Genomic DNA, 247,372 nt, shown 5'->3' with positions numbered 1-247,372 from the left:
TTCACCAGTCAGGGGCCCGCATGGTAAAAATCATAATTAAAAAATTATTAACAAACATTCCTTAGATGATGTCATGTCTCCCAGATGTTCCCTGTCCCATTGAAATGGAAGCTGATTCTCACACACTGCCCTGGCTGCATGAGTTGGGGCTTCAAGGAAAACAACAAAGTGTGTGAGACCAGTAATAATTCACCAGTTTTGAGAACAATTACCTCCCTGACCCATTTAATAAAATCCCCACCCCTCCTACACATCTTGCAGCGGTTAAATGAGGGGCCTATAGTGGGCAAAGGAATCCATATGTTAAGTGTGTTTTGATTAGAAACCTAGAGTCTAACCACTCCCTGCTGTGGTTTTACAAAACCAAAAGCTGACCAACAAAATCATGCAAAACTAAAACAGAAGCTCCATCAAAGATGCCGTGTGCGATAGGGAGGAGGGGTGGCACATGAGATCAGATGCCCCCAGGATTTCTGTCAGGGTTTATATGCCCTGCCCTAACCCCACTGAATATCACCAGAATCTTTAAATTCTTCCCCCCGCCCAATCAACAGTGCATGTCCTTCCTGCCCTTCATCCTGGTTCTCCCCATCTCTAGTGCTTTTCATAGGAGAGTCCCATCCAACTCCATCTCTTGACCAGCTGGAAAGCCTTCCACAGTCCACATGGCCCAGAAAGCTGTTGGGGGGCAGGGAGAAAGAGAGAGCGAGATTGGTTTCAAAATAATATTTGAAGCAGAATTTTATTTTTTACAAAAGTTTTCACACACATTTGTTTCAATATTTTAACATTTATTTTCAAACATTTTCATTTTGCATTGTTCATTTCTGAAATGGAAATTTTTAAAAAGGATTTATTTTAAATTTTGAAACTTTTTTTCAAATCCCACCATGTGATTAAGATGACATAAAAATTACACGGATGCTGATAAAAAAAATTTTTTTCTCTGTTTTTCATTTTTGCTTATTTTCCCCTTTACCCTCTGTATAATATTTAATTGGTCATTTTAGTCACATAGCAAGATTTTTTAAAATACATTTAAAAATGAAAATTTGTTTTGGAAAATTTGCTATTTTAACATAGTAAAAAAATATTTTTAATAATAAATATTGATTAAAAGTTATGCATAAATTGGTCTTTTAAAGATAAATACAGGTTCTGAATAAGATTTGTTAATACTTGTATGGAAAGATAATGAAGGCTAATACAACAGTTTTATAAAAATAGCAAAAATAGATTTTTTAAAAAAATATCTATGTAAAAAGAGCATTTTTAATTTAAAAAATTTGGTTAAAAAATTGTAACACACTCTAATGACCATCATTTCAAATCCCCCTAAACTGCAGTAGAAACGCCAGTAGACTCCATTAGAATTTTTCAATAGTCTCGGTTTTTACTGCTCACTGTTGGTTTCTTCTGTCCTCTTCATTTTTTTTTTTTATCAGTGGCCCAGGATCCAGCCAACCAACAGATTGATTCTGTTTTTCCAAACCCTAGCTGCCAACCGTAATTTCCACTAGGAGAGAAACCCAATGGGGGAGAACGTGCCCTACATCTGCCACAACCATCCTGAAGAATAACTTCGGTTGGCACCTCCATCCACCTTCTATCTACAAAACTACCCCCCTTTGCCTATATATTGACTCAGTGCCTGCAGTTCTTACCCTAACTAGTGTTACAGCTTCCCCAGTGTTGCAAGACCCTACGGAGGACAACATGTCCTACATCTGGCATAAACAGCATTTTAGGTATCCTAAACTGGTACCAAACAGAGAAAGTGACCCCTCTCAGCTGGCATGCCTCTTGCTATTACAATGGCAAGTGTTAGAGAGACCTCAGGCTGGAATCTGTATTAGCTGGGTGCCTGCAAACTTGCCATAGTCAGTGTTGGCAAGACTATAAATTCTTTCCTCTTTAATGGGTGGGCTGTTTTTCCCCTTAGTGCAGGCTTCTGAACTGTATCCAGTTATGAGTTATTGCATTCTGTTTTATATCCAAATTTACTTCTGTTCCCCTCATATTATCTCACTGTTTATTACTGTCACTTTTTATTTGATGTATTTATTATTTCATTTTATATAAACACCCTGGGGCAAAAAGCTTGAGGCACATGTAAATTTACAAGAAGAGCACATTTAATAAGTAAATATAAATAGAGAGACTATCAGCCGATTAAAAATCTTGATGCTGGAAATGCTGAATCATGAATCTAAGATTACAGAAAATGTTATTTACATTCAAGAAATTAAAATCAATATTGCCTTAGACTTCCTATGCCGATAGTGTGGCCATGTATCTCATTTCTGAGTTTATCACAGAATCAGAAGCCTAGTATCACAAATGTACTATCAGCCTTTCACCACTGAGAACAAGAAAAGCATCTGGTATGAGCGCTATTTTCTGCAAAGCTGCTGCAGCTTTAGGGGAAACACAATTACACTTCAACTTATAGCCATCATGCTTAAGAGCGTCCTAAATTTGCCTTAAATTACCTTGGTTTTTCCCATAGGGAAGACTGGGAAGACTGCAAATATTGAGGTAATATTAGTTCTATATCTATGGCTATTAGCCAGGATGGGTAAGGAATGGTGTCCCTAGCCTCTGTTTGTCAGAGGGTGGGGATGGATGGCAGGAGAGAGATCACTTGATCATTGCCTGTTAGGTTCACTCCCTCTGGGGCACCTGGCATTGGCCACTGTCGGTAGACAGGATACTGGGCTAGATGGACCTTTGGTCTGCCCCGATACGGCCATTCTTATGTATGTTCTTATGTTCTATATCTAAGGCAATTAGTACATTTTAAGCATGACAAACGTATGTAAAATTGTCCCAAGATGCCTTTTTGAACACTGCAAAAATATAACCATTAAAGGAGAACGGTGCTAATTCAAACTAGTGCTTAGAAATGACTGAATTTAGGGCCAGATTTCAGAAGACTTCAGCTCCCACGTGGCTGCATTTTCAAACGATCTTAGCTGAGCGTTTTGAAAATCTGGCCACAGATCTGGTCACAATGGTGGCTGAGAAGTACTGAGCACATTTGAAAAGTCTGGTCCTAATTTAGGTGCATAAATGGGAACTAAGTTCTATTGAAAACCTGGTTGCAGCTGTGGGTGCCAGAAAATCTGGCCCTACATGAATAAGAGTCCTTACTGAATCAACACAATACAAAAGCAAGGCTAATACATTCAAGATACTTTTTTGCTGCCTTTTTGACAATTATAGATCACTTTTTAATTATTTATGATAATGCTTCACATTGGACTTGTAAATGTTCTGAATTATTTGTAAAATAATTGTTAGTAATATGGTAACTCACTACAGCACCCAGAAAGCACGCTAGATACTCTACAGAACAAATAGAAATGAGCCCTGTTGCAAACAGCGTACACTATAGTTTTTAACTAAACAAATGAGCTTAACAAACCGTAGGGAAGGGATGGAGTGTGAAACTATCAACTATGTAGTTTTTCAGTTTGGGCTCATGCATATCTTGATGACTCAGTTAAGGTCTTTTAAAATATTTACGACTGATTCACTTCTTGTGAGCATTGTGGAAAAAGTTAATCTTAAGGAGAAACTGCTGTTAAATGGTTAATGATGAGAGATGTGGAGAGAGCCCTGCATACATTTATGAGCGTCCCCTGAATCTAGTTCTAAATGCACATATGTATTTGCTAGTGTGCTGGAATTACTGTGGAGCTAATTTTAATTTAGCATATTTCCTGATACAGTGACTGAAGGGAAAGGAATGCCCATACCATCTCATCTGGGTATACAATTTTGCAAGTGATTTTTGAAGGAAAAAGTCCCTTTGAATAGAAATGAATGAAATTGGCCCAGTTCTCAACTCACTATTAGAGCTGGTCGAAAACTTCTGAATGTAAACATTTTAAAAAGAAATACGGGGACAAAGTTTTGCGAAAATTATTCTTATTTTTCAGTCATCTCTAATCACTGTGCCATAGAATCACAGAAATAAGAGATGGGAAAGATCTTTTATCTTGTTCAGTCCAAGGGGTCTCAGACCTTTCTGTTCTATGATCACTTCATAACAGGGATCTTTTCACAGAAGATCCAAAAAAACACCAAACACCAAACCAGTTGGTTCTCAACATCTTTCATTCAGTGGACCAATGGGAAAGTTCCCAGGATCGCTGATGATTCATAAATCTAGTCTATCCTTGTGCCTGGGAAGGACAGGCACTACACTGTAACTATACTTTGTGGAGTTTGTGCACTATAATTTTAAATGTTCTAAGCTATGAAGCTTAGCCTATTTCTCTTGAAAGACAATTTCAGAATCCATGGGGCTGCTGCAGGTTTGAGGATGCTGCTCATCAGGCCTGAGGTGCATTGGCAGAGTTGAGTGGTGGAGCAGGGCTGGAAAAGCTGTGGAGTTTGCAGATCTAAAGCTGCAGGGCTGAGTGGAGGAGAATGTTGGAAGAAGACAGGGGAGAGCGGCTGGAAATCAGAACTGAGATTTATTAGCTGGAAAGGGTGAAGACCAGTTATAGAATAATCAGATGTGTTGCTGTTTAGGAATATTGGCATTGGCAAAGCTGTACTGGAATCAAGGACTTTAAAACAGAGATTTTAAAATCCAGACTAAGCAATGCTGACAGGGCTGTACATGGGATAGCTTGGAATTGGAATAGCAGCAGATGTTGCAGATCAGAGATTAAATGAATTAGCAAAGCTTTCAGTACAACAGCAGGAGAGAATATCATAGGAGCTACATACCAGAACTGCATGGAATTTGTAGTGCCAAGGGGAGGCAAGACTGGAATAAACAGGCATTTTGGAGGTCAAGAGTGAGGTAGTTAGGCAGAGCTGGCGATGGGGAAGGAAGAGCAATTTTAGACTTGAAATTGCAGCAGAAAATGGAAACAAGGACCCTTTCTGACTCTTAGCCACACAGAGAGTAATCCAGAAATGGAATAGTAGGTAGTGCTGCAAGTCAAGGCTGATATGCATCGGCAAGCCTCTGTGTGCAGATCCAAGGACTGGAATCAGGGGCGGCTCTAGAAATCGGGCTGCCCCAAGCAGCGCGGAGCGCTGCGCCGCCCTTCCCCGGTCCCGCGGCGGGGTCCTCTCTCTCGGCTCGGTGAGCTCTGCCCGGCATGCCTGCGCCGCACGGGGTCGGGACGGGGGGAGGCGCGCCGCGCAGCGGCGCCTCCCCCGCGAGCTCCGCGGGGAGCGGACGGCGGGCGGATGCCCGCGCATGCGTCCGGCAGGTCCCCCGCTCCCCCCGCTACGCCCGCTGCCGGGGGCGCGGCCGCAGCGGAGGAGCCAAATGCCAAATGCCGCGCGGCCCCGCCCGCCGCTGCGCCTGCTGCTAGCGCTGCTGCCGCCCCTGACTGGAATAGCAGGATTTGCTGCTACAGGTTAGAATGGAGAAGGCAGGATTTTAAACTGCTTTTCCTTAGTCACATTTATATAGGTTATAGTCACTGTAACCAGAAAATCAGTTGACAAAATAAGCCAAGGTATAAACCTCCAAGTCTTAGAAAAATATATAAACAGTTTAACAACAATTTAGTCAAGAGATAGAGAAAAAAAAGAGCATAATGCTGCATTAACCACTTCCTGGTTTCTCTCCATCACCTCAAACCTTCTCATCTATAATAATATCCCACTTAAAGAGAAAGAAGGAAAAAAAACCTTACCCAAACAGTTCAAAACCTTAAAAAAAAAAAAAAAACCTTAAAAGCCATCATGGTCAAATGCAAAATGCAGTTAAAAATCACTTAGATAAAAAAATCCAACTCAACCCAATCAACTCCTACAGAACATCTGACTTGAGTGGGTTTGACTAATCAGACCCTCCTTTTGCTTGTCTTTATATGATTGGCTGAGAGGGATGCAGAATTGTGAATATCAAAGTGTGTCGGGGTGTGGTTTTTTTAAAAAGACGTTTCTTAAGATCTTTCGAAAAAAAGAAGAAAGATCAGCCCTGCTATCTCTGATGATAATAGTAAGGGCGGTGTCAGCTCGTCCAGAAACGGAGTTTGATCATTTTTTTTTGTTAAGATGTCTGAGACAATTTCCCCCTATAATGATAGCTATGAATATTCCTTTCCCACTGAGAATCCTGAAGAGTACTGCCAAGCTCTGGACATGCCATATATGGGCATTTTCCTTCCTATTCTGTATGCCACTGTGTTCCTGGTGGGAATCGTCGGCAATTCCATCCTGATGGGAGCCCTGGTCTTCAAACTTGGAATCCGCAGGCTGATTGACATCTTTATCCTCAACTTAGCTGCCTCTGACTTTGTTTTCCTCCTCACATTGCCACTCTGGGTACACAAGGAGATCTGGCATGGGGTCTGGAGGTCAGGCTCCTTTCTCTGCAAGGGCAGTTCCTACATCATCTCAGTCAACATGTATTGCAGTATCTTCCTCCTCACTTGCATGAGTGCTGACCGGTACCTGGCCATCATGTACCCCTCTGTAGCCAGGAAAGTCAGAACAAGATTCTACACTAATGGACTTTGCATCTGTGTCTGGCTTCTCTCCTGCCTCCTAGGGCTTCCCACCCTTCTGTCCAGAGAACTCAGGCAATATAACGACCAGGCTTACTGCACAGATGTGGAGCTCACACCCACTAAACGGATTGTGTCACTGGTAACGTTAATTCTGGCCTTCTTTTTCCCCTTGCTGAGCATCTTGACCTTCTACTGCTCCATCACCAAGAAGCTCTGCATGCATTACCAGAAATCTGGGAAACATGACAAAAAGCTGAGGAAATCTATCAAGATTGTCTTCGTTGTAGTGGCTGCCTTTGTTTTTTCCTGGATTCCCTACAATGTTTTCAAGCTTCTGGCTATCATCTCTGGGCTCCAGGACCTGAAGCCACCTTTCTGCCTTCCTTACGTCCTTGCCCAGGCGGGCATGGAAGTGAGCAGCCCCTTTGCATTTGCCAACAGCTGTGCCAACCCTTTCATCTACTACTGCTTTGATGGCTATATCCGCAGGAACATCTCGCAGTGCCTGTGTCCATGGGTGAAGGGCCAGAGCACTGGCAGCAGTTCTGACACCTTGGACACTCGCAGCATCAGCTACTCCTTGTCCACTTTTATTCATGGGGAGGATGCCATTAGGAAACGGAGGCGCTCTCTGTCATTCTGAGAGGAGCGGGGACTTTGGAAGGAGACATTTCTTCCAATGGCGAGATGATGGGGGAAGAAAGGTCCACAGAAAAAAACATGAAGGCAAAAAAAGAAAAAGAGCGTGAGAGTGAAAGGGGTAGAGAGAATGAGTGCAAGAGTGTAATATGGTAGCACTTCTAGTTACAGAGGAAAATATCATGTTAATTTCCTTTAATTATATAAAAAGAACAGGAGTACTTGTGGCACCTTAGAGACTAACAAATTTATTTGAGCATAAGCTTTCGTGGGCTACAGCCCCACTTCATCGGATAAGGATGCATTATCAGATGAAGTGAGCTGTAGCTCACAAAAGCTTATGCTGAAATAAGTTTGTTAGTCTCTAAGGTGCCACAAGTACTCCTGTTATTTTTAATTATATAGTTATAATTGGAAAATAACACTGTAACTATAGGGTAACTACAGGGTTCTGCAGATTACTATGTAATTACATTGAGCAGATCTAAAACTAGCCTACAGAGAAATACACACAAATGCTTAAAATCAAAATCCCAATGCTCTGCACAAATAACTACAAACTGTAGAGCAACTCACCAGATTCAGAACTAGCTTGTCACACTCAGGAAGCCTGTGAGCAGAAATGAGTAAGTTCTCATTAGAGTGAAGCAAATAATTCAGAAAGAATAATGTGTTTATTGAGTTTACCTTCTTTTTTGTTGGTGGAAAATCCATCAAGCAGTCATGATTTTCTCAACATGTATTTGTTATTCAAAATTTGTTGAGGTTTTTGATTTTGTGCATTTTGTTTATTCATTCTAGTGTTGTCAGCTCTCACAGTTTTATCATGATTCTCACAATATTTGATGTTTTTCTTAAACCCTCAGCTTTTGGAAGCATGGAATTATGGGAGAATCCTAAATTTCATTTAAAATAAGTTTCTAGCCCTCACAGTTGCAGAGAAAAGCTAAGTGCCAAATAAAAAGAACCCAACATTTAGTATTTTCATAAAATATTGATTGTTAAGACAACCATGATATTTTGGGGCTTGACTCATGATTTTTGAATGCTTGAGTTGTCAATGCTGTATTGTTCAAAATCCAAAATTCAGCTTGTGTTGCTTACCGCAGTTAATAATTTCAGTCACCTGGTATTGTTACAGTTCCCACATCGAAGGAGTGCAGCTGCTGCAGTCAGGTTTCTGGTGCAGATGTTTGTGGAAAGCAAAATTAAAATGTGTGTCCCCCCAAGTATTTGAATGCTTGAGTTTGGAATTTGTTTTCTGTGAGCATTCATGCTAGCAAGATTCAGTCACATGAATGTTCATAGAAGGGAACACAAAAGGGGGAAAGTATTAGTTTGTTAAAAAGGTGAGAGAATATTCACACAAAACAGGTTTGCAGCAATTGCAGGGTTCTCATTTTTGCTGGTGGTTAAACCACCAGTGATCTTTTAGAAATGCCTATGCCATAGAACTGTACATTTGATATGTTGTAGCAAACACACCCATTGTCCAAATAGTGCCAGCTCTGACGGCAAATGGGATGGTTTTTATCACCATGGGCAAAACTGGAGGAGCATGTAAATTCCACAGATTGGGACTATAAATTCTGTAAAGCCAACTCATGTTTTTTTCATTTTCTCCCCCTTTTTCAATTTTAAAAGCCCAGTCATGTAAATACTCACCCCTAAAAGCAACCCAATGTTAGGTTTATACAGTTAAAACGCTGAGAACTAAGGTTCTACCAGAAATGTTAACTCAGTTGTGTTGCAACATGTCCCATACTCCTGTTTTACTTGTTAAATATGTAGCTTAATCTACTATTGCTTGTCATAAAAATAATAAATCTATACCATAAAGCATCCAGGATTTGCAATGTTTAGAGATTGCCATTTGAAAGATTAGAAACTTCCTTTTTGAATTTCCTGAGTTTTTACAATTTTATCTTTCTTTATTCCTGTTTTTTTTCTTTTGCATTTAGCCTTTCTAGATCCAAAACTAGTTATTGCAAAAACCACAATAGGGTTTAGAGGGCAGAAAACATTTGATAATCATCACCATATGATAAAATGAACATGTTGCAATTCATGATTTTCAATATAGGTAAAGAGATCTTACAGATATTTGTAACTATTTAAGGTGAAGCGATGCAGCTCTGCTACGAGAGGAAATCACCCTGCACATGACATGTTTTAAAACAACAAAAGTTTCTATGCTATTCCTCTGCTATGCTGCAAGCGGTTGTAATTAATGGGGTAGCAGTCATTCAGTTATTTTTGGGGTTTTTTTTTAAAACAGTTTTCTCATCCCTAAAAGGGGAAATTTATGCTAGGTACTGGGATGGAAAAGCATGCCAAAAATTAAGCCAGTACAAAAGTGTGCTCTAGTTGCCTGGGGGATTAAGCCATATATCTTCTATTAATTTTAATAGAAGGATGTGTGGCTAAAACCCCTAGACAGCTTTGAAAAATATCAACAACTGAATTAACTTATTTTTCTATTAAAATCTGTCTCTCTCTTCTTCCCCTCTTTCTGACCTCCCTACCACATACATTCTCCCTTTCTCTGTGTCCTTCCCCTCCCCACAATTGCTTCATTTTGCATCCTATTCTTTGCATTTGATTTTTTTCCCCCTTCCTCCCTTTTTCAGACTCACACAGAACGAGTATGAACCCTATTATTCTCTATTTTCAAACCTACAACGGTTGAAATCAGGCAAAGCTTCCCTTCATATTCTAATCCTGGCACATCAGAAATTCCTTGAGAGCACCATATCTCTTATCTAAACAAGTCTTCTACCTCACTGCATGACCCTCCCAAGACAAGTAACAAATGTAGAAACATGAAAACATCAGACCAGTCCAGATTTCTCAACAATACCCCTGCTTTTATCAACTCATTAAATGATGTAATTTGTTATTTTAAAAAAGAGGGATGAAATCTCTAGACCAGGAAGTCTATTCATTATTTATATTCCACAAGAAGTGTGGGTGATGTTTTAAAGGAGGATTGCCTTAAAAAATCAATACAGGTAATTCTTTATCTCAGATTCCTACAATACCAATTATTTCCCTTAGCCTCTTTACCCACATGAAGCATAGCAATCTCTCTGGAATAAAATTAGACTAAGAACGACTCTAATAGTTTTAATCTTTAGGTTACTATTTTTTTTCCTCTTGAAAGCTTTAAAAAAATGTCTACCTACAAAATCTTACCATGGCTGTCTCCCCAGTGAAAGCAGCATTTGTCTCTGACACAACCGAATGAGCTCCCAAAACATTACAAAAGTTGAGCAGGGTCTTTCGCAAAAGCCACAGGGAAAGCTTAGTTGTGGAATATAAAAGGGAAAAAAACTAGTCCAACAAAACAAACCACTTTACATTTGTATTTTTATTGGGCACAAGCCATCATGTTATAACAATACATTTTGAGCATGCTTATTTCACTCAGACAGTGTGTGAAGTTGATTATATGTTTTTTCCATTTAAACAATATTTACCTTAAGTCATGTCAATGGCAATTTTGCTTATACATTATTTCTAATCATGAGTGTAAGGACCTGTAGGTAGGGAGCTGTCGATTTCTTATTAGTTTTCATAGAGCCAAGTAAACCTATAGTGATGTATAAATGATAGTGATTTCAAATGTCATTTAGCCAGCTATGATGAGTAATGTATTTGATCTTTGTTATGAGAGAGAAGTGATTACAGGGTGGTTTGGAAATGATGTAATTGCGATGTGAGCCCCAGCCACACCTTTTAAAAGTAATTTGTAATGTTTGTTTTTCATTTGTATAATTTTGAAATAAAGAAAAAGGAAACCATGCAAGCGGACCTGGTAAGACTGGGAATTTTTTTTAAACCTAACTTTTTCTTCTTTTTAATTAAAACTAAACAAAACAAATGGGAAGTATTTTCAGTTACATGGCCAAAGATCTTGTACGACTACCGTTTCATTTTAGGGCAACTTAATTTTGGAAAATATGCAGCAACTGAATAGTAATTAAGTTTCCAGCCGATTATAGCACTGGTTGAAAAATACGAATGATGACTGAAGATTGTTTTCAGAAGTAGAAGTGGGGAGGTTAGTTTGCTACTATTTGAGTAAAGGAAGGAAGATCTGGTGGTTAAGATACTGGCTGGCACTCATGAGACTGGAGGTGAAATACTGACTCCACTGAAGTCTACAGCAAAACTTCTGTTGGCTTTAATAGGGTCAGGATCTCACCCCACGCTTCTAGTCCCATTCTGTAACAAACTCACTGGGCAGCAAGCCACTCCGTGTGTCTGTGCAGCCATGAGGTTTTTTTATAGCAATGTAGACATATCAGTAGGCTCTATCACAGAGGTGAGAAAACTGTGGCCTGGGGGCCGCATCCAGCCTTCCAGAAGTTTTAATCCAGCCCTCAAGCTCCTACCGGGGAGTGGAGTCCAGAGCTTGCCCTGCTCCGGCGCTCCAGTCAGGGAGCAGGGTCTGGGGCTTGCCCCGCTCTACACGGCTCCTGGAAGCAGCGGCATGTCCTCCCCTCAGGCTCCTATGCATAGGGGCAGCCAGGGAGCTCCGCACGCTGTCCCCCCCCAAGTGCCACCCCCGCAGCTCCCATTGGCCGGGAACCATGGCCAATGGGAGCTGCAGGGGCAGCGCCTGAAGACAGGGTACCGCGTAGAGCCACCTGGCTGTGCCTCTGCGTAGGAGCTGTAGTAGAGACATGCCACTGCTTCTAGGAGCTGCTTGAGGCAAGCGCCACTGAGAGCCTGCACCCATGACCTCCTCCTGCGCCCCAACCCCCTGCCCTAGCCCTGATCCCCCTCCCGCCATCTGAACCCCTCGGTCCTAGCCCAGAGAACCCTCCTGTACCCCAACCCCTCATCCCCAGCCCTACCCCAGAGCCCGCACCCCAGCCGGAGCCCTCACCCCCCCGCACCCCAGTCCCCAATTTTGTGATCATTCATGGCTCACCATACAATTTCCATACCCAGATGTGGCCCGTGGGCCAAAAAGTTTGCCCACCCCTGCTCCATCATAATACAAATAATAAATAATAATTTGTAGGATCGTGTTATTCATGAGTATTCAGAAGCCCAGCAGATATCCATTGAAATGTTTGCAAATCTTGAAAGTTAATCAGGAATTTAAGCACAAATTATTACACATTCAAAAATTCCTATAGGAAAATGAGTTTGTTACTCTCCTATGCAAAATGTTTCTGTCATCCAGCAGGGAACAACTCCATATGACATTGCAAATATCGCAGAGCAAATAGTCCAAATAAACAGCTTGCCTACAATGTGAAATTCATTCACATAAACTATTTACTGAATACCTAGGAGTAACACAGCCATTCAAAGAAACTGGGATTGGTTTGTGAACAGAAAAAAGGGCTAAATTCACAATGCATATTAAACACAATTAAAATCTCTGCCAACTCTTGAAATTTCCCTTAGTGGATCCAAAAGTAATTACCATGTTATCTGGAATCTAACTTGAAAAAAAACCAGGATCTATCCTTTATTATCCCCAGTAATAATATAATCATTACCATACAAGTCTCCAGGTACTGCATCATAATTGCCATTTAAGGTTCAACAGCAACTAACTGTCCAATTTTCAAATGTGGGCACCTCAACAGGACAGCCATAATCCAGTGCTAGATGCTCAGATCAGCATGCACACCGCAATTTTCAGACAGCCCTAAGGGAACTAGCTGTCCAGCTCCCAGTGAAAGTCAATGGGATTTGGGCACCAAACTCAGGCGCCTTTGAAAATCCCAGGTATAGAGTAGGGATTTACAATAAAGAGGAACAAGAAATAAGATTGTAGAAGGGCACAAAAAAGCAAGGGGTGTGAGAAACCCAGAGCTTCAAGAAGTATTGATTGCTAGAGGAAATTACCTAAAAGAGGATCCACTTCTCCTGTGATGCGTACAAGAAACTGCCAGCTAGCAATGGCCAGGCAGAGAGCCAGTGGGGAGAGCTGATATTTATTTTTAAAATATTGACTGTAGATTTTATCCTTCTCCCTCACCTTTCACATGCCACTTGTCTTTGATTGCAAGTGCTCTGGGGGCAGTGACTGCACCTCCTTATATATTTAAAGAGCACACAGCTTATTGTAGGCCCTACAGTAACATAACAGCGCAGAACAATTATACCCTCAACTTCTTCAAATTCCAAAAACTTTCTCTCTGACTTACAGAAAAGAATCTGAATCAACAGCTCCCATCACTACTCCTGATAGTACAAGTTATTAGACAAGGTTTTTTATTGTTAACACATTTCCTAAAGCATGTGGGATTGTGTGACAGGCAAGCCAACAACTAGTGGAGAACGTTTCTCTCATTTAAAACTGGAATTGCTGCTTTTATATGCGGGGTCCTAAGCTAAGATTTTCAAAAATGACTAGTGATTTGGGATGCCTCAATTTCTGAGTGCCCAACTTGTGATGCCTTAGGGTACGTCTACACTACCCACCAGATCGGCAGGTAGCGATCGATCTATCGGGGATCGATTTATTGCATGTAGTGTAGATGCGATAAATCAATCCCCGATCGCTGTCCCGTTGATTGCTGAACTCCAGCTCGGGGAAAGGTGGAAACAAAGTTGATGGGGGAGCTGCGGCGCGCCGCGAGGACGTGAAGTAATTTTAGTTCGATCTAAGATACATTGACTTCAGCTACACTACTCTTGACCCCCCACCCCAGTGTAGCCAAGGCCTCAGAGAGGACTGATTTTAAGAAAGTGCTGAGCAACCACTACGTTTGAAAATGGAAGGCTTTTGTTGCTGAATCTTTGAAACCTGGTAGCTAGTTTGTTCATATTAACAATATAAGATCTGAGATTACATGAGGCATGGCCTTTCTTTTACCCACTATCTGAGGCAGAGGAAAACCAAACTGTGAACCCGTGTGGCACATCTGTGAGTTAGAGAATGAAACTCGGTCAGTGGTTTCAAACTCAATTCAAACCTTGAGTTTGCCCCCAAACTAGATCATTTGGTCTGGAAAGCGGGTCTTGAAAAGCAAGAGCAATATTTCTAATGAGGACACTGTCTACAAATACACACAACGCACATTTGCCCTATATATTAGCATACACACCTGCTTGACCCTCTCACACACATCTCCCCCCCCCCCCGCGGCACTGCCTAAACAGCTGCACAACAACCACAAGCTCATCGATCAACACCTACTTCCTCTCACCCACACCAGCCCTCCCTGACAGAACTACACAAACATCTACCCACACCCTTACAAACAAAGAAAAAATCTCAAATAATGGGGAAAATATATATGTGTACTCTGGGCAATATGGTCTGACAACTTTGCAGGTAGAAGTAAGGACAAAAATAATGTGTGTGAGAAAAAAGAGGGTTGGAGACAAGAGCACAGAGGACTGAGAGTCCTAGCATAAACATATTTGTCTAACCTTTCTTCATAATTATAACCAATTATAGAAAATGGGATATTAAGGACAGACCTCACTTAAGGGTGACACATTAAGCATGCTCGACACTTCCCATTATCAGACCCTGTTTTCAATTGCTTAGACCTTAGCAAAACTTTGACCTCTGGGATTGAAATTTTCCCTGCCAGGTGTCTGCCTCAGACTGATATTTTTTAAAAAAGAAAATTTCAGCCAAAATGGTGCAGCCATTTCTGAGAATGAACCTAAGGAAAAAGATATTGTTTTGCCCATGTTACAAAATTCTGAGAACCTTTTCTTTGATATGCTCTCGCACCCCCATGCTTTGGGGCAGGGACTTCAAATATGGCCAGGGGTTGGCCTTTGTGTCAGTGATTTGCCTTTTGCCATCCCTGTAAAAATCCACCCAAATTTGACCAGCTCTAATTTTTTGGGAAAAAAAAATCACATTTTGCACATAACAATAGAGAGTTGCTAGAATTTAGCAGCCAACATCTCTGAAGATTCCATCCTCCCTGAGCCAGCTCCAAAGCCTCCATCACATCACAGCTCCTACATGTGACAGGACTATGCAAGTGCCTTCCCCACACAGCCACCAAGCATGCTGCAGCCCAGGGGGGCTCAGAGGGACTTTCCTTGTAAAGGCTGGTCCGGACTGGGGTGGACACTGGACTGGAGAGCAGGCAGCTTGTGCTGCCAGTGGACCCCCTCCCCCCCCGCCAGCCCGTGCTTGGCTGTGTGGAGCAGGAACCCATCTTATCTGAATGCAGAGGGGACAAAAGCTGGACCAGGAGGAAGGGAAAGGAGTAGACGGGAATAAGGAGCCTGGTGAGATTGGGACTGGGTGGGAGCGGATAGAAACTATTATTAGGAGTTGGAAAGAGGAGACTGGGACTTGGAGCTGTGGGAGAGGGAAGACTGGGACTGGTTGAGCAGGAGACTAGGAGCCAGTGAGGGAAACTGGGGTGGGGATTGGGTGTCACTTGGCTTGTGGGGAGGGGGGGAAATACTGAAATAGGATGAGAAGGTGAGAGGCTGGAGAAGACTAGGACTGGCTACACAAGGGGAGATAGAGAGACTGGGACTTGGGCCGTGAGCCCAGATGTGGATGTGAAGACTGACTGGCCAAGCACAGCAATTGGCACAAGTAACCTTAACTCTGGCACTTCCTAGATTGAGTGCTTGATTTTGAAACCTGAATAATGGTTAACATAGTTGTTTGTGCATAATATTATTCATCTTAGCGCATGGCCTCATTATGCTAGGTACTGTACACATGCAGCATAAGATACAGTTCCTGCCCCAAAGAGTTCACAGAAAGAAAGACAAAGGGAGAGGGGAGAAACAAAGGCACAGAGAGGTGAAATGATTTGCCCAAGGTCACATAGCAAGCCAGTGGCAAAGCCAAGAACAAAACCCAAATTTCCTGGACTCCCAGTCCACTGGCCAACACTGCTTCTCACTACCTCTAGAATCTAAGAGCTAAATAATTTGGTATCCCTAGGGAACATCATGACAGAAGACCTGAGAAGCAAAAACGTTCAATAAGTAAACGAGCCAACAAAACAAGGAGGGAGTTTTGGAGATGCAGCTTTTTCATGCAGACAGTGGAACAGGTTTTGAAAGACAGACTCAGAATATTAACATATAACATCTAACAGTGAATTCAACTGGCACTGCGGGGGTGCGTGTGAACTGTAACAGGGCACAGCCACTGAGAAGAGAGATGGACAGGCCTAACCTGGATCTTTCTGACACCAGTGCGGGATGAGCAGTGTCCTAGATCAGGGAAAAAGGCAGCACGCGGGCTGATTTTTAGCGGCACGCTGCTGCCAGCCAGGGTCCCAGCCGCCAGCCCTGCTCAGCCCACTGCTGGCCTGGATTACGGAGCCCCAGACCAGCAGCGGGATGAGCCGCTCATCCCGCTGCCGGTCTGGGGTTCCAGCCACCGGCCCGGGGTTCCAGCCACTGGCCCCTTGCCAGCTGGGGTCCTGGCCGCCGGCCCCACTCAGCCCGCTGCCCGCCTGGATGGACGGAACTCAGGCCAGCAGCAGGCTGAGCAGGGTCTGGCGGATGGAACCCCAGACTGGCAGCGGGATGAGTGGCTCAACCCACTGCTGGTCTGGGGTTCCATCTGCCGCCCGCGCTGCTGGTCTGGCACGCGAAACCTTTTGCTGGCACATGAAACCTTCAATTAATGAAGACTTGGCACACCACTTCTCAAAGGTTGCCAACCCCTGTCCTAGACAAACCTTTCTCTCACCATAAAATACCTTCTAATGCCCAGTTTTGTGAGAGTAATTACCAAGCACAGGGTGGCTGCCTCATTTGCTGAGTCACTACGCAGTCCATATCCATTTTGTTCCTGCGTGACTCCTCTAGCATACCTGGATGCATACAAAAGAAGCTGTAGAAAGCCACCATGCTGCTCATGCTGCTATACTCATATAATTAGGGTAAGAATGATAAATTACACTCTCATCTCCTTATCCCTGTTTTTGCTTCGGCAAACACCAATTGAAGTCAACAGGCAAAATCCTGGTCCCAATGAAATCAATGGAAGTTTTATACTATTAATTTTAACAGGATTAATGGCAGTTGGGCTGAAGTAAGGACGGAAAATCTAAGCCCCAGATCATTCACCCTCTGGTAGAGAAACCTATAGGTCAGGCATGAAAAGATCGAAAAGTCCATGGAGCCCCCATGCAGAGCTTCCTACTAACCATTCCTCTCAATGAGGAGGGAATTGGGGCTTCGTGAAATTTGCACACCTGCATGCCCCCCCCCCCCTTATCTGTAAAGACAGGAGCCATTCACATGGACTGCTGACTGCTCCTGGCTCCACTGCATCAGGATCCTTGCTGGCAATGGCAACTGTAAGGCAGGAGTCAGGGGACTTCACGGTGCTCAGTGAGCATTGACTCCCACATCCATGGGATTAGTGGGAATGGAGCATGACAGCTCCTCCCTCAGTCTCCAGTTTTTTTGCAGAGCCCTTCCTGCATGCAGCACTCATGAGAAGGGGGTAAGGTGCCTTCTGATGATTGCTAGGAAGGTGAGATAGTGTCATGGGGTGCCTTCAGCACCAGCAAGGGGAAATCCACATTAGGAGGGCCCCCTTAATATGTGGATCCCAGCCTACACTCCAGACCTGAGGATTTGGCTCCCACAGTTTACTTGGCTGTTGTTAGCTAGCTGAATGCTGCCTTCACATAAAAGAGGGGCACGGGAAACACACACAACACCTTGTGTAATGACTGAAAGTTACTGACGTTCTCTCTTGGTACCTTCCTGCTTTGGAAGTCCCTTTCATCCTCACTGAGGAGCGCTCAGAGAGCTTTGGCCTCTTCTGACAAGTGCTGAATCGGGTCCCTGATTTGTTCTTTTTTTGGTGACTTGTGGTTGCTTGGTTCATAGTCTCTTTTCTCTCTACTAAGATATTGCCGTGGTAAAGGAATGACTCACCAACACATTCGAACATCACACCATAGATACTGTACTCAAAGTATCGAAAACATCTATGAGAAATCAATTTTCAGGATCTGAGGGAACCACGAACCAGGACACTCAGCATTACGCTGAAAATTCCAGCAGAGATTGTTGCTGCAGATTGCAGCAGGAGGGGAAATATAGCAACAACCTTACTCTAACATTTGGGTATTGCCCTTAATTCAAAAAGATCCCCAAAATGCATAACGGACAGAATCTGGATCACTTCCCCTATCACTGAAATGCAACCACCAGGACCGGTGCAACCATTTAGGCGACCTAGGCAGTTGCCTAGGGCACTAGGATTTGGGGGGTGCCATTATCTTTGGCAGCGACCGTGGTGGCTGCATCTTTGGCAGACGCGGTCGCCGCCGGCATTTAGGCGGAGGAAGCTGGGGCAGGGGAGCACGGGGAGGGCCGCATGCAGCAAGTAAGGGGTGGGGCACGCAGGGGAGCTCCCCGCCCCAGCTCACCCCTGCCCCGCCTCCTCCCTGAGCACGCCATCACTGCTTCACTTCTCCCGCCTCCCAGGCTTGCGGCACCTAAACTGATTGACTCTGAAAGCCTGGGAGGCGGGAGAAGTGAAGCAGCGACAGCATGCTCGGGGAGGAGGTGGGGCAGGGGTGAGCTGGGGTGGGGGGGGTTGCCTCAGGCTGGGGGGTGGGGAGCTGCCACAGGGGGGCACCTCAGGGCAGAAGGGGGGAGCTGCCGCTGGGGGGCACCTCAGGGCGGGGGCTCGGGACGGGGGAGGGCGCAAGGTGGAAGTTTCGCCTAGGGTGCGAAACATCCTTGCACCAGCCCTGCAACCACCTCTGGCATGGCATGCCCTGCAGCACTATAACTTTTCCTCTTGAGAAGAGCATGCTCAATCGGGGAAAGGGGAGATTTAATGGGTCTATTAATATTCCCTCCCACCATTACTTTAAAAAACAAATACAAGAATTGGTCAGTAAGGCAGCCCATGATACCACAGTATTCTCCTTGAAGCTGATATGCTCAAAGAACAGGGCCTTCCTCATGGCAAAACAGTCTTGTGAATCACAGGAATTCCACAGGTTTGGAAGGTCAGAGCCCTTACCAATTATGGGGAACAGGGATCAACCCTCCCTTCCTCTGCCTCACAGAACAATCAGGCAGAAACTGTCTGTGGGGACAACCTATTTGTTCCTGTTGATGTAGCTGAAAGAGACAAATTTTGCTCAGACTTTCAAAAATAAAAACCCATCTTTGGGCTGAGAGCCTGGCCTGAAAATCTCAGACCCAAATCAAGTTCTCTGATTAGGTTCCGAGACACTGAAAAGGGGAGATTAGAATGGAAACAGGATCTCCTCTACAGAGCACACGCAAGAGTCGATGCTTTCCGTCTTATTGCTAAACTAAAAGCGGATGTCATTTGTAGTGAGCTGGACTCAAACATAGCAGGAAGTGGCCATGCTGCTATGGTTAAGAGCACTACAACAAGGATTCTCTCGCAAGGTTAATATAGTATCGGTTATTGTGTGAAATGCGGAAAGGGTGGAGGAGAAAAATAAGAGGGTGATGCACTTCGCTGAATGCACCTGGTAAACACGCTGGTGGTACGGTGTGCTGCTTGAAGCTAAAGGTACTGGAAGTCACCAGTGTTGACAGAACCTTATCCAAGGTAAAAGGAGACAAAGTATGACATTTATTATGTTTTTCCGTTACATCTTATTACATCAAGACTAGAGTGTTTGTTCTTGTTTAACTCACAGATTGTCGGGCCAATCATTCAAAAATAGTGCCAGCCACAAAATAATCATGAGATTAAAAAAAAGGTGGGGAGGTCTTTTTATTTGCTTTCTGGCCTTTGAGCCATTAAGTTATGATTGGGTCACATTTTTAAGCTTTGCTCTGCAACCATGAAGGCTAGAAACTTTAATAATAATAATAATAATAATAATAAAGTAAAATGAGATTCTCCTGCAATCACTTGCCTCCAGGAGCTGGGCTTTAAGGAAAACACCAAATACTGGGAGAATAACAATAAAATCATGATAATTGGCAACACATGGTCAATTAACTCAAATTAGCTGAGGTTTCTAAAAGCTGGGCTAGAGCCAGGACATACAACCACCAAACCACAAATCTGTATGTCCTGTAATAAGTGTTTGTGGAGTGTTAGCTAACTTGAGTTAACCAACGGCCAATTAACTTGCATTAGTAGATACCAATATCAATAAACAAGTTAAAACAGGAGAAAAGCCCCCTCTAGTCTAAACTTACTCTTAAGCAATAATAAATGATTAACTGAAAGTGCTAAAGGAGTTGAGGGCTGAAGTAGAGATTTTAAATCTGCCCACTTACCATAAATCATGAAAAGAAAAACATAGAATTTAAGCAGGAAAAAGAAGATCTTTTTATGAATAAAGAATCACAGACTCGTAGGACTGGAAGGGACCTCAAGAGGTCGTCTACTCCAGTCCCCTGCACTCAAGGCAGGACTAAGTATTACCTAGACCAGGGATTGGCAACCTTTTGCACACGGCCCATCAGGGAAAGCTACTGGTGGGCCAGGCCAGTTTGTTTATCTGCAGCGTCCGCAGGTTCAGCCGATTGCAGCTCCCACTGGCCGTGGTTCACCGCTCCAGGCCAATGGGGGCTGCAGTAAGTGGCATGGGCTGAGGGATGTGCTGGCCGCTGCTTCCCGCAGCCCCCATTGGCCTGGGATGGCGATTGGCTGAACCTGCGGACGCTGCAGGAAAACAAATCGTCCTGGCCTGCCAGTGGCTTTCCCTAAAAGGCCGCGCGCCAAAGGTTGCTGATCCCTGATCTAGACCATCTCTGACAGGTGTTTGTCTAACCAGCTCTTAAAAATCCCCAATGATGGAGATTTCACAACCTCCCTAGGCAATTTATTCCAGTGCTTAACCATGCTGATGTTCAAAACCACCCTAAAGTTTTACCTAATGTCCAACCTAAATTGGCTTTTCTGCAATTTAAGCCCTATCCTCAGAGGTTAAAGAGAACATTTTTTTTCTCCCTCCTCCTTGTAACAACCTTTATGTACTTGAAAACTGTTATCATGTCTCCCCTTAGACTTCTCTTCTCCAAACTAAACAAACCCAGTTTTTTCAATCTTCCCTCACAGATCATGTTTTATAGTCTTTTAATTATTTTTGTTCTTCTTCTCTGGACTATCTCCAATTTGTCCACATCTTTCCTGAAATATGGTGCCCAGAACTGGACACAATACTCCAGTTGAGGCCTAATCAGCATGGAGTAGAGCAGAAGAATTACTTCTCGTGTCTTGCTTACAACACTCCTGCTAACAGAGTCCAGAAAGATGATTGCTTTTTTTTTTTTCTGGCAATAGTGTTACACTGTTGACTCCTATTTAGCTTGTGATCCACTGTGACCCCCAGATCCCTTCCCACAGTTAGAAGCTGACCTTTTATATTCTCTTTACAACACTGGCTTTTTCCTAGCAGAAAATCTGGCACAGTAGCTAATACAGTAAAACAAAACCCCATTAAGGAAAACAATTTATATTGGTTAAAAAAAATAACGAAACAGCTTTGCCCATATAGTTGCATCTATAGTAGAGGCTTCTGCTGACACAGCTATGTCTGTCAGAGATCGCAACTCTTCACACTTGTAACTGACACAGTTGTGCCAGCAAAAGTCTGTAGTGTAGACCTGTCCTAAGAAAGATAATGTACTCAGTGACTCCAGTGGCAGTTTGCCTGACAAAAGAATGAGTACAATTGAGAAGGAACCTCAGGATTTGGTTCAATATTATTAAAAGGATTTTTGTTTTTTAAGACTATACTTCAGAGTCAGGGCTGGTGTTAGACTCGCTGGGGCCGAAATGAAGGAATGGGCCCACCCCACCACCCGAGGCTGAAGCCTGAGCTGCCTGCTGCCGCTGCTTACTCCCCCAAATGTTTCTCCAGACCCCCTGGGGGGCACACCCCAGTTTGAAAACCTCTGCTTTAGTATGATTTATTTCCACTTTTAGAGATTAAATTACTATAATACTCACATTACATTTACCACAGAGACTCTGTAGATATGATGTAACAGCTTTGTGGGGCTCCCTGGCAACTACCCTGCTTGCTACCCCCAGCACCAGCCCTCTTCAGAGTTATGCTGAATACAGAACAGATTATTCCTAGCTCTAGGTAGAGCAGATAGATGACTGTTCTTATGCTCTGTGGGCTTGTCTACACTACAGGACTATTTTTTGTGTATCCATACTAAATACACAAATTCGAACTTCTGATCCACATTCACCCATTGGAATTGTGGGATTTCACCCCAATGCATGCTCCTCTCTTCCTTGAAAGCGCCGGGCGGAAATCTGCCGCCGCTCTTCTCTGGTTACAGCGCCGCCGCCACAGCAGCAGCAGGATGGCATGGAGCCCGCCGCTGCGCTGCACTTATGGCACCTCTTCCACAGTCAGATGCTGAGAAACGAGATCATGGTGGCAATGGGTCAAGTTCATGGTGTGGAACGGCGATTCTGGGCGAAACAAGCACAGACTGGTGGGACCGCATAGTGCTGCAGGTCTGGGATGACACAGAGGACACTTTCCTTGAACTGTGTGACTTGCTGTCCCCTGCCCTGAAGCGCCAGGACACAAGGATGCGAGCAGCCCTGACTGTGCAGAAGCGAGTGGGAAACTTGCCACGCCAGACAGCTAGGGATTGCTGTCATTCAAGTAGCCCACGCAATCGTGAGCAACTGCTCTCAAAGGTAGTGACTGTCGGAAATGTCCAGGCCATCATAGATGGCGGACTCACATCCCTATCCTGGCACCAGCCCACCAGGCCAGCGTTACCAACATCAACGCCGGGTGGGCGGGCAAGGTTCATGGTTCAGGAACTCTGGTCTGTTTACAGGCAGGCACTTTCTTCCCGGACCACAAAATAACGGTTGGGGATGTGCAGATGCCTACAGTGATCCTCGGGACCATGCCCTGGCTCATGAAGCCCTATACAGGCGCCTTGGACACTGAAAAGGAACTCTTCAACTACCGGCTGAGCAAGTGCAGAATGGTGGTGGAGTGTGCTTTCGACGTCTCAAGGGAGATGGCGGAGACATCAGCGAAAAGAATATGAGGTTGAGGCAAATCGCCTGGCTGCTGTTTACGATCAGCCAGACACCCGTGCTGAGAGAATATCCCAGCGGAAGCGATATGCATCAGGAGGCTTTGGGTAACCTGTGACTGTCCACTTGATTTTAAGAGAGCCTGATCATAAACCAAGTTTTACGTTTTAAAACTAAGGACATGTTTTAGTAATTAATAATAAATCTTTCGTTGACTTTTCATTTCTGTTTATTCGTTGAAACATGGAAGCATTCTGTGCTGGTTAAGGTGTGCACTGATGGGTGGGTTTGCAGGAAGGGAAGGGTGAGTATCTGCCCTGGATGAGGTCTAGGAGGATCGTGACTACGGTCCAAATGCATGTGAAGGGAAGCCTGCCTTTACATTCGGGATGTCAGGCACCAGGACCCTGCACAAGCATACACCTCAAGGAAAGACCCAGACTGTCCCTGGTGCCTAGTGACTGCAGTCTGTGTGTGCCCTGCAGTTGACCCTGCAGCCAAGTCTGTAGCATGGCACTGTGGGCTATGCAGTGACATTACAATTACCCCACAGAACACCAGAAAGTCTTCTGACACCAGAAACGTGACGGAAACAGTCAGTAACACCAAACCGCTTTTAATAATGTAATACACAGTGGGGGGTTTGAACTTGGAGTTGGGACTGGTTGATGCTGTAAAGAAAGAGCTTGTACAAATTTATGTCACTTTGGGTGAGGGGGACAGGACTGCAGATGCACTGCAGGGGGCTCTCTCCTCCTGACTGCGGTCTTGCAGAACATCTACAAGGCGCTCATTAGACCAAGCAGCGTTTGAGTCGCCTGCTGGTCTTCCTGCCGCCACCTATCCTCCCGTTCCAGGTGTGTGCGATGCTGCTGACACAGGCTCTCCTCGACTGTCTCTGCTCTGCCGCCTCCGCTCTGGAGCTGGCCATCAGTTCCTGGAACATGTCGTCCCTTGTCTTTTTCTTTCTGCTGTGTGATGTGAAAAAGTAGGTGATTTCCTTGAACACATACATGTTTGCCAACAGTAAACACAGTCTAGTCAGTTTCAGTGAACAAGACCAAAGAGGGAACCAAGTCTCAGGAGATCTCAGAACTAGTCCGAGATTTCGAATACGCCTCATTGGCGGCGCCATTGCACTGGAGAGACAGCTGCATCCCTCTTGCACAAAGTCCTGGTAAGCCTTACAGTACAGAGTGCTTATCAGTTAGTGCTTAGCTGTGCTCTCCTGCTGGAGGCAATGTGCAAAGCAGAAAAGATGAGCGTATGCGGCATCTCCCGCCAGTGAACGGAAAGACCCTGTATGCTTTTCCTCTGAGGCCTGCCACAAGTGGCTGTTGTCATTCTTATGCAAAGTAAAACTCTGTTGTAACAGTACACTAATTCCACTAATTAGATGCAGCACTTCCACAACGACATCACCCTGAGGCGTGTCAGGCGACACAGAGAGAGCGGATGTTAATAGAAGCCCTGCACAGACCAGGACCCTACGCTGCCATGCTCGTAGAGCGATCCCCTCTACCTGAGGATGGCATGGCGCGGAAGAGTGTGCTTCAACGGAGCACCCAATAAAGCACCCTCCCAAGAAACCTCTTGCTGAGGCTTTTCCAGCTGCTCTCTGAGAGCTTTTTGAAATATCCCCAGAGGACTATTGCTCCATTGCTGTTTGTGTAGACCTGCTGTTTGTTTAGTTTCATATTTAAAAATGTTTATATAGTATTTCTATTTTTATATAAATCCCTGTTTCTTAAAAAATAAATGTTTCCCTGTTTGTAGCACTTACCGCTGATCCTTCCCCTGATTCCGGATCTCTGTGAGGGTGATGAAGAGATCCTGGCTGTCAAAGACCCTTCCTCATCTTAGACCCACCTAGAATGGCATGCAGTGCCTCGTAGCGGCATGTCTCTGACTTTTTGATACCCTTGTCTTAGGTCCTTCACTTTCACGCGGCACTGCATCGCATCGGCTGTATCCTTTGTCTTTCATGGCTTTAGAGACCTTCCACAGCGATCAGATCCTGGACTTCCCGGTCAGTCCATGCTGGGGACCTCTTTCTAGTCTGGGATTGCTCTGCTGGAGAGCTCTGCACAGAACAGATTCAAACCGCCCAGACAGGAAAATGAATTCAGTGGCTGGCCAGAGAATCCAAGCTCGGACTGCTGTCCAGAGCGTCAACAGAGTGGTGCACTGTGCATCCACACCAAGAATTAAAGTCCTAGTGTAGACCAGGCCTGTGTTAAGTATACCACAGCATTTGGCATCATCAGAAGGCCTTAAATTTCAAAAGAGAAGGAACAACACTCAAAATTTTGAATTCTTGTCCCTGTGGTCTGGGTTGTTTGGGAAGATCTAGTTCATGCAATACTAAAATAGGGAACATATGTCATCATTAGTAGGAAATTGATTAATTCTCACATTGCACAAGTGCCAGGGATGACCTAGCCTTGAATTTTTTCTTGTTTTGTTTTGATTTAAATATGATCATTTCTTTTCTCTCCTCTCCAGGCATTTGTTTCAAAAGTTTTCTTAACATCCATGTCTTACACATTTTCTTTTCAACCAACCGCTCTCTTTAGGTGCAGCTCTGTGAATGAAGCAGTTAACTATTAATCTAATTTAGGGCTTCCCAAACTTCATTGCACACAACACCAAAAATTACTACAGGAACCCAGGAGGGGGGACCGAAGCCTGAGCCCGCCTAAGCCCCGCTATCCCGGGGTGGGGGGTGGGGGGCGCAAAGCCAAAGCCCCACTGCCCCAGGCCTAGGGGCCAAAGCCCAAGGGCTTCAGCCCCAGGCCGGGGGCCTGTAACCTGAGTCCTGCAGCTTGGGCTTTGGCCTTAGGCCCCAGCAAGTCTAAGACAGCCCTGGCAACTCCATTAAAACAGGGTCTCAACCCACTTTTTTCTCCGCCTTTTTAGGTGACCTATATATGTCAGCACACTTTAGGGTAACCAGATGTCCTGATTTTATAGGGATGGTCCCAGTTTATGGGGCTTTTTCTTATATAGCCACCTATTACCCACCATCCCCATCCCAATTTTTCACACTTGCTATCTGGTTCCCATAGCACACTTGCATTGCGCCTTTGCATCGTTAAAATCTTTAGTAGATGGTGTAAGTACAGTTTGCTGGGTACTTCTGGTATAAACGATTTGCATAGACACTCTTTGCCTGGGATGCCCAGATTATTGCTTTCTACTACTAGATGCTATGCATAGATAACTAATGTCATGGGAAACATTGCATACTAGGTCATCTGGGAAATAGCATGTGATCACATAATTAAAGACTGTATAAGGCATACCTTCATGGGGATGGGTTTAAATTTGCACGTGCAACCTTAAACTTCAGCATTCCCTCACTTTTGGAAGCTTACAGTGATGAAAGCTTAATATCCTACTGAGGTAACTTTTTCTAATGGAATTTCCTAGGAGTCTTCCCTCCCCCCAAAAGAATGGAGAAAGAAGAATTCCATACCCTGGGGCCACTCAGCCTGACATCCCTGGAATGCCCTGTTCATTGCAATGTGCATCTTCACTCAGTTCTGTAGAGCACCGCCATATTCACTATGCACCTAAATTATAGGATACCCTTCATCATTCAAGCCATACCTTAGCAACTATGCAGCTAGGTTAGACACCTACATCCGTGCAAAGCAACCTTTTCTTGCTTATGCTACCAATAAACTTCAGTCCCAAGGACTTTACTGCACCAGTTCTGATTTTCAAACTATTATAACTCAGTCAAATCCAAAAGCAATTTCCCCCAGAGCCTGGAAAGGGACATCTCCCTGGAGTAGACTATTACAACTGTAATTTACCTATTCTGCTACAAACAAATTCTGTGTACACTGTATGGGGTCAATTGTATTCCTTCCTAGGGTTTGCCTTTATTAACAAACTAATAAGAACATATCTACCTCCTGCCCAACCTTTCTTTGCTGGAGTGGCTGGTGCAAATGTTTGGATTGAAGTAGGGTGTGAATTTAATGAATAACTATTCCTAAATCACTCCATGTGAAGATGCTTCTGATTCTGTAAGGAGTGCCTTGTTCCTATTTAGCTTAATCCATGTACAAAGTGGATTAAGCTAAACAGGAACAAGATACTCCTCTTTCAGAATAAAAGTGTCCACACATGGAGTTATTTTTTTGGAGTAACTTTACTTCTGATCCTTCTCTGCACCAGATCTTAAATTCCTCTACCCAGAGAGCCACTTCTACTTTCCCTTTCCATGTTCCTTATAGCCAGGTTGGAATTAACAAACCACACTTGAGTCAGCTGGCACCCCCTAGGCCTCCCAGCAGAATTTCAATATCTGCTAGCAGAGTGGGTTCAGTAGAAAGACTCTTCTGCTCTGGTACTATCTACAGCTGTTTTGGTGCTGGAGGTGTGTAAATAAAAATTCACCGTTTTTTTTTTTAATAAGATGGAAAAGTTGCTACTCCTGTCTCTCCCACCTCCATTTATTCAAACTTTCCAGAACACAACACCAAGCAAAGGCCAGGCCTGGAGAATTTCAGCCCCACAGGTGAAAGCTTCAGAAAATGGATGAATTGAAAATAGCAACCAAAATCATAGAGGGTGCTGTGCTTCCCCCACGCATCTTGGACCCAAGAGATGAATAGAGGAATTGAACTGGAGGTTGTTTTTTAAAGTGTTACAACTTGCATCCGCACCTGTAAAATGCAACCACCTGGAGAGAAGCAATCAAGGAAAGGTGCCTGTGAAAACCAACCAACACCTCAGCCCCCCATTGCAAAAACTCTGGCTAGTCTCAAATCCTACCTGAAGGGTGAAGGTACAGAACAGCCATCTCCTGCAGTGCTTAATGACACAATGAAATAGTCTATGGTTAGGCAGAGATTAAGGGGTGGGGGGAGAAGAGAGAAATTGCGTGCTTAGGACACACAAAAGGAAAGATTGGTGGGTTTCCCCAGTGGCTCGCTGCTCAATGGGTTAGCATCGCGTGCAAACTTTGAAGAGCCCTAAGGCCTGTCGTGCTGGAGGTGAGTCAATTCTCACCCACTGAGAGAGAATCGGTGAAATCGGAGCCGAAAGGGGCGATGCTGACTGATCTCTCTCCTCGCGCCTTTGCACGCAAAGGTTCTGTGCGCAAGGAAGAAACCAAGGAGAGTCTCTCTCCGTTTCAGTTCAGATTCCTAGGCGGCCAGGTAGGCTGCAGCAGAGCAGTTGGGAAGTGAGAGCAGCAAGGCAAAGAAAGAGAAATGCAAATATGAAAGCCAGCTAACCGCTGCAGCGAGATCGCGAGAGAGATGAAGGAAAAGCGTGCAAGGAGGGGAGTGGGGGAAGCAATGCACACGGGGAGGCCGGGGCGAGGCAGGGAGATAAAAAATAAAACGATAAAGCAACGTGACGGCAAAAAGAAAAAGAGAGAGAGAGAGTTAAAAGCTGCAAGACAAGAATCAGATCGAGTGGGAATGAGCATTGATATTTGATCTCTAGCTTTGAAGTAAATCTAAACACCAGCAGCATTTCCCCTCTCAACAACCGGCCCTGTGAGCCAGGTACCGCGAATCCACAACTCCCGCCGGGTCGGTGTTTGTTTGAGGGGCAGCAGGAATCCAGTGAGAGCTGACTGCAGGCATCTCAGTGCAGCCGATAGAGAGGACAGTGGCGCTGAAACATTTTGTACAGTGGGAGTGCTGAACACCAGAGGGCCCCACCCCAAACTTTTTACCGCCCCCACCCCCCCAGTTGGGCCCAGGAGTGGGGCCCAGACGTCTCCTAGAAATCAGTCTGCAGGGCACTTACAGCTAGCCGAAGAATAAAAACAGCTGCATGCCATGGTTCTAAATAGATCTGCTTGACATTTTTCATATGAAAAGCTTTGATTGCAAGTGGCCTTGTTTTCAAAAACATTTTTAATTTTCCTGCGATTATTTTGGTAAACGTTTTTAATTAAAAATGGTATTGAACTCATTATAGACCATTTTCATTTACCAGAAACTGGGTTTTCAGTAAGTGAAAACTTTTGATAATGATTTTAACACAAATGTTAATATTTTCTATTAAAAATGTCACCCAAAACTCAGCCAAATAGGTCTGCTTCTAACACAATGAACCAAAAATAACTTCAGAATGTTGCAATTTTTCACAATAGTGTTTTTCCATAATTTGGACATCTCTTTTTTGCAAATAAATTACTTTCAATTTGCTGGTATTCACGGTGTCAGCCATTATCTGTGAACATGCATAGCTACCATTAGTCACAAAAACGCTCAGCAACCCCAACTCATGCAGACTGGAAATTAATTCATTATTAGTCAGTCAATCTTCATCCTCTCCAAGATTTCAGTTATACAATCAGAGCCCAAGAAGTATACTCTGTGAACAAGCATATGCCATAATAGTCCAAATTCAGCAGCTCATGAACAGTTCACGAACAAATTATTCTGAAAATTATTCATCATTATTTTGGGTGGATACTTTGAAATAAAAGGTGTATTGGCAGAAATCAGGAACAATTCATCCATCCAACCCACCACTCCCTTTCCCCCATGCAAATGTGTTGAAATTTGAGTTTCACGAACACTGTTGAACCAACTCTACCTCAAACTTTCCCAAAGCTGCTAAATGAGAGGTAATAATGCCTTGTTTTTACAGCACTTTCTATCCAAGGATCTCAAAGAACTTCATGAATTTTAATGGAAATTAGTAGTTGAGTCAGGAAAGTGTTTTCATCTCCATTTTACAGACAGAAACTGAGTCACAAAGACATCAAGTGACTTGCTCAGAGTTGTGTGATGAGTTGGTGGAAATAAAATATAGGATTGCGGTTTGGTGTTTTTACTAATAGAGCATGAATTACTGTTTCAGCTTGGGAGCAGAATTTTCTCCTTCCCCTCTCCCTGACTGACTGCTCTCTTATCCATCTCTTCAGCTTTTTAACTGTATCAACAGATGATCTGAGCAAGTGGGGCTGGCCAGAAGCATGGAGGCAAGAGGCATCCACAGCCTTGCTTCTTGCAGACCATTCAAGATTAGCAGGCTAATGGAGCTGCAAGCCACTGCTTTTTACACACACACACGTGCACACAAATGAAAGAATGACCAAGTAACTCAAATACAAACACACAGATCTTTGAGCTTATTCAGATTTACCCATATACTAGAATCAGTTAAATAGCAGAAATAGCTGATGAACATTTACTCACTTCGGGCAGGTCTATGCTGTCGCTTATGTTGATATAACTTACGTCATTCAGGGGTGTGAAAAAGCAACCTCCCGAGCGGTGCAAGTTACAGCGACCTAAGCGCTGTCTACTCTGGTGCTATGTCTGCGGGAAATGCTCTCCCGCCAACATAGCTTCTTCTGGTCATTGTGGGTGGTTTAACAGAATGGCTACACAGGAGACCTTACAGCAGCGCAGCTGCAGCGGTACAGCTGTAAGATCTCTAGTGTAGACATGGCCTAGCCATAAGATTTCTGTGTATGTGTGTGGGCAGGGGGCACTTATTACTTGAGAGGAATTGGAGGGCTGCCACTAAGGATGTTTGTGAAACTTCACAGATTATTCACCTGAAAATACATACTGGAAGCATGTGATTTGCCTGCTTCAGTCATCCAGCGTTTCTTCACACAATGCACAGTCAACCTGTGGAACTCCTTGCCAGAGGATGTTGTGAAGGCCAAGATTATAACAGGGTTCAAAAAAGATCTAGATAAGTTCATGGAGGATAGATCCATCAATGGCTATTAGCCAGGATGGGCAGGAATGGTGTCCCTAGCCTCTGTTTGCCAGAAGTTGGGAATGGGGACAGGGGATGGATCACTTGATGATTATCTGTTCTGTTCATTCCCTCTGGGGCAGCTGGCACTGGCCACTGTCGGAAGGCAGGATACTGGGCTAGATGGACCTTTGGTCTGACCCAGTATGGCCATTCTTATGTTCTTATCCAGTGAAAGAGAGTAAAAATAATACTACGATGTGTAGGTATCTTAAATCTCATGACACAACAAATAGTGTCTAGCTGAAATGGATGAATAACTTTTAGTCCAAAAACTGTTTGTCTACCCATTTGTCAAATATGCAAAAATATATTCAGAAGAAATCAGGATTCATTCCTGAACAATTTGCTAAACAAAACAAGATACATATTTGAAACATAGTTCAGCCAGCATTGCTGGACACGGAGCAGTACTGGTGGATTCAGGCTCTTTCCTGCAGACCCTGGATTCCTAGCCCTAGAAGAAAGAGCTACTTCCTCTTTTATGCAGGACAACAGGTAAGCACAACCCAGAGAAAAATCCCCTGGTCCTTTAAAGACCCAGTGGGCCAGGAATGGTTTTAGACTACTGAATAAAAACTAGTGAAAGTGGAGCGAGGGAGAAGGATTAAAAACAGGGTGAGGTGTCACACAAAAGTAGGGTGTGTGTTTTCATAATGAAAGTAGATGAAGTTTCTGACTTTTTCATGTGGTAAACGCCAACAAAAACTGAACCCTGTGGTAAAAACTGAACACTGTTACATCTTCCCGTATGTACCAGCATATTTTCATATACGTACGTGTTTGTGCACATTCCTGCTTGTCCAAGCAAGCCTCAATCTAAATGACAGCCACAAAGAAATCCACAAAACAGGTCTTCAAAAGAGCAGCAGTGAAATCAGAACTAAGGCAGCGAAGTGCACAGCACAGTTTATGGCTGTGCTGTAGAAAGAATGGATCCAGAGGTACTGTTTAAGGATCTGCAAAATTGGTTCCAAGCCGCTGTCCATAACCTTTATCAGCCTGCTGTAATCTGGGGAAGGTGGAGTGAGTTTTATTACCCCAGACAAATGATCAGCTGAATAAGGGGCTAGTTTTGGTAGGCTGTCCTTTTGCTACTTCAAAAATTACAGTTCTGAATGGACTGGGGGTGTTATTTCCCCAGACAGCACCCACAATACCCTCTGCAACCCTCCAAGTTGCTCTGTGAGAACAAAGCCGCTAGAGGGAGCCCATTTTCAGGGGCAGAGATCTTGTGAGAGGCCACTGAGGGAGGGTTGGAAGTATCAGACACTGTTTCAGGGAAGCCCCTCTGGCCTGTGGTGCTTAAACACAACATTGAGAAAGGGAAGAAGAAGAAAGAGGAGAAAAGAATCACAGACTCTTTCAGGCTCCTGGATACACAGAGGAATATCAAGAGTTAGTACCATTCTGTTAGAGCAGGACACTTTTTTTTTTTAATGCTTCTAAGGTGATAGAGATACCACAGATCAAGGGTGTCAAACTCATTCTGTTGAGAGGGCCAAATACCATTATTAATTATTGTCTATGGGTCAGGCTACAAGTTTTAGGACTATATAGAGTAACTCCTCACAAAGTCATCCCGGTTAATGTTGGTTCATTGTTGATCTATTAGAGAACATGGTCGTTTAAAGATGCGCAATGCTCCCTTATAATGTTGTTTGGCAGCAGCCAGCTTTGTCCACTGCTTGCAGGAAGAGCAGCCCATTGGAGCTAGCTGGTAGGGGCATGGAACCAGGGTGGACTGGCAGCCCCCCTGTCAGCTCCCCTAAGTTACCTGTGTGGGAGCTGCCCAGCAGGCTATCAGTTGCCGGGCAGTTCAGCTGTCCCTCCTCTCACTGCCACGTGCTGCTCCTGCCCTCTGCCTCGGAGCTGCTCCTGGGAGCTGTACAAGGGGGGGGGGGGGCAAGAGGGATGCTAATGTCAGGGTGTCCCCTTCCTCCCCACTCCTTTACTTCATCTCCACAGAATGGGGGTGGGGAGGCACACAAGGCTCAGGACAGAGGGAGCTTGCTGGCAGCAGCTGCTAACTCAACTTGCTGATTTACTTAAAAAGGCAGTGTACTTAGAGTGCGGTCAGCAACCTTAAAAGGGCAATGCACATCTCTCACACAAGGTGTGTGTCTGTCTCTCTCTGCCATGCTGTCTCCCCTCCCTCCATTTGTGCTGCCTTGTAGAGTGTGCGGCTACATTAACAATGTGTTAACCCTTGAGGGCTCAGCCGAGTGCTAGTTCATTATTTAGCAGTAAAGCATTCCCTGGGAAATATCCCACCCTCTTACTTCACCACCCCAACCAAGCTTCACAATCATCATTGCTGTGTACAGTATTAAATTGTTTGTCTAAAACTTTGTGTGTATATCTATATCTAGATATAGTCTTGTCTGGTGAAAAAAAAATCCCTGGAACCTAACCTTCCCTCTTTACATTAATTGGATTCACTTAACATCGTTTTGCTTAAAGTAGTAATGTTCCTGAAAAATGCAACATTAAGCAAGGAGTTATTGTACTACCATTGATCCACAGCACTTCTCATGCTGACATGAATCAGAGGTTTGCACGGATATCAAGGGTAGAATATGTCCTTTGGTAGGTAGCTAAACTTGTTTGTCATTTGTTCATTATCACTGTTAGCATCACTCAAAAGGGAAACCACTCAACTTGTAGGACCACTGTATTTTTTGCCCTTTGCTTCTCTTCCTTCTCCATTCTCTTTTCTGTTTCTCCCCATTTTCCATCTCCTTTTTTCCTTCCCTTTTCATTCCATTCCATGTAGCAACTCCCAATTCCTCCCCGTAGGCTTCCATCCCCTTCCCCATTCCATCTGCTAAAATGATCAACAATGACATAGTTAATACTGACATTAAAGTAACATTGGGCTTTACATTTAACACCCCAATGAAGTGAATGCCCCGGTCCCCAATAACACATCCCAGAATCAGTGCTGCAAACGGACTTGGGAAGACATCATTCCATTGATTTACACCTGCTTCATATTTGGAAGGTTAACATATCATTTTTAATAAAAGCTTTTTGTCTGTCTTAGTAAGGAGTTCCTAATCACTAGGCCATCCTGCCTGCCTGCTGGAATGATAAGAGAATTAAAAACCAGACTACCTGTGTTCTATTCCAATTTCTGTCACAAAATGCCTTGGACAAGTCACTTACCCTCTCTGACATCAGTTTACCGACCTGTAAATTGGAGATATGTTTCCCCACCCACATGAGGGCGTGTGTTGAGGCTGAGATAAATTACTGTTTTCAAAGTGATTTGGTATTTGTAGATAGAAGGTACTTTAGTGTGCTAAACTGTAGTATTTATCCATTGATGTGTGTGCGAGTAGTTTCTGGTGCTGGAACCTATCTGACAGGGTTTGAAGCACTACAGGACTGTCTTTGGACTGTTACAGCTGGCTTGCTACCAAGTGCCCCCAAAAGACTACACTACAGGTCAGGTGACCCCCTACGAGGAAGGTGGTGAGGGGAAGTGTCTGATTTTGGTTACACTTGTCTGGATGATGCTTAGTATCACTTCCCTTACATCATATCAGCTCTCACAGCAGCAGAACAAGATGTTATAAAACCACTATCCACTTAAACATTTAATGCAAAGGAGGAAACAACTGAACTATAAACACATCCAAAACTTTATTGGGGTGAGGTGGAAGGTCAACAAATTGTTGAAGGCGAAATTAGGTTTCAAGATTCAACTACAGAATCGGTCTTCCTTCTATTCCCTTTCCCACATCCAGCAGCTACTTTGATAGTGCATCCCTCCCCACCCCTGGAGACAGGTTCTCTGCTCTTTGAAGCTGGTATTCTCACCCCTTCTAGTGACATCATCAGGGACAACAATTCTATGGTAGTAGCTGATCTCACTTCATGAGGATAAGGGACGCTGCACATTCTAATTACTCATGTCAAGTGGCCTTATCTCAGTTCTACTGCTGGGCTGAGGCTTCCTCTTTCTTCTTCCACAGACCTGTTAATTTTTCCATCAGCTGTTCTGCCAGCACACTGATTTTAGAGGTCTCCTTCATCAGGAAGTTCCTGTAGGAGACAGTAACACATCAGTAAAGTACATGTGTGGGTGGGGTACCCGCTGTTTCTATATTCAGAAGGCTGCCACTCTCTCATATTTGCCGGTGGGACAAATTAGTCCTGGCAAATTAGTCCATTAATATGGCTGTGGGACTCTTGAACTGCCCTGTAGGGATTCAGGAAGCAAAATAGGTGTGTGGCTGTGAGTAGCAATATGGAACTGTGTATCCCCCAGGTGGGCACACTTCTTGTTTCTGCCTGCCATCATCTGTTACCTGGGGAATAGATATTTACCTCCTGAAACACACCTGCTTTCCTTGAAATTTTTTTTTTTTATTTTTTCATTTGAAAACTGAAAAATTCTGCCCAACCCCCCCAATTCTTCTAATTTTGACAGGAGAGATAACATGGTCCAAGCAGCTCTATTGATAAGGTTAGTTCTAGAGCAGGGGCAGGCAAACTTTTTGGCCTGAGGGCTGCATTGGGTTTTGGAAATTGTATGGAGGGCTGGTTAGGGGAGGGGGTCGTTGCCCAGCTCCCACCTCCTATCTGCCCCTCCAGGACTCCTGCCCCATCCAGCACCTGTTCCCTGATTGCTCCCCCAGACCCCTGCCCCATCCACACCCCCCCACTCCCTGTCCCCTGACTGCCCCCAGACCCCTGCCCGATCCAACCCGTTCTGTCATTCCTGCCCCTGCCCCTGGGACCCTTGTCCCATCCAACCATCCCTTCTCTCTGTCCCATGACTACCCCCGAAACCCCTGCCCCCTGACCACCACCCTGAATTCCCCTGCCCTCTATCCAACCTCCCCTGATCCCTGCCCCCTTACCGCACTGCCTGGAGCACTGGTGGCTGGCGGCGCTACAGCCACGTCGCCCAGCTCGAGATGGGCCACGCTGCCGCCGCCACCACCACGCAGCTCAGAGCACTGGGTCAGGCTCGGCTCTGCAGCTGCGCTGCCCCAGGAGCTCACAGCCCTGCTGCCCAGAGCACTGCGCCGGCGGCGGAGCAAGCGAGCTGAAGCTGCGGGGCAAGGGGGACAGCAGGGGAGGGGCCGGAGGCTAGCCTCCCGGGCAGGGGCGGCTCTAGGCACCAGCAAAACAAGCTGGTGCCTAGGGCGGCCAAATCTAGGGGGCGGCAGGCTGGGCCGGCGGACCTGCCGCAGTCATGACTGCGGCAGCTCAAGCGGAGCCGCCGGACCCGCGAGCCGTCCGCAACCGCGGGGGTCCAGCCGAGCCATGCGGGACCAGCGGTCCCTCTGCAGTCATGCCCGCGGGAGGTCCGCTCCTCCCGCGGCTCCGGGGCGCCTCCCGCGCATGACTGCTTGGGGCGGCCAAAACGCTAGAGCCGCCCCTGCTCCCGGGCTAGGAGCTCAGGGGCCGGGGGGAAGGAGAGAACATGGTCCAAGCAGCTCTAAGGTTAGTTCTACAGTCACTCTTAGAACAGAGATTTTCTGATCCCCATTCTTCTGCTTTAGACCAAGAAATGTAATCAAGTGCTTAAGTAGGAAGGACAGATCACAGATACAAATGGCTAGAAGTTCTCATTTATTTTAATTATACATTTGACAATCACTCAAAAAACAAAACCATACGAACATCAGTTACCATCTGGCTTTTCATTGTACAGCTGGCACAGTGGAATGACATTGTAGAAAAATAGTACAAGGCACATTGTAGAGATTAAATAAGATGCAGAACTACAAAAGGGCTTGTCTTCATAGCAGCATTAGCTCAAGATAATTTGAATGTTGCCCCTAACTTGACTCCCACACATGTGCAAAAATCTCTAGCCTGATTTACACTCTGGGATTTCCTTCCAGCATCACAGTTCTCAGACCATCATAAATAGACAGTACAAGGTCATCTGCATCCAGACATATCCAATGAAGCTGATCAATCAACAAACATATGTATGCAACAGGGTGAGGGGGGAGTGGAGGATGAGGAGAAATATGCTTTGGTATACGGGTTTCATAATGTTTACTCTATGATGAATGGTTCTTTTTGTTGTCCCAAAGATCTCTCTGTATGGAAATGTAGTTAATCCTCCCCATTCCCTCACAAGCCACCTCAGGAATAGAGGAAACCTTTTCATACCTGATCTCAAGGATTACTGGAGTCTGAACAGCATCTGCCAAGAACTGACCAGCTTTCGGGGACACTTTGTTCACAGATTCATACATGTAAAATGCAATTGAATCCGGTATGATCAGCCAGTCACGACGAACGTGTCTCTTTGAGATTGCCTTAGCACCCACTTCTGGGGAGGAGGAAGAGAATATTAACCATCTTTAACGACCATTTTCCATGCTAGCACTGAGCTCTCCCAAGAAGTGCAGTGGAAGAGATCAGCTGGAAGACTGTAGTAGGATTCAAAGTCTCCCCAGAATTCAAAGGCCAGTGTCCAAGTGTAGGATCCACACACTAGAACAGAGGTACACAAACTACGCCCTGCCCGGCCCCTGAGCTCTTGGTCCAGGAGGCTAGCCCCTGGCCCCTCCTCCGCTGTTCCCCCTCCCCTGCAGCCTCAACTTGCTGGTTCTGCCGCCGGCGCAGTGCTCTGGGCAGCAGGGCTGTGAGCTCCTGGGGCAGCGCAGCTGCAGAGCCCAGCCTGACCCAGTGCTCTGAGATGCGTGGTGGCGGCGTGGCCCATGCCCAGCTGGGTGGCGTGGCGGTAGTGCCACCAGCCACCGGTGCTCCAGACAGCACGGTAAGGGGGCACAGAGCAAGGTGGGTTGGATAGAGATCAGGGGAGTTCAGGGTGGTGGGCAGGGGTGTGAATAGGGGTTGGGGGGAACAGGAGGCTGAATGGGGCAGGGGACCCGGGGGGCAGTCAGGAAGGAGGGGGGGTTGGATGGGATGGCAGGGGGCAGTCAGGGGCAGGGGTTCCGAGGGCGGTCAGGGGACAGGGAGAAGGGGTGGTTGGATGGGGCAGGGGTCCCCGAGGGGCCATCAGGGAATGGCGGGGGGGTTGGATGGGACAGGAGTCCCGAGGGGGGCAGATAGGAGGTGGAGGCTTGGCCAGGACCCCCTCCCCTAACCAGCCCTCCATACAATTTCTGAAACCTGATGCAGCCCTCAGGCCAAAAAGTTTGCCCGCGCCTGCTCTAGAACACTGGTTCTAGGCTACAAACCTTCATTCTCTACATGTAGCAGAAACTTGAGCAGCACAGCCAGCGTTCTCATACCTGTGCATGCAGTGGGAATTAGACAGCAGAACACAGTGCTAAGATACTCCCCGCTAAGCCATGTGTGTGGGAGGATGCACTAGTAACTGGCTTCACACTCCCAGTCACAATGAAAATTCATGCCCTCTACCCTCTACCACCAGGCGTTAATCCTAGTTCATGGCTGGGATAGACTTGTGCAAAGCAGCTTAAGTGCATATCAAGCTGAGGAATATCCCCACCAGCCTGAAGGGTTTTAAGACTTACCAGAGAGACTGGTGCTGAGGAGCAGAATCAGAGTCACCGCCAAAGCCTTGGACAGAAGCATGGTTTGCAGCACAAGCTCAAGGCAGTACCCTCAGAAACCAGCTGGAGGCACAATTAAACCCTTTGATACTGAATAGAGAAAAACAGTATACCCCGAATTAACAACAGGCAACAAGTCAAAGAGAGACATCAAGATCATTCTTGCATTATATCCTTTACCTCCTTAAAAGATGAGGACATTCACTGCAAAAAGCTAATAGTGTTATTTCCCCTATCTGGTACCATGAATATGCATAATTAGCAAGAACATCCAAGCATACATTAGATATGTTAAAGCAAAAATGGTTTATCCTAAATAAGAGTTACATTTACATGCTTCACGATAAAGCCAACCACTAACCCAGGGGTCAGCAACCTCTGGCACACGGCTCGCCAGGGTAAGCACCCTGGTGGGCCGGGCCAGTTTGTTTACCTGCTGCGTTTGCAGGTTCGGCCGATTGCGGCTCCCACTGGCTGCGGTTCACCGCTCCAGGCCAACGGGGGCTGCGGGAAGCAGCGTGGGCCGAGGGATGTGCTGGCCGTGGCTTCCCGCTGCCCCCATTGGCCTGGAGTGGCGAACCACGGCCAGTGGGAGCCATGATTGGCCAAACCTGCAGACGCAGCAGGTAAACAAGCTGGCCTGGCCCGCCAGGGTGCTTACCCTGGCGAGCTGCGTGCCAGAGGTTGCCGACCCTTGCACTAACCTAACACAGGGGTCAGAAAGACACTTCCCCCAGGGGCAGGTAGTTTCTTAAATTGTATACTATATTGTTGCACCTTCCTCTAAAACTACTGTCAGCCATAGGATACTGAATCAGATGGCCTGAACTGATCTCTTGTTTGTATTTCTATGGTTGAGAAATGACCTGCCTGGGAGTCCAAAAGAGTTTCTCTTGGCATGTTCATGCTGGGGATAATTAAGAGCAAAAACATTGTTTATGCAGTTAACACTCTAAGCACAAATCCTGCTTTGTTCTCATCCAAGCTTCTCTCTCTGGACATTATTTTCTGCTTGGTCAAGTGAAAAGCTAATACGAGGCCAAGCCATGGGGGTAAAATTAAATACGCTTTTAAAACACAGTGGATTTCAAAGGGCACATGCTGGAAGATAATTTAAATCGAAGCACGTTAACTTTCGAGTTAAGTTACAATACCTCTAGTCAAATCAAATCATTTCAGTGCTAAGACTCCCCATGGCATGCTGGGCTGCCAAGTCTGAGGGTTTTGCTAAACTAACACCAGGTGGCTACCAGGGGATTCTCACCGTTAGCCTGCATACTTAAGGCTGCTTCTCTCCACAGCACCTTCCTAGTCCATATTAGAAGCTATGCTGCAGATGGCAACCAGACAGCTGCTGGTTACTAGCTGTCAAAGTGACAGCTATTGCTTAGGTAGCTTCCTCTCTGTTAGTCCTGGAGCCACATTCACCTCTATGGACCGAAGGTATAACATGCATCCATGTGGTCATGAAGGGGTAGGGAATCTCTCCTCTTTAAAGCCTGGAGCTCTGCTGGTGGAGGCTGCTTGGGAAAAAGCACTGGATCAGCACACCTCTTCCTGCACTGGCCCTACCCTGCTTTTGGAAATGCGCCAGCTGACTCCAGGTCCCTAGTGGGAGCAGGGATTGCAGATAGTTTTTGCCCATGCACCCCCATTCCAGGGAGCATTAGTGCCTTGGGGTGGTGGGCTACCAACCTGGGTGAATCCAGCCCTCAGTCTGTAAGAAGAAATTAGGTAGAAACAGCCTCCCCGTTCTACTCCCTCCTGCACACATTCTGTATAGACACCCATCAGTTACAAGGTTCGCACAGCTGGAAACGGCAGATGGAATGTTGCTCTTACCTCGCTCTCTCCCTCTGGCAGAGGCAGGGGTAGACGTGTGCCAGAAACACAAGCACTTACACAAAGTTAATATAGAGACAGCAAGCGGGTCAGAGGTCATGCTTGGCTCCACATTGGCTCTTTCACAACAAGGGTCAGATGAGTGGGATGGGCAGGAGGTACAGAGTCCCAAGTCCTGCGCGGAGCAGGATTGGGTAATGGCGGGTCAGTCTAGCTGAGACTAGATCCTGAGCCTTTAGCTAGTGTTTGCTTCGTACCCTACCCCCCATTCCCACTGAGCACCTATGCAAACAGCAGCTATATTCTCCTCTTCTTACACTATGTATTTCTAATGAAGTCAGTCAGTCATTTAGTATGTTCTCTCACATATGGAAAAAGCAAAGAGTTCATTTTAAAACAAGACCCAATTAATAAGCACATCATAGTACTATTTACCTCTGTTGTCACTTATAAGCTCAAAGCAGTTTACAACCACAGGATAAGTATCATCTCATTTGACAGACAGTGAGGGAAACTGAGACAGAGGGATTTGTAAAGTGACTTGATTAAGGTCTTGTAATTCTCTGTCAAAATTATTTCTTGATGGAGACTGCATTTTAAACAAAAGCAAGGCTCATGTCCTCAAAAGTATTGATTTCATTGGGAATTTGGCACCTCAATACGAGTAATGGGGAAATATTTGGGGATCTGGGTCTCAGTGTCTGCTTTCCTTGAAAAATTTCAATTTTTCCATTTGAAAACTGAAAAATTCTGACCAACCCCGATTTTTCTCATTCTGACAAAAAGTCAAAATTTTCCGGGGGAAGGAGAGAACATGGTCCAAGCAGCTCTAAGGTTTGTTCTAAGAGTGACTCTAGAACTGAGATTTTCTGATCCCCATTCTTTTGCTTTAAGCACTTGATTACATTTCTTGGTCTAAGTAGGAAGGACAGATCACAGATACAGATGGCTAGAAGTTCTCATTTCTTTTAATTATACATTTGACAGTCACTCAAAAACCAAAACATACAAACATCAGTTACCATCTGGCTTTTCATTGTACAGCTGGCACAGTGGAATGACATTGTAGAAAAATGGTACAAGGCACATTATAGAGATTAAACAAGATGCAGAACTACAAAAGGTGATGTCTACAAAAGGTGCAGTGATGTCTTCACTGCAGCATTAGCTCAAGATAATTTGAATGTTGCCCCTAACTTGACTCCCACGCATGTGCAAAAAATCTCTAGCTCAGGTTAACTGGTGCTTTAAACTCAAGTTAGCTGGCCCATGGGGGGTGTGGGTAGAAGCTCAAAGTGCTGCTGGGTCTAATAATGCAATGGAGATATAGCTACACTGTGCTGCTAAAACAAACACTCTGTGCTGTTTAAGGGTTATTTTGCTATGTGGCCCTCTCACTGGAGCTGAGTGAGCTCTGCAGTGAAGACGAGCTCTAAGATTGTTCCTGGGCCTTTTTGCACTCTCAGTTATGGGCTGCGCAATTGCCAATAGTCTATGTGATTGTTTACTTTGCTTGAACAACTCTGCGGTTACACAAAAAGAAGCCTCTCGGCCTCCAGTCCTGGAATGGTACCTACCTACTGCAGTGATAGGAGCTCTGCAAATACATAAGATAGCCAGGCACATGGGTCCATTCTTGTTCAGTGAGAATGGAAGATTTTATACCACTCATGGCTCTATCGCAATGAGTGGAAAGCAGTTGCAAGGATCAATATCTGCCTGCCCTGCAGGCCAGGAGAGCTTGCAGTGGGATGTTCACACATACTCACTACCCACAACAAAGGGTCTAGTTATAGCAGAATCACTTTGCATCCACTTCATCTCTATCGATATAGGAATTTTCTTGTATGCCAGGGATATTCCTTTGACTGTGCAACAGGATCCACAAAGACTAGAATCTTAGTTGATTAGTTGAATCCGCAACTGGAAATGCATTTATACAGTTCACCACCTATACACAAGCTCATTGACTTATGAATTTATTTGCTCTTTGTAATTATTGGAAACTTGTGCAAACAAACAGCAGTCTGTGAATTTGACTCCATTTTGTGCAAGTATGAGTATTTATTATTTGAGCTGCATGTTTTGTTATCTAAACCACAAAGTATTGTTTCCAGTCCCCGACTGGATAATCTAAACTACTAGTGTCCATCATTTAGTCACAAAATTAAATGTTTCAGCTACAGGTTTGAAATTAGTTTTCCCAAAAACATTCATAGAAGCAGAACTTAGCTCATGTGAATGTTGTCAAAAATAGGGGCCCAAACATGGTCAAAACCAGAATTAATGAATTATTCACAAATAATTTCTTCAGCTCTACTACAGAACTGGTGGGGAATGGGCAGAAGAGAGTTCACTTCCTCTGTGTTAGGCCAAAAGCCCTAAGTGTGTCATTAATACAATCGTACCGTTCTGACAGTCATCACCAAAGAGCACTGTTACATGTAACCTTCATGTTCTTTTTCCACAGACTATGCCTACACTTAAAAATGCTACTGCAACACAGCTGCATGACTGTAGTCAGCAGCGGCTCCAGGCTCTAGCACTCCAAGCACGTGCCTGGGGCAGCAAGCTGCGGGGGGCACCCTGCCGGTCGCTGTGAGGGCGGCAGTCAGCCTGCCCTTGGTGGCTTGCCTGCGGGAGGTCCGCTGGTCCTGCAGATTTGGTGGTGGGTACGCCGAAGCTGCAGAACCGGGGACCTCCTGCAGGCGCGCCGCTGAAGGCAGCCTGACTGCCGTGCTTGGGGCAGCAAGAGAGCTAGAGCCACCCCTGACTAGTGCTTCAGTGTGGACACTTACTACAACAATAGAAGGGGTTCTCCCATTGCTCAAGTCTAGGTAAGCTACTCCCTCTCTGGGAGAGGTAGGTAGGAGTGTGAAAAATCCACACTCCTGAGAGACACAGTTAAGATGACCTAAACCTTGCTGTAGACAGCTAGGTCAACAAAATTCTTCTGTTGACCTAGCTGTCTACAGCAAGGTTTAGGTCATCTTAACTATGTCTCTCAGGAGTGTGGCTTTTTACACTCCTGAGAGATGTAGTTATGCTGATGCAACTTTTCTGTTTAACACAGCCCTTAGCATGCAAACAAGTTTTGCCTCTTGGGAAGACATGATGTGTTAGGTTGGAGTTATGGAAGATTTTGTGTAGAGGCGGCTTTGGGGGAAAGAAGAAGCTGTGCAAAAAGCAGTTTACTATCTGCCTTGGGCTCTTATTAGAATCAGTTCATGGGGTGAAGTTGCTCCTTGGGAGCTGGGCACTGCTCTGGGCTGAGATAGTAGGAAGAAGAGAAGGGAGTGTGCTGCATGCTGTTTGATCATCTCAGTTCAGAACTAGGGTGCATGTAGATAAAGCGAGTTACACTGAATATATCCAGAATCCATATTATTGATTTTTCCTCCCTGGGAAGTCAACTTGCTCAGCCCGACATCTGCTTCTGCTCAGCAGAGAGCCAATGCTGAGTGCCAGGACTGGTCTATATGGGGAACTTACAAAGGCATAGCTACAGCTTTCAGGGGTGTGAAAAATCCATACCCCTGAGAGAGAGAGAGAGAGAGAGAGAGAGAGAGAGAGAGAGCGAGCGGTGCTGACTACCCCCAGGTTGACAAAAGACTTCTTGGGGAAGTGGATTACCTATGCCAACGAGAGAACCCTCCTGACACAGTGTAGACAGCAGCAACGCTGCAGTGTTCCAGCTGGGCCACTGTAGTGGTTTAAGTGTAGACATACCCTCAGAATGGGATACTGATGTGGGAAGAAGGGGCAACAATGCTGTTCTTTAATATCAATTCAGTTGTCCACCAACTCTTCATAACTAATAAAAAATCATTAGCCAACCACACAGAAAAAATGTATTAAAACCATCAGAATTACAACACTACCACCAACATATCATTAAAATCTCATCTATAAACAACAATTTTCACAGATTCATCCAAGATAGCCAGATTCCACAGAGCAATTGTCTTTTTTCGATGGGGAATGGAGCCCTCATCCTTACATTCTGGTTGCTGCCATGTTAGGGCTAGCTCACAATGGAAATACAGAAAAGTCTTCTCTAACATAAAATTAGGCAGTCCCTGCTGTGTCCATCACAGCTCCATCACATCTTGATTACACAGATGTGCAGCCGTGGAACAGACCCAGAAGCAACACTAGACCTGGGAGCATCATCCTCAAGTTCTGTTGTTGTTATTATTATTATGGAGCCAGCTATTCCATGTGAGGGGCATGTGTGACTTAGTAGTCCATGCAAGTTATACATCCCCCAGTCCAGAGAAGAGGTGAGTTTGTTAGTCTCCTGCAGTACAGCCTGGATCTTGATCTCAAGCTTTTAGCTCCAATGGTCCCTGTTTCAATCCCTGCTGTGCTGGCCAAGATGGTGATCATTATGTAAGATGTCCCATCAGCTGTTGGCCTTGGTCTCCAACTCTTTCAGGATAATCCAGAAAAAACCCTCTTATAGGACAATAAGAGGGAGCTGGATGTTCATCCTTCACCCTCAGTTTGAGAGAAGAGCTAAGAAATGTCACTAGTTCCCAGGGAATTGTGGGAATTTGACTCCTTTCACAGTGGCCCTAGGTTACCAGACGGTCTTTCAGAATCCACTCGCAGCCACTACTTCAGGCAGCAGTGCTGGGAACTGTGAGACAGTATACCCAGAGAAAGCACTGCTACCATGTTGCAGTTCTGCCCAAGTGTGAGCAAAGGGAAAAACCACAAACACAAAGCACACACTTAGTGTGGTAACACCACTCCATTGAAACTTGCACTAGTGCTATCCATGAGTTCATTTATTTGGTGTACACACAGCCCGAGGAGGGAGAAAAAGCACTTTATATGAATTCCAGAGGGAGGTTCCCCACAAGAGTGCAAAAAAAAAAAAAAGGGTCATTTTCAAAATCACTCCTGTAAGCTAGTTTCCCAAAGGAAGTGGCAGGCACTCTACTGATAGTTTTAGTTTTAAAGTGTCTTGTAGAGAGCAATCCTGTGCCAGCTGGGAAATGGACTGGATGAAGTAAGAATAGGTCTTGACCAACCTTTAGGTGTTGCGAATTACAAAATAATATACAAGCCATTCCCAAAGCTCCACACAAAGAGCTGAACCCTACCGTCAGCAGTTCACAAAGTGCCTTTAGAAAGCAGCTTTACCATGGTGATCAGAAGCCTCTTATCTCAACATCCAGAGAAAAGGATTCTTTTGTCTCGCCTTTTGAAACTCAACCAAGAAGAAAAAAAACAAAAAAAACCCCACCACAGACTGACCTGCTATTCTGCCTGTTGCAATTGGTTTCCAAAGGACATTCTCTCTTTGCTTTTAGTTACAGGGTAATTTATAGGCAGGCACCTTAATCCAATAGTAACCCAACCACAGTTCTGTTGAGCAACAGGTTTAGGAAAAATGCAATGTTCAGGGTAAAGATCAGCTCCCTAATAGCATGCTAGAAAGGCAATAGCAAAACAGGGGACAAGACTTGTCTTCTAGAGCCCATTTTCCCCATACGCACCTCAGGAGGACAGAGGCCAAGAAGGAAAGCAGAGCACGTGAGATGCTCAGGAAAGGGTGGACTCCTCCAAAAAAATACCCACAGAGGTCATCATTTTTAGAGGTGACAGGGTATCACCTAGCTTCCATTGACTTAAAACAAGCATGAGCTTGGTAACTTTGAAAATCAGGCCACTGTTGCCAGGATGGCAGTTACCCATAGCTCAGCCCCCGAAAATAGCATCAGTCTATGATAACAGAACCTTGTAGATTAGTACTTTGAACTCATGAATACACTAGAGTCTGGGTCAAATGGCCAGGCAGAGCCTCTCCATGTCCTTATTAAGGTATGTGTCAATATAAACTGGAAGCATTGGCAATTTTCAGGCATTTTTCCAAGCACAGAAGTTGCTGTGCGCTCTTGTAGAGAGTGCACTTAGATCCGCATGTGCGCATGGCATTCTGACGCTTCCTTTACCGCACAGTAAATTGTTTGCTTGGCAGTTTCATCAAGGGCTGTACCACAGAAACTCACTGAGGCAAAAAGAAACAACCACCTGTTAGTCACAGCGAACATTCTAATGTTTGGTGCTGAATCTCAGGGCCACATGCACAACATTTGGTGATATTTGAAGTCAGAGAGGGAGGACATGCTATTTGTTCAGTGCCACCAGAAGCTCTACTCTCAAAGGGACCATGTTCCACAACCAGGGTCTGTTTGAAACCAAAGTCTCTAGAGTAAGGAAGGAATAAGGTGGTTTTCAGATGTTATAAAGCCACTGAACTCCTGGCACCCTTCACACAGATTCCTCCTTGGTCTCCACTACATTTTATTTTATCCAGTTGTTTCAGGTCTCCTTTTCAGTCAGAAGTAGCCATCCCAAATTACACACTGGGAGGGCAAAAGGGAGCCCCAAAGCAGAACCATTGGGAGTTTCAGTCCTTCCACCATGGTGTTAAATGACCATGCTTTTCCCACTGCGGGAACTTCCTTTTTCCTGCAGGAGAAAATAAAAAGAGAATCACAAGTGTGGGGATAACATAGAAAGCATGTCTCCCTACCCCACTCTGTAGCAAAGCAGCAAGGACCTTCGTACCAGCACAGAGTTAGAACTGGATCTAGGTTTCTTTAAGGGAAACCTATCTTTGTAGTTCTGACAGGAGAGGGGAGAGAGGAGGGGGAATACCACATTGCTGTGGGGCATGACCCCTTTGACAAAGAGCCCTCTGTTTTAAGATCCTACATCTGAGGGACTTGGAGGTCACTTGTTTCCCCACACCTCCTAAAAATTGGGATGTATTAAAAAAAAAGTCAGGGGATGTAGGGAGTGGGCTGGATAACTCAGAGGTTGGGAATTGGATATGAAGCTTTTTGCCCCTGCATTGCCAGTTCAAATATTGCCCCAGGTTGATAGCTCCCAAAAATTGTTCTCAGCTAATCCCTGTTCTGTGTGAAGTAAGTTCAGTTCTCAGTCCAGGTATCTGCAGTAGAATTGGCACTAACTGCTCAATACCTCTGAAAATCAGGCCACTAGTTTAGGAACCTAAATATGGACTTAAGTGCCTAACTTTAGGTGCTCAAGTCTGAATGTTTTGGCCATATTAGATACAAGTATTTATAAAGGTATATTTTGCTCCTTACAAAATTATTAATGTTAATTTTCTTAAATAGCAGAGACTTATAGAAGTAACACACCAATTGAAGTATTTAAAAAAATGGAACTAATCAAAGTTTAACAAAAACCCCACCCCCTGTGCCTTGGGATGACAGATACCCCTTCCCAAGGCTGTGCATCAGGGGAACAATTTGGTACCCCTCCTACCCTGACACACCGTAACTACACGGTGTGTGCACGCAATGGGGAAGAATTCAGCACCTCCTTCAACCAAGCTGTGTGGGACATTTTGCACCTAACCCCAACCTTGACATACATCAGACTCCAGCACACATTTGACACCCATTCTCCCACACACAGAGAGGCTAACCATTCTCAACAGAGAGCGGTCAGGGACTCTGACTCACCGACTGCTGTCCCACGCTGCTTCTGTGTCTGCTGTCCTTGGCTGGGATGATTTCCAGTGAGCGGTAACTGGGTGGCTTGTCTTCTGGCCAACCTGGGGAGCGACGGTGGCGTTGCCTATTGTTCCCCTGGAAGTGCTTGTGCTCTTCTGCTGAGCTCCACGACTCTCGCCGCACTGGAGGAGAGTAGCTGCGATGCTGGCGCCCCCGCTGCTCTGAACTGCTGCCCTTTCTGTTGGAGTGTTGATACTTTTGCCTCTCCAAAGGCTGCTGCCTGGAGTCAAAGCGGCGGCCCGAGCGCTCCCTGGCCTCCTCAGGGTAGAAGATGCCACCATACCTACCACGGTCTGGTCGGCGCATGGGTGAAACATCCTGCCTCGAACTCCGGTGCCTGCCCTCATAGCTGCCCTCCCCCTGCCTCTGAGGCGGCTGGTCTCGTCCCTTGTCCCAGGATTCCCGATCGAAGCTGGAGTGAGAATCTCCATCCAAGGGCTGGCGTCTTCTCCAGTCCTCCCTCTCATCCTCTATTGTGGAGCCCCAGGGTCCTGCAGCATGGCCAGCTCGCTGCAGGTGTGACAAGTTACTGCTCCTCTGCGAGGATGGGATGAGCTCAGTGATGGGAGGCAGCTGGATTACCCTGCGTTCCACAACCTCCGAGCTCAGGGAGGAGAGCACGCTGGGATGCTGGTTGGCCCCAAAGTGGTGGGAGGGTAGCAGGGGCTGGGATAGGTTGAGGTTTTGGATCTCAGACTCCAGATAGTCCAGGATGTTGTTTTTGGGGGGCAGCTGGCTCTGTGAATGCACCAGTGGGAGGCTGCTCTGCAGAGAGACATCTAAGGATAGGGGACAAGGGAGAGCAGCAGTCAGGGGGAGGCAATAAGGAGACACCCCCCTCCCTGCTAATGAGCAAATTGGCTCTCCTGAGTCAAAAAGGAGCCCAACTAAGCTATCGGATACTTTCTCCCCTCTCTGTCTGTTAGGCAAAGACGCCCCTGCAAAGGCATCTAGTTCCCACACCACATGCAGCAAGGACCAAAGCCAAGCTAGTAGTGGGGCTGGAGTGTTCTGGGGAACTTAGAGGTGATAAGTCACAGGGTCATCCAGCAAACCAGGAATGTCAGTTCAGGAGGCATTCTTCTAATTTAGCTGCTTGAAAAAGAACAAATTGTTCTGTATGGCGGGGACACCCAGTTCATTTCCCTGCCAACTTCGTCAAAAGCTAAAATGTAAATTCACATGCAAAACTTTGTGAAGCTGGAGTTGATTCATATTTGTGACTGTAATACTATGAAGAAAACTAAGTACTATGAAGATTAGCATAAAGAGTAGCAAACTAATGAACTGTAATGAACACAGACTTATGGTATTCCAAACAATCTTAACTCTGCCCTTGTCCTCCGCCAGCATGAACTCTCCTAACAGACATGTGTTATAGATAAGTGTCAGAGTACCACATCTTAAACCATGCCAGCCTTGGTGGCTCAGTCTCAAATTCATTTAGTTATACTCATTCTATGTGTAAGGCCTTGTCTACACTTACTGGGGGATTGACGTGCGGTGATTGATGCATCAGTGGTTGATTTAGGAGGTCTAGTGAAGACCTGCCAAATTGACGGCAGATCGCTCTCCCATCGACTCCTATACTCTACCTGAAGAAGTGCAAGGGGAGTTGACGGGAAAGCATCTCCAGTCGACATCGCGAAGTGTGTACCCCATGGCAAGTAGATCTAAGTACGTCAACTTCAGCTACGTTAGTCACATAGCTGAAGTTGTGTAACTTAGATCGATCTCCCCCAGTCGTGTAGATAAGGCCAAGATGTACAGTTGGGCCAGGAAAATAGGGCTTAAGAGATGAGCAGCTATAGGAGCTAACTGGTGGGCTGTACAAAAACAACATGCACAGAAGCATGGTGGACAATATCAGTTAGTTGTAAGAGATCACTGATTAGGAGGTCTTCCAGCAATAAGCATATAAGCAGTTTATAATATGTCCCGAAATCGCAAGAGCTAAATCTGAAGATGCACGCTGTGCAGCTGTATGGCTGTCAGGACAGTATTACAAAACTTGTTTCAAGTTGATGGTGAACAAGGGCAAAGTTAAAGTTGTTTGGGAAAACAGCATGCTGCATTTCCTTATTTTCCAGTGTTTGCTTTTTAAAAGTTTTTCTAGAAGAAATCCTATTCTGATTTGCTAATCTTCATCTCTGTACAACAGTCTTTTAACCTTTTCCTTAAAGTATTGATACTCATTTACAACTTTGACTACTTTTTTTTTCCGGGGGGGGGGGGGGGGGCTGAAAATGTACAAAAGGAACCAATAACAGGCAAGAATTAAGCTCAATGTGAATCCTCCCTTGTTTCTTTGTTAGATGTAATAGAGGTATTGAGGACCATTTGTCCTCTGTCATTTATACAGACTGGTAGCAGCATAAATGAATTGCCTTCTACTCATTGTGTGTCAGTTTTGGCTATAAGGAGTTGACTATGAACAGCATAACCCCTGTAGCTCCCTCTCCAGGGCAGAGAGACTGGATCCCCTCTTACCCCATGGTACAATATAACCAGTGATGAGCTGCCAAAATCTTAACAACCGGTTCCCTATAAAATGTTCTGATTGGGGGGGGGGGAAGCAGGGGAGGGGCCGGGGGAGACATACCTCGAGGGGCCCTGCAGGGCCTGGGGCAAATTGCCCCACCTGCACCCCCCCCACAGCCCTGGAGCTCGCAGCCCCCCCTTCCCTTGCCGGCAGCTCAAAGCAGCAGGACAACTCAGGAGCTCAGCTGAGCTGCCCAGCTGCTGGGGACGCTGCAGCTCTGCGAGGGAAGGGGGGGCTGTGGGAAGACATCCTCATGGGGCCGGGGGCCCAGGGCAAATTGCCCCATTTCCCCCCCCCCCAGTAGCCCCCCTCACCTTGCCAGCAGCTCAGAGCTCAACTGAGCTGCCCAGCTGCTTGCCATGCTGCGGCTCTGCGGGGTGGGGGAAGCAGGGGAGGGCCCAGGGGAGACATCCTTGTGGGGTCAGGGGCCCCTACAGGGCCCAGGCCAATTGCCCCACTTGCCCCCTCCCCTCCAGCCAGCCCTGGAGCTTGCAGCAGCCCCCCGCCTTGCTGCCGCTTTTTGAGCAGCCCAGCAAGGACGCCTCCGGAGCTCAGCTGAGCTGCCAAGCTGGTGCCCACGGCTGGCCACCTGCAGCTGGGGGAAAGCGGGGGAGGGGCCGGGGGAGCCTCAGTCTCCCCAGCTGGGAATCCTGGGAGCAACAGGGTGGTCTGGCCCGCGGACCGGAGTTCTTTGCCCACCCCTTGGCCCTTTTACAACCGGTTCTCCACGGAGGTCTAATTTTAGCAACTGGTTCTTCTGAACCGGTGGGAACCGGCTCCAGCTCACCACTGAATATAACTGAGTCATGGTAGAAACATACCACCACCACTGTGGCTGAGGAAGCACAGCCAAGTTACTAGACCCCAAGGAGTTACCAGACTCAAGTGCCAGCCTCACTCTCTCTCTGCATGGATACCCAAGGGCTCACCTTTTTGCAGCAATGGGTTCAGTTGGTAAGAAGAGAGTTGGGAGTTCCTGTCAGCTCCCACGTAGAACGGGTGGTGTGTCATCCATGGCATGAGTGTCCGAGTCTGCTTCATGAACCGATGTCGTTCCAGGGCTAAGTGAGAAGAGACACAGTTACAGCGTTTCTGCTCAGGGACACTGCCTGCCCAGCGCTCTTGATACAAACTTTGCTTGGCATATGGCAGCATGTGGGTGTGAGCAATAGAGAATTACTGGAGATCAACCACATGAAGGGCTCTCTTTGGCTTGCTGCAAAGTTGAAACAGAGGCAGGGAGGATCCAGCCTAACGAGCATGACCCAGGAAAGAAGAGAAGATGTAGAGTAGTTGCTAGAAATGGAAACAGAGGAATTCTGCTGGGGTGCAAAACTATCTAAGGCACCTGGGAAAGAGTTCCCTTGTGAGGAATGGTTCTGTTATGTACTGCAACTTTTAATGTAAAAGGTCCATCTGCTTTTTCACTAGGGGGAGGGCTGTGAAGCAGTTCAAGACGGAGATTTACACATAGTGAGAGAGGCACTTTACACTTCCTTCTTCCTCTTAATCCCTCCATTCCCCCATCATTGCTGACAACACTTCCAACCTTCTTTTTGCCCAGAATTACAGCTGGTTTGATGATGGAGGAGTCACAGTAAACTCCTTGCTCTCTTTTGCCCCATCCATGCAGACTGTCCAAATCCTTCCTTTTCGTCTTCCACAATGTATCTCCAACGCCATCCCTTCCTCTGTCCTCAGAGCTAAGGCACTCTGTCATGCTCTGTCCAGCTCCTGTCTGGATTACGCCAACCTCTTTCTCTCTGGCTGATCCAACACCTGTACAGTATTGTACCCTTCCAATCGATGCACAGTATCGCTGCTAAAATTATCTTTCTTGCTCACCAGTTTGACCATGTCATCCCCAACTTTGAATTTCTCCCCTTCCAAGTTTAAACTTCTTGTTCTAACCGTGAAAGTGCTACAAACTTGGCTCTGGTCTACTCCACTGATCTTTCCTCTCATTGTATTCCCCCTGCCACTCCAACTCCTGTGCGCCACCAAAGATGCCAGTCTCAAAATCCTTTTCACCTTCTCCCATTCCATACTGCCTCCGATATGTGGAATGCTCCTCCCCATATCTGTTTGCCAACCACCACACACTCCCCATGCAAGTCCCTCCTGAAGACTCACTTCTTCTATGGACACCCATAAGAAGTGAGTCCACACACAACAACAAATTGTGTCTTTTCTGTCCTCACCAGCGTAGGGCAGAGTAAGCTCTCTGGGGCAGGGAATTTCTTCATTTTGCCTTAATCTAACAAGCTACCTAGAGTGAAAACACCTGTTTGTTCTTATGTGGTTTGGGGATCCCCCAATACACATCTCACACAACCCTCATCTCACCCATCCACCCACCCCAGCTCAGACCAGTGTCATGTGGTCTGAGCAACAGGCTAGGAAGTCAATAACTACAGTGCTCTAATCCTGATTGGTTTCTTTTCAGAGCAGTGCAGCCTAATAGAGCACTGCCTTGGGAACTCAGAGACCTAGATTCTTTTCCCTGCTCTGCTAACGACCTGCTGGGTGAACTCGGGGAAGTCATTTCTCTCATGAGCTTATGCTGTACAGTTCTCTGTGCAGCGCAAGACAATACCATTTTGGGTTTGCACCCCAGAGGGGTTGTGCACTTGAGTGCTGGGTAGTCCCCAAGTTGAGCTTTCCCATACAGAGCTGATCTCAGCATGTGTGTGTGTTCCTGCAGGTGGGTGTGGCCCTGCCTGTATGTGTGCTGGAAGGGAGCTTGAGAGCTGTCACACCAGCAGAGTGTAAGGGAACCCAGGCTGGTGGGTCTGGGAAGCTCAGTGGTACCCCAGTGCATCCAGTGGCACCCCCGAGAAGTGTGGGGAGGGGCAACCTGTCACAGTGGTAAAATAGCCTAACTCTTAGGCTGATTACACTTTTCTGCACACCTGCTGAATGTCTATTTTACAGACCAATTGGCGTGGCAGGGGCTTGTAGTAGGAAAAGCTGCTGATAGAAGGGAGTCACACACAGTTTCCCCCAGTCTAGACCAATGAGTTTATCCAAGAACTTTCCACTGGACTGACACCTGCTTACGTTAGGGATGAATTTGGTGCACTGAGCATTGTGTTTATATACATAATGCAAACCCCAATCCAAGATAAACCCACCTGTTTTGTTATCAAAATCAGTGTCAGTAAGGGCATGTCTGCACTACACACTCCTTATGGAGATGTGTAGAGTACGTATGATGCATGCCCCCCTAACACGGGTATAAATAGCAGTGTAATTTGTGAGGTACTGCTTAGGTGAGTAGAGTAAGACATGCCTGAATCCTGTGACTATGCACCCTATATGACTCTCTACATGCCCAAGCAGTACCTCCCATGTCTACACTGGGACTTTTAGCAATGTAGCGTCAAGATGCAGGAGCCTTTTCTCACCACAGGGAAAGGCTGCGGCCGTGAGGCGTCAGCGGGAAAAAGCTCTGGCAGCTCCCCTCTGCCATAGCCTTTCACTGACACACCACAGTGTGGATGCAACCTGTTTACACTGTGGTATGCAGCTACAGGTACCCCACACGCCACTGGTGTGCATTTTAGACATACCCTAAGAGATTCAAAAAACCAGGTCCTTAACCTTTACCTGGACATCATCATCAGCTTTTCTTGCTTCAGATGGTGTGGGCCGCCCTCTAGTGGCCCAAGCAAACAAAGATACTGTATGTGTGGGGATGTATGTCTAAAGAGCTGTGTTCTTCTGGCTGTACTGGGACATACCCAGTTTTTCCATACAACGTTCTGCTATCCCAGGAACTTATTTTGAGATGCCTCTAGCATCCCATTCTTTGTTTACTTTGGAAGGAGACAAGTAACTTTCTGGATGCTCAATAAATAATAATAATGATAATAATAATAAAGACCAAAAGGAATTGGGTCATAGAGCAATGGAGCAGAGCAACAGCTATAAGGACCTCTGAAAAGAGGCAGAAAAGGAAGAATTGCTTGGAGGGTTTCTACACGCATAAGTCCCAGCATGCAGTCAAGGGAAAAAAAGTGCAAAAGAACGGAGAGGACTGGAGAAGAGCACAAATTACAGTCAAGGAACCAGAGGAAGAAGGAGGAGGAGCAAACAAAAAAGTTGACCTCTGCCCCTGGCCACCCTCTGCAGCCCAACCTGGACCAAACCTATGTGGTGCTGCAACCCCCTGTGCCAGGTTGCAATGCCCACAGCAGGGATCCAGGACCTGCCCTGTGGGACAGGAGCCACTGCTTCAGGTGGTGGGTTTGACCTCCCACACTACAACATGAGGGCTTGCTCTCCAAACACACAACCCCTCCCGCCCCAGGGCCTCCCCTCCACACTCAAGCAGAAGTGGCTGTTTGTCTGAAGGCCCAGAGATGGGGGTAATCTGGCCTTAGTTGTAAACTATAGCAGTTTAGAGCTAGCCATAGTGACACAAAAATTCAGCTTTTATAAAGCTACTTTTTGGAGCAGAACTGCACTTAGGATTGTAGCTCTGTCAATGAACCTAAGGGCAGGGTCTCTACCATGATTCCTGGGACAAGGCAGTCCCTGCCTACCTCAGCTGCTGGGGTAGAAGAACTGCAGTGGGATAGGGAAGAAATGACACTGAGCTAGCCATGTGAGGAAAATGGTGGAAGGGGGGAGGAGAGAGAGAGAGAGAGAGAGAGAGATGAGGTGGGGGTTGCTTCCTTTGGACATGGGACAAAGAGGGAGGAAAGGGATGGGGACTATGTTGTCTAGACTACAATCTCTCATTTTAGAAATGTTGTTCTGAGGGTAACATTAGCCAGAGAAATGTCACAGGGTAGCTTTCCCCATACATTGAGGGATACGAGACATGTTCTGTATCTGTGGGTGCCGTAGTACGTGGGATATACATGCCAATTTTTGTCTCACCTTCCTCATTGCAGCAGCACCGGGTTGGACAGCAGGCACAGCGGACATGGCAGCAGCAGTGTTGGGGGCAGCACTGGCACCAGCACACCCCGATCAGTATGAGGAGGAGGAGAGCACCAAGAACGATGAAGATCACCGTAAGCCAATCTGAGGAGGAGGAGAAGAGGAATTAAGTTGCTGCAGGTAAATACTGAGCACCTCCCAGAGACTTTGAGGTGAGAGAGAGAAAAGAGAATGGCAGGTGAGATTTACAGATGGGTGGAAAAACAGAGTGCTGGCACTTACGCAGAACAACAAGCTTAACCTCTTTGTCTGGGTCGCCTGCAGTGTCTCCTGGAGACTCAACAGCACAGTAGTAGACTCCATGGTCCCACCACATCACCTCATTGATTACAAGGTCTGCCCCTAGGGAAGAAAAACCACACAGTGAGCAGAGGGCACTTTAGGGTCTGAGAGCAGTGCCAGTCCCAGTGTAACAAAATTCCTGTGCTACTGATTACAGAGAGGTGCTGCACCACCATCCCTTTATTGGGAAGCTAGAACCCTGTTTCTTCATCAGCAAATTATACAGGACTGCCTCTTGAGCTAACCAAGAGCTCCCTCTGTCAGTTGCAGCAGCAGGTCCCTTATCCCTTTTGTGGACTCAGCCACTGGAGGGTAGCCTTACTTATGAATAGTACACTACATCACCCTGTTCTCTGCAAAATACAATGAAACATTTACACTGTACACACCCCTCTATCTTTCACTTTTCTCTCCTAATAAGGAGTCATCCTATTATTTTTCCAGAGCATGAATCAGTCAGCCACATCAAAGCATGTTATTGCACAATAAGAAAAATATCCCTAGGGTTTATCATATCAGATTGAATCCAATATCACACCTCCTGTCCACATCAGGTCACATCACTGATGCATTAAGTCTGGTATCCCACCTCCTGATCACACCATATCATTCCATCAAGTCTAGTAACCCAAGTCTGGCTGTAGCGACTACCTTGCTTCAGAGGAAAGTGAACTCCATATAATGCACCTGGTCACTTGCCACATATGGTGCAGAATTCCTTCCTAACCCCTGTGGCGCTCAGCTTATGAGAGAGCATGAAATCCAAGTGCCCTTATCTCAGTTTTAGCTTGTGGAACTGCAAACATCCTCCAGTGGTGACATTCAACAGGAACCTGGCTGCAGGCCTTGCTTATAGTGTCTGTAAGTCACAGATAGAGTTGACCAGATTCTGCCCACCATCACTTCACAAAACATGAATGTTGGGTTGTTACTGGATTCATGTCCTTTTTCCTCCCCAGTGGTCACTTACGATTCTGGATGGTGATCTTGCGCTGTCTGTACTCTATGCCTAGCACAGGCTCGCTCTGTCCACGTCTCTGAATGACGATGCGCACCGACCGCTGGTTGTCATTACAGTCATTGGATGGGTCCTGGCCAAGAGCTAACCCAGCCTGGTAGGCTACAAATAAGCCATTAAACAAAACTTAGATGACAACAAGGATTTGAGTCAAGCCCTGATCTGAAACCCCAAATGCTATCACCTCAGAAAGAGCAGGGAGTCCCTTATATTGTGTGTATTTGTGTCATATCCCTTGTATCTGGGTGTGAGTGAATATGTGATTATACAAGGTAAAGTGTGTTGAGTCTTTAATGCAAAGCATACTGCAAAACAGGGAGGACAAAATCTTTTACGGAGTTAGAAAGTGAATGGAGATGGAAAGTCAGTGATGTGGAGAGACTTTAAGAATGCAGAAGCTGTAGAGGAGAAGGTTCTTGCTCCTACAGTGATTATGATAGCAGAGAGAAGCAGAAAGGAGGCCAGTTCTCAATGTGTAGAGGGAACCACGAGGTGACCAGAGATATGCAGCAGAGAGATGGGACAAGTGGAACAAATCTCAACCATTTCAAAACAATATTAGTTTCTTAAATAGAGTTTTGAGGTGAACAGAGTTGTATGGATTGTCTCCCTTTTCCCCCCAACTTTTTCATGTTGCTTTTCTTGAGAATGGGGAAAGGACTGTGTCTTTCTGTGTATGTGGACAGAGTCTAGCATGTTATAGGCACTTATGGAATATAGAATCCGGAGATGGACAGTGGATCCAGTGGAATTATTAGAGGATGAGAGGGAATAGGATTTATTCCCGAGAGCAAGCTAGCAGCATAATCCTCAATTTCCAGGTGTCTGGTGAGCTGAAACTTGGGGAGGCATATGGAAGGGAGATAAATCATATATGTACATACAATCACCAACCTTAACCCTCTTTAAGCCCCGACAGGTATTCCCTTGTAATCACATCGAGGGGAGGAGAAGGAGAGTGGATGTTAAAGGTTCACTGTTCTGCACTTCCGTAAAGTGTGTGATCCTTTGGACTGACACTTAATCAAGAGAGGCCATCACTGGCACTAGTATGCTATGGCTCATGCCCCCGAAGAGTAGGCATTTGCTCCATTTCCTCCAGTCCCCTTAAATTATAATGCCTGGTCCCTGCTGGCCAGCTGTGACCATGTGGACCTTCATTCCTGACCCCATGGAGGCAGGAGATCTCAGCTATAAAAGTCTGTTTGCTGCCCATTGTCACTGCCCGCAGGGCCTTCGTTTCTGACCACACAAAGGCAGAGCTCTGGGTCCACGCACACCAGTGATGATGCGATGAGGAGGATGGGCTGCTATTGGCCAGAACTTCTACAGAGGTGGAATCTTAAAGCCTTCACTCCCCTCAGTGACAATCCCTGCCACAAGTTCCCTCAGCCCAGAGCCTGCAGGAAATGCCACCATACTGTTTGGTTTGTGGGCAGAGGGTCAAAGGCTTGCCCCCCACTGTAATGAGTCTCCCTCCTTCCTCCCCATTGTAGAGGCATCCCAGGGAGGAGGAGTAGAGCACTCACAGGCAGAGTAGTAGTCAAAGATGGGATCCTTGCAGAAGGATTTGAAGCGCCATGTCACCACTACATCCTGCAGTTGTGCTGAAGTGCTGTAGTCACACTTGAGGATCACAGAAGCAAATAAAGTGGTGTATCGCTCAATATCCTGCACTATCACAAGCAGGGAGAGGCAGCCTGCAGGAGAGAACACAAGAGGCACCAGCCAATGGGAATAGACGTTGCATAAGAGCTGCCATTCAGCAATAGCAGCACTGCCACCTTGCCCTTCTATAGCAACTTTCACTCCTAGCCTTTCACAAGTGCTACACTAAGGGAAGGCTCAAAACCCTTCACGTGAAGTATCATCATAGCCATTTTACAGATAAGGAAACTTGCCCAGGGTCACACAGGGAGTCAGTAGCAAAGCCAGGTTAAGAACTCAGAGGTTCCAATTCCCAGTCCCCATCTCTGACCCATAACATACACATTAGTCCATCTAGTCTGGTTTTCTGTCAGACAATGGCCAGGACCAATTGCTACAAAGAATGCAATATGCATCCTATAAAAAGTATTTCTATGCATCATTATCCCATGGGAAGAAAATGTCATCCTGAGCCAGCATGGTAGCCACAGAATCATAGACGTATAGGAGTAGAAGGGACCTCAGAAGTCATCTAGTCCTGTCTCCATACGGTGACCTGAAGCACAAGTAGGAGCTCTTAGGCCTGGTCTACACTATAGTTAAGCTACCTTGCATCAACCTATGTTGACCTAACACTGAAATCTACACTGAAATCTGGCTCCTGCCAACATAACTGCCCCCACTATGCCAACTTAATAACTCCATGTCCACGAGAGGCGTAGAGTCAAGGTCAACGTAGTTAGGTCAATGCAATGTCAGTGTAGAGTCTGCATTTTACTGGCTTTCAGAAGCTGTCCCACAATGCCCCACGCTGACAGTATAATCGATGCAAGTGCTCCTGGTGAGGACATGCACCACCGACACAAGGAGCAAAGTGTAGATAGGCACAAGCAATGTAATTACCGTGGTTGCTATCTGCAGATGTAAATTAGCATGGCCTTAGACTTGTTAGCCTAATGAGCATAGCATCTGTGGTTCAACACATTCATATAAACATCAATTTTTAAAATCATTCTAAGCTATTTGCCACAATAATATCTGGCACTAACTGTGATATAAAAGGATGATACTGCCATACTTCACTGCAACAGGAAAGTTAAGTGGGCTGCCTTTATTATCAGTTCAGAACAATTCAAATCACTTCTTTTTAATAGGGTATAATTTTGACTCTCTTCACCTAATTCATTTAATCCATATAGCTAGTCTGTGGCATTTTACATCCCAAACAACTACATTTACTGAGTAAATTTTTAAAGGTTTCAATAAACAGTACATTAGCTCAGTCACACCCCAGCATTCCCTTATCAAGGGTAAATAAGATAACACAAAAGGGTGTGCTTTTAATTAATAATAACAAAGATATCACCAGCACCCTTAGATAACCCAATACGAACACTGCTGAAGGGGAGAGTAGCCCACACAGGACAGGATATGGCAAGGGTGGGATGAAATGGGTTTAGGGAGAGATTTTCAAAGGCAAAGGGTACCTAATTGCCCTAACTCCAGCAGAAAGTCATTGTGAGCTAGCCATCTAACTTCCATTGCATCTCTGAAGAGCTCCTCCATAATCCCATACTGCTGGTGTTCTCACTGTAAACCCACATCCCCAGTCTTTTTGGCAGCAAAGACATTGCTACACCTGGCAAAATCTTGAGCTGATTAGACCCTTAGAAGCTCAGGGGCGTATCTCCTTTAAGGTTCAAATCAAAGCAACACACCATCCCATTCCCATAAACTATTTCTAACCGTGTCTCTCAGGCAGGAATAAAATAGTACCTAGAATTAATATAGTGCATTTTATCTGTGGACCTCAAAGCTCTTTACAAAGATAGGTCAATGTCATTACCTCCATTTTACAGAGGGGGATACTGAAGCACAAAGGTAAGTAGCCTAGTTTTCAAAGATGCAAGAAGTTCCCATGGAAATAAATAGGACTTGCAGCTGCTCTGCACTTCTGAAACATTGAGCTAACTGACTCACTGAAGGTTACACAGTCAGTTGCAGAGCTAGATAAAGAATCCTTTGACTTTATAGGCCAGTGAATAGGGTACTGGAGTTGCTGTCTCTCCCCACCTGGAAGAGAGCATCAGACTGAACACTTGCTAGATTTTTAGTTACTGAAGCCTCAGATTTCATATTCATTGGACAAATGGCATTGCCCTTGATGACTGGTGAAATCAAATGAAGACCACTTGGTCCTACTTCTGACCAAGTTAATCAGCATCTGCCTCCAAGAGGGGAAACTGTTACCCTAAAACACCTGATAGTTTAGGTCAGGGGTTGGCAACCTTTCAGAAGTGGTGTGCCAAGTCTTCATTTATTCACTCTAATTTGAGGTTGTGTGCGCCAGTAATTCATTTTAATGTTTTTAGAGGGTCTCTTTCTATAAGTCTATAATATATAACTAAACTATTGTTGTATGTAAAGTAAATAAGGTTTTTTAAATGTTTAAGAAGCTTCATTTAAAATTAAATTAAAATGCAGAGCCCCCTGGACCGGTGGCCAGGACCTGGGCAGTGTGAGTGCCACTGGAAAAAAAATCAGCTCGCATGCCACCTTCGGCACCCGTGCCATAGGTTGCCTATCCCTGGGTTTAGGTCATTCTCAAGAAGCCATTATGAACTTGCAGACTAACTCCCTGTCTGTAAGTTTTCATCCTAGCTAAAGTTACTGGAAAGTTATTGCCACATCTCTTCCAGCAGCATCTGACCTCTATGAAAATTCTATATCAGCCCCAGTCAGGCTTCAGAGCTGTATATGGCAGGGAGACAGCAATGATTGCACTGGTTATTCCATCTCCTTACAGCCATATACCCAGGCCAAACGTCCATGCTGATACTGATAGAAGTACCTGCTGATTTCAACAGAGTTAGCCACAGGATACTACTAGTTCACCCATAAGAACTACCAGGGGTTGATGGACTAGTCTACACTAGAATTGCTACAGCAGTACTGCTAGCGTAGATGCTCTATGCCAACGGGAGATAGCTCTCCCATCAGGATAATTACTCCACCTCCCCGAGTGGTACCTATGTTGGCAAGAACTTCTCCCACTGACATTGCGCAGTCCACACTGATGCTTAAGTCAGCGTAACTTACATTGCTTTGGGGAGGGGGGGTGTCTTTTCCACACCCCTGAGCAACTTAAGTTGTATCAAAGTAAGTGCTAGTGTGTACAAGCCCTAAGAAGGCTTCATTCACTCCTTTCAAATAGGTTGGAGATTGTCACAATGAACACCCTTTCTTCCCAAAGGCCTGATCTCATCTCTTCTTCTGTTGTCTTTTGGTAACCACTCTGACTTTTTGCCTGTGACTTAAAATCTATCTTCACAGTAATAAATCTGTTTATTGTACCTGAAGCAGTGCATTTGGTTTGAAGCATGTCAGAGGCTCCCCTTGGGATAACAAGCCTGGTACATATTCATTTCTTTGTTAAATTGACAAACTCATATAAGCTTGCAGCATCCAGCGGGCATAACTGGACACTACAAGACGAAGGTTCCTAGGGTTGAGTCTGGGGCCGGAGACATTGGCTAGTGTCATTCGGTTGCACAATCCAAGGAGCAGATCACTGGTCCAGATAACACCGGGGGACCTCACAATCATATAGCAGTGTCGCTCTCAGACAAGACAATCAATGAGTACACACAACTCCGTAGTTTGCTCTGTACACTGGCTCCCTCTGAATACAGGATCTTGTTAAGATCATGAGGCCATCTTTGAATCACCCAGTGACTGTCCAGCAACCCACCAGGAATGCTACAGTCAATACATCCAGCCAGCAGGGAACGGGTCAAGGCTGGGAGCAGTGATTTCCTCAAGAGAGGAGCCCTGTCTGTTGAAGCCTCTTTTTCCTGGATGTCTGGCCATCTTTACAGCACTGTCACCCTTTGTGAAACCACAAGGGAGGCTGCAAAGCAGCCCAGCCCCATTCACCCCTTCTCCCGGGGAACTCACCCCGCTCCCACCACAGGGGTTTTTAGGGACAAGGCAAAGCACTCAGGCTAGCCACTGAGCCCCAGCATCTTCCCCTCTCCCCCATGTGGTTGCCCAGCTCACCTGGGGAAGAGCCCAGCTGTCCCTTCTCCAGGGATGCATGAACCCCAGCCCGGAGGGGAGCAGGGCCCCCAGGGAGGAGATCCCCCCGCCCCAGAACTGCTCCCCTCCGGGTTGGGGGAGCAAGAGTCCAAGTACTTGGGGGGAGGGGAGGGAAGGGGAGAAATCACAGACCCCGCGGCCGGGGAGGGCTCCGCTGACGAGCCGCCACCCCCCTCCTGGGGCCCTTTTTGGGCATGGCGCAGCCCCTTTCTAAGGGGCCCAGAGGACTGGGGCGGGCCCCTGCGTGGCCGCGGCTCCCGCTGAGCCAGACCCGGCTGCAGCCCGCTCCCCCCACTCACCTATGGGGAGCCAGGTGAGGACCAGCCCCTGCAGCCACCGCCAGCTCCGGGCCATGGCGCCGCCGCCCTCTGCCTGGAGCCTTCCCCCGAGGGTCACCCCAGCGCTCCGCCTCGCTCCCCCACTCCCACCTGTGCCTCCTTCCTCCTCCGCCCTACTGCCCTCTGCGGTTCCCTCCCCCAGGGAACTGACCGCCCTTCCCCCACTGCCTTCCTCCTCCTCCACCTGCTGCTCCGGTTCCTTTCCCTTCCTCTAACCGCTGCCATCCACTAGCCCTACAGGTGCCAGTCCCTCCCCGCTCACTGCTCAAACCCCTCCTCTTCTCCCTCTCTCATTGCCACCTGCCTTCCCTCACAAACAAACCAGAGTCACTCCCCCTGCCTGACAGCCAGGGGAGACTCCTCCCTCAGCCCCCCTCACCGTTCCCTTAAAAAGTCCAGCAGGCAGATGCTGCCCATCCAGTCTCCTCGCAGGGCTGAGTTACAATACAGAGGGGCGCAGGAGCTACTGGAAATAAACCCCAGTCTCTTGGCATGTGCTCCTGTGTCACAGCCTTTTGACACTGACAACCCAGCCTCTGTTAAAGTTAGAACAATCATCTCAAATCCCAGCACAAAAACAGCTGCTCACAATAGTGCTTGGGATTTTTTTTTAAAAAGGTGCTAATCTTAACTAGGGGCTCCCTCCAAATTTCCCCCTTTTAAGGTGATGAACCCCACTTCCCCTGGCTTCATTTACTTAGAAACAGCTGAGGGAATCTTGAACCATGAATTTGTCTTCCCATGTTTTCTCAAAACTATGAACAAGGAGGGAGGCAACATCACACAGCAGACAAATGTAGACACTTTTGTGGGGGTGGGGGCTGAACATCTCTCTTAGCTATCTGTGTACTTGCATGTTCTTTACCACCATAGTATCTGAGTGCATCATAAATATTATTGTGTCTCCTCACAACAACTCTATGATGTAAGGAAATATTACTATTCCCATTTCACAGGACTCAGGCATAGAGAAATGTCCTCTGTAGAGGACCTGTTTGCAAAATTTCAGTAGTAGGGTGGCAACTGGCAAAGCAGTACTGCATCTACTAGATCTAAAGCGATTGTTTCTCCTTCCTCTGTGAAACTTCCTCCTCTCTCCCTAACTATGCCTGACAGCCAAACCTTAGAGTTGTTCCTCCCCTGCCTGGCTCATCTTTCGCTATAGCTGCCTTCTCCAATTCCAACTCAACAACAAACAAATCCTAGAGCTAGTGCAGTTCCCTCCCCATGAAAAGTAAGGTCCTTGTGCTTGCATTCCTTCCTTCTGGAGACAAATCACTTTGCTTTCTCTGATGCATGGAGGAAAAGAGAACAAGCAGGGGAAAAAATCCTCCATATACTTCTTACTCCAAGATGCAGAGTCCTTTTTCTACAACTCCAGCAACTTTTTTCTATAATTGCAAACTACTGGCATATACTACCCTACATTCCTGCTCTCATAAACACAATACACTGTGTGTTGAACAACAAGAAGAAAAGCTCTGTGGAAGATCAAAAGCTTGTCTTTTTTCCACCAATAGAAGTTGCTCCAATAAAATATATTACCTCACCTAACTTGTCTCTTGCACAAAAAGAAAGTCATTACCCTCCCTGCATAGGAACCAAATTGACTGACTTCAAAGGGTACCTTTACAGGCATAGCAGCCTGCCTGCAAGATCAGGATTTAGCTGAACACCTGTGGATTTAATGAAGGAATTTAAAGTACATTTTCAGTGTACAGTTTTCAAATGCTCATATACCATTGGTAAATCTAAGCTAAGCAAAGACTCTCTAGTCTTTAGTTAAAAAAATATACCCAGTTCAATTCAAAGCTCAACCATTCCTGGTATAGTCCTGTTCAAAACAGCGTGGTTATAATTTGTTTATAGTGAGAAAAATGTTTGTCCACAGTAGTTAGCTAAATTAGGAGTGTTGTGGGTTGTTCCAGTTAGGAAGAGAAATTGATTAGATAGTAAGAGGTTTTTTTTATTGCAATCTTGTTTATCCATAGACATTATACTTAAAGTCCTGTTTCCCTGAACATAGTAAAAATCAAACAGTGGGAGATGGTTGAAAGGTTTGGACCGATGAGTAAAGAAACTAATACTCCTACCCAAAACCTCACTCATTCCATGCAGTGCCTGGACCTTTTTGCTCCTTCTGTTTGTGTGTCGCCTGTCTCTCCCTGTTGCCAGCAAAAAAATACCCAATACTAATCAAAGCCCTGCACTCACACACTAATTCTTGGGCAGACTCACATATGTTTTAAATGTCTCTTACTGCTGCCTTAAGTGAGGGGTGGTGGTCACACCCAACAGTTTAAAAGAGGTTTAACCCAAACCACAATAATATTTTTTCCAGGAACCCATAATATAAAAGTGATTGGAGCGATTTTGCTCAAACCTTCCACAATAATTCACCAGTAGAGACCAAGCATGGAAAATTTCAGTCCCAAAGATGAATATTCTGGAAAGTTATGACCATATGAAGACAGCAAGATATTATAGAAAACTATTTTATCATTTTAGCTATTATGGTAATCTGACTGGACCACAAGAATGATTTTTGAGCCTGCAATGGATATTGCACATTCTAGTGTCAGATTTGCTCGGGGCTGACCTGTAGTTTCAGGAGCTGCACATCATGGGAACTTCTAGCAATATAATGCTGCTCATGCCCCAGAGTAGAGGGTAGATAATACAAAATGCTTCATGCTGACATTGCTCTGTGATAACTTGAGAGCATATAGAGTTGTTGAATGTCTTCCCTTTTAACATTAAAGCAGAGATGGATGTAACATTACCCAAGGTACAATCTGGACTGATGAACAGCTGTATCCCCTCAGTTCTCCAACCTGGGGTGCCTTTTACACTGCTTTGCTGTGAGGGCTACCACTTCTGGTCTGCTCAGATACAGACTCCAGCATGTAAGTCACTCCCAGTAATAGTATATGAATGCTATAGCTAGCCATTCTTAAATTACACCATAGAGCAACACTAGCAAATTCCCAGTCCAGACTTTCCCCACGAATAAACATCTTGTACAGCCCAGCTCTCTCCTGGAGAATACAAGCTCATATAAAGGCTGTCATTTTATCAATAGAAAATGATATGCATAAATCCTGTTATCCCAAATGGAGTACCTCAGACTTAAATCCAAACACTAGTTTAGATAAAACAAAACAAATGTATTAACTACAGAAAAATAGAATTTAAGTGACTAAAAATAATGAGGCATAAAAGTCAGAATTAGTTACAAGAAAATAAAGGTAAAATGCAACTAATGCCTAACATAACAAGCTATGTGAATTCAAATCTCTTACCACTTTTCAGCAGTTTTACTGGCTAAATTTCTTTCAGTCGGGTTACCTCCCCCCATCCAATGCTGTTTCTCTGTTCTTCAGGTGTTGCTGATACCATGAGTAGAGAGAAAATGAGAGATAATTTGGGGCATCTGCTTTCTCTTCTTATAGTTCTTTCCCTTCTTTGAGAATCATCTCCAGCTGAGATTCAGGAAGCAGAAAGTCTGTGTGGATGGGAACATCAATCTGTTTCTTTGTCAAGATGTAGATTTTTTTGCTCACACCCTTTTTCCTGCCAAAGAATGGCTACTTAACCAGGTGATGGCCTGTTTGATGGCTGAGGCACCGGCTAGCCTTTTGTCTTTTGGGAACTGGTTTATGACTGCTCTCCGGACTTGGAACATGTCATAGGCTATGTCTACACTGCACTTTCATCAGTAAAACCTTTGTCGCTCAGAGGTGCCAAAAAACACACACCTGACCGACAAAAGTGCTGCCATTGCTTGTGTTTTGTCAGCGGGAGATGTTCTCCCGCTGACAAAGCTACCGCCCCTCATTGGAGATGATTTTATTTTGTCAGCAAGAGCGCTACACTGCCTAACTTACACCTGTGCCGCTGTAAACTGGGCACTGTAGACATAGCCTTAGTAGTATCATACAGTAGAATCTTATTACTTTAGATATGTTGCAACATGTTTTACCAGGACAATAATGATCAGCAAATTATGAATTTTCAAATGATGTCTCACATTGTACTTTGTACAAAATGTATCATACTCTTGTAAAAAGGGCAAACATAGGAGTGCACACTGTCTGAACCCACATCTAAATCTACATTTTGCAGTTTCAGTCCAACTCCAGTTTAAAGGGAATAGTTAAGATTATACCCCTATCTACTAGTGGGGCTGTAGGACAGTAATTATTTCATTACTACCTAGGATCATAGAAGCTAAAGACAGGGAAGAAGTGTTATCACCCCACTTTGTTTACCAATAATAATAAAAATAACCCAGATAAGCACAAATATTTATTTTAAATGTAAAAAAGAAATTGAAAGTAAAAAAAGTAAAAAAAAAAAAACAATCGAGGGGCTGAAATGTTACAATCCTTTAAACAGCTTTTTGTTAGTTTAAAAACAACCCCCCCCCCAAACGTGACCAATCAAGTCTCCCCCCAGAAAATCCTCAAAGAAGCGGTGTGTCGTTCAGCGCCTGTGTAAATAGCAACCACTATGACGGTTTATGGCACAAATCTGGCCCCGTACAGAATCAAGACGCCTCCGGCCCCCACCCCATGCACACTACGGCACATTCTTCTGGGCTGCTCTGCGCGTGCGCCTACTTGCCCGCTCAAGTCCACCTTGCCGGGGGCTCGTTCGGAGCATGAGCCCCAGCCCGCGGCGCGGCCGTTCGAACTACAATTCCCAGGAGGCGCCGGGCCCCGGAAGCGGCTGCCTAGCAACCAGGTAAACCAGCGATGGAGGCGGAGGGGCCGCGGGACGCGCCAGGTACCGAGCGCGGGGCGAGTTCCCTTTTTAACGAACAATTGTAGGGAAGTGACTGAGCAGCTGCCGTGTCGGGGGGTGGGGGGCCTGTTCTGCGCTTTCTCTGAGCGCTGGGCCCAGCACGACCCTTTACTGATAGAAGCCGCGTCGAATGGAAGTAAACGCGTAGCTGGCGTGAGACCGGATTAGCGCGTCTGGGCCGTGCGGAGGCTGGACAGTGCTAGACACAGATGTCAGACGTTTGAGTCAGTGACAGGTCTGGTTAAAATGCAAATATCTTGTAGGTATGTAAACCCCTCCCCCCCACCGCCTGGGTGCGGTGCTCTGTCCCATCCAGTGGCACTGAGACCACTTCCAGAGAGTCTGCTGCTCTACAGCCTTAGCTAAGAGCCACTTGGCTTTTAGCTCATGGGGTGGAGGCTCATGCACTAAACTCCAAAGGCCCCATATCAACAAGGTTCAAAGGCAGCACCTTACTGGTGAATCCAGACCACCTATTTTCTCCTCTCAAGGACTTTAAAGCCAGAAGGGATCATCATGATTATCTAGTCTGACCTCCTGCACTCTGCAGGCCACAGAACCTCCCCCACCCGCTCCTGTAATAGACCCCGACCTCTGGCTGAAACCCTGAAGTCATGCTGGGAAGGGAGAGGGTGCTGAGCTTAGGGCAATCCCCAGTGGGGCACAGGGTAGAAGTGACGGATTCGTCTCTTCTGGGACTGACCGCACCAGCCAATCACACCGGCCTGTGGGGCCCGGAGCAGGGGGGGCCCAGGGCGGAAGTGATGGTTTCCTCTTTTCCGGGACTGACTGCACTAGCCAATCGCGCCAGCCTGCATGGGTCCCCCGTAGTGCAGGGTCTGGAATGGTTGCCCCAATTCACCCTACCCAAGAGACAGCTCTGGTTGTGCCTGGACCCTGTTTGATAGCCCTACCTTTTGAATAGCAGTCTCTGACTAAGCTTCACCCCAACCTGCTGGAGGCAGAGTGTTTTCTCTCTCTTCTCCCACTAGAACCATATAACTACTCTAAGAAAGAGGGTCTCAGAATCCTGGCTGTTGCTGGGGAGAGAAAGAAGAGAGGAAGGAGTTCTCTGCTACTATACCTCTCCCTTGGAGTCCATAACTTGGGTTCTCTTCCCCTGTGAATAGCTCCAGTGCCCATCGCTGTTACTAATAATTTTCCATTGCACCAGCAACATCAGCAGGACACGAACAGCTTCACAACTAATCTGCAATTCAAATAAATACATAATAATACTTCTAAAGTTTGAACAACAATGAGTCATGTTAATTTCACATTGCTGCAGCTTGGCAAAACAATGAGCAACAGAAGACTATTAGAACAAAAGGCAACATTCCTTGAGTTACACTTAATTCACATTGGGAATATTTTCTTTGTAATAATCATAAATACAAGAAGATTTACTTTTAAAAAATTAAATTCTGCAGAACTGCTGTTGTCCCCCTCATGAGAACTGAGAGCTAGTATCATGTAGTTCTATGATAAAAGAGGCAGGCTAACAGAAACACGGAGTTTTGTCTCAATGCTATGTTCTTGTTCATAAAGAAAAGCAAGAGGAAGACTCAGATGAGTCAAGACAGCAGGATTTAGAAGATGGAGAGAAGTCTGACATTTCCAAAGATCCTGAAACAGAGAAGCCAAATGAGTTCTCAACAGAAGGCGAGTGGAGGTTTTCTCCAAGTCTGATGAGAGTTTAATATTTCAGTCATTGTGTAAGATCCTCATTAACTCAGTAGTCTAAAAAGACAGTGGTGGGCAGAATATGATGTAGTGATGTTCTTACTGCTCATAGTTACTCTGCTGGACAGGAATGGAGAAGGAATCAAGAAAGGAGAGGAAAGTTGTGGAAAGGAATAAGTTCTCCCAAGTGGAAAGAAGTCAAACACTGTAAAGGGAAACAAGATATAAGGCAGCTGACCCTGGAGAAAAGAATGAGTGGGGTGAAACTCACTTTCCAGCAAAGTGCCTTTAAATTAAAAATCAAAGTTGTAGAAAAGTGTAATAATTGGCAGGAGGTTCAGAACTGAAAGGTAACTAGAGCTGGGTGTGACATGCCGTTTTCAATGGGGAACTCAAAACATAACCAGCAATATTTCATTTAGCTTCATGCATTGGATAAGGGACAGGGAAGAGAGTGTTCAACAATCCCGTTGTCATATAATCAGATCAATTGTTAATGCACTGGTACAGAGAAATCTGGATTGCTCGGTGAGCTGGGTGCAAGCAAACAATATTTGTTTTCATATAGCCAAATGTAAAGTTATACATCTAGGCACAAAGAATGCAAGCCATAATTACAGGATGGGAGACTATCCTGGGAAGCAGTGACTCAGAAAGACTTGTGGTTCCTGGTGGGTAATCAGCTGAACATGTGTTCTGAGTCTGATGCTAAGACCAAAAGGCTAATGCAGTTCTTGGATGTATAAACAGATGAATATGGATTAGGGAGGTTAATATTACCTCTGTATTTGGCACTGGTGCAACAGCTACTGGAATAATGTGTCCAATGCTGGTGCTCACAGTTCTAGAAGGATGTCGGTAAACTGGGGAGGGTTCAGAACAGAGGCACGAGAGTGACTAAAGGGTTGGAAAACACCTTGTAGTGATAGACTCAAGGAGCTCAATCTATTTAGCTCAACAAGAGAAATTGAAGGGATGACTTGATTTGATAATGTGCTCTACAATGTAGCAGAGAAAGGTATAACAAATCCAGTGGTATGAGGTTGAAGCTAAACAAATTCAGACTGGAAATAAAGGTGTAAATTTTTAACAGTAAAGGTAATTAACCAGTGCAACAGTTTCCCCAGGGTTGTAGAGGATTTTCCGTCACAGGCAATTTTTAAATCCAGCGTGGATGTTTTTCAAAAACATATGCTCTAATTCAAGCGCAGTTAATTTAGGGAAGTCCTGTGGCTTGTGTTATCTGGATAATAGGGGTCCCTTCTGGCCTTACATTCTATACATCTATAAACTTTGTTATGAAAACACAAAATTCAGCCTCAAATGCTCCACAGTTTTGCTGAAAGGCTTGTGGGGTCAAAATTTTTCCTACAAATGTTGGCTGATTGTGAGTATGAACATAAAATGAAATCAGCCAAGTTTGACATGGCTTAGGGTTTCATAGCTCATCATTAGTCATTACAGTATAATTACATTTTGCATTTATAGCTCCTTTTTCCTTGGTAGTATTATTCCCATTTTACAGATGTAGAAACGGAGGCACAACAAGACAAAATATGTTATCCAAAGAATCTGTGGCAGGGCCAGGACTAGAACAAAGATCTTCTGACACTCAGTCACCTACCTTAACCACTAAATATGCTCCTTCCCAAGATTTCCAAATATAACAATAGAATGTATTCCTGCCATTATTTAGTTTCTTGACTTTTATACATTTAAAATATCAGCCACAGCACTGCATTTATGTAATGTTACACAATTTTTTTTGTTTTTTTCTAAAGAAAAGAGGAAGAGACAGTAGAACAAAATACAAAAAACTTCCAGTATCTCTGATTATTATTTATGCTTTGTCAAATAGCAGCAGCAGGAGGAAATCAACAACTTCATAACTAAATTGTGATAGAAATAGTAAATAATAAAGCCATCCCCAGGATTCTGAATAGCAGTGATGAAATTGACCAATCATGTTAATTTTACCCTGATGCAGCTTGGCAAAGCTGTGAGCAACCGCAGAGGTACTAGAACTGTAGACAGTGCTGCATTGAGTTATATTTGATTCACATTTGTAAGATTCTTTGTCATCATAATGACAAGAAGATTGGTTTTTTTAAAAAGAAAATTTTAATTCTGAACTGTTGTTGCATATGCTTGCACCTGCTGTCCCTCTCGAGAGTATTTTAAGCAAGTTTTGCAATAGTATTATGATAAAAGATGTAGGCTAAGAGAAACAGATTTGTCTCAATGGCATATTCTTGTTTATAAAGGAAAGGAAGAATCGGAGAAAGAGAGTACTGAGGGGACTATACTTGGTGACAACTTAAGTCAGCCAGACTTGGCAGATGGAGAGAAGTTTGACATTTCCAAAGATCCTGAAACAGAGCTGGACACAGAGAAGCCAAATGTGTCCGCAACAGAAGGTGAGTAGAGGTTTTATCAGACTTTAATGGTAGTCTAATGTTTCAATCATCATGTAAGGTCTCCATTAACTCAGTCTAAAAAGTCAGGGGTGGGCAGAATATGATATGGTTATGTGCTTATTGTTCATGGTTACTGTGTTAGATAGAAATGGAGAAGGAATCAAGAAAAGATAGGACAGTTGTGGAAAAGAGCAAATAGGATATAAGGCAGTTGATCTTGGAGAAGAGAACGAGTGAGGTGAAACTCACTTTTCCAGAGAAGTGCCTTTAAATTCAAAACCAAAGCTGTAGAAAAGTGCAGTAATTGGCAGGAAGTTCTAAACTGAAAGGTTTTAACTAGAGCTGAGTGTGACTTGCCATTTTCAAAGGGGAACTCAGAACAATACCAGCAATATTTCATTTAGCCTCACGCATGGAATAAGGGACAGGGAAGAGGGTGTTCAAGGCTCCAGTTGTCATATAATCAGACCAATGTTACAAACTTTTGTTATCAAAGCACAAAATTCAGCCTCAAACACCTCACACCTATCCAGAGATAGCACAAGTTTCAATTTTGCTGAAAGGCGTATGGGGCCTAAAAGTTTCCTACAAAAGTTGGCTGATTTTGTGTGTGTAAATGTGGAAATGAAATCAGCCAGTTGGGCATGATTTAGAGTTTTGTTGCTCTTCCCCACCTCTAGCTCATCACCAGTTATTACAATAGAATTACATTTTGCAGCGATTGCTTCTTTTTTTCCTGACTCTCTCACGGTGCTGAACAAAACTTGGTATTGTTGTATAGATGTGGAAGCACAGGCACAAAAAGTTGAAGTGTGTCATCCAAGGTCACAAAGGGAGTCTGTGGCGAAGCCAGGAATAGAACTCAGTTCTCCTGACTCCCAGTCTCCTGCCTAACAATTAGATATGCCCCTTTCTAAGGTTTCCAATATATAAAACAGTGAAATATTTTCCAGTCATCATTTAATTTTGTGACATTTATACATTTAAAATATCAACCACCGCACTGCATTTATGTAGCCTTGTGCATTGAAATACCATTTTGTTTTGATAAAGAAAAGGGGAAGGACTGGAGGACAAATTGCAAACAACATAGAAAGATGCTATCTCAGCATTGGGTTATTCATTGTCACACTTCTGAATGTATGGTTTATCTATCCCATATTCAAATAAAGGCATAATTTGATCCTGATGGCAGCTCTGTATGTTGTTTTATATTTAGGTAATCCACTAGTCTTAACAATAACTCGTTGCTAGTAATTTAACAGCAGTATTTGTTGGATACATAATTAACATATATACAGAGCATCTGATCTCAGGTCAGTCCATCAGTCTAACCTAATACCAAACTGCCTCCTCTAGCTGTCAGCTCCCACACCCTGGAGATTCTATTCATTCTCCTAAAGCCACACCACCACTCTCTGCATCTTCAAAGCTCTCTGTGTTCTTACAACTTTACTGACAACTTGTGGGATTCCTTTGTGCCAGCAAAATTGCTGATTAACAACTTATTTTTTATAAGACTGAGAGGCATGACTGCACCATTTCCCTCTCTTGAGACCTGTTGTGGCTTATGAGCAGCATGGCCAGGAAGAAGGCAGCCTAAAGCACTGGTGGCTGAAAGTGAAAGAAAACTTGGTTTTAATCCTGGATGTGTGCCAATAAAGCAATGCTGAGGGACCAGTATAGGCCTGATGTAGTTTTATAGACCGATAACTTGTGAACCAGTACTGAAAGGAACAGCATTAGTTTCCAGCTTTGGCAAATTGTGAAACATTGGATCTAAAAATAATGTTCTGGTTAACATTTTGCCCTTTTTCCATTTGAATTCTGACATAATTTTAGTGGTCACTATGTCCAGAAGTAATAGGAAGTAAACTCCTTGCATTATATCATCTGAAAGCTTGAGACCTTAGTTTTCAAATACAGTAATAATATGTACTCCTTAATTCTAGCAGTTTAGGAAATGCTGTTAAAAATTCATGAGAGAAACAACTGTTGCAAAGACACCTAGGTAGTGAACCAGTACAAATGCTTCCTGGACTAGTCAATATGAAAGCCTGGTAATGGGATCAAAGACACAAATTCTGATCTCTGAACTTCCTCAGCACTTTCAATCTCTGTGGCATAGTACACAAACACCTCCTGTATTACAAACATTGAGCACTGCAACAACATGCTGCCACTAGACCCTTGATGGCTCTCAGAATGAAATCTTCATACTCATCTTTCAGCCTGAAGCATTTTTCAGAGCTGAGTAGATTTATAATGACACATCCTTAAGTTTAATAATAAATGACTGATTAATAATTAATTACAATAATTTGAACTTTCATAAGACTTTTTGCCATAGATATCAAAACACTTTACTAAGATGGATAAGAGTTGTTATTTTCATTTAACACATGGGATAAGTGCGGCATAGAGAGGTTGAGCGGCTGGCACAAATTTACATGAGGTGACAATGGCAGATTTGGGATTGGAAGAACTCTGGTCTCTGGACACCCTACCATGTATTCATTCAACTTGCCTGCCTGCAGCTATATCTGTGACTAACTATAGTGCTGATAGAAGAACCTCTGTTCAAGTATTACCAGCCCCAAGTCTACTGTGGTTCTTTGCAAGTGTACAAAATCAAGAGTCAGGAATCTAAAATCACGATGAGTTGTTGTTAAAAAAAAAATTGGGTTCTTTTCATCTTCTGGGTTTTGAGCCTTCAGAATTTATGTTTTTAAGCTTTTTTTCAGCAATCATGAGGGCTAGAAATGTATTTTTTATTTTAAATGAAAGCTGAGATTCATGACTCCAGGAACTGGCACGTTAAGAGAGACAACAGATATCACAGAACTGGCAATATAATTCCCAGAGTCGGCAACACTGCTGTTATAATGGAACTAGGAGGCCCCCTGAAAAGTATAGGTGGACAGACTAATAGATTTAATTAATTGTTTATCATGAGGAATGTAACCAAACAATACATAAATGTAGACAGATTCTTATTACTGGTCTATAAGACATGCTCTTGTTTATAAAGGAGAAATGGAAGTCCCAGAGAATGAGAGTTCTGATGAGAACAAACCTAGGAAAGGTTCGGATCAGGAGGATCAGGCAGATGTGGAAAAGTTTGACTCTTCAAAGGATTATGCAGGAGAGCAGGATGCTGAGAAGATCCTTGAATCATCAGGAGAAGGTGGATGGATTTTTTCCAGTGTTTGTAGGTCGAATACATTCCAATCATACAATAACTTCTCCATCCTCCAGTATCCCATGATACAATGTTTGTCAGCACTCTGCATTTCATTGGATATTTCCACTCTCCTGAAACTGGAACCCCCGAAGTGATCTAACCTAGCATAGATTCTTAACCAATGTGAAACTAGGAATGTATTCCATAGGGACTTTTTATTTCTTGGTTTGAAAGCTCTGGTTCCAGAAAACAAAGGAGATCCAGTTAGACGTTAACTGTGCATTTCCATGCTTTCAAATATTCAAGTTTCTTTTAAGTTCAACCTTAACTCTGGATTTCTAATACTTTTTTTTTATTAAACTACAATATTCTTGAAAGTTGTTTTTAATCTTTAAATTGCTCATATATACTTTCAATCTTAACTCCATTTTAAAGTGTCTTGTTTGGGAATAGATGCTTACGTGAAATAAAAAAAAGCAAGAGACAGAGCAAGTTAAGATTGAGACTAAGGTAAAGGTAACTTGCGAAGGAGATGAAGGGGGAAAAAGGCTTTATGCTTATTTAATTATTTATTTACATCTTTGTGAGGTAGTTAGGAGGTCAAGAAACTTTTTAAATTAAAAGACAAACATTTCTGCTTGTTTTTTACGTTAGAAATTCAGGTCTTGTCTCCCCTGGAAAGACTGTGGCAACTGGAGAACTAGTGCAATTATGACAACATGAGAAGCAAAAGATTGAAAGCTGAAGAACAGTTAGGGGAAGGATAGAGAGTCAGGCTGTTTAAAATCCTTTTTTGTTGTTCATTTTTATTATACCTACTTAACTGCAATGCCTGTTGAACACTTTGATTTGTTGTCCTTAAGTTATTGTGTGAGATCTCATAATGCACATCTCCTGAGACTCTCAAAAAGTCCTGCAGCAAGAGAAGGGAAGACCAGTTTGACATACCTCATATTTCTAAGGTAAAAAACAAAACCATTCCCCTGCCTCCTTTTTAAAAAAAACAACAACTAAAAAGCTATCATAAAGAAGCAATAAAGGGCGCAAATCAAATTCCTTTGCAGGTCAAGTTATGTTTAAAAGAAAGTCGTTGAGATTGTTGTCTAGAAATGTGTGTAAAGTCCATCTGAATATTCAACCTGACCTGCAGAAAGGAAGTGTCTTTTGCTTTTATTTTTTGAAGGAATGAAGTGTATTATTCAATGGATTTCATTTTGCACAGTAGAAAATCCCTTGCAGGATAGGAAGAACTTCAATGTTGCATTATTCTGATATGTAGCATACAAACCAGTAACACAGGTACACCCTTTGGGACTCCAAATGTACTTAAGAGGGTATTGAGAAGAAGTGAACATTATCCCTGTTTTCTTTTGCAGAGGAAGTCAAAAGTAGTGCCCATAAAGAACCACCTGGCGAACTAGTATCACCCACTCCAGAGGAAGGTGTAGAGAAGGCAGTGGAAAGTGCAGAGCCAGATACCAGTAGTGTCCGTGAGTATTACCTGCCATTATACAGAGATTTCAGTACTGACCCTAGGATAGTCTTAAGTCTGCATACTGGGCAGTTCCCTGGTTGGTTTTTTTTTTTGGGGTGGGGTGGAGTAAAGGGATGGCTGGGGAGGAGGAAGGGGTCTATGGTTCCAGTTCACACCAGTGTTTGTTGTGGACATCCCGGGGCTAGGGTTGATTTCATGATGAACCAAGGTAAGCTGTCAGCCTTTGATTGATGTGTACTGTACAACTCAAAGATGTCCATGGTGGACCAGTGCATCTGCTTCTTGTGTGTTGATGAGAAGCCGGCCCAAAGAGTGTTCTGTGTATTCTGGGTTCACTGATCAGGATTGAAAAGACAGGAAGTAATATTTTCTAAAAATACTAGGCCTGATTCTCTATTGCTCGACACCTTGTTTAGAAATTTACATTATTGCATAATTCTGATCTGGTAGCATTTTACACCTACTTTGCATTAGTCTGATTACACAAGGTAGAGGAATCAGGCGTAATATATACACATTGGACTCAATCTTAGGCCCCATGCTCCCAAAATGACATGGGGTAGAACTCTTCTAGCTCTGAAGATTTTGACCCTTTTAGGCAAAGTAGTGGTGGGCAGTATGCGAGATACCCATCTTAGTGGTTAATGTGAATCTCCTCAAACTTTCCAGCCAGTTCCTTCTTGACCATGGTTGGTGATGGTTCTTCCTGAAGAAGCTATGTGCTGTCCTCAGTGGTTGTTGCTCTAATTCTCTCCTGACCCACTGTCTGGCCTTCGACAATCCATGCTTGTTAGACCAGCTTCTTCAGTCAGAACTGTAATAAATTCCTTTAGTTTTTTGCCTCTGGTGCCTTTCTTGTTTCTCTGGATTACTTAGTCCTGAGAATGTCAACTCATTCAACCCGTTTCAGTCATTGCATAGATTGCTACTTTCATTATGATAGGCTTGTTCTCTGGATGTTTTGGGTCCAGCTTCGATTTTAGTGCTGGAGTATGTTATAACAGAATATTGGCACCCACCATTCAGGGCACGGTGTCTATTGTGGTTCTTTGCAGGATATTTTGTTGGAACTTTGGCATGCTGTGTCTTGGCCCTTCAATTCATTCTCTCTGTTAATGCACTTCTCCTTTCCAGGAGGTGCTCCTCTCCTTCTCTTATGTCCTAAATCAGTTTTAAACAATGCAATCCACTCTGCATGGTCAGGAAATCCATTGTAGGATAGAAGGAATTGTAATGCTCCAAGACTGTGGATGCTGCATTATCCAAATATGGAGTGTGAGAGCAAAACACAGAAATATACTCTGTTTGGAATGCTGAAGAAGTGAAAATTATCCCAATTTTCCTTTGCAGAGGAAAGCAAAAGTAGTCCCTCAAAGAAACCATCAGGTGAAGGAGAGTTACCACCAATTCCAGAGGGACAGACAGAAAGAGTAGAAAAGCCGGTGGAAGGTGCTGAGTCAGATATTAGCAGTGACGGTGAGTATTGCCCTCTCCCTAAGAGTCATAGACATCAACTTAAAAATCCCACTGCATCCTGAAATTGCTTTTGTTTGCCTACTGTTACAAGTAACATAAGGCCCCTGTAACTGACAAAGATTAGATAAACAATTATTTTTTTCTACTTTTTCAGCTTGTTCACTTTGTGCACTTCACAGCACTTAATAAGCAGTCCATTTTGCTTTCCCATCGACAGTTTCTGCCCCCTTGGTTGTTTGTATTGGTGCATCACATGATAATAGGGAGAGACAAACATGTTAACGAAAAAGATAATCTGACTGTAAAACAATAAGAATTGACAGAAATGACTCAGATTGAGGAATAGAACCTGAAACTCATGTTTATAGCTGACTACAATTCCTGCTGACAATATCCGTTCAATGCATCGAGCTCCAGTGAGGAACTATCTAGAGCAGCACACTAGTAGAAAGCCTTTGTTAGCACAATGTCTCCATGGCAACCTGCTTTATGTGAAGGAGGGAAGTGCTACACGTTTGTACTGATTAGTCAGCATAAAATTATGCATTCAATATCTACTGAAGAAAGAAGCCTCAAACTTGGCTTGTTTTCCTAAATCTAATTGAGACCTAAACATCAAACAAAGTTTGAATAAAACTCTCCCAGTAGTTTTAAGGTCCCAAGGTTTAAAGTCAGTAAAGATGACATATCTTACAAATATTGACAGAAGTTGTCTGCTATGTGTATGGGGCAGTGAATTTTCAAAACATTCTTACCTTGGTTATTAAGAACCCAGATTTTTCTAATCTTAGAAAAAACACATGCTATTCATTCGAGGCTATTCACAAGATAGGTTTCATAGTACAAAGATAGCAGATCTATTTTTAGACACTAGAGTGCATATCATTTCTTTGGAGGAAGGAAAGAATTAATGAATAATCCACTTTGGCAGTTAGGATATTGACATTTATACCTATCTGACTAAAGCTCTTTTTTGTGTCACTATTTCTGAAACACAGAGGAAGATGAGGAGGAGGAGGACGAGGATACTGAGAAATCCCCAGAGCCAGAAAAAAAGCCTGAGAAGCTAGAAAGGAAAATCTCAGAGACCTTCTTCTATAACTATGAAGATTTGTGCTCGCAACCCTTTGTGACGTCAGACTCTGGGATACCAATTAACCTCCTCACTCTCATGTATCCTCATGCTGTATTGTATAGACTTAGATCTAGGGTTTTCTTATCTAAAAGCTGCAGTATATTATTTCCTTCAGGTGTAAGGGAGGAATAGGGAAGAATGTGTGATCTTTCAGATGCGCAGGTGGTTTTCCATTGGGATGCTGAAGTTGCTGTGAGGAAACCCCTCTTTGTCTCTTTTCTGCATCAGGGCAAGTGTATACTACAAAATTAAGTTGACCTAAATTACGTTGATGTACAGCCACTGCAGTAATTGAACTGGTTTTGCTCATCCCACTATGCTCCTTGTGTTGGCAGTGCACATCCTCACCAGGAGTGCTTGCACTGATTTAACTGCCAATGTGGGGCATTGGGGGGTGGTTTCTGAAAGGCAGCAACAGTCGATGTAAGCAACACAGTGTCTATACTGACACTACATCGACCTAACAATATCGACTTAAGCACTACGCCTCTCGAAGAGGTAGAGTTATTAAGTCGGTGTAGTGGGCAAGTTACATTGGTGGGAGCTACATTTTAGTGTAGACAGTTACAGAGTTAGGGCCAGGCCTCAGACTGGCAGAGGGAGAGAGCTTGAGGGCTTGTCTACATGGAGCACTAATGTGTACTGCTGGGAGTCTGATTTCTAAAGCCCACTAATGTGTTGCACATTAATTGGTTGTGTAGACCCTGCTGGTGCGCACCAAATGTTCCCTAGTGCACTTAACATAGACCATGCTGGTGTGCACTATATTAAGGTGCATGAGAGAACTTTTGGTGTACACCAGCAGGGTCTACATGACCCATTAATGTGAAACACACTAGTGCACTTTAGAAATCACCCCTCCTTCCACAGTACACATTACTTCTCCGTGTAGACAAGCCCTGAGACATTGCTTTGGTTCTGTCTCTTGACAGTGCGCTTTGTAATCTGATCTCTTTTCAAATAAAATATAAAAGAAATTGAACATTAAGACAATAGATATGAATTCTTAGGAGAGCTCCAGAGATCAGGATAGGACATGAAAAATGGAGTCTGACATGAGTTGGAGGGATGGTACATAAATCTTTTAAATATTTCATTTATATTTTCCCCAATTATTTGTAATACCTTGATGGGTTGAGTTTTAGCTTCATCATGGCACCAGTCATAAAACAAACCAAAGCCAGACCAACAGAGTAACAACCACCCAACTCAGTGTTCCCACCTGGGTTTGTTCTAGTTTTTAGTATTAATAACTCTATTGCTATTACTTGGAAAAAATAAACCTCAAGGTCTAAGGTCAATGCTTTTCCTTAGTGAGCTGTTCGCAGACACTCTTTTGGTTATGACTGCACCAAAAGTGCAAACCTGCAATTGCTGGATAATCAAACACTCCTCTATGTAGCAGGCAACCAGCTGGTGCTCTTGGACCTGAAAACTAAATATCAGACTTATCTCCGGAGCAGCAGTGGTGGCGGAATTGGTGTTATCACGGTATGGCTTTTATTTGCCTCTTTAGGAAGAAGATCCCTTTCTAGAGTTTAAAACTTATAGTAGTGAAACAGTCTGGGTGTCTCAGTTGTTTCACGGAAGATTACCACAGTTGCCTGCATATTTGGGCTTGGATGAAAGAGCAGCATTGATTAAAGAGTGGAAAAGAAAAGTCAGTAATCTCAGATGTGTTGACCAGTAGCAATCCATCAAGGTGTACTACATGGACCTAGTTGATTAATAGTCAGAGAACAAACAGCTGCATATCTTAAATAGGTCCAGGTTCCAGGCCATATTAATAAGGTACTTACAAGAATTGACAAGAGTCAACTGGGTTTCACTTTTTGTTGTTTTAAAAAAATTAAAATGCTTTGGATACAGTTTAACTGTTTTTGTTCAAAACATCATCTATCCTGATTACAGTTAATATTGGCTAAATGTTCACCTGTCCTGAAATTTGGAATTTCAAGTACATAGGTAAATGAAGTGAAATGCTGTCCAATTTCACTGTAGCAAGCGCCTCTCTGTGGGCCAGATTATGAAACACTTACTCTGGTTTATCACCATCTTATTCCATGAATAGTCCTGTTGGATAATTGATACTATTCCAAGAAAGTAAAGCTATCAAAATCTGGCACTATGCTGTTTTGTTATATTGTAAGCAACACTTCTTGGAGAATCACGTCCTCACATCTCCAGCACAGAGCTGGGTGATGTTTTTTTTACAGGCAAATTAATTATTTGACCTACAATGCATTTTTCTATCAAGCAAAACTATTTGCAAATATGGGTCAAATTTGGCATATAATTTTGGCTGAATAAAATAATGGAAAAATAAAAGAGTTAACAGTTTTGACATTTTTAAAATGAAATATGTAGACTTTGTTTCAAAATTACAGTTTGCTTTGAAGTTTAGCTAAATTTGTTTAAAAAAAAACTTTAAAAGGGTATAATCACCCAAAAAGTAATAAAATATAAAAATATTTTGGGTCAAATGAAACGTTTTGTTCAATCCCAAACAATTTTTTCCTGGTTTTTTTTGGCCACATAAGTGGAAAAAAAATCAATTATTTTCTCAACTCCACTACTGTAGAACAGCCCCTGAATGTGCCGTCGCTAAGTTTGCTCCAATAGTAGAAGGATAGAGCAGTGCCCTAAATGCTCTCCAGGGGGAGATGGATTGGTGGGCTGAATGCAGGTGAGATGATCAAAGATGCAGGATAAATACAAATTATTGCATAGTTCCACAATGTGTATGGTGGTGTACAACTTGATATTTAGTTGAGGACAGCCAAACGGGATATCAGAGTATGTAACTCAGTCTTTGCTTTTTCTAGGTACATCCTAGTAAACAGTATTTTGCAGTAGGAGAAAAAGGATGGAAGCCAAATATCATCATCTATGAGTATCCTTCACTAAAGCCATACAGAATACTCCGAGGTAGGTTAAATAGGACTATTTTGGTATTACATGGATACAGCAAAGTTTATAGACTCTAGCAAGTGGAATAACGTTACGTTTTAGATTTTTTACTAATTATATAATCTTTTGAAAATCAGATACAGAAAACTGATTGTAAGTGGTTGTCCTTGCACTCTTGGGTGTGTGGAAAATAGCCAACTGTTGGCTGACTCTGCTTCAGCACTAGCCAAATAATGAGAACTGAGCTCTTTTTAAGCAACCTTTCTTTGTGGACATCTGTCCTTCAGGTGGGACTGAGGAAGCCTATGCATTTGCTGATTTTAACCATTATGGAACACTACTGGCCAGTGTTGGGAGCAGCCCTGATTACATGTTGACAATCTGGGACTGGAAGCAGGAAAAGATTGTGCTGAGGTCAAAGGCGTTTTCACAGGATGTTTATAAGGTCACATTCTCTCCTGAAAATGAAGAGCAACTCACCACTTCTGGAGCAGGACACATTAAGTAGGTTGGTTCACTAACATCAATTGATGGGAAGTAACTAAAAAATCATGAAACTTACAAGGTGATTGACTAATATGATTGTTAACAGGTGCACAACAATGGGGAATAGTGTTCTGCTTAGCAATACAAATGTTGAAACCTCTGCTTTCCAAAAGAGATAATAGAAATGATAGAAACGTAGGTTTGGAAGGGATCTCGATAGGTCATTTAGTCCAGTCCTCTGCCCCAAGGCAGGACTAAGTATTATCTAAACCATCCCTGACCTGTGTTTTTCTAACCCGTTCTTTAAAACCTCCAGTGATGGAGATTCCACAACCTCCCTAGGCAATTTGTTCCAGTGCTTGACTACCCTGATAGTGAAGAATTTTTTGTTGTTTGGTAATGGTTTACTGGAATGCCCAATAAACTGCTCCACTGTTGATCTTCAAAAGTGCACTGGGAGTGGGGAGAACTATTTAAAAGATATATTTCTATCAACCTCTGTTCTAGCTGTTGGGTCAGCACATGGTTCTTCTCTGCATTCTGGGATTCTTACCTGTTGGTGTCTCTTTGGCTTTGTGAAATGGGCTGACACATGCTGTTCTTTCAGTTTTAAGAACTAATAACAAAGCATGGCCAAAACAGGCTATGAGAGCACCAAAAAGGAAGATACAGTCTGTTTTATAGGTAAATTTTGGTTCCTATTGTAATTAAAAATGGACGAAAGCATTATGCTTTTTGGGGGCAGGGACCATCTTTTTGTCCTATTTGTACAGTGCCAAGCACAATGGGATCCTGATAGATGATGGGGGTGGTACTTCAATACAAATAATAAATACTAACAATGATGAATCCAAATACCTGTGCATTTTACAGAGGAATCAAATAAAAATCCCTACATACTTGCAATTTGATTCCAATTTGGATCTAAACCGAGAAGGGGTTTATTTTCAAGGTCTAAACTGATGAGAATTTATTGATAGTTGAAATCTCACAAAATAAGATGTCTGGTGAGATTTTTTTCCATTTTGAGCTCAAGTGTCATTAAAAACAGCTTGAAATATTTCAGTGCCATAAAATCCACACTTGATCCCTAACCCTGATTTGGTCTCAATTATAGCATGGTCCCAAGACAGCCTAAATACAATCTGGATCCTGATCCACATACCATGAACTTGGACTATCTCTAATTGAAATAGGAGATGAGAGTTTGTCTACAATGAATTCATTCTCTTGTACTTCTATATCTGTGTAACATTTCTGCATACTTTGTTAGAAGTAACTTTGGAGATACAGGCCCAAATTCTGGCTCATTTAAATTAATGCAACTCCACTGAAGTCCACGGGGTTACACAGAATGGAATTCAGTGGAGAAGTTATCCATAGGATTTCAATAGCTGAGCATCCTACATTGGAGAACAACTAGAGAGAAGAGTAGGCTTCTTCAAGTAAATATGGGAAGTATTGCAAGATGGATATATAAATTGATTTAGCACCTATTTAAATATTAGTCTCTCTATTTTCCCCTGCCCATGTTTTTCTAGGTTTTTCATGGAAGTAGGTGAAGGGAAAGTTTTTTTTGTTTTTTTTTTTTTAAGGTAGGCGAGTGGCCGTGGTGTGTAATAAACGCCTGACTGGGATGAGGGTGGGTTTGGTGACCTACTCATCTTGTGGGTACCCAGGTGTGTGGGGCATTTCAGTCCCACTCAGTAACAACGAAAACAAAAAAACAACAACAACCCTGGATAGCCTCATTCAGCACATATAAAGTTTTATCTAATTTTAAAAAAAACTACAAACCCTCATATTTAAAAATAATTGAGTAGTCCACACATTGGAGATACTTATGATATGATGACATCAGAGCCTGAGATACAATCTCAAGTGTAACCCCAAAGACTGTTTTCTGTGCTCAGGTTCTGGAAGATGGCCCATACATTCACTGGACTCAAGCTACAAGGAGCATTGGGCAGGTTTGGTAAAACAGCTGTGACTGACATTGTAGGGTATGTGGAGCTGCCTGATGGGAAGGTGAGTAGAGTACAATTGTTTTCTTTCTCCTTCTCAGGTCCATTGAAGTCAAAGGGAGTCTTCCCATTCACTTCAGAATGCTTTGGATTAGGCCTTCAATGCACAATCAAATATACAGCTGTGAATCTAATATTGACATTAACTGGCAATAAACTGGCTTATTTTTTAACAGTTTAAAAGTATTCATTATTATTGTGATTCTCAGACAAATGAGCTTTCTTAATTTAAAGTAAAGGCTATAGTGAACTAAGATATTCACCAGTCTCTCACCAATATCTGCACATTGATATGTTATAACGCTCATGTATTATTCTTCACTTGCATGAAAGGTTATCTCTGGATCTGAATGGGGCAACTTGCTGCTTTGGGAAGGGGGCCTCATCAAAGTAGAGCTCTGTCGAACTGGACATAAACCCTGTCACAATGGCCCTGTTAATCAGTTAATTCTGGATGAGGGAGAGTTGGTCACTGTTGGAGGAGATGGCTACATTAGGGTGCGTATTTTTTCCTCTAATAGTCTGGACACATATTTGGTATACAGAGTCTTGTTAATAGTGGGAAAGGGAAGTAACTTAGCCTATATATTGTATTGGGAGTAGCCTATTGACGGAGTTTCTTTCTGTAATCACTATCTAAGAATGAATTTTGACAAGGAACTGGATAGGAGCAGATCTCTTTCCACAGTGTAGATGTTTGGATCAGATCACATTTAAATAACGTTGTGCCTACTAATGCTAGAGAAATCCCTTCTGTGCACTAATAAATCAGAATCAATTTCAATGATGTCTTTAACAAGTTTTATTTTTTAGTTTTGTCTTTATCAACTTTGGGGATGTTTTGTGTGTGTGTGTGTAGCTTAGGTTTATGTTAGTCATTTTCAGGCCTTGTTAACATGTCACATGCTATTCAAAGGATAATCACAGTGGTGTTTGAAATTAATTTCTGATCATGTGAACACTCAAGGCATTTGTGTAAATAGCTAGTACCTCTGTCATTTTATTTCAAAGATGTATCCATTTCAACTGAGCAACAAACCCCTGTTAAAGAAAAAATAAATAATGGGATATCCTCAACTTAAGATCAAACCAATTTTTAAAAATGAGTTAAAAGTAGTCTCAAGTTCTTCATCTGCTTCTGATTCTACTTGCCAATTTGTGGGTTTTATAGTCATATTGTCCTGTTTTGTGTTTGTTTGTTTAGTTTAGTTTCCTCCCCTATTGCTGCATGAAAGGCCCAAACAATGGAAAACTGAGTGTTCAGGGAAAGAGGGAAACTGACAGTAGACAAATTACTGTTAAATGCTCAAAATAAAGTGGAAAAAAGTGTGTCTTTTCCCATCTAATCTTTTAGTTGTAGTAATTAGAGGCAGTGGTTACAGCTGTAGGGAAAAAGTTTCAGATAAGGATTTTGGTTTGATTTTTTGTTTTTTTTACATTGATGGTATTCTTTATGTAAATGTCGTCCTGGCGAAAGGGTGCTGGACTGGCAGATCTGGAAACCGAAATCTGCTCTTTATCCACAGAGCAGGCAGTGGAGGTGCAAGCTTTCTCACTCTGTCCTTCCATACTGCCTCACTAGGGACAACCTCTAGGAGGCAGTTTTACTCTCCATAGTTGTGACACCGCCAACATGGGTACTAAGTAGTGCCAATTGTAGTTAATGATTTTTGGGATATGGGTAATAATCCAATTCCTAGAGGACAGAGACCTATAAACACATTTTACATGGGTCACTGAACAGATATTAGATGGTAACAGCCTCTGATTGGCTTGAACATGAACTGGAGCAGTCACGGTGATGTGGACACGACAGGCTCCCTATTCTATATCCTGAGCCACCCATTCCCTTGGATTCTTATCGTTTGATTTTATATTGCCATTGTGCGTGTTAATGTGAGATGTGTTGGCATTTGGATTAATGAATGTTGTGCTGTTCACTTCCAACTGCTTGAAGGTGTGGGACTTTGAGACAATAGATGCAGCTGATTCTGTGGATGACACAGGTCTACTAGAAATGGAGCATATGAATGAACTTCTTGTTGGCAAGAATGTCAACTTGAGCTCCATCATGAAAATTCATGATCTTGGACAGCCCATGTGGTATGCTCAGGTAAGACATATTTGCATTCTTATCAGCTCTGTGGAGCAATATTGGAGAGGCATGTGATGATGCATTGCTAGAGGAGGCAATCTGTTTTTTCTTGTAGAACTAGTACTCTGTCTTCTCCTGGATTATTTTTAGAATAGAATAACATTTGAGTCTCTCTTCTGGCTTTGGGTATGGGAGAATTTGGAAGTGTCATTCCCAGGCTTCATTGCCCTGTTCTACTGCTCAGCACCAGGTGAAATTGACATCAGACTATGGGGTCTAAATCCTGTTTCTTCCAGATGATTTTGAGATTCTTACCTACAGTATTTGTAAGGAATTACAAGGACTGATGCTATTTTCAAGCTTAATTTGAAAGAACATTCAGGTGTTAAATGTTTATTTCTTTAGGATTCCAGTGGAGCCATCTGGAAGCTTGATCTGAGTTTTTCAAATGTTGTAAGTTTTATTCCCACCTCTCCACCCACCTTGTTATTTAAGATAAATGAAGCTGCAGTACAATTATGGCAAAAAGCTTTGTAGAAAGTGTATAATAAATACAGGAGTATATATGGAAACCTATTTTTCAACTTGGGTTGGAAAAAGACTTCCAGTGAAATATAAAGCCCTTGGCTTAAGGTCATTTTCTCAGCCTTCAAAGCAATAGTTTTCTATTATAAATTTGATCTCCAGGCATTGTACCTCCCAATATAATATGTTATTCACTTTTATTTTTACATATCTGATGCCATATTTTAAATCCAGGTGCTTAATATGCCTGTAAAAATTTGCTCATGCACCTGTTGTACAAGCAAAATGGGCATTTGCAGGTACAAAAAGGGAACTGTACTTGTGGGTATCTTGTTGCACGTACAAACACCACACTTTTGCATGCAATAGATGTAGGGTAGATTTTGCACGTTTATTTTAGGTGTCCATTTTATGTTGATGAGGCATTGCAAGCCATGTTTTCAGTCTCTGAATGTAGGAGAACTCTGTTCTGATTTCTCTGTAGACCCATGATCCAGAGTGCCTGTTTACCTTTCACTCGGGAAAGATTGAAGCCATGGGTGTCTCTCCTGTCACATATCTCATGGCCACTACTGCACTTGACCGTAAGTACAACTCTTCCCTAAGCGGTTAACTTGTAAGAGCAGGGTTGCAGCTGTCGGGCTCATTGTGGAATTATTCTGTTTTAAACTAATGTGTTTAGTTCACAGTTGTAGTGGAAGTGTGTCTTTACTTTGTAAAGATACCTACCAGCTGGTCATTATTCCTGGGGACAGTTTTTTTTTAAATAATTAGAACAGATCATTAATGGGTTGAAGCCACAAAGTGCAAGGAGTGTCTGATCTCAAGAACTAGGTTTTCAATTAAAGAGTCTCACTGTGAAGCTTTATAAACTGTTCACTGTGAAAGAACAGAAAAGGGGAGAATTGTTTAAATAGCTTTCATATGCCAGACTCAGTGGATCAATAACTGTTTTATTCTGCACTACATTTATGGCACTGTATAAACAATTCTGAGTATTAATAATTGTGCCTTTCTTGGCAGCTGCAACTGCTATCATGTCCTCATTATGGACATTTAATTTATGAAGGTGTGCCTGAGTAAGCCTTAGCACTTCATTTTAGCACTTGTTAGAGAGGGAAGGAATATTGGCCAGTTCATTGACATTATCCTTCATGCTTTTCAGAAAGTGCCACAGAGTCTTAAATTGATCTTGTCAGCTATTAATTATATATGGTGTACTACTAGAATCCATGCATTGTGGCCTGAAGGCAAAATTCCTACCAATTGAGCCAAACTGACACCTATGAGGGTTGCTGGTTGTTATTGAACTGTATGCACTAACAGGGGTTTCCACATCCCATTAATTCCAGCTAAAGTGAAACTGGCTCTTATCTGGATTCTTCTCCATTTTAACCTATTTAATCACTTTCCTCAAAGGCAAATCCAAGTATCATTATATACTTTTTTCCTTATGCTGTCAGCACAGGACTTCCTGTAGTACATGTCAGTGTTGCACCTGTGACTACTCGATAATGACCCCAGCTGGCCAATGAGGCTCATTCCTCCTTGTTCAGAGCTGAATGTTCTGCAACAGTCTCAGCCCCTATTGCCCTTGGATGTGAGTGTTTAGGTCAATTAATAAAGCTAGCGTTTCCTTCGTGATAGTACAGAAAGCTACAGTACTACCTAACCATCAGCAAGGTACTTGCAGATGTGAGTTTTGATGTGAAATGAAAGATTACTAACTTTCCATTCAACCTTTCATTAAGATGCATCAGAAATTTGTCCTGAAATCTTAATAAGTAGTTTTTCAAGAAAAAATTGTCTGCAATAACCTGTCTCCTTTCCACTCCCATCTGTCTTACACAGACTCAGTGCGTATCTATGATTTCATTGGCAATTGTCAGTTGACTGAGATTAAGTTTAAACAGGGAGGAACGGCACTGACTTGGGCACCCCGAGTGGTAAGTTTACCCTACAGCAGTGCATTAACATGGATTCACAATGTGGCTATTTCATTGCAATCACACATGTTCATGACACAGGGTTTTAATGAAATTATTGGCCAGCTTGGCCTTTATGAATCACCGTTGGTGAGGTTATTTCACAGTGGTAAGATAAAGGTCTGGGAAATTTTTTCTTCCTTCACTGGAATATGTGATATGAGCAAGCTTTTTGCATTATAGAGGATTATCCCAGAGCACTAGAGCTTGGATTTATTGTATGGGTGTTTCCCCATTTGTCTTGGCTTGCTAGGCATTCTACATGGCCTGTTGTACAGATTTGTAAAGGTGAGCAATGTGGACACTCCCAGATAATACTCTGAGTCTATGTCTAGACTAGAGTCTTTGCTCTAACTCAAGCTTATTAATTGCTGAAATGGGGTGGCACTCACCTCTTGCAAGCGCCCCTGTGACCAGGGCCCTAGAGAGGCCACGCTGAGATTGCTCAATTAGGGCAAACTGCAAAGAATGGGGCAGATAATCCCCAAAATTGGTGGTTATTCTAATACTTAGATTCACCAAGGGAGCAACAACACAGCTTCCACAATACCTTACCGGTTACCCAGAAGGTAGAAATACAGTTCCCTTAAAGCAACCCAGCCGTGAGCTTCCAGTCAGACAGCCAAGTCAAATATGATGAGGATTACTGAAAATCTTGTTCACCATATAAAAGGTTCTACCAATCCCAAAGGATCAGACACATTACCCACCAGGTTAATGAATCTCTCAGATCTTACCCAAATACACACAGCCAATTCTTTTAAACTAAACTAAGATTTATTAAAAAAAAAAAGAGTATTGGTTAAAAGATCTTTATACACACAGATATGAATAAAGTTCTTAGGTCAGTTTCATAGTAGAGATGATGAGCTTTAGAGCTGCAAAAAGTCCTTTCAGAATTAGTCCAGAGGTTACAGTCCGATGTCCAATATCAGGGTGATCCAGATGGGACTGATACCTCAATCTTGTGACTCAAACGTTCCCTGATGAAGCCTAAGCAGATCTGAGGTAAAAGGATCAGCACCCAAGCTTTCTTTATATAGATCACTGTCAAGCTATGATAGCCTCTTGACAGCAGGTATTCCTTGGGTGAAGGATAGCTGCTTTGTAGTAAAACTACCTATTTCCTATGTATACACAAGTAACTAGTTGCATTCATCAGCATAAGGTAATTATCCATTAATCAGTTCATAGACAGTTTACTACAAACTTCAAAGAGAAAGATAGACTGACATTACACCCAAGTTTCATCTAAATGTTAATATTCCCTTTAGATCTCAGAATTAATGGGTATAGAAATAGACAGGAACTGTCTGTTTACATCTAACAAGATATAAGTAAACACAGTTAGTATTACCTCTAGTTCTCCAATAATACAGGTTTGCATTTCAAAGCTCTAGTCTATTGAGCATGAAATGGTCCTAATTACCATTTATGTACTTTTCTAACAGGTCTCAAAGGGTTGAATTTGGGTCATTTAGCCAGCTGGGTTGCTTAACCCTTTCTGGCCCTGTGTCACAGCCCCCTTGGCAGAGAGTGTGTGCCTGCACTTTCTCTCTGCCTTGCAATGAGTCTTCAGCAACTCAGCCCTCTGGCTGAGTCACACACAGTCTGTATGTGAAACAGATAGATAAACCCCTTTCGTGGTATAAGTCCAACAGGGGGCCTATCCCAGTACTCCTTGGTTGGTCAGTGTCCTTCTGTAGCCATCTGTGGGCTCAGGTCCTTATTTAGTCCAGCAGTCTTTAAATAGTCTTGGCCCAGAATATCAAGCCATACTCCCCAGGGCTCCCTCCATGGAGGCAACATCTTTGCCTTCTCTGAGCCTTTCTGGCCCCAGCTTTCCAGCTGAGCCACTATACAGTTCAGTTCCTCTTTTTGGAGTGTATCAAAGTCCAGCCACTTCCCCAGTGGCTAATGGGTGTGTGTGAGGGGGAATCTGGGCCTGCCCACTACTCTGGGTCACAACCCAGGGATCCTACAAATAGCAGCCATCCACCACATCCCTTTTCACTAAATTGTGTTGCTGCTACAATTCCCTGGGCCACCTCCCCATGGCCCCAGCACATTATTCACCCTTACCTCAGGGCCTTCTCCTGATTGAGTCCCAGCAGCCAGCCAGGAGCCCATCTTTGCTCCCTGGTCCCTGCCAGCAACTGCTTTGTCCAAGGTCCTTCAGCAAGCCAGGAGCACCATATTCCCTTCTCTGGCTCCAAGCAGCAACTGAACTCATGCTGGCCCTCCAGCTCTTTTATACTAGCCTACTGGGCCCTGATTGGGTGCTCCCTGCAGCCTCTTTCCTGATTGGCTGTGTCCCGTGCAGCCTCTCTAGGCAGCTTGGAGGACTCTCTCCACTGCTCTTTTCTGGGGCGGGGTGTGGCAGAGATGCGAGGCCTCCAACAGGGGGGTCTCAGGGCCTAGTCCACCCCATCACAATTTCCAATTAACTTGAGTTAGCTAACAGGTTTAGACACTCCACAAATGGTTGTGACCAGGACTGAACATTTGTGGAGTGTCTATACTATCTTTTAAAAACATATTAGCTAACTTGAGTTAATTGGCAATCAATTCACTTGAGATAAACTGTTTTGTAGACATGTTTTTGAGCAAACATTTATAGTAAGTCTGCAGAGGTCACTTATACAGGCAGGCAGAGAGGGAAATACTGTACCTTGATTTTTAAAGGGTAGGGTGGCTTTATGACTATGCTTTCAAGAGCATTTGTGCTATGCAATCTTATGACTATATTATAGGTGACCAACTGTGTGCTTATGAAGTAAGCTGATTGGGCCCTACAAATATACAGCACTATACTCAGGGCCAGATTTACAAGGGTAAACAGATACTTTTAAAGATGCAGCTAGGTACCTAACTCTCATTGAAAGTCAGTGGGAAGTAGGTACCTTACTTGCTTATGCTTTTGTAAATCCCACTAGATGCCTCTCTGCATCTTTAAGTGCTAAAATGCCTTTGTAAATCTGGCCCATAATGCATCCTAGAACATTTTCATTCAGTTTCCTTTGAAGTATTGGTATCTGAACACTGCCTGAGGGAGAATACTTGGCCAGATGGATAAAAGGACTGAGCCCAGTATATAAGTTCCTACTGCAAGTAGATAGTCAATGAAAGTAAGTCAATTTATATCATAGGCTATGAGCCATTTATTTGTCTAGGATCATTTAAATATCTCTTCCCTAAAAAGAATATTAGAAGCTGCTGTTGGTTCAGATAGTGTCCCTAGCCTCTGTTTGCCAGAAGCTGGGAATGGGTGGCAGGCGATGGATCACTCGATGATTGCCCTGTTCTGTTCATTCCCTCTGGGGCACCTGGCATTGGCTACTGTCAGAAGACAGGATACTCAGCTAGATGGACCTTTGGTCTGACCCAGTATGGCCATTCTTATGTTCTTACACCACTGTCCTGTGAGTTACAAGCATGTGAATCCCATCTGGCATGACATCAAAATCAAAGCTCATTTTCCATGGTGGTATGTAGCATTGCTAAAGACTACTAGGCTTTTAAAATTAAACCATGTTCCCTGCATGTGACTCTTTCCTTCATGTATGTGAACAATAGAAACTCCATATAGAATGATTTATGAGATGGGGTATATGTTCACTCTAGAGCTGTGTGTTATAAAGTTTCTCAATATCAGCCTGATGTTGATCCCTGGTAAAGTAATGGAGTAGCTGATGTGGAACTTGATTAAATTAAATTATCCTGTAATACTTTATTAAGGCCAATCAGCATAGATTTATGGAAAATTGACCCTGTCAAACTAACTTAATTTTTTTAATGAAAATGCATATTTGGTTGATAAAGGAATTTGATGTAGCACTGAACTATGTTTTGATTTAAAAATTAGAACAATACAAAATGAACAGGGGACACATTAAATGGATTAACAGTGGACTGACAGGTCTCATAATGTAATTATATTTGGGGACTCATCATTGAGCAGGTGCGTTTCTAGTGGGGCCCCACAGTGATTAGTTTTTGCCCTATGCTATTTATTATTATTAATGACCTGGAAGGAAACACAATCATCACTGAGAAAGTTTGCAGATGACACACCGATTAGGAGAGAGGTAAATAATGAAGAATGCAAGTCACTGATTCAGAGTGATCTGGATCGCTTGGTAGAATTGGAAGTCAAATCCTACTGAGGAAGATAGAAAGAAGCATAAATTCTGGCAAGTCAAGGGTAAAAGTATAATTAGGCAGGCCAAAAAAGAATTTGAAGAGCAACTAACAAAAGACAAAATATAACCGCAATTTTTTTAAAAGTATGTCAGAAGCAGGAAAAGCAGGAAGCCTGCCATATAATCAATGGGGCCACTGGATGATCAGGGTGCTAAAGGAACTCTCAAAGAAGACAAAGCTGTTGCAGAAAAACTAAATGAAGCCTTTGCATTGGTCTTCACTGCAGAGGATGTGAGGGAGATTCCTATACTGGAGCCATTCTTTCTGGTGGCAGATCTGAAGAGCTGTCCCAGGTTGAGGTGTCAGTAGAGAAGGTTTTGGAACAAACTGATAAATTCAATGGTAGTAAGTCATCAGAACCAGATGGTATTCACCTAAGAGTTCTGAAGGAACTCAATTATGAAATTGCAGAACTACTAACGGTGGTATATGTAACCTGTTGCTTAAGGCAACCTTTGTTCAGATGACTGGAGGAAAGATAATCTAACACTGATTTTTAAGAATCGCCAAAGGTGATACTGGTAATTACAGGCCAGTAAGCTTAACTTCCATACCAGGAAATTGGTTGAAGCTTTAGCGAAGAACAGAAATATCAGACCTGTAGATGAACATGATATGTTGGGGAAGAGTCAACACAGCTTTTGTAAAGGGAAATCATGCCTCAATCTATTAAAATTCTTTGAGGTGGTCAACAAATATGTGGATAAAGGTGATCCAGTGGATACAGTGTACTTGGATTTTCAGAAAGCCTTCAACAAGGTCCGTACCCGAAGGCTCTTAAGCAAAGTAAGTAGTTATGTCATAAGAGGAAAGGTCCGCTCATGGAGCACTAAATGGTTACAACTCAGGAAATAAAGGGTAGGAATAAATGGTGAGTTTTCGAAATGGAGTGTACTGGGACCAATGCTGTTTAACATGTTCATAAATGATGTGGAAAAAGGGGTAAACAATGAGGTTGCAAAATTCGCAGACAATACAAAATGATTCAAAATAGTTAAGTCTAAAGCGGACTGCAAAGAATTATGAAGGAATCTCACAAAACTGAGTGACTGCATAACAAATTGGCAGATGAAATTCATTGTTTATAAATGAAAAGTAATACACTTTGGAAAACATAATCCCAACTTTACATATAAAATACTGGGGTCTAAATTAGCTGTTGCCACTCAAGAAAGGGATTTTGGTGTCATTGTGGACAGTTTTCTCTGAAAACATGTGCTCAATCTGCAGTGGCTATCAAAAACACTAGCAATGTTAGGAACCATTAGGAAAGGAACAGGTAAGACAGGAAATATTATAATGCCACTATATAAATTCATGGTGCACCCACACCTGGAATACTACCTCCACTTTTAGTTGCCCCATCTCAAAAAAGGTATATAAGAATTGGAAAAGATACAAGAAGGGCAACAAAAGTTATCAGGGGTATGGAACAGCTTCCATATGAAGAAAGATTAAAAAGATTTTGTATTATTCATCTTAGAAAGGAGATGGCTGAGGTGGGATATGATAGAGATCTATAAAATCATGAATGGTGAGGAGAAAATGAATAGGGAGGTGTTACCTCTTCACATAACACAAGAACCCAGGGTCACCCAATGAAATTAATAGGCATCAGGTTAAAAACTAACATAAGGAACTAAACAAGCAACCTGTGGAACTTGTTGCCATGGGATGTTAAGGCCAAAACCATAACTAGGTTAAAAAAAGAATTGGGTAAGTCCATGGAAGATAGATCCATCAATGGCTATTAGCCAACATGGTCAGGGATGCAACTTCATGCTCTGGATGGCCTAAAACCTCTGACTGCCAGAAGCTGGGAGTGGAGGACAGGCAGGTAGATGGATCCCTCAATAATTGCCCTGTTCTCTTTATTACCTGTGAAGCATCTGACATTGGCCACTGTTGTAAGACAGTATACTGGGCTAGATGGATCATTGGTCTGACTCTGTATGGCTGTTCTTACGTTGTTCGCTTCAACCAGTTTACCATTAGAACAATGTGTTTTAATATGGCCAATGTAAGGTTATACATCTAGGAACAAAGAATTTAGGCCGTACTTAGAGGATGAGGCACTCTATCCTGAGAAGCAGTGATTCTGAAAAAGATGTGTGGGGTCAGGGTGTATACTCAGCTGAACCTGAGCTCACAGTGTGATGATGTGATAACAAGAGCTAACGCAGTCCCTGGATACATAAATAGGAATAGTGAGTAGGAGCGCAGAGGTTATATTACTTCTGTATTTGGCACTGGTGCAACTGCTACAGGAATATTTGATAGTGGGCTCTTCAATCTAGCAGACAAAGATATAACAAGATTCAATGGCTGGAGGTCGAAGCTAGACAAATTCAGAGTGGAAATAAGGTCTACATTTTTAACCATGAGAGTAATTAACCATTGGAACAACTTACCAAAGTTTGTGGTGGCTAAAATCAAGGTTGGATGTTTTTCTAAAAGATATGCTTTAGTTCAAACAAGAATTATTGTGAGGAAGATATGGTCTGTGTTATGTATGTTAAACTAGGTGATCACAGTGGTCTCTCCTGGCTTTGGAGTCTACAAATTTTATCTTTTGCCTGAAGATGCAAGTGTTTTTAATTTCATTATGCACAGGTAAATCCCAAAGGAGGTCTAGTTGCTGTTGGGTTTGAAGATGGCGTTGTTCGCATTATTGAAGTTTATGATCCCAGGGGGCTCGCCGTTGTTGCAGGACGGACCAATGTAGGGAATGCAGAGATGCGTCTGAAACAAGCTTTTAAACCCCACACTGCTGCAGTTACAGCCTTGGCATACGAACGAAATGGGGAAGTACTTGCCACAGGGGTATGTCTGACTTATTCACTGAATTGTTTTTATTAAGCAAAAAATATAAAACTATTTTAAAGTGACATAATTGTGCTTATTTATTGATTTATTGAATGATACCTGCCTCAAGGAGGCTTTTCTTGTGATCTCCTCTTAGCCATTGCAGGAAATAGCATCTGCTGTCACATGGACCATAGAGATTAAGGGTTGTATGGACTACAGGGTAAGACCCCTGCAAAATCAGGAGAGGCTCAGGGAGAAAAGATCCCAAAGCATTTGGGGGAGGATAACTTAGTGCCTAGAATTACCTGATTTTCTGTATCTGTGATGGGTCTAAGTAGATTATCTATCCAGTTAGTAGGGAGTTGTATTGGCTGACAAATATTGGGAATGCACAGCACTGAGGTGAGGGGTGTATGCGGCCCTTATTTGAAGTATGTGAAATGGTTAGAGAGCCTTGAAATGCATGCTTTTCGTTATCTTCCTTCTTTTCTTTCTCAGAGTAAAGACAAAACAGTCTTCTTCTTTGCTGTTGAAGACAAATATGAGCCAATTGGATACATTTGTGTCCCTGGGCCTGTGCAGGCATTACAGTGGTCTCCACCTTCTCACGTGAGTAGTGAATGTTTTTCCTGGCACTTGAATCTTATTTTTAAAAGAAGCTGTTTCAACACTGATGTTATATCCTACATTGTTATCTTAAGGATGAAGACTCCTCATCTAAGCAATGTATTACAGACACTTTTCTGCCATACTCTTTATGCCCTTTCAGGATGAGAGCTGTTACTAAACAGAATTGTCCTTCAGTGCAATCACTTAAGAGTTTTGGACCTGAGCAACAGAGTGCAGGATCACCTGGAAGCCATTAGAAACTTGGCCAACCACCTTCACTTGCTCCTGTGTGAGAAACAAACCTTTGCATCCACTAGTGAAACTTTTAAGGCTTAGTTTTCATTTAAAAAGCACGGATTTGAACATGGACTGTGCCTGTTGCCCATATTCAAATAGGCATATGCAATTGTAAACAAAGCTTTCAAAGCATCAAAAGCAAACCCTTGGGTGTTTGTCTGAACTCAAGCTCCAGTGCCTTTGATGTTTGTCCATGACTAATTCAAATAGAATTTTATTATTAAAAACCAAGATTTCAAAAGTTTAATAAGGCCAGGTCCACCCTAGAAACTTCTGCCAGGGTAATAATGTTGGTTGGGGGTGTATGATTCTTTATGACATTTATAAACTAGCGAAAAGCCCTAGCGTAGATTGTCATGCTGTCTGGAGTGACTCACAACTGTGAGAGCCAATCTCAGGTCAGACTGTCAGAAAATAGGGCAGACATCCAAAACTGGTGGTATATTCTATAATTAGATTTCACCAAGCCAGTAATAGATGTGCACTCCTGGATCATTATACCAGTATTACCATGGAGTCACAGGGAGTCTCCTTATGCTCTCCAGACCATATTGCCATCCAGACAAACTGGAGTTTCTGATAAAAGTTTATATAAACCCAAAATCACATTGGGTTACTCCCAGTCCCAAAGGATCAGTCACTTCTTACCCCAAATCAATTGGAACTCTGGACCTTACCCCAAAAATCACACTGGTAGCCAAATCTCTGGTAAACTAACTAAAGATTTATAAGCTAAGAAAAGAAATGAGCGTTATTGAGAGGTTAAAGCAGGTAAAATACATTAACAGGTGAGTCAGAGTTTGTAAATCCAAATGTAGTAATCTGCTATCTTTCCAAAAGTCTCTCAGGGTCACCCAGAATAACAATGGGGATCTCTGCCTTGCATCTGGAATGCTTCCCTGTAAGTGTCCAAACTGTTCAGAAATACAAGATCTTTCCATGAAATCCATTTTTAATCTTCTCCAGAAAATAACCTGAACAGTGTCTTCACCCACGTGGGTTTTGATGAGTAAGAAATACGGACTGAGTTTGTGATTTTCCATTGTTGAACACAATGCCCTTGCTTTGAAGTTAGTACTCTTCTTTGTTTGCATTTCCCCAAGGCTTCATCTGCATTTAAGGGGTTATTTAGTTACAAGAATATACATAAAGGTAATTGCCTGCCATCACGTTATAATAGAAATAGATAAGCGAAAACTATACAAGTAACATTCCATTAGTTTTTATGACGTTTTAACATGTGACTACCATCTCACATTAACATAACTTTAATCTAGGGTTATTTAATTACAGGGTATCATAATGTAGAAGTAATGTCATAGCAAACTACAGGAGATAGGCAGATGAAAACAATATAATCAACATCTCCTTTGATCTCTGTTAGCATAAGCGTAGATGCAGTTATACCGGCCAAAAAAGTCCTTTAGCCAATATGGCTTGTTTTGTTTGGGAAACTGATATAAGCTATATAGGCAAAAGGATTTTTTTGCCGGTATAAGTTGTGTCTCTGCCAGGGGGTTTGCCACTATAGTTGTACATACTAGTATAGCTGTACTGGCAAACCCTATCTAGACTAGACCTGGCCTAAGTAACCATGGGAATTAGATCATAGCTGCTATCTTGGATTTATTCTATGATGGCAACCTGCTACCTGCTTACCTGACAAGCACCAGTATGTCTTCTCCCTCTGGCTTGTCAGGCTCTTCTGATTGTCCTCCTGCCCACCAGTGACAAGTATCTATCCCAACCTTTCTGATAGGTGCAGAAACCCTCCTAACATAATGTATTTATTTGCATGTATAATTTTTAGGTTATACATTCATATAACTGTCAAATGTATCTTAATTTTTCTTACTTTAATATAAGCAAAGAAGAAGATTAAAAGATAAACATTTAATTAATGGTGTAGATTTTACGTTTACAAAAGCAATGTAATTTGTTCCGAATCCTACAGCAACTGCAACTAGCTCCCTTTGCACACATTAGGGCTGGGTGAATTACTTCAGAAAAAATAAAGAGCCCTGCTCCATGCCCGAGGCCTCCTTTGGGGAAAAAACACCTATATGCAAACTTGACTTTTATTGCAATTTAAAAAGTTTGGATAATTCTTCCTCCTACCTCAGTTATTCCTCTGACATTGGCATTTCAGGGATCTAGCAGGGACCAGAAATCCTGTAAGATAGCTGAGGGGGTTTCCCCAAGATTTCCAGGCCAGTCTTAAAGACATAAGAGATATGGATAGTACAGATAAAGCATCTAAACTTTCAGCTGCTTATTCAGACAAAACCTCTGACCCAAGCGTTTGGTTCAGACCCATCTGTGACTGGAGTCCTGAGGTCACTCAGTTAGGGTGAACTGCAAAGAATGGGGCAGACAATCCCCAGAGCTGGTGGATATTCCAATATGTAGATTTACCAAGCCAGCAGAAAACAGCTTCTTTATTACCTCACCGGTTGCCCAGAAACCAACAACACAGTTCCCTTAAAGTAACCCAGCCTCAGGCCTCCACCTAGACACCTAAGTCAGATATGAAGAGGATTAACGAAAATCTTATTCATCATGTAAAAAAGTTCTACCAATCCCAAAGGATCGGACACATTACCTCCCAGGTTAATGAATATTCCAGATCTTACCCAAATACACACTACAGCCAATTCTTATTAACTAAATGAAAATTTGTTAAAGGAAAAGAGAGAGAGTATGGTTAAAAGATACAGACATGAGTTCAATTCTTGAGGTTCAGATTCATAGCAAAGATGGTGAGCTTTGTAGTTGCAAAGAGTTCTTTTAGAATTTAGTCCATAGATTATAGTCCAATGTCCAATATATATTTAGAGTGTTCCAGTTTAGGACTAGGATGTCAATTTTGTGACTCAAACTTTCCCTGGTGAAGCTTAAGGAGACCTGAGATAAAAAGGATTAGGACCCAAACATCTTTTATACATTTCATGCCTTCTTTGACAGGTTGGAGTCCCTCAGCGACCAATAGACCCTCATTTCCTAAGCATCGCCTGGTAATTATTCACACAGATTAACATAAGGCAATTGTCTGTTTTTCCACCATTTGCAGATGATTTGCTATACGTTTCAAAGAGAGATGAATATCACAACATCCTATGTTTACAGTTCATTTAAACATTAAGATGTTCTTTTGATCTCTGAATTAACAGAATACAGCATAGACAGGGACTGTTTGATTACATTGTTGACCACTACCAATATATATGTAAATACACAAACATTATCTCTCCATATGTCTTTAAGAGGGTTGAATTTTAGTCATTTATCCTGTAGGATGCTTAACCCTTTCTGGTCATGTGTCACATCTTCTTTCAAAGAAGCCAGGTTCACAAGGTGTAAATGATTCCCCATCTTCCCTGAGCACCTCCTTGCAGCAGGGCACCCTAACACCTGGTTTACAGTCCCACTTCCTCTCTCAGGCTCCTAGGAACTCCCCCCGCCAACAGTCTCTCTTGCCTCAGTAATACCCATCCTTGGGGCTGGTTTATTACAAAAACATAGTGCAAATAATCCATAACAGAAGTCCCAAAACATAGTCCATTTATCAACCCCAGTGCATGTAATCCTTATAACCCCACAACAGCTAGTCCATCAGCATAGCACATACCATACTCTGGCATCCTCCACCCCTTTGGGGTCTACGTCTGTCCTCTCCTGGTTTTCTGCCAGGACAGCCAGCCAAGCCCTTACAGGTCAAGTGCATCTCCACTCTTCCTAGCAGAATTACACCCTCATCCCCCAAACCTTTTGCTGGGAGTTCATCCTCACCAGTGGAGTATCCATTGCTTCCCCTGTTCTGTTAACCTCTCATCTCAGACAGGCAAGCAGGTAGGTACTTCCACTATTCCCAACTTCAGCCCTTTCTGGTCCTCAGCTCCAGCTCTCTGGCTTGGAAGTCAGCATGCAATGCCCTCTGCTGCTCTTCTGCCTTTAACTTTCTGGTTCTGCGTCTCGGCCTTTGGGAGGTCAGCTAGTAAACCCTCCTCTAGCTGTCCCTACAAGCCTCCTCTCTCTCTAATTCTCCCTGATCCTTTATAGCACCAGGTGTTTCTCTGCCTTTTTAATTGGCCAACTGGGACACCTGTACTTGCACAGAGGAACTGGACCTGCTTCATTTAAAGGGGCGAATCACCTTGTGACACTAAACATCATCATGCTGCTCTCAGTCTAAGATGATATTCTCTGATTTCTGGTGGTGATTCGTCCATTTAAATAATCACATAAAATGAATGTTGACTGGCGTGCCTTTGACTTTGTGGCTTGACAACTTCTAACCTTTAGCTTTACTCTTCCTCTTTCCCACTTCCGTATGTCTGTCTAATGCTTGTGTTTTATGTGCTATTCTACAGGCAGAGAGCATGCTGCTTGTGCTCTGTGAGAATGGCTTTGCCCTTCAGGTTCCTGCACCCATCCTTGGAGAACAGGACACAGTATCCACCTATGAGATCAAAGACCTGCCTACACAGTATTTCCATTTCGGCAGCATTAAATCCCGGATCAAGGTAAAGAACTGTCCTGTGGGGAATTAAATTCTCAGCCCTCAGTTACCAGTATCCCTAGAGTGCAAAACTACTCCACTCAAGTTGCTAGTCTGTGAGGTGCTGAACGCAGGATTCCAGCTGAGCCATTCATAAGGAAGGACCAGGCACAGACCACTCCTGGCTTTGCTTCATCTATTGGAAAATATATGTTGTCAACACTAATTCATGGAAATAAAAAGTGGAATTGAGGAATAACATATAGCTTATAATGCATGTATATTATAGGATTACACTAGTGGTAGCAGAGATAAAGTTAATATGGCACTTCCATTCTAAAATATATTTTTAGTTTTTAATTTTCAGAAAAATTATTCTTACAGCTGTAATTTCTCATGCTCGATCCCAGCCTCAAAGGAAATTCTTTTGAACGGTTTCATAAACATGGATTTGGCCACTTTTGAGTTAATCAAACATGAAAAATGATTTTGCCAGTAAAATTTTTCTGATACTTTTTGAGTACTGTGATAACTGTAAAAGGACTCTTATACAAAAAAAAAAAGTCAGTGTGACATTGCACTCTGTATAATTTTATGAAAGTATGCTGATGAGTGTGAAAATAATGTAACTAAAATATGCTTCATGCAAAAGGTCTCTTGTAAGGTATCATTACAAATCTTATAATCTATTGAGTATGGTCATCCTATTTGTATAAATGTATCACTCTTGTATCAGAAACTAGAAATATTAACTATAACTCTGAGGGCCTATTTGAATTATACAAAGTGTGGGCCATTAATGATGGTTTGGAATCTTGATGGCGCCTATTAACCAGGACAATTGACTGTAGATGGCTCTGTTTTACTTGTAAGTCTTCCTGTATAGGTGTGTGCTGGAAAGTGGGCAATGAAGTCTTGCAGTGACATGTGATCATGTCACCTGAACTGGAATCCATCTTAAACCTGGTGCATTTCCATTGAGAAGGAGGGGGTGGGAACCCAGAGAGGGACAACGGATTCCCACTTTATGCAAAAGATATATAAGCGGGTGGAAGAGAACAAAGGATGGGGCCATCATGAGAAATCCCCTAGCTACTACCTGAGCTGGAACAAGGGCTGTGCCAGGGGAAAGGATTGTGCCCAGACTAGGGAGGTGTCCAGTCTGTGAAAGAAACTTATTGAAACATCTCTGAGTGTGAGATTTTATCCGTATTCAGTTTTATTACTGTATTAGGCTTAGATTTGCGTATTTTATTTTATTTTACTTGGTAATTCACTTTGTTCTGTCTGCTATTGGAACCTCTTAAATCCTACTTTCTGTATTTAATAAAATCACTTTTTACTTATTAATTAACCCAGACTATGTATTAATACCTGGGTGCAAGGGCGGGGGGAACAGCTGTGCATATCGCTCTATCAGTGTTATAGAGGGCAAACAATTTATGAGTTTACCCTGTATAAGCTTTATACAGGGTAAAATGGATTTATTTGGGGTTTAGATCCCATTAGGAGTTGGGCATCTGAGTGTTAAAGACAGGAACACCTCTGTTAGCTGCTTTCAGTTAAGTCTGCAGCTTTGGGGCACATAGTTCAGACCCTGGGTCTGTGTTGGAGCAGACTGGCATGTCTGGCTCAACAGGACAGAGGGTGCTGGAGTCCCAGACTGGCAGATAAAGCAAGGGCAGAAGTAGTCTTGGCACAGCAGTTGGCAGTTCCCAGGGGGGGTTCTGTGATCCAACCTGTCACAGTCAGGATTACATTTATGCATTCCTCAATGAGGACTTGCTCCTTTGAAGACATGTGAGGCCAAATTCACTGCTGGTATAAACATGGGCAACACCTTAGATAGCACTGGAGTTACACTCTCTTTCACCAGTGGGTATTTTAGGAAACTGAAAAAGCAGCAGGGTGAGGATTAGAACACTGATTACCTGACTCTCAGCGTCAGTACTCAATCTACCACATCACAGCTGCCTCTCTTGAGTGATGGCACTTCCACTTTCAACCATCTTTTCAAAGATTTATAAGTACTATTTTGATGTTTTGTTAAAGATCTGGCAAAGCCCCAGCATCCACAGTGACTAGGAGGAATTCAGTACTCAGGAAGAAGAGATGTCTTTGGCTACCTTACAAAGCTAATATTTCCCTGGGAAAAGATAGCGTGATATTTGACACTTATTTATGCTAAGATACGTTTTAATAAAATGAAGATTTTAAAGACTGTATAAATTGACCATGAACATTACTCTTCAATTCAGTGTTCAGAAGGAAGGTCATTACAAACATTTTGTTTTTCACTTTAAACTTATGTTTGAGCACAAACAATGCCACATGGGAATCTGAATTCAGGTCTCCAGCATGGTCCCTTTTACTTTTGGGCAAGTAAAGGACAGAGTTCGGGAACATTGCAGAAGTAGTGCATCCAGTCCATGAGTTGATAGAGAACCTCCCATTGCAGTCAAGCAAACTGTCTGGCTAACATAAGGCTTGATTGGCTTGGGGAAAGCTGCATTTAGCATGTCTCTGGTGGAGGGTGCTTGCTGTTTCATTAGACCTTGGAGGCAGAATATAAGAGGAGGCGGGAATGAGAGGCTTCCCACTGCAGCTTCAAATGAGGTATGATGGGGCTTGTCTACGCAGGCCCTGCAGTGCGGACTACAGGAGTCTGAATTGCTGAGTGCATCGAAGTGTTGTGCTGTAACTACTCCATGTAGTCCCTGCTAGATTGAACTAAAAGGTACCTAGTTTGTGTTAATGCAGTCCCATTTCCAATAGAACTCTGTTAACTAGAAACATGTACCTTTTAGTTTCTGCTAGCAGGGCATATATGAGCAATTGTAGCACAACATTTTAGTGTGTGCTGCATTTCGCACACCTATAGTCTGCACTGTAGGGTTGTGTAGACAGGCCTGACCTCTGTTTAATTGCGAGGAATACTTCCCTAATTTCTAGCATTTTTTATCATGAGAGCCTTTCAGTCAATGGTGCATTGGTTTCATGACTCATTTTTCACTGCTTTCTGTAACAGAGGGAAGAGGAGATTGAGCGCAGAGAGAAAAAGAAACAGGAGGAGGAGAAGGCAAGGTTGGAGTGGATAAAGAAACAGCAGGATATGGGACTTGAGATAGAAGAAGAGCCAGAGGCAGAGCCTAAGAAAGAGGAGCCACTGCCACCCATCTACGTCCCACAGGAGCCCAGCCCCATCGTCTGCGGGTTTTATTCAGCACCAGGGAAATTCTGGCTCTCTTTGGTAAATTAAATATTCTTTCATTTTTAATTTGAGAAAAGGATTGTTAAATGTAGAGACAATAAGATTCATGGACTTGGGGATTAGGTGGCGTAGAGAACTGGTATTTGGAATAAAAACCTTTTGCCTCTAGGACACAAGCTCATATGTGCCCCATGCTTGAAGATATCCAAATTCTCAGAGAAGACCAAGTGCTTGATGTGAATGCTAAGTGGTCTTTGTGAAATGGTTTTACAGTGTCATTCCAGTTCACAACAAATGGCACTCTTTTTGGTGGTCTCCCCAGAGAGGCCAAGGTAGTCCTTTCCCCACTAGTAGATGGTGGTCCCTTGTGGTCATGAGTGAGGCACATTGGTGGGACAGAGAGGGATGGCAAATGCTTGTAACTCCTCTGATAATGGTGGACTTATTCTGCGGATAAACAGCATTTCCAGGGGTTTTTAGTCTGGCTTCTTTCACTTGCAATGAATTCATTTTTAAAAAGAAATTTAAGAAAAGAGCAATTGTTCATGAAACTGTATTTTCCTGGGCACCTGCATCAGCATCCTTTCCTCATGTCTTCTTTGTGGCCCTTCTCTTCTTTAGAGTGGCTATGATTCTGGGTACCTCTACCACTGTGCATTCTCCCCCATTCAGCACCAAATATCCCCTGAAAGCAGGCAAGATGAGCCCTTTGAGGTGATTCCTATGGAGAACACAGATGACAACCCAATCCAAAGGATCTCTTTCTGGTAAAAGAGCTTATGCACTATGACTTACTAAACTGATGAACTGGAATCAGGAGATATCATGGTATATTCCTCTGTTTCTTTCCTTGTGTGGATGAATATCCATGTGCAAGAGTTCAAGAAGAGTTCTGCTCTATTCCCTGGTACCTAGAGTTAGTTGGTTACCAGCTTTAGGATTCCTGATTGGTAGGATTTGTCAGTACAGCTGTGTAAAATACATTATTTTTTCTTTTAAAAAATGTTCATGTTGAAAATGCCTACTTTTTTGAGCACTCAAAGCTCAATTGTGCCTTTAAGACACAACCATGGATTGGGAAGTTCTCCTCAGCGGAAGCCCTGGGATGCTGCTACTTCCTTCGGGGGGGGGGGGGGGAGGTGTGTGCAGTCAACTACCTGGTGCTTGCTTGGCCAGTGGGTAGGGGGATGGAGTCATGGCCTTACCTCCTTCCATCCCTCACCCTCTTTAGGGTGCTCTTTGCTCCCCAGGAGAATATGGAGGGAGCAATCCCCACACTTTCATTGTGCCAAGTCAGCAGCTTGAACTGGACATTATGTGGACTGCACAGGTGGAGTGGAGAACTCCTTGTGTCTCCCCAACCCATGAGACCAGGCCTGATATGACCCCAAGGAAGCCATTTTAGGTTACAAAAACTGTAATTTACACCTGTCTTCTTCTCTCCTTCTATTGGGTGGAGTATGGGGAGGTGAAAGTCACCTCCCAATCCCGAACCAGGCTGTGTGGCAGCCGTGCAACCCCTCTTTAGCTGCTAATCCAGTCTGTGGGTCACAGCCAATCTGCACCTGTTGTGCCGGTTGTTGGAGCCCATTGGAGCCATGCAAATCCAGATCCAAAACCCTCCACAGCCCATACCTTGTCCACTCCATGTTGATTTTTTCTGCTACCCCATGACAATTCTGAAGCCAGTTCCATGATGTATAGGAGGTGCATGGATACCCTTGTACAGTCACTTAGTTTGCCAACAGCCTTCATTTCTTGTGCAGGGCATAAGTGGTATGGGTGAGAGAACCTTGCTCCAGCCCTTCATACTTGGGTGAATTTCACCCATTGTGTTAATTTAGCTTTTGTTCACAAGTGTCACTGGCACTTTGCTGTTGCAACATTAACTGTTCTAGATCAGTACCTGGAATTGTTTAGCTTTTGTTCACTTTACAGCACCAGCAAGCTGTTGATGTTCTGTGGGATGAAGGATGGAGCAGTGCGAGTTTATCCTCTCCAGGACAAAGACCTGTCAGCAGACATGATGAACGGATACTGGTCCTTCAACATGCATGACAACGATTATGGCCAAATCCAGGCGATATACTCTAGTTATGATGACCGATTCCTGGTTACCTGTGGAGCAGATAGCAACATCTTTACCTTCAATATCCTATCTCCAGAGGACATTCAAAGAGAGCTAAAAGCCAAAGTGCCCTCTCCAAGAGTGAGTTACTGAATGAACACATTCCCTAATTCTTCTGTATTGTGTTCTGGTGCATAGGTAAAAGCATTACAGTTCATTCTCCGGGACATGTCCAAATCTATGAATACCAGAGTACCCTCTAGTGCTAAGCAATGCGGGCCTGTTACTACTACTGTGCAAAAAACACTCAGTCCTTTTGCATTGTGGGTCATTCGTGGCAAAAACTGAGGATTTTCAAAGCAATTTGTGAATATGAGCCCATGCAAAATGTCTGCTAATGTAATAATAGTCTTTATGTCTGTAATTCTCCTTCTCTTTCTCCTCTCAGTGCTTTTTTTCTTCCCTCTAAAAGTGTAAGGTCTGTTTATTCTGTTGATGTACATGGCCTCCCTTAGCTAATCATCACTTCATGTGTTTGTATGTTGAGAACAACAAAGATCTGGCAGGTTTTCTCTCTATTCTGTGCTTCTTTTTATTAAAGTGCAGTTCTACTCTGAATAGAGACTTAAAATATGGCAGCATAAAGGCACTATGTTTATTTTTTATCAGTGGCTTCTGTCCCACAGTTGCTCAACTTGTAAGTAAAGAAGGATTTTTTTTTAAATTTACCTAACCTGCAAACATCCCATGAGAACTGAGAGTTAAGCTGGGCTCTTTCGTTCTCATACATCAACACCAGTATTAAAGATTCTGCAAGCCAAATTAGGGACTCTAAAACCCCCGTGCTGCCCCATTACCTTTATTGAGTTTTCACAGATTAAACTGATGGGAATTTAGGAAACAATTCTATTGATGATGCACTAGAAGGAATACACTTCTGCTAACACTCTTAACTGTATTGGTTTTACAGGGGTAACAGGAGTAAAACTCAGTAAAAGCTTAATGAGTCACTGAAGTAACCAGATCTGACTCCAAAAGAAAGAGAGGTCTGTTCAATAAAAAAGTGCTATCTTGACAGAATCATTTTTTTGAGTAGATTGCACTTTAAAATATTTTCGTAAAAATCTGATGATCTCTAGAGCCCTGTGCAGATACACATTTGTGTATCTTCATCCGATCCGCTATCTGCAAAAATTATCTTCTGATAGCTGCAGATGTCTGTGGATTTGTAGGGCTCTACACTGGGGGCCAGGCTGAGGTTCTGAGGCATCCCACTCCTGGAGCCCTGTCAGGAGAGCCGCGTGGGCAGCTGTGGGGAGCCCGCACAGAGTCGCAGACCCTCACCTGCCCTCGGCCCACTGCTGCACCATGGCATCCAGGGCAGCCTCCCACCCAGTGTTCCAGTACCCTGCCCAGGGAAGATGGAGGGACCCAGGTTCCCCACAGCTGCCAGTGTGGCTCTCCCTGAGCCGACTCTAGGCAAGGGGGCGGCTTGGAGCCGCAGGCCGGCCATGATAAGAGCCAGGTGGGCAGCAGTGCTGAGCTGTGGCAGACCATCCACCTGCCCTGGGCGGGGAGTCCGAGCAAACCCTGGCTCGTGTCCCTGCCCTCCAGCCCCCCTGCCAAATATCCCAGCCTCTCTGCTCAGTGTCCCTGCCCTCCAGTTTCTCCTGCCCAGTGTCCCTGCCCCCAAGTCCCTCAGCCTAGGCAGGTGGAGGGACCTAGGTGCCCCACAGCTGCCAACACGGCTCTCCCCAGCCCAGCTTGGAGCCGCAGCCTGGCCATGATAAGAGCCGGGCGGGCATCTGTGGGGAGCCGTGGCGGATCCTCCACCTGCCCTGCACATCCAGTGTCCCTTCCCCCAAGACCTTCCCGCCCAGGGCAGGTGGAGGATCCATGCTGTGGTTCCTCACAGCTGCCTGCCTGGCTCTTACCGCCAGATCCCTGCGCAGATACAAAATTTGTATCCGCATCCGCACAGCTGTCCGCAGAAATGGTCCACGGATATAAAGCAGATACCCGTGGATTTGCAGGGCTCTAATGATCTTTATAACATCATTTCCATAGCCTAGGTTGACAGCATTGCTTTATGTCCATCTTAAAAGTGCTATTTCTTATCAAAGTAACTCTTCAGGGAGTGTCTATTCTAGTTTTAGTCCCATGGAAGAGTTTTCAAATTATGTCGCTAACTTTAAACATAAATGGGATTCATAGTGGGCCAAACTCAAATCCACTGAAGTTAATTGAGTTACATCATGGATCAGTTTGGCCCCTGTATTCATTGGTAAGTATTGCATTTGCCTCTTTTTTGCCCGGGGGAACCATTAGAACCTGATATTTAGTGACCCTGTGGTGTCATTCATCATGAAGGTTTTATCTGGCTTTACAAACATCACTTGACTTGTGAGGAGCAGTGTGAGGTTCTTCCTTAACTTGTGGAACAACCTCATGAGCCGTTGAGTGTCATTCCTTGTTTATGCAAAAGCTATGTTTTTGCTTCACAGAGAGATCTTGAAAAGGAAAAAACTGCAGAAGATATTGAGGATCCCAGTGCCTACAGGTAAGGCGTGCTTGATGAAAGCGAGAACGGCTGCGCTTGCTGGGAGCCCTGCCTCCAGTTCATGTGGCCCAGCTGTTTTGCCTTCTAAAAGAAGGCAGTAGCTTACTCCAAAGTTGGGCCATTGTCTCAAGACACATGGGGCCTTCGATGCCTGTGCAGCCTTTATGCAAACATCCATCTCATCCACCTGTTTTTGTAACATGATGTTCTGACATTATTATTTAACATATATGTTCTGATAGTCCATAGAGGCCTACTAAACCAGAGATCCCTGCTGCTAGGCACTGTACAAACATGTAATAAATGATAATCCCTTCACCCAAAAGCTTACAGTCTGTTTCATTCTACTTTTCTTCAGCCCCATTGATTCCAGGGGAGCAGGGCTGGCTCCAGACCCCAGCGTGCCAAGCGTGCGCGTGGGGTGGCATTTTGCTGGGAGGGCGGCAGGCGGCTCCGGTGGACCTTCCGCAGTCATGCCTGCGGGAGGTCCACCGGAGCCCCAGGACCAGCGGACCTCCCGCAGGCATGACTGCGGAGGGTCCGGTGGTCCCGCGGCTCGGGTGGACCTCCCGCGGGACCAGCGGACCCTCCGCAGGCACGTCTGCAAGAGGTCCCCCGGAGCCGTGGGACCGGTGCCCGGCAGTGCGCCCCCCGTGGCATGCCGCTGTGCTTGGGGCGGCCAAAATCCTAGAGCCGCCCCTGCAGGGGAGCTGCACAAGTGTCAGTGAGGGCAGAATTTTGACCCGTGTTTGTTCCTGGCTAGAAGGCTACACTATTGTCTCCTCTCTCTCTACCCCTCCACCATCCAGATAATGCTGCTTCCTTTTTCTTGCATTTCCAGTATTGAGAATGCCAAGCAAAAAAAGGAATATGACCAGATAATGAAGGAAGCAGAGGACAAAAAAAACAAAAAGAGGCAAGAGCTGATCATCCTTAGGCATGAGTTTCATCACCTGCTTCAAAGGAACATGGAGCTGCCAAAGCACATGCAGCTACACAGAGAGGTACATCAAATTGGTGTATAAGTCCTTTATCCTTGGATTAGGCTGCCACTTTAAAACAAGCTGTGTCCAGTGAGTTAGAATCAAAATATGACCAACCCATTTCCCCCTTCTTCCCACTCCAGCTCCTTAAATAAACTGCTTCCCCATGGCACAGGCATTTCTGAGTGTGCTGCAGAAGTTAGTGCCTCAGAAGTACCTGTAAGACCTATAGACCAAGCAGCAATGCTGCTGATTTCCAGTCACTCTTTAAAGGCTACAGTGAAGGGAATGGAAATATGATCGAGAAGCACACTGAAGTGAGTGAAAGTGGTAAAGCTAGCAAGGGGCGGAAGTACTGATTTGCCTTGGTTCGCCCTTGCCCACTGTATTTCATTCCTGCTATGGAGAGGCGTTGGAGTTCATTGATTTTCAATTTTAGATGGATTGGAAGAAGGGGTGTGTGTGTGTATATATTTTAATATGCCAGGAGCTCCAACCCACACCTAGTGCTGGGTGACACTAGAGAAGAGTTTTGGAAGAATGTGGCTCTTTCAACCGCGGTGAACAGCTGCTGGAGTGAGCAGTTGGGTCAATGCACATCAATTCCTATGTCTGAACAAAAATATGTCTTAAACCTAACCACTGCTACTATCATAGCCTAGCATTCAGCATGCTATGACACAGTTTCCCATCTATCTGCAGGAATTCGAGATGGACCACAGAATCCGTGAGGAGATGGATAGGCAGACAGCACAGAGAATCCAACTAGTGCAGAAGGAGTTGGCTTGGGATCAGGAGAAGCACCGCATTGGGCTGCAGAAATTGCAGAGTCGGTGAGGACTAGCTTTCTTTCACCCTCCTCCATCTTGAGATGTTTCATTAACTAAGATCCATCTGCTTTAAGGAACATTTTCTTCATAGAACTAAAGTGTATATATGTCCTGTTTGTGACTATATTCTTGTTTGGTCTGAACCATACACAAATTAGGCAAGCACTGATATGCAAATCAGGCTATTACTGAATCAACACTGTGCTATCCACCTCCATGGTATCAGAGCCAGGCTTCGGGGGAACAGCTCTGCTTGAGTTTCAGCCAGTGACATTTGCTGGGGTTCTAGAAGTGCTGGTGGAACTCTGAGGAATAAGCTGTGCAGTGAACCCATGTCCTTCATGTGTGGTGAAGTGCAGCTGGGGACAAACTGAGCTTGCTATGGAAGAGATGGTCCTTGTTTCACTTTGGGAAGGCAGTGTACCAGCATTCCTTAAGAACAGATGGTTTATTGAGTAGTGGTCAAACCATCTCCTGATGTGGAGAATCTCACCAATTAAAACCCTATTGGGAATCTCCCTTTATAATAAAATATGGAGATATACCTCTCTCATAGAGCTGGAAGGGACCTTGAAAGGCCATTGAGTCCAGTCCCCTGCCTTCACTAGCAGGACCAAATACTGTCCCCTGACAGTTTTTTTTTGTTTCCCTCCCCCAGATCCCTAAATGGCCCCCTCAAGGATTGAGCTTACAACCCTCGGTTTAGCAGGCCAACGCTCAAACCACCGAACTATCCCTTCCCTCACCTCCCCTTTGTGGGGAAGAATGCTGTAGTGATGCAGTTCTGTTGATTCCTGGACTCCTCAGATCTCCTTGACCCTGTCAAGTCCAGTTTTAGGCCTGAGTTTGATATAGATTGCTCTGCTAGGTGATTTTTCTGGTGGTAGACAAAGATCAACTATCTATGCTAGTTCACCTAGATCTGTCAGATGCCTTAGACACCATTTTGGTTGATGAGGTATTGTTGACATGCCCACGCTTGAGTGGCTCCATTTCTAGACTTCATGAGGTCAGTGGAAGGTACTTCTATCATGGCACTGATACCTGTTGTTTTATGTTTGCAAATACTATGGTTATATAATATGTTTAATTAGTATAATACATTGTTTAAGCCTTTTGGGGCAGCAATATGGGCTAGAAGGAAAATACGTCATAGACTGCTACTGCAGAAATCAGACAATAATGAATGTTATCTCTATTTTATTTCCTTAGGTTTCGGGACACACTGGAATTTGACACAGTGGTCGTTCATGCTATAGGAAGCAATCATCAAATCTCCACATATAGGCTCCTGGCAATCTCTGAGAAGTACTACAAAGCCAGAAAACTAAGTCAAACAGGAAAAAGGAGGACAAGCAAATTAGGAAAAGAAGCAGAGCAAAGGCGAGAGAGCCAGAAAGAGACAAGTAAGACATATGTAAAGGCCTAAATGCTGCCATTCTGTTTACCATAATGTGCTTTCCATTCTTTCTCACCTTGTTTATTTTCCTGAGCTTGAGTGGAAGAGACTGCAGTACATCACATCACCTTTAAGCAAAGAAACTTGGCAACAGAAGGTGGTCACAGAGTTATCTTCATGTTCTGTTTCAGTCACCACTCTGCATTCTCAGTCAACAGTTCCCCTGTGCCATTTAGAACCAGATGTTTTCCACATTCTAGTCAATGTTGGCAAAAACCCATCAACCCACAGTGGAGACAAAATTGCACAGCATTATAGTTTTTTTTCCACAGATTGATAATGTGGCATGAGCAAAGGACCATTGATTGCAGCTATGCTGATTTATAGCAGCTGAGGAGCTGTCCCAGTATGGCTTACAGTAGCTGTGACTTGCTTTTAGGTCATATCATAATACCTAATACTTACACATCCACTTCATTCTTTTTAGGTCAGGCTGCTCGGGTTAGTGAAGAGGAGATGGAAGTTGACAAGCTGAAAAAAAGGCCCCAGCTGCAAGGTGCTATAGGACGTTTTGGTGGAAACCGACTTGAACAAATTAGAAAAATTATGGAGAAAGCTGACCGGGCCAAAGCTAAGATTATGCAAAGAAGGAAGGAGTGGGATGAACTGTAAGTCCTGAATCACAAACTGCATCTTTCCATTGGCCTGCCTTTGTCTGTGGTCAAATAATTGTACTTAGCTCTTATATCAGAGGGGTAGCCGTGTTAGTCTGGTTCTGTAGAAGCAGCAAAGACTCCTGTGGCACCTTATAGACTAACAGATGTTTTGCAGCATGAGCTTTCGTGGGTGAATACCCACTTCTTCGGATGCAAGCAGTGGAAATTTCCAGGGGCAGGTGTGTATATATAAGCAAGCAAGAAGCAGGCTAGAGATAACGAGGTTAGATCAATCAGGGAGGATGGGGCCCTGTTCCAGCAGCTGAGGTGTGAAAACCAAGGGAGGAGAAACTGGTTCTGTAATTGGCAAGCCATTCACAGTCTTTGTTTAGTCCTAAACTGATGGTGTTAAATTTGCAAATGAATTGGAGCTCAGCAGTTTCTCTCTGGAGTCTGGTCCTAAAGTTTTTTTGCTGGAGGATGGCCACCTATCTCGGGGACTCTCTTTCTGCCCTGCCACCCCCACCAACATGATACAGTTCTGCGGCGATCTGGAAGCCTACTTTCGCCGTCTCCGACTCAAAGAATACTTCCAGGACAACACTGAACAGCGCACTGATACACAGTTACCCTCCCACCAACAGCACAAGAAGAAGAACTCCACATGGACTCCTCCTGAGGGTCGAAATGACAGTTTGGACCTATACATTGAATGCTTCCGCCGACGTGCACAGGCAGAAATTGTGGAAAAACAACATCGCTTGCCTCACAACCTAAGTCGTGCAGAACGCAATGCCATCCACAGCCTCAGAAACCATCCTGACATTATAATCAAAGAGGCTGATAAAGGAGGTGCTGTTGTCATCATGAACAGGTCTGACTACCAAAAGGAGGCCATCAGACAACTCTCCAATACCAAATTTTACAAGCTACTTCCCTCAGATCCCACTGAGGAATACACTAAGAAACTGCACCATCTACTCAGGACACTCCCTACACTAACACCGGAACAAATCAACATACCCTTAGAACCTCGACCAGGGTTATTCTATCTACTACCCAAGATCCACAAACCTGGTAATCCTGGACGCCCCATCATCTCTGGCATTGGAACTCTCACTGAAGGACTGTCTGGATATGTGGACTCCCTACTCAGACCCTATGTTACCAGCACTCCCAGCTATCTCCGTGACACCACTGATTTCCTGAGGAAACTACAATGCATTGGTGACCTTCCAGAGAACACCATCCTAGCCACCATGGATGTAGAGGCTCTCTACACAAACATCCCACACACTGATGGAATACAAGCTGTCAGGAACAGTATCCCTGATGATGCCACAGCACAACTGGTTGCTGAGCTCTGTGCCTTTATCCTCACACACAACTATTTCAAATTTAATGACAATATATATCTCCAGATCAGTGGCACCGCTATGGGCACCCGCATGGCCCCACAATATGCCAATATTTTTATGGCTGACCTGGAACAACGCTTCCTCAGCTCCTGTCCACTCACACCCCTTCTCTACCTACGCTACATTGATGACATCTTCATCATCTGGACCCATGGGAAGGAGACTCTAGAAAAATTCCACCAGGATTTCAACAGCTTCCACCCCTCCATCAACCTCAGCCTGGACCTATCTACACGGGAGGTCCACTTCCTAGACACCACCGTGCAAATAAGTGGTGGTCACATTAACACCACCCTATACCGAAAACCTACCGACCGCTATGCCTACCTTCATGCCTCCAGCTTCCATCCCGGGCACACCACAAGATCCATTGTCTACAGCCAAGCACTGAGGTACAACCGTATCTGCTCTAACCCCGCAGACAGAGACCAACACTTAGAAAATCTCCACCAAGCATTCTCAAGACTACAGTACCCACATGAGGAAATAAGGAAACAGATCAACAGAGCCAGATGTGTACCCAGAAGCCTCCTACTGCAAGACAAGCCCAAGAAAGAAACCAACAGGACTCCACTGGCCATCACATACAGTCCCCAGCTCAAACCCCTCCACCGCATCATCAGGGATCTACAACCCATCCTGGACAATGATCCCACACTTTCACAGGCCTTGGGTGGCAGGCCAGTCCTCGCCCACAGACAACCTGCCAACCTGAAGCATATTCTCACCAGCAACTGCACACCGCACCATAGTAACTCTAGCTCAGGAACCAACCCATGCAACAAACCTCGATGCCAACTCTGCCCACATATCTACACCAGCAACACCATCACAGGACCTAACCAGATCAGCCACACCATCACCAGTTCATTCACCTGCACGTCCACCAATGTAATATATGCAATCATATGCCAGCAATGCCCCTCTGCTATGTACATCGGCCAAACTGGACAGTCTCTAAGGAAAAGGATAAATGGACACAAATCAGACATTAGGAATGGCAATATACAAAAACCTGTAGGAGAACACTTCAACCTCCCTGGCCACACAATAGCAGATTTTAAGGTGGCCATCCTCCAGCAAAAAAACTTTAGGACCAGACTCCAGAGAGAAACTGCTGAGCTCCAATTCATTTGCAAATTTAACACCATCAGTTTAGGACTAAACAAAGACTGTGAATGGCTTGCCAATTACAGAACCAGTTTCTCCTCCCTTGGTTTTCACACCTCAGCTGCTGGAACAGGGCCCCATCCTCCCTGATTGATCTAACCTCGTTATCTCTAGCCTGCTTCTTGCTTGCTTATATATACACACCTGCCCCTGGAAATTTCCACTGCTTGCATCCGAAGAAGTGGGTATTCACCCACGAAAGCTCATGCTGCAAAACATCTGTTAGTCTATAAGGTGCCACAGGAGTCTTTGCTGCTTCTAGCTCTTATATGCCACTGTTACGTTTTTGTATAATTCCCTATTATTCTAAGGGGGCAATTTAAAAACGAATTAGCTCCAAATGTCAGTTATGAACAGCAGATGCCCTTGAATCTCAGGTGAACCTTAGAATTTTTTGTGCTGGCTGCCACGGCTCCTCTTTTAAAGCAATGCCAATGTGGAGGCTAAATGACACAATCAGTAACCAGATAGGTTGCTCAATCAGGTGGGGAGGTGAGGGAAAAGGAAGAAGGGAGTACTTGTTGGAGGTGTCTAATTCCATCTTGGCTTGGGGCCACCGAGACTTCTAGGGTCTGCCCTTGATTAACCCCTTGAGCAGCGATAGTGCGGGTGAGCCACTTGCACTAACATCATAAACATTATGTTAGCATGTGTGTACGTACCTGTCACACTGTCCCTTCCCTTTCCCTGCTGGCTCCACTCTTAAAATGGAAAATGCCAAGAAAGTCTCTCAAAATGCATGGAAAACAGGAATCTCTTCAAACTTAATGTATAGCTTACTGATATGAATGAAGCCAGAAAAGAAGGCAGAAAGATAGTGCAGTGAGTTGCAAATTCTTGAAGTCAATGAGAATTTGACTGGATAAGAACTGTACGATTAGGCCCTGTACTCTATGCTGTAGCCAAACAGAACTTTGCCAACCATCTCTCTGGGAAAGTCAGCAGCATGTGCTATGCACATTAGTTGAATTAGTCATGTAACTCCTATCCCTTCTCCTGCCCCTGCCCTTTCCTTGGGTCTTAACATGGCTTGAGGTATTGAATCAGGGGAGGCGCTACAGATGGTTGGTGCCATCTCCTCTTTGTTGGGTGTTTTGTCAGCTGAAATCAGCTTTATAGCATGCTATCTGCTGCTCACTGCTGTACAAGGGTCTTTTCTGATCCCAGAGCCTCATTCAAGGGTCTTATCCAGATCTGTCCTTAATGGCAGAGCTACATCATGTATTTGTTTTGTTTTTAAAAATCACATCTTCTGATGCATGTTTATTTTTCTCTTCAAAACTGAAGGAGACATTCATCCCCAGATATGGATCACTTTCTGACATTCCTGCTACACTCATAGATAAACTCTTCCAAGTTTAGAAACTGATATTTCCTTCTAAGTAGTGCTTAGTCTTCCACTGACACCTACCTCTCCTACCAAGCCTTCTTGCACAAAGCAGGAGTTATCAACATGTAAGGTAAGCACAGAGGTGGGAGATTTGGGCAGTCTTAGAATTTCAGCTTGGTTTTGGTGCTTGGCAGATACAAGAGCAAACCCAGTGACAACTATGAGAACCCCAAGGATGTTCAGGACATCAAAGAGGCTCAGGAAAACATGGGGGATTTCAAACTGAAGACAGCCACAAACTACAAGATCCCAGAGCACATGCGTATGAACGCAGAGAAGAAGAAGGTGCAGCTTAGGTCATTAGAGGTGGCGGTATGTAAATGCATTCACTGACAGTGGGGCTGCTCCTTTTTTGGAAAATGAGCCATTGCAAAATGTTTTGGAAGTGACATGGTGGAGGGCTGCTAAGGACAGACCATGTGTGGTCAGTTTTAACTGCACATTGGTGTTCATTTTGCCAAGCTTTTGTATTTCACCTAGCCCAAGGTTACATCAATCCATACCTATTATAATAATCCTCAGATGGCCCTCCTTGACCAAGCAGATATATTAAGCAGGGGAATTGATTTTTTTCCCATCCTTTAATAGAAACATCAATCTTTTGCATACTTCCAAAAACACTACCATGCAGAGGTTAATAAACTTTCTCCAGAAACTCAGTGACCTAACCCCTCCCCCGCACCATGTTGCACCATTATAAAAACAGAGACTTAACAGGTCTTCTTTATGTGGCATCTACATATTGACATTTGTGGGATTAGTGCCTCCTGGCGTGGAGCTGTGGAATCTTTCTAGTAAGCACTGTCCATTAGGGCTGTTCACCCCTCCCATCCACGTGGAAAATTCTGAGGGTATAAAAGGGGGAGTGGCCCCACCTGCCCTTCAGTTCCTTTTAACTGCTGAAGGTGCAGCGAGCATGGAGCACATACAGTATCCACTTGACGATGTAGTCCGGTGCCCACTGTACACGGCCTTTATGTTCTGCCATCTGGGTCATCTGAGTCTGGTGCTAAGATCTCAGCCTGTTAGCTGGTGTACCGCATGCCTGAAGTGGTCAAGCACCAGTATAAAAGGTGTTAGATCTCTGGATCCTTCTGGGTTGACCAGGTCTAGTGCTGAGGATACAGCACAATTGACACTGGTGAGCCACTTGCTTTAAGTGGCTTGGTGTACAATGTACTTGGCGTGTTGAAGTGATTTTGTACCCAACTCAAATGGCTTAGGATACATGGATCCAACTGAGTCAATATAGTTTGGTGGCAAGGATTGAGCACCATTTCCTGGGGTAAGCCACTTGTCAAAGTAGATTAGTACCCAGGTCAGCAATACACAGATCTCCAGGATAATCAGCTGAGGCGCTGGCATTCTTTGTGTGGGAATTCCTCCAGACAAAATCAGTAGAACAGTCCATGTTTCCAGGCTGGGGTTCCTAGTAGGGCCTCAAACTCCCTTTATTGGGTCCTGACCCCTTCTTCTGGGTTCCCTAACAGAGATGTCCTAGACAAACCTTGGAAATGCCTTCCCCAGCCCAGACTGAGATAGCTCTAGTACCTACTGAGTCTCATTTAGTGCTACACCACTATTGTCTCTGAAAATAACTAAGACTTCTAATTTGGTGTTGATGCTCTGACTTTGAAAATGTCCAAGGCTGTTATTGCCTCAGCTGCACATGAACATCCTCCAAGCTTCAGGGAAGCAATACAGATAGAGAGAGAGAGAGAGAGAGAGAGAAATTTTGGCAGCCAGTCCTGGGATCACCCTGCCTTGGCACCAAAGATCTTGGTTATAATCAGATTGGGCCCTTTGGTGCCTCTTGTAGTCCTATGTTTTAGTCCTGGAACCTATTATGCTTCAGTGTTAGGAAGATTTTGGATTTTCATCCTCTGTTGGATGTAGCAGGCAACTTTGTTTCAGGCACAGATGCCTAAAATTGTTCTAAATGTACCTGAACCTGAGTGCTCATGTAGTGAGGATGTCCGTGGGAAAACTTAATTTGTTAATCTCACTGATCTTTGATGAGTGGGAATATACAGAGACCTCTCAAAGAAGAAAGGAGGTTGCTTACCTGTAACTTTGTTCTTTGAGAGTGTTGCCTCTGTATGTTTCCATTCCCTGTCCACCTAACCCTCTTCTCAGATCAAGAACTCTGAAATTAGGGAAGAAACCAAGAGCAGCAGAACCAGGACAGTGGTGTGGGCTAGTTCCCCTGCAATAGAAATATTGTGGGAGCTGATCTATGTTTCTGCCTCTGCATTTCGTAAACTGCATCTGCTCAGGCTGGGTGGGGCTCTGCAACTGCTGGGGGCAGAGGTGAGACCAGGACCAAGAGAGACTGGAACAGCTGTTGTGGCACCTGGGATCAGGCCTGGAAGCAGGTAGAAATGGGGTGATAGGACCAGGCCCAGGAGCAGTTATTCCTTGTGAGAGAGAGACCCCAATTTCCTCATTCTGTTTTGCTGCCCCCACACTTTGCCCACATCTCCCTCCCATTCAAAGTGAACTTCTGCCACCTCTGGAAGGAACTGAAGTGTGGTTGGGGCCCCACTCCTCCTTTGATACCTATGGAATCTTCTGCAAGGGAAAGAGAGTGTAAGTGGCCCCAGCAGATCCTGTTCACTAGAAAGATTCCACAGCTCAATGCCAGGAGGTACTAATCCCATAAGTGTGACTATGCAGAGGTGACACACTTGAAGAACAACAGTTACTGATAAGTAACCTCTCTATCTGTTGTGTTAAGCGTTTAAACCCTTCAGGATTGTTTAAGTTAGACAAACCACTGATCAATGTCCTGTGTCAGAGAAGATTTTATGCTGTAGAAGTGTCCTTGGCAAGTCACACTAAAATTCCTCCTCTTTGCAGGTCCATGAAAAGAAATTGACCATGAACAAATGGATCATCTCACTTAGGGACCTCAAGGTGGCTATTATTGAAGAGATCGTCTGCCTCGTCCAAGAACTGAAATCCATACAATCAGCCTTGGATGCATCTGAACAACTCCCTATTCCCTCGATCCCTCAGTTACACCCGGAGGAGACTCCAGAAAAAAAATTCCAGTATGACAATAATATTCTTTTGAAGTTCAAACAAGAGCAGGAGAACAAGCAAAGGCTCTCTGAGCAGGTGGAAGATAATGCATCATTTGCAGTCTTTGGGGGAAAGTTCCTTCATGCACCTTCTCTAAAAGAAATAGATTCCACATCAAGAGCCTCAAGTGTGAGATCAATGAGAATGGTATCCTCAGTCACCCCAGTGCAACCAAAGGTTTTTGAGATTGAAAAGGCAGAGCCAACAGAGATGGAACTGGAAATTTTAAAACGGGAGAAGATCAGAAACATTTACCTTCAGGAGACCTTGATCAAGAGGGTAGGAAAATAAAAGGGAACTTTTCAAGGGTGATTGCTCCTACGATGCCAAAAACAAAACCAATTCACAGAGCTCTCTTTAAATTTGTCCCACTAATGCTGTGGCAGCTTTTGGCTTTTGCATTGCCTTCTGGAAGTCCAGGAGAGTCCACTAGAACAAACTGTGGAGTTGATGTATTAAACTTCAGAGAGCGCACTAGAACACCATTGTGGGTATTACCTTGTCTCTGAAACAAAACCCGTGGTTAACCTAGTTTTGGCAGATGCTGGTGCTGAAACTGTTGTATCTGCCTAAGGAAGAAGTTGGCAGATATTCTGCAAGAGGGTGGATGAGGTGGAGGTCAGTAGCATTGGTCTACCGCTGCAGCAGGCAGGAGATTACATGAAAGTGCAGGCCAGCATAGAAAAGTCAGGTAGTTCTTTGGAGATTAATTGGGGATGATGTGAGGCATTGAAACATCTGTGGAATTTCTGGTGATTCTTATATTTGCACCATGGATATCAAAAACATTCCCAGGGATTAATGTTGTTATCTTGAATACCAAAGTAGCTCATAATAAATGTTGCTGGCAAATTGTTGGTTTAACAGGCAGGAAAATTTTCTTTTTTGCTCCTGTCTCTTGCCTTGCATATTTAGACTCATTTCTTGATTCCCCCCCCCCCCTCCACTTCTCCCCCTTCCCACATTCCAGATCAATGAACTGGTGGTCACCTTTGATGCTGAACTCCACCTCCTGCGGCACCAGAAGCTGAAGCTGGACACGCAGATGAAGTGTGCTGACCTACGTCACATCACGTGGTTTGAGGAGCTGCTTCTCCTTAAGCACTTTGAGAAACATGAGGACACTCTCCAGGAGCGTGTCAACAACCTCAGCAATGAGGTGGAAGAGATGCAAGTATGTAGGCTACGCTATCTGATTTGTTACTACTGCAACTGGTAGGCCTGGAAACAAACATCCCAAAAAGAGGCGGGAATGTCCCTCTGCTGCCCTTATGCGCCAGCCAATTCCTTTGTGCTGAATTCTAAGAAACAAGAAACATTCAGTGATAATAAAAGGGCAGTCCTTTTAAACTTAAATATGGGGTCTTCTTTCCCTTCATGCTTGTATTTTTCTAAACCATTGGAAGTGTGAAATTAAAATCTATATCCTATCTTAAAATACGCAGTTCTCCTTTGGAAGGTGACTGTAAAAATAGCATCATGAGGCTCCAGTGGTTTGAGCATTGGCCTGGTCAAACCCAGGGTGGTGAGTTCAATCCTTGAGGGGGCCATTTAGTGATCTGGGGCAAAAATCTGGGGATTAGTCCTGCTTTGAGCAGGGGGTTGGACTAGATGACCTTCTAAGGTCCCTTCCAACCCCGATATTCTATGATTCATCTCAGTGTTGTCAGATCAGATTTGCTTTCTTTACAAATATAAAGGTGAATTTTCAAACTCCAAGGCCTACTAACTCATCCTGAGATCTGAGATTCAAGCTGGGATCTTTCTGGCGCATGCATCTTCAGTAGCAGACTCTTCCAGCCAAATTCTGCCCAGGGTGACATCTGTGTCACCCTTTCCTTTTTCAAATGGGTAACACAAGTGTAACTTAAGAGAGAATTTGCCTCTGCAATTGGAACTTGGTTAACAGTGAAGAACTGAAGTCAGTGGAACCATGTTCTTTAAGTTAAACAGACGCTTATGTGCTTTGCTAGATTGGGGCCCATATTAGGGAAGAAGGAAAAAAAAAGTGAATCAAATTTCAAGCCTACCAATTTCGACAAGTCTGCCTGTCTCTCTCTAGATGGATAAATTGCTCTTAATTCAACAACTGAAATGTATAAATTATAATAATTAGCATTTATTTAATGGATTTCATCTGAGGATCTCAAAGCACTTTGCAAAAGTGGGTCAGTATCATTATCCTAATTTTACTGATGGTGAAACTGAAGCACAGAGAACGGAAGTGACTTGTCCAGCATCACACAGCAAGTGATTGGCAGAGAACTGTGACTAGAAAGCAGAGAGCCCGACCTCCAATCCCTTGCTCAGAACTAGGAATTGCTGCCTTTACATGTATTCTAAAAAGATCGAACAGGTGCTGACAACAGCCTAAAAGACTAATGCTTCAACAGCTCTCTATCAGTTTAATGTACTGAGTTGTTTTACATTGTGTGTGGGGGGGTGTTTTTGTTTTTTTAGTGGAAATTAGACAACTACCTCTCTCAGATGGAGGATAAAAAATATGAGATTGCAAAGCTTCAGGAACGCGAGAAGGCACTTTATGCCACTTTCCAAGCATCCCTTGGAGAGAACAACAAATTTGTCAGCTTCCTCACTAAGGTCTTGAAGAAGAAGATCAAGCGTGTTAAGAAGAAAGATGTGGAAGGAGACAGAGGTTGGATACGTTGTTTCTCTAGTTTTATGTATTCATTTACACAATTCAGCCTTGTCATGTAGCGATGGCACTGAACTGTGTCCCAAAACTTGGCTGAAATCCTGGACAGATACGAAGCTTTAACCTGGTTCTAGGTCATAAACAAAACATATGATTAGGTCCAATCTATACTATAAGACCAAACTGTTTTGTAACCCTCATGAGCGATAATAGTGTTGTAATCACATCCCTTGCACAATTAGTGTCAAAAGACCTTAAAATCAGTGTTGAGGCATGTAGGTGTTGAGTGGAAAAAGGGAGCAAAGTTTTACACAGCTGCCGCCTATGCTGTACCTGATCTGTGGACAGCTGTCAGTCTGGCGTCTGTGTACACTATATTTCCCTTTCAATCTATCCATTGACTAAGGACTAATCATTAGGGTTACCAATTCTAGTTGGACGTATTCCTGGAGGTTTCATCACATGACATAATCTTTAATTAAAGATTAATCTTTAATTCCTTGAGAGAGTTGGCAACCCTAGTAATCATAGACCCAATCTATAATCATCCATTAGCCAATTAATAGATCAATTCAAAGAACTCAATCTATTGGATTTTCCTCAGCAGATAGGTTCTGAACTGTTTAATACTAGACAGTACTATTGATCTGAAATATTTCTTCTTTATCTTTGATTTGGCATTTGGTTTCTAGGAGGTGATTGTGTACAGTATGAACTGGCAGCAAATGTAGGCAATAATACACAGCTCACCTTTTTAGTTAGTTAATTTCCTCAGCCGAATGGTAACACACAAGATTTCAATTCAGAATAACTACAGTACACTAAAAAGGATATATACATTAAGAAATGCAAAAAAGAAAGAAAGAAGGTACCTTTTATTTAACTGTGCATGTACCAATATCTGTTAATCCCTTTCCCCACTTCTTTGTCATGTGGATTCATTGAATTAGTGGAAGGGACTGAAGGTGGTTGGGCCTACATGTCTCTTTGCTAACCTCTTTCAGAACATTTGAATTGTTGGGGAACGTGTTCACTCAGACTCAGTGGGCACTGTTCTCCCATCTCATAAGTAGGGATCTGCAAAAATAACATACCAGGAGAACACCTATTGCTGTAAGTGACCTTTCCATGCCAGGTAGGAACTTTTAAAAATAAAACTATTTGAGTCACTGATCCGAGTGCAAAGAAATCAAACTGACATTTCTTATAACAGAATATATTTTTCTGTCTGTCTTCTGGTAGCTCAGAAATGGCCAGCCAAATGACATTTTACCAGTTTCCCCAAAAATTCACCCATGGGTTGTGTACAAGTATCAGAAAATTCAGTCCAAAGAGTCATTTTACAAAAGTTTTTAAGCAGCCTTAAATAGTTTATAAGAATGAAGACCCATCTTCATCTATAATTCTAGGGTCTCTGCTGTAATCCTATAATACAAGATACTGTCACCTTTTCCCTTGCCTGATACCTGCTGTGTGTAAATGCCAGCATGAATTAACTTCTGCTGAGTCCTTTCAGCTCAGTATACATTTTTTTAACAGGACAACTTTTTGTACAGGTAAGATACTGTATATAAGTGAGAGGTATTGTACCAGTTTGGGCTTATGCTAGTGGGAGCAGTGTATCTAACAGGGAAACTAGAATCCTTGAGCAGGAGCCAGTCACCATTTTGTCTTGTTCAAAATATATAATCACCACCTTTCTGGGAAACTAGCTCTTTCCAGTTACTCTAAAGGGTTAATTTGCTGTGTCATTCTTAGACTGCAAACTCTTCTAGGCCTGGAATAGATCTGAAGCCCTGATCCTGAAACTGACAGTGTCTGGGTGGACTGCTGAGCCTTTGTGACTTCAACAGGACTTTTGTGCAGGTGCAGCAGTTTGGCTACATGCTGTCAGTTGCAGGACTGTGGTCTCAGTAGTTTGTAAAGCACTGTTTCCCTCGGTGGTGCTCTTTAAATTATTTAATTGGCTTTTGAAAGCCAGTAGTATGGTATTGCTCATTGGGGCATGTAACGGGTCGGACTCACCCCTGCAGCGCCTCCTGCTGGTGACTCCGGGGAATTAGCTCGGTTTCCAGCCTGGAGCGCCCTCTGCAGGCCAGTGATCCACCTGTTCCCTGGCCCCGAGTCCCTCCCTGGACCCCGGTGCCCTTTTACATGGTGTTCTGCCCCCTGGCAGTAACCCCTTTTCTCTCAGGGTCTCCCCTCCCCAGGGAACCCCCATCCTCTATCCCCACCTTGCCTCAGTGTATGGCTACTGCCAGTCATTGTCTAGCCCCACGTCCTCGGCAGACTGCAGTATCAGCCTATTCATCACTGGCAAGGAAGATTTGGACCTGCTGCTTTGGCCTACCCCTGGGCTGCCTCTGCAACTCCCAGTACCTGTTAGCCCAATGCTAGGTGGCAGCCTGGGGCTTTCCAGGCTGGAGCTCCCCAGCTCCTCTGCCTTTCCCCAGCCCTGCTCCACTCAGGTACCTAGTCTAGCTCCCTGCAGCCAGGCCCATCTCCCTCTGAACAGAGAGAGATTGTCTGCTTGGGCTTCTGGCTCACAGCCTCTTATAGGGGCCAGCTGGGCCTGATTGGAGCATGGCCACAGCTGAGCCTACTTTCCCCAATCAGCCCAGGATTCTTGCCCCAGCCTAAAGGCTGCTTTCTCCAGCCACAGCCCCTTTCCAGGGCTGTTTTAACCCCTTCAGGGCAGGAGTAGAGGTCCATCCTGCTACAGGGCTCCACTGGTGTGCTGTACAGCCAGCCAGCCTGTCACAGATTAGAACCAGGGTTTTCTGAGTGCTAACAATACTGCTTTCCTCTCCCAGATGAAGAGGAGGATAGTGATGAAGAGAGTGACGAGGAGTCTAGCTTGGAGAGTGATGAAGAAGATTCAGGATCTGATGATGAAGTCTTTGATGACTCTGTTTGCCCAAAGAGTAAGTGAGCCATTACTTTCCGGTGCTCTCTGCTTGTTTAGCTTTATGGGTAACACTGTGAATTTAAATTCAAAATCAGGATTTTTTTCTTTAATAATATTAATTATGGCCCAGACTCTTCCCCTCCCATGTTGAGTAGCGCCTTGCTCCTTAAGTAATCTCAGTGATGCAGATGGGACCACTGTGGAGAAGAGTACTACTCAGTCTGAGTAAGGATGAAAGAATCTGGCCTGTGTGTTAAATAGCAGTTGGTTATTTGTAAAGAGGAGTAGCAACCATTTGCAATAGATAAACATAGATAAATGTTTCAGTATTCCCTTGCTTCATCAACCTATAATAACTGCAATGCAATGACATACAGCCTGGGGGACCTCAATTACCATCTCTGGGGAGAAGGTAAGTGAAGGAAAAATCTAATTCTTAAGAATCAAAAAGGGAACTAACTTTTACCGAGTTCTGGTGTGAGCCAGTGCGGCTGCTTTGGGATTTGCTTCCAACTTTTTATTTGTGAAAAAAGGAACAAAAAACCCAATAGGTTTCTTTTTCAAAACATTACATACCTGTAGCCAACCCCGAAATACTTATGGACGGGGGACAAATTACCAGGAGGTCCGGGTTCTCTTCCCATCTCTGCCACCGATTCAGTCAGAGACCCTAGGCAGTAGACAGTAAGTGTGAGAGTCTTTTCCCCTCTGTAAAATGGAAGTAGTATAATACTTATTGCACAGGAGTGTGGGGATCATCATCACTCACAAGTCAGGTAAATGTACAACAGAAAGTGCAGTGAATTAATTGTTATGAGTGAAGGACTGTTTCCCATTTCCTGACTGTTTTCTCTCTGAGGGGTGGAATTGGAGCCTATAATATATGCTCTTACCATGGAAACATGAAGAATAAACTATTTTTGCTAAGATTGTTTTCCTTCATCCCATGGAAATCCTGAATGGTCCCTAATTTGGAGTATCAGGGGGTAGCCGTGTTAGTCTGTAGCCACAAAAAACAACAAGGAGTCCAGTGGCACCTTAGAGACTAACAGATTTATTTGGGCATAAGCTTTCGTGCGTAAAAAAAACCCACTTCTTCGGATGTATGATGGGTTTTTTACCCACAAAAGCTTCTGCCCAAATAAATCTGTTAGTCTTTAAGGTATCACCGGACTTCTTGTTGTTCTAATTTGGAGTGTAAATTAAGTTCTTTGTTGCCATCTAGTGGACATAGGCCATAATTGCTCATTGGCAGGCATATTTTCTTTGATTTACCAGTAAAGACTAAAGGTTTTATTTATTTCTAAACTTGTCTGTTCAGCACCTTTGTAAAATCCTACCCAGTCAGCAAGGGCAAGTAACTTATTTTGTTGAGTGAGTAAAACCATTAGTTTAGTAAATGTTTGAGGTTGGCCTGGTGTATTTTTATGACCATTTAACAAGGCTGCTTTAATTCTGATTTATTAGAATTGATTAGCAAATTGCCTTGCCATATTTTTATAACCGATTTTTTGTCAGTTTGCTAATGGTATTGTTATCCATATTCTTTCCTTTTACACTGTGGTGGGAGGAGAATCCTGATAAACAGTTAAAATCTTCTGCAAAGTACAAATTATTGATGCAAGGAGAAGGCAGAGAATTGAATTTGTGTTTTTATCTTTACATGCTTGTGTTCTTAATGGGGTTTGTCTTGTTCATTTACCTGACTTGCGAGTGATGTCTGCTGTCTTTCACACATACTTAGTGTTTTAATTGACACACTGAGCTGACAGTATGGGCTCCCTATCCCACAGTCCCCTCTCTCAGTCCCAGTCTCCTTTCCCAGCCATTCCCTGTACCATCCCCCCAACAGTCATCTCTTTGTCCCAGTTTTCTTGCCCAGCCAGTTCCAGTTCCCAACCTCTTGGCTCCCCTTCTGATTTGTCTCTCTCCCTGATCCATCCATATTCCCCATTCCCACTGATTCCAGGTCCCAATCTCCCTTCCTGTGTTCTTTGTCCAATGTTGGGTGATCCCCAGGGGTGAAAGTAATTTACAGGATTTACTGGTACTGCTGGAGTACTGAGGGGGGCGTGGCCTCATCTGGAAAAGGCATGGCCTCTCAAGATTTAAAGGCCCTGGGGCACCAGCTGTGGCTGGGAGCCCCAGGGCCTTTAAATCAACCAGGGGCTCCCAGCTGAAGAGGTGGCTCAGGGGCAAATTAAAGGGCCTGGGGCTCTGGCCGCCGGGGGCAACCCCGAGCTTTGTGGGGCTGAAGCAGGGATTTAAAGGGCCCAGAGCTCCTGCCACTGAGGGGAGCCCTGAGCCCTTTAAATCCTGGCCCCAGCCTGGCCGCCAGAGCCGCGACCAGGATTCAAAGGGCTCTGGGCTGCCTGCAGCAGCGGGGAGCTTTGAGCCCTTTAAATCCTGGCCCCAGCCCGGCCACCGGAGCTACGGCCGGGATTCAAAGGGCTCTGGGCTGCCCGCAGCGGCAGGCAGCCCAGAGCCCTTTCAATCCCTGCCATGGGAGCCGGTGCGGTCCAGCATGGCGTACTGGCTCTTGCCGGTACGCCAGACCAGACTGGACTGGCTTACTTTCACCTCTGGTGATCCCCCTCTTCCCATCAATTCCTTGTCCACATCTCTTTGCCCAGCCAATCCCAGTTCTCCCTATGCCCCCTGGCACCTTGTCAGATATCTTTTCCCTCCCACCCTCCCTTCTCCACCCCACTGGTTCTCTGTTCTAGTCTCCTTGCCCATCCAGTACCAATATCCCCCCCCCATCATTTAATCTTAGTCCCCACTCCACTTCCCTCCTGGCTCCAAGATCCATCTCTTAGCCCAGCCAGTCCGTTTCCCCCTCCCAGGTTGCTTGTCCCAATGTACCCCCCATCCCTCCCTGCAGATCCAGCTCTTGTCCCCTCTGTTCAAATTAGACAGCTTCCTCCCTCATGCTGCCTCAACCTGGTGCAGGAGATCATTGAAAACACAAGAGAGACAGGCTTCTTGCTCTTAGTTCTGGTGCTTAGACCTGGAATGGCTCACAGCAGCCCAGAGATGCAATTGCAGGGAAGGCCCTGCTTTTAGCCCAGGGCTGCTGCATGCTCAGTACAAATGGAATCTTTGGGGAATTTAGATCCCTGACACAAAGGTCACCCCATACCAAATTCCACATTCTTGCTCAACACAAGAGGGTGCTAGATAATCTAAAAAAAAAGACTTCCAGAATTTAACATGGCAAAACAAGGTTTTTTCCCTAGTCTTGTTCATGGAAACGACTGAAGCATTGCATCTGAACTTTTCCAAAACGAGTCAGCCTGAGGCAGGCTCCTGGGATGGAAAATTTCAGCCCAAGAGAGTTAAAGTTTGGCAATGTTATAAGCAACTGAAAACAGGGGCTCGTAATGGGAAATGTCAGGCAATCTTAGGTGGGGCTACCAGTCCCATCTATAAATATAGTAAAGTCAAAACTAACCCAAAGCTGCTACCCCTCTAGTTTAATTCCAACCTACCTTCCTTCTCAGACTGTGATGAGGCACTCTTCGAAAACACTCTTCAGCTCCGGGAGAAGCGGCTAGACATTGAGGAAGCCTTAGTGGAGGAGAAGAAAGTTATTGATAATCTCAAAAAGGAATATGATGCTTTGGCTAAAAAGGTACAATAGGCTGTCAACTTCCCAGTAAGCCTCATTTGTTCTGTATGGATGGGAATGGCGTGGTACTCGAGTTGTCATCTTTTCATTGAGACTTAAAACCAAGGGCCTAACCTCTCAAAGTCATTGAGGATCCATTTGCAATTTTGGCAGGATTTGTGGGCAAAGACTTGGCAAAATTGCAGTGAGGGTGATCACATTCTGCCCACATAAATTCCCCTTTTAATAGCAATTTGATACACTGATCTTCACATCCTGTCCTAAAGTGGTATGCAGTGTTGCTGTGCTACACAGCTGTGGTATTCCACTGCTTTAGTGGTGGGTGAAGTGACATGTAATGCACTTGAGGCTGCAAAGAATCACTGTTGAGAAATGAAAGTTCCTGAAGCAGTTATTTGCTGTCTTTATTTTATAGCTTGACTGCATGATACATCTGAAACTATGTAATTTTATGCATCTTCCCTTAGTGTTTGGTCCTAATGTAAAGATACCAGGCCAGATTCTCAGAGTGTAAAAATCAGCAAAGCTCTATTGAAGTCAGTAGAGCTACACTGATTTATAGCAGCTGAGGATCTGAATCATTTTGCTCCATCATTCACCTCATGTTACGGCCATGTCACAAACAGGATTTTGCTAGAATGAGAGAAAGAGAGAGAGTGTGAGTGAGTGAGAGAGAGAGAGCTCTTGTCTTAACACAAATGTCTGAAATAATAGCAAATAAAGTTAAATTTTTTTCCCTATCTTGGGTATTTCTAAAACACCCATCACAATAATAACTAACAAATAAACCTCAGCTTTGTTGAAATATTATTATTTTAAAAAACCCACACCCTTAAATTTATTTAAGTGTAATCTGCAATCTTTTTATGTAATCTTTTAACATTAAGTTATTGAGCTCTTGGGCTCTTTTTTTTTCATCTGGAAGTTTAATTTTTTACTAACTCAAAAACATTTTTTTTTAATTTAAAGTGAGATTCTGTTTTGAAAAACTACTCTGCAAAAACAAACAAACAAACACAAAAAAAACCCAAAAACAAAACCAGCATTGTGTAAGGGTCCATTTTTACTGTCCCGCAAGGATACCCAATCCAATGTGCCCAGTTTACAAGTTTGTATGTTTGTTTGATAAAGATTTTTCTAATCTCAATACCACACATTCACCCTGGGATCTGAGAGTCAAGCTGGGTTCTTTTCTTCTCACACTGCATCAACCTCCTTCAAGCAGAAATTACTAAAACAATGCTGTTGATGATGCATGAGCCAGAATAGAATCCAGCCCCCCTTTCCACAGCTTGTGGACTCTGCAGGGCTAATTAAAGTAAAAGCTTATTATTTTAGTCACTAAATTGGGTAGATGGTCCTAAGGAACTCAAATGTGAAATTACAAAACTACTAACAGTAGGTCTGTAACCTGTCATTTAAATCAGCTTCTGTACACAATGACTGGAGGATGGCTAATGTGACGCCAATTTTTAAAAAGGGCTCTAGAGTTAACCCTGGCAATTACAGGCAGGTAAGCCTGATTTCAATACTGGGCAAACTGGTTGAAACTATACTAAAGAACAAAATTGTCAGACACATAGGTGAACATAATTTGTTGGGGAAGAGTCAATATGGTTTTTGTAAAGCCTCAGCTGCTTTGTAAAGGGAAATCATGCCTCACCAATCTGCTAGAATTCTTTGAGGGGCTCCACAAGCATGTGGACCGGGGGATCCAGTGGATATAGTGTACTTAGATTTTCAGAAAGCCTTTGACAAGGTCCCTCACCAAAGGCTCTTAAGCAAAGTAAGCTGTCATGGGATAGGAGGGAAGGTTCTCTCATGGATTGGTAACTGGTTAAAAGATAGGAGAAAAAGAGTAGGAATAAATGGTCAGTTTTCAGAATAGAGAGAGATAAATAGTGGTGTCCCCCAAGGGTCTCTACTGGGCCCAGTCCTATTCAACATATTCATAAATGATCTGGAAAAAGGGGTAATCAGTGAGGTGGCAAAATTTGCAGATGATACAAAACTACTCAAGATAGTTAAGTCTCAGGCAGACTGCGAAGAGCTACAAAAGGATCTCTCAAAACTCGGTGACTGGGCAACAAAATGGCAGATGAAATTCAGTGTTGATAAGTGCAAAGTAATGCACATTGGAAAACATAATCCCAACTCTACATATAAAATGATGGGGTCTAAATTAGCTGTTACCATTCAAGAAAGAGATCTTGGAGTCGTTGTGGATAGCTTCCTAAAAACATCCATTCAGTGCGCAGTGGCAGTCAAAAAAGTAAACAGAATGTTGGGAATCATTAAGAAAGGGATAGATAATAAGACAGAAAATCTCATATTGCCTCTATATAACTCCATGGTATACCCACATCTTGAATACTGCATGCAGATTTGGTCGCCCCATCTCAAAAAAGATGTATTGGAATTGAAAAAGGTTCAGAAAAGGGTAACAAAGATGATTAGGTGTATGGAACGGCTGCCATATGAAGAGAGAATAATAAAACTGGGACTTTTCAGCTTGGAAAAGAGACGACTAAGGGGGGATATGATTGAGGTCTATAAAATAACACAAGAACTAGGAGTCACCAAATGAAATTAATAGGCAGCATGTTCAAAACAAACAAAAGTATTTTTTCACACAACACACAGTCAACCTGAAGAACTCCAGGCCAGAGGATGGTGTGAAGACCAAGACTATAACAAGGTTCAAAAAAGAACTAGATAAATTCATGGAGTCTAGGTCCATCAATGGCTCTTAGCCAGGATGGGCAGGCATGGTGTCCCTAGCCTCTGTTTGCAAAAGGCTGGGAATGGGCGACAAGGAATCGATCACTTGAGGATTACTTGTTCTGTTCATTCCCTCTGGGGCACCTGGCACTGGCCACTATTGGAAGACAGGATACTGGGCTAGATGGACCTTTGGTCTGACCCAGTATGGCCATTCTTATGTCATTCTGATATGCACAGTGAGGGGGGGTTTACTGAGTAAGGAGGACACTTTTGCACCAATACAGTCAGCATAGAACCTCACTTTAGAAAGGAGATGATCCTATTATTGGGCAGGGAAGGTCACTACCAGGGGCGGCTCCAGGCACCAGTGCACCAAGTGTGTGCCTGGGGCGGCAAGCCCCGGGGGGCGGCCTGCTGGTCGCCGTGAGGGCGTCAGTCAGGCTGCCTTAGGCAGCATGGCTGCGGGAGGTCCGCCGGTCCAGCGGTTTCTGTGGCAATTCGAAACCCGCATGACTGCCATGCTTGGGGTGGCAAAATACATAGAGCTGCCCCCTGGTCACTACAGATAACAAGACAGAAGAAAATAGTGTGGCCCTTCCATATCACATTCCCTTTAAATTAGACAAAAGTTGCCTTAACTTTAACATAGAACCCAACAGTACAAATCTGATGGATGGGGACCCTACTTCTAAGCCAGTCCCAGAGCAGCCCTCAGTCACCATTGCCATGATGGCTGTTTAGGGCCAAATTATGAAGGCCTCACATCAGTACATGGCTTGCATCTCTGCAGGTGAAAGTGGTGGAAGCCAGCTTGGACACAGCTGAGGGGGAGCTGGAGGCCTTTCAACGGGAGAAGCAGCAGAGACTGAATGAGCTCCATGTAGTAGTGCCTTTGAAGCTACATCAGGTGATGCGAGAGTGTGTGTGCGCTGCCTCTGGTTTAGCAGCAGCAAGACGATGCCAAGCAGATGGAAAATAGGCCAGGTTGTGACAGTAGCAGTAGTGTTCTCATGGGCCCACAGTTCATTGCTTGCAGTTTTTCTTCTCCGTGTTACGGGACCCTGGACTGACTTGGAATATTTTTCCTCTGGGTTCAGTGCTTTTTTGCTGTTACTTTATTTTGTGTCATGCTTGGAGGTTTATGCAGAGGCCACTGAAAAAATAGGACCTGTCTAGCTCAGCTGCCTCTGGGGCAGGCCCTGTTCCTCCTGCCTGCTTTCTCTTCCTTTGTTGAAATAGATCTTTGGTCAGAAATTAAGGACAGAAACGTGTCAGAACTGGCCTTATAGCTCTGCAGAGCCCAGGCTGCTGGAGTGCGCAGGCAGTTGGGTAAAGAATTGCCTCCCCACTCCATTCCAATTGCCAAAGGTGGAAACCTGAGCCAGCATCTGCGTTGGAGTCCATGCAGGGCTATAAGCAGGCTCTGATCATGCTGGGGTCTGCTTTGTTGGGAATGGACTTTCCCTAGGCTGTACTCTGCCAATCGTGTTTAAAACACCATGCTGTCCTCACACAATGGCTGGGCCAGAATCACTTGTCCGCCAACCAGACCACCGACTTGAGTTCCCAATGCCAGTAACATGCAGTCATCAGCCTTGTCTGTGACTATTTCTGGCAGGTGGAGTACGTGGTAAATGGGGAGTTACCCGCCGACCTGTCCCAAACATTGGTATTTACCAACCAGTCCTTGGAGTATCTGCAGCAAAGGATCATGGTCCTGCAGCATGAGAAGTTGGATCAGAGGGAGCTCTACAAGCAGGCCCGGCAGCAGCATAAGCAGCTCATCCGGGACAGGAGGGAGATAGAGATAAGGATCGAGCGTGAGTTCCTAAGCACAGTTTGGTTTTCTCTGCTATGTATATGGCATTCTAGGTCTCTTTCCACATTATAGGGATAGGCATCTCGCATGCATCTGTGCTTAATGTATACGCATTGCTGGGTGAGAATTAATTCACTAGCTGCCTCTATCACCTCTGCTCTCTGCACTGACACAGATATCCCAGTGGGCTACTGTGGAGATGGTGCTGATGTCATTATGACCACACAGGAGAAATAAGCAGGAGCACAGCAGTAGAACTGTTTCTCATAGGCATCAGTGGCTTTTCAATGATATACATTGATAATGAATGATACAAAGAAGTGCTGCTTAGAGCATTAGGACTCCTGGCTACTATTCCAGCCTCTCACTCTGAATCCTGGGGCCCTCAGGAAAGCACTTTAACCTCTTTATGCTAGTTTCCTCCTCTGTTTAAAAAAAAAAAAAACTTATCATTTAGGGTTTTTTTTTGAGGCTTTACATGAATTAATATATTTAAAATACTTTGAGGTCCTCAGATGAAAAGCACCATACTAATAATATCTAGCTCTTATATAGCGCTTTTCATCAGTAGATCTCAAAGCGCTTTACAAAGGAAAGGAATCTGTATCTGTATCATTGATGTGACTTGCTCAAGATCATCTACCTCGCAAAGCTGGGAACTGAACCCAGGTCTCCTGAGTTCCAGTCCACTCTGGCTCTAGCCACTAGGCAACTGTATCCCCATAGCTATGCTAGCCATTATTCACCTATGAAAAATGTTTCCAAATACACATCTTAAATGTGATGCCTGTTCTGCTAGGACTGGAAGAGAACTGTAATCAGCTGATGTTGATGAAGTTTGGCCGGGTGGTGGACTTGGAAGCCCTGCAGACACTCTCTGTTAACACAAACCTGGAAGAGCTAAAGATGAAAATGATGGAGAAAGAGCACATACAAGCCCAGGAACTCAAAAAGTGGGAGGTAAGGAGCAGGGACAGAGGCCCCTAGGCCAGTGATACAGCTGCAATTACAAGGAATTCACTTGCCTAGAAACCGAATAGCTGCATAAAAATTTCTTCAGTGGGAGTTCTCAACTTCTTTTCACCCACCATTCTTGAACCACACCCTTTTTCCTCCCATATCCCCAAATTCTTTCTGCTTCAGCCCCAAACTGCTGTTACACTTGCAGTTTTGTACTGGAGAATCAGGACATAGTCACTATTTTCCTGAGTTCAGTTCCTGTCTTTCTAAGGTATTTCTAGGGTGTTCTTCCCATTGCTTTCAACTGATGTTCAGCACCCAAAACCCTAAATTTCCTTTGAAAATCTCAGCTGTAATATTGAATTTAGCTCGTAAGTGCTTTAGGGTAGGTACAGTCTTTGTGTTCTGGTGTACGCCTGGGGTTCCTGAGTGCCACAGGAATACAAATAATTAAACAAATACTTCCTGATAACTCCACAACCATCTCCTAGGCTAATAGTACTAAGTAGGCTGAGGAGTTTAAGAGCTTGCTCTCTAGACCTAAGTACTTATTCAGCCCGAGACCCAGCTAGTACTTTGTAAACTGGAACTGTCTTCCAGTTATTGTTAGAATACCCAGGCGTTATTTATGTCATTTTAAAAATATGAAAACCATAGGGAACATATGCAACAAATTTAAGAGTGATTGCAACAGTCAAGAGACATGGAAAACCTCCCATATAAACATACACTCTTGCCTGCTTTTAATTTTAAGGCATTTGACCAAAATGTTGTTTCTCCCAGAAGTGTACAATAAAACATCCAAGCCTACATAGATATTTTTGATACATTGTACCTTCTTTTCACCTCCTTCTCAAGAAATCAATTGCAAAACTGTCTTTGGGCAAGATTTTGGGCCCAGGTCTGCTGGGGGTAATTCACTACACTTCAGTGGAGTTTCTTTGAGTTTACATTGGTGTAACTCAGATCTGGATCTGGCCCACGGAGTTTTGCCATTGACTTCATTGGGAGCAGGAGCAGGTTCATTATGAAACATCTACTCCCTGCAATATTATGGTATTTGCCACTTAAAGAAAAGAAAGTTTCCTTCAACTTTCCTCCATCCTAGGAGAAGATTTTTGAGCTGCGGCAACGGCTGATGATGCTGATGAAAGAAAACACCAGCAAGTTGCAGCAGCTGAACAGCTTCTGTATTGAAAAGCAGGGACTCGAAATGAAGCTGGACGCACTGCAGAATAACCTGGTAAACTTTCCTGCTGCCCTGCCTAACACTTTATTGTGACAGTTTAGTCTGTTCCCACTAGGACACCTTTATAATTCCTTGTACTGCCATCAGCATTTAGTGATCTGAGTTAATGATGCTCATGCTAAAAGTGAGCAGCAACTCCTGAAATTGGAACGGGCAATGCCCAGATTTCCCTTTGTTAAGGCCTTGCTTTCCTTTTACCACTGCAATGCAACCTTCATATTTCTGACCAAAGGAGACTGGATGGGACTTCCCTCGCAGCAAGTCCACACCACTCCATTGTCCAGAGTGATCTGAGTGAAATGACGTGTGTTCTTTCCCCCGTGCTATCCGTGGTGCCTACTCTGAGGCCCAGCATTGAATTAACTATCACTTACCGAGTGGGCATCAGATGCGAGTGAAGAAGGTGTCAACTTGTCCTGTGCCTGGGTTGGTGAGGGAAAGGCTCAGCTGAAATTAAGCCATGCCTTCCCTGGTGCTTAAAGGGAGCTCTGTTTCCTTCCTCCTACAGGGAGCAGAATTCCAAGGCCCCCGGAAAGCTGAGATCCAGGAGAGAAAGAGGCTGATTACACTGGTCCAACTCCAGGCCCAGGAGGCAGAAGTACTCAAGGAGGAAATTACTCTCTTAAGCAGAAAAGATGGGCGCATCTTCCCACCACCTCAGCCTCCACCCGATACCAAGATACTAAACTAAAGTTCTCTTTGTCACTAGCCTTATTGATTAGACATTTCCCTGGTGACGGGCATATGTCAGTGAGAGGCCCTGTCTGCAACCAGCACCGGTTCCAATAACACACGGTGTCAAAGTTTGGGCCAAAGGTTTTGTCCTGTTTGCAATCTCCCCCTGGAGTTTCATATTGCCAGTCATCCATAGGGCATCTTTAATACAGAGGGGCTGTGAACACTACAGATGCCAGTCTGCAATGCTCCCTTTTGAACTTCCATTCAGAGCCAGCTAGAGCATTGCAGGCTGGAATCTGGGTTCACAGGCTGCATTGGGGTGAGCTGCAGCAAATGGCTTGGCTTGGTTTACTGCTGATTAGGTGCAGTCTTTATGGACCCTTTAAGCAAAGTCTGCACTCCTGCAGTAAGGGCTCATCCTATGCTCCCATGGCTTTTACAAGCTATTCTTCATGGCAGTCAGACCTGCCTTGGGATACACTTGTGAACAGCTCATTTGCCCCAGACTAGTCCAAGGCCCAGTATCTGTCTGTCACCTATTCACTTCCTTGTCTTCCAGCCAGCAGGGTAGATCTTCCCTTCAATGCCTCTTGAAACATGATCCATTTTGTGTCTTCTTCTGCTGAGTGTCATGGCTAATTAATACAATTAAGAATTACCCAACACACCCTTACAGGATAATATGCATAAAGAATGGGAAGGGATTGCATGGATTTTAAATATGTAAAGTCAGTTTTGAAGCTGGCATCCTACTGTAGATAATAAAAGTTTGTAAGCAGATTGGAGTGTTTTGAGGCTAGTATACACTTTGATTTTTAAGGCCAAAAGGGATCATTATGATTATGCGGGGTAAAATGTTCAAAAGTGACTTAGGTGTCTAAGTGCTTAAGTCACTAAGGTGGTTTTGAAATTGTTACTGTTAGTCTGACCTCCTGCATAACACAGGCCATAAAATGTCACCCGCTGATCCTTGCATCAGACTCAAGCACTTGTGGGTGAACTGACACACAGCATTTAGAAAGCCATCCAATCTGGAGTTAAAGTGATGGAGAATTCTCCTGACGTCAGCTGTCAGCCATTGGATCTTGTTAGGCCTTAGCATGGTAGACTATCCTATATTAGTATCCTGGCTTACAAACCAAGGCTAAAATGATTTCCTTAAAGTTTTGTTTTGATAGTCCTAGCTGTCAGAGCACACACTAATTACAAAGGGTAACACTCGTAAATCTGCAAAGAAATACATTAAGAATGCACTGGAGGCTGGTGAGCTTGGACAGTCAGACCACTCGTGGGTAGGTGCAAATTTTAACTAGTAATACATACAGGTAAGAGGGTAAGAAAGAGGGATAAAAATGGAGTCCCAATGCACATTCACTCATCTTGTTTTAAACCTTTATCATAGTCTTGGCTAGACAATAAACGAGGCTAGGTCAGTGGTTCTCAAACTTTTGTACTAGTGACCCCTTTCACACACCAAGCCTCTGAGTGTAAACCCCCCCATATAAATTAAAAATACTTTTTTATATATTTTACACAATTATAAATGCTGGAGGCAAAGCAGGGTGTGGGGTGGAGATTGACAGCTCGCAACCCCCTATGTAATAACCTCGTGATCCCTTGAGGGGGTCCTGGCCCCCAGTTTGAGAACCCCTCGGCTAGGTAGTGCTCTGGAGACCATCACAGAACAGTTAGTGATGTGCTACAGTGATTTGCATTGGACGAATGCTGGATGTGCTCTTAGCCCTTGTTCAAGAGGGAGTAATTTTTGATGTGAGATCTACCCACTGGAAATTGCACTCCTCAGCTCTAGCTTTGCTATTTAGGTGCCTAAAGTGTAGTTAATGGGTTTCTTAAGGTTGCATCTTGTGATGTAGCATGTCCTGACAAAGAACAACTGGGCACGTATTCCAAGAGAAGCATATTCCACCAGCTGTCCGCTGAAGAACAGGCTAGCCCAATACCACAGATGCTCTCTGCCCACTCCACTGGGGTGGGAGGGGGGAGGAGAGGGAGGAACAAGTTGTTTGGAGGAGCCCAAGACAAGTATGATGTACGCTGTGGATGAACTTCTTCAGGGTCTGAAGGGTTAAACTTTGCCCAAAGAAGACTTTGCTGCTTGCCTCAGCTCAGTAGAAATAAGACACTGCAATGAATTGGGGTATTGAAGTCAGTGTTAGGGAAAAGTGCGCCCGGTGTGTTTGTAGCAGTGGTGGGCCTCAGTCTGTTCTTACACTGGTTTGACGTTTGGGTAACTATGGAGTTGGCCAACTTGTTAGACGAGAATTAGGCTGGATATTTCATTGTTTTCATCTTCCTTTCCCTTCTCCTGGAATCTGGTGGTTCTTTAACTGTGGTCTACAGCACTGCTGCTGTCTCACTGCCTCAGTCATCAAGTGGTGAGATTTCATTCTAAGGCAGGCGTCCTAGACGTTAATGGTCCAGAGACCTTTTTGAACCAATCAACCAACCCTCCCGGGCTCTCTGCCCCTTTTCAGGTTATTCTTTGTGAGGTGTTTTGTGTAAATTGAACCAGGATCAAATGTGTGAACTGCTCTCAGATTGGAGGGGAAGCAAAGCAACAGCAGGACAGAACAGAGCGTGGGAAACTTCCTCATCCAGGGAAGATTCAATCCTAAATAACAAAGCAGTCGGAGCCAGCAAGCGGAAATGAAGAACAGCGGAGATCCCAACTAGGCAGATGCAATGCAGTTGCACCCATCACAATACAGCTAGTGTTTCTTGTACTGTCTGCTTGTGGCCTATAAGCACCCTCAGCTACCATTCAAAGGGGCACCTTTACCTACAGACACAGATGCTAAAGGCTTCTGGAATAAGGAAAATGAAAAAGAAAACCATGAGAGTCTACACAAGAGACATTTTTTCTGTGCAGCTCTGTTCACAAAGATGGAGGTAGAACCCTCCCCCATCTCCAGTTAGTTCAAAGGTCCGACCTTGTTCCCCCAATGGGCATTCAGTCTGGACTTCACCTGGAGCCAGACTGAGCCTCACCTTGTCTGTTGACTCCTAGAGTTAGAGGAACCAGCTGGGGGCCCTGTGTAAAGCAGTAACTCATGGAAAACATCCCCCCACCCCTGCTTTTGCCAGGGAAGGAGACTGGGCTCAGCATAGGAGTATTCAGCAAACAGCAGACCACAGAGAAGACAAAAGCCTTTATTTTAGCTGTTCAAGCAGGGGTTTGTCTTTGCAGATATGCTACTACAGACAGCGTGTATGTGAAGGGTTGTTAATGCCAATATGTATTGTACATGATTTCATTCCATGCTGAGGGGCATGTTGCCAGGAGATCCCTTCCAGCTGAGAGAGGAAAAGGGACCCTCCTTTCTGCACTTTCATCTTTCACGTAGTCCCTGCTGCAAACAAATACCTTAGACCAGTCTCCTCTTCGCAGCTGTGCTTCGCCCAATGTCCAACGATGGCTCTTGTGCTTGTGCCGAGCAGAAGGCTGTCGTTCCCGGGCTGTGTTGTGATAAACAGCCCAATGCCATCGCTGGCAGATGCCGCAGTTTCTTGTCTCCTCCTGTCACCTTGCACAGGCTCCTCTCTGTCTCAATAGCATTATAAAAAGCACATGTACATCTATTTACAAGTGCATAAATATATAAATAGGGATGTTATACAAAAATAAATACCCAGTCTCTCTCTTTAGAATAATAGTCTTTTGCAAAGGCAGCTTTGTCCCTAACTGGTAGGAGGAGGAGTCTCAAAGGGCATGTGCCGTGGAGGGCTTCTGCTCAGATGCCTCGTTGGGTCCTGCCCCAAACAGGTGATGGCTGGGTTCTGGGGACACCGTTCTCCTCTGAGCTCGCAACAATCTAGCCTCTCTACTTCTTCGACTGGCACCAGGCCAAGGCAGCAAGGGGTACCTGAGAAGGAAGGGGAGCAAGAACCAATTATAACCAAAAAAACCAAAGCTGTGACCAGTGCATGAACATGCCAGGTAGAACTACCTCCAAACCACCTTCTAACAATGGATCCTTTGGCAAAGAGAAAGTGATGTGGTGCTTGGTTCTCAACACGGCTGCTATGCGGGTAGCTGTGTCCTACAGAGACATGGCAGCAGGTACCAAAGTAACAGTGTCCTAGGGTATGCAACGCTGACTGACCTGTTTTCCCCACCAGGAAGAATTGTTTTGGTGGATCAGGCCCCTGCTGAATGGATCACTCTAACCTTTCATGAACTGTGAACTTAAGTGTGTCTTCCCATGCACTTGTTTGACTGGAAAGTGCAAGCACTGGAAGGGTTAAGGTACTGCAGCGGCTGAGTACATGTCTCAGGTACATCTCCAGCCAGGTTAGGTACCTGCCATGGTGCAGACCAGTTAGTTCTGGGTGTAAGGTCTCAGAGCAATGAGAATCAGCATGTGCTAGGAACCCCTCTTCTGCCAAATAAATGCCCCATCCTCCAATATGCTGGGCCAGTTTTGTGGACTCCACCTACTATTCTGGCCCCCTCATGTTGCTGTGTGATCCTGGAAATTACAGGCCAGTAATCCTAACTTCAGTACTAGGCAAATTGGTTGAAACTATAGTAAAGAACAGAGTTATCAGACACATAGATGAACATGATTTGTTGGGGAAAGAGTCAACACGGCTCACGAATTTGCCTCACCAATCTACTAGAATTCTCTGAGAGGGTCGACAAACATGTGGACGAGGGTGATCCAGTTGTTACAGTGTATCTGGATTTTCAGAAAGCCTTTGACAAAGTCCCTCACTAAAGGCTTTTAAGCAAAAGTAAGTTGTCATGGGATAAGAGGAAAGGTCCTCTCATGGACCAGTAACTGGTTAAAAGATAGGAAACAAAGGGTAGGAATAAATGGTCAGTTTTCAGAATGGTGAGCAGTAAATAGTGATGCCTCCCAGGAGTCTGTACTGGGACTAGTGCTGTTCAACATATTCATAAATTATCTGGAAAAAGGGGTAACCAGTGAGGTGGCAAAATTTGCAGATGATACAAAACTACTCAAGATAGTTAAGTCCAAAGTAGACTTGCAAATAGTTACAGAGGGATCTCACAAAATTGGGTCACCCAATGAAATTAATAGGCATCAGGTTAAAAAACAAACAAAAGGGGGTACTTCGTCACACAATGCACAGTCAACCTGTGGAACTTGTTGCCAGTGGATGCTGAGAAGGCCAAAACCATAAATGAGTTAAAAAAAGAATTAGATAAGTTTGTGAAGGTTATGTCCATCAGTGGGTGTCCCTACGCTTCTGGCTGCCAGAACCTGGGAGTGGATGACAGGATGGATGACTCGATAATTGCCTTGTTCTGTTCATTCCCTCCGAAGCACCTGGCATTGGCCACTGTCGTAAGACATGGTCCTGGGCTAGATGGACCACTGGCCTGACTCACTATGGCCATTCTTATGCCCTTTGTGATATTCAAATATGACAGCTTGCCTTCAACCCTGCCCTCCAAGAGCCTTGGAAAAGTCTTCCCAGACTGATACTTTCCTTTCAAGATCAACCTAAACAAGTATAGTAGCAGCAAGCACTGAGCTCTCACGTCCACTGACCTCTGTGGAACATGGGATCTCGCAGGGCTTCCAGGCTAGGGCCTCCCATCTTGCATCCTGTCACTGGGTGATGTAGGCCAACGAGTTGTTCTTGAAGATGACAGCAGTCATCATGTGGCTGGAGCAGCTGGTTGGTGGAGTCATCTGGGAGGCTATAGAGGAAGGAACTGTCTTCTGGTCTAGCATCAGAGAGCCTGATAGAAAGACAGATAAGGGTTGGTACTGTCTGTACCCATCTCTAAATACTCCTTCCCAGAAGTCTGCTAGAGGGACATGGTGATTGTTGCATTCCAGCCAACTGAAGGAGCTACAAGAGGATTCCCTTTGGGTGGACAACGGACCTGTATTGGATATCACCTTCCATGGTGCTGTGTTCAAATACAATATCGGCCTCATACAACAACAAAGTGAGTACTCCCAAATGGGGGAAGAATGTGTGTGTGTGTGTGTGTGTGTGTTGGGGAGCGGGAATTGAGATGTCCATGGAACATCAGGAAGACTGGACATAGATACACACCCTTATCTGATAAACCAACATCTGGCTAAAGACACAACACAAAACAGAGTGAGCTCAAGGGCTGGCAGGCCCCAGGTCTGGTTTCAGATACGTTAAGTGCAGTCTGTCCTTCTACTTCAGGGAGCGTTTGGGCGGGTGGGGGGAGATGGGTTTAATTAGAGTTGGATGGAAAAACTGAATTTCCCTCCCACAAAAAAAATCAAATTTTTGAAAAATATTTCATCACAAATTGAGACAAAAAAATTCTAATTCAAAATCAAAATTTTCCAGAAACAAGGGGAAATTTTTTATTTTTACAGACATGGAATTTTCCAGCAGAAAATCATTCCCAACCAGCTCTAGCTTTAATGTAAAACCTGGAGTCTTCAAAGCTGCTCTGGTCACAGCCTGGTCAACAAGAGCGTAGAGAGGAGATGGCAGGAACAGGGAGCGTCACGGATGATAGAAACCATGATCTGAAATCTGAGCAGTGAATCGCATTGCTACAGCAAGCCTAGAACTGGACCGAAGGCATCTTTTGAGGGATTTCATCAACACGGTGGATGTGAGCATTAATCCTGTTAACCTGTCTGAGTCTCCATCCCTATTCAGGACATAAAAAAGGGGGAGAAATGGATCTTGGCCATCTCTAAAATGAGGCCCGGCCAACTCCACCCTGACATTCTAGGAGGGATGAGATAGAGTTCAGAGAGAGAAAACATTTAGACTGGAAAAAATCCTAGGCAGTGAGATGTTTTCGAGTGTGGACTAGTCTCCCAAGGGAAGAGTTGGGGGAGAAGGGTGGGACTTTAAAACTAGACTGGAGAGATTCCTGGAGGACAGGCTGTGGCAACGATCCTGCATGTCAGAGAACATGACCTAACTAGCTCTTTTCCATTGCTAAGACATTCCATGCCTGTGTATCCTGTCTGCACAACCCTCATCAGAGTCCCATGGCCCAGGGCTTACCGGGAGGTTGGATAGTGTTCTTGGACAGTCCCATTTTGCAGCACCCTCCCCTGCAGTAAGGTGTTGGTCTCACCCTGTGGTTGAAAGGAGAAAGAGGAAAAAGAGCATCTTAGAAGAGCAAGAATCCAAGCCAGATTTAAGAGGTCCATCAGATGAGAACAACGTTTCTGTAAGAGAACTGGTGAGCTGAGTTCTCCTATGTCTTAGCCCCTGTACAATCCCAGCATGCCCTGCCAAGGTTTGGGCCAGCTCTTATTGATAGGAAGTCAGGATCTCTTGCTAACTTCTCCAGCCGGCCTCTCAAGGGACCCCTTTGTCTAATCACTGGAACTATGAAGATCTTCCCTATACCCCTTCTGCCCATGACTCAGGATCCACGGCACAGGGGCCTAGTGTTTCCATCCAAAGTTAACTAGAACTGGGCTTCCCTTCCCAACCTGCCCATGTTGCCTCCTTTAACTGGGCACTGTGCCTGGCAAGCTGCTCCCGCCACCTGACCCCAGCTCTGGAGTGGGAGTGACTGGAGACAAAAATCTCAGAGCGAGTTCTAACTCAAGTAGCCAATGGGTCAGACCCGGCTTGACTGAAACACCCACCTCATCCAGCCCCCAACATGCTGGTTGTTAACACAGGGGGAGAAGGTACCTGGTGAACTTCATCCGGACTGTAGTCTCGGGACTTTGTGCTCGGGTAGCCTGTCCCACCTGAGGGGCAGCCGCCATTCAGGTGCACACCGTTGGCATAGGGCTGCCCATTGGCTCGAGGAGTGGGGACCCCTCGCAGGGGCACCATGGTGTACTGGCAGGAGGACACCAGCAGCCCCGTTCCAGAGAAGCCTAGGTCTATGGTTTGTTCTGAAGAGGGAGAAGAAGAAGGCAGCTGAGAGAGAAGATGAAACACCGCTGGTTGTTTGCAAGGATCCTGCGGGCACACTGGGCTGTACCACATGCTAACACGCCTGCCAGGTGGGACAATGATCCACCGCCCCCTACTGGATGGGGGACTCTGCCTGATGGAGACAGGAGAGGGGAAAAAGGTCCCTTCTTTCTTCCTTTCCAAAATTCAGGACTCTTTATTGGCTTGAGAAACTGGACAGGGGAGAAAGCTTGGGCCTCTGTCTGCATAAGCTTTCACTGGGACTTTGCTCCCCAATATAGCCAGGATCTTCCCACCCAACTATTCTAACTGGCACACCAGCCCCTAACAAGCACCCTCCCTCCTCTTCAGAGCGAAGCCACTTACTCTGCTTGGACCAGGCTCTCCACAGACAGACGGGGATGAAGGCCACAATGATGAGGACGATAGAGCCCAGCACTACCCCTACGATCAGGTAGGGGAGATCACTGGAGCGGGCCACCATGGCACCAGTCCCCAGCCCGCCGTGCCCACCACTGAGTGGTGGATGCTGCTGCGGGGGCACCGTTGAGGGCGGAAGGCGCCCAGGCAGCCCAAGAGACTTCCGAGCTGCAACAGGAAGACAGGGAGTTAGAAGCAGACATGTCACTCAAGACAACAGCTAAAAGGGGTCTGCGCACACTGTATGGTTCACAGAACTGCCGGCTCTCTAGGTTCATGTGGCTTGGTGGGTAGAGCCCTTCCTTGCTGATTGTTATAATAATCATATTACATGGGAATGTAGCCGCCGCTGGGCTAGAACAGGGCAGCCATTTCCTATCACCCCAAAACGCGACCCAGCAGCTCAGGACAGGAAGCGAAGGGGACTCCTGTGTCCAGTAAGAGCTGCAGGGGAATTTTAAGGGAGGCAGAGATAATTATCACTCTCCTGCTCTACAGAAGGGTCCCACGGGGCTTGGTCGTTGGTCTTCTCTTCTCCCGCTACACCCTTTCCCTCAGCAACATAATCCGCTTACACGGCTTCAACTGCTAAGTGTGCAGGTGAGTCACACATCTACCTTTTCACTCCTGAGCTGCTTCCCTCCATCCAATCCTGCTTCTTCTGACAATTCCTCCTGGATGTCTCACCAACAACTCAAAGCTAACATAGCCAACCATTAAGCTGGACTTTCCCCCTGAAGCCTCTCCACTCCCCATGTTCTGTGTCACTCACACCACCACCAGCCTCCCTGCACTCGGCTCCACAATCGGGGCGTTATCTTTGGCTCCTCCCTTCTCACATCCAAGCTGTGTTCAAATCTGGCCATTTTCTGCACACCAACCCTTCAAAAGGCCAGCCCCTTTCCTCTAACCTGACAGCAAAATCTCTTCCAGGCCTTGATCACCTCCTGGCTTCATCACTGCAGCCTCCTCCCTGGCACCCACATTGCCCCTCCCCGTCCCCTCCAAAACGAGCCCACTAAATTGTCTCCTCAACACGGCACACAAGAGTCACCTCTTGGACTGTCTCCATTGGCCCTGCCTTCTCCAATGCACCCGGGTGCAACCCGCTTGTCCTCACATTGCACACCCGACACAACTCCTCTGTTTGGCCAGGCTTTCCTCTCACCGTGTGCCAGCCCCAGCCCTGACACCAGCCTGGCTCCCTGACTGATCAGCTCTCTCAAAAGGGTCTCTGTGCATGCTTCCCCCTCTCGCTACTCTGCTCTCTTGAGCCTCTACCCTCCCCTCAGTGAAAATCCTGAAAGCTGCAGGCATCCTCCTCAGGGCCCATGCCGAGTGAGTGAGTTTGCTCTGATTGGAAGCCATGCTGTTATTCTCCTGACCGCTTCCTAGACCCCCTACACCCCTGCTTGTTTGTTTCATTCACCTCTAATATCTCGCCTTTAACCCAGAGTAGGGGTGGGGACTGTCTCTTCCCGGCACGTGTGTACAGTGCCCAGCCCAATGGGGCTGCACCCACTGAGCTGTGCACAGATCTAATATCAGCGCGGCAGCATCACTGCAAACCCTGCCCGCCCTCAGCTCTAATCCAGACTGTTAGCTCCTCCGGGCCAGGCCCCGAATCACCCCCATGCGTTGGGAAAGCAGAAAGGGGGCGGCTGCCGACCCGCCCAGAGGAGCCGGATACCTTTGGTTTCGCAGATCATCACGTTGCTGAACTCGCTCTCGCCGCCCTCGTTGAAGCACTGCATCTTGATGTCGTAGGAGGTCTCTGGCTGCAGGTGGCTGATGGAGTGCCAGTACCGGTCCCCTGAGGGGTGGGGGAACCAACACACGGCTCCGTTAGCTCCCTGCCCCGGCACGCAGGCCAAGCCTCACTGCCTTTGCCCAAAGGCCACCGGCAAATGCGGACTCGCTAATCCTGTCTCTGCACCCCAGCGAGGGCAACGGGTGCCCCGGAGACAGGCTTCCCATCGCCACCTCGCCTTGTCGTGTTGGACAGAGCCTCAGCGGGGCTGTGCCTGGGCAGACATGGCCCCTAGGCATCGCCATAGCCTGGTGCCCCCCAAGAGCCGCTCCTTCTTGCCAACAGACGTCCTCAATGGAGAAACCACCCAGCACGCGGCAGCTGGAGCCAGTCGCGCTGCGCCTCTTACCTTCCACCACGTCCTTCTTGTAGTCGCTGTCGTTGTCGCTGTCGGTGGGGCGGTAGTAGATGTAAAAGCCATGGATGGGGGTATTGTTGTTACTGGATGGGACATACTGCAGAGACGAGGGGGAAGGCAACGTTTAGAGGTGTCCATGCTGGTCAAACCGCCTCTCCCCAGGGAGGAGCCGCAGGGATGTTCCCCTCTCCCCATGCTGCCCTTGGACCTGCGAGAGCTCACTATCCTATCCCAACCTCCTGCCCTTCCGTGGGGACCCGGGTAACAGCTGGGATGCCATCAGATTTGCCATGAACAGCAGGCCCCCGGTCCCAACAGTGATGCACCTGGCCATGCATGAGATCTGATGACCTTTTGTTTCTACGTTACTAAGGCTCAGGTGTCCTGTACAAGCCGCATCGTGTAATGATCCAGTGGTCACATGCCACATACAGGAGAGAGAGACAGACGGACCGACCTCTCCCCCTCACCCCACTGGCTGACAGCACAGCCACTAGCCATCAGCTCCTTCGGGCTTCCCCCAAGATATTTCGGGTGAGACCTCACCTTCCTTGCCCTCCCCCAGCCCCCTTCAGATACGATCTCTGTGTTTAAAGGAAAAGCAGCCAACAGTGGACACTCTGCCATGAAGCCCCCATGGGGATTTGTGGCCAGAAGATGCGGGCTGGGAAAGCAGGTAAAGCAACTCTATGGCTCACCCTGGGCTAGTGGAAACCCTTAGGGCAGGTAGGAAAGGAGCCTGCCACCCTTGATCCTTGTTAATTCATGTGTATCGATTACTAAATAACGGCCCTTTCGACAGCCTCCGTGAGCCTGAAGGATCCCACCCACAACTGAAAAGAAGCCACCTCTGGGGCGGAGCGTAGAGGCTGTTTAGCAGCACCCAGCAACACCGCCCAACAGATGAGCACAGGAAGTGACGCTGAACACTGTATCCCATTGAAACTGCAGGGAAATGTAAGGAGTCACTAATTAATCAAACAGGAATTAGGCTAGGGCAGCAAACTTACCAACCCCCCGTTTCGTGAATCTTTGTTGAGCAAAATGGTCACAGCCCCCCGGAAGACCGCATGTCCAGCTGCACATCCCCCAGCACCATGCAGGTCACTGAGTCAATACTGACACCGAGGAAGGGGAGTACCTAATGCATCGACAGCAGGACTTCCTAGATAATTGGAGTTTCCCCACCCAAGTACTGAGGAAGCCTAGCCTGCTGTAGCTGATGAGATCTGATAGCCACCAGAGATGTTATCTTCTAAGTCACCCAACCAGTGCCCATCCCTCCCTCCTGCAGACACGGATTCCCTCCCTCACCATCCACTTCAGCATGATGGTGGTCTCATTGATGGCATCGGTGAAGGTGATGTAAGGTCCGGCGACGGGGCGCTCGTACACTCGGTTACTGTATCCCGACACAACGTACGGCTTAGACGCGGCGCTGGGGTCACTCTCCCCCAGTATGTTCAGCGCCCGGACGCGGAACTTATAGGAAGTGCCTAGGTGGAAGGAATGGGTTGGAAACAATGGCATTAAGAGAGAGTTGGTGCCTCCTGCAAGCCCAATAGCCAGCATGACACCTAAAAGAGAGGGTGTGTGTGCGCGTGCATGTGTGTGTGCGCGCGTGCGCGCTCAGCCACACCCCACCCTACTGGATGGCACAGAGAGATGTTGCAAAGAAGGGCATCCCAGCCCTTGACATCAAAGAAACTAATGGCCTGAGTTCAGTTGTGTCCCAGACCAAGACCACTTTTTCTCCCTGAAAGGCTGTCTGGATGGTCCATAGGCTACAGTTGTGAAATTCCACCATCCTGACAGGAAACAGCTGGGAGAAGACCAACCCTCCTCCAGCTTACTGAAGATGCTCAAACGCCACAGCATTGAGCATGGCATAATAGAAGGGAACCACCATACAGAAGCAGGACTATTTGTCACGTCCCCAAGAAAGACGGGGGGGAGGAGCACATCTCCTACCTTTCTCCAGGCCTGTGATTTCCACTGAGAGCCGAGAGGGGGGGATGTCACTGGTGGCCAGCACCCAGTCTCCTAACTTCTTCAGTTTCTTGTACTCCACTCGGAAAGATTGGATGGGGAACCCTCCATTCCCGCGGGGGATCCAGGTCACAAAGACAGATGTCTCCGATGCTGTGGAGATGGTAGGGCGGTCTGGTGCCTCGGGAGCTGTGAGGAGCAGGGTAGAACATGAAACACCTCTATCTCTGCATCTCCTTCTCTAAAGCAAATTTAGGGTGGATCAGAGGTACCAATTTGATTGACCCCCCCTCACTCTCCCTCATCCTTGTGCCACCAATCCCTCCCACTTCTCTTTACTGCCCCTGCTGCTCCCTGAAAACTCAGCTCCTTCTACCTTCTTTTTGCAACTTCCTCATATCCCGCTCCACCACTTCCAGCAAACCCCTTGCTGAGAGGGGCCCAGCTGGCTCTGAGCACGCTCAACCTGGGGACGCACCTAAGAACTCCCCTCTTTCATGTCAGGAAAGAGCACCTTTCAGCCCATGGCTCTCACCCAGGAGAAGGACCATCTCAGCCTCAAGCAAATGTGTGCAGGCCAGGTGTCCTGTACATGTGTGTGTCTGGAGAGGGAAAAGGGCTGTGTGTCGGGGAGAAGGATGTGTGCATGTGGCAGGATCGAGGTAGAGAAGAGAGTTTGATTGATGGGGTATGCAGAGGCAGTGAATGATAAGAAAGATGGTAGAGACTGATACAGCAGCTGAGAGAGAGAGAGAGAGTGTGTGAAATGAGACAATAGAGAAACTATACATGATGGGAAAAAAAGTTTGAGGGAAAACCATCAAAATAGTGGGAGGAAAAGATATGCAGGAGTGAAAGAAGGGGAATGAGAAGGAAGAATGAATACAAAGGGGAAACAGACAATTAAGAGAGAACTTCATAGGAAGGGTAATGGCCCCAGTAAACAATACCCATGGGATGGGACATGACGAACAGGACAAGCTGGGCTGGGTTCATACTGACGTTCCCCATCTGCAACGAAATGCCAAGGCCCAGCCCTGCACAAAACCATCCCTAGAGTTAGCACTAAACATGCCCCTGCTAGCAGGCTCAGTTGAGAGGCCAAGAACCTCACGGGCTACAAAGCCGGGACTCCCCGCTCGTCCTTGGAAGGGGTCCCTCCAGAGCAGCATGGGGTGTGAGAAATGTATATGGTCCCTTCGCCATGTTGCACTGGTTCTGTGGCTTGCAGTCTCCCTGGCTGGGAATACTGCACCCTTCACCAGCATAAAATTCAATTAAAGAGCAGGGTAGATGTCCGATGGTCTTCTTGGGGATGGAGAAAGGAAGCAGGTGTGCTGTTCTGCAGGTGACACAAATGCTCTGTGCTCGACTAGTCATGAGCAAAAAACCCCCATAAACTAGGCTTAATGTTACACAGGGACTGACTCTGATCCCGACACAGCCTGGCTTTGGATCCCCACAACACACACGGCATTTCGCCCCTCCCCACTCAGGCAAGGCCTTACGGGAGAGGCGGCTGTTGTCCAGCTGGTTGCTGCTCTGAGTGCTAGTGCCTGGGTCGTCCCTTTGGATCTGCTGCTCTTTACTGGCGACAATGTCGGGTTTTGGTCGTCGGCCTGGCCAAGAGAGAAATGACATCAGAGAAGATGAGGCGTGATGGACAGTTATCCACTGGTGTTTATTTCCCATTGGAAATTCGCAGCCACTACATGGGAATAGTAGCACTTTGCACTTACAGAACCCGAGGATTTCACAGCATTGATAAGGTCCTACTTGTATTGCAGGATGATTGTCAAATAATTGCAGCTGAGTTGCAGGCAAGGTGTGGAAAATCGCAGAAAAGTGATAATGGACCTTTATTAATTGCGGTAACTTGGAAAAGCTAGAAAAGACCTATTTGTTTAAGATAAATTTGCTGGAACAATATAAACACTCAAGTATTATGTTATACCTGCTAATTTTTTTTCTATAACTAGACATTTTGCTGCAACTATATTACAGACATTAATGCGTCTGGCTGAGAGCCCGAGCTCCAGCCACTATCAGCTCGAATAAATGTTCTACTGTACTAACGGGGAAACAAGTGTGTGTTGCAAACCTCAAAATGTATGCAAAATTGTGGACTGGGCAAAGTAAGCTAATTACAATCAAAATTGCAGTGGAAGCCTAATATTGTGGGACCCGCAATTTCCGCAATATCGCAAATGAAGTAGGGCCTTCAGCAATGATGAACAGCTTCTAGGCTCAGAGGTGAAGATCAAGTGACTCTTTAGAAACGTTCAGCTACATTTTTTGCCATTTAAAAACATTTCTAAATTCTTCCTGAAAAATCCATCACCATTTCTCCCACTAGCTGAACCTGAGAAGTTGATAACTATTGGTAGAGAGACCTCTACTTGGGCCACAGAGAGGGGAACGGACTTGGCTGAGGTCACCTAGCCAGTGATTGGCAGCAGCAGGCATGGAACCCAGGAATCCTGATTCCCCACATCCAGTGCTGTCAACACACTGCCTACCACCCTGCTCATTTTCTCCTGTAATGGGCGGCGACACTGAATGTGGGGGCAGCTGCCTTTCCACCTGATAGGCACTGAACCAAAACACAGTACGTGGCTAAAAGTCATCGGCAGGGTACAAGGTGGAGAGGCTAACTCCAGAATGGTGCCTGCTATCAAGGGCTGGGAGATGGGACCTCAGGGAGTTAAACCAAAGCATCTAGGGAAAGATTTGACCTTTACCAGTCCTGAAGGTCACCATGGCCGTCTGTCCCTCCCCTGCACAGTTATAAGCTGCCATCTCCACCTCATACAAGCTCCCAGGATCCAGTCTGGTCAGGGTCAGGTGGTGCTGAGTTGCAGGGATGTCCCTGACCGTCCAGTTGGCTGAAGAGTTCATAATCTGCTGAAGAACAAGTAACAAGCACAAGAATCACTGGCCTGGCCAGGGGAAAGGGGGGCTGGCTTTCATTTACTTTTAGGTTGAACTTGAACTTTTGCCTAAAACTTGAAATAAAGCCTGGAAAGTTTGAAAAAGTTTGTCTCACTTGTCTCTCCCAGCCATTGGCTTTCTGCAAAGGAGTGCGATTTTCCATCCCAGTTTTGCAAAGCTCACCGGTCAGATATGTCTAGGATAAGCCTCCAAGTGTTGGGAATGCTCTTCTGACCTTAGTACAGCTTATCCACCCTCAAGTCCAGTGGCTCTCAACCTTTCCAGACTGCTGTACCCCTTTCAGGAGTCTGATTTGTCTTGTGTACCGCCAACCTTCACCTCACTCAAAAACTACTTGCTTAAAAGTGTCACAACACTGTTACTGAGAAATTGCTTACTTCCTCATTTTGTCCGTATGAAATTTTAGTTTGTACTGACTTCTCTAGTGCTTTTTAGGTAGCCTGTTGTAAAACTAGGCATACATCTAGATGAGTTGATGTATACCTGGAAGACCTCTGCATACGCCCAGGGGTACACATCCCTCTGGTTGAGAGCCACTGCTCTAGTCTCACCCCACCTTAATAGATACTGCAGGGTATTTAGCTGTATAATGGTAATGCATATTTAAATCTCCAAGGACTCTTCTGTCTACCATTTTGTGTTCAATTCAGCAGACTGTCAGACTGCGCCTGCGTGCACGCACACACAGTGTGCTCTCTCATGGTGACTTCACTTTTGTTCTTTCTCCTTTTGATGTTTCACCTATGATAAAACAACGGTCATTCTGACTTAAAGTGTCTGGTTGCTCTGTGTGTCTGGACAAACGTAACCCGTGCCATTTATATTTGCTGTGGGAAGGCTCCCACCGAAACACAAAGGGTACAATTTCCAAAAGTGCCTAAGTGACTTAGGAGCCTAGGTCCCATTTACTTTGTGAGATTTAGGCTCATCTATTTCCTGTTGTGCGAGTTGCCTAGATTTTTTTTTTTTTAGCTGATCACCCCCTGCATGCTAGAGCGCATAGTTACCTGCTTGCAGGTCACAATCCATTCTGTTTAGTGTTGACAAGCCATTACCCCATGGCCATCAGCCTTCAGATACCAAATATCAGGGTGTAGCTCTTTACATCTGTTATTCAGTCATCAAGAAATTCAGGGGAAATCAAATACCATGCATAATTTCCCCTTATAGTGTGTGAGATGCTGAGCACCCCCTGCTGGCTCGGTACATAACGAGTAACAATTACATTCCTTGGACCCCTAAAATCACTTGTCCTGCTAGTGCGGGAAGGGAGTGCCCATTAACAAGTTTCAGAGTAGCAGTGTTATTCAATGCAATACCCCCAGCAGGGGGGATTTTAAATCCACCTCCCAATGCCGCATACACTCTAGATGAGGGCCTCACTGATGCACCAACAAGGAAGAGAACATCAGAGAGCGGGGTCAGCTCCAGTGATACAAAACAAAACTGTCTGCACAAGGGGATTTTAAGGCTGGGCTTTGTCAAATGAAATTCAATGGGAATTGGGTGCCTAACTCCCTTAGGCTTCTTGGAAAGACCCAGCCAATGGCTGAGGAGAGATGTTCTCATGCTGCCTAGAACGGGGCAAAGAGAGTCGGTGCTATTTAAAGCTATATTACATTATATGAGTTTATGTGACCCTCTAGTTCAGGGGTCGGCACCATGCCATAGGTTGCCTAAGGCGGCACGCGAGCTGATTTTCAGCGGCACTCACACTGCCCGGGTCCTGGCCACCGGTCCGGGGGGCTCTGCATTTTAATTTAATTTTAAATGAAGCTTCTTACACATTTTAAAAACCTTATTTACTTTACATACAACAATAGTTTAGTTATATATTATAGAAAGAGACCTTCTAAAAACGTTAACATGTATTACTGGCACGCGAAACCTTAAATTAGAGGGAATAAATGAAGACTCGGCACATCACTTCTGAAAGGTTGCCGACCCCTGCTCTAGTTTAACACTGAACGGAGACGCGTAGGAACAAAGGGGCAGAGTTAAGCTTGTGACCTGATGTCTGGTATTTCCTGACTTTTGAGAACTTCACCATGCAACCTTAGTGTTCGTTCAACATAGCTTTCTTCATGGAATATGCAGCATATGGCCATGGCCTCCAAAGGGTTTTTTAACACAGCCTTATCTTTCAGTGTAATTGAACAGGTATGGGGCCTTTCTCTTTTTCTTCCTCCCAACCAAAAGAGGGGAACCTGCAACTGCAAGGATAATATTGTGCAGGCAAGCAGGCAGGACACCTCAATGACCCTGCATGGAGAGGAGCAGTGGCAGTGCAGGCAATGTGATGAAACGGAAATGCCAAGCCTCTGCAATGTAATTTATCTTCTCTGAGTGTTTGACACTGACGGATTAATGTCTACCCTGTTTTATGTTTATTACAGAGTCTGTGGGATTGCGAGGCCAGGGAGAGGTCCCTCAGGACTGTTACATTCAAGAAAGCAGGAGCTGGGGTGTGTGTAAAGAAGAATATTAAAAACAGAGATAATGGCTGGGTAGGAACTGACTTCCCTTAGGCTGTAGAACAGTAGAGTAGTTGCTCCCGTGTCTATAGAGTGGGTAAATGTGGGTGGATATAAATTTGTAAAAGTCTCTAAATCATTAATAGCTGCTGAAGTTAGCACAACAGAAAGAATCTTTACAATCTTATTTGCTTTTCACTATTTGTGCTGTTTATTTACCTTTTTGCACTTCCTTCCGCTGACTGGTCAGTTTCACTCTCATACCCTAAGGGGCCTGATTTCAAAGGCACTCAGCACACACAATGCCAGCTGAAGTCAATAGGAACCGCAGGTATTCAGCATGGCTGAGAATCAGATCCTAGGTTAGCACTGCTCTGACATATATGGATTTCCAACAGAGCAGATCTTGTGTGCGCGCTCGCTCTCTCTCTCTCACACATACATTTTTAAAATTGAAATAACTCCTCTCCCCCCACCATATACACACAAATATTTCTATTCATATTAGTTTTCATTAAATCTGGATCTTTATAAAACCTAATTCTAAACATCCCTTGGGTTGGCAGTCACAGAAAGGACAGCAAATTAAGGGTTAATGGGGCTAAACCCCATATGTAGGGACCTAAGAGGCACAAGGAAGAGTCTCCAACTGAGAATTTGGACTACACTGAAAATGTGTTAGTGCAGACAGTAGTGACCCTTGGCAACCTTCTCTGCCCTAAGGACCTTCCAGGTGAAGCACTGAAAAAACAAACAAAACAAGAACAAACTGCAGCCCATAAGCTAAGATCACCCGCAGAATTGGTTTCATTCCAATGCTATTCGGGGGCTGCATCTTGTCCTTACAGATGGAAAGACTCAATGAGCCAATGGTTTTATCCCCTTTCTCTGTTACATCTTGTGTTGACATCTCACATCTTTATTGTAAATGGCTGTTTAAAGAGACATGGTTAGTTTATGCCCCAGATTTCAGTTTTATTTAGGGGGAAAAAAACCAAGGATGTTTTCAAGGGTTATAAAGCCTGAAACTAGAAATGGTTTCATGAACTTAATCATTTCTGAGAAAATCGGCACATTTTTCATATATATGTAATTGAAATTTGAAATCCTCCAAATACAACAGAATTGGAGTGTGTGAGAACTGGATATCTATATCGGTTTTCTGTCCGTGATGAAGGAAATGCAACAAGTAAATGAACAGCAGCAGTAAATTACAAAAAAATACCCCCAACATTCTAACTTATTAAAACTAGGAAGGAATTTTTTAATTAAAAAAAATAGAATTTTTATCTTGACAGTGTCTCAACATTTTCAAGTGGCGGCCGGATTTTGGGCACTGTAGTTTTTGACACCTCCCCCCCAAAATGAAGCACCTTAGCCCAGCGGCCCCTATCAAAATTTATGGCCCAGAGTTGAACTTGCACAAACATAAGGAACGTGTATATTTGCATTTCGAACAGGAGTTGTGTTTCAGGATGAAAATTTGAGGTTCATCATTCTGAATGTTAATTAACACTTATAACCTGGTGTGTTAAAATAACATTCCAGGGTGCAAGTGGTGGAAATTTTAATCTGGCCTATCAGTCTGAAAGTCCCAGCAATGATTCACACCAGGAGGAGCAGCATCATGAGTGATTAGGTTGGTCAAAGACATTTTATGATGTTACAAGGGGTTAATCCCTGAAACAAGGCAAGGATAGTTACCAGAGCAATAACAGTTCACTCCACACCACCAGGTAGGTTGTGTGCTCACCATCTTGTCATGTATTGGCTTCCAGGAGAAAGCCTAGAAAAAACAGGTAGTTTGGGACATTCCCTGAAGATTTAGGATTATTCGGACAGCTACCATACCTGTCAGCATAGCAATCCTGCACATCATGTCCCAGCCTTGCTATTTGTTGGACAGCACCATTTAGTTAGTGGGGGAGTGGGGTGGATGCATTTCACATTGTTGGGTTTTCCAAACTGTAATTTTGTTGCCTGCATCTGTACCTTTAAATTATTATTTAATGTTTATATTACGGTAGCACCAAGGAGCTGCAGAGGAGTGTTCTCTGGCTTTGGGTGTTGTCATTGGGTGATTTGGCTCAGACACAGAATGTTACAGAGCGAGTCAATGTGCGCTCTTCCCTAGAGACTTAGTTTCAGAAATTTAGGACATCCCAGCAACAAACGCAGGAGGAAACCAAATGTCACAGGTAAGGCGCATCTGATTGCAAGGGTGAGTGACTGCCCCCATGAGGTGAGTGGCTGCACTTGGAATGCACTGTTAGATAACTGCTTAGCCCAGTCACAAATTCACCTACAGAGCATCAGTGATGGAAACATGGAAGCAGCATGGTGGTACCTTGCGATGCTTCACAGTGTAGTAAAGGATGGGGGCCCTGCCATCATGTCGCGGTCTCCACACCAGCTCGTAGTAGTCCGTCTTGGACGTCCTGGGGGAGCTGAGGATGATGGGCGCCTCGGCCGGAGACACCTGCCCTCTGTTAGTCATGCACTGGAGAGATGCTTCCAGCACAGTAGGCTTAGGCCTTTGCAACATGGCTTTTTCCTTCAGAGCCTTGTCGCTGAACAGTGGCGTGGGGGACTGAGCTGAGCCCGACCTGGAGTCTCGCCATGGCTTCATAGTTGTTCCTGAAATACAAGTTGGGGGTGAAGGGAGAGGGGGCAGACAGAACAAATGCCATTTTAAATCACTCATAAACGCAGAGATAGTAGGAAGCAACCTCAATTCTCCTGCTAGCCCTGCTACCATGAACCTTAGAGGAACCATAGCCAAGCTTCTCAAGAGGCTGCTGCATCCATTTCACTCTGAACGACGTTCTCCATCACATATAACTATAACTCACCCCTCCATCTCTCCCACAATAACTATGGGGCACATGGACACTGGGGCTGACTGCAGAGAGGGCAGCTTCCAATCGCCCTGTAGCACCTCTTACCACAGACAGGCCCAGTGGGGCCACACCCCTTCCTGTCATGATAAAACTTGAAGGAGACAAGTGGCACTTGTTGTAACATAGCCAGCTCCTACCAGGAGACATGGAGATCCTAGTGTGAGGGGCCAGCTGGGGGTGCCCTAGCAATTTGGAGTTAAGCTGCTAGAAGAGCAGGACAGCTGAAACACAAGCAGGACAGAAAGGAGGTATCAGCCCTTTCGTACTCCAGTGACTTATTTGTACATTAGCCCCTTGAATTAAAGCACCGATGTCTGCAGGAAGGTAACTTGTGAACTCTACTGAAGACTCACCAGGCTGGGCGGTCCTAAGGTGCACCATGGCTTGTGCACTGCCAACTTCATTCTCTGCTACGCACTGATAGATCCCGTCATCCTCAGGCCCCACACTCAGCACCCGCAGAGCCTTACGAGACAGCCGAAACCGGGGGTTGGAGGAGAGAGGCACGGCATTGCGCAGCCACATGACCGAGGGCTGGGGGTTCCCTCGCACCTTGCAGGTGAACTTTGCACTCTGACCCCAGGGGATGATCTGCTGGGACAGCTCCATGGTGACCTCGGGAGGTTCTGTAGGGCAAAAGCCATGAAACAACAACTTGCTTTAGCTCTAGCAAAGTGCACAGCACTACCATGATTGGTCATTCACTTCTAGCGGAGAGAGGGGTTGGAAAAACTGAGCCTCAACCAAGAAAAGTCCTCCTCCTTGATGGGGTCACCCAGGGATCCACCCTGTCACCCCTCCTGTTTCCACAGGAGACCACTCAGCAAGGTGGTGAGATGCCACACGTCCAGTGTCCACAGTATGTCAATGACACACAGCTGTGTATCCCATTTTTCCCCAGTGCCACTACAAGGGTGTCCCGATGCCTACAGGAGACCAGCGCCTGGATGAAATACAGCTGGCTCAAACCAAATCCATTCAAGTCCCAGCTAATGCCTGTCGGAAGGGGGAAATGCTCTGCAGAATTATCTGGGACTTATCTTCCTAAACATTCTTGCCTCAAATTCTGGAAAAAGGAGGCTCAGACTCTGAAGTCCGCTATGGTCCCTTCCCATGCAGATTTCAATGTACCTGGAAAGCGCTAGATACTACGCTAATGGGTGCTATAGAGTACCCAAAGCAGAAATATAAATAATGGGAGATGGGATTCCCCAAGGGGAGTCCCCCATCTTAGACTCACAGTGGAACCTGTGGGTGAACGGGGCAGGTGATGGGGTCCGCAGGGGCAATTCCATCACCTCATACTAAAACTGGTGCTAAAGATGCCAGCAAGGAGGGTAGGTTCACTTCACATTATAATGGAGGTGGGGTGGATATTTGTCCCTGAAACAGGTGCTAGGAGAAAGCCTGGGCTCTGTCTGGGGAGACGGGAGGAAAGCTGCAGTACTACTCACCAAACACCTGAACGTTATAGAATATGAACACAGCTCCAGCCTCGCCCACCCCATTGTCAGCCATGCAGCTGTATGTGCCGGAGTCTTCCTCGCTGGTGGCGTCGATTAGCAGGTTGCTGAGCAGGAAGCGGGTCTTGTTGTAGCCAGAAATACTGGAGCCGTTCTTGGCCCAGGTGACCCGGGGAGGCGGGATCCCGCTAGCCACACATTCCAGGATGAGGCTTTGACCTTTGATGACGATGATGGTCTGAGCCTCCGGGGGATAGATTATCCGCGCCGCCTCTGCTGTGGAGCCTGGTGATGTGGGAGAAGAAAAAGAATAAGACACTGCAGCTCCTACAAATAGGCTGGGGCAGCGGCACCCCAAGAACGCTTGCTTCCTCTGGACAATAGGACAGACGGATGCACCATGCAGGCTGAGAAACTTGGTAGTTCTTATGCGACCAATGTGCAGAGGACCAGTCAAGCAGTGGAGTTCAGACCCTTGCTCCCAGGTCTAAATGCTTCTCAGAGGGTATAACAATTCCGCGGGGTAGCCGCACGCGCATGCAGCGCAGAGAACAGACCTCTCGACCTTCTACTGTGAAAACTACAGCCCTCCACCATCTGCTGCAAAGGAAGTTTTCCAGGAGCAAATACATGAAGTCCATACATAAAGCTACAATAATAGAACACGGAGGCTGCCCAAGTAAACACTCAACAGTCAAGAGATGCCAAAGATAATGTCGCACACGCAAAGAGGGATGGGTTGGAGGCCAGGAACCCAAAATGTTTAAAGGGAGGCATCTTACGTCGCACGCGGAGTCTGTCACTGGAGACGGAGGTTTTCACTTCCTGGGTCACGGGGTTGTAGGCAGCACATTTGTACGTTCCTTCATCCTCCTGGCTGGCATTGACTATCTGAAGGTTCCCAGACGGCATGATCAGGTAGTTGTCTGTAAGGGAAAAGAAGAGAGGACCTTTCTCTATGAGGAGCTATTCTACCAGCCAGATAACATCTCAGCAGTAGGTTCCAAACATGCCTGGGCAAAGGAAAGGGAGAAGGTGGGAAAAGAGGAGGGAAAGAGAACTGAATAAATCAACATCACAAGAACGGTTCTCCTGGAAATAAGCTGATTCAGTCTCAGAATCGGGATAAGGAGAGAACTGATTTGGGGAGGAGGGAGATGAACGAACCTTCTGGTGAAGTTGAAGAGCCCATCTGTACTTGTGACACAAGTGGCAACATTCAGATCTGGATTTTAAAACTTCCCAAGGGTTCATAGGGGTTCAGAGCTGGGGCTTTGGTTCTGACCCATCTCTAGTCACGTGGGTGAATAATTCATTTTAACAAAATTAAACTTAGGATTTATTCAACTCAGGCCCCCTCTTTTTTCTGTTTGCAAATTGTTGTTGAGCATGGCCCCCTCAGGCACGGCTGCCTGGGGACAACACAGAGGCCAGGCAGCGGCTCAGAAAGGAGCAGCTGTGGGGGAGACGTACATCAGGCAGTGGGCAGAGAGGACTTATTCTCTGCAAGACTGGAGAGCTAGAGGGAAAGGTAAAGGCAGAGCCAGCGGATATGGAGACGTGACAGAGGTCGCTGGGACAGAAGCACGGGGTAGCAAAGAGAGTAGAGGGACCCTCCCCTCCCTGAATGCAGCTCACCTCTGGAAGCCTCCAGCCACTCCTGTTTCACACTGTAGCGCACCTGGGCTTTGGGGTGGCTTTCGGGCAGGTCACATGCAATCACAGCTGTGTTCCCTTCATCCACTTCAATCACATGCTGGCCATCAAATTTGAAGTCTTTGATCTCTGTTAAGAGAACAGTAACAGTAGGGGTATGTCTACACTACCAGATTAGTTCGATTTAACTTAATTCGAATTTGTGGAATCGACCTTACAAAGTCGAATTTGTGTGTCCACACTAAGGACACTAATTCGACTTTGTGAGTCCACACTAACGGGGCAGGCGTCGACTTTGGAAGCGGTGCACTGTGGGAAGCTATCTCACAGTTCCCGCAGTCCCCGCTGCCCATTTGAATTCTGGGATTTCCCCACAATGCATGCTGGGGGGAAAAATGTGTCGAGGGTGGTCTTGGGTAACTGTCATCATTCAACGTGCTTTCGGACGTCTCAAGGGGAGATGGAGGAGCTTACTGACTCGCTGGGATCTCAGCGAAACCAATATCCCCATTGTTATTGCAGCTTGCTGTGTGCTCCACAATCTCTGTGAGAGCAAGGGGGAGACCTTTATGGCGGGATGGGAGGTTGAGGCAAATCGCCTGGCTGCTGATTACGCTCAGCCAGACAGCTGTGCAATTAGAAGAGCCCAGCAGGAAGCGCTGTGCATCCGGGAGGCTTTGAAAGATAGGTTCCTCAGGGAGCAGGGTAACCTGTGACTGTTCAGTTTCTTTACAGAGAAGCTGAACCTGCCCCTGCTTCAGTTACTGTTGACTTTCTTCTGCGGTTACATACCCCGTTCACCATGTTTCCCCCCTCCCAACACACGTTTAAAAATAAAGTTAATGGAACATTGTTAGTTAACAACGTTTTCTTTATTAATGAATTCGCATTGAAGGGTTGAAACAGGGATGCAGACTGTGGTGGGTAGGGTGTGCAGTGATGTTAACACCGCTTCTACACTCGAGGAATGACAGGCTCCTGCTCCTAGAGCAGTCTGCAGTGCCGGACTGGTTGTTTCAACGGAGCCTGCCATCCCTCCTTTTCAGGACTCTGTGTGCGGGGGCTACGTGACCTTGTGGCGGGGGAGGACGGTTACAGATTCCCCTGCTGCGTGGCTCTGTGGTCCGGGACAAGGACCACTGCATAAGTTCTGTAACCGCCCTCCCATGCCACAAAGTCACGTACCCCCCACCCACACAGAACATGGAAAACACCTCCCAGACCGACCAGGGTGCCTACTGACTGCACTGTGTGTGTGACCTGCTGTTGATCCTGCCCCCGTGTCTGTACCCTGGTAAAGGTGACTGTCCTATGCAATTAACAACCCCCTTCCCCCCCCTTCACAGACAGTCTTCTGTAGAAAAACTTGACGGAAATAGTAATTAACAGCAAACTACTTTTAATAATCAACTACACAGTTAGGGGATGAAACTGGGATTGGGGCTTTGGTGAGCCAGGAAGGGAAGGACTTCTCAACATTTAGGGAATGAGAGCCTTCTTGTATTTGTGCACTCTGCAGGGGTGCAGTGACAGTTTTCACGGCCCCTGTCGCCCCTCCTTCTTGTTACTTTGGGTGAGGGGGGTTTGGGACTTTGTGGCGGGGGAGGGCGGTTGCAGATACAGTGCAGGGGTGCTCTGTCCTCCTGCCTGCGGTCCTGCAGAACATCCACAAGGCGCCGGAGCGTGTCAAATTTTCCCTGGGCATTTCCTGTGTGGCTGGTCAGAACATCCAAGCTCGGACTGCTGTCCAGAGTGTCAATAGAGTGGTGCACTGTGGGATAGCTCCCGGAGCTACTAAGGTCGATTTCCGTCCACACATAGCCATGTCCAATTTAGCGCTACTCCCCTCATCGGGGAGGAGTACAGAATTCGAACTAAAGAGCCCTCTAGGTCGAACTAATTAGCTTCCTGGTGTGGACAGGTGCACGGTTAAGTCGAATTAACCCTGCTAAATTCGACATAAACTCCTAGTGTAGACCAGGCCTAAGTCTTAGCACTGGGGTGGGAAATTCAGGAGTTAATGGAAAGGAGTAAAAAAAAACAAAAAAAACACCCCAACAACCTGAGGTATATTCAGTACGTAAACTTGTAATTCAGCTAGATTCCAAAGCCGGACTAAAGCACACAATGGGGAACAAGACAATGCATATAGTTAACACTGGGCCCTTCTATCCTAGGACTTCAAAGAGCTTTACAAATATTGATTTGGCTTCCTGAAACCCCCTGGAACAGGTCTTCCGTGTCCATACAAATTAGGCTGGCTCAGTGCACAAAGCTAGTCACACTCTGGATCTTGGTTTTGGTGCAAAGAGTATCCTCTTCCTGTTGTCTGACCTTTACCACCTCAGGTTTGGAGTCAGGACCCAGTTTAGTGCCTCTTGGCAACGGATGGTACTGAAGGGGTGCCCTCAGCGATGAGTGGGACTGGGCTGCTGTCAGAACGCTGCTCCTTTCCCTCACCTAATAGCTCCAAAAAGGGCTCATCAAGAAACTTTGCGAATAAACTGCTCCTGGGATGTGTATGAACATGAGAAATCCCAGCCCTAAAAGGTAACTTACTGAGCAACTGAAAATTGAGATTCGAAAGGTAAGTGCCATTTCAAACATAACTGTAGCCGGGCTGCCTAGAAGCTACCACAAACATTGTGAACTGAGCCTGTGTAGAGAGGGTTCAAAGGCTGGGTAATACAGAAGAGAGGATTACATCATGATCCTTTGACTTCGCCTGAACACCTGAAATATGGTTAGAAAATGACATCCCCTTCTGATAAGTGGGGAGGATGGTCTTGAACTAGAAAATGTGGGGGCAGAGAGGATTAATTCATAGAATCATAGAATATCAGGGTTGGAAGGGATCTCAGGAGATTATCTAGTCCAACCCCCTGCTCAAAGCAGGACCAATCCCCATTCATTAATGTCTGTGAGGTGTTCTGAGATCCTTGGATGGAAGGTGCTGGAAATGGATAAAAATATTTGCTGCCCAGATCTTCCTCCTGTGGATTCAGTTCTACCCCTAATTATGCATTCACTGCTCCTACTGACTTCACTAGGAACTTGCTGGAGTGCATCTGAGGGAAGAATTGTACAACTGTGAAAGACTCAAACTGGGTTCTGGGTTCTCTCTCACTTCACATGTCCTCAGTGCCATCTCCGGACAGCTGGTGTACGAGTGGGGCAGAGGTTGCTTAGCTGATACCAGGGAAAGACAAAGAGCAGGATCAAGTGTGAAGGCTACTATGGACAATGCTTTCTGGATCTAAACTAACTGTTCAGCCCCTGGATAATATGGTGATGAATGCTATGCATCCTCCCATGCTATACTTCCCAAACAGATGGATTAGACCAGCGGCTCTCAACTTTTCCAGATTACTGTGTCCCTTTCAGGAGTCTAATTTGACTTGCGTGCCCCCAAGCTTCACCTCACTTAAAAACTACTTGCTTACAAAATCAGACATAAAAATACAAAAGCATCACAGCGCACTGATACTGAGAAATTGCTTATGTTCTCACTTTTACCATATAGTTATAAATCAATTGAAATATAAATACTGTACTCACATTTCAGTGTCTAGTATATAGAACAGTATAAACAAATCATTGTCTGTATGAAATTTTAGTTTATACTGACTTTGCTAGAGCTTTTTATGTAGCTTATCATAAAACTAGGCAAATATCTGGATGAGTTGATGTACCCCCTGAAAGACCTGATTGAGAACCACTGGTTTAGACAGATGAGAGCATAGGAGTAGATAGATTCAAGAGATTTAGAAGGCAAACTTTGGGCATAGAAGAAAAAAAAAAAGATCACACTTCAACTCGCAGACTTGAAGGATTTGATCTGGAAGCAAATGGAGAATTAATAAATATGGAACAGGAAGTAAAAAGTCATTTTCAGAGTCCACTTTTGTGACCACAACCACCACTTCAAACTCTTCCATTGCCTGAATTCTAAGCATCTCCGTACAGGGAATTCTTGCTCGAGTCAAACACTCGACAGCCACAGGCTGGTTTACCACTAGATTGTTATTGTGTCCTAAGGTTCCCCCACCCCTAGTTTGTTTGGGGAGATGTTGGAGGGAATGGGGGGGGGTCACAGAAAAAACAGAAGGGAATTATTGGTCTCTACATGCAACTATGCAAATAAAAATTAAAATGAGTTTGAAAGATACCAGAGATGGAGAAAGGCTCTAATGACTGGCTACGAACCAAACTTTGGCCAAGTTCCTTTGTCCGCTGACCCAGTTACCCACACCATGCCCTGAACACACACCACGTTCCTGGGGGCTAAAAAAACCCAACAGAGGGTGCCTTTGAGAGAGAATGAGAGTACCAGACAAAGAGGAACAGATCAGGTTTCATAAGGGAAGGCATTTGACGTGACACCTGCCTGCTGGTACATTTGAGAAATCCATTAGGAGAGAATGTTTTGACAGAGCTGTTCATCGCCCCCACCCCCACCCGCCAGCCCAGTCCTCCACCTTCCTTCTCCCCTGCTGTCTACATTCTTCCAGCTGCACTTCTCAACCAACTCCACATGAGGCAAAGAGTTAGAGGCCATAATGGAAACATTGCAAGGACTCTCTGCTAGTCTTTATGAGCTGACTGACCCCTTCTCATCAGAACCTGCTCCTCCACCACCCTGCACAGCTGACCCTTCCTGCAAAAGTTCAGTGACCTCAGAGACACACCAGCTGGGCCATTGCCTCACCATGGAAATGTCTCTGTAATGAGACTTTAGGACTCAGATGAACTCAGTATGAACCCCCTACACTTTCCTGCTCTCCATCCCCCCCCAATGGAAGCAAAGTATCTCTCTATATTTTTTAATACTACTCAGAAGACTTGGAGCAGATACCAAGGTGAAATGGCCTGAGTCAGGTAGCGCTTCGGGTCTATGCCAGCCACTCAGAAGCTGAGAGCAGAAATGCTGCTGAGTTTAAGACCATTCCAGTCCCAGACTGGTAGTGGCAGGATTGCCAAACCCACATCATCAAAGACAAGAAGATAAACCAAAATAAACCCAGGAGACCTATTTCCAAACCCATTCCTGGTGAAGATGCTCCTGTAGCCTATATGTGCACTATAACATAGTAGCATTGGGAGCCGGTTCATCTCAACTCATTTATAGGACAGGGAGATGCATCTACTATAGCCCTTAAACCAAGTTCGGAAACCAACCTGTTTGAAAGTGCTTTAAACAAAGTTCTAGCTAGCCTGGTTCCTGGTGACAGTTTGACCAGCCAGTGTGGATGAAGTCAACCCATGTTTAGAAAGCATGCTCCGACCAACTGCAAGTAAACTAGAACGTGGCTCTTCTAGCAAATGTTTGCAAGTGTTTCCTGAGTCCTGCAAGCCCAGCTCACAGGAATGTTAAAGAGATGAACATTTATTTCAGGAATTTGGTTGCAGCACCTGCTATGGGGTGATGCTATGTCTTTGCATTGGCACACTAGGTCAAGCAGGTAATGGCGCTGTGTTTTGAGGACCCTGCATCTTCAGCACCTTGCAGCAATATGCTATGACATTGCAACAATACTTAAAGTTGCATCTTTCATAGCATGACCTAGCATTGACACACTTCTTCAGGGTGGCATGACCCTGCATTGAAACGAGACCATATTGCCTCTTCAAAGCATAATGTAACAGCAACGCAGTATGACCTACACCACCACGACTTTGCGCAGGAGTGTGCCATTATCACAAACACAACTATTTTGTTCCTTGGAACCAATACAAATCCAAGGCCCGCACAGCCTCAGGCAGCTCAGAGAGCAGGGATCAGAAGAGCTCGTGGATCGCAGACTACACATGACCTTCCCTTGGCAGACCGGGAGAGTGGAAAAATGTGTTTTCATTCTCTGGGATTTATACCAGCTCTCCAACAGCAAAGACAACTCTGGCTCCAAGGTTCTCCCACCCACAGTCCTGGAAAAGTGACATGAAATGTCTCAAAACAGACTTTCTGATTAAAGCAAGATTCTTTTTAATTTTAAATAAAAACCAGCTCCCTTGGCAATGTGCTGAAAAACCTTTCCAAATGTAAAACGTATTAGTTGTCAGGCACATTGTTTGGAGATGGTTCTAGTGCCCTGATTCGAGAAGCAGGGCGTGGGGAGGGAGAAAGGAGGGAGACAGTTGAAAAGAGAAGGAGAGGTTTAGCAATGTCATAAAAAAATGATTTGCAGCGAACGTGTTCAAGACTTCAAGAATTTCCTGTCTTCATTCAATTAAAAATAATAATAAAAAAAAGCAGGAATAAGAGTGAACTTCAGAAATGTGATTAATCCTTTAAGACAAGCAGAGAAGGGGAGCCATGTTTCCACTGAGTATTAAAGCCAGATGAAGGTTAACTCTTAACATGCAACACATTCTGTTACCCTTGGGGAGGGGAAGGGTGCTGGGTGTTTTCTCCTCTGACATTTGATCAAGGGATTAAACAGGAAGAGACACAAACAGAAGGGGGCGGAGAAAAGGAGAGAAGCAGAAGTCTGCCTGCCCATATCACACATACTTCCCTGATCATCAAAATATAAACGAGCATCAGGAAAATTAATGTGCACCCTGGTGGTCTGAATTAATCACAGCCAAATTATGATCTCAGAGCCAAGGCCCAGGCTCCAGCAGTGCTGGCAGGGGTTTATATGAACACAGAGGGACCCAGAAGAGGAGAGAGGCCTAGGAGCCAGTGAGCTTGGAGAAAGAACAGACCAACACCTCAAATGCAGAGCAGCTCACCAGTGAACGTAGTTCTTTAGGACATGGAAAATAACGACGAGATTTCTGCAATTAGAGACAGTGTTTCAGACACTGGGTGTATAGAGGGGAAGGATCGTCCTTAGGTTAACACATAGATCTCAGAGTCAGGGCTCCTGGGGTTTATGGTTGCTTGTGCCACCCACTCGGTGTGCGGCCTTCAATGAATCGCTTTGCTTTTCTGTGCTTCATTTGCCCTCATCTTAAAGCGGGGATAATATCTCATGTGAGGTATCATTGGAAAAGTTATGAGTTGAGTTATGAGATATGATATGATATGCATGTTGTATGTATTTTTCATGTATCATCTAAATATGATTTGTATTGTCTGTATTTCAATTGTGCTTACTCTGCTTGACACCTACAACTAGCCTTACTAGTACAAAGATGAAGAAGCCAAGAAGCCAGCAAGTGCTGATGGCCAAAGAGGAGACACCTTCCTGAAAACTGAACACACACAACCTACATGCACACACGTAGACAGCAATAGCTGCTGCTATGACACATGCAAGGGCATGGCATGTGATCAGGCCACTTGTCTCCATCTTCCATTTTTCCACTTGGGACATTTTGGGACAAAAAAAAAAGAACCTTCACAAGTTTAATGCCAGATTGTTCCCGTAAATGTCCATCCCCCACAAATAATGTTTAGTTGTATTTGTAAATGGCTTCTACCCAGGCCTCTGCCTCCCCTGGGGCGTGTGTTTGCCCGTTCGCACTCACAACCTACATACAAACAGGTCTGGCAAACAGAGGGGCAGTGTGGTCACATCTGGGCTGAGGTGCTGCTGCAAAGATAGTGCCAGTACTACTGCACGTACCTGGCCTGGCCCAGTGGGGGTGTCACGTGAGCCAGAGGGACCCCACAGACTCCTTTCTGCAGGCAGGTGAGATGGGGAATTTTGAGACCAGCAGAAGCTGCGGGTGACAGCTTCTCCTCAACACTCACTGACTGTATTTGGCTCTGCTCCCCACATTCGGCCAGCTCCTACCTGCCTTGCCAGCTTTCCTATCCCCAAATCCCATGCTAGACCCTACCACTGCTCTATTCCCCTACTCACTGTCGTTGCCCATTAAAACTCACTGGGGAGCTGTGATAGCCCAATTCATCACTGTCCGTGAAGTGCTTTGAGACCATCGGATGGAGGGCACTGGGGATGGCTGAGCTCCAACTGTGCTGAAGCCACCGTTTTAAGAAAAATGGGGGCAGCTCTTGTTCTCTTTAGGATGGGCTGTGGACAGAGAGAGAAAGCCAGCCTCTGTCTGTGCGTGTGTGCTCATGCCCCTGCCGGCACGGCGATGGGCAGGGTGAAGAATCATCCTAGGACTAGTAGGAAAGCCCTGGTTTGGAGGAACTAAGGCCCTCGGGTACTACAGCTAGGGGGCCAGGTAAGTAATGGACTAGACAGATAAGATTGGATCAGACACAAGTGGGAGACCATGTGGAACTAAAAAGGACAGGCTCCAAGGGCTTGAGCCTTCCCTATAGGGGTGGAGAAGGGCCTCTGAGAACAGGAAATGGCAAGGACTGAGGCTCCTCCAGCACAAAGCGGGGGGGGGGGGGGAGGGAAGAGTTATTCCTCACTAATCCCCATTTTGGCTGCCAGAGCCCCATGGGGTTAGAGCTCTCCTCTTGCCTAAGCAATGTCTCAGTTGTCGGCCTCCTCCCCATGAGGAGTAACGGACGCAGCCCTCTCTGAGTGCCACGGCAAGACGCGGACAATCCCATTCTCCCACCTCCTTCATGCATTTCTGTCCTCTCAGAGTCACCCCCTGCCCCCCAGCAGCAGTGGTCAGATCCCCTCCAAACAGCTCCTCATGCGCGCACCCCTCATATGCTAGCATCCCATCACATCCCCCCCCAGCCCCCACACCACATCCCAAGCTTGGTTCCATGCCACATCACGATCAACGTGCCATGTCTCCGCAGCAGACATCCCTCCCCTCTGGTAACTGACTCAGGAAGCGCCACCTGTGTTTTCATTTCCTCCCCACCCCTCACGCCACCCCAGGCCTTGTAGCCAGAGGCCTTTGGTGGAGGCGAGTCAAGCAAGCAAATGCTTTTTCAAGATGGAGATGAAGTTCCCCCTCCATTGCGTCAGGGGAGTCATCAGCGGAGAGGCCCAGGCAGAAGGAAAATGAATGGGTTTTTCTTTAGAAGACAGCTGCAAATTCCTAAGGGACCCCGAACATGCCCCAGAGCAGGGGTCACTGCCCACTGGCACTTTGCAACAACACCAGGCTTGCTCCCATGTGCTTAGCCAACGCTGAGGGCTGCTCTGCTACTTTTGTTTCTAGAAGCTAAAAGGGCATGAAGGAATGACCCTCTCTGGCCCTAGAGTGTTTCCAATATGAATGTCCATCCCCCCATTCTCTCCCCCGCCCCCAAAAAAAAGCACTCCTCTATCTCCTCTTCCATTGCAACCAAGAATTTGACAAGGAGAAAACCCAGTTTAGTATATTCCTCACTTCCCACAAGGGCTTGTCCCGGGGTGGGGCGGGGGGAGATCCTAAGATGTAAGAAAAGGGATGTAAGTAGCAAAGTAGCTCAGCATGCACTAAGTGGGCATTCAACAGGCACGTAATTGCCACTTGCCTCCATTTGGTATTCAGTGGGATCAAATTCAGCCCTGGCATGAATAGGTGCAACTCCAGTTGAAGTCCCCACGAGCTGCTCCAGCTTACATCAGTACTGTCTTTGATCTTTGTGTTAGTGGCTTTTCCTGCTACATCCCTCTCATCAGTCTTTTTGTGTAAGCTGCGCTCATTTTGTGTGACTAGTGCACGGTCCATTACTTTGCCACTTCCATCCACTCACTCTCATCCAGCAAAGCACGTTTCAGTTAAAGCGTGCAAGCAATCCCATTGGCTTCCACAGGGCTACTTGCTTGCTTAAAATTCAACCTGTGCTTACAGTCTTTTGCTGGATAGGGGCCCTGATGACTAATCTTCAGCAACATGTGACTTTTACCACTGTTGTCGTCCCTCCCAAAGCGTTCCAGGGGAGTCACACCCACTTAGTGCAGAGCGCACTTCACTCTTAGGAGACTACAAGAAAAAGGGGCTTGGAAGGGGAGCTGGGTGTGATGGCAAAGGGAAGCATCAGACTATATTCCTATGCCCAGCGCTGGGCTATATATTTTAAAGTCAGGCAGCCTTACAGAGTCTCATTCCATCCTTCAGGACCCGTGACCATGCACCGCCCCATTTAGGCTACCCTGGATTCCAATCACTCTCAACGTAAGGGCTAGGACCTGGAACATCCCAAGCGACTGGGAATCAGATATGGAGCCTCTCTAGATGTCCTGTTCCAATGCAGCTTAGGCTGGTAGTGATCAATGTCATTACCATCTGTTCTATGCACTGGGCTGGTGTTTGCAAGGTGGGGAGAGAGAGAGAAGGGGGCGGGGGTCACTCCAGTTCCAATAAGTTACCTTCTAGTACCCCAGTCACATACACCCAGAAAGCATCTGTACCATGTCTGAAGACTTGAACTGAACACTGGCAAAGTGATCCTTGTTCTGTTGCTTTAAGAACTCCACCTCCATCCCCTTCACAAATCTCTCCCTTCCCGGGGGCTATAAAACTATAGCCAGGTTTACCTCTACTGCCAGAATTAACTGCTAGTCTCAGTCAGTCTTCTGAGTTAGCCTGATCAGAGATTGGCTCAGGCATGCCAATCAGCCACATACCCCAAAAAGTTCTGCTCCTTGCTTGTCTCTCTCATGTCCCACCCTCAGTTCCATCTTCTCCCCCTTCCATCCGGGCTCTTCCCAAGGTGGGATCTGTTCCAGGGCTCCCCACTTCTCTCTACTCCCCAGTGGGATTCACTCTGTCCACTCTCATGGCTCCCTCTGCCCAAAGACAGCAGGGATCATGGTGGGAGCGGCCCACTTAGCCATGTGCCAAGATGATAGGAACATAAGAACGGCCGTACTGGGCCAGACCAAAGGTCCACGTAGCCCAGTATCCTGCCTTCCGACAGTGGCCAATGCCAGGTGCCCCAGAGAATGATCCAGTGAGACCCAGCAGCTTCCCTGCACGGCGCTGAAACTCAATGGTGTAGGAAGAAGACACAAGTTCTCAGGGGACAAGCCATGTAGCACAGATGGCTCCACAATGGGTTACTGTCTCTCACTTATTTAACCCACCTTCTCCATCAGTTCACAAGACCTATTCAGTGGCATTAATAGCCATCCCCCTATTGGTGGGAACAAAGCCCATTAAGCCCTCACTCTCCTTCTGCAACCCATCTGATCCTCCTAGCTCCTCTCAGTGGCAATACACTTGTGGTGATGGGGAGGTCTCACTCATCTTCCCCCTTCCCTGATTCCAGCTCAATGGCTCAGGCCAAGGGCCACTTATCTACCTGATCTCTACACCTTGTGTCAGGCCTTGTAAATGCTGCTGTTAAAATTCAGTTCTCTTTGGCTTGGTGGGGGTGAGGGCGGGGATGGAGTATACATAGGCCTGAATCAACACCAGACCAACTTCTGGGGCCTCACTACAGCACTGGACGTGATTATAGCTGGAGTCTGTCTCAGGGAGGATGGTGGGGACTTCCTGCACACTAGCAGCTTGATCACAGCCTCTGCAAAGGATGCCTGTCTCCCCTCAGTCACCAGAGCCAGAGGGGGAAGGCAGCACCCAGGTAAACGGAACAACCACGGCCTTGTCCAAGCAACGACATTTAAGAGAGGCCTGAAAGCAAACAACCGTACTAAGGAGCGTGCGTGCACTGGTCTCCTTATCCTTCCTAAATGCAAACCATGCCCTTGGTAATCCCATCCACTTCTCCGCTCCCTTCCTGGGCCAGCCCACCGGCAAAACACAGCCCCCATTCTGCTCTGGAATGCACTCTCCGAAACTTAATCTAAGTGCAAAGCCCAGACCAAATCCCCCGATGGCTTCAACCCAATGACAGCCCCCTCCCACCCAGCCTCCAAGAGCAAGAGCTGCTGTTCCACTCCACTCTCCCGCTCCTTCTCCTCCTACCCAGCCCGGCCTAAACATTTCACTTCTGATTAATGTCTTGATGACAAGCCAATAGTTCTTGGCTTTAACACAAAGCCGGCCCCCGTTTTGCACAAACATCTTCTCTCCTTCAATTTCTTAGACATACCCCCTTCCCCAGCAACCTCCCTGCCTCCTCCCAGGACCAACTGAGGGAGTTTACGAAGGATCTCTGTCCATTGGGTATTACGGATAGACCTGCCCTGTCACAAGTGTTAACTCTGAACGCCCCTCCCTCCAGCATCAGCATCTCGGGAAGACCATGACCCCACCTCAGTTAGGGTTGCCAACTTTCTAATCGCACAAAGCCAAACACCCTAGCCCCACACCTTGCTCACTACATTACCCCTTCGTCAGTGGCTTGCTCTCCCCTTCCTTCACTCACTTTCACTGGGCTGGGGCAGGGAACTGGGGTGTGGGAGGGGGCTCCAGGGTAGGGGGTGGGGTTGAGGGATTTGGAGAGCAGGAGGGGGCTGCAGGTTGAGGCAGGGGGTTGAGGTGTGGGAGCGGGTGAGGGCTCTGAAGTGGGGTCAGGGATGAGGGGGTTGGGGTGCAGGAAAGGGCTCCAGGCTGGGGCGTGGGGCCGAGGGATTTGGAGTGTGGGAGGGGGCTGCGGGTTGAGGCACAGGGTTGGGGTTCAGGAGGGGGTACGGGCTCTGGGCTGGGGGTTCAGGCGTTTGGGATGCAGTAGGGGGCTCCGGGCTGGGGACGAGGGATTCGGCGTGCAGGACGGGGCTGCAGGTTGAGGCAAGTGGTTGGTGTTCAGGAGGGGATACGGGCTCTGGGCTGGGGCCAGGGATGAGTGGTTTAAGATGCAGGAGGGGGCTCCGGGTTTGGGGCGCAGGCTTACCTTGGGTAGCTGCCAGTCAGTGCCACGGGGAGGGGGCTAAGACAGGCTCGCTACCTGTCCTGGCACCACACTGTGCCCCGGAAACGGCCAGCAGGTCCGGCTCCTAGGCTGTGGGGGGGGGGGGGGGAAAGAGGGGGAGGAGGCTCTGCGAGCCACGCTGAGCCACATGGCTCCCCCGCCTAGAAGCCGGATCTGCTGGCCGCTTCCAGGGCACATTGCAGTGCCAGGACAGGTAGGAACTAGCCTGCTTTAGCCTTGCAGCGCCACCAACTGGACTTTTAACAGCCCAGTCGGCAGTGCTGACCAGAAGCGCCAGGGTCACTTTTCAACTGGGCGTTCCGGTCGAAAACCGGACACCTGGCAACCCTAGCCTCAATACAAGGTGCACTCGGGGGTAGGGGTGGCTTCAAGATATGGCTTCAATATGAGTGCCTCCCCTGCCAAGGATGTACCCCAAACTGAGTGTGCTGCCCCAGTTGAGACGAACCCCTAACTCAACACACTGTCTGACCTGAGCGTAGATCCCAGCCTGAAACAAGAACGCCCGTCGGAGATGTGTCCGCCATCACATTTACCAGGGTTTGTTTTGGGGATTTTCCATTACTGACCAATTTTGAAATCAAGCTTCAAAGATCCACTGTGGGAATTATGTGGGGGAAGTTCTCTAACCTGTGTTATGCAGGAGGTTGAACTAAATGATCACAATGGTCCTTTCTGGCCTTGGAGTCTATGAATCTTCTTCCTACAAGACACACTCAAATATGACGGTAGCCCCCGGAGAGGAGACATACCCTGAGGTACTAGCGCAGCCCCACAGCGTGTCACATGGACCAAAATTAACGTGGCTCCTTGATCTCAGGTCTCCCCAACCCAAGCATCCCTGATACAAGACCCGACCCTCCATACAAATAACGCAGCAATGTGAGTCAGAAATGCCCCCTGGAAAGGAAAGCACACCCCAACATAATATTAGACACTCTGGTGTGAACAAGGGCACCTCGAAGCCTCCCTTAGAGAGGCAAGCCTTGATACAAAATGCATCCGAGTATGATCATGTCCCCCCCGACCCCCACACACACCCAATAAATGAATCTACTTCCCCCACAACATGAGTGGAGCTCAAAGAAGAGCCCAGACCCCCACCCCTGCTGGCTGTACGCAAGCATCACCTCTCAAACAATACAATAGCAACCCTCTGAGACCTTCCTCTCCCCAGCCTGGAATAGCAGAGCTTCCTTTTAATCTGAAGGAGGCAATCCCAAGGCCTCTCTTCAGTTCTCCTGAGCATTTGTTGGGGTTGTATTGGTTATTTACCTCACCCCTTCCTTGCTCTCCTCCTTTACCCTTCCTTCTGTGGGTGATCTTAACTCTTCCATAGGACACCAGAAGGGACAACTTTTCAGAGCTTCATACTAGGAGGGCTTAAGAGAAACCTTCCATGTGACCAGCCAAAGCACTGATCTGTGGTGCAGCTCGGAATACGCTAGGAATTGAACCGGGAACCTCCTGTTGGAAAAGCAGGGCTGCCGCAGCTTGAGCGAAAGAGCACAGCTCCTTAGGTGAGAACTTTAACAGACTCCTCCTCTGTGGATCAGGTACAGGTGGGGACAGGTAACACATAGTGACCAGTAAGTTACAGAGTCCAGGAGGTGATGTGGCTTGCAGTGTCCTATAACACATCCCATAGCTAAACTCACCCTGCGACTACAGGGTGGAGAGAGAGATTCCAGTAGACTCCAGGAGTTTTTTTGTTGAAGTCAGATGTCAGGATGATACCTAGGTGCCTTAGAAAAGGCAAAGAGTCATACCGTGAGACACAGAAAGAGAACCAGGCAGATGGAGAAATATAAATCACTTGATCTATCTCAAATGCAGACATAGGTAGAGGTAAATATTACGTTATTCATTGGTTTATGTAGTTACCCTTAGACGGTGGTATGATACGAGCTTGCAGTCTATCACGTACAAGGATTGCTTTGCCTATTGCTAAGGTAGAACATGGCAGGCCTGTGTGTCAAAGATGCTACAAAACAGCCCAGGCCAAGGGACTACTCCAGAAGCTTGGGACCAGACTGGGGATTCCATCATGAGCAGGGGTGCCTGGTGGCACCATGGGATCAGCCTGCCCCACTGTGTCTCAGAGGCAGCCAGTCCCCCAAATGGAGGCCCAACCAACGAGAGGGATCAAATGCAGAGTAAGGGACAGGAGAAGACAAAAGCTACTCACTGGCTAAAGTCACTGTGGCTGGGACGCTGGCAACAACTCCCTCCGGCATGCGGGCGATGCACTGGTACCGGCCCACGGTGTGGTTGTTGAGAGCCATGATGATGAGCTTCCCCAGCTCAATGCGGATTCCCAGCGCCTCATCCGACCCCACCAGCTCCTTCCCATTCAGCCTCCAGGTAACGTTGACTTTCGGGGGCTCTACCACACACCCCAGGCTCACCAAGCCACCATACTTTTGGACGGTGGAAGCAGGTTGGACGGTGACCTGAAGAGATTCACCTGCATGGTGGGGGCGAGGACAAGATATCCACATGAGCATCAGCGCAGAGGGAGATCTCCTTCACTGTCACACTACACACCCTGTGCCACTCTCCTCACGCAGAGCAAGTCTTGGAACTCTACACTGACTAGGTCTCAAGTAGAGAGAGGTCCAAGCTGGAAAGTCCAGCTCTGGATTTTGAACACCCCAAAGCTTAAGTGTGTGCTTGGATCCAGGGGTTGGGTTTGGTTTGGTCCATCATAAAGCTGGGGACATAATTCTGCTCTCAAAGCCTCTGGGTTATTCAGAGTTCTGGTTCAGACCCCCATCTCTAGTCACTACTGAGGCTGCTGCAGTGGCTAAGAATGAGACGGAGAAGCTCTTCTGCTTAGGGATAACAGACCACCTGAAAAACCTGAGCTCCTAGAGAGCTGCTTAGCTTCCAGGAGAAGGACACAGAGGAACTGGGTGTTCAAAGCGTGCAGGAGGCAGGCTAGGCTTGTCCAGGCATTGGAGCAAAGGTAGATTAAAGACTACACTGGGGCCAGAGACACCAAAATTTTGCCTGCTCACAAAACATGCTGTCCCCTGTGGACAGCCACTCACCCTGGCTCAGCTACAGACATGCAACTCCTGATCCCTCTCCTGGGCTCATTTTGATGTGGCTTGAGCTGTGGGCAGTACACTGAACCGCATGGTTTAACCTCCTTTTTGCTGGATCCTATGCTGGCAGTAAGTGGTCAGGCAGCAGGAATCTGCTGTGCACTGCGCATTCAGCAAGTGCTGAACAGGAGCCCGCTGATCTCAAGGGTCCTTTCTGAACCCTCCCCTGCACTGGGGCAGGTTTCCAGAAGGAAAGGCAGCCTGGAGCTCTCACTTGTCACACAAACTTCTTGAGTGCTGGAGACCCTCCCCAGCCCCTGTGACATGCTTCTCCACTGCCAATGACCATCAAGAAATGGCAAGAAGGAGCAAGTTGTGTGGGAGTGGCTCTCTAGATTGTGGATACTACAATCACCCCAAAAGGGGGATGGATTGTTGGACCAGGTGAGCAGAAAGGGGATCCCCTTCAGGGGTGGGCATTGTCCTTCGGGTTAATGAAGCAGTGGGGTCAATAATGCCTCTTGCAGCCTGTGTGTGGGGTGGGGTGGGGGGGAGAATTTCCCATTAGGACAGGGTGGGGCTGATCCCTTTGAGATGGAAGCAGGGTCCATTCCTTGGAGACCTTAAGGGCCTGCGGTTATTTCAAGGCAGAGTATAAAAATGGGTAAGGAGTAAAACTCACCCAAATTAGCAAAGCAGCCAGCAGCTGCTAGGATCAGGCAGACGACGGCAGCCACCGGTCTCTTCCTTCCCGGGGTCATTGTCATCCCATGCAGCGCAGCCTGGGGCAGAAGGACCTAGGCGGGGCTCCCATAAGCCGCCTCAGGGCCTGTGGCTTCCTGGGGATGACAGGAGGGAGATGATCAAACACGATTCTCAGATGCTTTTTCCTCAACCAGCCCTCCCCAGTCTCTATAGAGAGGCGCCCACAAGCCCCAGTGATGGCTGAGACTGAAGGCCCGAGAGGGTGGACAGAGGTAGGTATATGTGTGGTGCCTCCTTCTCCAACTCGCCACCCTGGGAAGTGGAGGATACTGTAGGCACCTCTGGTTTCACTGCCTCCCTACAGGGACTCTTTACAGGATGAAGGGTGCAAGCCAATGCCCTGCGCTGCTCCAGTACCACCTAACCTCCTTACGGGAGCAGTAGTGGCATAAGGGGCATATGAACAACCATACTTCTCTAGCACTTTCCACCAGAGGAGTCACTCAAAGCGCTATACAAACGTTAATGAAGCTTCACAAAAGCCCTGGGTATTATCACCCTCGTTTCCTAGAGAGAGAGAGACACACACACACACTCCGGCACAGGGAGGTTAAGGGTATAATTTTCAGGGGTATACTAATCAGCAGCTCCCATTGACTTCAGCTGCAATACTGCATGTTCAGCACTTCCATAAACCTGACCCTAAGTGACCGGTCCAAAGTCACACAGCTGGTCAGCCATTGCATCAAGTCTCGGGTATATACAAAATCTCTCAAAGGAGGACACATCCTCAGCTCCCTGTATAAGTCTACACACTACATACACCCCAGGTCAAATTACACTCACTGAGCCTAGCACAGTGTTATCAGTGGACAAGCTACCTCTTTCAGGAGCAAAGCAAACATTGCCAGCTAAGTGCCGCTTAAGTAGTTTGTTTGCCAAATGCTGTTGCCCTCCCTCCGTGGCTGTGGTTATAAGACGGCATTTTGGTTTAAATGCTGGGAAAATCAGCGAAGGGGCCCACACACACTCTTTGGAAAAGGCATTTATCACAGGCTACGTGGAGAAATGGTTGTGTCATCCCTGGATCTGTGTCTCCAGCTCCAATTCATAGAGATTTCCCCACTTGATGCACATTTCAGGTTTGAAGGAATCCAACGCTGAAAAGGAGAAAAGTTGGGCCAAACAGCTCGGAGTGCCACCTAGGTTTGCATCCCAGCAAACTTCACGCGATTTGCAAGCAATGCTGTGATGTTCTGAATCCAAGAGTCACAAATTTCAGACACCCTTGTGATGAACCTAATCTGAATTTGGAATGAGCCCCCAACAAACAAGCAGTGTAGGGTGGCTCCAGGGTTTTGTTGCCAACAGCATTCCACCCAGCTCTGCTCAGGGAAACCTTGCATGTCAAATCAGGATCACCTGCAACCAAAGGCAAAGGATTTAAGGAAAGGAGATATTCCTCCTGTATTATGTGGGGATATGTGCAAGGGGTTTGAGTACTAATTGTAGCACTTCTTAGCACAGGAAATTGCCAGCTGGACTGCGCTGCTTAGAAGCGTTAATTACTGGCACTAGCGGGCTGGTTGGTCCCCTTGTTTGTAGTGTCAGAGGAGAAGCCAAAGACAGACAAGAACATGGAGACAAACAAGGGAGACGATTACTACCAAAGAAATCCACACTTTTTTGCCATCGGAAAAGCCGCATTATCAGCTGGCGAATTGCTACTGGCATTCTCCTGGGGTCTGGATTCTGCAAAGCTGTGCTACCTCCCTAGGCTTTTACACCACAGTCATCATTCCTGCAGCCTATGCTGAGCTTAGCACACACATGCGGCATAGTCCCTATCCATGTCCATTCAATTAAAGGGAAAAGAAAAGAAAATTATACCACGAATGCTTGAGGCCTGACAACATCAGATCTCTAACTGAGGAGGTTCCTGAGCTAGGACCGGGGATTTCACACTCCAGGGTGGTTACAGACCAAGAAGTGCTGGTTATGTATTTGTGTATGCCATGCTTTGGTGGGAGGGGGTTGAGAAGTGGGTAAGGGCTGAGGTAGAAGGTATCCTTCAGGGAATTCAAAAGAAAGAGCTTTTCTGCAGATCTTGCCATTGATGAATTCAACCTCTACAAGCCAATCCAGGCTTCCTCCTTCCAGTTCACACATCATAAATAAATACATAGCAAATGGAATATATGGATGCCTTCCAACTGGATGAGTTCCATGGGTAGATGACATTCTTTTTCAATTCCTATCTTAAACTATTGTGCAGTGTTGAGGTGTGTTGTTAAACAGCTGCCACAATCCACCTCAGAGTTGCCGCTTTTCCAAAGTGGGTGTAGTGATAGTGTTATGGGATCACTCTGAGTTAATTTGGTGTATAAATATATCAGGACAGATTCTCATTTTTGCTACGGTTCCTTTTTGTCACTCCCGCAATATAAAGAGTCCTCAAAGTAGATGTAAATATAATACATTTCTATTGAAAATAATTTACACCCACTTTCAGGTTTGTTTAAACTACCAGATTTGTGTGAAGAAGGCATAGCATAAATTAGAATCAGCCCCCTTACTTATCAGTATCTATATAATAACATGCTCACTTTGTCTGTCCCACAATGTCCTCTACAGCAGTGTTTCTCAACGACCTGTCTGTGGTCCAGCACCAGTTCCTCAGATCTCCCTGACACACTTTAGGAAGGCAGCAAACCAGTCCCTGGTATCAAAAAGGTTGAGAAGCACTGCTGTACCCAGGACACACTGCCAGCCCAGCCCAAGTGGGTGTGTTCACATTGCCCTCAAGTTGCTCATGGCAGATTTAAGCCCTTCAACTATTACACAAAATTCCCCACTCGCTTTTATTTTATCAAAGGGCTTCATTATCTGAAACCTCAGGAATATGCCAGCTACAGTTCTGAGATCTATTGAACATGTGTGATCACCCGCAGATTGCAGTGGTGGGGAGGATATGCCAGGCCGGTCAGGAGATTGTGCCCTTCTCTGTCCAACAAGGACCATACCGCTGTGATCCAGGCCTTTGTTACCTCCAGGAAAGACAACTACATCTTTCTTTACCCGGGTGTGAGCATGAGCGTCACGCAGAAGCTACCACCCATTTAGCACGGTCATTATGAGCACTTCACTTCAGTGCTCCACTCGCTCTGCTGGCACTTCCAGGTTGAACTGAAAGCCTTGGTCCTAATCTACAAAGCCATACATGAGCTAGGGCCTGCCTCAGGGACTACCTCACTATAGCTGTGACTCTCCAAGAAAGCTGCACTCCACGGGACAATGCAGGAAAAGAGGCCAGGTTCAGTCCCTAGCAGTATGGGGATTCTCCATGGGCTATGGATTCTCCATGCCAGCTGTGCAGCCCCTTCCCAGAGGAGTGCAGACAGAGACAAGCCGGACCGTATTTACACCAAGATGTAAATCCCATTTCTATACCATGGTCAGTGTACAATGAAGCTGAGAAAGGAAGGATGATACAGTAGCAAGGGCATCCAGTAGCTAGTAGCTCACAGGTTCAGTTCCCTGTTCTGTCACAGATTTCCTGAGTGACCTTGGGCAAGTCACTTTTAGTTTCTCTCAGCCCCATTTCACCATCTGTACAATGGAAGTAATGGCACTCCCTACCTCAGAGGGGTGTTGTGAAGATAAACGCAATACAGACTGTGAGATGTTCAGCTACTACAGCAGTGAGGGCCATATAAGAACCTACACAGAATAAGTCATTGAGGCAGATGAAAATGGCAAGAGGGAAGAGGAATGAGAGAAGGTAGGGAAAAAGCAAAAGCCAGCCTCAGATTGGGGAGAGACACCAAAAGGATCTAATTAAGACCTCCATAATAAATTGATATGTACAATATGATACCACAGTGATAGGTGCTTTGCAGATACCACAGAGAGATGAGGTAAAGTCACTCTTTAGTGACTGCATCATTCAGAGGATAGAAGACCTAATACCATTACATATGGGAAGCTCCATAGGATACTGGTTATAAAATGATACTGACTTTATTTCCCATCCTCCTTATCCTCCCATGCCCCCACAGCCAAGGAGTAACAACTCGCCCAGTGACTCCTCCTGCCAAGAGGATCACCTACTCACCCACGCAACTGTTGCACTGTAAACCTTTAATTATTGCCTTAAGGTGTGTCTACACTAGCAAAATTAATATCCTTATGTCAATAAATGCAAACAACATTGCTGCTGTACTGACACCAAACCCCTAGTGTAGACAGGACTAAGGGGGTGCTATCTCCAAACCTGCTCAGAGCACAGCAATAAAGATGCCTGAGCTCCTTCTAGGCAAGTGCTTATGCCTCTGTCACCAATGATGCAGCTGTGCTATTGCTGGCAGTTGCTAAAGTACAGGTCCTAATTATACTAGTGTAGACAAGATCTGTCAGGTAGCTTAGGCCTAAAACGCGGGTTGTTGTTTTATAAACTCTAACAAGAACAGAAATGTTTTCAGGAAATTAAAGCAAAACAATCAATACAATTTTGGGGGGGGGGGTCAGATTTACGTTTTCCCCCGCAGTGCTGGAAGCCTACAGCAAGTGAAACGGACTAGCTCAGTTTCACTGTCCATGTGGACGGCTTTGGCAGAGAGAGGAACGAATACTGGAAGGAAAACAGGGGTGCTTCTTGGAGTATGTGCTGGGGGGGGGGGGGAGGACCTCCCTGCAGGCCTCCATAAACCCCTTGCCAGAGGCTCTGCACTGAGGCAACAAGCAGAGATGTGCAATGCACCTTTCCCAGCTAGGACCATCCATGTGCACACAATTACAAAAACCTGTAATTACAAAACTGATTGCCAACATTGGCAGAAAGGTGAAGGGCAACAGATGGCAGAAAATGGAGACTGATCCATTCATTTGGCACTTGATCAATTAAACGGTGCTGTAGGTGGAATGAGAAGAGCAGGACATTTAACACAGTAAGGCTGTGGTACTTCCCCAAGCCCCCAGCCAGAGTCCTGGCACTACATAATGACCTTTCCTTTCATAGCTGGGAGCCAAGTGCAGAAAGTAAACAGCCAGCATAAATGGGGGAAAATGAAAGAAATAATTAAAATGGAAAGAACAGCTGATATCCAGTGCCAGACTTTCATATGTTCAGTCGCACCCACAGTCAGAGCCAGATTGTCGAAAGCGCTCAGCTCCCAACATATCAAATGAAAATTCTGGTCCTAAGGTGGCGGCAGTAACGCAGGCAAGAATTTTAAGTAAGTAGACTGATTTCTGTCTCAATAGCATTCCTGTAACCAACCTAGCTCAATCCCCGATTTGTGAAATGTCCATGTCTCCCAGCTAGATTTCGGTTGCATGCCCAGTACATGCTTCCCCCGGCATTAGGCGCTGGTAGGACTGCAGTCCCATGAGAACAATTTCCATCCTTCTACCCAAATGTGCAGTGGGACCGTACTCAAAATGTCCCTAACTTCCTCTTCTTCTCCCCTGAAGGCAGCTACACCGAGAAGCACCCCTTTTCCTTGCATCAAGAAGTGGGCCCTACACTATCAAAACCTCACCCCCGCCAACTGTTCTGGGAAAGAAAGGGTTAAAGTCATGGGGGGGGGCCCTTTGACAGAAAAAAAAAAAAACCAAAAAAGACTATTTTCTTTCTTTCTTTTTTAATTATTTCCTGTCAGGTTAAAATAACAATTTCCTGTCAGTGCAGTGAAGGTACCAAGTCACTTTCAGACAGCCCAGTAAATCAAAGAACTGGGCCATTAGCATAGTGAGATTAACAAGGGCTGCATCAGATGTGTGGGGTGAAAAAGCTGTCAGCCTAGTTCCCTGCCACACACACTGCACTAGGGGGTGGAGTGGATGGAGGCAGGGGGGCAAGAGAGAATGAGGTCGAGAGGGGAGGGAAGAGAGTAGGAGACAGAAGAGAGATGTGAGGAGGAGATGGAGCGAGAGCAAGGACGCTTTGCATTAAACGCAGGCAGCAACAGAAGTGTTTGCTGATTAGAAGCTGAAGGTTTTACTGAGGAAATGCTGCCCACAGACCTAGGCCCCCTCCTGCTTAACGAGGGCCAGCCAAACAATTCCTGTTACTACCACACTGCCTGTAATTTATGAGGGTCCCAAATGGAAAACAGCCCCTTTCTACCCTTGGGCATCAACATGCCCTTTACAGCCCCAGGGGAGTGGGAATGGCCTGTGAGAAAGGAAAAATGAAAAGCCAGAACAGACCGGGAGGAAGAATGCTGAAGCCCAGGAGAGCGTACCCTGTCTCTGGACAACCCTCTTTCCCCCACATCTCTTGGGCTATGGACTGGATTAGCATGGGCTGGCCTTTTGATTCAGTGACTAGAGCATAGGACTGGGAGTGAAGATGCTTTGGTTCTGTTCCCCTGCCATTGCCTCATTCAGTGACCTTAGTCAAGGGACTGTGCCTGTCTGTGCCTCAGTTTCCACATCTATAAAATAGGGATACCACCACCTTCTTAAAGTGCTTTTAGTTCTGAGGAGAAGAAGTGCAACAGCAGTGCCAAGTATTACTGTTGTTTTTTAAATTATTTCCTGCTCTCCCTATATCCCCCAGCACAACCTGAGCTGAGAACAGGACTAGCACAATGCTAAGCCATCTCCCATTGGCCTGCAGTGGTATGAGCACCAGATATACTAAAACTGAGGGAGATATGGGCAGGCCAAGGAAAGAGTATTAAGGGGCCTTCTCTAAGGACAATCTGGATCTCAGGGCAGCTGTCAAATAAGAAAACATGGATGTCCCACTGTGATTGGTAGCCAAATTGAAGCATCTTTAAAAAAAAAAAAACGTGTGTGTGTGTGAGAGTGTGTGTGTGTGTGTGTGTGTGTGTGTGTGTGTAAGATCCCAGTTGTCTCCCCTTGGTGACAAGCTGCTGAGCCGAGCTGCCTTTAAAAATCCTAGCTGCACTGACTGCCCAGCACATCAGAGCTGAAGCTGAATATGAAAACCAGGACTCCTGCCCCAGTATCCTCATATCCGCCACCTCAGAACAGCTGTGCCCCAGACCACACTTTAGCAGGGACGCACCCATAAATTAGCCATGTGCTCTTGTCCCAGATAGTAGGGGCCACCACTGACTGAGAAAAGCCAGAGGAGTTAACAACACTCACAGTCCGAGAGAGTAAACCATCCATCTCTTCTGTTATTTGGTGACATTTACAAGGAAGTTGAGGCAGGAGGCCAGTTTGCATTGTCAGCATCAGGTCAGACGCACCAGTCTGTGCACACTGGATTTCTGAGAGACCATCCCTACTGAATACCCAGGCTTCAAACAGCGGGGACATTTGGCTCTAGATCCAGATACAAACTTAGGGCTTGTCTACACTTAAAATGCGACAGCGGCACAGCTGCTATGCTAAGGACTACATTTTCGGTTGTTCCAGTCTGCTAGATGGGGGGTTCCTGCTTGGATGCAGGGGAGGGGAAAAATAAGTATATCTGGAAGAGAAGGATTGTTTTGTGGCTAAGGCACTGAACTAGGCACCTCCAGAGATCTGGTTCAATTACAGGCATTCCCACAGAAACCTTCTGGGCCTTGGGCAAGTCACTGAATCTCTCTCTGCCTCTGTTCCCCATCTATAAAATAGGGATAATATTTTCTCTCTCATCTTTTGTCTATTTAGAATGTAAACTCTATCAGGCAGGGATTGTCTCTTACGTTGTACAGTGCCTAACACAGTTGGGACCCCACTAGTCACTACTATTACACATGTAATAAACAAACATGTAGCACTTACATAGTACTTTTCTTCTGTAGATCTCAAACCACTCTATACTAAGCCATGCTAGTTTGAAACTGAAATATTAAGTGGCATTAGAAGGCAAGTTACCACTCGCCCCCACAGCAGAGAGTCTAAACAGGATTAATTTTAGAGCTTGACATTGTTGGGAAAGTCACAATGTTCATTATACTCACTCTCCTGGAGAAGTTTCAAGCGTGGGATAGCTGTAGTGGTGAGAAAAGATTTAACAGTAGCTGCACACTCAGTGGACTATTTAGAGAGAACCTGGGTCAGGAGGGAAAACTGACTGGTGTATCTAAAGTTGTAGACAAATATTTGTGATATCTGTATTACAGTCCTTACTAATTCTCAAATACTGCATCACAATGTATATGCATATAGAGAAAGAATTAAGATTGCCAAAGTTAAGAAGAAAGCACATTCTCTGACTTTGGAATGCTTAACTCCATGACCTTCAATTAATGCCATTTTTTGTACTGAATATTGAAGTTTTGTTTTGTTTTTTCTTTCTCCTAAAAAATTTTAAATGATTTTTTTGGAGGGAGGGCAGGAAGGAAAAAATGAAAAGAGGGACACTCAGTCTCTAAAACTTTATGGCTCTTGCTGGCTGTTCCTGAGATCAGAATCTGGCCCAGCAGCAATGCCCCTCTGCCATGTACATTGGCCAAACCGGACAGTCTCTACGCAAAAGAATAAATGGACACAAATCTGACATCAGGAATCATAACGTTCAAAAACCAGTGGGGGAACACTTCAGCCTCTCTGGTCACTCAGTAACAGACTTAAAGGTGGCAATTTTGCAACAGAAAAGCTTCAAAAACAGACTCCAACGAGAAACTGCTGGGCTTGAATTAATATGCAAACTAGATACCATTAACTTGGGTTTGAATAGAGACTGGGAATGGCTGTGTCATTACACCTATTGAATCTATTTCCCCATGTTAAGTATCCTCACACCTTCTTGTCAACTGTCTAAAATTCTCTCTAAATAGTCCACTTGAAACCTGTCTAAAATGAGTCATCTTGATTATCAATACAAAGTTTTTTTTCTCCTGCTGATAATATCTCATCTTAATTAATTAGCTTCTTACAGTTGGTATGGCAACTCCCACCTTTTCATGTTCTCTGTCTGTATATATATTTCTTACTATACGTTCCATTCTATGCATCTGATGAAATGGGCTGTAGCCCACAAAAGCTTATGCTCGAATAAATTTGTTAGTCTCTAAGGTGCCACAAGTACTCCTGTTCTTTTTGCAGATACAGACTAACACGGCCACTACTCTGAAACCTGTCAGAAATATCAGACTAAACTCATCCTTGGTGTTGAGATGGTTAAAGCATCCTGAACATAATTTGGGGTGAGCACAGCATCACTGTTTTGCAAAGCAGCAAGTCTGCCTTGTAAGTGGCAGATCATACTTGGGAGGGGGTGTATCACAGAACTTTGCAGGGACGGATCAGAAATTTGCTTAAAGTGGCTTTGAGTATAGAGGCAGAAGTACCCACCAGAAATAATTAAGTAGGCCCACAATGGAAAATAACCCACACACTTGGAGCAGAACTGTTCACGCAAACAGAACCAAACCAAATACATAACCATGGTTATAAGCCATTTCATCATCCTCTAATATGAGGCTATTGCTCCTCAAAACTCTATTCTACTAGAGCCCATGGTGCCACTAGAGAGAGATTGGACGGCTCAAGGATAGGAATGGGATAGAGAGCATTCCATTGCTAGTTTGGCTCAGGTCACTAGTGAGAGAATATCAGTCATATCTGACAGCTCTTTGGTGGCCTATGAGTATTGTTTTCTAGTGAGCAGCTGTCAGCAATGCCAGTAAGCCCCCTCATAGGCAGTTTCAGCAGCAGAGCAAGGGCTGAATTGGCTATGGAATCTGGACTCCCCTCTCAACTGAGAAGTGGTCCTTCTGAGTTGGGATGGATGGATAGGGGACACTATGTGAGGTACACTGTGGTGTACCTGTCCTGTGCACAGAGGACTTTGGTTCCCTGTGCAGCCAAAACCCAACACCTTTAACCAGTCCTAAATTCATTACAAATATACAAGGCAAGCAAAAGGGATGTCTGCATTTTTCTGTCACATCCCAGACTTGTGCCTCGTTCTGTAACCTTCCTTATTCTATCGCCCTTCCCTAAAAAGGAGTCTTGCACGAAACAGTAATCATCAGAGTTTCTCTACCCTCTACCCACCCTGACAATGGCTTCAGCCCTTTAAAGGATAAAACCTCCTTGCCAAAAAGTGTAAAGAAAAGAGAGAAAACACATCTTTTCTTCGATAACTCACCCCTCTCCCCGCATCCCACACACTTAATTTTCCCCCCAACTCCCCCTTCCATTCTGTATAAATTCAATTTGACAACCCTGCTAATTGGATAAACGCCGCTCCCTACGCTCCTTTAAGGCCGTGCGCTTTTCTTTTCTTGTTTTTGGAGGGCGACTGTGGCTGTTCTTTAACACGAATTCCATCTGCTTTATTTCGCCTCTCCCCATTCAACATCCCTCCTGAATATTTATGAGGCCTTCCTTCTCCCCCCACCCACCTTCTCGCTTTCCTAACCCGTTTCTACTACACCTCATCTCCTCGCCCCCCCTCCCATCTCTTTCTCCATCCCTGTCTGCCTCAGCTCTTCTCCTCTCCTATCTCTCATTGCCCAGGACAATAACCTTCCAAATGCCCCTTTCCCCTTCCCCCCCACCTCCGCCACCCCTTTTGCTTTAGATAAACACAGGCAGTGTCAAGTGTGAGGAGAAGCGGGGAGGGGGTTCAACTGCCAGTCAAGCCTCAGGCCTTCAATGAGGCCTAGAGGCCTACCCTAATCTGCTGCATGCTTGCCATATGGGAGCTGTGTTGCCCTGGGAAACACTAACAGGCAGAACGGAGCTTAATAGAGTCCACATTCATTGTAATGCAGTGAGATGGCTCGAGGGACTATTGCCCCTTGGGTCAGTTTTCATTCTTCTGTTCCCCCTCTTTCTTCCTTCCCCCCCTCCCTTTTTTCCTTTCTTTCTTCCTTTCAAAAGGCCGAAGTCCCTGGAGAGCTCTAATCTGGAGAGGCTGGGGGCTCGGAGAAGGGCTGGAATTTTGGGTTGGGGCGGGGGAGAAAAGAGATGATTGAAGACGAAGAAGGAAGCAACGAATAAGCATGCAGTGGGCCAGCTGTCAAGTTGTTCCCAAGCCTGCTCTTCAGGCAAACGTCCAGCCCAAGTTGACGTGGAGGTGGCTTTGGGGTTCTTCTGGTGGAGCCATCTTTCCCCAAGTGACTCAGCCCTTGTCTGTTGAGCGCAGCCTTGATTGCTGAAAAGGCCCAGGCAGACTGTGCTATGAAACCTCTTCAGAAATAAAATGCCCCAAGAAAGCGGAAGCTGTGCCGTGGTCAAGCTCAGAGCTGCTGCCCTCTTCCTGCTCCTTCTCTGAGCCACATAGGCAGGGGTGGATACACCTAACCAAACAACCCCCCTAAATTCAACTCCCACCAGGGAAAGCGGCCAACAGGCTTTAGATGACTTCTCTTACCATCTTCTCTACCCCTTTCCTCCTTGATCTAGCTGCAGAAATTCCAGCCTTTTGGCTAACAGCCACTCTAGTGTCACTTTAATACCTGACAGTCCCCAGAGAGACAGGACATCTCCAGCAGTTGCATAAGGGAAAGTCTCAATGAGCCAATGAACCTTTCACACCTCTTAATAGTATCATCCTGTGAGATTCCAAGCAGCAGTCCACAGCTTTGCAACTCAACCTGCCCTGCACCCCAAACAAGCTTTTGGAGAACAGGGAAGGATCAGCCTGTAAAACCAACAGCAATGTCACTGCTCTCCTCATGGGAGGTTTGCTACCTATGTGACAGACCACCGGATATCCTCTTCCCCCCAAACCTCTTTTTTGTGAGTTTGTCCCATGCAAACTCAGCTCACTGAACAGTTACATGGTTCAACTTATTTTGGGCTCTGCAACAAAACGTTGCATCTGCACAGAGTATTGAGATGTGAGAAATGCAGGGGACAGGGTCTCACATGGACAACAGTGTGATGTGGAGATGCAAAAAAAAAACAGTGTCCGAATACCATGGATTAATACCACATTGATTTTAGAAGCAAGGGATTTACTGGATTGGATCAGACCATTTGCCCATCTAGGAGTCATATACAAAATGGAAACTAGGACAAATTACAAAGGATGAATATAGGCAAAGAACACAGGAATGCGGGGGCAAGATTAGAAAGGCAAAGGCACAAAATGAGCTCAAACTAGCTACAGGAATAAAGGGAAACAAGATGACTTTTTATCAATACATTAGAAGCAAGAGGAAGACCAAAGACAGTGTAGGCCCACTGCTCAGTGAGGAGGGAGAAACAGTAACAGGAAACTTGGAAATGGCAGAGATGCTTAATGACTTCTTTCTTTCAGTCTTCACCGAGAAGTCTGAAGGAATGCCTAACATAGTGAATGCTAATGGGAAGGGGATAGGTTTAGAAGATAAAATAAAAAAAGAACAAGTTAAAAATCACTCAGAAAAATTAGATGCCTGCAAGTCATCAGGGCCTGATGAAATGCATCCTAGAATACTCAAGGAGCTAATAGAAGAGGTATCTGAGCCTCTAGCTATTATCTTTGGAAAATCATGGGAGACAGGAGAGATTCCAGAAGACTGGAAAAGGGCAAATATAGTGCCCATCTATAAAAAGGGAAATAAAAACAACCCAGGAAACTACAGACCAATTAGTTTAACTTCTGTGCCAGGGAAGATAATGGAGCAAGTAATTAAGGAAATCATCTGCAAACACTTGGAAGGTGGTAAGGTGATAGGGAATAGCCAGCATGGATTTGTAAAGAACAAATCATGTTAAACCAATTTGATAGCTTTCTTTGATAGGATAACGAGTCTTGTGGATAAGAGAGAAGCGGTGGATGCAGGGGCGGCTCTAGGAATTTCGCCGCCCCAAGCACGGCAGCACGCCGCGGGGGGCGCTCTGGCGGTCGCCGGTCCCGCAGCTCCGGTGGACCTCCTGCAGACGTGCCTGCGGAGGGTCCGCTGGTCCCGCGGCTCCAGTGGACCCTCCGCAGGCACGCCTGCGGGAGGTCCATCGGAGCCGCCTGCCGCCCTCCCGACGACAGGCAGAGCGCCCCCCGCGGCATGCCGCCCCAAGCACGCGCTTGGCGCGCTGGGATCTGGAGCCGGCCCTGGGTGGATGTGGTATACTTAGATTTTAGTCAGGCATTTGATACGGTCTCGCATGATATTCTTATCGATAAACTAGGCAAATACAACTTAAATGGGGCTACTATAAGGTGGGTGCATAACTGGCTGGATAACCATACTCAGAGAGTAGTTATTAATGGTTCCCAATCCTGCTGGAAAGGTATAACAAGTGGGGTTCCGCAGGGGTCTGTTTTGGGACCGGCTCTGTTCAATATCTTCATCAACGACTTAGATATTGGCATAGAAAGCATGCTTATTAAATTTGCAGATGATACCAAACTGGGAGGGATTGCAACTGCTTTGGAGGATAGGGTCATAATTCAAAATGATCTGGACAAATTGAAGAAATGATCTGAGGTAAACAGGATGAAGTTTAATAAAGACAAATGCAAAGTGCTTCACTTAGGAAGGAACAATCAGTTTCACACATACAGAATGGGAAGAGACTGTCTAGGAAGGAGTACGGCAGAAAGGGATGTAGGGGTTATAGTGGACCACAAACTAAATATGAGTCAACAGTGTGATACTGTTGCAAAAAAAGCAAACATGATTCTGGGATGCATTAACAGGTGTGTTGTGAGCAAGACACAAGAAGTCATTCTTCCGCTCTACTCTGCGCTGGTTAGGCCTCAACTGGAGTATTGTGTCCAGTTCTGGGCACCACATTTCAAGAAAGATGTGGAGAAATTGGAGAGGGTCCAGAGAAGAGCAACAAGAATGATTAAAGGTCTTGAGAACATGACCTACGAAGGAAGGCTGAAAGAACTGAGTTTGTTTAGTTTGGAAAAGAGAAGACTGAGAGGGGACGTGATAGCAGTTTTCAGGTATCTAAAAGGGTGTCATAAGAAGGAGGGAGAAAACGTGTTCATCTTAGCCTCTAAGGATAGAAGCAGCAGCAATGGGCTTAAACTGAAGCAAGGGAGGTTTAGGTTGGACATTAGGAAAAAGTTCCTAACTGTCAGGGTGGTTAAACACTGGAATAAATTGCCTAGGGAGGTTGTGGAATCTCCATCTCTGGAGATATTTAAGAGTAGGTTAGATAAATGTCTATCAGGGATGGTCTAGACAGTATTTGGTCCTGCCATGAGGGCAGGGGACTGGACTCGATGACCTCTTGAGGTCCCTTCCAGTCCTAGAATCTATTAATCTAGTCCAGCATCCTACCTTCTGCCACCCCAGAATACTAGCTTATCTGCTATTTGCATTGTAGTATTACTCAGAGGCCACAGTCAGGGTCAGGGCCCGGTTGTGCTAGGTGCTGTACAAACACATAGTAAAAGACAATCCTGCCCCCAAAGTGTTTATAGTGTAATTTACAGGGATTATTTTCACTTTAGGATGCGTTACATTATTGGACTCATGAAGTTACCCATTCACCTACTCCTTTCAAATCCAGCTGCAGTATTTTGACCTGCAGGCAAACAAGTGGCACCCTACTTCTAGATGACAGGCCACAACTAATCAGTGATGTGTCTGTGTTTTTATTTAACTTAAACACCCTCAATTCACTACATTCCATGTCTCTCATTCTCTCTTCACTATTCAGCTCTCCTGCTCTGCCTTCACATGGGGATGTGGCAGTCAAAGCGGGGCGGAAGGGAGAGTGAGGGATGAGACGGGGAGCGTGGGCAGGTGAGGCAGACACACTTGGAGAGAGGGGATGCAAAGGAGAGTGACAGACTGCAACAGTGGTAAACAATTTCAGGGGGGATTTTTCCTCCTGCTCTGGCCTCCTAGCCAGCTAAAGGAGGACTTCCTCAGTGTAGGTACTGCATGGTCAGTCCAAGGCCGGCCTGCACAAGCTGCTCACCAGCCTCAAGCATGCTGGGGGAGGGGGCACACCGGGGCAGGCCCAGAACGTGTAGCACAATGGAGATTCTGGGTGGCTCAGCTACTCACAAACAACTTAAGTAGGGCTGTTGTAATTCAGAGAAGCTTCCTGGGCTATCGAAGTTATGCCAGTGGCCATTTTGGTCCCCAACCAGCCCAGAATCAGAAGAGGGCAAAGGTAATTTTAAAGCCACCTTTGTCCCGTATCCCTTTGGGCTGTGGCTGGGTGTACGGCACCTCCTGGAGCAGTAGCACACAATCACAGCCTTCTACTGTAGTAGAAAGAACTAAAAAAGAAAAATCCAACCAAGAAGTAACCAAACCATACGCAAAAAAGCAACAACCCTCAACTGGTTTAAAAGAGAAGGCGTCAAAAAGAATTATAACCCAGACAAGCAGTGTGGAATATGGCAGGATCTGGGCCCTGGCCTGGAAGGGGGACCTATGGATCCACACAATTTGAACCAAAAGATACACTGCACAGAAGGGTACTGGCAGCATGCTGGAATTCATCAGGGGGACTGGGGAAGAGTCTCTAGCATTGGCAAGCTAGGAGCCAACAGTGCCACGATTGGTCAGGAGAAGGGGGTGGAAGGAGCTTTGGCTTGTTTGAGTCTAAGCCCCAATTAGGTTTAACCCAGCCCTGAACCCCAGGGTTTTCTTACTGAGCCAAACCAAAGGCCAGAGTATCAGCCAGAGAGAGGAGCAGAGGGAGAGCCGATATCCTCTGCCGGGAGTCGCTGTCCCTGAGACACAGATGTGCCTGTGGCTTGGATACGTTACTCCGGGCGCTGAGTTTGTTTTTCATTCTCATCCTTTCCCAACAAAAAAACACTTGAAGTCTGGGGCCGGGGCTGTAATTGCCTGTTGGGCAGGAGGAAGGTCTGAAAGGAGACAGGCTAGGCAGACGCAAAGGAAACAATGTTGGGCAAAAGACCAAGGGTGTCAGAGGTGGTGGGAGCAGGGGAGGCAGAAAGGGAGAAAAAGAGAGAAGAAGGGTTTGAGGAGGGAAAGGGAGATGGCTGAATGTTGGAGCTGGTGTTTGGTAGGTCCCACTATGCTGTGTTTTGCCCTGACTGCTAGAGAGATTCAGACAGTCCTGTTTAATCATTGCCTTCCCCAACTGATGCATATCCCCAAAAGTGCCCCAAGAAAACCCTCCTGCCCAGCAAAGCCTCACACCAGTCACTAGGGTGGGAGGGAATAAAGAGGCAGGACCTCATTATGCTGACTGAAAAGGTGATTCTTTTTTGATGCTGTCCCAGACTGACAGATACCTAGTGTTACCGCACCGGGCTTCCCTAAAACCTGGTCTGGATTAAACAGTCATGGACTGGGCTGCTGACTGCTTTATAGGCCTGGTCAACACTACGAGTTTAGGTCGAATTTAGCAGCGTGAAATCGAATTAACCCTGCACCCGTCTACACAACAAAGCCATTTACTTTGACATAAGGGGCTCTTAAAATCGATTTCTGTACTCCTCCCTGATGAGGGGAGTATCGCTGAAATAGACATTGCTGGTTTGAATTAGAGTTAGTGTGGACGCAATTCGACGGTATTGGCCTCCGGGAGCTATCCCACAGTGCACCATTGCTGTCCAGGGCGGTCACAATCTGAACTCGGATGCACTGGCCAGGTAGACACGAAAAGCCCCATGAACTTTTGAATTTCATTTCCTGTTTGCCCAGCGTGGAGAGCTGATCAGCACAGGTGACCATGCAGAGCTCATCGGCACAGGTAACCATGCAGTCCAAGAATCGAAAAAGAGCTCCAGCGTCCAAAAGACGAAATGCCAAAACATTTGAAAAAATCTCCAAGGGCACAATGGAGAGAGGCCACAATAGGGACTCAATACAGTGCCGCGTGAAAGTTAAGGAGCTCAGACAAGAGTACCAGAAAACCAAAGAAGCAAATGGACGCTCCGGGGCAGAGCCGCAGACATGCCGCTTCTATGCTGAGCTGCATGCAATTCGGGGGCGGGGGAGGGGGGTGCCACCACTACCCCACTCCTGACCGTGGATTCTGAGGAGGGGGTACTCTCAGCCATGCCTGAGGATTTTGCGGACAGGGAAGATGATGATGATGATGAGGATGACGAGCTTAAGGAGAGCACACAGCACACCGTTCTCCCCAACAGCCAGGATCTTTTTCTCACCCTGACTGAAACAGCCTCCCAACCCTCTCAAGGCGGTACCCCAGACCATGAAGTCGGAGCGGGACATCTGGTGAGTGTACCTTTGTAAATATAAAACATGGTTTAAAAGCAAGTGTTTTTTAATGATTAATTTGCCCTGAGGACTTGGGATGCATTCGCGGCCAGTACAGCTACTGGAAAAGTCTGTTAACGTGTCTGGGGATGGAGTGGAAATCTTCCAGGGACATCTCCATGAAGCTCTCCTGGAGGTACTCCAAAAGCCTTTGCAGAAGGTTTCTGGGCAGTGCAGCCTTATTCCGTCCTCCACGGTAGGACACTTGACCACACCATGCTAGTAGCAAGTAATCGGATACCATGGCATGACAAAGCCTGGCAGCGTATGGTCCCAGTGTTTGCTGGCATTCAAGCAACATCCATTCTTTATCTCACTGTGTTATCCTCAGGAGAGTGATATCGTTCATGGTAACCTGGTTGAAATACGGGAATTTAATTAAGGAGACATTCAGAGGTGGCCGCTCCTACTGGGCTGTTTGTCTGTGGCTGAAAAGAAATCCTTCCCGCAGTTAGCCAAGCGGGGGGGGGCAGGGGGAGGGAATTGGCACTGAGTTGTTCGCATTTGGCTAGCAGGGATCTTCCCTGATACCAGCCACGTGGTGGGAGGAGGGGTAAAGCTATCATCCCAGAGAATTGGATGGGGGGGGAGGGATTAGATTGGTTTCTGCTGCTGCACGTTAACATGAAAACCGCAGCACTCAACAGGCTTTGCTTGGTATGGGAAAGGAGAGCGCTGCTTTTATGAAGGTTGTAGAAGCCGAAAGACTACGGCTTACCATGGCCACATGCAAGCTGAATTCTGTTGCCCGGCTCTGCGTCTGTGATCTCTAACACCAAAGCTGCAGGCACTCAATATTAAGATGCAAAATGCAACCTTCTACTCAAATCACATGTGCTATGTAATGTGAATAGTGTTGTTCACCATGAAAGAGTATACCCATTGTTCTGTAAAATGCATCTTTTTAAATACTTCTCTCCCTTTTTTCCCTCCTGCAGCTGCAAATTTTTCAAGCCTCCCTTCTCTGTCCCGAAGGCTATCTCAGATAAGGCGGCGAAAAAAACCGCACGTGCAATGAAATGTTCTCTGAGATCATGCAGTCAACCCGCAATGAAAGAGCTCATCTGAATGAGTGGAAGGACACAGTATCACAGTACAGGAAAGTGGCCAATGAACGTGAGGAGAGGAGGGATAAACGTGAGGACAGGAGGGATGATCGAGATGAGAGGTGGCAGCAGGAAGATCAGAGGAGGCAGGATGCAACGCTGGGGCTACTGCGGGATCAAATGGACATGCTCCGGTGTCTGGTGGAGCTTCAGGAATGGCAGCAGGATCACAGAGTGCCGCTGCAGCCCCTGTTTAACCGCCCTCCTGCCTCCCCAAGTTCCATAGCCTCATCACCCAGACACCCAAGAACGTGGTTGGGGGGAGGCTCCACGCACCCTGCCACTCCACCCCAGTGGACAGCCCAAGCAACAGAAGGCTGTCATTCAACAAGTTTTGAAGTGGCCTTTTCCTTCCCTCCTCCCACACTCCACCCAGGCTACCTTGTCAGTTCTCTCCTTATTTTTTATAATCAATTAATAAAGAATACATGTTTTTTAAATTATAATGACTTTATTTCCTTTGCAAGCAAGCTGTGATCGAAGGGGGGAGGGTGGGTGGCTTACAGGGAATGAGTCAATCAAGGGGGTGGGTTTTCATCAAGGAGAAACAAACAGAACTGTCACACCGTAGCCTGGCCAGTCATGAAACTGGTTTTCAAAGCTTCTCTGATGCGCAGCGCTTCCTGGTGTGCTCTTCCAGTCGCCCTGGTGTCTGGCTGTGCGTAATCAGTAGCCAGGTGATTTGCCTCAACCTCTCACCCCGCCATAAACATCTCCCCCTTACTCTCACAGATATTGTGGAGCACACAGCAAGCAGCAATAACAATGGGAATACTGGTTTGGCTGAGGTCTGAGCGAGTAAGTAAAGTGCGCCAGCATCCCTTTAAACGTCCAAATGCACATTTTACCACCATTCTGCACTTGCTCAGCCTATAGTTGAAAAGCTCCTGACTACTGTCCAGGCTGCCTGCGTATGGCTTCATGAGCCATGGCATCAAGGGGTAGGCTGGGTCCCCAAGGATAACTATAGGCATGTCAACATCCCCAACGGTTATTTTCTGGTCTGGGAAGTAAATCCCTTGCTGCAGCCATTTAAACAGACTGATGTTCCTGAAGACGCGAGTGTCATGAGCCCTTTCCAGCCATCCCACGTTGATGTTGGTGAAATGTCCCTTGTGATCCACCAGTGCTTGCAGCAGCATTGAAAAGTACCACTTGTGGTTTATGTACTGGCTGCCCTGGTGGTCCGGTGCCAAGACAGGGATATGGGTTCCGTCTATCACCCCACCACAGTTAGGGAATCCCATTGCAGCAAAGCCATCTACTATGACCTGCACATTTCCCAGAGTCACTACCTTTGGTAGCAGCAGCTCAGTGATGCTTTGGCTACTTGGATCACAGCAGCCCCCACAGTAGATTTTCCAACTCCAAATTGATTCCCGACTGACCGGTAGCTGTCTGGCGTTGCAAGCTTCCACAGGGCTATCACCACTCGCTTCTCAACTGTGAGGGCTGCTCTCATCTTGGTATTCTGGCACTTCAGGGCAGGGGAAACCAAGTCACAAAGTTCCATGAAAGTGCCCTTATGCATGCAAAAGTTTCGCAGCCACTGGGAATCGTCCCACACCTGCAGCACTATGCGGTCCCACCAGTCTGTGCTTGTTTCCCGGGCCCAGAATCGGCGTTCCACGGCATGAACCTGCCCCATTAACACCATGATCTCCAAAGCACGAGGGCCCATGCTTTGAGAGAATTCTGTGTCCATGTCCTCATCACTCTCGTCGCCGTGCTGCCATCGCCTCATCCCCGCCTGGTTTTCCAGGTTCTGGTTCAGCATAAACTGCATGATAATGCGCGAGGTGTTTACAATGTTCATGACTGCTGTGTTGAGCTGAGCGGGCTCCATGCTTGCCATGGTATGGCATCTGTACTGAAAAAAGGCGCGAAACAATTGTCTGACGTTGCTCTGATGAAGGATTGACGACATGGCTTACAGGGAATTAAAATCCACAAAGGCGGAGGCTTTGCAACAAGGAGAAACACACACAACTGTCACACAGAATGGCCTCCTCAAGGACTGAATTCAAAAGCCTGGGTTTAGCAGGCTGTTGATTTCTTGGAGGGAGGGGGGAGCACATGAATACAAAACAAATCTGGTCTATTTCTTGTTTTGATGCACTCCATCTATCTTTTACATCTTAGGCTGGCAGCAGACGGTGCAGTACGACTGCTGGCCATCATCATCTCCTGGGTGCTTGGCAGAAGATACTGCATTAAGACTGCTAGCCATCATCATCTCCTGGGTGCTCGGCCGAAGATGGGAAATGACCTGGCTGAGTCACTCCCATCTCTGGATGATGACAATAGCTTTCAGTCCTAATGCACCATCTGCTGCCAAAGGACAATGAGCTGCTGCTGTGTAGCAATGCAATCCCACATCTGCCAGCACCCAGGAGACATACGGTGACGGTCAGCTGTGCGGGCTCCATGCTTGCTGCGGTATGGCGTATGCACAGGTAACCCAGGAAAAAAGGCATGAAACGGTTGTCTGCCGTTGCTTTCATGGAGGGAGGGAGAGGGGGGGCCTGACGACATGTACCCAGAGCCACCTGCGACACTGTTTTTGCCCCATCAGGCACTGGGATCTCAACCCAGAATTCCAGTGGGCAGCGGAGACTGGGGGAAACTGTGGGATAGCTACCCACAACTACCCACAGTGCAACGCTCCAGAAGTCGACGCTAGCCTCAGTACTGTGGACACAGTCCGCCGACTTAATGCACTTAGGACATTTTGTGTGGGGACACACACAATCGACTGTATAAAAACAATTTCTAAAAAAATGACTTCTATAAATTCAACCTAATTTCGTAGCGTAGACATATCCTGAGGCTAGTTTAACCCAGTTAACATCAAATCCAAAATGGTGTACAGTGCAGACAGGACAAAGGACTTGCTAGTACAATCAATACAAAGTTTAATTTCCAGCTGACTGACTTTGGAGGCATCCCCCATCACACACTGTACAGGGAAAACTGCCAGTGGGTTTGCACTCTCTTCATTATTGACATGTAGCTCGGATGCTATTTTATTCAACTAGTGCAGAGCGAGGTCAGTCCCAAAAGTGGTCTGCTGTTGAGTTTTAAAGGTGAAAGGAAAAGGGAAAAAAAGTGTCTTTTTTGCTTCTTTATGATGTATTAGAGGAAACCTGGAAGCTTTGTTCCAAATAAACTATGTGTGTGCATGCAAGCATGCATGTACATGCTCTCACAGAGACACGCATGGGGTTTGGTTTGGGTGATGGGTTTTTCTTTGTTTGTTTTGTTTTGTTTTTTAAAAACATGAGATCTGACATTCCTGATATTTCTAGTCTTCCCTGTTTTCTCCTGGGGGACCAGAGATGTGGACTGGGAGCTTTCTCTGCCCTTACTGGAAGGTGCAGCAATATTGAATCTTTAACAATGAGATCTTTCCTCACAGTGGTTTATCAGGCATTTGAGTTAGATAGATAGTCAAAATATGAACATTCTGACTTAGAAATCCCTCCCTGTTTAGTTGCTTAGCTTTCATTTTCTTAGTATTTGTGATGTCATAAATAGACCTGTGCAAAACCTTTTTCACCAAAAAAATGTTTTGGTCTACACAAATCGGCAACTTGCAAATTCAGGTCAATTTTGGCAAACTGTTTCTGTTAGAAAAACATTTGGAAATATCTAAACATTTTGACTTTTTGTTTTAGAACTTTTTTTTTGTTTTGGAATTTGACTAATTTTATTTTAAAACATTTAAAAAAAAAACCTTGAAAATGAAATGAAATATTTTCACCATCTCATTTTGCCCCCACCAAAAAATGAACATTTTTCATTTTCGGCTGAGCCAAAGTGAAATTTTATTTTTTTGGTTTAACCACCAAACTGAAAAAAAATTGGTTATTCACACAGCTCTAGTCATAAACCTAATCATTGTGTATTGAGTCTTCCAGGGAAAAACTAAGGTAAGGCAAGAATTTTGAATATGAAGCACAACTTTTTGTGGGGAGAAAAATAAACCCTTCTGTATATATCATAAAGAAGCAAAAAAGAGCATAACCCAGAAATTTGTTTTCCTTTGCAGATCACTTTTAGTGATGGTTTTTGTTTGGGAATAAATAGAGGATTTCGGTCTCCAAAGGCTGTCAGGCAAATGCTTTTGTCCAGCATTAAATCACGTTGTTTTTTTTTAAATTGAGAAAATCTGAAAAAATTGTGGGCTGAAACTGAGCTCGTCTGACTCTCTATGCTCAGTTTCCCACTGAAATGGTACGCCAGTAACATTTAAAGGAAAAAGCCCTATGGGATGTAGCTCTGTCAGTGCCATAGAGAAACCGAGAAGAGAAAAATTATTGCCTGAAGACAGTGCTTTGGCCTCTTCACTGGCTCCTGATCCAATTCTGGCTTACCTACAGGGTGCTATCCCTGTGCTCTAACCCCTGAATGGGCTCAGACCAAGCTAACCCATAGACTACGAGGCTTAATACGGGAGTAACTGGAGAAAGGTCTATAGCCTGTCTTATGCAGGAGGTCAGTCCTGGTGGTATAATAGACACATCTGGCCTTAAAAATCTATGACTTCATGGCCTGCCATGGCATCCTGCTCCTCAAGAGCACTGTGAGAGATGGTCCCGAGGTGAAGCTCCAGGGGCTGGAGGTGACAGGGAGTTCTCACAAGAGGGTGATAGATTTCCCTCTCACCAACGATCAGGTGGAGACTGACTCTTGATTCTTTCAGGACACAAATGCGGGCAGCCTTTTCCTTACTCGCAGAGCCATTCATAGCTCAGCTCAGGCTCCCCTGAAGACAATCACCCACTCGGGATAGCAGCTGAAACAAGGGCAGGGTGAGAATCTTAGTGATGGTCACACTGGAAGGGCGGGTCAACAGACTGACTAGGAGAACGTGAGATTTGCCCTTGCCTTAGCAATCACAGCTACTAAACATTATTGGTCATAAAAAGCACCTCTGGACGACACTATTCTTTAATATTCACCATTACTGTAGCACCCAGGGTTTCTGACCAGCAACAGGATGCCAAGGGCCGGCCAGCCCCACCCACCGAGAGAGAGAGAGTTCCTGCCTCAGACAGCTTACAGAGAATGACAGTAACAGGATGTCCCACATGACTCAGTCTCTGGCTCCTTGCTTTCCCCCTCCTCTTTACACTTGTGTGCTGTCTCGACAGACTCAAGGAGCGAGACTGTAAATGCGCTGCTTTCCCCCCTGCTCTTCACACAATAAGCATCAGGCAACAGTTCCAGCTGGAAAGTTTGCTTTCCTTGACAGCCAGTTTACTTTCTTCATTCCCTGCCGCCCCTGCCACTTCCCCCTCGCTCCAAAAGCTCTCTCAAACAATCTTAAGCTTTAAACAAATAAGAGTTTGGAAAGCAGCAGCCTGCTCTCAATTTCTCTCTCCACCAGCCCCTGCTTTAACCCCCTCCCCAGTGCAATGGAGCTGGCAAGAGCTGCACGTGCACAGAAAACAAACACGTGGTTTGGCAGAGCTATTTACAAAAGGAATGAAGCAAGCGGGAGAGGAGAAGAGGAAGGGGGGGCTTGGAAGGATTTTACTGCATTCTAGATCCCCAGCGCACGCAGGGACATGTACATATGGACACAAATTGCTAGATCTATGCCTCCAGCAGAGATGGGCCTATGCTAGGGTTATAACTTGGCTAATATTTGACTAGGGGCTGCCAACTTTCTAATTACACAAAACCAAACACACTAGCCCCGCCCGTTCCCCGAGGCCCAGCCCCCACTCACTCCATCCTCCCTCCCTGGCTCGCTTTTCCCCACGTTCTCGCATTTTCACTGGACTGGGAGGTTGGGGTGTGGGAGGGGGGAAGGCTCCAGCTGGGAGTCCAGGCTCTGGGGTGGGGCCAGAAATGAGGGGTTCAGGGTGTGGGAAGGGGCTCTGGGCTGGGGCAGGGGTGCAGGAGGGGGGACAGGCTGTATCTGGGGGTGCGGGCTCTGGGCTGGGGATGAGGGGTTTGGAGTGTGGGAGCGGACTCAGGGCTGGGGCACGGGGTTAGGGTACAGGCTCCAGGAGAGAGTTTGGGTGTGGAAGGGGGCTCGGGGCTGGGGCAGGGAGTTGGGGTGCGGGCTCTGGCAGGGAGTTAGGGTGCGGAAAGGGGTTCCGACCTGGGGCCGGGGTGGGGATTCATGCTCCAGACGGGCAGTGCTTACCTCAGGCAGCTCCCAGTCGGCAACACAGCGGGACTAAGGCAAGCTCCCTGCCTACCCTGGCTCCACGTGGCTCCTGGAAGCAGCCAGCATTCCGCCTCCTAGGCACAGGGGCGGCCAGGTGGCTCTCCGTGGTGCACGCTGCCTGAGCCCGCAGGCACCATCCCTGCAGCTCCCATTGGCCAGGGTTCCCGGCCAATGGGAGCTGCGGAGCCAGCGCACGGCATCTCCCTGATCGCACCTGAATCTAGGTGCCACCTAGTTTGAACCTAGCCTGAGCCCTGCTGCGCCACTGATCGGACTTTTAACAGCCTGGTCAGCAGTGCTGACCGGAGCCACCAGGGTCCCTTTTCGACCGGGCGTTCCAGTCAAAAACCAGACGCCTGGCAACCCTATATTTGACCAACCTGGCCGGGTTTTTTATGGATTTGCCAGTTGCCAGAAAAATTATTTAATTTGCCAGGGTTTTTTTTACATGGGTCTAAAGATTTGCATTATCACGTGAACATCTAATGTTAAAAGTTTCTGTGTCCAGCTACAGATACTGCAGTGTTCCCACTTCTGCAGTTTAAATAATAGCAGATCAAAACTGTTGAAAATGCAGCAGCTGTCTGCCCACCAACATACAAGTGCGCCATGCACCTGTGTGAGAGAGGGTTTGAGTCACACAGAGTGAGGAGATATGGGATGTTATCAACGTTATCTAGATGTCATGGGCGCCAACTTATACGGGCTCAGTCAGGGGCTCTGCTCCAGCAATATTTGGAGCTAGGTTTCTCCCCTGCTCTGGGCTGCCTGCAACCGCGGGGAACCCAGAGCCTTTTAAATCCCAGCCGCAGCCGGGAATCAGAGGGCTCTGGGCTGCCTGCAACCGCGGGGAGCCCAGAGCCTTTTAAATCCCAGCCGCGGCCGGGAGTCAGAGGGCTCTGGGCTGCACGCTGCGCGGGAGCCCAGAGCCTTTTAAATCCCAGCCGCGGCTGGGAGTCAGAGGGTTCTGGGCTCCGCTGCAGCGGGCAGCCCAGAGCCTCTGACTCCCGGCCGCGGCTGGGATTTAAAAGGCTCTGGGCTTGCAGGCAGCCCAGAGCCCTCTGATTCCCGGCCGCGGCTGGGATTTAAAGGGCTCTGGGCTCCCAGCGCCTGCCAGCAGCCCAGAGCCCTTTGAATCCCAGCCCCTGGCCGCTGATTGCCCCCTCCCCAGACCCCTGCCCCAACTGCCCCCAGAACCCCACCCCTATCTAAGCACCACTGGTCCTTGTCCCCGATTACCCCCTCCCGAGACCCCTGCCCCTAACTTCCCCTTGGGACCTCAGCCCCTATCTAAGCCTCCCTTCTCCTTGTCCCCAACTGCCCCCTCCTTAGACCCCACCCAACTTCCTCCCAGGACCCTCCTACCTGTCCCCTGATAAACCTCCTGGACTCCCATGCCTATCCAATTGCTGCCTGTCCCCTGACTGCCCCTCCGAACCTCTGCCCCATCCAACCCTCCCAGCTCCTTGTCCCTTGACTGCCCCCCGGAACCCCCTACCTCTTCTCCAACCCCCAAACCGCTTACTGTGCCACTCAGACCAGCGTGTCTGGCTCCGTGCAGCTCCAGACAGTTGCTGCCATGCTCCCCTATGGAGCCCACAGCCCTCTCCCACCCCCAGCACCTGCCTTCCAGATTTGAACACCTCAAAATTCAGGAGTGCTCAAGCTCGGTTTGGGCAGCTTTTACTTCATTTCTCCCAAATCAGTTTCCCCTGCAAGGTGCCAACTGAAGGTGTTGGAGAACAGAGAGATTGGGTGGCCTCCTCATGCCTGGAAAAGAGACAAAGGCCAGAGGAGGGAGTGTCAGTGCCTGTGCGGACTTCTGGGAAGTGCATGGTGTGGAAGGGGATGCTGTGATGCTTTGGAACAACTCCATATAAAGCCAGTCAGATCTCTGGGGAGCCTCCTCTCTCGGAGCATACTGTCTCCAGAGCAAGAAGCTTACACCTTCCTGGGTCTGACCTCGGAGCATTCAGCATGCCCTTCCACATCATGCACTTTCCACAGCGAATCTGCCCAGGCTGGTCCTGGGGCAACCAGAGGTCCCTGCACCCCAACTCCGCAGTCAGATGTGACTCTCAGCCAGACAGTAAAACAGAAGGTTTATTAGATGATGGGAACACAGTTTAAACAGAGCTTGTTGGTACAGAAAACAGAACCCCTCTGTCAGGTCCATCTTGGGGGGTGGGGAGCCCAGAACCAAGTTCTGGGTCTCTCCCCATTTCCCCAGCCAGCTCCAAACTGACACTCCCTCCTCTGGCCTCTGTGTCTCTTACGGACAAGGAGGCCACCTGATCTTTGTCCCCAACACCTTCAGTTGGCATCTTGCAGGGGAAACTGAGGCACCCACACAGTATTCAGAGAAAACGTTAAGAACATTCCCACTTCATCACAACAGGTGCAACAAAATATAATACTGTATATTGAAGTAGGCAAGTGCTGCTTCTCACTTTTCACTTTTAATTGACCCTTGTAATCTTGTGGCACTGACGCGTTGTAGCTTCATTTTATATCGGCTTACAGGGCGGGAGCGGGGCGGGGGCACCACCATTTTGGGCCCCACCAAAAATTATGCAAACCTGCCGCCTATGCTAGATGTGTTCTCTCTCTAGTGGCTGTTAAAGGGGGAGTGGGTTACGGAGTTGCTTTGTGGTTGGGGGTTGGCTGCTGGGTTTTTTGCATTTCAAAGGTGGTAATCCTAGCCCAGCAGTTCTCAAACTGTGGGTCCCCATGCCTTGCTGGGGTCCAGGGCCAAAGCCCAAGTTCAACCACCCGGGGTCAAAGCCTGATGGCTTCAGGCCTGGGTGGCGGGACTCAGGTCACAGGCCCCCCGCCTGGGGCTGAAGACCTTGGGCTTTGGCTTTGTCCCCACCTCCTCCCCCTGCCTGGGGTGGTGGAGCTCAGGCTTTGGCTTTGCCCTTCCCACCCCCGGGTGGTGGGGCTCAGGCGGGCTTAGGCTTCGGTCCCCTCTCCTGCAGTCGTGTAGTAATTTTTGTTGTCAGAAGGGGGTCAAGATGCAAGGAAATCTGAGAACCCCTGCTCTAGCCTATGCTCACCTCCGCACTCCCAGTTCAGAGTAATCCTCAACTTTGTGGTTCATGCCCCAGCTGTAAGACAAAATTCCCCTCTCGCAGACCCCCGCTGTTGTAGAGAGAACCACCGGTGGAGAGAGATACTGGGGGACATGTCCCCACCCAGCCCCCACTTTTATACTGTCCCGCTTGTAACAGCTGCAGGACCTCTCGCTCCTTGTATCCTAAACTGTAGCTAGTAGCAACCTAAGCCCACCGTGGATTTCTGCTCTGATATTCTGGCGTCCCTACATGTGCCCATCTGCATTAAGGAACTGTGAGTATGTATAGAGAGCAGAGCTGTGGCAGTTTCAAGTCACTTTGCATCAGCTTTGGCTCCACAAAGGATTTGCATGGTCTCCCTTCTATATCTCCACCTCTCCCCGCAAATAATCTTGCAGTGAAACTGAACTGAAACCCTTGTAGTTTGCCTAGTTTGGAGTAGAAACCACGTGAAATGGCTAAATTCCATGTGGTTTCCACCCCAAACCATAACTCGGCCCCAAGATACCTCAAAAAGTTCTCAGCTGTGTTTGGGGATGGTAGCAAAGCCAGAGATGTTCTATTTGGTCTTGGTACAAAATGTTCCCACCACCCTCGTAGAGGGTGAGCAGATCCGGGCCCCAGGAGAGAATTTTGTTCCTTGCTAGTTAATACCCATGACATGTGCCATGTGCTTTTTCCTCTCGGGCTCTTCTCCTGCAGCACTGCAGCAAAATACTGCGGGGCTGAAAACAAGAGGTCACTTAACTATTATCTTTCCTGCGAATCATGTTATGAACACTGGATCATGACTGGGGAATGCAGCGACCTTGGAGTAATGCCACAACCCTAGTTTTCAGTACTGAGTTTACAGTATTGCCAAAATGCCATTAAAATGACTAATGAGGTGGCATTTTAAAAACTGGCACCCCTTCTTTCTAAGGTATTTTATTTCGCTCTCAAGACAAGGAGGGAAAGTTTCCTAGTGGTCAGAGCAGGAGACTGGGAGTCAGGATGGCTAGATTTTTATTCCTGGTTCTCTCAGATTTCTTGTGTGATTTTATGCAAGTTACTTTTCCTCCCTCTGCCTCAGTTTCCACTTCTGTAAAATGGGGACAATAATACAGAACAACCTAATGGGTTCTGCGAGGCTGAACGTCAGTCAAGCGCTTTGAGATTCTCAGATTCTCAGCCTTACTGTATTTACTGCTTCCCTGAAGCCTCAGGATTTCTGGATTAGCAAATCTGAAGAATCCCAACTGTCAGCATTCTGGGGTTGCAGCCTCACTGAATGAATCAAGTGAGGAGGGGCAGGCTGATTACAGTGGAGAGAAATCATTTTTCAGAGCACACAAAATATTTTGGTTAATGGGGACAGAAGGGGGGAGAGAATTATAGACAACAAAGGAGACGACAATTTAACAAGGGTTTGTCAGACTAAACCACTGATAATCACAGACTCCGCACAAAGTGTTTGTCAAACAAACAGAGAGACTTCCAGCTGCCAAGAGTGAAGCAAACAGTGGAGCTGTAAACGGCAACATAGTACCACTCGCAAATGTCACGTGATCAGCTCCCCCCATCCAGTCGTATCACGTCTGTGCTTATATACTAAGGAATGGGTCACACAACCATAACTAGCTGCCCAGGTGGCGACCCGTGCCTGCAAGGTCTTTTCAGCAAGTACAGAATCTCTACAACCAAACATATAAACAGCTCAGACAGGAAAGGGGGTGTCTGTCCACCTGTGGGTGCGGTGGGAATTTCCCCACAGCCAGTGTGCTCTAAAACTACTGCCCTAAGGAGGTGGAATGAATAATCCGATCTAGGCTTCATGCTTGAAATGCTCCGCGGAGACTCCTCCACAATAAATAGCTTTTGCAACACACCGTCTTTAACTGTGGGTGTTAGCTGTTAATTAGTTGCAGTCCAGTAGTGCCCAAAGGTCCCAAATGAGATCAGGGCCCCATTGTACTAGCATTATACAAACACAGTGAGAGACAGTCCCTGCTCCAATAAGCTTTCAATCTAAGTAAGCAGCAAAGGACAGGAGAGGAATCAGATACTAACAGATGAAGTGATTTGCCCAAGGTCACACAGCAGGCGAGTGGCAGAGGCAGGACAAGAAGCCCAGATCTGACTCCCAGTTCAGTGCCTTGCCCACTGGACCATGCCTCTACCTTCCCCAAAGAATGAGTTTTGGAGCGCTGCATTTTTAATCCACCTGGACCCAAGTTTAGTACATCCTACCTCCAGCTGATTAGAAAGATGCATTCAAAACACAACGTGCATGTCAATGCCCGTGTTCAAGGAGACATTCCTATATTAGTCACTGGCCAATCCATATGTCCATCACGCTGCAGCAGCCACAGCTCATTGCCTTGACTTGTGTGTGGCAGGTTTCCTTCAGCACAAGAGGTTAAATTTCACACGCTGCAGTAGAAATCAGAGGGGAGGGGAAGGAGTTTTACAGTCTCCAGCTTGAGGTCAGTGACACCTTCTTTGGGGCTGGGGGTTGTGTTTATGTTCTGGATGTACATAAGGGGGATTAAGGAAGCTGTTTTCCCTGTAAGGGAACAAAGGGACTGTGGGAGTTTTGAGAGCTGGCAGGCTCTGCGGTCCGAGAAGCTGCTGGTCTCTGTAAGGGGGGCTTTCCAGGTTTGTCACAGTGAATGGAGACTCTGCCTGAGTTAACACAAAAGGACTTTAACAAATTTTATGTATGAAACATGGGTCCCTCAAATATCTGAGTTCTAAGGGAGACGGGGTGGTTTTCCTAGGAAGAATCCCAGCCAGATCAAGGAGGGGGTTCCCCATATAAACAAATAGCCCAACACCAGAGCTCAATCACTCTTTTTTTAATTAGGAAGTGCATGAGCTGCTATGACTTCCTAACACAGGGAGGATACTCCAACTCTTCATGGCATGGAACACATCTTAACAGAGAGAGCGCCTCATGGACAACTCCCCCCTAAAGCCCATGATTGTGCAACATCCCTGTGGCAGCTACAGCAGTGACTTATGTGCCAGGTGGTACATCTGACTCGAGACAGTTAACAATATAGCCAAACTTCCCTAAGCATTTTGCCTTTGTTTTGACAGAGTGTTGCAATGAAGATCCTGGGTGCTCATAGCAGCAGTTGAAAATAGGGAGGAATCGTCAGCACCATGTGACCAGCCAGCTCTCCCCAGGCTACCAGGAAGCACTCTGCTGACCACAGTATGAGAACTGCTGTCCTAATCAGCTGGGGACTGTGCCATGTCTCTATCTAGTTATTCTAAATATTATTATTTCCAGGGCCGTCCGGGGGGGGGGGAGGCAAATGGAGCAATTTGCCCCAGGCCCCGCAGGGGCCCCCACGAGAGTTTTTCGGGGCCCCTGGAGCGGGGTCCTTCACTCGCTCCGGGGGCCCCGGAAAACTCTCGTGAGGCCCGGGCCCCCGGAGCTTCTTCCGCTCCGGGTCTTCGTCGGCAATTTGGCAGTGGGGGGTCCTTCCACTCCAGGACCCGCCGCCGAAGTGCCGGGTCTTCGGCAGCAGGACCCCCTGCTGCGGGTCTTCGGGGCACTTTGGCGGCGGGTCCCGGAACGGAAGGACTCCCTGCCACCAAATTACCGCCGAAGCAGGGACCCCCCGCCGCCAAAGACCCCAGGCCCCCTGAATCCTCTGGGCGGCCCTGATTATTTCAGATGCTTGGATGACAGCGGGTATAGAAGGGGATTTTTTACAGGCATTTTATAAAACTGTAGGGAGGTAGCATTATTGCCATTTGTAGAGATGGAGAAGCTGAGGAAAATAGAGGCGAAGTGACTTGATGTTTGTGGCAGAGTTGGGAATGGAACCCAGAAGTGCTGACTCCCACTAGGTAAATGTTGACTTTTTAATGGCAACCATCATACTTGTATCTTCATTGACAGGCAAACCTAGACTGTTTGTTGGTTAAGGAAGACTCTAAAACATTGCACAGTTGTTATCCAAGGGGAATAGCCAGCTTTGCCTCTGACCTGTACCAATACCAATAGGCCACATTTCTGTACCAATATAGCATGAAACACAAAAGCAGCCACATTTAGGACTCTGAGGGCCATGCTTTGAGTCTCCCAGTCCCAAAGGAAGTGACTCTTACTTTGGATGACCAAGTGTTAACTCCGAGACAACCTCAAAACTATACATTGCCTTTCCAAGCAAGAACAACTTTGGCAAGGTCCCCATCGGGGAAGTGACATCCACCCTCCCCCATTCTTTTCAGGGCTCAGAACAAAGCCTCTTGCTGCCCAATGTATTCCTCCACTGGTTTCATCTTGGTCCAAACTCCTCTTGTGTTTTTTAACTCCTGCCAAGACAATACATGTATGTGAGGGGCAGGGGGAGAAGATGGGTATTAAAACTGTGTCTTGATTATCCACTAGCTATGGGAGGAAATGGTGGGGAGAGGAGATTTTCTGAGTATCTCATGTTATCTTGAAGCCTGGATCAAATGGGCCACAAGAGACTGTACATTATCCACACGATCCTCCTCTTCCCACAGCCAGAACCCAGCTGCTTTCACTCCCAGGTCCGTGCTAGGTCACCCCACCAACAGCAGCAACATCTTATTAATTTGAGTTTCACCTCTTTCTCTGTTTACACGACATTTCTAGATTCTATAGTGCAGGAGGATGACCACATCAGCACCCCCCCTTTGTGCTGACTCCCCCCCACCCCCATTCCTAGGAACACAGACCACTGTCTCTGCTTATCATTCCTGAGGCTGAAAATAAGATGGTTTAGTTTCCATACAGACCAAGCACGAGTCAGGAGTATTCAGAAGAAGCCAACTCTCCCCATGCTTCCCTCCTCTGGCCTTTTCCACCACCACTAGCAAAAACAATTTGTGGCATTGCAGTGATGCACTGGCAAAGCATGCAGTTCACAGGCATGGCTAACTCTTGGCCAGCCAGCTGGAGCAACCATTTTCCAGATTCCTTTCTATCACACTCAATTTGGAGTCTGTCGTCGTCTTGCAAGGCTTTAGGAATCTGTGATATGGAGGTGTGCAGCCCCGATCTGTGTGTGTCCTAATGATGGACCCCCCCCCTTGGTTTAGCCCTTACACCAGATCCACTCATTTAATCCCAGTGTCCTATGATGCCACAACCTCAATATCCTGGGATACTACAGTCCCTCTCACTGCTGTGGCACCAAACTAATGGCTGCTCTCCAAGTCCTTGTCTACACAGGCTTGGATGACATACTGATAAAAACACAAGTGCCCTGCCTACACTAGTGCTTCTGCCATTGCTACCAATAGAGAAACTACATCAGTGCTAGAGCAATGGTGCAAAGAATCCCGGTGCAGATACACCCTGAGACAGGAGGAATATACACAGCCTGTGGAGAAGCTGCATGTGCCAGTCAGTGTACAGACTGGCTCTTCCATCTTCCAGAGGAGAGACAGAAAACTCTCAAAGAACAAAAACAGTCTAATTAAGAATGCCTATCAATGCTGAATCCAGAGAAATCTGAGCAGGGGTGCGGGAATGATGTTCTTTTGTTCCCTCCATGACAGGAACTTGATTTTTCTCCTCATACACCAGCATTCCCCTCACTCTGGTGTACTTGGACAGAGGGAAGACCATCCCACATTCTGTCACTCTCTCTATCTGATGTATTTTTAAAGGCACACATCACATCTCTCCAGTATATAGGCACCTAATTCTCTCTCTTCCAGAAGAATGGGACCAGCTGAGCAAGGAAGAGAATCTAGTGCCAGTGTTGCTTGGGCAGCCTCAGACATGGTCAACAGCTCCGCCTCTCCCGAGATCCTTACAACAGTTCCAGAGCCATCCTGGTCTCCACCCAAAGACCTTCCCTTCTCCCTCTCCAATACAGACTATACCTTCCTCCATGATACAAAGCTGACCCAGGCCTTCCTTCCCTACCCCAAAATCAATCCCATCTCCAAAACACCTCTCCCCTTCCTAATCCCATGATCTTCCCCCTCTCCTCACAGGCAGCCCCTCACCCACCACAAGGTCCCCTATAGATTTTAATGACTAGTTTCCAGGGCAGCAGGAAAGGATTTACAACTCAGTGCCTCCCACCAACCCTCCACTTTTTAAAATGTAATATTTCAGATGTCAATGCTGCAAGGACAGCATCTGCCTCATGTCAGAGTCTAATATGGAAGGTGGTCCCACAGCTCATCTGGCCTGCTCTTTGCCCAGTGGCGGATAAGAAGGAAATCCATTCAGCAAGGTGTTGCTACCTAGCTTTTTTATAATTTATATTACAATAGTGCCTCAGGGTCTGTTGAGAACAGGGCCCCACTGCAAAACCATAGAGCAACAGTCAGTGCCTACTTCCATAAGGCCTTCTCTTTTTACCTCACCCACCCCTTAGAGGCCATCACTAATAACTTTGGGCTTCCCTCTCCCTCATGCTCACCCATCCTCCACAAATCAACCAAATAGGGAACAAAACTCATGACCAAGTTACTTCAGATAAGAGTAATCTCACCTATCCCCAAATTCATCAGCTGGACCCCAATTCTCAGGAAGCATGCCTCTCTTGTAAATTCATTCATAGGCATTCATTTTCAGGATACTGGGAGGTGATTGTTTTGCCACTTTGGACAAATGCAAATACAAGAGGTGTCCAGCTCTAGTGCCTGGGTGGAAAGTCACTAAACAATTAAATAGTAAGAAATCCTTAAAGAAAACTGTCCCCAACCAAGAGGCCAAGGAACAGAAGACTCAGACCAGGTCTTTACTACAGACGTATATCGGTATAACTACGTTACTCAGGGGTGTGAAAAATCCACATCCCCTGAGTGACGTATTTATATTGACTTATCCCCACATGTAGATAACGCTATGTCAGTGGGAGAGCTTCTCCCCTCGACATAGCTACCGCCTCTTGGGGAGGTGGATTATCTATGCCGACAGGAGAAGCTCACCTATTGGTGTAGTAGCATCTTCATTTAACCTGCAACGCTGTAGCGCAGTATGTGAAGACAAGCCCTCAGTGGCATACTATCAATCATTGATCACTGGTTCTTGGATGACCTGCAACAGTGAAGCAGGAAAGAATAAAATACCAGTGTCTAGCCAGGAAAAGACACACATTCTCTGACACAAGAAATTCTTACAAGCCTATGCCCTGGCCATAGAATATGCACAGAGGTTCTACTTCTCCTACATCATAGAAGGAGTGTGAACCCTTTAGGATCATGCATTCTTTTCTCAACATAAAATGCTTTCCTATGATGCCACAGAGCACCTCATACTGCATGACACCATCAGGCCTACTTGATGGATAAGTGCGTCCCCATCCAGGATGGCATCTCTAGAACCACTTGCCAAGCAGAGGCCTGAGAAAATAGGATCCCTCTCAGATATTATCGCACTCGCATATGAGGAACACTACAGGAAACCTCCACCTATCCGACTGATCCTTACGCTCTCTGAGGTACAAGGTGAGTAAGGTAATATCTTTTATTGTACCAACTTCTGTCAGTAAAAGAGACAAGCTTTCAAGCTTACACAGAGCTCTTCTTACTCTGTCTGGCTAATGAAAGAGAGTCAAGAGCACCTGGTACTCCTCTTATACTACTACTAGAGTAGTACAGAGACCCCAACAAGGGCCAAGGCCTGATAGTGTTAGGTACTGTACCAACATACAATAACAGAGTCTCTGCTCCAAGGAGCTTACAATTTAAATACTTACAGAGGACGTCAATCACTTCTTTGGAGGAGGGACATCTGCCACATATTCAGTAGCCCCAATTACCACAAGAAGAAGAAACTATCAGTATATGCAAACAATCTATGCAAACTCCCATCCAATTCTACCCTCTTATTTCTATGCCAGCTAATCCCAAACTTGCCCCCACTCCACCTTAGTGACTGCCACTATCTCAGACCCCCTTCCAGTCAGGTTTCAACCCAAGACTTAGAATCACATCACCTCCAATCTACACCAAACAGTGTCCACTTGTCACAGACCATCCCTGCAAAATTTGAAGCAGAAAGGAAAGGCATGTTTTGAGGATTTTAAGCAGGGAGGGAAGCAAATCCAGTCTCACTCACTCACTCTCGCCTATCTAATAGTTTGTAAAGTGCTATAGATCTTTGCAATAAAATTATTATGCATTATTTGTATTACCATAGCACCTAGGAACCCCAGTCATGGACCAAGACCCCATTATGCCAGGCACTGGACCAACACAGAACAAAATGACAGTCCCTGCCCGAAAGAGCTTACAAGGTAAGTAAATGCAATATTAAAATGGGAGGAAATGGCATTCTGGTGTTGCTCTGGGTAGTTAAACAGCTGCAGTGAACTCTTCCTATAAATTATGATTTTTAAAGTGCTTTAGTGCCCAATAATGAAAAAGACAAGCTATACAAATATAAGGCATGACAGAGGTGCAAAACAACATTTCTGCAACAAATCCAATAATGAAACCATAATAATTTCCCTCCCTCCCCTCCTCCTGCCCAGGCAAAGTCTGTCTCTTTTTTCTATAGCGTCCAGAGCATAAGGTTTCCACACATACTCCGTCATCTTCCCTTCCCTGCTTCTCACTATCATTTATTTTTCATGGGAGCCTCCAAAAGCTATAAGGCTGATCCAAAAGTTTCAGTAGATTTACCATGCTGTGGACACAGTCCCTAGTCCCTTCTTGGACCGTTACAGTCCTTGTCATGTTACCTGGGATCCCCTCGCCCCTTCCGGTGCTATTACACCAACTTCTTCAATAAAGCAATGGCAGCATTGACATGTAGCAGCCAACTGATTAGACTGACAGATAAACTCCTTGGGCCAAACCCAGACCATGTGCACACGCTGACTTCAGCGGAGCTGTATTTGCTTATGCCACATGTGAATTTGCCTCCTAGAGAGTCATTTCTCTGTTTAGAGATGGGTCAAAAACCATAACCAAAGGCTTGGATTCAAATCCCAAGATTCAAATTGACACCTCCTCACCCCATCCACACACCTTCGAATCAAATCTGGAAAGGGCTTATCTTCATGTCTGGATGGGGCCAAAATCTCCTAAGAATAACCATTCACCAGAATTACCCTCTGCTTTCAATTCCAGGGAATAAAGGCAATCCCCCATCACCTACTGTACAACGGAACCAGCCTTTGCACATCGGGATTGGTCTCTTGTCCCCAGGTCAAGCATGACTGGGAGCACTGTTGAGGGAGCATGTTTAGACCTGGGAGGAAACACCTTGGGTTGTTCTTGACTGACTCCCTCAGACTATTCAGGAGCTCTGTTAACAGGAGCACAAGGAATGAGCCACAACGAGTCCCTCTCAGCTCTGGTAACAGTAATTAGGGCATGGGGGCCTTAACGTGGGGAGTTCAGATAAAAACATTGGGCAGGGACAAAACCCAACAGGTTCTGATCACAATCCCCTCAGAGAGAAAGCACACACACACTCCTTGAGTATAACATCTTAACTGTGATCTGTCTCTAATCCAGTTCTCCACCCTCCACAATCTTTTTCATCACAGATCCTGAGACAAGTTTTACTGGTAAATTGAGAGGGGTAGGGGTGTCCGTGTGCGCGCATGCACACACACCTGTGTTGGGAGAGAGGTAAGTTATTTTCTCGATTCATAAGGGGGACCCAATTTTCCAAACATCTCCTTATAGGACCTCTCCTTACATCCCACCCCAGCAACTGAGTCAACATTTCCACTTTGTTTTGGTCCAGCTAGGTTGATGTTTCAGCAATCTGTTTGGTACACTGAATGCAACCTGGGTTTGGAAAGTGGAAAAGTAGAATGGCATATGGGATGGTGCTACGGTAAGTAAGAACTGCCATATCGGGTCAGACCAATGGCCCATCTACCCCAGTATCCTGTCTCTGACAATGGCTGTTGCCAGATGCTTCAGAGGGCATGAACAGAACAGGCAATCACCAAGTGATCCATCCCATCATCCAGTCCCAGTTTCTGGCAGTCAGAGGATTAGGGACAACCAGATCATGAGGTTGCATCCCTGGCCCTCCTCGCTAATAGCCATTGATGGGCCTATCCTCCATGAACGTATCTACTTCTTTTTTTATCCCAGTTATATTTTTGGCCTTCACAACGTCCCCTGGCAACAAGTCCATAGGCTGACTGCTTTGGGTGAAGAAGTACTTACTTCCTTGTGCTTGTTTTAAATCTACTGCCTATTAATTTTATTGGATGACCCCTGGTTCTTGTGTTATGCAAAGAGGTAAAGAACACCTTCCTATTCACTTTCTCCTCACCATTCATGATTTTATTGATGTCTATCATATCCCCCCCTAGTTGTTTCTTTTCTAAGATGATCAGTTGCAGTCTTTTTAAAATCTCTCCTCATATGGAAGCTGTTCCATAACCCTCATCATTTTTGTTGCCCTTCTCTGTACTTTTTCCGATTCTAATATATCTTTTTTGCAATAGAGGATCCAGAACTGCATGCAATATTCAAGGTATAGGCTTATCATGGATTTATATGGCAGCTTTATAATATTTTCTGCCTTATTATCTATCCCTTTCTTAATGCTTCCTAACAGTCTGTTCACTTTTTTGACTGCCACTCTGCATTGAGCAGATGTTTTCAGAAAACTATCCACAATGACTCCAAGATCCTTTGCTTGAGCAGTAACAGCTAATTTAGACCCCATCATTTTATATGCAATTGGGACTATGTTTTCCAGTGTGCATTACTTTGCATTTATCAGCATTGAATTTCATCTGCCATTTTGTTGTTCACTCACCCAGTTTTGTGAGGTCCCTTCATAACTCTTTTCCCCTCCCACCACAAGTCTAATTATCCCTCAGAGCACTTAGAATGAGGAGTAGCCCTTTATCACTCCACTCCTCCCATGATGCACCTCAAACCACCATCTTCCTGACCCCTCCCTCACTTCCCTGCAACACAGAATATTCCTGTACTGACTGTATCAATACATGCAAGTGATGCTGCCCTCTACTGACTGAGTCCACAGCACAGCTAAGGGGCCCACGACTGGCAGCAGCTATAACCGTTTGCCTTTGGCTCATGTAGTAGAGGCTTGTGGTTTTGGAGCAGAAGGATCAGAAGCCTAGTCCCAGCCTCCTTACCCCAAGAGAGAATGGGAGTGATATTTATATAATAACTGTGCCTTGTCCGCAGCACACAAATTAGTCACACTAGTTCCCTTACTCTCTGACAACTACTCTCCAGCTTGCAAGTCACCATACCTCAGCTAATTCTCTCCTGTTAGCTGGTTCCCTTATATGGAACTGGTTCTTTCCCTTCCCCTAGGCCGGCCTTGCACTTTTCCTTTCACCTGCCCTTTCCCCAGGATCACAGCGGAGCTCCCTTCAACTTTCTTCAGGCTGACAGGCGCTTCGACACTGCAGTGGTAGGCACCATAGATAACTGAGTCTACATAGCAAATCGGGCAGTGCAAGTGCAGCTCATGTAGATGTACCCAAGCTAGCTTCGATCAAACTAGCTGGCTAAAAATAGCAGTGTAGCTGTGGGCTGCCCAAGTAGAATCCCATCTGGGTCCAAAGGTACTTATGCAGTAGTTAGTCCATCCCACCATGGCTACACTGCCATTTTTAGCGAGTTGCTCAATCCAAGCTAGTGTAGGTATGCCGGCATCTTCTGAATTTAGCCTCACAACACCCCTTTTTCCTCTTTACCTCTCTAGCTAAAATAAAAGCAAAATGTTCAGCTGTGATATCCTCCTCAGAAAGTTAGTGTGGGCCAATGGATAGAGCACTGGGCTGGGAGTCAGGAGATGTGGGTTCCACTCTGCGTTTTGATACTGACCTGCTGGGTGACTTTGGGCCAGTCACTTCGCTTGGTTTTCCCTCCCATCCTTTGCCTGTCTTCTCCATTTAGAAAGCAAGCTCTTTGAAGCAGGGACTCTCTCACTATGTGTATGTACAGCACCTAGCACAATGGGGCCCAGAACGTGGCTGATTCCTCTAGGTGCTACAGTAATACAAATAATAATTTAAGATTTAGAGTAAAAGGAGAGCAAGAAGCTCTTCTCAGGCTCTCACCTGGAGAGTCATATTAACAAACCTCCTCTTAGCTTAACTCTTCTACTATTAAACGGGTTATGCTCACATTTTTTTGGTCTGGTAAAATGTGTGCGCGCTTGTTCGGTTAGTATTTTTTAAACAGTGGCTCTTTGAAATAGCTCTGGGGTTTGGGATATCGAAAGCAGTCCCAGCCGAAATGGATTGGTGGGCAGAGTGCAGGTGAGGTGACCAAAGGTGCATAATAAATAGGACTTACCATGTTTGAGATTGCAGAACCAAGTGGTATGTGTATAAATGCCATCCTATTTCCTCTCCAGCCATCCCCCACCCCTCCAGCAAGCAGCATAGCCTTCCTTAAAGGCAGCTCAACTGCCAATTTAGGTGAGACCAGCGCATTTTCATTACTACTCGCTGTTGTATACTTAAGGCTTGTACCTGCTCCTAATGAAATAAATTGAAGTCAAAACTCACAGTTAAGTGGAAGCCAGAGCCAACACAATCTGTAGTATGTTGTGTAAATGCAATTTACTGTCTATAGAGGACTTCTGGCCTCTGTTTGGCATGCACATGAGTAGTCCCCAGTCCCTACAAGATAAGGTAGAAAGGGAAGTTGTGAGGCTAAATTCATTAGTTAGTAAAGCACAGTATGATCCTTACATGGAGAGATCCTTAGAAATGCAAGACATCATAGCTCAATGTTTGTGAGGAACTTAGTTATTAAGGTGATGTGGGCCACATAAGTACACACAGATGGCCAAGATTGCTTTCTTTCATCTGTGCTTGTTGAGAAGGGTGCAACCTTTCTTCTCAGAGGTCGTCTTTACCACAGAAATCCAGGCCTTTTCCCTCTCAAGATTAAACTAATGCGACACTCTCTACTTGGAACGACACCGTGGGATCACCTGGATTGGCACACCCTACTTAGTAAGCCAGGCCTCGCACAGAGATCACATCACATTGATGCTTCATAGTCCGTTTCCAAGTAGTTTCCAGGTAGAGCTTAAGGTGGCGGTTTGGAGCTAGACTGTTTGAACCTTAACAAGGTGGAAACCCAGCTCCCTGTTCCCTGGGTGACACCACAACACAGGATCAGTGAGGGCACTCTAGAAAACAAGGTCCTGATTTTAAAAGGAAGGAGAATCGTTTGGATTTTGAAAAGCACCTTAGTGACTTAGGAGCACATGGCCCACTGACTTTCAATGTGTCTTGCATTGCATCACTTCGGTGCTTTGGAAAATCCCACCCAGAGCGAGTTCCAAGAGAATGCTTCAGCTTTGGATCTCAGTCCCACCATCTTGGCCTGACACAGCTCAGACTTGTTGACCTAACAGCTTTCCTTTAACTCCTGTGCCAGTTGTCTGGGGCCCTGGGACCCAAAGGAAGTGCTTGCTGGCGATGGCAGGCTCAGAGAGCAGCTGGCCAAAATGTGCCCATACCACCCACAGCCATGCTATGCACTGATTGAGTGCCATCCTCTCACCCCAGAGCTGAGTGCCTTTGATTGGAAGGGATGGAGTGAAGAGAACCCTCAATGCATTATCTATAGTTTGGAGCTTTCTGGGATGAAAGGCCCCAGATGAACGTAAAAATATTAGTCATCATTCAAAATACTACTGGCTTCCAAATAACTGTCCACTTGTTTGCGAGAGAAAACCCTTGCTGCATGGAGTATTGCCAGTGTGCTCTCTGGGGAGAAGGCCTCTACATGGACTTAATCTAGGCTTTGGATTTTAAACAGGAACAGCTCAGACTGTTCTCAGACATTTTCTCTGGCAACTGGGCTCCTACTGGATGTGATGATCTCTCTCTTGCCTCCTCTTTCTCCACTTTCAAAGTGTGGCATCAAAGGGCTTCTTTGAAGATAAGACCAAATTTTCAATTCTGCTACCAACACTAGACTCCCTGATGGTCACACTCAGCTAACAGGTCTTCTATAGCAGGTCACCAGCTTGTTCTCTGAATCTCAAAGCACTGCACAGAGCCCCCAGAAAGCTTCCCATCCATCCAGTACAAGCCTTTCACCACACTGCCATGCTTGAAGAGGCATGCTACATTTCCATCCTAAACCAATCGCAGTTCCTATCTATGGCCTCCAGAATCACAGCACCTCACAATCTTTACTGAATTTATCCTCACCATTCCCTTGTGAGGTAGGCAAGTGCGTTCTTACAGATGGGGAACTGAGGCACAGAGGGCTAACTGACGTGCCCAAGGCACACCAGATGTCTGGTAGAACAGGGGATTGAACGTGGGTCTCCCCCGAGCCATCCTTCATCTCAGCGCTCCTCAGCGCAGGGCAGGTGGGCAGTATCTGCATTGTTTTGAAACAGCTTTAGACCCTGTCTCCATTAAGGAAATAAGCATCAAGGTAGCTACATCAGTGTGGACCCATAATTAGACACACTGCAGCAGCGAAAAGCAGGGGCTATGCTGGTGCAGTTTATTTTTGTGCCTCACTAGATTAAGCTGTACCAGGGTAAGCGCTGCTTTGGGCCAGTGCAATGCATCTAGGTCAGGGGGTCATACCAGTGTGACCGCATTGCTGGAGTTACACCTGTGTAAATTTCCTTAATGTAGACGGGGCCTTGTTTACCATTATGCAATGGCTCAGAGGGCTCTATCTAACCAGCCAGCTCGGCTGCCAGCTTTCAGATGGCACCAACCCTCCATTGCGGAAAGCCTCTAATTTCAGGCAATTTGAAGTGGTTTGGAGAAAATAAAAATAACCTAAAGGCTTCTGGTCTGATGTTAGAAAGTTAATGCTAGAGTTCTTAAAGGGATAACCCTCTCACTGCCCCACATTTGTATCATTATAGCAACAGGGGACTGTCTGACATGCAGGCCCATGCCTAAAATCAGTTAGAATCCTTGGCACTGAATCCAATAAATATATTTCAGTGCCCGGCAAAAGGATCCACACACAGCAAGACCCTGACTCTACTGATCCCTTTGCTGGATGGGACCTTTGGTTGCCAAAACGGAATTCCCACCAGTGAGGTTTGGTTGACAGACTTACTGGTTGTTATCGGCAAATAGCTGAACTCCTGGAGGGAAGACAGACCAAGTGGGATGAAAGTGATTTACTTTCAATCCCTGACTGAACTTTTACAACAGTCTGCGTATACCCACTGCAGCCCATATTGCCTTGACTCCGCTGTATCCTCCTAATGCCTGACTTCTGTGAGGTTTGGATTAAGCCCAAGAAGCCTATGGTCGCTATACAACAACCAGGCACAATCACAATCCTCACATCTGAGAGGAGCTCAGGGATTGATCTCCCCCCACATCCTACCAGGTGAAAGCTGCTCTGAACCAGTTGAGGAGAGGGCAGGGTCCAAGTCTGTCTCCTTCTTGGCACTGGCACTCTGCCTAATAATGGGGTGCAGCATTCGTGTAGCTCCACATACTCCCTGAAACAAGATCCTTTAGTTCCCGTTGTGGGCAAGCAGCTCTGCACCACCTTTTACTCAGGACTCTTATAGTCTATTACGGTAGCACCGAGGAGCTCCGGACACAAGCCAGGACCCCACTGTGCTAGGTGCAGTACAAACTCAGGACGGAGAGTTCTTCCCCCAAAGAGCTTATAAGTGTGACTGTCAAGCACAACTGAGCCTTTAAACTGCATATGGGACACCACCTCTTTTGTGGGAAAACAACAATTTGCACTGTCAATCTGAATAAAAATAAAATTAAGAAGTCAACTAAAAGTGATCCAACCCGTTCTCCAAAACGCCATCTGACGCTCACTTTCTTTTGAGGGGTGGTGTTTAAAAATAAACCTGGCTACCTTTGTCATTGTTAAAATTGTGTTTACATTTTTGTACTTCTTTGCTTCCTGGTTCCAGCTGAGTTAGTATCTAAGACCCTCTGAGCAGGGATGTGTCATTTCTTAGTTAGAGCCCTGCACGCCCATGGCATTTATAGAAATAGGCAAGAACTGAAAAGCCTTTAAACACAAATATTCATCTTTGGGCTTGTCTACATGGTGAGTTTCATACCCTGCCTTGCCACACAATATCACAGCACCCCAGATTCCCACACAGTAACTCGCTGCATGGATCCTGCTATACATAGCTCAGTGAAAGTCCCCCAGCCCATTGTTACAGATCCAGAAGGCCTGAACAGCCACCGAGATTTCGGAATGTTTATCCAAACCTTATATGAGCCTACTGAAGTCAACGGCGAGCTTGCCATCGACTTCACTGGGACCTGGGATTAGGTCATTTTACATCCATCTGCCATTGCATCCTGCCAAAACCCCATAGTGAATGCAGAATGAAGGTTGCCTACCGCCACTTCATTTGCTTCCAGAACATGGTGAGCAACTAACGGTCAACCTCTGAGAGCTAGGGAATGCAAGGGTAAGTTAATGTCTTCCACACTGCACTCCTACCCACCTTAATCTCTGCCTCTGTGGAGGTGGCAGTAGGCACTGAGTACAGAAGAGCTCTGTGCGCTCAACACAGCTCCACTTCACCATTCCTAATCAAACAGTTTCACAATGTCAAGGAGCACTGGTGTGGGGGGTACTTGCAGGTGATCAGAATGGCTCTGACCATCATCTCCCCGCCTAAGCATGTTGAGAAGCAAAGAGATTAGGAGAATGCTTCACTCCATCCTAATGAGCCTTGGCACCTGGGCCGTCCCTAGAAGTGTGGGGCCCAGGGCGGAAGTGAAGGATTCGTCTCTTCCGAGACCGACCACGCTGGCCAATCGCAGCCACGGGGGCCCCCAAAGCGTGGGGCCTGGAGCAGTTGCCCCAATTCGCCCTACCAAAGGGACAGCTCTGCTTGGCACCTTCCCAGCGTCCACCAGAACTCCACACCTACACTGCCAGTCACATGCTGCTGGGCACCCTCACTGACCCCGTGCTGCACTGTCGCTCTGGTGAATACTAGCAACTCGTTTCCTGCATCGTTGTGGACACAAGACTCACCAGGGTAACTGAAGAGGATGTCCCAACCGGAGTCCTTAGGACAGGAACAAACAGGTGTTAAGCACCTGCAAAGTCTTTGGGGGGTTGTTCTGACTCAGGCATTGGCTACACTTGCAAATTTGCAGCGCTACAGCAGGGTGTGAAAACACACCCTCTCCAGCGCTGCAAATTGCGGCGCTGCAAAGCGCCAGTGTGGTCAAAGCCCCAGCGCTGGGAGCGCGGCTCCCAGCGCTGTACGTTATTCCCCACAGGGAGGTGGAGTACGGACAGCGCTGGGAGAGCTCTCTCCCAGCGCTGGCGCTTTGACTACACTTAGCGCTTCAAAGCGCTGCCGCGGCAGCGCTTTGAAGTGCAAGTGTAGCCATAGCCTAAGAGAAACGGTCGCCTTTAAGTCAGGCTACGTTATAACTAGACTTGGCAGAAGCTGAATTTTATTTCTTTACAATTTTGACAGATGACACTGATGTTTATTTTTATGCCTTTTTATCTATTTTTATCTGTTTAAAAGTTCTCAGTTGTGGGAATTTTGGGGGGGAGAGAGGGAAGAGTCAGATAATTATTTAACAATAGCAGACGCTGAGATTCATAAAGTTAAAGCTTTAAACGCGTTAAAACACCCCATGTCAAAATATAAAGTCAATATCCTTAAATCAAATTCAAACAAGCTCTCAAGCTGCATTTTTGTTACTTTGCTTATCTGCAAATTTCGATCGTCGTTGTGGTAAATGTGTTTTCGGCCGTTTTGGCATGCATGGGGAAATCGACATTTACAGATAAAAATCTGATCCTTCTGAGCCTATTTACAACCATGCTAAACTGCTGCATCTTCAGAACTGTGATTCCACAAGCAATGGGCTGACTCAGCACTATAATTATCAAAGCTCAATGGCTGGTTACTGCAACATGCACATGCAATAGGATTTCCAGCTAATGTTTCTGAAGGAGCTTTAAAGCTGAACAGGTTCCACCCAGGAGGCAGGTCACCTGAGCCAAAAGATCAGCAATCCCCTGACCACAACGCACCAACTACAAGCCAGCAAAACCAGGCATTTAACGTGATGGATCTGAACAGATGACCTCAACAAGCTCTACCTCGCAAACCTCTCCTAGAAGATGTCTGAGGTGGTATTTTCAAAACTACTCAGAGTTGGCCTAACTCTTCTCTCGCTCAAGTCAAAATTCCCACTGACTCTCATGGGAGCAGGGCGAAGTCAACCATGAACCCTCATTGTCTGCAGTGGTTCCAATGTCTTGGGGCTATCTGTTACACCAGCCTAAACCCAGAGACGTTCATTGGCCTTCAGCTGCTCAGCTATGCATTACAATCTGCCCATCAGCGTGCAATGACGGGAGGGTGGCTTTAAACATATGGTTTAGCTGCTTTGCCTTTTTCCTTTCGCCCCAGGGTTAAATTGAATGTTTTGTTATTAGTCACCTTGAAGTCATCCTAGACAGAGGATCATGTGCCTTGACTATGGTTGTAGTCAGGAAACTAGCTTACCCTTTTCAACACAACTCCTCCTCCAAGGGGTGAGATTCTGCACTATGCCTCTCAGCAGTGCAGCGCAGCATTCACTGCCCAGGTGGAGAAGAGGCTAAGGTGGCTTCCTCCCATTCCTCTGCCATCCCATGGCCCCCACTGTAAGCTGGACAAACCTGCAGGCTTGTCTAAGTTACAGCACCCTATCCTTGCTGCCTATGGCCGTCCCTAAACATGCCTTAGTTCCCCTCTAGCTGTGCTCCGGGTACACATGCCCCTCAAGGCTTGCCAGGGGGCCTCAGAAAGCACTCTGCGGCTGTCCTCCTCAGATCCTGTGACAAGGGAATCCTTTTAGATCCCCTTTATGCTGCTTCAGCTCTTTTACCCACTATATAGGGGGAAGAACTGAAATGAGGATATCACCATATGCATCCAATGTCTAGCCTCGCTTTACCAAGAGAAACAAGGGTTTATATTTGTTGGCCCTGAAGTGTCAATATTATTAATCATATTTGCAATTCTATCGTGCTTTCCATTCTTGAGTTAGGTCAGTATTAGACCAAATTTTAATAATGGGGAAACTGAGGCAAAGAGGGAGGAAGGATCTTACCTCAAAAAAATCACACTGGAAGTCTGTGTCAGCCAGGAATAGAATCCAAGTCTCCTTACACCCAGCCCTGTGCTTTAACCCGAAGATTATTCTTCAGCCCCTGTTTCTACTCTGCCCTAAAACAGCCACAACAGTGGAGCAGGAATCTCTTCTGGGAGCACATAATCCAGCTGTCAGCCTTGCTCACTCCTCAGGGTGAGAGATGCAGGAAGAACCCAGGTGGCACTGGTAGTTAGAAAAGTAAAATAATCTGTTGAATTGGAAACCAAGCACATTTGATCCAGTATCATTGAGAAAAACAAGGAGTTTTTCTGACTGCTGTCACACTGATCTCCTCTTAGGCCGGGAAAGAGCTTTATTTCTTTGCACCATTCTCTGAAGTGGGCTCAGAGGATTCCATGGGTTTACAACCTTAGCTGCAGGTTTCCTTGTTTGGGGGACTTAAGATAGACCCCTAAGGCTGAATTCTGCCACTCTCAGTAACACAGGTGAATGGGAGTTGCACCCCTGGATCTGCGCTCCATGGTCAATATAGCGAAGCTTGCAGGGTTTGGGTGGCGGTGGGGGAGGGAGTGCGAGGAATTTCAGGAGGCAAGGGGAGTTGGGCAATTATTCAGCTGTTCTTTGGCCAAACAAACCCCAAAAGGAAAAGCTGAGAGGGTCTGACACCCAAGGGGCTAGAAAGACCTCATGAATACTTAAGTGTCCCATTCAGCAAGGTGAAACCAAACAGCCCAGGTGCTGTGTTGTGTCAGGTGGATGACCCAGCGCATCACAGTAACAAACAGAGGAGGAAAAGCGGTGCTTTCCAATCCCTAAGGAAGTAGAGCGTGACCATGAGAATTTACATCCTAGAATGTAGCAGCCACACAGCCACCTGTAATGTATCCTCTTTACCCCTAGTGCAGAAGAGAGGGCAGTGTGGAGGCTGCCACCTTTACAGTTTTCACTGAGCCCTCTCTCAAAAGAGGAGTTATTTTTGAAAGGGTGAAATGAATTTGAACCTTAGTTTTGTACATCAGCCTTTTGCACTTCCTTCATGTGAACATGCCCTATTTTTCCTACACAGAACTCCATCAGCAAGGAGGGGAGCACTAGGTCTGATCTCAGCTCTAACAGAAAACACTGTTAAGGGTAGTTAGCATGAGCAACTCCATTTTGTAAGTTTCCCTATTTTGTATCCATCATTAACTAAAAGTGAGCACACCACATACACGGCTCCCAAGGGCAGCATTTAAGAAAGATAAAGTCAGAAACTGGAAAGAGGATAGGAACACAGCTGTAACAACATAATTATACCTGTAGGCCACGTTCTTAATTCGCAACAACACCTATTGGGGATTTAGCCTGCTTTAGACCTGGAGGATTAGACCTTTTGATTGTGAGGGAAGCAAAACTCCACTGATTTCTTGCCACAGATAAATCCATCCATTCTATGGGAAAATCATAACTCTCCCTAAATTATATCTTCCCCAACAGAGTCCAGGGTGCTTCCTATTAGCAAGGGGAGCTATTTACATTCAGTTATTTAGGTCATTTATAAAACAAAACACCCATCATTTGCAACCCTCACAGTGTTTCTTCTGAAACCTTTCCCATAGCCGTAAACCTCAATATCCAACCCACCAAAAAGGTGACTTGCGTGTTCGTGTGTGTGCAAAGCCAACAATTCTCTCTCTTCCAAATGCAGGCAGACTGAGAAAGCACACTCCCAAAAGGATAGGAAAACCAAAATAAAACCCTACTTGCAAACAAAAGAAAAAACAAAAAAAACCCACCACCAACACAAAAACCCCTAATATTCTTTTAAAAAACTTCATAGTGGAAAATGATTAAACCATGGGAAATGAAGCTTGACAGGCTGCAGATGGACATATCAAAATGACATTGCGCAGTGCTGCTTGGTAGCTACGCAGAAATTAAGAGAATTGGTCACCAAGTAAATCAAACAATTTAAGACATGCAAGAAATTGTATGTGAACACAGACCAGTCTGTATATATAGACTCACACTCTCCTGTTCACATAAACCAGAATATGCACGGAGGCAATAGAGTTTCATTAAAAATAAAACACCAAGATGACTAGATCCTGAAATACCTTTTCCACAACTTCACTGAAATATACTTGTGGAACTGTGGCCCCTCTACAGGCATAAGTTTTAGTCAAAAATAAAATGTGTGTGTTAAATCAGTTTTGCCCTTTGGGGGGTATCAAGAAAGGTGCTTGCTTAGAAAATAATAAATAATAATAATAATAGACTATTAGCAAGTTCTTCAAAACTCTTAATTAAAAGAGTAATTTGAATGCAGCTATAAATCCTGAACCCTTCCCTCCCCTAAATAATTGGTGCATTTTCTATTTAAAGGCAATGTTACAAGGACCTGCCAAAGTTACAGTCCAAACACCAAGCTACACACGCATAACATCCGCTCAAGTCCCACATCACAGCAGAAAGCGATTCCCCCCCAACTCTCTTTTAACACCCCCACCCCCCATCTATTTCACCGATCACCTTCGCATAAGGACTAAAATATACAATTGCACAAGAAAATACAGGCAGTGAACAAACATTTTACTCACAGAAAACCCACCCACGCTTCTCTCTGCAACAGGAACCCCTCCACATAATCACAAGTCAAGATGCCTTTGCATTAGTTGTCTTTTCTGCAAACTCCCATCATTTTTTTAAGTAAATCCACTATTTGTTACGAAAGCTGGAGGGGAGTAAAGAAATCTGTTTCTTAATCTTCTTCCCCCGTATCTTGTTGGTTGGGGAAGGGAGCCGAGTTGATCTTCGGGGAAGTTTTGGGCATTGGAGCTGCAGTACCCACAGAGTGCGTACAGGGCCCTCCATTAATGCCGAGAAACAGACAGAGTGAAATAAACAAGCCCCCAAATCCCACCTGCCCGGTCAAAAACAAAACTCACCATGGAAGGGGGGCGAGGGAATCGCTGGGGAAACTCTTCTTCTCTTGCTATTTTTATTGCATTAAAAAACACAAACCACAGAGATTTCCCCTAAAAGCATCCAGCAAACAACCCTCCCAAACTCCAACACAAAGATTTGCGGCTCCTACACGTAGGAGCTTAAGGAAAGGAAAAACCACAACCCACCAGAACGTCTCTCGCTCGCTCGCTCCAAAGCAAACTTTTTTTAACCTCCCCACCCCACCCCCAGCTGTTTCACTCACCGGTGATCTCTGATGGAGCAGGAAGGAGAAACACAAAGATACACAAAATGAGAAGAAGCAACAAAGAGGCTAATGTCCAGGGGCTGGGAAGTTCCAGGCCGGATCTGGAACTCAGCAAAGGACTCAGGGGGTTTTGATTTGGGGACTTACTTTCTTTTCGTGCTGGTTGATTTTAGGGATAATTTTAGGGGCGGAGGGATTCTGCAGGGCTCGGGGGAGGAGGAGAAGGAAGCTGTTGCAAGAGGAAGAAAGAGACACTGGAATCAGGGCAGCCACATGGAAGAAGGTTTTTTGGATGACTGAACTCTCAAACAATTCCCTTCTTTTGCTACCAGTCCTGTGGCTCTTCTGGAGCCTCCCATTCCCCCCTCCCCCTTAGTAGGAGGAGGGAAAGGAGGAGGAGCAAGACGTGAGAGGGGGAAAAATAACTCCCCAAAGGAAGGTAACAAACAATAGTCTCCCCAAATACTAATAATGGGCATCAGATGGATTCTCTCTGTCCCATCTCCCAGCAATTGGGGTGAGTTTAAAGAATCACACACACAAAGCAGCAGTCCTGGTGCTCTCCCCTCCTCCTCCCCCTCTGTCCTCAGAGAAGCGGAAGCTGGGAAAGTTGAGCTGAAAAGTTTGGCAAAAAAAGGAGGGTCCCTCCACCACCCCTTGTCTTGTGGACTTGGTATGTGGCAGTCCTTAGTGACCCCCTATTCATCATTGGGGGGGCAGTTAGAGGCTGGAGCTGCTGCAGCAATGTGACTTTTTCTTTACACACAACACTGAATCTTTAGGCAGGAAAGCAGGACTCTCTTGGAACCTACAGCCTTGCTGATGGAAAAATTGTGTGTGTATGTAACCAGCCAGGGGCCCTATTTTTCTTTATTAGTCACTGCTCCATATACCATATTGTACATGCAATAGTATTGTATCCTATACTGTATGATGTCGCTAGGCTGAAGGGAAGTTGGGGAAAGTATGTGTCATTACAAAACTAAGATATATCAACTGTAAAGGATGGATGTTTAATTGTCTTCCCCTGTCCCAGCCTTTTGGATTTTGCTCACCTTTGTAAGCCCCTCGCTTGCAAACACTTAAGCATGTGCATAACTTTACTCATGTGTATAGTCCCGTCTAAGTCCACAGGACTGCTGCTGAAAAGGGCTTGTCTACACTTACTGTTGCAATCGATGCAATGAGTGTCGATTTAGCGAGTCTGGTGAAGACACGCTAAATCAATGGGAGAGCACTTACCCATTGATTTGTGTACTCCACCTCCGGGCTTGTCTACACTACTGGCCGATGGATGCAGTGGGGGTCGATTTATCATGTCTAGTGTCGATGTGATAAATCGACCACCGATCTCTCTAGCGTCGACTCCGGTACTCCACCTCAACCAGAAGCACAAGGGGAATTGATGGGAGACACTTTCCCGTTGACTCAGCCCAGTATTGCCACTGCGGTAAGTGATTTATGTTGGCTTCAGTTATGTTATTCACGTAACTAGGGTGACCAGACAGCAAGTGTGAAAAATCAGGACAGAGGGTGGGCGGGTAATAGGAGCCTATATAAGAAAAAGCACCAAATATCAGGACTGTCCCTATAAAATCGGGACATCTGGTCACCCTACACATAACTGAAGCTGTGTAAGTAAGATCGATTTACCACATGTGCTTAAGTGTTCGCAAGCTTGGGCTTTAAATCTTTAAATTGTCAGCTCTTTGGAGCAGGGATCGTATCTCCCCCATGTTTGGGCAGCAGATAGCACAACAGATCTCCCGCTGTCATTGAGGCCTCTGGGTGTTCTTTTCACCATGGGCTCAATCCTGCTCCCACTGACGTTACAATTCCCATTGACTTAGGGCTGGTCTACACTATGGGGGAAGATCAATCTAAGTTACACAACTTCAGCTACCTGAATAACGTGACTGAAGTCAATGTACTTAGAACAACTTACCGCGGTGGCGACTCTACACTGTGTTGACGGAAAAGCATCTCCGGTCGATTCCCCTTGTGCATCTCATTGAGGTGGAGTACCAGAATCGATGCTAGACACAATAAATCGACCCCTGCTGGATCGATTGCTGCCCGTCGATCTGGCCAGTAGAGTTGTGGGTGCTTAGCACCTACTGGGCTCAGAGAGAGCCATCTTTCATTGAGAGCAACGTGGCCAGAACAGAATGTACTGACAAAACCTTGATACTACATCACTACTTCATGGATTCTGCATATGCTTCAGATTTAGCAGAAAAGTCACTTTAGAGAGCTTTTAAAACATTTTACTGGGATTATTTTTCATCTCCCTCAGCCTATAAAACCAGACTCCAGTGATTATCATGACTGGACTTTGGAGAGAGAGAGAGAAATAATAAGAAATGAGCTACTAATAAACATGAACAGAATCCTTATGGAAAAATCCAGTAGATTTTAATAGGGATGAAACCTATAGGGGTCTGTAGAAATTACTTTGTCTATAGAATTAAATAAAGAGGATGTCTTTTCTATAGATTTTTTTTAACCATGCTAAGGGATCTCTAGCAGGGACATAAATCTCTATGAAACTCTCCGGGTGGTTCAAAGGTTCTAGAGGAAAATTGACATTTTCTATTAAAATCTATAGGACTGTCCCATAAGGGAATATGTAATATAACCAAAACATCATGGCCCACCCTTTTCTGCAGCTTCAAGATCTGAGTGTGACTTCTTTCCCACTATTCCGTCTAGAAATTGTACCAGTAAAGAGGGAGGCCAAAAGTTTGTATTAAATACACCTCTACATGTAACATTAGCACATTTACCTGCTGTCCTTCAGGGCCCTCATGAAAATTAGATCCCACACACTGGCTCTGATGATGGCTCACTGTGTGATCTTGGCAAGTCCAGTCCTCTCTGTGTGCCTCGGTTTCCCCAGCTGTAAAACACGGATACCCCTGTGAGGCAGATGCCTTGTCTGTGTCACACGGGTAATTAATGTCTGTAAAAAGCTTTGAAGCATTCTGTCTGGCCAGCATTACCCAGGTAGTGGTTCCTCTAAGAGAAGGTCCCCGCTTCCACCGATGTTGCACCATTAATGAGGCTGGGCAGTGGGCAGAGGATTTACCCTCGGATGCATTGAAGTATCCCAAAGGAGAGAGGGCAGGAGAAAATGTACACTCAAAGGGGAATGGGATGAAGGGGAGCAAAAGAAAGAAGAATGAGAAAGAGGAGTGACGGGGAAAGAAATGAAACCTTGTGAAAGATTCAGGGAAAATAAGAGCAGCCCAAGCAAATCCAAGGCAAGAGAGAAAAGACCACAGACCTCTGTGCAGAGAGAACAGAACGTATGGCATGGCCAGGGAACAAGGGGGTGGAGCAGGGGAATGCTGGCAATGCCACCAGTTAGTTAAGCCTCTTTCCCTCAGCAGCAAGGTCCGGTAAGGCTCCATTCCCAGGTTCGGTCCCTTTTCTTGGAGTCTGGGGTTACACCTCCAACTCCCCGCCTCCCTTTCTTCTGAGCCTTCCTACCCTCAGCAGATTCCTCTTCAAGGAGGTGGCCAGGGATTTGGAGGAATTTGCCCCTGAAGAAGCTTTGGGATATAAATCATCAGATTTCCCTGCCACCCAACAGGCAGAAAACCCCGATGATAGAGAGGCAGCAGACAGATCCCTCTCATCAAACGATGTCATCACTGGAGACCAGAAGGAATCCCCATAGCCCTGGGACTGTGATCTTCTCTAGATCCACCATGGTGCATTGCTGTTATCTAGTCTTCACCAAGATCCACCCTGCCTGACTTGGCAGGGTAAGGGGACCGCAGACGTTTATCAAAACAGCATGACTTTTCAGGACAAACGATGTTTATCTCTAGCCCAATATCATAAGTCACCCAGCCAAATACAATTGTCAAAAAAGAGCCCCATGCAAGCTGAAATTAATACTCACCCCCCAAATACAGCAGTATATATACAATAATTCACATATCCAGTCACCCAGTGGGAATTAAAACCATTGGAACAACTCATAGTGATCTAGTCTGACCTCCTGCAAGATGCAGGCCACATTAGCTGATCTCCCCACCATTTAGCGAAGCCCCCCTGCCCCATGGAGGAGGAGGAAAAAAACCTCAGGGCCACCACCATCTACCAGGAGAGGGAAAATTCCTTCCCCCCAAAAATAATGGCGGTCAGCTGAACCCCGAGCATGCGGACCATTAAAACAATTGGAACAACTCACCTAGTGCTGTGATAGATTCCATCACTTGAAGTCTTTAAATCAAGACTGGATGTATTTCAGAAATACATGCTGTAGCATACCTAGAAGACTCCTTCCAGGCTTGATAAAGGGCAGGGGTTTTCAACCCATGGTCCGCAGACCCCTGGGGCTCCGCAGACTATGTCTAAGGGGTCCACAAAAGGTTGTTGTTACCATAGATCAGTGGTTTTCAATCTGTGGTCCGCAGACCCCTGGTGGTCCACAGACTATGTCTGAGATTTCCAAAGGGGTCTGCACCTCCATTTGAAATTTGTAGGGGTCTTCAAATGAAAAAAGGGTGAGAACCACTGAGATAGGGGAATGATTTGGGCTCTGTTGGACCAAATGAAAGGCTTGAGTTCCACTTTTGAATATCCCTCTGCTTTGCAACAGGGCTTGTTAGCTTGAGCCCTTCTGCAGGCCAGGACTGCATGAGTACCTCAGGGGAGAGAAGAGGGGCAGTCTTCTCAGGATGGTCCCCCACAAGCCACTGAGGTCAAAACCAACATCTTAAACTACATCTGGAAATCATCATTCAGTGCAGAGCTCAGAGTGTCTGTGCAATGTGCTTTCTACAGGCAGCACTGCTTAACAATCAGCCAGCCACATTCTGCACTAATTTAGGCATCCAAGCGCTCTTATGCAAGAGCACATGGCTTTTGCAGCACATCAGACCTAAGTTATGCAAGATGGACCCCAGAATTATGAAGTAATGTGTCCCCCCTGCATGCCTTCTTCACCTCACTGCCCCCACATCCAGGCCAATCAGTACACCTTCCATGCATTATTTATATAATTTGATATTCAATTCCATTAGTATTACTTTGCTCCTAAATGTGTAGTGTGCCACTGTTTATGAACTGCACTATATAACTGCACTGTAGAAGTTGTCGGCAGGGATGCTCAAAGTTCTGATATCTGAGAAAGGGGCAGTTGGAGCTTTTGGGAACCACACGTGGGAAGCAGTTTATGTTTCTGGTAATGAGAAGACAACTGAGGCTTTTAATTTTGAAGAAGGAATTCATCTCCATTGGGGTAAGTTTAAATATTGGAGGATGGAGTTCTGATTCATCCTCGCTCTTCATCCCAGCAAACCAGCTGCTCCTATGACACCCTGATCCAATAGCTGCCACTACATCCAGCCACAACAACAGTGGAAGAGAACATTTCTGCGGAGGTGATCAGCAGTTAATGTTGACATTTACATCGTCGTTAGGTTTCAGAGTTAACATCACCATTAAGAGGAATCAGATTGATTCATGTGGGTGATGATTTGGGCGGGAAGTTGTGTGCTTCTTTATGATGTATAAAGTCAACCTGGAAGTTATTGTTTTGTTTTTTTAAATTCTGCTAGTTTTTTTTTATTTAGACATACCAGGAATGTCAAATCTGGTCTGCGCTGGAGGCTATACTAGAGATCTTGAAGGGTGTGTATCATTGGATCTTACATGTATATTGAATGGGCAGGTTTACTGAATCTTTAACAAAGATTTTCTTTCTCCAGAAGGTTAACTTTCATGTCTAATGAACAAAGAAAGAAAGAAATAAAGAAAGAAAGAAGGAAAGATTTTCTGCTCATTTTCTTATGTTCAGCTCCTAAATCCACATGCAGGCACCTAAATAAATGGCCCGGTTTTTAAAAAGTGCTGATCACCCAGCAGTTCCCACTGAAGTGAAATAACTTTTCTGACCATTAGTGCCTGCATAATTTAATGCAGTTTTAAGATGCTCTACATTAAACAGGAGCTGAACTGGCTCTTGAGCAGTTTTAGGATTGGGGGTGGGAAGGAAGAAAGAGGAGAGAAAGGTGCCTTAGAGTTACCCTACCTTACCCAAAAAATCTGGCCCAGTGTTTGTAAAGAGAGATGAGTGTTAGTACAAGGCACCAGAAGGACAGCTCTGGAGTTTTTAGTTCTTTGTTTATTCCCAGGCACGGAAGAGTACATGTGGCTGCAGTGCAAGTTTTCCACATGCATTGTCCTCCTTGTGTGCCTCATCCCTAAATCCAGAGCAACCACCTCTAAACTGGAGGGCTTTTCAGTTTCTTTGGCCCTTCAGACCTGGGCACCTCTCCTGAGAATGCCAGAGTGCTACCAGTGGTGGTGTTTTTGTGACAGGGAGATCTGCCCCCCTGGGCACTCGACTGGCACCAACTACTTTCACACTGGCCATCAAACAACCATTAGACGGCAATGACTTTTGGTTACTGTTGACCTGGACCAGATTTGAACCAGGAACAAAGATGAAAAAGCCTCTTTAGCCCAATCCCCTAAGTCATCCAGTCCCTCAAAGGAAACTTATTAACATGAACTATTTATGAGGCTCGAGCCCCAGCTAGCAACATTTCATCAGCAGTATGTGCCACAGTGTGTCTGTTGTCCTAGGCTACCAGCTAGTCTGAATAAAGCCCAGCCTTTTCTGGTCTCACTGCTGCCCCAGTTAGATTAAAACCCCACCTCCTCAGAGCTGCAGAAACTCCAGCTGTTTGATATTGTGCTGAGGAAGATGGGGGAGCATAAGAAGACTCCAGATGAAAGAGAGAACTCAAAGGAAACTGGACAGTGGAGTTTCGATAAGACACTCAGTGGGTAACAGGCTCAGTTAAATTTGCTCATTCAGCCAGTGAAGAAAGCGAGTTTTCTCATACATCCTGCTAGGCTGAATTCATCCACACATGCCATCCAATTACTGTAGAAGTAATAAACAGAACAGGGGGAGGGGAAGCTCAAAATTCCAGATCCAAGCACCCGCAAAACTTTGGAGAAGTTTGTAATCTGAATTTTGTGGCTGACAACTATCTCTGCACTGAACCCATCCAAAACCAGGAATTCCAAATGCCTCAGACTTCTGTGGAAATTTGAATCCTGATTATAAACTCTGTGACTCAGGCCCATCTTGAATCAGCATTAAAATATACACCCGTGGCTGCACAATTAGAGTGTATTTCAGCCCTAACACCAATTCCTTATTCAGGCAAAACTCCCAGTAAAGTCGACGGAAAAAACCTCAGTAAGGAAGTGCTTTCAGTTCTTGATCTAAGTGAAAATGGGAGTTTGCTGGGAGTAGATTGGGCTACAGAGCCAAAAACAAGACAGAGGGGGAAAAACCCTTTTGCAGGGGTACAAAGCTGTCAAGCTGGATTGCTGGTTATATTGGTGAAGAGAAGAACAAAGAGGCTGTGATTATTTCATCCAGAGGACAGGGCTGGGCTGAGGGGAGCAGCCTCTATTAGAAGTGGCCAGAAAGTCATCTTGACAGCAGCAGGGGAGAGAGGGAAAGGAATCACATTAAGAAGTGAAGTGATTAGGAAGCTCCTAGTTCAAAGACTTGAGACAAGAGTTTTACTTTGTTTACTCTGTTGTAAAGCTGTTTGTGACTTCGATAATCCATAGGAAATGGGATCTTTCTCTCTTGGCATGTCAAATTAAACAAACAAATAAAACCTTGTTTGGCTGGAGAGAAGATTGGAGAAGAAAGTGTCAGAGCAGGATTCAGAAACTAAGCATCTTTTAACAACAGATTAGACAAATCAGAGAAAACAAAGAGGGAAGGGCTCAAGTCATCAAAACACAGTGCACTAAATTTCAGAGGTGATGCAAGAACTAGGCTTATCTAGTTTAGGAAATTTGCACTAGTGTAAACTAAATTGCTTTGATGTCAATTTAGTTACACCAGCACGACCCCTTAACATAGACACACTTCAGATGGTTTTAAGTCACATTTAAAGTAGTTTATTTTAGGCCTGGTCGACACTTGGAAATTAGATTAACCTATATCCATCACTTAGGGCTGTGAAAAATTGTGTGTCCTGTGCGATGTAGTTAGGTCAACCTAACCCCCAGTGTAGATACGGGTAGGTCAACGGAAGAACTCTTCCATCAACCAACCTATGACATCTGAAAGATGGATTAACTACATCAACAGAAAAAACCCTTCCCTTGCTGCAGGAAGTGTCTATGCTACGCCTACACCAGCACAGCTACAGTGCCATAGCTATATCACTGTAGCGGCTGTAGTGTAGACATAACCTCTTACACTCAGGAGGCCCTTTAACCCCCTTATTAATGTGTAGAGGGGTCTAAGATGGTGAAGCTCTCATACTGAGCAACCAGAAGACACTGTAACAAGGTGTAAATTTTAGCAGGGTGGGAGCCAAGTTCTTACACCCTCCTCCTGTTGATTGTTTTTCTTACTATACTCCTTTTTTTCTGGGCCCTCTTGTGTAGCCATAGATTTTACACCCAACTTGCCATGGCCTAGGCTATGCAGGTTTTGTACCAGCATAACTATCTCAACTAGGGGGTGACTTTTGTTTTTACTGGTCTAGTTATACCTGTACAACCCCTAGTATGGACACAGCTATACTGGTGTAACAGTGCCTTATGCTGCTATAGCTTGGTTCCCTTCCTGTACAGGTAGAGCTATGCTTGGTAGAAAGGTGCTTGATACTATACAGCTGCATCCACCTTCAGATGGTTTTCCTGCTTTAGCTACACACTGGTACAGCTAATGAGGTACAATTTGCGTGTGTAGACAAGCAGTTGGTGGGTGTCAAGGATTGTACAAAATGCAAGGCAATAGTCAATAGGCGCCTAAAGTTGTGAGTTACAGCTGCGTAGACTCGCTTCTAAATTTGGTCCACTGTCTTAAAAATATTCAGGGATAGACTATATTATATTAACCTCATGGAAGAATACAAAAAACTTTCATGAATGGTTAGAATGATGACTTTTTCATGCCTCTGACAGAAAGGTGGAACATTTGGGATTTTTCCTGTATTCAGTGGCCCATAATGAATGAATGTGCCAAATATCAAAGCTTCTACCTCAGTGAGAAAGTGGAAATAAGTGACTCCTAAAGTCTCCCCATTACAAGTGCCTGTATTCAACTGTAATTCGTAATTATTACTAATTAATCTAAGTGAAAATGCCCTAAATTAATTGTCCAGGCTGAGCAAAATACAAAAATTGTAAAAACAGCATAAATAGTGAGACCACATTTTAAACCACAAGATTTTTTTTAAATAATCAATCTTATTTAAATGGACTGCCCCCAAATGGCTCCTGGGATCTAAATTCACCCAAGCTTAAGGGAAGCTTAGATCCAGGATTACCATTTCTAATTTCTGAAGACAAGTCTTCTCACTTGTCCTCTTTATGACACCTTAAATTATTAATTTAAGCACAGGAAAAATTTCTTTCTCCACTGCTGCTAATGACTGACGTCCTGCATTTCATTCACCAGGAACACTGAACATCGAGGAGTTACAATTTCACTTTGAGTTGCAAACTCTGGCCTTAATCTTGCATTCTTTGCACACCCCAAACTCTCACTCCTGTCAGTGAAAAGTTTATGACAGCTTTGTGCCTTTATTGTTTGGGACATTCTGGGGGATGCTCAGGCCCCTGGCACAGGCTAGAGCAGTCTGAGCAGTACCCTAACTTGTGCCAAACTGCCCACGCACAGCCCCAGAATTACAGCACCCAGGAACAGTCAGAGCCCAATAGTACTTGGGCCAGGCCTCTTCACCCCCTGAGACAGCTACTCCTGTAGGGAGTAGTGTTGGACTGGCTATGCCTGTGTTGGAAAATTATAGTGCTAATGAAGCCTTTCCGTATTAGGCCTGAGTAAACCAAAGTTATGTTATGCTTGTCCAAACTGTGTTGGAAAGCTTTACAACTAGACTTACTGAAAGCCGTGTATCTACCTAAGTCAGCTATTATCATTATTTTTTTTTTTTGGCTCAAGTGTATGCTATGCATGCTCACATACATGCATCAGTATAAGTATCTAGTACAAAGGGTCAATGATGTATCTTGTGTCCCCAGAATGAAAAATGTACAGATGTAGATGTATCTTGTAGCCCCCACAAAATGATATATATATATCCCTATATCCATCCATCCCCCTATGCATGTACAGGTTCTACAACCAAATGAAAACCAAAACGACAAGCGTAGAACGTAGTTGTTTGTTTGTTTGTATAATATCTGGTGGCCCATCTGACATGTCTTTGTGTGTCTTCTTCTCTTACACTAGAGGAACACCACCTCAGCTGCAACCGATCAATAAAAATTGGTCTTGTTGTCTTGTCTTCCCTCTGCCTCCTTGGTAAGGGTGTAGTAGCTAAGCCCTTTGGGGCCCGACCTGTTCTGTAATAGCTGGGGAAGCCTCCGACATCAGGGTCATCCCCTGGTTGCCATAAAGGGGCCACATGGTAGTGATGGATTGGGACCAGAGATTTTTAGAAGCTCTAAAGCAATGCCCAGAGGAGTCCCCTCTGCTTCCCCCAGACTTGATGGTCTGTTTGGCTCCTACTTCTCATTAGCCTCCACTCACACTCCCTGGTGCCCGGAATCTGCTCTGATCTTGGCCTTAGGAAACCTGCAGCCTCCAGTGCCTTGTCTGCAGTCATTAGATATGGGCAGGCAGACATAACAGGTGCCTCTGTGTTGTTCCCTTGCTCCCCCTTCTGCTCCTGTGGTGACATTCAAGTACGTAAGAGCTACGTATGTTGTTCTCATCTAATCTGCAGTGCATAAGATCTCCAAAATCCTACGCACAGATCCTTAAAATATACATGTTATGAGTCCACCACAGAACAGTTGCACTTGGATATACAATCGTCAGGGCAGGGCTCTGCAAGTGGTGCTCCGGCTGGGGGGAGACGAGGCGGGGGAAAGAGTGTAGCCGAAGCACCATTCTTCGGAGCACTAGGTTCTAAGGTGAATAAATACTGAACCCAATGGCACTCTTTTTTTTTTTTTTGCATTTGGATCTGTCTTGCTAAAATTTGGCCCTTAAAGGTCAGTAAATGAATCCATAATGCAAAGCAATAGTCTTTTGCTATTGTCTGTGAACCTTGCTTGCTATCCGTGATGATTATCCTCCGTTCTGATTTTTCTGAACCCTTCATTTTTCCAGAGGCTTCATTCAGGGGTCCCTGTGGCTTGTATTTATTTATAAAACCTCATTCTGCATAGGAATCAAAGCTGATGGGATGAGATAGTTGAGTTGTATCCAGTCCTGTTATGATTTGGTATTCTGGGTCCTGCATCTTTACACCCCTATGAGTTTTTTCTTTGTGGAGTCTCTTAATCTGAAATAAAAGTAATCTAGGCAAGGATTGAGTTGGTGCTTAGTGCATGGAAAGCAGCAATAACGCTAGAAGGCTGTTCAAGGGGTTTCTGGGCTAATTTTGCTGATTCAAGAGATCCTGAACTTGCGGTCCAGTCTTTGAGGGTTCAGGGCATATTTAATCTAGCTCTAATCACCATGTGGATCACACTTCTTCTCTGATAAGACTGTAAGAACAGGACTATATCTATAGACATGGCAGAAATCAATTTTTTAAAAATAACTGATAATACCCTTCAAAATATTTATTTTCAAGCATTTTTTTCAATTTAAATATTCAAAGTTGTGGGAAGTTACAGAGCGGGGTATCAGGCACTAATCACTTAATGAGAGTAGACCCTGTAGTTCAAAAATCTAAAGTTTTATAACTGGACTGGGTTTCTGATCTCTCCAGCCCCCCTTAGTCCATGCATCCATTTCTCTCCCTCGCCACATCCCAAGCGTAAAGGCTGGATTAATCCAGCGTGGAGCACATTGTGCATGAGTCATGGCAGACTCACTAAAGCGTGCAATGCTGATAAAAGGCTATTCTGATGGGCTCTGTCAGGGACCCTGGAGAAACACTATGGAAAAAAATTTGCTAACCCCTATCCCAGCTCCAGCACCTGGGGTCCCAAGACAGGGAGGCACCTAGGAGAAAAGCCCACAGTGCTGGCCTGGCCCTGTTCCTGCCTCAGCCCAAGAAAGAGCCATCACCACAATCCCCATTGCCTTCTGCTTTGCCTGGTGGCTGCTGCTTTCCAGTGGCTGCATGGTCAGCTTCAAACTTGCTGGGCCAAATTCACCCCTGGTGTTCACCCCTGGTATCACACCAAGAATAGCCCCCTGGCCCTCTCTGCTGATGCGGCCAGAGAAAGATTCAGATAGTTACTGACTTCTAGCAATCAGAGATGGGGCAGCCCTGCCAGGCCCCTCAGCCATCTGCCTGACACAGGGTCCTTCCCCACAGTACATTTTCCAGCACTTTGTCCCATTCAGTTTGAAATGTCCCAAGTGATGGGGTTTCCACACACAATTCCACAGCCTCAGTTCTCAGCGTTAGCAAACTTACTGTTGTCCCTTTGGCCTGAGTGGTTCGCCAATATTCGGGGCCATTGCAGGACTGTTTCCATTAGGAGAAATTGATGATGGAGGCAGGTATGTTGTCTGGTGCAATCCTGTTTATTTACAATGAGTGCCCACAAAACCCTGCTTTCCTGAACCCAGTGGGAGCACACAGCAGGCAGTTTCCTTGGTCACTATTTCCAAGTCTGCCTCTCCAGTCAGTTCTGCACACCAAGGAGTTGTGTCTCTGCTCCCTCTCAGGGCCATGCTAACAACTGTTTCTCTTTCTGTTTGCTGATGCTCTCCCTCTAACACACACACACAGCTTGCCAAACAGTCCCTTAGCGGGACACTGCCTTTGCAGTCAGGGAACCCCTCAGCCCATATGACAGCTTCTGATTGGGCCTTGCTATGCAGCCCATTGCTTTGGGCTGTGGCTCCTGTTTCCAGCAAGCTCACTACATGAAGGGTTTAATTGCACCTTCCATTTTAAGCAGGTCTGTGATTGTTTATAGATCAAAGGCCTGCTTAGTGGCAGCCACTACCACCTTTCAGCATAACATTACATTATTCATTTTAAGTTGTCCTTTTAAGCCCATTACTTCCAGTTATTAGGATCATCCTAAACAATTCCTCACCATTTCTGATATTAAGACCTGCAAATACTGACTTACAAAATTAAGCCCCTCCTCTTTAGCTGTAGTTTGACACACACATACCTTCTTCTCTAGTTTCATAGTTACTCATTCAAAACAACACTTTGTTCCTTTAAAGGCCACCACAATGTTGGAACATGGGGATCCCCTCTCTGGACTGTGCAACAGGCAAAAAGAGTTGTGCTAAGAGCTGTACCTGTGTGCACACATGCCTGGATTTACCTTGCACTAGGCTGGACACACATTTCTCCAGCATCTTTCAGACCAGGATCTCAAAGCATCTAACAGCCACCCTAATTCCTGGAAACTTTCAAAACAAAAAGTCACTCCTGACCTGGAGCTAGTCTTGAGGCACTTCTTATAGGAACATAGGAATAGCCAGACTAGCTCAGTCCGAAAATCCATTTCATTCAGCAGTGGCCAGATGCTTCAGAACCCTGCAGTTGGCAGATACAAGATGGAAATCCTGATTCATCGATTCCTGATATTCAGCCTAAATTTTCCTCTGCTTTATTTCATCCCATTACTTCTGATTTTACTAGGTTGGACCATCCAAAACAAACTCTTGCCCTCTTTGGTATTTCTTTGCTCTCATCTTAACTGTTAATTAGCAAGCACTGCTTATTTCAGGCCTGGTTCTCCTCTCAGTTACCCTTATGTAAACCCCACTTAATTCCCACCAGTGTAAATTCTAGTGTAAAGTGAGAGGTGAATGGGGCCTTCAGTTCTTTTAGTTTCCCTGCATAAATTAATTCCTTCTGCAGCTCTTTAGTCATTTTTCCAAGGCCCAAACATGCACCAACAAGGTTTTAGTGACTGTGAAGATTCAGTTACCTTATAGGGCTGCAAACAGCCCGGCCAGAGGCACTTAGCTCAAAGACTAGCAGGCAGCACACAGCGGGCAGTGTCATGAGAAGGCCTCTTGGATGAAGGATGAAGTTAGCAGTAGCTGCTTCTGTCTGTTTAATGACCTACCTACCAACGAGATTACTATTTACAGATCGAGTTCAGTCTTGATCAATACATTTGCCCCTTCTCCATCTCAACAGAAGAGAGGCAGCTTATCCCTCCCCCAACAAACTGAACTACTGCTAAGTAGTTTTTCATGGCTGTTTCTATAGTGTCTCCTGCTGGGGTTGGAGTAACTATGAAGTCTCCCACAGCCAGGGTTCCTGCACTGCTGCCTACAGTGCCTCCTGCTGGAACAGTCTGGGACAGGAGTAGCCATGAATTCCCCTATAACAGAGTGTGTACCAAAGCCTGCTCTCATGGTGTGAAGATTGTTACCCTAGGCTCAGGGGCCTCCTGTTCTTTAATTGGGTAGCAGATTTATCATCCTGGAGAGCCCCACAAGGTTCCTATAAACTCATGTCTCTTCCTTGAAGCCAGAGGACTGGGCTCCATGCTGCTCAGAAGACAACACCCTTGCCTATTTGAAAGTGGGTGGAGTTCCCATGGAGGAGGTACATTACAAGTGTAAGATACAGAACGACTTGGGAAATTTTCTCCCCCCGGACACACACACCTCTACCCAGCCCTTTCCCCAACCCACCCCTGCACCACACAAACACACACAAAATCCCACACAAACCACTCCTGTGGCCTGGGAATACATGAGATATTTCAGATCCAAATTATTGTTTTTTAGAAAATTAGAAGGGGTTAATTTTTTTTAAAAAGCCCTTTAACAGAAGTTTGTCTTACAATCTTAAAAATATGCTATTAGGTTCTTTACAAAAATCCTTTCCTATAACAGATTAGGGCTATGATTTTCAAAAGACCCTAACTGAGTTAGGTGTCAATTGAAATTCAGGGAGATTTGGGGACTTAACTCACGGAGATCCTTTTGGAAATCCCACGCTAGGTTACTCAAATAAATATTTGTCACACTATCCCCCTGGCACTATTTGTCCTGTTTACTTTTTGCACTTCTCACAGCTTGGACATGGAAAATAGGTGGTTGTTTTGCAGTCAGTTTCATTAGCAGGTCCTTATGCCCTAGCACAATGATGCAATGTTTGGGTTGCAAATGCTGCAGAGGAATGTTTTTAGAGCTAAAAAAAAGTTTCCATCTGAATTATCATGTGGTCTTTGGTTTTGTAAAATCTTGGGTTTTTTGTTTTCTGCTTCCCCCCAGTTCCTAAATGTGGGCCCAAATTTAATCCTGATAATGTCATGACGAACTCTCTGGCACGTCTACCACACATCACATGATATCCACATGCCTTTGATCATGCGCTTAAAGCTCTCCTCAGCAGGGTCATCCTTTGGTATCATGTGGTTCCCAAATTCTTTTTGTCGGGTCGGGGGCAAGGGGCAGGTGGTAACCATGACTAAAAGTCCCTGATTTGAACAACCCCACATTATTCCTTACTTGAGACTGACATGAGCCCACCCCTCATGCAGGGCCAAGGACAATATGTGAACAAGTTGGGAGAGTTAATTGGAAGTGCTACTTAGAAGGAAAAACAAAAAAGTAATAGGAAAAGCATCCTCATGTGACCCAGGGCTTAACCAGAACCAGGCCTTTCTCCTTCATCCTCCCTGCCTGGAAAACAAGGGAACAGCCACTCACAGAGCATGTGCATGCATTCCAATGGGAAATCTGAATCCTCGTAGAAATGTATGTGTAGAAATATGTAGGTCAACCTGCTCAGAATCAGATGGAACTGTGCTTGCTCTAGAGGCTGCTATTCTGTATAGATGACAAGGTCTACCACAAGCTCTCTTATCGAGCTTCCTGATCGGCCTTTGGTCCATGGAGAACACATCTGTAAACCCTGCACTATGACAACTCATGGCAGTCCCCCTCCAAACCCATCTAGCCCTGCAAGTCTAATCTCATTTGGACTCAGAGGAGGCTCACAATGACTGGAGAAGAATGTGACAGAATGGCCACTGAGTATCAAGATGACCACTGTAGACACCCATGCCCCCGTTCCAATGCTTGGAAACATGAGCAACAGCATATAGAGAAGTGTGCTCCTGGGGAACTGTATAAAGTGCGGACAGTTCCCCTTGTGCCCATGGGCAAGAGTACTGAGATTGTGAAGCTCCACTGTTTTCCCCCAAAGGCATGAATAGTGCAGAAACACAGGCTGTGGGGAGTTCATAGCTACTACAGTGCCAGCTTTTCCCAGGATGAGGTACTCCAGGAGTGGAATAGCTACAGGGCATTTCCAATTTACTCCATTTCAGGCCTCTCCTATTAGAAGGTGCAGTAGGCAACAGTGTAGGAGCCTGAGGATTTCAGTGTGTGTCTGTTCAGATGACTATTAAGATTTCCCTCAAAGAAAAAAACCCAACAAGGCTGCTGAAGATGACAAGGGACAGCGAATCAGGAGGCTGAGTCCTGGCTTGTTTATAGCCATACAATCTAGGACACCTCAGTGCTCCACGATACCGTACAGGACATCATAACCCAACCCCTGGCATGGCTCTGGGAGTGTGGTACTGTAGGCCATAGCAGCACACGCTGGGAGGTCTTAGTACCTGAGAGGCACATAGAGAACCGTAGCCTCCCATCTGGTGATGTTATGGTACCCCAAGGGGCATGCTCTGTGGAACACCATAATCATCAGTCTGGGCCTGTGTGAAAAAACCAAGGGGCACTTTGTATGGGACATGGTAACTGCAAGTCTGGTCATAGGGCTCAGTAACCACCCTGCACCCACAGAATGTATTATAGTTCTGGGGGCTATGTTGACTAGGATATGGTAACTACACACTCTGTCTCCCCTGTTTGCACATCACTATCTGCTGCTGGATTGTGGTTCCTTAAAGTTATAGAAATAGGCTATTTATTCTGTTTGGCACCTACATCAATTACTTCATATTTCTCTCTTCCCCTCCCAATTCTGCCTCCCCCCAGCCAAGCTAATGTCTTCCAGATGAGGTGCTAGGAGCTGCTAATTGCACCCGGATCCATCGTGATTTGTGCTTCAGTCAGTAAGGCACCTCATTAATGGATCAGAGACTTGGCAATGGGCCTGGGACCAGCGTCAAAGGAAACAGATGAGAGAAAGAAAGAGCAGAGTGTTAGAGAGCGAGAGCGCGCAGAGTAGGGTAACCAGATGTCCCGATTTTATAGGGACAGTCCCAGTTTTGGGGTCTTCTTCTTATATAGGCTCCTATTACCCCCCACCCCCTGTCCCGATTTTTCACATTTGCTGTCTGGTCACCCTAGCGCAGAGAGACCAAGAATGGAAAACTATCACTCTTCTGAGCAGCCAGTGCCTGAATCCTGATAAGGCTTGTGGTACTCCCCAGTGAAATTGTATATGTGGGATTTCAGACAGCACAGCCTCATTCCTTTCTCTGAGCAGAAACCTGACACCTGCCCCGGCTGGCCCTTCACTTTCTTTCCAATCACTTGGCAGGGAGCACACAGCTCTGAGGGAGGCTCATGTTCTAAGGCTGACAGCAATGCAGAGCTATAACACACCTGGGTTTTATAAGCTTTCCTCCCATGCAGGGCCTCTGCTGGCTTGAGCTACTGGAGCCAGTTTTCCTGGAGCAGAGCTTGAGGAGGCCTGGCTGAGGAAAGCTGGGAAACCCGGTCCAAGCCGTTTCTTCCCAATCAATCGGAGGCATTCATCATGCTTAAGGAACACCCTGCGGGAGAAGAGGAACCAGACAGGCCAATGGGAAATCTGATTCCTGGTGGTGGTGAGGGGAGGGAGAGAAGGGTAGAGAAAATAGGAGGGATGGGGAAGTAGGGTTGCCAGGTGTCTGTTTTTGACTGGAACGCCAGGTCAAAAAGGGTCTCTGGTGACTCCACTCAGCACCACTGACTAGGCCATTCAAAGTCTAGTTGGCACGGGGCTGACAAATTCCTGGAAGTGGTGACATGTCCCCCAGCTCCTGGAAGTGGCAACATGTCCCCTTGCAACTAGGTGTAGGCGTTGCTGGGGGGCTCCCCACGTTGACCCTGCCAGCAGGCACTGCTCCCACAGCTCCCATTGGCTGGGAACCACGGCCAATGGGAGCAGCAGGGGAGACACCTGTGGGTATAGGCAGAGCGCACCGCATAGAGCCGCCTGGCCACCCCTACTCCTAGGAGCCAAGGGACATGTTGCCACTTCTGGGGTGTCCCCAAGGTAAGCGCTGCCCAGAGCCTGCACCTGAACCCCTCCTGCACCCCAACCTCCTGCCCCAGCCCGGAGCCCCCTCCCACACCCTGAACCCCCCCTTTCTGGCCCCACTCTGGAACCCACACCCCCAGCCTAGAACCCATACCCCCCTCCCACACCCCAACCCCTGCTCCTGGCTCCCACACTACACACCCCTCAGCTCCAACCCCCAACCCCCTCCTGAACCCTAAACCCCTCATCTCCAGCCCCACCCCAGTGCCTGCTCCCCAAACCCCCAGCCCCAGGCCAGAGCCCCCTTGCACCCCAAACCTCTCATTTTTGGCCCCCCCCAGCCAGAGCCCTCTCCCCCTCCTGTACCCCAACCCCCTGCCCCAGCCCAGTGAAAATGAGTGAGGGTGGGGGGGAGCGAGCGATGACGGGGGGATGGAGTGAGCAGCGGTGGGGCCTTGGAGAATGGGTGGGGCAAGGGGGTTCAGTTTTGTGCAATTAGAATGTTGACAACCCTATGGGGAAGTGGGAGAACGGTGCAGAGGGAAAGCAGATAGGAAGGAGGGAGTGAGGAGAGAAGAGGGAGGGAGGGAGATGCAGATGGAGACGGAAGAGAAAGAGGGTCTGAGAAGTGAGAAACACAATGAGAGGTACTGAAATGGGGCAAGGAGGCCCGAAGGGGGAAAAGTGGAGTAGGACTATGAAGGAAACATAAGAATGAGCGGTGGTAGGAAGGAGCCTGATAGAGTAGTTTGGGGACAGCCCATTTGGGTCCCATCCTAGCTAACTCACACACCTTTCCCTGTTTGGAGAGGTTCTGTTACGGGTTTGACTGGGCTTTAGTTTTCCCTGCCTGGTTTCATCTGCAAAGAGCACCACCAAGATGGCATGAGGGAGACCCTCACACAACTCTGCCGACTAGGCCAGAGCCAGGAGGGCTGAGAATCCTCCAGGGACTCCCAAGGAGAAGAACTTCCAAACCTGTGGGGGCTTCTCCCAGTGTTATAGAAGTTTGCCAGTCAACATGGCTGGCAGGTATAATAGGCCAGGGTAGGCTAAACCTCTCCAAACAGGATGCTGCTGGCCTGACATCTTTGGAGTGCTGCCCATGCTGTGCCCCGAGGCTCTTCTCCCACACCCTATTCTTGCCTGGTGGTCCTGCCCACGCTGCTCCTCTTCCCATCCCTGCTCTACCGCTTCTCCTGTGGCACCCCCCGCTCCCAGCCATCTCTCATGCTTCTCTGCTGCTTCCCCGCTAGGGTGAACAGGTGTCCAGTTTTGGACCAGAACACCCAGTCCAAAAGGGATCCGGGCGTGGCTCTGGTCAGCACCGCTGACCGAGCCGTTGAACGTCCGATTCGCACGGCGCCACAGCGGGGTTGGCAGGCTCCCTGCTAGCCACCATGCCGCGGACTGCGCAGCTCCTGGGTTGGGTAGCAGCTGGTATGTCCAGCTCCTAGCCTTAGGGGTTACCGGGGGGGGGTCCGTGTGCTGCCCCAGCACAGCTCCCATTGGCTGGCTCAGGGCAGGGGAGGAACTAGAGCCACTCGAGTGCTCAGCTGGCGGCCTCTGAGGGGTTGCGTGGTGTGCACCTCTCCTGCTGTTGCCTGGCCCTCTTCTTGTGTGGCTGGGCTCAAGCTGCGGCATGTGCCCTGCGGCAAACCACAGTCTGTTGCCCCATCACTGGCACCCAGGAGTTGGAGGTATGTGTATCCCCGTCTCCGAATGCTGGGAATGGGGCTGCATCCCCATCACTGCTTCCCTCCCCCTCCCATCATTGCATCCCTCCCCCTCCCTGCATCCCTCCCTATCCCATCCCCACATACTTGCATACCTCCCGACCCCATCCCCATCATTCCATCCCTCCCCATCCCAACCTCTCCCAACCCCATCCCCTCACTGCATCCCTCCCCATCCCATCCCCCGCACCCTTTCCCCAGTCCCAACCCAATCACTACATCCCACCCTGTCCCAACCCCACAACACCCCATCCCTCCCCCGTTCCATCCCATCCTGCCTCCCACACCTACCCATCCTAGCCCTGTACCGCTTACAGCGCTCTCCCATCCATCCTCTCCACCACCTGGAGTCACCAGCCCCATGTCCCTCACCCCCACAGCCCTGCACCCCATTCACCTCCATACTGTTCTGCACTCCCATTATGTCCCTATATACCCCTGTGCCCCCCACATCCTCATGCACCTGTAGCCCTCTGCCTCCCCATCCATCCCATATACCCCCTCCTCTCTCCTTCACTGCGCCCTCTCACCCCCAGCCTACTCTCATCCTTGGCCTCTTTCCCTCCTCATCCTCTCTCCTCCATCCTCTTCCCCTCCGCCCCCCCCCCCGCAAAATCTTTTCCCCTCCAGCCCATCCTCCTCCTCCCTTCCTGGCTGGGTGATTTAGGCAGCCCCTGGAAAAGTGTATGAAAAAGTGTCTTTGTGTAGGCAAGTATGTGCATGCATGCATGCACTGTATGTGTGTAAGAGACTGTGTCTCTTTGTGTAGGGAGGTGCGTGTATTGCCACATGTATGTATACCTGTGTGAATAAAATTAGCAGCCTAACTCTGACTTTTATTGCTTTTGCTGGCTTGTGCACAAAAAGAAAAAAAT

The 247,372-nt window shown here is 45.9% G+C and overlaps 5 protein-coding genes and 2 long non-coding RNA genes across 21 annotated transcripts; 3 read left to right on the top strand and 4 right to left on the bottom strand.

Annotated features, from left to right (window-relative positions):
* The first annotated feature begins 6,111 nt into the window (after positions 1-6,111).
* GPR15 (G protein-coupled receptor 15) lies at positions 6,112-7,232 on the top strand. The gene has a single exon (XM_039523579.1). It carries the CDS (start codon positions 6,121-6,123, stop codon positions 7,129-7,131), a length of 1,011 nt encoding a protein of 336 aa, XP_039379513.1. The 5' UTR covers positions 6,112-6,120; the 3' UTR covers positions 7,132-7,232.
* A 27,255-nt stretch (positions 7,233-34,487) lies between these two features.
* LOC120368700 (apovitellenin-1-like) lies at positions 34,488-40,508 on the bottom strand. Of its 5 annotated transcripts, none has more exons than XM_039481088.1 (4): positions 40,200-40,508; positions 38,319-38,447; positions 36,982-37,144; positions 34,488-34,890 (listed from the first exon to the last, which is right to left on the bottom strand). In XM_039481088.1, exons 2-4 carry the CDS (start codon positions 38,377-38,379, stop codon positions 34,782-34,784), a joined length of 333 nt encoding a protein of 110 aa, XP_039337022.1. In that variant the 5' UTR covers positions 38,380-38,447; positions 40,200-40,508; the 3' UTR covers positions 34,488-34,781. The 5 variants fall into 5 exon arrangements, with proteins under 5 accessions (XP_039337022.1, XP_039337033.1, XP_039337063.1 ...); XM_039481099.1 differs by lacking the exon at positions 40,200-40,508 and adding an exon at positions 40,053-40,160; XM_039481129.1 differs by lacking the exon at positions 40,200-40,508 and adding an exon at positions 39,786-39,855.
* Positions 40,509-44,036: 3,528 nt separating this feature from the next.
* ILDR1 (immunoglobulin like domain containing receptor 1) lies at positions 44,037-62,664 on the bottom strand. The gene is made up of 8 exons (XM_039481074.1): positions 62,595-62,664; positions 58,080-58,250; positions 56,503-56,652; positions 55,473-55,592; positions 55,188-55,334; positions 51,230-51,361; positions 47,708-48,537; positions 44,037-46,682 (listed from the first exon to the last, which is right to left on the bottom strand). Exons 1-8 carry the CDS (start codon positions 62,647-62,649, stop codon positions 46,641-46,643), a joined length of 1,647 nt encoding a protein of 548 aa, XP_039337008.1. The 5' UTR covers positions 62,650-62,664; the 3' UTR covers positions 44,037-46,640.
* A 4,683-nt stretch (positions 62,665-67,347) lies between these two features.
* CFAP44 (cilia and flagella associated protein 44) lies at positions 67,348-137,441 on the top strand. 4 transcript variants are annotated; one of them, XM_039481031.1, is made up of 38 exons: positions 67,348-67,421; positions 68,988-69,101; positions 71,387-71,539; positions 74,571-74,726; positions 76,100-76,213; positions 77,569-77,694; positions 78,693-78,867; positions 80,158-80,320; positions 81,655-81,757; positions 82,027-82,243; positions 84,139-84,253; positions 84,583-84,747; positions 86,207-86,362; positions 86,750-86,797; positions 87,354-87,453; positions 88,721-88,815; positions 95,671-95,880; positions 96,364-96,474; positions 101,142-101,294; positions 104,298-104,519; positions 105,102-105,247; positions 106,419-106,689; positions 109,053-109,108; positions 109,950-110,112; positions 110,794-110,924; positions 112,134-112,327; positions 112,808-112,988; positions 117,089-117,266; positions 119,814-120,317; positions 121,009-121,212; positions 122,499-122,694; positions 125,508-125,618; positions 129,106-129,236; positions 132,748-132,864; positions 133,576-133,777; positions 134,576-134,736; positions 135,845-135,979; positions 136,494-137,441. In XM_039481031.1, exons 1-38 carry the CDS (start codon positions 67,391-67,393, stop codon positions 136,674-136,676), a joined length of 5,991 nt encoding a protein of 1,996 aa, XP_039336965.1. In that variant the 5' UTR covers positions 67,348-67,390; the 3' UTR covers positions 136,677-137,441. The 4 variants fall into 4 exon arrangements, with proteins under 4 accessions (XP_039336965.1, XP_039336987.1, XP_039336976.1 ...); XM_039481062.1 differs by lacking the exon at positions 67,348-67,421 and adding an exon at positions 67,682-67,702; XM_039481053.1 differs by lacking the exon at positions 74,571-74,726.
* LOC120368710 lies at positions 97,476-99,145 on the bottom strand. Its single transcript, XR_005582735.1, has 2 exons — positions 98,890-99,145; positions 97,476-97,881 (listed from the first exon to the last, which is right to left on the bottom strand). It is a non-coding gene; the product is annotated as an uncharacterized LOC120368710 (long non-coding RNA).
* Positions 137,442-139,814: 2,373 nt separating the features above from the next.
* Positions 139,815-229,503, bottom strand: BOC (BOC cell adhesion associated, oncogene regulated). 7 transcript variants are annotated; one of them, XM_039507118.1, is made up of 19 exons: positions 229,408-229,503; positions 176,954-177,110; positions 175,410-175,688; positions 160,549-160,695; positions 159,693-159,836; positions 158,902-159,195; positions 157,801-158,073; positions 156,895-157,184; positions 151,857-152,025; positions 150,630-150,740; positions 149,104-149,310; positions 148,447-148,628; positions 147,124-147,229; positions 146,655-146,777; positions 144,911-145,132; positions 144,314-144,522; positions 143,669-143,742; positions 142,204-142,397; positions 139,815-140,547 (listed from the first exon to the last, which is right to left on the bottom strand). In XM_039507118.1, exons 2-19 carry the CDS (start codon positions 177,036-177,038, stop codon positions 140,363-140,365), a joined length of 3,294 nt encoding a protein of 1,097 aa, XP_039363052.1. In that variant the 5' UTR covers positions 177,039-177,110; positions 229,408-229,503; the 3' UTR covers positions 139,815-140,362. The 7 variants fall into 7 exon arrangements, with proteins under 7 accessions (XP_039363052.1, XP_039363031.1, XP_039363042.1 ...); XM_039507097.1 differs by lacking the exon at positions 229,408-229,503 and adding an exon at positions 226,769-226,983; XM_039507108.1 differs by lacking the exon at positions 229,408-229,503 and adding an exon at positions 226,619-226,752.
* LOC120387001 lies at positions 212,589-233,722 on the top strand. Of its 2 annotated transcripts, none has more exons than XR_005589997.1 (5): positions 212,589-212,637; positions 213,898-213,982; positions 214,101-214,193; positions 232,210-232,267; positions 232,345-233,722. It is a non-coding gene; the product is annotated as an uncharacterized LOC120387001 (long non-coding RNA). The 2 variants fall into 2 exon arrangements; XR_005589996.1 differs by having other exon boundaries at positions 212,603-212,637; positions 214,105-214,193.
* The last annotated feature ends 13,650 nt before the right edge of the window (positions 233,723-247,372 follow it).

Source organism: Mauremys reevesii, linkage group 1 (genome assembly GCF_016161935.1).
Source record: "Mauremys reevesii isolate NIE-2019 linkage group 1, ASM1616193v1, whole genome shotgun sequence".
Lineage (NCBI taxonomy): Eukaryota > Metazoa > Chordata > Testudines > Geoemydidae > Mauremys > Mauremys reevesii.
The sequence above is the reverse complement of the archived record's forward strand: the minus strand, read 5'-3'. Positions and strand labels throughout refer to the sequence as shown.

Coding starts and splice junctions, on each gene's coding strand:
- GPR15 (XM_039523579.1), top strand. CDS start 6,121: ATGCCATATATGGGCATTTTCCTTCCTATTCTGTATGCCACTGTGTTC.
- LOC120368700 (XM_039481088.1), bottom strand. CDS start 38,379: ATGCTTCTGTCCAAGGCTTTGGCGGTGACTCTGATTCTGCTCCTCAGC. Junction 37,145..38,318: donor CCTCAGCACCAGTCTCTCTG/GTAAGTCTTAAA, acceptor CCTCCTCCCCAG/AAGTGGGTGCTAAGGCAATC. Junction 34,891..36,981: donor CCAGTAATCCTTGAGATCAG/GTATGAAAAGGT, acceptor TGTCTCCTACAG/GAACTTCCTGATGAAGGAGA.
- ILDR1 (XM_039481074.1), bottom strand. CDS start 62,649: ATGGCCCGGAGCTGGCGGTGGCTGCAGGGGCTGGTCCTCACCTGGCTC. Junction 56,653..58,079: donor CTTTGACTACTACTCTGCCT/GTGAGTGCTCTA, acceptor GCTTATTTGTAG/CCTACCAGGCTGGGTTAGCT. Junction 55,593..56,502: donor CAAGATCACCATCCAGAATC/GTAAGTGACCAC, acceptor TTTCTTCCCTAG/GGGCAGACCTTGTAATCAAT.
- CFAP44 (XM_039481031.1), top strand. CDS start 67,391: ATGGAGGCGGAGGGGCCGCGGGACGCGCCAG. Junction 67,422..68,987: donor GGGGCCGCGGGACGCGCCAG/GTACCGAGCGCG, acceptor TTGTTCATAAAG/AAAAGCAAGAGGAAGACTCA. Junction 110,925..112,133: donor CTGCAGAAATTGCAGAGTCG/GTGAGGACTAGC, acceptor TTATTTCCTTAG/GTTTCGGGACACACTGGAAT.
- BOC (XM_039507118.1), bottom strand. CDS start 177,038: ATGACAATGACCCCGGGAAGGAAGAGACCGGTGGCTGCCGTCGTCTGC. Junction 159,837..160,548: donor GTGGCTGGAGGCTTCCAGAG/GTGAGCTGCATT, acceptor TTTCCCTTACAG/ACAACTACCTGATCATGCCG. Junction 143,743..144,313: donor GTCCGGATGAAGTTCACCAG/GTACCTTCTCCC, acceptor TTTCAACCACAG/GGTGAGACCAACACCTTACT.